Source organism: Camelus dromedarius, chromosome 27, assembly GCF_036321535.1.
Source record: "Camelus dromedarius isolate mCamDro1 chromosome 27, mCamDro1.pat, whole genome shotgun sequence".
Taxonomy (NCBI): Eukaryota; Metazoa; Chordata; class Mammalia; order Artiodactyla; family Camelidae; genus Camelus; species Camelus dromedarius.
Genome location: NC_087462.1, coordinates 7,086,386 through 7,354,329, shown reverse-complemented (window position 1 = coordinate 7,354,329; position 267,944 = coordinate 7,086,386). Strand labels below are relative to the sequence as shown.

The 267,944-nt window shown below is 53.4% G+C and overlaps 28 protein-coding genes, 1 long non-coding RNA gene and 2 other non-coding genes across 49 annotated transcripts in view; 16 read left to right on the top strand and 15 right to left on the bottom strand.

Moving 5' to 3' along the window:
* The window catches only part of NFIX (nuclear factor I X), a gene marked incomplete at its 3' end in the record, with an annotated part of 79,907 nt that extends 63,451 nt beyond the window's left edge, over positions 1–16,456 (bottom strand). Inside the window, 1 exon segment of the mRNA XM_064479891.1 lies at positions 16,344–16,456. Within this exon segment, the coding sequence (XP_064335961.1) occupies positions 16,344–16,370 (27 nt within the window).
* Positions 16,457–27,848: 11,392 nt separating this feature from the next.
* On the bottom strand, positions 27,849–34,327 carry DAND5 (DAN domain BMP antagonist family member 5). Its single transcript, XM_064480283.1, has 6 exons — positions 34,222–34,327; positions 31,965–32,054; positions 31,172–31,263; positions 30,487–30,817; positions 28,919–28,952; positions 27,849–28,047 (listed from the first exon to the last, which is right to left on the bottom strand). Exons 1-6 carry the CDS (start codon positions 34,325–34,327, stop codon positions 27,849–27,851), a joined length of 852 nt encoding a protein of 283 aa, XP_064336353.1.
* A 5,977-nt stretch (positions 34,328–40,304) lies between these two features.
* GADD45GIP1 (GADD45G interacting protein 1) lies at positions 40,305–42,368 on the top strand. Its single transcript, XM_010993820.3, has 2 exons — positions 40,305–40,671; positions 42,008–42,368. The coding sequence occupies exons 1-2, from the start codon at positions 40,322–40,324 to the stop codon at positions 42,324–42,326; spliced, it is 669 nt and encodes a 222-aa protein (XP_010992122.1). The 5' UTR covers positions 40,305–40,321; the 3' UTR covers positions 42,327–42,368.
* A 520-nt stretch (positions 42,369–42,888) lies between these two features.
* RAD23A (RAD23 homolog A, nucleotide excision repair protein) lies at positions 42,889–47,796 on the bottom strand. Of its 2 annotated transcripts, none has more exons than XM_010993819.3 (9): positions 47,481–47,796; positions 45,937–46,098; positions 45,583–45,764; positions 45,389–45,444; positions 45,129–45,256; positions 44,786–44,864; positions 44,536–44,666; positions 43,730–43,894; positions 42,889–43,649 (listed from the first exon to the last, which is right to left on the bottom strand). In XM_010993819.3, the coding sequence occupies exons 1-9, from the start codon at positions 47,550–47,552 to the stop codon at positions 43,536–43,538; spliced, it is 1,089 nt and encodes a 362-aa protein (XP_010992121.1). In that variant the 5' UTR covers positions 47,553–47,796; the 3' UTR covers positions 42,889–43,535. The 2 variants fall into 2 exon arrangements, with proteins under 2 accessions (XP_010992121.1, XP_010992120.1); XM_010993818.3 differs by having other exon boundaries at positions 44,536–44,669; positions 47,481–47,664.
* Positions 47,797–49,337: 1,541 nt separating this feature from the next.
* On the bottom strand, positions 49,338–53,270 carry CALR (calreticulin). The gene is made up of 9 exons (XM_010993817.3): positions 53,104–53,270; positions 52,645–52,746; positions 52,256–52,459; positions 51,718–51,812; positions 51,419–51,628; positions 51,224–51,337; positions 51,000–51,143; positions 50,208–50,300; positions 49,338–50,122 (listed from the first exon to the last, which is right to left on the bottom strand). The coding sequence occupies exons 1-9, from the start codon at positions 53,192–53,194 to the stop codon at positions 49,922–49,924; spliced, it is 1,254 nt and encodes a 417-aa protein (XP_010992119.1). The 5' UTR covers positions 53,195–53,270; the 3' UTR covers positions 49,338–49,921.
* Positions 53,271–53,930: 660 nt separating this feature from the next.
* Positions 53,931–63,745, top strand: FARSA (phenylalanyl-tRNA synthetase subunit alpha). The gene is given in 15 exon segments (XM_010993815.3): positions 53,931–54,083; positions 56,256–56,592; positions 58,517–58,654; positions 58,745–58,843; positions 58,933–59,051; positions 59,987–60,079; positions 60,163–60,291; positions 60,368–60,483; positions 61,669–61,753; positions 61,845–61,944; positions 62,036–62,204; positions 62,309–62,386; positions 62,546–62,660; positions 63,353–63,458; positions 63,460–63,745. Coding segments are annotated over 14 exon segments (1,527 nt in total). The 5' UTR covers positions 53,931–54,083; positions 56,256–56,445; the 3' UTR covers positions 63,493–63,745.
* A 2,784-nt stretch (positions 63,746–66,529) lies between these two features.
* On the top strand, positions 66,530–78,471 carry SYCE2 (synaptonemal complex central element protein 2). The gene is made up of 5 exons (XM_010993810.3): positions 66,530–66,569; positions 67,204–67,319; positions 75,678–75,885; positions 76,931–77,119; positions 78,212–78,471. Exons 1-5 carry the CDS (start codon positions 66,555–66,557, stop codon positions 78,257–78,259), a joined length of 576 nt encoding a protein of 191 aa, XP_010992112.1. The 5' UTR covers positions 66,530–66,554; the 3' UTR covers positions 78,260–78,471.
* GCDH (glutaryl-CoA dehydrogenase) lies at positions 77,578–83,915 on the bottom strand. 3 transcript variants are annotated; one of them, XM_010993814.3, is made up of 12 exons: positions 83,772–83,914; positions 83,549–83,678; positions 83,424–83,459; positions 82,971–83,114; positions 82,733–82,795; positions 82,318–82,488; positions 81,403–81,532; positions 81,105–81,321; positions 80,475–80,578; positions 80,073–80,198; positions 79,570–79,730; positions 77,578–78,125 (listed from the first exon to the last, which is right to left on the bottom strand). In XM_010993814.3, exons 2-12 carry the CDS (start codon positions 83,637–83,639, stop codon positions 78,052–78,054), a joined length of 1,317 nt encoding a protein of 438 aa, XP_010992116.2. In that variant the 5' UTR covers positions 83,640–83,678; positions 83,772–83,914; the 3' UTR covers positions 77,578–78,051. The 3 variants fall into 3 exon arrangements, with proteins under 3 accessions (XP_010992116.2, XP_064335960.1, XP_064335959.1); XM_064479890.1 differs by lacking the exon at positions 80,475–80,578 and having other exon boundaries at positions 81,079–81,321; positions 83,772–83,915; XM_064479889.1 differs by lacking the exon at positions 83,772–83,914 and having other exon boundaries at positions 83,549–83,733.
* A 4,086-nt stretch (positions 83,916–88,001) lies between these two features.
* KLF1 (KLF transcription factor 1) lies at positions 88,002–91,620 on the top strand. The gene is made up of 3 exons (XM_031437390.2): positions 88,002–88,201; positions 88,859–89,699; positions 90,954–91,620. The coding sequence occupies exons 1-3, from the start codon at positions 88,115–88,117 to the stop codon at positions 91,127–91,129; spliced, it is 1,104 nt and encodes a 367-aa protein (XP_031293250.1). The 5' UTR covers positions 88,002–88,114; the 3' UTR covers positions 91,130–91,620.
* Positions 91,621–92,281: 661 nt separating this feature from the next.
* DNASE2 (deoxyribonuclease 2, lysosomal) lies at positions 92,282–94,755 on the top strand. Its single transcript, XM_010993809.3, has 6 exons — positions 92,282–92,579; positions 92,691–92,871; positions 92,963–93,041; positions 93,339–93,503; positions 93,599–93,796; positions 94,204–94,755. Exons 1-6 carry the CDS (start codon positions 92,485–92,487, stop codon positions 94,587–94,589), a joined length of 1,104 nt encoding a protein of 367 aa, XP_010992111.1. The 5' UTR covers positions 92,282–92,484; the 3' UTR covers positions 94,590–94,755.
* Positions 94,756–94,997: 242 nt separating this feature from the next.
* On the bottom strand, positions 94,998–119,988 carry MAST1 (microtubule associated serine/threonine kinase 1). 3 transcript variants are annotated; one of them, XM_031437386.2, is made up of 27 exons: positions 119,916–119,988; positions 116,920–116,951; positions 114,887–114,975; positions 114,341–114,416; positions 112,286–112,364; positions 110,166–110,326; positions 109,945–110,020; positions 109,562–109,771; positions 107,820–107,921; positions 107,558–107,690; positions 107,411–107,478; positions 104,789–104,868; positions 104,491–104,699; positions 102,170–102,308; positions 101,923–102,055; positions 101,621–101,786; positions 101,418–101,519; positions 101,117–101,239; positions 100,490–100,599; positions 99,623–99,801; positions 99,298–99,545; positions 98,758–98,964; positions 98,356–98,585; positions 97,922–98,044; positions 97,667–97,803; positions 96,437–96,624; positions 94,998–96,339 (listed from the first exon to the last, which is right to left on the bottom strand). In XM_031437386.2, exons 1-27 carry the CDS (start codon positions 119,952–119,954, stop codon positions 95,081–95,083), a joined length of 4,698 nt encoding a protein of 1,565 aa, XP_031293246.1. In that variant the 5' UTR covers positions 119,955–119,988; the 3' UTR covers positions 94,998–95,080. The 3 variants fall into 3 exon arrangements, with proteins under 3 accessions (XP_031293246.1, XP_031293245.1, XP_031293244.2); XM_031437385.2 differs by lacking the exons at positions 116,920–116,951; positions 119,916–119,988 and adding an exon at positions 116,588–116,777; XM_031437384.2 differs by lacking the exons at positions 116,920–116,951; positions 119,916–119,988 and having other exon boundaries at positions 114,887–115,516.
* Positions 119,989–123,634: 3,646 nt separating this feature from the next.
* Positions 123,635–126,229, top strand: RTBDN (retbindin). Its single transcript, XM_031437383.2, has 5 exons — positions 123,635–123,830; positions 124,346–124,421; positions 124,535–124,645; positions 125,163–125,259; positions 125,787–126,229. The coding sequence occupies exons 1-5, from the start codon at positions 123,653–123,655 to the stop codon at positions 126,012–126,014; spliced, it is 690 nt and encodes a 229-aa protein (XP_031293243.1). The 5' UTR covers positions 123,635–123,652; the 3' UTR covers positions 126,015–126,229.
* A 3,702-nt stretch (positions 126,230–129,931) lies between these two features.
* On the bottom strand, positions 129,932–135,391 carry RNASEH2A (ribonuclease H2 subunit A). The gene is made up of 8 exons (XM_010993805.3): positions 135,258–135,391; positions 134,972–135,043; positions 134,719–134,845; positions 134,537–134,624; positions 133,045–133,182; positions 132,851–132,938; positions 131,753–131,876; positions 129,932–131,642 (listed from the first exon to the last, which is right to left on the bottom strand). Exons 1-8 carry the CDS (start codon positions 135,382–135,384, stop codon positions 131,507–131,509), a joined length of 900 nt encoding a protein of 299 aa, XP_010992107.3. The 5' UTR covers positions 135,385–135,391; the 3' UTR covers positions 129,932–131,506.
* A 151-nt stretch (positions 135,392–135,542) lies between these two features.
* THSD8 (thrombospondin type 1 domain containing 8) lies at positions 135,543–138,115 on the bottom strand. The gene is made up of 3 exons (XM_064479887.1): positions 137,804–138,115; positions 136,505–136,710; positions 135,543–135,682 (listed from the first exon to the last, which is right to left on the bottom strand). The coding sequence occupies exons 1-2, from the start codon at positions 137,952–137,954 to the stop codon at positions 136,511–136,513; spliced, it is 351 nt and encodes a 116-aa protein (XP_064335957.1). The 5' UTR covers positions 137,955–138,115; the 3' UTR covers positions 135,543–135,682; positions 136,505–136,510.
* Positions 138,116–138,172: 57 nt separating this feature from the next.
* Positions 138,173–141,035, top strand: PRDX2 (peroxiredoxin 2). Its single transcript, XM_010993804.3, has 6 exons — positions 138,173–138,287; positions 138,756–138,867; positions 138,964–139,117; positions 139,723–139,845; positions 140,018–140,148; positions 140,722–141,035. The coding sequence occupies exons 2-6, from the start codon at positions 138,765–138,767 to the stop codon at positions 140,805–140,807; spliced, it is 597 nt and encodes a 198-aa protein (XP_010992106.1). The 5' UTR covers positions 138,173–138,287; positions 138,756–138,764; the 3' UTR covers positions 140,808–141,035.
* Positions 141,036–143,196: 2,161 nt separating this feature from the next.
* JUNB (JunB proto-oncogene, AP-1 transcription factor subunit) lies at positions 143,197–145,054 on the bottom strand. Its single transcript, XM_010993803.3, has one exon. The coding sequence runs from the start codon at positions 144,747–144,749 to the stop codon at positions 143,706–143,708; it is 1,044 nt and encodes a 347-aa protein (XP_010992105.1). The 5' UTR covers positions 144,750–145,054; the 3' UTR covers positions 143,197–143,705.
* Positions 145,055–155,998: 10,944 nt separating this feature from the next.
* On the top strand, positions 155,999–165,698 carry HOOK2 (hook microtubule tethering protein 2). Of its 5 annotated transcripts, none has more exons than XM_031437382.2 (22): positions 155,999–156,149; positions 156,659–156,744; positions 156,814–156,886; positions 157,843–157,893; positions 157,982–158,114; positions 158,209–158,276; positions 158,633–158,695; positions 159,013–159,093; positions 159,189–159,349; positions 159,434–159,574; positions 160,570–160,771; positions 161,065–161,175; positions 161,285–161,372; positions 161,719–161,788; positions 162,457–162,594; positions 162,681–162,768; positions 162,967–163,001; positions 164,467–164,549; positions 164,630–164,733; positions 164,921–165,031; positions 165,100–165,171; positions 165,250–165,698. In XM_031437382.2, the coding sequence occupies exons 1-22, from the start codon at positions 156,105–156,107 to the stop codon at positions 165,397–165,399; spliced, it is 2,154 nt and encodes a 717-aa protein (XP_031293242.1). In that variant the 5' UTR covers positions 155,999–156,104; the 3' UTR covers positions 165,400–165,698. The 5 variants fall into 5 exon arrangements, with proteins under 5 accessions (XP_031293242.1, XP_031293241.1, XP_031293240.1 ...); XM_031437381.2 differs by having other exon boundaries at positions 165,097–165,171; XM_031437380.2 differs by lacking the exons at positions 155,999–156,149; positions 156,659–156,744; positions 156,814–156,886 and having other exon boundaries at positions 156,939–157,893; positions 164,633–164,733; positions 165,097–165,171.
* Positions 165,699–167,302: 1,604 nt separating this feature from the next.
* On the bottom strand, positions 167,303–171,246 carry BEST2 (bestrophin 2). Its single transcript, XM_031438230.2, has 9 exons — positions 171,081–171,246; positions 170,829–170,923; positions 169,782–170,015; positions 169,541–169,695; positions 169,117–169,194; positions 168,785–168,937; positions 168,618–168,698; positions 168,287–168,441; positions 167,303–167,809 (listed from the first exon to the last, which is right to left on the bottom strand). The coding sequence occupies exons 1-9, from the start codon at positions 171,230–171,232 to the stop codon at positions 167,356–167,358; spliced, it is 1,557 nt and encodes a 518-aa protein (XP_031294090.1). The 5' UTR covers positions 171,233–171,246; the 3' UTR covers positions 167,303–167,355.
* A 3,873-nt stretch (positions 171,247–175,119) lies between these two features.
* On the bottom strand, positions 175,120–182,377 carry GET3 (guided entry of tail-anchored proteins factor 3, ATPase). Its single transcript, XM_031437375.2, has 8 exons — positions 182,254–182,377; positions 180,901–181,108; positions 179,917–180,064; positions 177,172–177,320; positions 176,930–177,080; positions 176,113–176,220; positions 175,824–176,021; positions 175,120–175,457 (listed from the first exon to the last, which is right to left on the bottom strand). The coding sequence occupies exons 2-8, from the start codon at positions 181,059–181,061 to the stop codon at positions 175,326–175,328; spliced, it is 1,047 nt and encodes a 348-aa protein (XP_031293235.1). The 5' UTR covers positions 181,062–181,108; positions 182,254–182,377; the 3' UTR covers positions 175,120–175,325.
* Positions 182,378–182,541: 164 nt separating this feature from the next.
* TRIR (telomerase RNA component interacting RNase) lies at positions 182,542–185,649 on the top strand. Its single transcript, XM_031437376.2, has 3 exons — positions 182,542–182,969; positions 184,843–184,920; positions 185,216–185,649. The coding sequence occupies exons 1-3, from the start codon at positions 182,619–182,621 to the stop codon at positions 185,321–185,323; spliced, it is 537 nt and encodes a 178-aa protein (XP_031293236.2). The 5' UTR covers positions 182,542–182,618; the 3' UTR covers positions 185,324–185,649.
* Positions 185,650–190,115: 4,466 nt separating this feature from the next.
* TNPO2 (transportin 2) lies at positions 190,116–204,701 on the top strand. 4 transcript variants are annotated; one of them, XM_031437369.2, is made up of 25 exons: positions 190,116–190,238; positions 191,523–191,634; positions 192,286–192,361; positions 192,448–192,597; positions 194,513–194,619; positions 194,704–194,837; positions 194,927–195,008; positions 195,082–195,204; positions 195,300–195,418; positions 196,262–196,322; positions 196,417–196,582; positions 196,787–196,939; positions 198,220–198,445; positions 198,642–198,813; positions 199,283–199,369; positions 199,448–199,555; positions 199,656–199,814; positions 200,339–200,426; positions 200,611–200,709; positions 201,283–201,378; positions 201,732–201,807; positions 202,082–202,181; positions 202,261–202,335; positions 202,446–202,547; positions 202,655–204,701. In XM_031437369.2, exons 2-25 carry the CDS (start codon positions 191,536–191,538, stop codon positions 202,736–202,738), a joined length of 2,742 nt encoding a protein of 913 aa, XP_031293229.1. In that variant the 5' UTR covers positions 190,116–190,238; positions 191,523–191,535; the 3' UTR covers positions 202,739–204,701. The 4 variants fall into 4 exon arrangements, with proteins under 4 accessions (XP_031293229.1, XP_010996039.1, XP_010996041.1 ...); XM_010997737.3 differs by having other exon boundaries at positions 201,702–201,807; positions 202,446–202,573; XM_010997739.3 differs by lacking the exon at positions 190,116–190,238 and having other exon boundaries at positions 191,504–191,634; positions 202,446–202,573.
* LOC116148561 (small nucleolar RNA SNORD41) lies at positions 198,500–198,568 on the top strand. Its single transcript, XR_004132089.1, has one exon. It is a non-coding gene; the product is annotated as a small nucleolar RNA SNORD41 (small nucleolar RNA).
* On the top strand, positions 200,468–200,542 carry LOC135319494 (small nucleolar RNA ZL2). The gene has a single exon (XR_010378154.1). It is a non-coding gene; the product is annotated as a small nucleolar RNA ZL2 (small nucleolar RNA).
* Positions 204,702–205,906: 1,205 nt separating the features above from the next.
* FBXW9 (F-box and WD repeat domain containing 9) lies at positions 205,907–211,145 on the top strand. Its single transcript, XM_010997740.3, has 10 exons — positions 205,907–206,380; positions 207,534–207,673; positions 207,750–207,878; positions 208,829–208,941; positions 209,027–209,118; positions 209,992–210,140; positions 210,229–210,342; positions 210,473–210,562; positions 210,649–210,714; positions 210,788–211,145. The coding sequence occupies exons 1-10, from the start codon at positions 205,972–205,974 to the stop codon at positions 210,860–210,862; spliced, it is 1,377 nt and encodes a 458-aa protein (XP_010996042.3). The 5' UTR covers positions 205,907–205,971; the 3' UTR covers positions 210,863–211,145.
* A 584-nt stretch (positions 211,146–211,729) lies between these two features.
* Positions 211,730–215,389, bottom strand: GNG14 (G protein subunit gamma 14). 3 transcript variants are annotated; one of them, XM_031437372.2, is made up of 3 exons: positions 215,259–215,389; positions 214,986–215,035; positions 211,730–212,084 (listed from the first exon to the last, which is right to left on the bottom strand). In XM_031437372.2, the coding sequence occupies exon 3, from the start codon at positions 212,082–212,084 to the stop codon at positions 211,779–211,781; it is 306 nt and encodes a 101-aa protein (XP_031293232.1). In that variant the 5' UTR covers positions 214,986–215,035; positions 215,259–215,389; the 3' UTR covers positions 211,730–211,778. The 3 variants fall into 3 exon arrangements, with proteins under 3 accessions (XP_031293232.1, XP_010996044.1, XP_031293231.1); XM_010997742.3 differs by lacking the exon at positions 215,259–215,389 and having other exon boundaries at positions 211,730–211,904; positions 211,992–212,084; positions 214,986–215,169; XM_031437371.2 differs by lacking the exon at positions 215,259–215,389 and having other exon boundaries at positions 214,986–215,169.
* Positions 215,390–215,578: 189 nt separating this feature from the next.
* On the top strand, positions 215,579–219,336 carry DHPS (deoxyhypusine synthase). Of its 2 annotated transcripts, none has more exons than XM_010997741.3 (9): positions 215,579–215,785; positions 216,409–216,573; positions 216,785–216,906; positions 216,989–217,085; positions 217,167–217,253; positions 217,784–217,889; positions 217,967–218,070; positions 218,915–219,040; positions 219,125–219,336. In XM_010997741.3, the coding sequence occupies exons 1-9, from the start codon at positions 215,579–215,581 to the stop codon at positions 219,218–219,220; spliced, it is 1,110 nt and encodes a 369-aa protein (XP_010996043.1). In that variant the 3' UTR covers positions 219,221–219,336. The 2 variants fall into 2 exon arrangements, with proteins under 2 accessions (XP_010996043.1, XP_064335954.1); XM_064479884.1 differs by having other exon boundaries at positions 217,967–218,085; positions 218,991–219,040.
* On the bottom strand, positions 219,233–223,332 carry WDR83 (WD repeat domain 83). Of its 2 annotated transcripts, none has more exons than XM_010997743.3 (9): positions 222,982–223,332; positions 222,785–222,905; positions 222,597–222,702; positions 222,274–222,322; positions 222,065–222,191; positions 220,984–221,051; positions 220,767–220,875; positions 220,572–220,686; positions 219,233–219,525 (listed from the first exon to the last, which is right to left on the bottom strand). In XM_010997743.3, the coding sequence occupies exons 1-9, from the start codon at positions 223,082–223,084 to the stop codon at positions 219,376–219,378; spliced, it is 948 nt and encodes a 315-aa protein (XP_010996045.1). In that variant the 5' UTR covers positions 223,085–223,332; the 3' UTR covers positions 219,233–219,375. The 2 variants fall into 2 exon arrangements, with proteins under 2 accessions (XP_010996045.1, XP_010996046.1); XM_010997744.3 differs by having other exon boundaries at positions 222,785–222,929; positions 223,121–223,332.
* Positions 223,333–223,379: 47 nt separating this feature from the next.
* Positions 223,380–231,534, top strand: WDR83OS (WD repeat domain 83 opposite strand). Its single transcript, XM_010997745.3, has 4 exons — positions 223,380–223,537; positions 230,331–230,436; positions 230,937–231,034; positions 231,127–231,534. The coding sequence occupies exons 1-4, from the start codon at positions 223,488–223,490 to the stop codon at positions 231,191–231,193; spliced, it is 321 nt and encodes a 106-aa protein (XP_010996047.1). The 5' UTR covers positions 223,380–223,487; the 3' UTR covers positions 231,194–231,534.
* An 834-nt stretch (positions 231,535–232,368) lies between these two features.
* On the top strand, positions 232,369–246,462 carry MAN2B1 (mannosidase alpha class 2B member 1). 2 transcript variants are annotated; one of them, XM_031437363.2, is made up of 24 exons: positions 232,369–232,575; positions 233,281–233,383; positions 233,557–233,730; positions 234,083–234,276; positions 234,904–235,036; positions 235,262–235,407; positions 235,935–236,051; positions 238,552–238,637; positions 238,721–238,841; positions 238,921–238,999; positions 239,191–239,300; positions 239,543–239,650; positions 239,954–240,070; positions 240,709–240,882; positions 241,979–242,076; positions 242,159–242,276; positions 243,451–243,569; positions 243,660–243,761; positions 243,927–244,014; positions 244,194–244,274; positions 244,694–244,921; positions 245,383–245,538; positions 245,632–245,734; positions 246,222–246,462. In XM_031437363.2, exons 1-24 carry the CDS (start codon positions 232,414–232,416, stop codon positions 246,329–246,331), a joined length of 3,027 nt encoding a protein of 1,008 aa, XP_031293223.2. In that variant the 5' UTR covers positions 232,369–232,413; the 3' UTR covers positions 246,332–246,462. The 2 variants fall into 2 exon arrangements, with proteins under 2 accessions (XP_031293223.2, XP_010996048.3); XM_010997746.3 differs by having other exon boundaries at positions 232,382–232,575; positions 238,555–238,637.
* LOC135319461 (uncharacterized) lies at positions 241,980–245,194 on the bottom strand. Its single transcript, XR_010378072.1, has 2 exons — positions 245,032–245,194; positions 241,980–243,835 (listed from the first exon to the last, which is right to left on the bottom strand). It is a non-coding gene; the product is annotated as an uncharacterized LOC135319461 (long non-coding RNA).
* Positions 246,463–255,958: 9,496 nt separating the features above from the next.
* Positions 255,959–267,944, bottom strand: part of LOC116148418 (zinc finger protein 791) — a 25,477-nt gene continuing 13,491 nt past the window's right edge. Inside the window, exons 2-5 of one of the 2 annotated variants that reach the window (XR_004131909.2) lie at positions 259,933–260,059; positions 259,679–259,739; positions 257,537–259,278; positions 255,959–256,095 (exon numbers count right to left, since the gene is read on the bottom strand). Coding sequence is in view for 1 of the 2 variants with exons in the window: in XM_031437361.2 (XP_031293221.1) it covers positions 257,625–259,278; positions 259,679–259,739; positions 259,933–260,059 (1,842 nt within the window). In the remaining variant the exon portion in view is untranslated. Of the gene's footprint in view, positions 259,279–259,678; positions 259,740–259,932; positions 260,060–267,944 lie in introns of both variants that reach the window. The other variant, XM_031437361.2, reaches the window with a different exon arrangement.

Genomic DNA, 267,944 nt, shown 5'->3' with positions numbered 1-267,944 from the left:
GCTCAGTCGCCAAGCAAGGGAGGATCGAGCTCCACGGAATGCCCGCATGTAATTTTCTTTCTTTTTTAAAATGCCTGTTTCCATCATTCAGCCTCTGTCTCACGCTTTGAAAAAAAAAAAAAGGCTAAAACTCCTTTACAATTTTAAAAATAATTTTTTAAATAAGAGGGAAAAGATGACCCGAAAAACAAGAGGGGGAAAGGCAACTGTGGTCTGGGAGCTTGAGGGGACTGGATACTGTTGGGATGGGGTGCCTCCGGGTCGAGGGTACACAGAGCAGTGTCAGCTGCTGCCCTGGGTCACCGCAGCTGGAGCAGGCTGAGTCATCTGCACGTGGAAAAGTAAAAGGACCTAACACCATCAAAGTGCATTTAAGTAATTCGGGTGATGAGAAGTCGGGTTTATGACTGGCTTCCGAAGGACCGGTCCGGAGGCCCCTGAGTGCTTTCTCGGAATGCCCGGGGGCTGCTCGAACTCTGAGTGTTGGCTGGGGAGGAAGCCTTCCAGACACTAGCCTCCCCCTCCAACAGGTTAAAGTCGGGCCCACTCGGCGCACACGTTTTTTTCCAGTTTTCCATTCTCTCCCCTGGCCTGTCCAGAAGTGCTGCAAAATGGCTGGCAGCAGAGGGAAGAGAGGCCTTAGCACCCCAAATTCAAATTCAAGAAGTCAGCACCAAGGGAGGGCGGTGTTGATCAGAGGGGATCTGGGGAAAATTTTTTTGTAAAGGTTCTTAGAAGCTGCGCAACTCCCGCGGCCTGAGGGCAGAAAAAGAGGGAAAGGGAAAGCACATTTTCCGCCACTTAGTCACATTTCTTCCCCGTGCTCGCTGGAGGCCAAACACCCCCAAATCTAGCCAACCCTCGAAACAAACAAAATTCTCCCCTGGTAAATCTCCCCGCCCTTATATACAAAAAAAGAGGCGGCTTGGGGATAAATGGGGAGACTCCTCCGAGGCCTGGGGTCTGAAGGCTATGACGCGCACGAGGGACTCTCTCCGAATTAACGCCCAGAAGTTGCCCTCGGATTCTGGGGCAGTACAGCTCAAAAGTCCCTCAAGCAGCCAAAGAACACCAGCAATCATTACCATCGTATTATTTCCAAAGCCCTCGCGCACATTATCCCCTGTCCGGTATCAGGATGGGCACGGGAGGAGGAACACTGAGGCAAGGGCAGCCCGGAGCTCCACCCCGCGCTCCTGGGGAAGGGACCGAACCAGCTTCAAGGCCAAAACGCGGCCATTTGAGCCCCTTCTGGCCGAGGCATCTGGTGCTGCAAATGGCAAATGCCCCAGAACTCGAACCAGGCCGGCCCTCGACGCCCACGCCGGGTCACTTTTTGCCGGGTCGCTATGAAGGGCTGGGCCGCGCCCGGCCGGAGGGAGCCGCACCTGCGCCGTGCAGGGTTCGAAGGACGCCACAGCCCCCCTCAGGGTTTAGGGGGCATGACTTTGGAACTTCTGGCTGCTGGCAAATGGCCCAAGGCCTCGCTTATCTCCGCTGCTTCTTCACACCCATTCCGGTTTCCCCTCACCTGCCCGCGGGGGCAGTGGCCCTTACTCCTCACTCAATGCCCAGAGCAGTTGCGCCACCAGAGCGACCCAACCTTGTGCCACAGGCGCTTTCCACATCCGGGGCTTCAAGGCATCGCTTCCCGCTTTTTTGCTTCCCGCGCACGCGCGACTTTGCGCATCGCCTTCAAATGCCCCGGGGTCTGGGTCGTCCGCACCGTCGAGGGCTGCGTTGTCCCCTTCTATACCCTGTGGTGCGCGGTGCAAGTGACGACAGTCAAGAGTCCACGTTCCGCGCGTGTAAAGCACCCATCCCTCCCCTTGCCTGAGCCCAAGGGAGGCCTCTCCACGACCCCCACCTACCTATGTTCTCCCCCAAGTGTGAGCCAATTACAGCGGGCCGGGGAAATGCCACGCGCGAAAAGAATACCCGGGAGGTGACAATGAAAGGAGCCCGTAGGCGGCGGGAGCCTGGAGAGGGGCATACGCTGGGGCTAGCACATGGACACCACGGGCACGTCTCTGCCGGAGTTTCCACAGAAGCACGCAGACTCGGGGGCTGCAGGGCGATGTGGGGGATGGCCTGGATCCTCCTCTCCCGGCGGCGCTCTGGGGAAGGCAAAGAAGATGATCTTTCTTCAGCCAGGCTAAGGCATCCGAAGCCTTACGGCTGAGTAGTGGGGCCATCTAGGGGGTCCTGGGACACCCTCCCCCACCTCTGTTCAGCGATGCGCTTCTATTTTAAGATTTCTCCCATCCGTCCAAAACCCACCCACGCTCGCTCCTGAGGTCCATCCACGGTGCGCACAGGGAACCCGCCTCCACGTCCCGGGCGCACCTGAGGGGAAGTCCAAGAGGGCTGGTAGCAGGGCCTGAGCTGCCAAGCTGGACTCAGGGGGGCAAATGGAAGTTTCGCCCGAGAAGGGAGGGTGCGTTAAATGGCCTCTTTGTGGAGAGGAATTGCAGGCCGTCACTCAGGATTAATTTAAGAAGCAACAGCAAACACACCAAAAAGCAATGTCTCGCCGCCAGCACCCACCCCCGCGATTGTGTTTCGGGGAGGGCTGCGGGATTTGGTGATGTGGTCCGGCCTTTCGCGGGAAATGGAGGGGAGGACCCTAGCCTTTAAGAACGAGGGGCGTCCACAGTGGGAAGGGAGGAGGCTGTTCCCGCCTTGCCCCACATCCCTGCTTGGCGAAATGGGTTTTTTGCAGGTTTGGGAGGAAGCCGAACCAGGATGGTAAAAACTCAAGTACAAACGTGGAGCGGGAATAGGGGGAGGTTCTTACATGTAAAATATATATATAAAGGTACAAATTTCCAACATAAATATAGCACATGCAGAGGCGCCACTGGGCAGCAGTTCTGGGGCGGCTCACCTGCGCCCCAGGGACATTTAGGGAGGCGTGTGTTCTAAGAGAAATGGGGGCGGTGGGAATTAGGCCTCTTAGTCCCAGTCCCTTCCCCCAACAACCTGAATGCGGCTTTGCAGCCAGGTGCCCTGGGCGGCCTGGCAGGTGTGCGGCTCACGTGAAATACACGCGTGTGCAGGCTGGGGAGGTGCGTGCCTGCGTGGGCCTGGAGCCACGTGCGTGGGCCCTGGCAGCTCTTGCAGGCTCACCTACCCACCTGAGCCCGGGACCCCCATGGGGGCACAGGGCAGGACCGCTGCTCAGAACCCATCAGGGTGCAAACAGGAGAGTGCATGTGGGTGTGGGTGTGTGTGTGTGTGTGTGTGTGTGTGTGTGCCGGCCCTCCATCAGACGCTAGGCAAGGGTGTATTTACTGGGTGTGTGTGCTCTCAGCAGTCCCTATAGGGGTGTCAGGCCTGGGTGTACATAAAAGCTGGCAGTGCCTGGGATCCCTGTCCAGGACACCAGGCTAGCGCATGCTGGAGACCTGGTCTGAGCCCCTGTGCAGGAACATGCTTTTGTGTGTGTGCTCGGGTGCCTGCTGGAGCGTTGGACCTAAGCAGGCATGTGCCTGGGTGCCTTTTCGGGGCCGCCGCCTGGGTGTGAGCGCATGTGTTTGCCCTAAAAGTGGCCACGTGCACCCGGGCCACCGTCGCCAACACCCAGCCAGAATTTGGCCCCTGAGCAGGCCAGGGGGCAGGGCTCAAGGGCCGGCGGGTCTCAGCGGGATGTCGTTGGAGCCTTGTGTTGGTTTTGGCCGTGGCAGCTCTAATGGGGGAAGCCCCAGGGAGTGGGCGGGGGTGGAACAAAGAAGGGAAAAGCGAGGGAAGACGGTCTGCAGGAAAGGAGAAGGAGGAGGAAGCGTCCTGGAATGCGGAGGGCCCTGGGGAGTAGGGGTGCAGGGTAGCCCCAGTCTCCTGGACATGGCTAGGGCTGGGGCACTTGCCTGGGAACCTACTGGCTGCCACTACCCCTCCCACCCACCCACTGTGGATGGAGACAGAGGCTTTGAAGACCCAGGACTTCTCTGCCTTCCAGAACCCTGGCCCCAGCCAGAGGCTCCTAAACATGGAAACCAGCAGGACCACAGGCTGCAGCCACTGTGGTCCACAAGGAGCCAAGTAACATTTGGGCTGGCGGGCATGGCTCACATTTCTTCAGGTGAGGGCAGACAGTTTGAACCCTCTTAAGCAAGGGGCCAGCAGGCTCCCTCCCCTGTTTCTTGGCTGAGCTGCTTAGAACCTCAGTTTTCCCCTTCTGGGGAATGGGAAGGAAACTTTCATGAGGAGAGCCTGAAGGGAGAGTCTGAATAGGAGTAGGTTAAAAGCAGGGTGACCTGTTTAAGTCTTGTCTGTCCCTTGGGGGCCTGGCTGAGTCATTCATGCCACCCCACTTCTAGCCTCATGACCTTGGCACTTGACCTTCTGGCCTCTGTTTCCTCATCTGTAAGGCAGGTTACTCATACCTGCTTCATGTTGGGAGGGTTACAGGAGGTCACGTGCACCCGCCCACCCGCTGCCCAGGCATAATTGCTCTGGAGTTGGTAGCTGTTATTTTTATTGTGAGGAGTCTATGGCTGTGACAAGCTGTGACGCTTGGTGTGATCGCGTGAGGCTGGCTGTGTGTGTGACTGTGCCGCTGTGTGTGTGTGCGTGTGTGTGACAGGTTGTGTGTGAGACTGTGCGTGGACGACAGATTGTGCCGGTGTGCGGCGGTGCCTGTGACAGGCTGTCACTGCGCGACAGACTGCGGGTGGCGGGGTGTTGCGGGTACCGACTGTGAGTGGAGAATGAAGCGGTCTGTGGGGCTGGGACCAGGGGACCCCCACAAACCTACCTCAATGAGAGTCTGGCTGACAGTAAGATGGGGGGACTCTTGCTAGGGAGGGCAGTCCAGTCCCTCAGGCCTTGGTCTTTCCATTGTCCAATGAGATCCCACGTGCTTACAGAGCTTAGGGAGTGACAGTTCAGAGGGACCCTATGAACCACCCTACCCTCCCATGCTGTGTCAGCTCAGATGTCCACCCCCCAGCTTCTTGCCTGAGTCTGTGGAATCCCCAGGAGGGTCATCAGGAATCTCAGGGCATGGAGGACCCCGGGCCTGGCTGGCTTCAGTGAGGGACACACACTCCAAGCCAGTTTCCCACAATTTCCCGGAGCTCCAGGCCTGGGCAGGGCTGGTGGAGACCAAGAGAAGGAGGGATTTAGGGAAAGATCAAGAAAAGCCAGGAGAAAAATGGCGAGAGAAGGTGAGAAAACAGTCTTCCCTAGGACCTGAAGAACCTAGAGTTGCTTGAGGTTGGGGCCTTCTGTCAGGGTGGACACCCATCAGGTTTGCAGAAATGCCAGCTGACACTTATGAATGAGCACTGCTTGTACCCCGGACGCTGTGCTCAGACCCTGCTTTTAGCGACTCACTCCTCACTTCAACGATTCCAATGATTCCCAATGCAGGCCTTCTTCTAATCAGTGCAGGATTCTGCATCTTACGCCCCCGGGGCCCAGCGCGTCCCTCTATGTTTGGGGAAAACTGAGGCTGAGAGAGGGGAGGGGACCCATTTGATCACCCACTCAGGCCCAGGAGACCTGAGAACACAGGACTCCAGGCTTCCTGGCCGTGCACTTCCCTAGTGCGGAAAAACCTCAGCAGCTGGAAAAACCCCGGGGCCTGTGGGCTGGGGGCAGCACCCTTGAAACCCCACCCTCCCTGCTTGCTGTGTCAGTATGTGTGTTGTGTTATGGTGAGTGCTATGGCCCACGGCTGTCATGCGTCTAGTGTTGCAAGCCCCAGCAGGATGCATGTGTCCCTCCACCAGTGTGGGCCTCTGTGTGTCTGTGTGTCCGTTCAGGGCCAGCCCCTGCCACAGAGAGGGGAGAAGCATCGAAACACCCCCCACCACCCCCCCCCCCCCGAAAGTGTGTCTTTGATACTTGCAGCCTCGGCAGCGAAAAACAAGTTTCCACAGGGCCGCCTTGGGCTGAGGCCAGGCCGTCCTCAAATAACATTTGAAGTTACTTAGCAAACTTTGTTTAGTGCCGAGAGAGGCGGGCAGCGGGCTGGGGGGGCAGTAAACCGGTTCCTCCGAAGTCCCTTGCCCCTCTGGGGGCACAAGTGCCCAATGTGGGGCTTGGTCCATCCCCACCGCCCCCAGCTCCTGGGAAGAGGAACAGGATTCTTGAGGTCCTGGGTTGGGGGAGGAATTGGGGGAGGAGGGATTGAAGAATCCTACAAATGAAGTCTTGCTTTTCCCAGTCCAGACCCTAGGCTTGGACAGAAATGCCTGCTTGGTCTCCCAATGGCCAGAGGTTGACTCCAGGCCTGGAGGCCGGTCAGAAATGGGAGGGTCTACACTTCTTTGCCACCCCCTTTCTGCAGCCCAGCTCTGCCAACCTCAAGGCTGGTTGCATGAGCTGGCTTGGAGCATGTCTCCTCCTCCAGACACACACATACAGGCACCCAGAAAGCCCCCCTCATGCCCATATGCTCGGCCCCCCAAACTCTCTCTTCCAGGGTCCCAGCCCCAGGCAGCCGAGGCCAGAGAGCCAGCAATGGAAGGTTTGGAAGTGAGGTTGGCGCCTATGGGAGGGGGAGGGGGAGGAGATGCCAAAAATGGTGAGCCATTACAGGCAAGCAGGCGAGAGAGGGAGGAAGTGAGCAGGGAAGATGGAAGCCAGGCGGGCATCCTCGCTGAGCTCCGGGATGCAAAGGGGCAACGGGAAAAGCAGCCTGGGCCCTTCCAAGGAGTCGGCATGGGGGACAAGCCCCAGGTGGCATGGGATGGGCAGGGGAACAGGAGGCGCCCAGTGTTCCCCCACCCCCACCCCAAGCTCCGAAATGGAGACTGGCAGCAGCAGCCGCTCGGCTCTGCCCGGGCATGGGGTGGGGGTGGCGGGCAGGCAGGGCGCCAAACCAAATGCCACCAGGCTGGGCACGGTGGTTGCCAGCCGGCAGTGCCGACCCCACCAGCCCAGGCCCAGAGCCCTCACACCTGGAGCTTTAGGGGTGGAGGGAGATGGGGGTCTAGGGAGAGTTGGGGGTCCAGCAGACAAAGCCAGGCCCCCTCAAGCCGTGGGCAGGTCCCCAAGACCCTACAAAGATGGCGCAGCCTGGCACTGCCAGGGTGACGGGCTAGGGTAAAAATAAACTGGACCCGCCCCAAGGGAGCTAAATCGAGGGACCCAGGTGGAAGTGCCACTCCGGGCCACCAGCTGCCCCCGCCCCACCCCCCCAGCTCACAGCAGCAAGGTTGAGAACACCCGGTGCCCATCGAGGCCCAGTTTCTGTACAGGAGAGGCCCCGGCCATCTTGTCCCCATGTCTCATGCGGGCAGCATGCAGTGTATCCACAAGTACAGATTACGGGTGACCTCGGACCACAGCAACAACAGGCTGTTCATTCGGGGCAGATGGTGGGGGCAACCGTGCTAAGTCACATACTCCTGACCTCCGCACTGCCCCTCTGAGAGGGAAAAGGGCCCAGGAGGCTGCACTTGAGTGTGGCAGAGCAATGCTGAAGTTGAAAGTCAACTTTGAGCCACGGGGCCTCCCAGACCACCTCTGCTAAAACCACAGCTGCTCGGCACTTCCGAGGGCCTGACCTGTTCTCTTTCCCCATAGCACCTATCACCGTCTCAAGTACTGGACACTCCCTTGTTTATCGGGTTCACTGTCTACCCTCCCACCGAGGCTGGCACCTCCACTGATTTTGTTCCTTGCCGAGGCCCCAGGGCCTAGAACAGGGCCTGGCACCCAGGAGGTGCTTAGTAAATATTTGTGGAAGGAATGCACAGGCCCCTGGCTGCACCCCCAGCATGTGGGCTCCAGCTAGGTGCCCAGAAAGGTATGGGAGAGGGCGCTGGGCCCTGCCAGGAAGGTGAGGGTAAGCTTGGCTGGTGGGTGTGCAGAGGAGGTGAGATGACCGTCCACTCTCATTCTGAGCACTAGACAGAAGAGGATCCGAAGGTCAGAGGAGTAAGGAGGGTTCAAGGGCCAACAGCTGGGACATGCTTCAAATAGGGGCATGGGCCCACTCTGAAATTTGGTAAAGGCCAGAGAATAAGCTGCAATTTCATCCCATCAGTAGGATTTAGGATGGTGGCAATCAGAGAAGAGGTTCAGGCTCTACTACGTTCTAGCCTTTGGCCCTGACCAGGTACCTCTTCTCTGAGTCTCAGTTTTTCGTCTATAAAATTAAGCACTTACTTCACATCCAGCACTGTTCTAAAGTATTATTGGTAAACCGACTCCTCTGATCCTTACCACAACCTGCTGGGAGGAAACTGAGGCCCAGAGAAGTTGAGCAACTTGCCCAAGGTCACACAGCTAGTGAGTAGCAGAGCCAGGATTCAAACCCAAGAAGTTGGCTCAGAGGCCCCACTCTCCTAATAATGTCCACATGTCCCAAATACCAACAGCACCAAAGTGGAGAAACCCTGCCCTAACATACTGTCGGACACACACAGTAACACACACGAGGGCACAGCTAACCCTTGCCACACCCGCCTACATGGAAGGATTCAGGGAGACAAACTGGGAAGGCACTTAGCACAGGTTGAGACACAGCAAATGCACAGCACTCTTTAGCCATTACTATGATTTTTAGGACAAACGCTCATTCGGTAGTTATCCTACGAAAGGCTTTCTCCCTGTACGATTCCACCAGCCATCTTTCTTCTCTCTTTCTCCAGAGTCAGAAATGAGGAGTCTATGGCCAGAGGATTAATGAGACAGCCCCACGGAGGACAAGAGTCTCAGAAGTCAGCCTCACCTCCACGCTGGACCAGCCTTCACGGCTGCCAGAAGCCAGACTCTGAGAGCGGGACCCTCAGCTGCTGGGCCCAGAAGGCTGGGGTGTCCTGGGCAGCGGTGGACATGGGGCTTCCCAGGAGTATCCCTCAGGCTTCTACAAACCAGCACAGCAATTCAGAGCTCCAAACTCCATCAGGAGAGGTTGGGGTGGTTGGATCTGCTGTTCAAAGACAGCCAGCATGGCTGGCATGTAGAGGGGAGATGCCTGAAGGCAGGTCTTGCTTTTCAGGTGCCATTTTCAAGCAGGTGTGGCCCAGGTGCGAATGCCTACGTGGGTGTGACCCTCGGCCTCGTGTGCTGGAGCAACACCGGACTGTGTACCTGACACACCATTTGTACCTGGGCTTGTGTGTGTATATGTGGGAGACTGCATTTAGGACAACATCTGGGTCCTGGTGAGCAAGACAGTGTGAGACATTGTGTCAGGCAGACTCTTGTCCGGCTGTGTAAGTGTGTGTGTGTGCACGCGCACATAGTGGATGTCAGGGGTTAGCCGGGCCCCTGTGTGTGTTACTGTTTGTGCCTGACAATATACTAGGGCTGAGTTTCTCCACTTCAGCACGTTGATACCAGGGGCTGGATCATCATTTGTGGAGGGGGTGGTCCTGTGGACTGTAGGGTTTTGGGCAGCACCCGTGGCTTCCACCCCCCAGGTGCTAGTGGCAAACCCCCTCCAAGTGCGACAACCAAGTCTTTCCAGACATTGCCCAGTGTGTGTGTATCACCATGTGTCTGACAGTGTCACTGCATGTGTGTGCCATGTGCTCCTTGCTGAGTGTCCGTGGGGCCGGTCACTCCTATGTGTTTGGTGGTGGCAGTGCATGTATCTGTGCTGTGTGTCTCATGGTGTGTGATTGTGTGATGATGTGCGCCCAAGGGTCTGCACCCACGTGAGTGTCCCTGTGTGTGCAGCCCAAATCGTGGTGTTCAGCATGGTGGGCATCTCTGGGTGTCTCTGTGTGAAGGCGAGCCTCTTTGTGTGGGGACGCCTGTGTCTGTGTGCTCCTGATTTAGGGAGGTGTGCTGTGCCAGGGTGTGCCGCGCCTGTGTGACAGTGTGATTCTTTGTGCCTGTGTGTGCCAGTGAGAGTGTGTGACTTCGTGTGAGATGGACCTGGAATAAACCCCTGAGATGATTCGACCGAAGCTGGTATTTGGACAGACCCTCCTGGCTGATTCGGCCCCCACCTCCAAACTCTGGCTGCCCAGAATGAAAGCCGCTTCCTGAGGCCAAGGGGGTGGGGTTCGCCTCTGAGCTGCCCCTTCCTCCAGCCTGGCTCCTGCAGATTCAGGTGGGGACAGACCCCCGCCCTTGCCCGATCTATGCCAGGAAGACTGGCACTGAGCTTTCAACCAAGGGGGCAGGGTCCTCAGCAGTGGTGGTGGCACTGCCCCCTGCCTGCTGCTGGCCACCACCTCCGGCTCCCCTCAGGGTGGGCCCCAGTGGGGGGAGAGCTCCCCAGTGCAACCCAGGCTTCTGATTGGCTACGGAGCGCCGCAGTGCCCGCCACCCGCCTCCCCCTCCCCGGCTGGCGCAGCCACATCGGTAGTGATGGCAAACGCAGCTCGGAGTTCTGGGCACAGCTGCGCCTCACAGAGGCCTGCCAGCCCCACCAGAAGCCAGACACCCCAGCTCCGTGCCCCCGACCCCTCCCCACCCGCCCGCCCGCCCAGCCAGGCAGCAATCACCCCGGCCACTGCCCCCTCAGGCTGCCAGGCCCAGTCCACCCAGCCCCCTTGCCCACCAGGCCTGTGCCCCCTTGGCCAAGCCTACTCAGGGGCCCAGGTCTCTGCACGAGGCCACTCCCGCCCTCAGAGGGGCTCCTCTGGAGGGGGGAGGCAGCAAGGAAGGGGGGTGGGGAAGGGGGGAGCTAGCCCTTCTTTTAGTGAACGCGCCCAGAGCTGGAGCCAAAAATCGAGGAGGAGAGATATTCAGACGGAGCCAAGATGCGTTTGGCAGGAGGAGAGAGAGAGGGAGAGAGGGAGCGGGAGGAGGGGAAGAGAGAGGGAGGAAAGAGAGGGGGGCGGGGGAAAGCAGGGAGGGGGCCTCAGTTTCCAAATCCGTGCTCTCAGAGCCTCAGAGGGACAGCGGGCCGCTCAGGGGTGTGGGACCCAGGACAGGCCTGGCTGTGGGGGCGGTGGGGGCGGTGGGCTCAGGCCCATAGAGACAGCCGGACACCCCAGCTGGCCAGGCCGGGACGGACACAGGCAGAAGCCAAGATCAATGTGCGCTGGGCAGACAGAGGGAGGCCTGTGGGCCGCCTAAACACACACCCGCACCTCGCCACACAACGGGCTTCTGTCCATGCCGGGCCAGGGGCACGGGTGGGGCCCACAGCAGGGCCACCACGGCCGCCCGACCTCAGGGGGAAGCCACGGAGAGGCCGGCCTGCTCCTAGTCACTAGCCTGGCTGCCATAGTGGGCACTTCACAAGGTGCCGAGAGGCCAAGGGAGGCCAGGAAGAGGGGCCCATGTGACAAGACATACACTGATGGCCACAGAGACAAGCCTAGGACACAATCCATGGGGGCAATACTGTAGGCACACACATTGACACATATGCCAACACAGGTCAACACGGACAGGCCGACACGCACATAAGGCACACCGATACACCCCTTGCCGTGATGGTCAGACACCCAGAGGATATGAGGACTTGCAGTGACACACCACAGCAGCACCATGACACAAAGACCACACCAGGCACCCCGACACATATGGTGACACACACCCTAATCCCACTGTCACCTCAATACACGGAGATGGAGCTTGAGATGACCCTCAGGGACACCAGGCAGCATCCAGTGACATACAATCAGAGACACAGGGATACTGGGAAAAGGACCCACAGAGAAACGCACAGCCACACAGCCATCCTCGGGAAAATGGTGGCTCTAAGGCTCGCCATGCCGATGAACAGGCGGATCCAGGAGAACCTGGGTTGCTGCTCACAGACGCCCCCCTGGCACCTTCACCTCCACATCCAGGGTTTCGGGGGCAGGAAAGTGAAGACATCTCCTCCTTTCCCCTACGCCAGCTAGTGGGGACAGGAGCCCCATCTGCAGCTCTGTGTTGGAGAGAAGTATGGGTGTCCGGGCCTCCGCTGCCTTGTCCGTCCAGCTGGAGGGAAGTGTAGGACCCCCAAACTTGTGCTTCAAGAGCAGAGGACAGGGACCAAGCAAACAAAAAAGGCCGGCTTCCAGTGGGTTGGCAATGGAAGCCACTGGTCAGACACGGACCACCGGGAGGATTTTGCCGGCAGCTACAGCAGCATGCCCACCCCTGCACATACCCACAGCACCCACTTGACCCTGCCAAGTGCCCACGTAGGTCCCACACATGCATCCTGTCCCCATGGTGGGCCCAGGTGACAACGCCCTGATATAGGTGCAGAAATGATTCTGGAGCCAGCCATGCAGATGTCCCTAAAGTCACCATCAGGACCCACTGAGATCTCCAGGCTCTTTGCCCCACTTGAATTTGGGCACTTATGTGCACACACGCTTCTGCACGTTCAGGACAAGGCCTCAGAGCCTGGCCTCAAAGTGGGCCTGGTTAAGGTCAGGGAAAGGACCAGGGCAGTCAGAGGGCATCTGGTCCCCATGGGGCAGCCCAGGCCTTGGCTCTACTCCTAGCCCCCTGCCCTACTACCTTCATCTCTCCCTGCCTTGAACCCCTGCCACCCCCTGCTTGGCCTACAGGACCCCACCTAAGGGAAAAGAGCTGGGTCATAAGCTGGCCTCCCTCCTTTCAAACTCTTCTCTTGCTTCCTCCTCCAGGCAGTCCATCTGGATTTCTGTGGTTGGGAGGTGCTTGACCCTGCCTTCCAAAATGGCACGTCATTCCTTTTTCTTGAGTACACACTACATACCAGGCATGGCACTAAGCCTAATCACAGCATGAGATGTGGCTGCTATCATTGCCCATTTTACAGACCAGGAAAATCCTGTGCTTCGGGCCACAGGACGAGAAGATGCAGGGCTGGAGCTCAAACTCTGTGCTGTCTTACTTGCAAAGTCTTAACACTCAACCCCTGCTCCCACAGCTTCATCTGGGAGCCCTTGAGGGCACACAAGAGAGTCTTGGCTGGGCCAGGACCAAGGCTCCAGCCCCCAGAGAAAGGGGAGACCCCTGCCCGCCTGCATTAATCCAGCAGAACCTTTGGCTCTGAGATCGGCCTGGCCAAGCTCAACCTAGCCCCAAGCATGACCTACTCTGTCCTAGTTCATGCCCACACACACCTCACACCCCAGCAGTGGGCATGAAGCAGGCAGGGCCCAAGCTAGAGGAAAAATTTGCCGTAAAAACGGGGGCCCATGCTGGTGCCAGAAACAGGGAGCAGCAGCTTCACAAGGACAGAGGGGTGGCCACAGAGACCCAGGAGGAGAGCTGGGGGGTCTTGAGGCCCCCCAGCACCTCCTCCTCCCCCTGGAAGGAGTATGTGCATGGCTGCATGGAAACAAGGGTGCATGAACATTCCGCTGCTTCTGTGGCCGTGTGGCAGGGAGTGTCGGCGAGTGTGCAAGTCTTAGGGTGCATGCATGTCTGTGTACACACCCAGGTGAGCCAACAGCATTGTGTCTTGTGTAAATGTGTATGTCCCTGAGTCTGTGTGAGCAAGTGTGGGGATGAACACACACTCGAGTCAGCCTGTACCCAAGTGTATCCAGGAGGTAACGCTCCCTCTCCGTGAGATTACATTGATACACAAGTCCCATCTCAAGGGGTAAGGATGTGTTTGTGTGTGTGTTGGTGGGGAGAGAACACAGATCCATCGTTTCCTGTGTCCAAAGGTTCATCCGTCAATGGCCGTGTGTCTGGACACCAGCATGGGCACATCATTCAGATCCTCATCTTGGCGGCAGTGGTGGTGTATATGCGTGTCCCTATCCTGATGTGCATCTGTTTGTTGGGAGTGGGGGCCCATCCATCCCCTCTCTCCCCTCCGCCGACGACTCAGGCCCGTGGCTGCAGTGGGCTCAAGCAGCTCCAGCAAGCACTCCGCCCAGCCGCCCTGGATTTCGATGCTTTTTCCAGAAGGAGATTTTCCCCCCCGCCCTTCCCCCTCGCCCACAGTGCCTTTCCCCGCCAGGGCCCCGCTGCTCCAAGCTCGTTCCTGCTCAATCATTTATTGACTTTAAAATCGAAGCCAATTCTGGTTTGAAAAAAAAAAAAGAAAAGAAAGAGGGAGAGGGAGAGAGAGACACGAAGGCCAGAGAGAGACAGAGTCCGAGACTCAGGGGGAGGTGGGAGCAGAGATGGGGCCAGAATCAGAATCAGAGACAGAGGCAGGGAAAGCTAGGGACAGTCTAAGATATAGGACAGAGAGAGAAATGGAAAAAGGGCAGAGAGAGACAGAGACAGAGACAGAGGAAAAGACAGAGACTGGTAGAGCAAACTATGGAAGCAGAAAGATTTATAAAAACAGACTAGATCCCAGAAATGTGGTCGTCAGGATGAGGGCAGGCCAGACCCTGCTGACCTGCCAACAGCAGCGGCCTGCCCAGAGCTGAGGGGTGCAATCCAGTGAGTCCATGCCCACTCCTCTCCCCAAACCCCCTGGCACACTCAGGGCTGCAACACAGAACTGGGCCCTTGCTCCCTTTTGAGGTGTCAGAGTCAAGTCCTCACCAACGTCCTGAGTCTCGAGGCTGCCCCAGCCCCTTCCTAGTCGTATCACCAATGGCTTTTTCTTTCCCAGGGTGCTGTGACATGTGGGGGGAGGCCAAGTTCTCACCCAGGCCAAGGAGGGGGACAGGCCAGGGAGCCAAACTGGCAGCTGATGGGCAACATGTGGCTCAAATATGGGGTCTTGATCCCACTAGGCCCCAAACACCAGCCACATAGGCCAGCCAGGTATGGCCCCAAAGGCAGCCACAGCTCAGACCCAGTTAGGTGGGTAGGGTGATTATGCAGAGTCCCAGGATAGGGTGGCCAGCCACTCAGAGGCACAGATGTGGGGGTCCCCCACACTGCTCACACCTGCACACACACTGATACATACACATGCATGTGCACCTTACCAGCACATGCTCACACCCGCTTTTGTACAGGAAAACCCTCGCCTTGGGCCACACACATGTCCATATCAGGCCAGGCTGCTCACAGCTGATCCACAAGGCCACAAGCAGACCCCGAGATTGACACACACACACACTCGCATCTGTGGATCCAAGAGCATGGTGTGGCATTCTGTTTGTTGGTGGGGGCACTGACACACCCCAGACATACCTTCTTTCTTGCCCCTTGTCCCATACCACGCCCGCATAGCAGCCATATTCATGTGGACTCGCACTCCCAGCCTGGGCACACTTGGCACACAGCTTGTCACAAGGCTCAGATTGTCAGAGGGGACAATTAGGACCCCCGGCCTGGCCTAGAGACGCCTCACACACAAACACAGGCCCTGCTAGCAGGCAGGGCCAGGCAGTCCCCAAGTGTTCCCTCTGTGGAGTCTGGGTTGCCAGCCATGGGCTGGCCCAGCAGGAAGCTACCAGGGCCTCTGTGGGACTCCAGGCAGCTTCTGTGCCCTCTCAAAGCATGGGGCCACCGCCAGGGAGGGTGGGGTGGCAGGGCAGGCATCCCCCAGGCCTTTGCCGCCCAGCGAGCGCTGCGCAGGAAACTTCGCTGGAGGCGGGACGCGCTCTCACAGCGCGCCAAGGTCGGCACAGCGCCCGTGGCTGACCCGACGGCGTGGCCGCAGCACGGTAGGCAGTGTCCACCGCAGCCTCCCGCCCCTCCCGCCTCCAGGCGGCGGGACGGGATTCCCCAGACCCGCTGGGTCCACGGCGCGGCAGCCGGGGTCGCTGGGGCCGGAAAGTTTGCGCCGAGAAAGTTTCTTTGTGGGTTTGGGGGGTTTTTTTTGGCTGTGATGGGGGGGCTCGGCTGCGGCGTCCAGGGTCGGCGAAGAGGCGCGGCCGGAGCTGGCAGCCCGCCCGTCCCTCCCTCCCCTCCCCTGCCCCACCGAAATTTGGGAGCCCCGCCATTTTCTTAGCCCCGCTCCCATGTGAGGCCTGAACAAAGACTTTGGGGAGACGCCCGGGCCGCTCGGCCCGCCCGGGGCACCCGGGCGGCACGCAGGGGCCACCGCCACGCATGCCGGCCGCTGCCACCCTCGGGAACCGCTGCGCCCGCCCCAAAGAGCGCCGCCGGGCCCAGTCCCCGCACTGCACCCTCGGGACCACCCCCTGCCACTCTGTCACCCCGCAAACACTGCCAGCGGCCACGCTGCCCGGGCGCACGCCACAGTCGCCCACAGGTCGGCGGGAGTCCCGCTGCCCGCTGCACCCCAATCGAGCGCGCGCCCGCGCGCGCGCGCACACACACACACACACACCACACGCACTCCCGCTCTGTGCTCCAGGGGCAGCGCCACGCACGCAGCCGGCCACCCCCGGAGACCCCGACAGGAGTCTCCCCGTTGGCCAGGGTCGCACGCGCACAGTGGCGCCCGCACGCGTGCCCGGACTCCCCACTGCACGGCTTGCACCCCTCGGCCGCCCGCGGGCTCACTCCCCCCAAGCCGCCGCGCGCCCCCTCCGCCCGCCCGCCCGTGCCGCCGGCCGGCCTCCTGCGCCCGCTCCCCTCCCGGGTCGCGCGGGGGCGGCGGCCGGTACCTGGGTGAGGCAGTACGGGGAGTACATAGCTGGGCGCCCGGGCGGGAGCGCGGCGGCCGGCCGCGGCGAGGGGAGGCCCGGCAGGCGGCGGCCGCGCTCGGGCTCCGGCTCCGGCTCGGCTCCTCCGGCCTCCGCCGCGCAGCGCCCGCCCGGCCCGCGGCCCCGCGCTCGGCCCGGCGCCGCTCCGCGCTCGCCGCTCGCAGGCTCGGCCCCGCCGGCTCCGGGGCCGCCGCCGCCGCCGCCGCCGCCGCGCTCGCCGCTGCCTCTCGCGTCCGCCGCCGCCGCCGCCGCCGCGCGTCTACTCCATGCCGCCGCCGCTCGGCCGGTCAACCTCGCCCAACGCCGCCGCCGCCGCCGCCGCCGCCGCCGCCGCGCTGTGAAAGTGAAAGTTTAGACAAAGTTTGGAAGCGGCGCACTCCGGGGAGAGGGAGCGGGCGGGCGGCGCGGGCGGGAGGAGGGGCGCGGGGAGGGGCGGGCAGGGCGGGGGAGCGACGGCCGGCGCGCACTCACTCACACACACAGCACACACGCACACACGCAGACACGCGCGCGGGGGCGCACACCGACACGGCCACCCCGACACGTGCTGGCCTGCGTTCCAATGCAGACACACGCTGACACGCAGTGGGGCTCGGACCCCGCCACACATGTCACGTACAGAACACATTGCCACACGCTCCACGTTCCAACAAAGCACACGCAGACACCTACGCACACACAGTATAGACACGCAACCCCCACACATGCACTCACACACGCACACACACACACCAAGACTAGGAAAGCAACTGACAACCCACACATACTGATATGCAAATGGGCCCACCATCACATGCTGATACCGCACACGTGCATTTCAACAACAAACCATGTTTAGACTCCCAAATACAGGACACACACTGATACACACCAAGATGCTCACATCAGTGCATGCTGGCATGTACAGATTCATGCTGACACACTGACACTGGCATGATCACACAACCACATCATGACTTACCTCAGATACACAACTCCTTTACAAAGACACCCAAATGCACACACAACACACACACACACAAAACTGCACCAAAACATCTTGGCAGTTGTGGAAATGCATTAACACATTGTCACACAAACACACCATCAGACACCTGGACATACATGCCAAACACAGCGAAAGCACTGGTCTGGGTACAAAGTGACACTGGCAGTCACATCAACAAACAGGCACACACACCACACACTTGATGCCCAGATGTACAGAGGTGTCACACAGATACACCCAGGCCCTTCCCATGCACCCCTCACACCACATACACAAGTATTTGGCCCTGATCATGGACTTACATAAATCTAGCAGAGGCCACAGTCCAACCATCAGGGACAAAAATGGGCATTGAGGCCTCAGGTACACATCCGCACATCCCCGGGTGAGGCTCCATCCCCTCTTGAAGGCCCCTGATCCCCCATTTCCAGAGCAGAGAAGAATGGGAGGAAAGGTTGGTGTTGGGGACCCTGGCATGAGGGCAGGGGGAGCCTTTGAGTGAACCTTGGGGTGGACAGGGAAGTGCTTGCAGCCCCCAGGCAGCTCCTGCTGAGACAAAGCTCCCTCCTGCTGCCAGGTGCAGCCAGCACCTTCTCACCCTCCCAGGCCAATAAGCTGTGGCAATTCTCAGCTATGCATTGTCTGTTAGAAGGATGTCGATGCCCAGGTGTCTGTGTGTGTGTGTGTGTGTGTGTGTGTGTGAGTGTGAGAGAGAGAGAGGGAGAGAGAGAGAAAATGTGCCTGAGGGTGTGTTCTTCTGGTCACATTGCATCATTGAGGCAGGGTGGCCAGAGTTGTGTTCTTGGGTGCCTGGGTGGGTCTGGGTGGGTCTGGGTGTCCTCTGGGGGAAGGAGATGCAGGTCAGTGTATGTCCGGGAGTCTCCTTGAATGGACCAGTGTTGTGTAGCAGTGATGCGGGTCTGGCTGTGTGCCTGGGAGTGTCTGTGAGTCAGAGGGTGAGCAACTGCCAGGTCCTGTGCCTAGTGTTGGGGACAGAGTAGGGAACAAGACAAAAGACCCTGTCCCCCTTGGGGTGGGGGTCTGACATTCTAGTGGGAGTCAGGTGCAGAGGTCACTTGGCAGAGTCTGGTTTTTGATGGGAAGTCCTGGAGGTGAGGGTGCCTGGGTGAATGTGTGGGTTTCAAGCTGACCACAATGTGTGCATCATTTCTGAGGCTCCTTCTGTCAGAAAGCATCAGGGTATGTGACCAGCTTGTGTACGTTTGGCAGAGATGTGGGTCGCTGTCTGTGTCCCAGAGTGTGTGTGACCAAGTGGGTGAGTATGCCAAGGGCTCTGTCTGTAATCAGGGTCTCTGTGGCAGAAAGTGTTAATAGGTGTCACTAGGAATGTGTTTTTTTCTGTGGGGTCCCCGTGGGTCTGCAGCAGCGAGGAGGACCTGGATGTACCCAAGTGTGTGTACACAGGTGCCTGTATGTGTCAGGGACGGGGGAGGGGGCTCTGTGTCTTTTCAGAGATGTGGGTCTGCGTGCATCAGGCTGTGTTGGTGTGTGTGACCAGGTGTGTGTGCGTGTGTCAGGGAGGGAGGGTCTCTGTGCGCCTGAGGATGTATCTGTCATTGCTTAAGTACTTGGGGGCGCTCTGTCCTTGGGATCCCAAAGATCTGACCCGACCTCCCCCCTTGCACCACAGCCGCTGCCGATGCAAGGCCGTGGCAGAGGGAATCGATACGTCCTTAAAAATTCAAGGGCTTCTCGTAAACAGAAACTTTTAACACCGTTTAAAGTTTCAGGGCCGCCGCTGCTGCCTCCACGCTGCCGCCACCGCTGCAGGAGGAGGGCGTGAGGGAGGGAGGGGCGCGGGAGAGGGATTGAGGGGGTGCCGAGGGGAAGGGGCGGGGCTATGTGGGGGACCGAGGAGGGGATGCAGGAGGGGACTGGGGGCTGTGAAGGGCTGAAGGGAGGGGCAGGAAAGGGATTTGGGGGCTATGTTACCGGGTGGGAAGACGGAGGGGAGGGGAGCAGGAAGTTGGGGGGAAGGGATGGGTCTGGGGGCCTTTAAGGAGGCTCAAGAGAGGCTGGAATGTCTGGGAGTAGGAGCTGGGGATATGTGGGCCCAGGAGGGGGCCAAGGTGGGGCTTGGATGCCAAGGGAAGGAGCAGAGGATAGATCTGGGAGTTATGGGGCCTGGGTGAAGGGGACACTGGAGCAGTGTGGGCCCGTGGAGGACTGGAGGGGCAGCAGTGGGAAAGGTTTGGGGAGGGGGAAGAAATGGTGGAAAGCTTTGGTGTGTCTGGGATCTTCAGTGTAGCTGGGGGCTTGGGGAGATCTCAAGAGCTAGGGCCCTCCTTGCCCCTCTGCAAATGGCCATGAAGGGGCACACCCCTCAGAAGCAGGGCCAGCTTTGGCCAGTCCTCTCCCCACCTGCCCGCCTGGCCTCCCAGCCCTGTCCACCAGCCACCAGATATACCTGGTCTGCCCACTCCCTCACCCTCCTCCTAGTCTTGCATCTGGCCCCACACCTGGCCTCTGCTAGAACCAGCATCCTGTACCCATTTCACACACACATCCCATTCATACACACACACACACACACACACACATCCATACATACACACAACACCCAGCCTTGCATTCACACAACACCCTCCCTGTGTGCACAGGCACACACTCTGCTCTCTTCCTTATACACTCACACAAGACCTCCATCCATATTCCCACAAACAAAACACTTGTCCCTATGTTCATGTACATATCCGCACTCAGAATTCTCTCCACAAGCTCAGACCACCCTCATACCCACAACAGCCCCCATGTGCACATGCATGCGCACATACACACACATCCACACATCCACTCTGCTCCCCCCTCCACAGCTGCCAGCTGGGAGGAGTTTTACAGAGAGGCTGAGGGGCTGCTCAGGAGGACACCCATGCCCCTCCATCCCCCATCCTCCCCTCCAGAGCCCAGGTCTTAGGACACACCTGCTCTTAGAGAAATCACAGGGGAGGAGGGTGCTGCCAGGGGGCTGGGCACAGCTGGGATGCCACAGCTGGAATCCCCCACATTCCTCCCTGCTGGGGCTGCCCACCTGGCTGCGGCTGGCAGCAGGTGTGTTCTTACAATGCAGGTGTGTGGGGGGAGGAGGAGGAGGGAGGAGTGGGCACCAGGCCCATGGTACCACCTGGCCAGGAAGCTGGGGGCGGGGGGTGGTGGTGCTGAAACATCTGGGCTCTGGCAGCCCTGTCCTGGGCCACTGAAGGTATTGCCACCAGGCATTGCTGGGCTTCAGGGCAGCTGGGCAGTCTTCTTGGGTGGGAGAGGAGGATGAACTTCTGGCACACAGGGTAAGGAAAGAGGCAAGCTGTGGGTGCTGCCCAGGCTGGGGAAGGTTGCTTTAGGCCCTCTTGGCAGGACTGGGGATCCCCACTCCCCAAGAGGGCCTTATGCCTCTCCTGCCCAGCCTGGAGGACACGACTTGTGCCCAGGCCTGGGATCCCAGCCTTGTGCTCCCTGCACCCCCGCCCTGGATGAGGAACCCCTAGTGATGACTGAGGAGTTACAGATTCCCAAGGCACACCTGGCTGGGCACCTGTGTCCACATCGCACACAAATCAGACCTCTATAGGCACAGGCACAGAGTCACAAAGACACACACAGGCTTACTCAGACACACAAAGATACAGACCCTCCTCCTCCTCTGGGGGCTCATATACAATGCCATTATCACACACAGACCGGGATCACCCAGGGATGCTGTCATACACCCTTAGTACACAGCCACACAAACACACACACACAGCCACACAGAGAATCCCACACAGACCTCACCAGAGCCACCCAGAGTGACACCAATAACAGTCACACATGAAGACCCTCACCATCACATAGACCCGCATAGAGACTCAGATATACACTGACTCACAAAGACACACCCAGACACATTTACACGGACTCCCAAAATTACACACTGAGCCCAGTTACATAGATACACACAAGACCACACAAAGTCACATAAGTACACAAAACCTCACAGACCCTCTGGGTCATGTACGCAGATGCTCTCAAATTATCCAGATGTGGCACACACAAAGATATATACATCTCCCTCACACACAGACACACAAGGACACACAGACACAAGATCGATCATCTATGGTCACAAATGATCACACACATTTTGTCACACTGACACCCAGAGATAGACACAAGCATCCCCAAATCATAAGTGGAGACGCTCAGGCCAGCCTGTAGCTGCACACAAGGTCCCACAGACACACTCACACGTGCCCCAGCAGCACAGCTGGGCTGGGGCCGAGGACAGGCAGGCGGCAGGGCTTCCTGTGGCCAGCGCTCATCTGAAGCAAGGGAAGGAGCCGGGGGAAACGTTTCATTTGCAGCCGGCTGGAGACCCGCCCCACCCGCCCTGGAAACCTGGCCCTGGCTCTTGAATGAGGCCTCTGTATGCCGCTGCCGCCCAGCCGACCAGGGTGTGGGTATCAGGGGGGTGAGGCTGGCCACACCGAGTCCCTGGCTGAGCTTCAGGGGCCACCCAGCCAATGCCAGGGCCCAGGCTGGAGTCCCCCAGCCTCCTCACAGCATCTGGAGGCCACTCCCCAAACCCAGCCTGCCCGCATGGGAAGACAGAGGGGCTAGGCAGTGTCCCGGCTGGCCCTAGATCTCCAAGTGCCCCCTCTCTCAGGCCCACGTGTGTCCCAGGCTGGGCAGCTGCCAGTCCCATGCCACTAGGCCTCTCGCTCTGGCACAAAGGTATGATACCACCGCTGCATGTGATGGCATAGCTGAAGATGTGACAATGCGGCTGTGTGTGACACTGTAGCTGGGCTCCCTGTGCAGCCTAGGGGTGGGGGGGTGGGGCAGTCACAGCCCCTTGGCTCATGTCATCACATACTGTCACACACATAGTATCACTGTCACACCTTCAATAAGTCACACAGCCACACACAGCCACACTCTCATCTTCAGTCCCACTGTCACACACAACCACACTGTCACACATGCTGTCACACACAGCCACACTGTCACACCTTCAACCAGTAACGTTGTCTGTCACACCCTCAGCCACACTGTCGCACACAGAAATACCATCACACCCTCAACGATTCTGGTCACACTGTCTCACACATCCTCACACTCCCCCAACACACTGACCCTCACACTGTGTCAGCATCACACTGACCAGCAGAGGCACACTCACATAATCCATCCGGGTGTCCCCCACAGCTGTGCTAGCCATGTGGCCACATGGAGTCACCACCCCACTGGGTCACAAGGAGGTAAAACAGATCTGATCACTTCATCCCCAGGGTGTGGCACATAGATGCCCCTTGATCACTGTTTGAACCAAACCCTTTGCTCCAGCAACACAATAACACACCCTGATTGTCACGGTGTCACAGAGCAGGTAGCCAGCAGATACGGGCCACTGCAGAACTGCTCAGAGACATTCTGATGACATGTGCCCAGGGCCTCATTGTTGCCAGTGACAGGCACACATCTCACACCGCCATACAGTGCCCAGAGTCCCCGGACAGCGCTACAAAGAAACGGTGGGCAACAGCCACACCGCAGTTACAAGGACATCCTCCTTGTATGAGTCACACAACAGTCACTCTCCCCAGTGCCTGTCACAACATTGAGACAGCCCCTTAGCCATCCCAACAAGCAGCCAGGCACGCAGACATGACCCCCACAATAGTCACCAGGAATCCCTCCAGCCCCCCAAGCATGGAGACAGGGAGAGCCCACACAGCTACCCCCTTCCCCACTGCAGTCGTGCCTGGAGAGCAGGGGGCTAATGGACATGCAGCTATAGGCAGTGGGTGCCAGCCCCTCCGCCTCATGAATATTCATCAGCTGGGGCTCTTCTGAACCTGTAGGGAGTCAGAGGTCCCAGGCAGCTGCGCACCCCCTTCTGTGCCAGGAGGCCCTCAGGTGAGGGGGGACTCAGCCGAGCCCTGGCAGTCCTTGGAACCCACATCCAGTTACACACATCAGCACACGTGAGTTTGTGAACATGGACCACCAGACACACAAACAACCATCACACAAACTCACAACCACACCCAACAACAGGGCCATCCTCCATCACACACGCACGTGCACACACACCAGGCATGCAAACACAAGCACACACACTATCACATGAACTCACAACCAAACACACAATCACACTCAAACCACAGACACCCAACACACACACACACACACACACACACCAGGCATGCAAACACAAGGGCACACAGTCACAAGACTGCGTATCACACAGATACACCATCACACCCAAACTACACAGATTCAGTATCACTCACAGGCATGAAAATATACGCACGCGCACACACACATGATCTCACTCTGCCCACCCCTGACGTTTTATAGAAGGGGAAACTGAGGCACTGAGCGGCTGAAGGCCCCTTGAAGGAGGATGGCCTCTCCTGACTCCAGGGAGAGGCTGCCGCCGGGCGCCCCCTGCTGGCCGACCCTTTCAAGAGCGCGCGGGGCGGGCACGCGCCTGACGTAACCATGGCATCCTCTTGGCACTAGCGGCCTGCGCGCGGGGAGGGCGGGGCGGGCGCGTTGCCATGGCGCCGGCGGGCCGCGTGAATGGGGCATTGTTCGTAGCGGCGCCCGGGCCGGGCTGTCCCGGACCCACCCGGACCCACTCGAGCCGGCAGAGACTGGGAGACAGGATGGGGAGATACAGACACAGGGAGAGACAAGAGATGGAGAGAGACAGCGCTGTAGATGGGGAAAGGCACTGAGAAGCTAAGAGAGAGACAGAGATGGGGAAAGACAGAGATGGACCCGCGAGATGGAGACAAGTGCACAAATGAGGAAGGACAGGCTGAGGGAAAGGACCAAAGAGAGGCAGAGCCGGGGATCGAGATGGAAGATGAAGAGCTGGGTGGGAGGCAAGGGCAGGAGCAGTCAGCCAACACCGACGGAGTCCACTGTGCCTGGCGCTGTGCCTGGCAACAGGAAGAGGCAGAAGACCAGGACCTCCAGACAAAGTCAGAAATGCTGAGAAGTGGAAAAAGACACTGCCATAGAGAGACCCAGCGAGAAGGAGGGTCAGAGATACCTAGGAAAGGAATGAAGAAAATGCTCTGAGAACCTCTGGTGCCAGACACCTCGGTCCTTTCTCCTCTCCCCTTTGGACAACATACCTTCCCTGGTTATACCCTCCCAGAAGGTACACCTCTGTCCTACACATCTTCACACACCAACTGACAAGGCATCATTGACACAGGGACCCAGTCTTAGGGGACACCACTCCAGACACTCCGACACTCTCATGGACACAGTAACACCCACAGATATATCCACTGATGCCCAGTGACATAGCCATATGACAGGGACTCCTACCCCACACCAGACTGACTCTTACAGTTATGGATAAGACCATATAGAAGCACCGTGACACAGGGACCCTGCCAGACATGTATTCCCAGTAACATGCGGCCATACACCACCACACAGGCTCACACTCCATGGGAACACTATCATATGTGGCCACCCCAGACACACGGTGCACCCTCACACATGCACAGATGTTTCCCTACATTCACTGACACCTTCACAGACACGTAAGTGCCTTCTGCCCAATCTGACCCTCTGACTGAGCATCTTGTCCCCTGGTCCAGATTGGTGTCTTTGGGGATGCTGGATCCAGTTCTCCATCACTAGCTAAGATTGGGAGGGGTGGGGAAGGAGGTGAAGCCCTGTTCCTCTCCCGCTCAAAGGGCTGGGTCAATCCAGGCCAGGGTGGTCCCCTAACTTCTCCGTGTCTAGGTCAGCTTGGCCCAAATCTGGACCAAGGGTGTCCCCTGGTGGCCATGTGTGGTCTCTGCACCCATCAGGTTGGAGTGTGGAGGGAGATGGTGGGCAGCCCAGGGGCCTGGCCTGAATAGAAAGGCAGAGAAAACAAGCCAAACTCAACACACAGAGCCCAGAGACCAGAAGCCAGGGTCCAGAAGCAAGAACCAAGACCCAGAATTCAGAGCCTGGAATCCGAATCCCAGAATCCAAAACCAGATCTCTGAATCCAGGATCCAAATCTAGATTCCCGGTTTCCAAGATCCAAGAACTCAGGACCCAGAATTTAAAATCCAGGTCCAAATGCCCACCGTCCAGAATCCAAAGAGCTTGATCCTATCCTCCAGAATCTAGAATCAAGGATCCAGAATCCAAACCCAAGAACCCAGAGCCCTGCCTTCCCCTATCCCCCACATTACAGCCTGGGCAGCAGGGGTTGGCTAGGGCAGGGAGGTGAAGGGGCAGGAGAGGAGCCCTGCAGTGACCACACAGAGCCTCTCCCAACTGCAGCACCATACGTCTGCCGATACATACACACTCACTCACACACTTCAATGAGATGTTCCACACAGACCCATACGCCCAAATATACAGCCTGTGACCATCAGATGTACAGCACTACATATCCTCAGATACATATGCACGATCACACACACAGACCATCACCCAAAGACACTCGAAACTACCATAGGCTCCTCTCCCAGCATAGGGACACGTGCTCCTCTGGGTACCCACATGATCTCGAGCTGCCCCCCACCTCTGGCCTTCCCACCAAGCTCAGATACACAACCACGACACCCAGAGACACACAAACACACAAAAACCCAGGACTCCCAGCCCTGCACGCAGATAAGCTCACAGAACTGTGGAGGCTGGCATGCACGCGCGCGCACACGGACTCCCCCAAGCACAGAGAAGCCCCGTGCCTTGGCAGCCATGCAGCCCCTGGGAACCGGACCCCCGGGACGGGGCTCACCGCGCACCCCCGTGCCCACCCAGCCCTCCCCCGCCTGGCCGGCTGGCGGGCTTTAATACAGATGCCAAACTCATAATTGTAACTGAGGGTGACAGGGTCACCTTGAGCCCCAGATGCTCGCGCGGTGACAGATGGCGTTGGCAAACCTGATTATCGGCCCCTGTGCCAGCGCCTGTGGCACCTGCATCCCCGCCCCTCCCCCGCTCCCCCAGCACTCATTACCCACCCATTACTGGGCCTGGGGGGTGGGGGTGGGGGCCGGCTGGCATTGCCCGGGAGGGGGCAGAGACTCCTGGGGCCCCCCTGGCACCAAGGTTCCCAGCTGGCTCCCCGGCTGGCAGGAGGTGGGCACAGCTGAAGGGGGGGGAAGCAGGCGCCTCATGCCTGCCAGAGAGAGGGGTGGCCGCGGTGCCAGGGCTGAGATGCCCACTCGGACACTGCTTGAGGTTGGCACAGAACCCTGGAGGCAGGAGGGAGAGTACCCCTCAACCCGCCTCCATGGGTCCCTTGTGGCCCTCCCCTACCTAGGGCCCTTGAAGCAGGGCCTTGGGAGCTGCCTGCCTGGCCTGTTCCCATCCCTCTGTGCAGGCCTGTGGGGTCAGAGGTCATGGGCTCCCACGCCCCGCTAGCCCATCTGTTTCCTCGGGTCCCCTCCTCCTGTTCCCCTCACCTGGGGCCTTCCTTCCTGAGGCAGGAAGAGGACTAAGGGGGGCCTGGCCAGCCCCCGCCCCGCGCTCCGGGGGGCATTTGGAGGCAACCCTGACAGCGCCACATGTCCCTGCGTCTGTGCCAGACGGGCCCATCTGCTCGGGCCCTGGTTCCAGCCGCCCAAAGCCTGGCTGCCCTCATCCACTGCAGACCTGCACCCAGCTGAGGAAGGAGTACCCCAGTGTCCATGCTCCAGCACAGGGCCACCCACTCCCAGGAAACCCCAACTGGAGAAACACACACACGCACACACACACACACACACACACAAAACTAGACTCAGCCAAACTTTATGGTTCCTGTAGATGCCACACTGGGCTTGGGGCTGTGTGGAGACTCAGGGGGTAGGTAGAACCGGAGGGGATGCTGGGAGCATGTGGGTCCTGCCTCTGACTTGGGGAGCCTAGGTTTCCCCCAGCACCTCTTGGTTTCTTTCCCCCGCCTTGGTTTCTTGGGATCCCTAGGACAGGGTCATCCCTGCATCTCCTAGTCTGGGTGGGGCCATCTCCCCTCCCTGCAGCTGGGAGTGTGTCTTTGATTTATTCTGTGTGAGGAGGTCCAGATTGGTGGTTCAAAGCAGGAACCACCAGGCCTTGGGTTCGAATGCCAGCTCTGCCATGCACCTCTGTGTGACTCTGAGTGAGTGGCTTTGCCTCTTGGGGGCCTGTTTCCTTTTCTGCAAAATGGGATGACACTAACCCCTGTCATAGGGCTGCTCTGAGGATGACTCGAGTTAGTACAGGCAAACACTTAGAGCAGGGCCTGGCCTGGCAAACAGTGAGTGTTCAATAAACATGTGCTATGACTATGTGTGGTCCACCCCCACAGCTGGGGCTGTGCCTGGGGCTCCCAGGAGCAGAGTGAGGACTCTGGAGCCCTGTCTGGCTATCCCTGCATCCCTGGTCTCTTGACCCAGTGTGCAGGTGGGTTTCTCAGCCTGTCATAGCAGTTTACAATCTCCAAGGTGCATGCATCTGTGTGTCCATCTGTGATGCTCAGCTCATGCCTTAGGGCTGCACTGACATCCGTTGACAAGGACAGTGAACGTCTTCACCCGCTGACAGGAAGCTGGGCTACCTCTCCAACACCAAAGGACCACGGGTACCCAGTACTTGCAGGCTGGCACACAGCTGTTGCAGAGGATGAGCAGGAAAGGGTCCAAGCCCGGGATATAGAAGGAACCCCAGCCGGGAGAGCATCTGGGGCCAAAGCAGGGAGACGGGTCATGGGCGGTGAAGCCTGGGGCCAGAGACTCTATCCTACCTTGAGAGGCATGGATGGCTGAGTTCAAACCCTGACTCTGTCATCTGTTGTCTGTGTGTCTTGGGGCAACTTACTTAACTTCTCTGGGCCTCAGCTGCCTCACCTGTAAAATCACCAAAGTTCCACCAGGAAAAAAAAGAAAACCACTCTAGGCCTTTCAACACAGAGAGAATTAACACACAGCAAAGCTGCTTTTCACAAGTAGGAGACAAGGATGAGGTGGCCTGAGGATTGGCATTTGCAGGAAGCTGCTGCCACCTCTAGGGATAAGGGACAGCAGGAAGGGTGGACCTTCCTGGGGGGATTAAACAGAAATTCAGGACCCCTGGGGGGATTAAACAGAAAACCCTCAGCCCATTGAGTGGCACACAGTTGGCACTCAATAAATGCTAGTTCTTCGTATGATCCCCTCCAGCTAAGTGGATCTATCAACTTGCTCCCAGATCGTGGTGCTTCTCTGTTTAAACCCTATACCCCCACCCCATCCGCTATGCCCATCTCCCCACTCTTCCTTCTCTCACTGCCCCAGCCCCCCTGGCCTCCTCCCTGCTTCTTCAGTGCATCAAACTTGTGCCTGCCTCTGGGCCATGGCCCCTGCTGTGCCCTCCACCTGGACCACTCTTCCATCCACCCTTCCCAAAGCTCATTCCAACTCAACCTTCCTTCCTCAGAGGCCCCCAGAGACAAACTTCACCCTCCTGGTGGTCTCTCACCTAGCACCCTCATCTCTTTCTCCAGAGGCTCATAGCAATTTACATGTCTCTTTGAGGGACTGGTAACATGCCTCTTTCCCAGCATATACGCTACCTGAAGACGGGGACTTTCTCTATCTTGTTCTCAGCTACAGCCCCAGGAGACCCAAAACATAACAAAAACTAATACTTGCCAAACCCTAATACCCGGTGGGGCCCATGCTACTCACCTTAGATGAACTCACTCCTCCCCACGATGCTGCAAGGCTGGAACCATTATTATCCCCTTTAACAGATGAGCAAACTGAGGCTCAGAGAAGTCCCTTGCTTGCCTAAGGCCACACAGATGCTACAGGGACTGCTAGCCCTCAGAGCATCTTTGTGCCCCTTCCTGGTGACAGTGGCAGCTCTGGGAGATGGTACACAGCTGGACCCTAGGCCAGGGTCCCCTCTAATGGGTGCAGTGTGCACAGCCATATGGGGCAACGGAGGTGACTGTGCCATCACCACTGAGTTGCCTGGATTCAGCAAAGCTTTGCTAAATGAATAACAATCCAAGGGGTCTTGGGAACTGACACCTTGCTCGGTAGGATCCCAAACACTTTGCACAAGTTCTCGACTATTATTCACTGCCTTCTGCAAAGGTGGGAATTGAGGCATAGATCAGGAAAGCCACTTGCCCTGGGTCACATAGAAATCAACAGCTAAGGCAGAATTTGAACTGAGGTTCACCAAGCTCCAAAGGCTGGGCCATAAACACATGGTCTAAATTAACAAAACCTTTTATAGAGCACCTATGAGAGTGAACCCCTCACCTTTCTCTTCCAGTTTGCCCAACAGCCCTCAGGAATCAAGGACTACTATTCATTCATTCATTCATTCATTCATTCAACAAACACTTACCAAGTGCCCGCTGTGTGCCTGGCTCTGCTCTAGAGGGAGGATGTGGATACAGAAATGAATAAAGGGTAAAAATCCTTGCCCTGGTAGAGCAAATATTCCAATAAGGGAGACAGATGATAAATGTCATCACAAATTCAATTGCATTTGTTAGGTGAGGATGTGAAGGACAGGGAGAAATAAAGCAGAAAAGGGGGAACATTTTGGAACAACTTCTGAATCAAAACCTGGAGGTGAGAGAAAGAGCCATAGAACGTTGGTGGTGGGGTGTGCTAGAGGCAAAGAGAACAGCCAGTGCAAAGGCCCTGAGGTAGATATAACATTGGTATGTCAGGGGAAAAGCAAGGCAGTTGGTGTGGCAGGAGCAAAGCAGATAAGGAGGAGAGTGAGGGGAGGTAAGGGCAGGAGGTGACAGGCAGTTGTGCAGGGCCTTGTGGGCCATGGGAAGGACATGGACATTTGCACTAAATGAACTGGGAGCAAGGGAGGGTCAAAGGGGGCATGTGATCAGACTCAGGTGTTCACAGATGCCCTCTGGCCACTAGATGGAAAAACAGACTTGGCGGAAAGGGTGGCAACAGCAGAAGCTGGGAGACCAGGATAGAGACAGTTGCATAGGCCCAGGTAGGAGAGGCTTATGCCCTATTTTACAAGGCAGGAAACTGAAGATCAGAAACATTTAGGTGAAGGAAGCAGGGCTGACCCCAAATCTGTCTGCTGCCACAGCCGGTGCTCTGTCAGCGCTGAGACCCAGCCCTCTCCTTACCCCATCCATACACTTACTTGAGTGAAGGGCACAGCCTGGCACAATTCCTGGGCCACTTCCCGTGGGCCCGGCAGCAGAGACACAGTGTCGGCCACACTGCAGCCTGCCTGTCCCCTGCTGACCAGTCTTCTGCAGGCCCAAGAAGGCCTTACAGCTGCCAAGGGCAGAGGATGGCACCAGGAAGGTTGGGGCCCCTTGATCCAGAGCTTGGGTCTGATTGGCAGCAGCCCAGGGCTGAGGTGGGGGACCCTGGGGTCCAGGCCTCGCTGAGCCTATGGGCAGCCAGGTCCCATTGAGTGGGCTCAGGAGGGTGGTCAGCACAGATGCTGCTGGCTGAGTAGCATCTGTCTGTCTGTTGGGCAGCGTAGGACTGGGCTAGGGTCCTGGGCAGCCGACCCTGCTGTCTGGCAAGTGGAGTCTGGGCCCTTCAGATGCACTTTTTCCCTAAGTTTTAAAAAAAAAATAATTTCTTTCTTTTGGGGTGTGGGGGGTGTGAGGAGGTTAGGCATTTATTTATTTGTTTGTTTATTATTTATTTATTTAAATGGAGGTACTGGGGATTGAACCCAGGACATGCTAAGCTTGCACTCTACCACTGAGCTATAGTCCTCCCAAATCCACTCTTAATGGCTTGTCCCCCACCTGAGCATCCTGGGAGGCACCTCTGCAAACCCACAATGGGGATGAGAGTAAACCCCCTACCTGCTGGGTTCTCAGCCCTCCTGCTACCCTGGCAGGGGGCCTGGGGGCCAGGCCTTCGAGTGTGCGGGCTGTAGAGACCCGGAAGGGCCGCTCTAGAGGCAAGGGCTCAGGCACACAGTGAGGAAGGCCCTGAGGGCTCCTTTCGCCCCCATTTATTCATTTAGCAAAAGCAGACTTTGCAGTTAGGCTTCTTCAGCTTCCATATAAGCACTGAAACTTCTTGGTTGTGCAGTGCCAAGTCTCTAAACTTCTCTGGGCCTCAGCTTCCTCGTCTGTAATATGGGGATAAGAACTTGGTAGGTTTGTTCTGAAAACCAGAGATGATTTATGTAAGGAGCTTCAAATAGAGGTTGGTACACAGTGGCATCATGAGTAAGCTATGATTAACACTATTGCTGTTTTTTTTTTCTTTAGTACCCATTAGAGGCCAGGCATAATTATGAGCCCTGCGGATACAGGGGGACAACACAGAAAATGGGGCCTCGCTGCCACAGATTTTACATTGCAGTGCAGAAAATAAACAACACAAGATAAATAAGGTGATTTCAAAGTCTTAAGTGTTACAAAGATACCAAAATGGGATGTGCCTTAGAGGGGTCAGAGCGGGGGCTTCTGCCCCCAGGGTGGTCAGAGAAGGCCTCCCTATGGAGGTAACATTTTTGCAGAGATCCTAGGTGCAGTGGGAACAGCCTGGTGGGGAATGGTGGTTGGAGAGCTGGAAGCACAGAAAGGGCCGCGTCCCAAGCTTTGGGGCCCCAGAGGCGCCTGAGGGGTCCAGGCCTGGCCCTGATACCTCCTCGGCCCCCATCTCGCACCCAGGTGAGGAGCTGCGGGCCGACGTGCCTTGAGAAGCCACAGGGCTGGTCGTCCTCGCGGCCCAGAGCTGTGAATGCGATGGGGTGCGCTTGCCCTCTGGCGGCGACTCTCGGGACTCCACGGCGGCCGCGCCCAGGACACCTGTCTCCTGGACGCCCCACCTGGAGGTGCGCAGGTGCCTCCCACTCACCCCACTATAACCGAGCGGCCCCCAATCTACCCTTCCGCTGTTTTCTAGATCCAACTAATGGCAGCTTCGTCCTGCCAAGTGTTAAGGCTCCAAACTTCGGAGCATCTTTAACTCCCCTCTTTCTCTGACCCCACCCCCTCCCCAATTTGATATGACAGCAAATCCCATCCACTTCAGAATCTGCCCAGAATCTGCCCACTTCTCAGTCCTTCCTCGGTCCCCTACCTGAACATGGTCCCCATTATCTCCCACCTGAACCAATACAGCCCCTCTACCCTGGCACCCCTGCTCCCGCCTCCTCCCCCACCGAAGTCTGTTCCCCGCAACAGCGGCCAGATGGCTCCTGTGAGCACCTAAATCACACGCCATTCCTCTGCTCAGAACCTTCCAGTGCTCCCACCTCACCCGGGTTAGTAGCCCAAGTCCTCACTGCAGTCCACCAGGCCTCAACCTGTCTGCTTCCATCAGCTCACCACCCTCGTCTCCCCGTTTTCTCACTTCCTCCAGCCACACGGACCTCTTCGCTATGTCCTAGACTCCCCAGTCATATTCCCATAATCCCACACAGTTGCACCGGGCTGCGACGCTCTTTTAAGTTTCAACGTGGAAAGATATCTAAGAAAAATGAAGTTTAAAAAAAAATGTCACAACAGGGTGCTGACCTTTTTGGGGAAGGGGGATAAGAATTTACAGGTACAATCTACCTGTATTTGCATACTGAAAAAAGAGGCACTGTTTTCCTGCTGGGGAGGGGCATGTAAATAGGCAGATGAGATGCGGGGGGTTCACTCTAGAGTTTAAAAATTCAATGCAAGTGAAAAAAAGAAAAAAGAAAAAAGGCACACACAAAAGCAATCGCTACCTTTGTTTTGCCCTTTGCTTTTTAAGTGAAGTATTTCGGGCAGTCAAATAAGCATAGATAAAAATAGATAAAACATATAGTAGATATAGATAATAGACATAGTAACATAGATAATATAAATATATATAATAGATAAAAATATAACAAACACCCCTGTACTCATTACCCCAATTAAGAAATGAAAGATTACAAAAAAAAGATATAAAAGATTACAGATATGAGAGAAATTGGCTCCATACATGTCCCTAGTCCCTGAATTTGCCAGTTATAATCCTATGCCTGTACTCACAGTTTTACTATATATGTGTGTCCATTTGGAAAGGATATATAAAATTGTTTTAAACAATGTACATGATTTCAGAACGTATATATCCTTTTAACTTTCATCTGTCCTCCCCTTCGTGTTCCTCCATTTTTACTACTGAAGAGTATTCCATGGCACATACGTACCCCAACATGTATTTCTCCATTGTCCAATTTTTTAACTGTCACCAACAATGCTGCAAGGGATGTGCTGGAATATGACTCTGGCACCTGGCTTTTTGCACTTACTCTATCTGGGAGTTTGCTCCTAATCAGTGGTTCACATTCCTGGTTGCCCATTAGAGTCACTTCTAAGTGAGGAATTGATGCCCAGACTCTGCTCCTAATCAGTTACTACACTGCAATCTCTGGGGATGGAGCCCAGGCACGAGTGTTTCAAGAAAGCATCTTAGTGCTGTTGTGAGCCCACAGCCCACAGACTGTATCGTTATACACAGCAGTAGGTCTCAAACTTGAGCCCACATAGGCATCACCTGGCAGGCTCTCGCACTGATCACTGTAGAGTATGTGATTCTGGGATGGAGCCTGAGAACCTGCATTTCTAACATGTTCCCAGGTGATGCTGCCGCTGGCCTGGGGACCAGACTTTGAGAACCATGACACAGTGCGCTCCCTTGTTCTTTTTTAACATCTGCATAGTTTTCCATCCTATGGGTATTCGGTAACTTCTTTAACAAGTCCTCTATTCTTGGACATTTAGGCTATTTTTCATCTTTTGTTATTACAAAAAAAAAATTGCCCACAAGGGAATATCATTCACCTATAAAAAAGAATGAAGTATTGTATTAATTTGCAAGGGCCACCGTAACAAAGCACCATAAACTCAGGGGCTTAAACAACAGAAATGTACTGTCTCACAGTCTGGAGGCTGGAAGTCCGAGATCAAGGTGTCACCAGGGTTGGTTTCTTCCGAGTCCTCGCTCTTTGGCTTGTAGACAGCCGTCTTCTCCCTGTGTCTCCACATGGTCTTCCCTGTGCGTGTGTCTGTGTCCTGATTTCCTCTTTTATAAACCAGTCATATTGGATCAGGACCCACCCTGGTAACTTCACTTAATTACTTTTTGGGGGCGGGGATTAGGTTTACTTATTTATTCTTAGAAGAGGTACTGGGGATTGAACCCAGGACCTAGTGCATGCTAGGCATATGCTCTACCACTGAGCTACACCCTCCCTGCCTTAATTACTTATTTAAAGACCCTTTTTCTACATATGTCATGTACTGAGTGTTGGCACTTTAACATATGAATTTTGGGGGGACACAACTCAGTCCATAACAAGTACTGAGACATGTTACAGCATGGGGGAACCTCGAAAACATGCTAAGAAAAAGAATCTGTACACAAATGGTCATGTGGTGTGTGGTTCCATTTACATGAAATGTCCAGAATAGGCAAATCCATAGAGACAGAAAGTAAATTAGTGGTTGCCAGGGGCTGAAGGGAGCACAGAATAGAGTGTGACTGCTTACTGGGTACGGAGTATCCTTTTGGGGTGATGGAAATGTTCAAGAACTAAATACAAGTGGAGGTTACACAACACTGTGAGTGGACTAAATGCCACTGAATTTACAATGATTAATTTTATCTTGCGTGACTATTACTTCGATTTCAGGGCTGCCCTCAGAAGCCCCTCCACCCATGACCATTTGGCACCTGCTGTGTGCAGAGAACCCTGACCAGCAGCTGAAATCCAACCCAGGCTGGTTTGACAACAGTGTGATTCCCAAATGTCCTAGTCTGGGAGGAAACTGCAGCTCCGAAGTCCCACACCCAGCTGCCTATCAGCCCCATTCTAGGTGCTTTCTTCCTCCTTCACCTCCATTATGATTTTTTTGAGTGACTCACTCACAAGACTGTGAACTGTTTGAGGTCAGGAACCATCTCTACTTCATTTATTAGCTCTTGAAAGGTCCAAGGAGTAGGGGAGATGTCTGTTGAGTTAAACCTAAATGACAAGAAAAAGCCCACCATGTATAGATCTGGAGGACAGTTCTAGGCATGGAAACACCAAAAGTAATGCAAAGGTCCTAAGGCCGGTATAGATCAGGGACCACGTGGCCCCTTCTACCTCCTAAAGGGTCTTTCTGCTTCTACATGTCTTCCTACTCAGTCACTTTTCTGCTCAGCAGCCAGAGGAACATCGTAAGTCATATCCTGCTCATAGACCTGCCATGGCTCCCCATTGCCCTTGGAATAAAACCAGAACCCCTCACCATGTCTTATAATCCTGCCTGGCCTCTGCCTAACACTCTTCACTCCACCTCTTTCTTCAATCCTCTTCATTCACTGGACTTCAACCACACTGGTCACCTGTCCCTCAGCAAACCCTAGGGAACGACTCCTTCAGAACCTCAGGGAAACTTCACCGTGGGCACATGGGGACACAGACAGGGAAGCTCACTGCAGCATCACTTCTGCAATCAAGAAAAATTGGAAACAAATGTCCATCAAAACAGCCAGACAGAATAATTATAGTTTATTCCTACCATGGACAATATTGAGAAGAAATTTTTTTCTGTCTTTTTTTTTAACGACTAAACACAGTACGAAATACATTTTACACTGTGAAACAGAAGTGGCAGATTGTACTTTTCAAAGAGGCCTGAATAATATCTCCTTTCATATGTTCCCTGTATACAATCCTTTGTGACAATGTGACCTTGACAATCTTTTGAGTGACAAAGCCTCTGACCCCTTCCCTTGAACCCAGACAATCTTTGTGACTGGCTTGACCAATAGAATACAGCAGAAATGATGTCACGTGACTTCTGCGACTCAGTCATAAAAATGCCATGCACTTCAGCCTGGTTCACTTGGGCCCCTGCTGCCACATTGTAAGGAAGCTCAAATTGGCCCATGAAGAGAGACCACTGTATAGATGTTCCACCTAATAATTCAGCTGAGTCTCTAGCCAGAATCAATCATGAGACACGAAGGAATAAAGATGCCTTCTGATGATGCTAGCCACCAGGTGTTAAGTCACTCAGCTCTCCATTCTTCCCATGGGGGCTGCAGACAGCACGGAGCAGAGACAAGCCATCCCCACTGTGCCCTGCCCAAATTCCTCATCTACACACTTAATGAGCATAATAAAATGGTTGCTTGGGGAAGGTTTGTGAGCATCAATTGCAACTCTATCACCAGCATATCCCTACATGTATATGTGACAGAAATGAAAGTTTTACCAAACGATACTTACCCTTACTATATGTGATATACTCTGATACTTAAATTTTATTCTATCTTTTTCATTGATAGTAACTGCTCTACACCTACATTCACAGGAACATTATTCACAATAGCCAAAAGGTGGAAGCAACCCAAACATCCATCAGGGGATGAATGGATAAACTAAATATGGTAAATACTTAGGATGGAATATTATTCAGCCTTTAAAAAGGAAGTAAATTCTGACCTGTGCTACAACGTGGATGAACCTTGAGGACATTATGCTGAGTGAAATCAGCCAGTCCACAAAGGGACAAATACTGTTTGATTTCACTTATATGAGGTCCCAAAAGTAGACAATTTCACTGGGACAGAAAGTAGAACAGTCATTACCAGGGAGAAGAGGGAGTTAAGTGTTTAATGGGGACAGAGATTCCATTCTGTAAGATGACAAAGTCCTGGAGACAGATGATGGTGATGTGAATGTGCTCAATGCCGCTGAGCAGCAGACTTAAAAATGGTTACTGTGGTAAGTTTTATGCGTATTATGTCACAATTTTTAAAAAATAAATAAATTTTAAAGATTTTAAATTCCTAAGGTTTATGAATCATTCTTCCCTTTATTGTAAACCCGAAAGTAAATAAATAAATAAATGCTGGTTAAAAAGTACCTCACTGACTTCCTGAATCAATAATGGGCCCCATGAATACTCTACCCTGCAAGGCTCTCATTCAGGTTTGATGGAGAAATCAAAATCTTCACAGATAAACAAAAGCTAGAAGAATTCAGCATCACCAGACCAGCTTTACAACAAATGTTAAGGGAACTTCTCTAATCAAACCACAAGAAAAGAGATACATGCACCCCATTGTTCATAGCAGCACTACTGACAAAAGCCAAGACATGGAAGCAACCTAAATGTCCATTTACAGATGACCAGATAAAGAAATTGTGGTATACTTATACAATGGAATATTACTCAGTCATAAAAAAGAATACGATAATGCCCTTTGCAGCAACATAGATAGACCTGGAGACTGTCATTCTAAGTGAAGTAAGCCAGAAAGAGAAAGAAAAATACCACATGATATTACTGACATGTGGAATCTTAAAAAAAAAAGACACAAATGAATTTATTTACAAAACAGAGATAGACTCAGACAGAAAACAAACTTATGGGTGGTGGGGGGAGAGGGTGCGGAGGGATAAATTGGGAGTTTGGGATTTGCAGATACTAACAACTATATATAAAATAGATAAACAATAAGGACCTACTGTATAGCACAGGGAACTATATTCAATATCTTGCAGTAACCTCTAATGAGAAAGAAAATTGAAAGAAATATTTGTATGTAAAAATGAATCACTTTGCTGTACACCAAAAACTAACAGTGTATACCGACCATACTTCAATTTAATTAATTAATTAATTTAAAAAAATAATGCATCCTGTGACTTGGAATGTGAAAAACCTGGCAACACTGTATGTTCAATAAATCTACAGGGATCCACCTTCCCAGGAATATCTGGAAACCAAGAGGTTGAGAGAGAAAAGTTGCAAATTCATACACTCAGGATACCATTTACATAAACTGTTTAAAAATAGATATATTGATACTGCTTCCAGACTCCAGATAAGAAGGGAATGCAGAAAGACTGGTCTTGGAAGAACAAGCTAATTTCAAAATAACTGTTACTCCTGAGAAGGATGGAGGGCAAGGGGGAGGGAAAGGGGTGGTACCTGCTGGTGGAGGCCTTACTGTCACTGGAGGCTTTCATAATAGAGCTCAATTTTTATTAGAAGGAATTAAATATATATATGTATATATTTATCTGAGGCAGTTCAGCCAAAGTGTGACTATTTGTTAAATCCGGATGATGACACAATGACTGTACCCTTCTGTCCTTCTGAAATAATTCACTAACACTGTAAATGAGAGTATACAAAGCAGTTCTCCAGGTTATATACAAAACTACCACCAATGGGGGTTGAGGGGCACAGACAGGGAAGCGGAGGATGGGAGGGAGGGAGGAGTAAGACTCCTCACTATAATCCTTTCTGTTGCTTGTATTTTCATCTTTTAAGTTGTGAAATACAATAAATCTACAGGAAAGTGTGCAACCCACACATAGACAGTTACAGACAACTGAACGAATCATTATAACTCAGCCATTGCTGAAGCCCAGATCAAGAAATAACATTGAATGGAGTCCACTTAGAGAAAAGCTAACGGAATGGGAATGCCCAGCTCAATGACCTGTCACAAAGCAAACCCCTCCCACCCTCTGCCATGTGACCACCATCCAGATGCCCCCTCATCCCCACCAGAGGCATCTTATCCTGACTCCTAGAATGATCACTGCCTGGTTTTTCTTTATCGTTTACCCCTTAAGGCATGCATCCAGAATGACACCAGGATTTTTCGACTTTGTATGAAAAGGACAATTTGTGTAAACCTTACACAAGGAAAAATGTTCCTTTATGAAAAGGAATCATTTGAGTCCTGCTTCCTTTGCTGCATAAGAAGTCTGTGAGGATCATCCACATTGTTGTGAGCCGCAGTGAATGCTCTTGCAATCCCGTGTAGTATTCTGTTGGCTGAAACATCAAAATTTAGGTATCCAGTCTACTGCAGATGGACTCGGGTGGGTTGTTTCCAGCCTGAGACTAATTTATATCAGATATATGGTATTGCTGTGAACTGTGAACATTCTCATCCAGGTTTCCTGGTTCACTGAGCAAATTGCAAGGGTTTTTTTTAGGGAGGTGGGGTGATAAAATATACATGACATAAAATTTACCATTTTAATCATTTTTAACTGTACTGTTCAGTGGCATTAAGCACATTCACAATGTTGTGCAATCATCACCATCCATCTTCAGAATGTTTTCATCATCCCAAACAGAAACTGTACCTATTAAGCAAAAACTCTTATTCCCCATGTCCCTGCCCCTCCAACCACTCTATGAATTTGACTACTCTAGGGGCCTCATATAAGTGGAATCATATAATCTATGTCCTTTTCTGACTGCCTTATTTCACTCAGCATAATATCTTTCAAGTTCATCCATGCTGTAGCATGAGTCAGAATTTCCTTCTTTTTTAAAGTGGAAATCCTTTTTAAAAAATAATGTTTAATTTCTGCATAACGATCAAACATTTTAAGATACAAAAAATTAAATTAAAAGGCATAAAGTAAATATTTACAGTAGAATTTAAAATAAAATTTCCACATAAATATCTCCAATAATAGTTACAAATTTAAATGTTTTAAACAGAAATATAAACATTTAAACGTTAAAGTTTTAAATAATTATTCAAAATTAAAATGTTAATAAAGATATTAAAATCAAACCTAAAAGCATAAAATGTTATGAACAATACTTAAACAAATGTTTAAATATTTAAATACTTTACCGTTTTAAACACATTTAGAATATTTAAATTAAAATATAAATAAGTACGACAAAAAAATTGAAATGCTACGTGAAGGTTTTAAATAAATTTTTAAAATTATTGTTTAAATTTCAAACACTTAAATTTTAAACTAAAAACTAAATGCTATTTTTAAAATACAAATTAAAGAGACGATTTTAATAAATTAACTGGTACAATAAATTTAAAATTATACGTGAAGACGTGTAAAAACTACACTACGCCGCGCCTTCTCCCTGCCTGGCACTGAGGCAGCCGGGAAGCCCCTCGCGGCCCCAGGCCCCCAGCAGCCCTCACGCGCAGGCAGCGCCTTGGCCAGCCCGGCCAGCCCGCGAGGACCCCGCACGGCCAAGATGGCTGCGCCCGTGCGGCAAGCGCGCGGCCTGCTCGGGCTGGCGTCGACCCTGGGCCCCGGCTCCCGCAACTACCGGGCGCCGCCGCCTCCGCGCCGCTCGCCGGGACCCTGCTGGCCGGACCCGGATGACCCGCTGACCCCGCGCTGGCAGCTGGGGCCACGCCATGCGGCTAAGCAGTTCGCGCGGCATGGCGCCGCCTCCGGGGTGGCCGCCGGTTCTCTGTGGCCGTCGCGGGAGCAGCTGCGTGAGCTGGAGGCTGAGGAGCGCGAATGGTACCCGAGCCTGGCGGCCATGCAGGAGTCGCTGCGGGTGCAGCAGCTGGCCGAGGAGGAGAAGCGTCAAGCCAGGTGCGTGCGTGCGGTCGAGCAGGCGCGGGGCTGCAGGCCTTGGGTGGATTGTGCCCCAACAGTGCTTACTTGATCCGCCGCTTATCGCGGGGTTTCCGTGCAGTATTTATGTTCCTGCTCACCGACATGCAAAACAAGACTTATGAATAACGGTTCATTTAGTCATTAATCAACAAATCTTTACTGAACGCCTGCTGTGTGCAAGACCTTGTCTTGGGTGCTGAGGACACAGCAGGGAACAAAGATTATTTCATATGGCAACTGAGAGCCATTAGGTAAATAAATTGGGTGGTGAGTGCACGCCCAAAGGCACCTTTGGTTTGGTAGGCCTCAGGCCGCTCTGCGAACTTGATGTTTAAATGTTTAAGCAGACCCCTGAATGGCCAGACATAACCATGGGAAGATCTTAGGGAGAGTATTTCTGGTTGAGGGAGCAGCTGGTGCAAAGGCCCTGAGGTATAGGAACGTGCTTTAAGGAACAGCCTGGACATCAGTGTGGCTGGGGAAGAGTTGGGGGTAATGGGGCATGGAGTCAAGGGCAAAGGTAGGACTTGGAGGCAGGTCTGAAGGATTTAGACTTGAGGGAAGAATGACGGCAAGACCAGGGACATGGACATGCCACCACTTACTGGAGGGAGGGGCAGCCAAAGTTAGGCAGGTGTGTTCCTGGTGTTTGTTCCTGTCCTCACAACAGCTCTAAGAGGAACACTCTTTATAGATGAGGAGACTCATCCTGGGAGGAAGTCACTTGTCCAGTCACCCAGGCAGTGAACAGTGGAGCTAGGATGTGACCCCTGTCTCTCATAAAGCCAGTTTTCCCAGCTGGATAACCATGACATGGGGCTTTAGTTCTTTCAGCTTCATGTTTCTAATCCTTAAAATGGGACCGTGCCTGGCACCTAAAAACTCGTAAGATTGAAGGGAAAGGTCCAACCCATTTCTTGCCTTGACTCTTGCACCTAGAACTGGGCCTGGCATACAGTGGGTGCTCAGTGACATCTGTAGGATGGAGTGAGCTGTGGGAATGGCCCCACATAATATGCAGCACTTGAATGGCTCAGCAGACAGCTTAGGGAGATGTTGGGTTGACTTGGGGTCTACTCCTTGGGGTTACTGGGGTTTGGCTTTCTTGTGCTCAAGGTCACACACAAGTTAGTTTCTCTCTCCTACCTCTTTCTTCACTTGTCAAGGACTTTTCTTGACAGTTTTAATGGCCACCGTTAAGTTTTTCAACTTGGAGAGGCAGGATGTGGGCAAAGGCTTGGGATGGGATGTGGATGAGGGCTGCTCTGGCTGGGAGTGGCTGCCCTCACTGACTACCCTTCTACCCCTGCAGGGAGCAGCTCATTGAAGAGCGCATGGCCAAGATGCCACAGATGATTGAGAACTGGCGGCGGCAGCAGCAGGAGCGTAGGGAGAAGGAGCAAGCAGACAAGGAGCGGCGGGCCCGGCTGCAGGCTGAGGCCCAGGAGCGCCTGGGATACCACGTGGACCCACGGAGTGCCCGCTTCCAGGAGCTGCTGCAGGACTTGGAGAAGCAGCACCGCAAGCGCCTCAAGGAGGAGAAACAAAGGAAGAAGAAGGAGGCACGAGCTGCTGCAATGGCTGCTGCTGTAGCCGAGGACCCAGCAGCCTCTGCAACACCCAGCTCTTGAGCTGTGTTCTTTCCCAGTAAAACCTGCTGCTTGATAGCCCCACCCTCAGAGAGCTGTGTCCTCTCATTATGTCCCTCCCTGGGCACCCTGGTTCTTTGCCCAACACCTGGAGCCAGGGAATCCCCCACCCTTCCCTGGCTCTGCTCACTCAGGGACACTAGGCCAGGCCGACTAACTCCGGGGCTTGGGGGGAGAGAAAGGGGGATGCAATGGGGAAATAATGGAGGAGCAGATGGCAGTGTAGAAGAAGGCTTCTGTTTACCAACATTAATCTCCAGTAATTAGCCAATTACCAGGGGGGAAGTGTAGCCAAAACAGACTGTGGTGATGATGGTGGGGGGCAGGGAGAAGCAGCCCTTCCAAGGCTGAGCCAGGGCTGGGGCCCACTGCCTGGGAATGAGACAGCTTGGGGGGAGGGGGTGGAAACACTGGACGCCACAATTTGCAGAAGCTGACAGAGCCCTCTGTCCCTTTGTGGCATGCCTGCATCTCCTGGGCCCAACCAGCCCCCAGACCCAGACAAGCTGAAGTGGGAAGCCCCAGCAGGCACAAACCACAGGACTGGCTTTTGAAACTTTATTCACTTCAAAACCTTTATCAGAGACACGGTTCTGTTCTGGGGTGGGGGGTGGCCTTGACCTCCAGAGCAACTCTGATGTTTCCCCCTCCCCAGGCGGGACAAACCAGGCTTCCTCCTCCCCAGCAAAGGGATGCAGGATGGAGGCCAAAGCCAGACCAGGGAGGGGAATCTTGGGCCTCTGAGTGCTCACCCCAGATGGAAAGATTTGGGCCACTCCAATGGAGGATCAAAGTTTACAGCTCCAGCTTCCCCTCGCCCTGGAAGAGGGTGGGGGGAGGTCTCAGGGGCTCTTTGGGGGATGGGGAAGCAAGCAGCCGCCTCTCCATCTGGCTGCAGGGAGCTGGGACAGAGGCCAAGAGGGGCCCATCTGTCACCTCCAGTCCTGCCAGCTCCTTGGAGCAGGCTGGGCTGGGGCGGGGGAAAGGGGGGACAGCTGTCTGGCCCAGGTCTTCTCAGGCCAAGACAGGAATAGGGGCCACTTTAGGAGGGGGAAATTGGGGTGGGTTTTTTTTTTTAGGTTTTTGATTTTTTTTTCCACTTCTTAAATAAACGTGAATATATATATATACTTTTTCTTTTATAAAACTTTTGTAGAAGGAGGGGTCGATGGGCGGCCTGGCCTCCTGGCATCACTCGTCATCAAAGTTCTGACTCAGGAGGAAGTTGGCAGCCAAGTTCTCATTTTTTTCACAAGCGAAGTAGGCCTGGATCACCAGGCTCTCTGGGAAGCCCAGGGCCTTCAACTGTGGGAAGATGGGCAGGTATGAGCAGGAGGTGGGGACCCTGCCCACCCATGAGGTCACCCCGCAGCCAGGCCTCTTACCCTCTCTATAGCTTCTTTTTCCTGCGGTGTCACCTGGATGTAGTTCATCTGCGGAGCCTCTTCGCCTATTGCACCCACCTCACCCTCCACATCTGAGATGTCTGCCAGCTCCCCAGGGGGCTCATTCAACATCTGGATGAACTGCTCCTGATGCCGGCTGATTTGCTGTGAAGACGGGTGAAGGGATGCTGACCCACAGCCCTTGTCCTCCCTTCCCTAGGTCCCAATCACAGCCCTTGCTTTCTCATTCACCCAGCAGATATTTAGAGAGTGTCTATTCTGGCCAAACAGCAACAAAAATTGGGGGGTAGAAGCCTGAACCAGGAGAGACAGGCCTTCACAGAGGACCTAGAGGACCCTGTCACACCCTAGGGCCACTGCCCCTCTGCTCAGGAACCTGCAAGGGCAGGATGGAGCCCTACTGAGCACAGTGGTCCTGGGTGCTGCCATGCAACCCTAAAGACAAAGATGAAGCCGACAGCTAAAATGCAGAGCTGAGTCAGAGCAAAGGACCCAGAGGCTGGATGCAGACACACACTCCACCAGTTGCCAGGCTGCTCCAAGCCTCTGGCATTTTCCTCCAGAGATGGTGATGATGGTACCACCCACACCTTGCAACGTGGTTGGGAGCGTTACACAAAACCACGTAGGTCATTAGGTCGCAGGGAGGCTGTCTTCCAGTCTTGCTTTCCAAGCGTAGAGACTCCTACCTACCATGCTGGGCCAGGCTCACTCTCTAGGGCTATGGTACCCACTGGGGAGGGCAGGGGGTACCGTAATGACTCACTCTGTGCCCAGGGCAGTACCTGTAAAAGCTGGGGGTTCTCCTGGCCCAGCTGCTGGAGCAGAGCAGGCAGCAGCGCCGGGTTCTGCTGAATCACCTGCCGCATGTTCTGGAACTGGGGCTGATCCCGCAGGAATTCCAGGGGGTTCTCTCCTGCTGGCAGAAGGAAGGTGTGTGGTCAGACACCAACCTGGGCTTCCTGAAGTATGGGGGAGATGAGTCAGATGCCTTTACAGCAGACACGCCACCTGCACACCTCCCAATCCACTCACCTGCTTCTGTGGCCGGCTGCTCAGACACTTGGCTTTCCTGGACAGAACCGTGTTCTGGCTCGGGGCTCCCAGGAATTCCCTGTCAGGAGTCCTATTTAGCTCAAAGCACAGACTGCCCATGGCCTCCCTCCTGCATACTCAGCCCTGGTAGGAGACAAGTGAGACCTCCGTTCTGCCCTCCACAGGCCCACCCCACTGCTCAAGTCCAGGCTCCCACAGGAAGTCCTTCCTGGCCAGAACCATAACCCAAAGTCTCTGAGAGGGAGGTTTTGACCACCCAGCAGGGCACTGAAGCCCACATGCTCCCTTGAGGACTCCCCAGGAGGCAGCGGCCCCACCTCACCGTGAGCAGATACTCCACGGCTCGGTGGGGGTTGTTGTAGCTGGCTCTCAGGGCGGCCACGACCCGCTCCCGCTCATAGCCCATAGACATGATCTCCGTCAGCATCGTCTCATACTCAGAGCCAGTCACTGTGGAGGGAGCAGCAAGAGCTGGGTACCAAGGAGAGGGAAGGGCAGCTCCCAAGCCCTCCCACACCCACATGAGGCCCAGCTGATGGCTGGGGCACCCAGTCATTTCTGCTCTGGGGACCACCCACCCACCTAGCGTGGAGGCCGCGTCTTCCTCTCGCCCGCTGCTACCTGAAGAGGGAACAGAGCTGCAAATTCAAGAGAGAGAAATCGGACCCTGGCTTCTGGTGGCTGGCCCTCCCCCAGGTGTGTGGAACCACAAATGTGGGTGCTGAAATGTGCTGGGAAGACAGGGCCCAAGCTGGGGCTGCTGTTCCCCACCTTACCCTGACACAGACTCTGGGGACGTCGTGGGGACTGATTCCTCCGATGGGCTCTTGTCCTCTCTGGTGGTAGGTGGGGAATGAGACATGCCTGAGGCAGGGGCTGATGGGAAGGATGTGGAAGACTCCGGGGCAGCAGTAGGTGAGGCCTCTGGGGGTACTGAGGTGCCTGGGCTAGTTTTGGCCTGTGAAAGCCAGAAAAATGGAGCAAGCATCAGTATTTCTATCTAGCCCCAACATCCCACTGCAGCTCAGCCCCACCCCGTTCATGGCTAATCTCTCTTGGGCAAACAGGCTCTTTGCCAGCTCCCCAGCTAATCCACCCACCCAGTGTCCCAACCAGCACTCTTCACCCACCTTGGTCACCATGACAACCACAAAGTTCTTCTCATCGATGCGATATTCCCTGATGGGAACATCATCACTCAGGATCTTGCCAGCATAGATGAGTTTCTGTCCAGCCACGGGGAAGGCATCTCGACCCTTCTCAGCTTCTATTTTCTCCTTTAGCACTTTCACCTGAAGGGAGGGGTACACAGTCATTGCAAACCCCAAGATTCTCTCTTCCCTTCTAGTTTTGTTGGGGGGGTGACAGCAAGACCTGAAGGCTGAGGGGCTAAGCTTCAAAATCAAGCATAGGCCGTTCCACCATTCAACAAATATTCACTGAATACTTGTATGGGCCAGGGATAGTTTTAAGCATTGAAGACTTAGCAGAAAATAAAACAATACTAAGTCCCTGTTTTCATGGACATGACACTAATTCGGAAGAAGAAAAAGCAAATATGTATTTCAGATGGTGTAAACATGATGTTAAAAAAGAAAGAAAAAAATAGAATTACAGAACAAAAAGGAGATACAAGGGTTCCTCACTTCAAGCTGCCAACAGTGGCTTTTACTGAGAGAATCCTAAGTTGACAGTCCTATTGTAAATGTACATGTGTCACAAGCTTAAAGCCTTATAACTGGGTGAAATAGTTATCATTAGCATCAATTCATATTTGAGAAGAGAGGAACAGAGAGGTCAACTAACTTGCCCAAAGTCAAACAACTGGGCTGGTCAAAAAATCTGAGCATGTTTCTTTTTCTACAAAAGTGAACCTCAATGTCTCCCTCATGGGGGAAGTTGTGCAGAAAGTACCAAAAACATATGTTTGATAGGTCCTAAGTAGTCTCTTTTCAGCTAAAAACACAGCATCATGTTTAGACTGTGAACTCTCACTTGAGATAAATCCAAATTGAATTCCAGCTCTGCTATTCTTTCCTGTTTGGGACTGTAGCAAACTTTTTTTTTTTCGTAGCAAACTTCTTTAACCCCTAAGTTTCCACATCTGTAAAATGGGGAGACTCGGAGTCTCCGAATGACAAGCCTACTTTGCAGATTTAGTTAAGATAGCACTAACGCTCAGCGACTGGTGAAGAACAAACACAGACCACTGAAACTCAAGCCGTTTTATTATCATTATCATCGTCGTTGCTGTCATCACTCAGCATATCCTGGTCACTATTCCCAGATTCAGCCACCAACGTCCTGAGGAGACGCCTACAAAGCTGGCAACTCAGAGGACCCGTCCCAGAGAAAGCGGCCCGGCAAGGAATCTGAGCCTGTGGCTCCCGCGCCCCGCGAGGACGCTGACATTGGAGCCGGGGCCTGGCGGGCGCCCCGGGGGTGGGGCCTCGCCCGGAGACTGACCCAAGAGCACTGCCTGAGCCACCAGGGGCTGGGCCGGGAACCATCGGGGTTGGGGGTGGTCCGGGGAAGTCGGGCAGATTGAGGGAATGGGCAAGGCCCGGCCCCCCGCTGTCTTCCCCGTCTCTCCCATTGGGATGTCGGCCTCCCCGCCCCCACCCCAACCCCAGCACCCGTCGCTCCCGCTCCCGGGCTCCGGCCTGGCTCGCACCGTCTCATCAGGCTCCATGCGGATCTTGAAGGTCTGCTGCTGCAACGTTTTGAGTGTGATGGTGACGGCCATGGTGGGGCCCGAGCGACACGGCGGCCCCGGGATCCTCACACAACATGCAACTCACGCCGCCGCCATCTTAGCGCCCAGCCGCGCCGCACGCAGACCGCTTCCGGGGCAGGCGGTGCGCGCGCCGACCACCGGAGCACGTGACCTGTGCGCGCCCCTCTTGTCCTTCGTGAGCGTGCGCAATTGTGGCCTCGAGCGAGGCATGCGCAGACTTAACTTTGCCCCTTGGCCGGGAGGTGGCTTCTCACTCCGCAAGCACAACCATCACGTGGCTTCCTGCGAGTGACGCCTTCCCCGTCAGCGGTGACGTAATGCGGCCACAAAATGGCTCCGATGTCCCCAGTTTCGCCCCCGTAAGTTTCATTTATTTGCTGACGTTGAGCAAAATTTTCATGTACATGTATCGACACTTGTATTTCTTCCATAAAAATCTTGTGTTCATTTTTTTTGCTCGTTCCAATTGGGGCTTATTCTGGTCTGCCCACCCTGACAGGAAGCCTGTCAAGCCCTGAAAAACCTATAAAGGATACTTGAAAGTTACCAACAATTAAAAATACAAATCCCACACACTAAACATGTTTGGCTGTGGAAGCAGGGACACAAGGCCATCTTGTGGCCCCATTCATTCGTGAGGCAAGAGCTGGATTTTTTGAGTGAATCTGCAGGTCTAATTCCTAGGTCTCCCATCTCTCTGCAGCTCCTTTCCTGACCATTTGAAGTATTTAAGGAAGATGTAACTTTCTAGTCTTTCCTACATTGAATACAAAATTCCCTCCTTAAACTTTCGCTAGATACATCAATCCTGGAGGCTTCCCAGAAGGCTGGGGCTGGGCCACAGGCCACAGGAAGGAAGCGTGAAGTCCTATCCAAAGAACAAGAATTGAAAGGTTGGTTGGCCAAAGCAGAAGAGGGTGCTGTGGCTGACTGGATGGCGATGGGCTTACCTTCCAGTTAGTGGGTGGACTTCCCCATCCTCCAAAGTCCTCAACTGACCATGAACTTGCCTCCAAACCTGTTCTCACCATTCCCATCCAAGTAGGACTCCAGGCAGTTACCTGTCACCTCTCGTGCATTACCCAATTCTAACTTGGTCCTGCTGCTTCTCCCTTCACTGCACACCATAAGCTTCCAGAATAGGCCAGGCTTCATTGATTCTTACCTCTCCTGCAGCAAGGCACATCAGTTTCCAACTACCTACTGGACTTAAGTGGCAGCCTCATGAAACCCAATAGAGGTGGAGCCAGACCCTCTGCATTTCTGCACCTTCCCTTGAGGCCACCTTTTTCCCTTCCAAAGGTTCAAATCCCAACTTGGCCAACGAAGAACACAGGCATGCTAAATAAAATCTCTAAACCTACTTCCTTGACTATTAAAAAAAAATCTTTTGGCTAGTACTAAGATGTTTAAAACTCTCCAATAGCTCTATGTAATCTTGTTCCTTAGTAGGTAAAAGAGGTACATATATACTAAAGCAGTTCAGTATAAAACAGTCAGTATGAGATAGTGGCTAAGGTGTGGGCTCATATCCCTGTCCCACCTCTTAAAGTCTGGACCTCAGTCTCCTCATCAAACTGGTACTAAAACCAACTCACCAGTTTTATGCAAGGACTCAAAAGAGTTAATACATGGAGTCTCTGTAACAGTACTTTTAAGTTACTCTTTCCCACTCATTTGGGATTCTAGGGGTAAACAAGGGCCCCTGTAACCTTATGGGACATTCAGCCAACACTTTAGTGGATGAAAAATGAGCCTCACTTAAGTCACCTCCCACAAAAGGAGACACAGGAGGAAGACACAAAACTTAATTTAATAGAAATTTTGTTTGTAGTTCTTACATTCTCAGTATGAGCCGAGCTAGAACCCGCTGCCCCACTCAGAAGTGGCCCATTTCTGGGGGCGGGGAAGAAAGCGGGGGTGGGTCAGAGCCCAGGTCCTAAGAGCCCCATTCTTCCTCAGTGCTGAAAGGCTGGGGATACCACCCTCTTCCCCTACACCCCTCTGGGATCCAGGGAAGGTGAAAAGATGGAATCTTGGGCCTGGGGCTTCTCCTCTACACCATATCCCAATCTACCCTGAGTCCCCAAGTTGGAGGGGAACTAAGGGATCTGAGGAGAGCAAGGGACAGGTGAAAATGTCAAATTAAGAAAGATGAAGGCCAGGGATGAGGGCTGAAGGAGAATCAGAGACAAAACACCAGTTAAAAAAAAAGGGGGGGATGGTGGGGGGACAAAACCAATATCCACCCCTAATCAGAACCCGCCTGGAAAAAAAAAAAAAGTTCTCCAGTCTCATAGAGACATTATTTGGCGCGGCCTGCTCTGCAGCAGGAGCGCTCAGGCCTCAGTCCAACCCTGGAGGTGGTGGTGTGGCCCCTACAGCTCATCCTTGGCCTGGCCAGCGGCAGCATCTTCTTCCTCGTCCTCCTCCTTGTCATCCTCGTCCTCCTCGTCCTCCTCCTTGTCATCCTCATCCTCCTTGTCTGCCTCCTCCTCCTCCTTGCGCTTCTTGTCCTCCTCCTCCTCCTTTAGCCTCTGCTCTTCATCCTGCTTGTCCTTCATTTGCTTTTCTGCTGCCTGTGTGCAAACCACACACCTCAGGGCCTGGACTCCCCTGCCAGCCCTGCCCACTCCCCAGCCCAGGACTGGACCCTGGTCCCACCTTTGTCATGCCCCATGTCTCGTTGCCGAACTCCTCAGCATAGGCCTCATCGTTGGTGATGAGGAAGTTGTCAAAGATGGTGCCAGACTTGACCTGGATAGGGCCAGGGTGGGGGAGGGTGGAAGAGTGGTCAGAGGGGGATACCTGTTGGCCTTGGCAAGGGCTCCTGCCCATGTTCCCATAACCACTACACAATGCTGCATCTAATGCTGAGGTAAAAAACAGACTGCCTGGGTTCAAACCCCAACTCTGCCATTTCCTGCCTATGCAATCTTAGGCTGGTGACTTCACTTCTCTGCACCTCAGTTTCTTCATCTGTAAAATGGGGTCTGACTCCCTTCTTCAGATATTTTCCCAGTACCTACTATGTGCCAGGCACCATTCGAGGTGCAGAAAGTACAGCACTGAACAGAACAAAAATTCAGTCCCTAGATGGGTAGGGAGTTATAGCTCATTGGTACAGCATTCAATCCCCAGTGCCTCTGTTAAGGGGGAGACAAAAAAATTTGGTGCCTGTGAACCTAATTTTCTAATGGGGTTATCTAATTACTGTCTAGGTTGTTGGGAGCAGTTAAATGAAGTTGGTTCCCATACAGACACTTAAAAAAGTACCAGGCACACAGTAAGTACAATTTCAATGTGGGTGCCGTAAGAACTCCATACAGATCAGGAATTTCTTCAAAAAAAAAAAAAGGCACCATTTTGGAGTCAGATCTCTCTTGTCCCTTTCCTCTTGGGTTGACCCCGAGCACTTGAGGTCCCTTAGGGCACCTCCTCTTCCCTGTGTCTCACCTGCCAGAGATCCAGGCCCAGCACAGCAAAGTTTTCATAGGCGTAGATGTTGCTATCAGGGGAGTACTCAGGGTTGTCGATCTCTGGGTGGATCCAAGTGCCCTTGTAATCCGGGTTGTCAATCTGCCGGGGCTTCCACTCACCCTGCAAAAGGGAACTGGTGGGTGAGCGGAGGGGAGTGCATTCTCCACTGTACACCATCCTGCTCAGAGCCCCAGGCTCACCTTGTACTCTGGGTTCTGAATCACTGGTGGTTCCCACTCTCCGTCCATCTCTTCATCCCAGTCCTCAGGCTTCTTAGCATCAGGGTCAGGAATGTGCTCAGGCTTGTCCCAATCCTGAAGATACACAAGGAGGTCAGAGTTGGCCCAGTCTCCTCCGCACGCTTCATAGGGGGTAGCCCCTGCCCACAAACCAACCTCAGGTTTGGAGTCTGTAGGGTCATCGATCTTGGCTCGCTCGTCCCAGTCTTCAGGCTTTGCAGCATCGGGATCCTTTATCTTCTTGGGTGGCAAGAAGTCCCAATCATCCTCCAAGGAGCCTGACTCCACCTGGCTATTATCAATCTTCACCTCATAGGTATTATCGGGCCGCACAATCAGCGTGTACAGGTGTGTGAATTCATCATCCTGAAGAGAGTGGAAGTTGAGCGGCCCCGCCCACCAGACCGGTCTCTGAACCTCCCCAGACAGCCATTTGTCACCACCCCCAGGCACACCTTGCAACGGATATCCTTGTTGATTAGCACGTTCTTGCCCTTGTAGTTGAAAATGACATGAACCTTCTTGGTGCCAGGGCCACAGATGTCCGGGCCTAGGTGAGGAGCAGGTCCAATCAGAGCTGGAGGCTACCTACCATTATAGGCCCCCCAGTCCCTCTAAAAAAAGAAAACTTAGTTCTTAAAATTCAGGTCTGTAAAGCTCAAAAAAGAGATGATCTTGGCTCTAAGGTACTGTAGGTAGACATTTAAAAAAAGAAAAAAAATCGGTGCTCTGGAATTCACATTATCTTCACTTGTAGAATTGGGCAACGCCTACATAAAATCGTAGAAATTACCAATCTTCAACCAATGATAAAATGCAGTAAGTTGCTGCCAACTTCAACTATTCCCTCAGCTTCCCCTCCAAATAAAAGTCAACCCTATTTAAGTGTTTTCTGTGCCCTGAAGACCCCCTTTCAAAGGCTGTGAAGAAATTAAGGGGTTTCAGATTCCCTCTAACTAATCAGAAGTCAGCACCAGGGTGGGGCCCCCTCACCAAACATTATGTTGTATTCGGAGTCTCCGTGCATGTCTGTCTGGTCCAAACCATCTGGAAATAGCTTCACATAGCCGCCCCCACAGTCGATGTTCTGCTCGTGTTTCACGGTGAACTGCACCACCAGCGTCTGACCCTTATTGCTGAAGGGCTCGAATCTGGCCGACAGTGCGTAAAACCGGGCATCCTGGCTTGTCTGCAGCCCTAGCAAGGGATGGTAGTAAGGTCAGGGCTCGGCCACAATCCCCGGGGCACCCTAAGGATGAGAGATATAAACGACTCCCGCTTCCTCCACCTGCCATGCTCCTAGAGATACCCAAACTGTGTGGTGGCTAGGGCTTCCTCCAGGAAGTCCTCCTGGATCTGAGCACCCAACCCTGAGCTCTTACCTTTATCTTTCTCCTGGTCACCGTAGAACTTGCCGGAACTGAGAACGAATTTTCCAAAATCCGGTTTGTGTTTGGATTCAATCCAGCGATCGGTCCACCCGTCTAAAGGATGAAAGGGGCAGGTCAGCGTCGCCGTGTTGATTATCCCCTATCAAACGTCTACCAGGAGCCACAAACAGGTAGGAGCAAGAAAGGAGATTCGCCCCCCACCTTGACTGCCCCCGCCCCAACCTCTAATTTGACACCTCCGTAGGCTTAAACATCCTCGGGTGAACCCTAATTCCCGCCACTGCGCTCTACACGCTCCCCAGGGACGCAGAGGGAAGGATCGCCTGCAGCTCTAGTCCCTGAAGGGCCACCGTGTTGGCCCGCTGAGCAGTAATTACAGGCGACACGCAGATATGGAATGGGGGGCCAGCCGCGTCGTTAGAACGGCCTCGAGGCGGGACTAGGCGTTACCTCCGTCCAGAAACTGCTCCTTGAAGTAAACCGTGGGTTCAACGGCGGCCAGGCTGATAAGGCCGAGCAGCAGCGGCACCGGTAGCAGCATGGCGGGCCGAGGGGGCGGCGGCTGGCAAGCCCTTTAAGTCACTCCTTCAGCAGCTGCTCTGCAATAGGGACGGACGCTGCTGCCGGCCGCGCGCTTTTATACCCGACCGCCTCTCAAACCAACCTGGTCCGGCCTCTTGGCCCGCCTCCCCCACCTTAACATTGGTCTGTGCACATAGCCGTGCCTTTCCATTGGACCTTTGTCGGCTCAGCATGTTAGACTGTGCCTCGGAACGCTGGGTTCCCAGATGGCCGATTTCTATTGGCCGCAACACTGGCCAATGAAGGTCGACCACGCGTTGTGGGGGACGCCCACCGGTGGAGTGGGGGCCTGGAGCGCCTCAGGCTAGGTCATGTGACCAGACCTCGGCCCAACCCCGCCCTTGCCCGCGCGCCTCGCTAGCGATCTGGCGGTTTAAAGAACCCGCGCGAGAGCAGGTGCTACAGTGCAGAACTGGGGATCTGCTCCAGCCTCTACTCCGCTTATCCCCTCTACCAGGACGGGTAGGCAAGGTTTTCGTAGCCTTTTTCTACCCTGAATTTGGGGAACTCCTCCCACTCCGACTCTCCCTACCCACCTCCCCGCCTAGAATGGAGCAGATAGCATCCAGCCCTGGAGATTAATTTCAGCCCAGCACCAGAGCCATGCAAGCCTGCTGGGAGAGTGCCGCCTCTCCTCCGTGCGGCCCCTACTGCCTTGGCAGCCTGTCAGACTGCTGCTGTGTGACCTGGGGCAAGTCACTTAGCCACTCTGATGTCAGGGAAGTTACTGAAAAGCCAGAAGGAGCGACCCTGGCCAGCTGCTGCCCGTCAGAGATGCTGTTAAAGCTTTGAGAAATGTCCTGGGACAAGGAAAAGGAAGCCCAGACGGCTCGAAGTTGTGGCTATAGGTTGGTTGTTCCCCTTGTTAAAGCCGCTCTTTCACCCCCCCCACCGCCTCCTCGGCCTGTAAATGAAAGTGGTCGCTGTCTTGTGGTCTCCCACAAACGGCCTGCTTTTGCAATTAAACGGCTGAGGATGAGAGGGCAGGGGGTTCCGTTGGGGAGGAAAAAAAAAGGGACAGATGGTCGGGAAGATAAGGTTCAAGGGAGATGGGCAGGACCCTTAAACCTAGAGCCTTCTTCTGAAGCCAAAGGCACATGACTGACAGTGACTGACACCAGCTCTCTTCCCCTAGGCTGCAAGAAGGAGGAAGGAAAGCTGGGGGTTTCCCAAACTGAGCACATAGGCCCTGGACCTGGGAAGTGGGAGTAAACTGCGGAAGCAGTGAAGGAGGGGGGTCCTAGACAAAGGGTGGGAAGGAAGTGCTTCCCCTCTAGGGGTGGGGACTTAGAAAAGGGAGGAATGAGGAATCCTGGAGATGCTGAGGTTCTGCCCCTTCATGAGGCAGTATCCGGTATTGCCCAACCTGGTCCACAAGGACCCCCAAGCCTAGGATGACCACTCTAGGCCTTCCCCTGACCTTCTCGCCTTCCCTTCTTTCCACCATGTGTCATGGACACACAGGCTTGGTGCTTCCTGCCCACAGGTACATACTATACCTGTCTTGTTCACCCCACCATGCCCCAGTGTCTCCTGCAGCACCTGGCACAGAACAAGCTTAAAACCTACTTGATGTGTGACAGAAGGAAGGAAAAAAAGACTCCTGTGGGAAATACATAACAAACAAAAATGAGGAAAGTGCTTTGAAGCTAAGAGGAGACTCTGAGGGATGTATTCTGAATTTTTATCAGAACTGCACTGTAGACCTAGGATCAAGGATATTAGTAACCCCATTTTCCAGGCTTAAACAACAATTGTGATGGCTAATGAGTAAATGTTTACTGCTTGGAATAGCACCCATCACACAGTCCACATTCCATTCAGTATCAGCAAATATGATGTACATGTGTGGGCACTATTTCTCTTAATTCCCACAATAACCTGGGCTTGCAGACATTTCCATCCAAGTGAGAAAGCTGAGGCACAGAAAGAATTTGAAAACTTAGTATGAAAAAGGATGTATACTATTTCACTAGTACTTTTATATTGAGTGTTGAAACAATAATTTGGACATTTTAGGTTCTGTAAATTCTCAAATTAATTTCACCCACTTTGTTTTTAACATTGCTACTAGAAAGTGTAAAATTACATTTTTATCTCAAATAATATTTCTATAGGACAGCACTGATCTATACTATGAGTTATATACCTGACATTGAGATTCCCAAAGCATGAGGATGAGGGGAGAAGTCAGGCTCTGGGGTATTTATAATTTCTGACACCATCTCCACCAACTCCTTACAGTAGCTTGGGCAAGGCATATCATGCTCTAGGCCTCTATTTTCACATCCGTGAAATGGAAATTATATCACTATCTACGTCATATACTTCTGAGGAAAATAAAATAACACACCTGAAGAACTTAGCACTGGGCTGGCTGGGCACACTGGAGAATGTCCATAGAGGTTGGCTGCTACTTCGACTGTAACTATTATTAAGTGAGTACTTTTCCCGTATGTAAATAGAGTTGGGTCCCTACCCAGCCTCCCTTTGAAAATTTTAAAGTAGTTGACATTAGCAGAATGACTATCTCTGGAGCCCACCACCCACAGCCTTCCTGTGGGGTAAAAAAGAATCCTCGAGTGGGGTGGGAAGGGACAGACTGGGATTTCAAAGTTTGTAGATACCGACAGGCATATGCAAAATAGAAAAACAAGATTATACTGTATAGCACAGGGATATATATATATATATATATATATATATATATATATATATATATATATATATATGATCTTGTGGTAGTTCACAGCAAAAAAAAAGTGACAATGAATATATGTATGTCCATGTATAACTGAAAAATTGTGCTCTACACTGGAATTTGACACAACATTGTAAAAGGACTACAACTCAAGAAAAAAAATGTAAAAAGAAAAAAAATCCTCGAAGGGTGACTACTCTGGTCCAAAGAGGGGGAAGTCTAAGGTCACACAGTCCGCTGCAGGCGGGGTAGGTGAAGTTTAAAACAATGCTGTGAGTCTGTCCTTGATGGCATTAATTTGACCTCTCTGGTCAACCAGACACCACCAGTCCAGCTAGGACTGGGTCCTTACCTCGCCTGAAGTTCAAGTGACACACTCAAGATGGCGGCACTCGAGCCCTCAACGTGATACACCACAATCAAGATGGCGGCGCACGCTCCCGGCGCCGGTTCCGGTTCCGGTTGTTCTGGTCGCCGGCAGGGACACGCCGAGCGCACTGGGAGCAGCCATGGCAGACGGCCCCGTGGCGGAGGTGCTGCTGCGGCGGCTGGAGGCGGCTGATGGCGGTCTGGACAGCGCAGAACTGGCGGCCGAGCTGGGCGTGGAGCACCAGGCCGTGGTGGGCGCCGTGAAGAGCCTGCAGGCGCTGGGCGAGGTGAGCGGGGCCCGTGATGCCGGGCCTCCTAGCTTTTTCTTCTGTGGTTCCCTTGCCAGGAGGGCTCGGTCTACAGGCCAAACTCTCTGAGGCCTGGATAAGGGTAATGGTATATGCGTCCAGCCGAGGGTGCGCAGGCGGAGAGTCAGGAACTTGTGAGGGCCCGGGCTCACGGACTTTCCTCATATAGGAAATGTCTATTGAGGCATGATCACTGTCAGGGAGTGGGGAGTATGCTGGTGGACAAGAAAGACGCAGTCGCTGCCTTCACGGAGATTGTAGTCTAATGGGGGATATACCCAAGTGACCAGAGTGGTGAAAGCACAGGAAACTCAGAGGTGACAGTTGACCCCGACTTGGGGATCATCCCAAAGGAGATAACAGCTGAGTCGGGTTTCTGCATTGAGGAGGAAAGTCATGGCATTTTGGGGATCGGTGGGGTGGGGAGGCAAGTGGTGAGAGAGACCAACAGAGCCAGAATTTGCAAGGTATTGTAGGTCTTTATCTCACCGAGGTACTGGGGGGCCGTGGCAGTTGCTGGAGCCACTCAGATGTGCAAACTGCCTCCATCACTCTTGGGAAGGATTGGCAGGGGCAGGACTGGAGGTGAGGGGACAAGGGCAGAGGTTGGCACATTCTCAGACTAGAGGGTGTGGTCTCTGGCTATAGGGAGGCAGCTGGAATGGAGAAACGATTCAGGAGAAGGAATGAAATGAAATTCATGGCAAGGTAGGAGGAGCACCCACTGATGAAGTTCAGCCTTCTAACTTGAACAAGTGAAGGGTGATGGAGCCAGAGGGAGAGGATGCTGAGGGACCTGTGGCTCACCCAGGAGGCTGGATCCACGACTCAAAAGAACAGATCTGGGCTGTCTATTCATCAAGCTCATGTTCTGTGTCCCACTCTAGTCTCAGCTTTATTTATTATCCACTCTTTGATGTAACTTTAGGATGATGATGCTGTTATTATCCCCATTTTGCAGATGTGACAACTTCTGAGCACTGGTCAGACACTTGATCAGTGTCAACAGAAGGAAAAGGCTATCCTGGATTTGAAATTAGGTGCTCAGGCTGCAAAGCCTAAGGTCATCAGTGCACAAAGGAATTGAAGCTATGTTGTATGGGATGACAGTACCTTGATTGAAATTGACATTTGTGTAGGTTACAGATGGTTAAGTAGTGGTAATTTAATGTAGTTCAGTCTAAGAACAGTGATGGTAAAATAATAGTAGTAGTATCAGTAGTTAGAACTTATGCAGCATTTCTTGCATGCTAAGCACTCTACATCCTTTCTGTGTATTGATTTAGTGACTCCTGAAAACAACTTTCTGAGGTAGAGTCCACCACACCTTTCTCTCATGAATAAGAAATTTTGCTCAGGGAGGTTAAGCAACTTTCCCAAGATTACACAGCAAGTGTAATAGGAATTAGAATGAAAAGAGAGCTAGGACCTGTGGGTCCCACCCAGCCTTGTCTTTTTCTGTGTAACCCAAGCCCATCCTCTTCGTGGAGCTTAGGGTTCCCGCGTGTAATGTGGACATACACACCCCCACTCCCATCCTTCTTTGACACTCCAGGTACTGGGATGCAAACTTGTAAGTGTGCAGATAAATCCTTTCACCTGAGATCATAAAACTCTTTCCCAGGTTCAGAAGTGATAGGAAGAATTTGTTCTTTGTCAGGCAGGCAACACTGTTAGTACTTTACCTCACCCTGGGAGGTGTGAATACTTTTTATCATCATCCCTAGGTCACAGAAGATCAGTCCAGGCTCAGGAGGGGGAGATCAGTCGGCTGGGAAATGGTGCAGCTGGGGTGTGAAGCTGGCTTCAGAGGCTGTGCTTTCAACCATGTACCTGGTGCTATGGCAGAAGGGTGCCTGGATCTGAGCCTTGTCCCTGCCTGTGTCCCCCTATTTTCCTGCAGATCATCCAGGCCGAGCTGCGCTCCACCAAGCGCTGGGAGCTTACCGCGGAGGGCGAGGAGATTGCTCGGGAGGGCAGCCATGAGGCCCGAGTGTTTCGCAGCATCCCCTCGGAGGGCCTGCCCCAGAGCGAGCTCATGGTAGGAGCCGGTGGGGGCGGGCAGGGTCTAGAGAGGTGATGGGGTGATGGCAGCCCTTGAGCCCCACTCACTGCAGCCTTGATCCCCTAGCGACTGCCCAGTGGCAAGGTGGGCTTCAGCAAGGCCATGTCCAACAAGTGGATCCGGGTGGATAAGAGTGCTGCTGATGGGCCCCGGGTGTTCCAAGTGGTGAGTCCCTGCCAGGGGATGGTCGAGCAGGGTGGGCAGACTGGTGGGCCCCTGGCCCTTGCGGCCCCTCATTCCCATCATCGAGGCAGGTGGACAGCGTGGAGGATGAGGTGCAGCGGCGGCTCCAGACGGTCCGGGGTGGACAGGCTGAGAAGCTGGGAGAGAAGGAGAGGAGTGAGCTCCGGAAGAGGAAGCTGCTGACTGAAGTGTGAGTGGGTGCCACCCCCAGGTTCGCACCCGTGTCACCTGCATGGCCCTGGAGCAGGGGGAGGGGAAGGCGAGCTGTCCCACCTGCCCTGGGCCATGGTGCTGTCAATCTCCTCCCAGCTCTCCTTCACACTGTGCGTGTCAGGCACACGTGCCAGGCTCATGCCAGTTCAGGGCCTTTGCCTGTGCTGTGCCTTATGCCGAGAAGGGTCTTCCTGCTATTTTCCAATGCAAGTTCCGACATCCAGCCTCTGCTCATGTGTCTCCTTAGAGAGGCCACCCTGATACCCTTCCTCCCTTTGAATTCCACAAAAGCTCCTCACTTCTAGTCTCCATCCCTTGTGCCCTTGTTTATTTCCTTTGCAAACTAAGCACTGTCTGAAGTTTAGTGAATGCTGGGACTCGGACAGGCTGGGGCTCTGCACTCACTGGGCTGACATCTCCTTTGAGCAGACGTAGCAGGAGCATGGCAGTAAAAAGAACGCAGACTGGAGTGGGGCTGCCCGATTGCCAGCTCTGCCATGTACTAGCTGTAACCTTTACCAAGTCCCCTGATCTTTCCAGGCTTCTGTTTACTCCTCTGTAAAATGGTCCCTTTTCACAAGATTATGGGGTGATTTCAGTGGAACAGAGCCTAGCATAGATTAAATCCTTAAAACTTGACCTGTTGTTATCACTCCCAGCTATATGCTTAGTGCCTTGAACAGGCCCCGGCACACAGTAGGTTCTCAGTAAATGTTTGTTCACTGAATAATCGCCGAAACATAGGGATGTAGGTGGGGGTCAAATAAGAGGATTTCAGGTGATGATAAGTGTTGGGATAAAAATACAACAGAGTGACTTAGTGGGTGATGTTGGTGTCAACATCAGATGGGAGGTCAGGGGAGACTGCTTGGAAGAGGTGACAGCATTGCCTCTCCCCTCCTCTGGCCTCAGGACTCTGAAGACCTACTGGGTGAGCAAGGGCAGTGCCTTCAGCACCAGCATCTCCAAGCAGGAGACAGAGCTGAGCCCAGAAATGATCTCCAGGTAGGGGGCAGCCCCAGGGTTGGGGGTCGATGTGGGTGGTAGGCAGCCCCGACCAGGCCCATGTATCCTGCATCTCTCCATAGTGGCTCCTGGCGGGACCGGCCCTTCAAGCCCTACAATTTCTCAGCCCACGGCGTCCTCCCTGACAGTGGCCACCTGCACCCCCTGCTCAAGGTCCGCACCCAGTTCCGGCAGATCTTCCTGGAGATGGGGTGAGCACAGGGCCTGGGGCAGGGCCAGCCCAGCTGCTGGACACAGGCAGGGCAGTCAGGCTGCGTCTCCCACCAGGTTCACCGAGATGCCGACTGACAATTTCATTGAGAGCTCCTTCTGGAACTTTGATGCACTCTTCCAGCCCCAGCAGCACCCAGCACGTGACCAGCATGACACCTTCTTCCTGCAAGGTGGGTGAGCCCCGCCACACCATCAGAGGTGCTCAGCCTAGGCAGAGCCTTTCGGGGTGGCATACCATTTTACAGGGTAAACTCTATCCTCAGTGCGGCTAGCAAAGCCTATGTGAGCCACCATCGTCAACTTCTGTGACCTCCTTCCACCTCCCTTCCTGGCTACCTCAGGGCTTTTGCTGGTCTGTGCCTTCTGCCGAAAACTGTCTTCTCCCAGATCTGCATGGTGGGCTCCAGCATCAAACCTCTGCACAGGTGTCACCTCAGAGAGACCACCCTGACATGCCGTTGCCTCCCCAAGTTCTAAAATCTCCCACCACTTGTCTTCCATCTTGGTCTCTGTTTTTTCTTCCACAGCCCTTAGTACTTTCTGAAATTGAATGACTGTCCAACAAAGGTCATTGTCTTCCCCACCAGGAGGGAACAGGAGGCTGTTGGGTGCTCATTACCTGGCCAGGGACAACAGCGTCCTGGTCATCACCATGGCATCCAAAACTTATTGAGCAGTCACTATCCTAATTTTCCAACCAACTATAGGAAGTAGACTGTTAACCCCCTTTTGCAAATGAGGAAACTGGGGCTCAGAGAGGGGACATCACTTACCCAGGGTCACAGCCTCTAAGTAGTAGAGTTGGGATTCAGTATCAGGCTTTTCAGGCGTAGTAAAATTGTGTCTGGAAGGAACCATAAGAACTTGCACATTCAAGCAGCATATGTCACTGAGCTGCTACTGTATGCCAAAGTCTCTGTTAAACACTTGGGTCACAGCCATGAATGGCACAGAAGTCCTTGCCCTGGTGAGACCTGCATGTTCTGGTGGGAGAGACCTGGCCCCTGAGGCTGGCACATGCCTGGTGTGCTGACCACTGAGCAGGGAGGCCCTGTGACTTGAGGAAACGATCAATTAGGAGTGGGAGGAAACAGGAGCAGTGAGGTAACAGGACAGTGTGCAGGGCATTCTGGGCCACAGAGAGAAATTTGGCTTTGGCTTTTTCTCCAAGTGAGATGAGAGCCATGGAAGATTTTGGGCAGAAGAGACATGTGACTGACTCAGGTGTCCTCAGGTGCCTTCTGGCTGCTGTAGGGGGTAAGGGAGGGAGCTGCACATGTCACTGTCTGTTTTCGGTGTAGTGGCTATTTGAGAAATGCTCCTTGACTGACCAGATGTTGCTCTGTCCTGCCCAGATCCAGCCCAGGCCCTGCAGCTGCCAATGGACTACGTCCATCGGGTCAAGCGGACTCACTCTCAGGGTGGCTACGGCTCACTGGGGTGAGGAGGCATCAGGACTTTGGGGTGTCACAGGGAAGGAGGTTGGGGGCCCAAGAGCTAGTTCATGGGCTTCCTGCGTGTCTCCCTGAAGGTACAAGTACAACTGGAAGCTGGACGAGGCTCGGAAAAACCTGCTGCGCACGCACACAACATCAGCCAGCGCCCGCGCCCTCTACCACCTGGCCCAGAAGGTGTGGCTGGGCTTGAGCAGTGCAGGGGGCAGGGGGCTGTCATACTGACCTTCTCACCCACACTGGGGCCTGGCCTGCTTGTAACCCCTAGAAGCCCTTCACACCGGCCAAGTACTTCTCCATCGATCGTGTGTTCCGGAATGAGACCCTGGATGCCACACACCTGGCTGAGTTCCACCAGATTGAGGGCGTCGTGGCTGACCACGGCCTCACCCTGGGCCACCTCATGGGTGTCCTGCGGGAGTTCTTCACCAAGCTGGGTAAGCAGGCAGGCTGGGGCAGGCAGTGTTGGTGGGCAGTGGGAAGATGCCTTGATCATCAGCCTTATCCTCACTGTTCTGCTTGCCTGCCTCCCCCGACCCAGGTATCACCCAGCTGCGTTTCAAGCCGACCTACAACCCCTACACTGAGCCCAGCATGGAGGTGTTCAGCTACCACCAAGGTCAGGCTAGAACCCACTACTAGGGCGGGGAAGGAGGTCTCAGGCTGCCCACCACTCAGCCTCAGTCCCTGTCACTGCCAAGCCCACACCCCACCTCCCAGGCTAACTGCCAGGCCCAGTATCACCCACACGAGCCACCCTACTCTTCTGCCTCCACAGGTCTGAAGAAGTGGGTTGAGGTGGGAAACTCTGGGCTCTTCCGCCCCGAGATGCTGCTGCCCATGGGGCTCCCCGAGAATGTGTCAGTCATTGCCTGGGGCCTTTCCCTGGAGCGGTGAGTACCCAAACCCCTTTGGATGTCTGGCTGCCTCAGTTGGGTGACTTGCCAGGCATGGGGCCTGCACACTTGCAGCCCCATCCATTCGTTCATTTATCTGACAGACCATTAGTGAGCACCTTCCATGTGCTTGGTCCTGTGCCGTGATTACGACACACACATCTGTGTCAGGGGTGTCTGGTGGAATGAGAAGGATGATAATTAGCAAGATAAATAAGTAAGTTCAACAAATAAAGCCTAGAGTGTAGCCCAAAACAGTAACTGTTACAGAGAAAACACAGCAGAGAGAGTTAAGGAAACATAGTCAGGGAATGTCTCGTGGAGGAAATGGCATCTGAACAAAGACTGGAGGTGAATGAATTGATAAGCTATGAGGTTATCTGGGGAAGGATGCTCCAGGCAGAGGGAATAGCCAGTGCTAAGGCCCTGAGGCTTAAACTTGACTGCTGTGTTTGGAGAACACCGAGGTGGCCCTTGTGGCTAGGAGTGAATGAGTGAAGGCTGAGAGTGGGAGGAGACGAGGGTGGGGAGGTGACAGAGAATATTGTGCAGGGCCTTGCAGGCCCCGGGAAGGACTTGGGCTTTTACTTCAAGGAAGGTGGGAGCCCTCAGAGAGGGTCTGATCAGAATAGAACATGACCTGACCTTGTGTTAAACCATGTCCATCCCATCCTCTCCCCCCACCCAAGGCCAACAATGATCAAATATGGCATCAACAATATCCGGGAGCTGGTGGGCCACAAGGTGAACCTGCAGATGGTGTACGACAGTCCCCTGTGCCGCCTGGACAACGAACGGGGACCCCCCTCCAACACAGGAGGCCGCATGACATGAGCCACCTTGCATAGGCCGCCTTCCCCAAGACCCTGCTGCCCGTTGCATCCCTGCCAGTGACCCCTTGTATTTACAAGGCCTCTGTGAGGCCATCCCCCTGCCCCTGGTATCTCCTCTTCCCCACCGGCCCCAGGGTCCCAGGGACAGGGGAGTGGGTAGCAGGTTCATTCTGTTGTCCACCTGTGAGGGTGGGCCTTGAGGGGCCCTACGGGCCAGCTGCTGGCTAATAAAGTGGGCAGTTGCACTCATCTGGTGCCTTTCCTTAGGGGTGACAGGGTGCTGAGCCCCAGATGTGGGGTGTGGTGGGTTGGAGGTCTTAGATCCTCGGGAGCTCCTGGCCCACCTAAGCCAGATCCCCCCAGGGAAGACTCGCTCCATCAAACATTTACTGATCACCTACTGATGCCAGGCCTCTTCTAGGTGAAAGGAACAGAACTCCCTAGGCCTGTGGAAGGGTCATGTGGGAAGGGGAGGCCGAGGCGGGTGTTGGGGGCCCCCAGGAGCCAGGATCCCCACTAACTGGGAGCCTTGGGGCATTGGTGGGCTGGGGCACATAGCAAGGTAAGCCTGTAAAGCTGCCCTTTTTTTTTTTTAAAGAACAGTTTTAGGTTTATAGCAAAATTGAGCTGAAGGTACAGAAATTTCCTGTATACCCCCAGCCTTGACACATAATCACCCAGGTCCCTATTTGACATGACAGTTGACGCCCCGTGTTGTACGCAGATTTAGACAAATGTATGGTGATGTGGATTCATCATTACGGTGTCATAATGTTTTCACTGCCCTAAAAGTCCTCTGTGCTCCACCCATTCATCCCTTTCTCCCCTTAAAAAGCCACTCTAAAAAAAAATTCTCATAAGGATTTCAGATGAGCCCAGAATGGAGAGATGAATGGGTAGGTTAAAGCTCCACGAACCCACCACTCACGGTGAACAGTAAGTGAGATCTCACACCCGTATCTGTGAGTTGCTCCCAGCCACCATGTCACTCCACGTCTTCAAGGGCAGTGGACTTGGGGAAACATGGACGGTTTCTTAAGTAACCACAAGGCCACTCATACCCAGTGCAGTTGGTAGGCAGCTAAGGACATGGGTTTTGCTGGTCCCAGAGCCTGTAGGCACCAATCTTCCAAGGGCTCCTCACTCAAATCTTTTGCTTATTTATTTCAAATTAAATAATCCAGCCATATAGAAAAATATTCATGCAATAAGTATGCACTTCTTAAGTACCAGCGGTGTTTATGAACTGAAGGCTCGGCAGTGGGCAAAGCTGGCTCTGGCCCTTGGCTTCAGGAGCTGACACTGGTGGGTGGGGAGGCATGGAGACCTGATGAACAGACAAATACAGAAATGGAGGGAGGGGTAGAGGCCATGTTAAAAGTGAAGGCTGGAAGGGTGAAGCATGTATAATACAAAGTATAATACAGCGATCACCCAGGAATGCACCCCTACTTCATTCAAATCTGAGCATAGATTATACTTGCTTTGGATCTTTCACTTCAGATCTATGTGACTAACAGTTTGAAGACCCTATGGGCTTGTCCTAGTTTCTTTTGCCTCCACCCCACTAAGGTTGACCTCCAGAATTTGGTATTTTATCATTCTCAGGTGTTTTTAAACTTTAGCTACTTACATGTGTTACTTTAACAAGACATAGTTTCATTTTGCATGTTTTCAAAAGTTACACAAACCCTTGCACCTAAAAGTTCTGCATTTTTGTTGCTTTTTTTTTTTTTTTTTTTTTTTTGGTGTGTGTTGGTATGCATGCTTAAAGGTAAGTCTGAGATTTTTCTCAGTAGATAATCCTCCAGTCTTCAAATCTGATGCTGGAGGAGGATGTATCTTGTTTAATTTGGAACTTTGCCACAAATTACTAATGTTAGCTACTGTTTATTAAACTCTTAATGTATTCCAGATGTCTATCCCTGAAGCCCTTACAGTAGTCTCATGTTTTAGATTTTATTGCCTCAGTAATAGACAAAGATGAATTTTGAGAGTGAGTGGCAGTTTTCTGATTACCCCCACTGGTAAGAGGCAGCCTAGATTCAAACCCATGTTCTCCAGAACGTTGGTGTAAAGGTGTGTGCCCTACCTAGTGTGTGTGCCCAGGGACAGGACTCTGCACAGAAGGGGTTGAGCAATGTGAGCAGATTCCTGCTGGCTCTATATAGAAAATATAGGTGTCCCGGAGAAGAGCCCCACCTCCTTCCCAGTCAGTTGGAATAAAGTCCAAACCTCTGGCCTTGGACCCCAGCCCAGCCCCTGTCCAGTTCTTCATCTGTCACCCACTGCCTCCCCCAATCTGCTCCCCACCAGGCCAGGCTTCTCCTCAAACACACTGAGCTTATTCGGATCTCAGGGCCGAATCACCATTTCAAGTTGTTTGCCCATTTTAAAATTGAGTTTTCTATCTTATTGAGCTGCAAGAGGTCTTTGTAGATGCTGAGCACAAGTTCTTAAATATTTTCTCCCAGTCTGTGGCTTCTCGTGTGCCAATTATTATTACCGTTTTCACTATTAATTCATTATTGTTACTATTACTATTTTTATTAAGCGGTATGGGCCCAACTTTTAGGGCCAGCCCCGCCATGCTTTCAAGGAACTTCTGGTTTTGAAGTGCAGGTAACTGATTCAAGGTGGTAATTGCATAAATGTTTTCACTGAAGGCAACAGGTTGTAATCAAGGAATAGCAACGGTCAGAACTTTTTATTGGAAAGATTCCTTTGGGAGGAGCAGAGGAACTGAAACGTAAACAATGAAAGCAAGGTCAGCAGGATTCCCCTCTTATATTGGGCCCTCCTGGACCCTCACACATGTGCACACGCACACGCACACGCAGAGGCCACCGGCTCCTCCCAGCTGTGAGGGCTGCGCGCGCAGCCCCTGGAGAGCCTAACCGCCGCTCAACGGCCAACCCCGCCCCGCTGCGCGCGCAAGTTCCCCTAAAGGGGCGGGGCCAGGAGTGTGCGCCTCAGCACGTGCGCGGGGGCGAGGAGTTCCAGGGGCGGGACCGGCGCGTGCGCAGTGGGGGCAAACAAGAAGGCGGGAAAAGACAGGATGGAGCGACACGGGGTACGCGGCGCTTGTTTCCTTCGCGTGGGCGGCGGTCAGACGGACAGGGAATGGCAGCGATCTCAGGCTTCCCTGGCGGACCGGAGCCCGGTCGCCTGTCTCCTGCCATCGGTGGCTCCTCGTCCGGCTGGGCCCCGATTTCCTGACTGACAGACCTGGCCCTGACTAACAGACCAACTGTATGACTGACGCGTTCAGCCCAGACGAGGACTGACTTCCACGCTTGGCGAGTGGCAGGAGTAGGGTAGAGAGAGACTCAGACACTCAACGCGCCTCACCCGTTTCTTTTCTTCTTTTTCTCTTACCTCTTCTCCCTCCTCAAAGGACTCAAGCCGACCAACACCCCAGTTAGGAGCCCAGCCCCTCCAGCGCCCCATCCGGAGCCCCTGCATTCACCCCAGCCCCTCCGGGTCTCCCCATCTCAATCCTGTACCCCTGGCACAGGGTCCCCCTACCCCACGCCCCCAGTCCTCATGGTGCCTGCCCCAACTCCCCCCGTCTCTTCTGGGGGTCCCCACCATGCCGCAGAGGCACACAGGGTTGTCAAGGGTTGAAGAGGCGGGAGGTGAGGAATCTGACTACTTCTAGCCCTCCCTTCCTCCTTCAACCTCTCAATTGCTGGCTATGCTCACAGGTGGACATGCCCCACGTAGAGGGCAAGGACCAGGAGCCACAGCTGTTCAGGGAGAGCAAGGAGCAGCAACAGGGCGAGGAGAACCGCGAAGAGGAGGCTGGTCGGGGACCAGCTAGGTGAGGAAGAACCAGCCCAATGGGTCCAAACAGACCCCTGAGTCCTCATTCACCCTTTTCTTTCACAAGACCCTACCAGTGTCTTCTCTTGGTGTATTTGTTGCTCATACTTGTCCAGCATCTCCCATGTGCCTGGGATATAAGTGCTGGGGACACAGCAGTGAGCTGACATTCTGGAGGAGGAGAAGGTCTATAAACTCAGAAATATACAGTAGTCAGGGGAAGGGGAGGGAAATAGGGGTAGAACGCATGCTTAACATGCATGAGGTCCTGGTTTCAATCCACAGTACCTCCATTTAAAAAAAGAAAAAGAAAAAAGTAGTCAGGGGATGCTAAGTGCTATGGGGGAAAAATAGGGAGAGAGTGACAGGTGGCCAGTTTAGATCAGAGGGTCGAAGAAGGCTTCATGGAAGAGGTGACAAGTGAACCATGAGGGTAGAGACAACTATGCTACAGGCAGAGAAACAGCAGCTTCAAAGGCCCTGAGGAAGAACTATGCTAGAGCAGCCTGAGTAAGAAGGAGGTAGGCAGACAGGTAATGGGACTTTGGATGATAATTACCCATGAAGAAGTCTGGAATAGAGAAGTGACAGGAAGTGACTACAGCAGGGTGAGGTCTGTTGTTAATAACGTTTTATTGGAACAGGGCTGCTTCTGCAGAGGTGAATTGTTGTAACTGAGACCATATGGCCTGAAACACTGAAAAGATTTCCTATCTCACCCTTTGTAGAAGTTTGTAGGCCTCTGGACTAAAGTATTAAAAGGCTCCCTCTGGCTGCCATGTAGAGAATAGATTATCGAAGGTAGGCTTGGAAGCAGGGAGGCCAGTGATAAGGCAATTGAAATAATTTAGGTGCAAGATGACTCTGACGTGGATCCCAGGTGGATCCCTGGAATTGATGAGAAGTGGTCAGATTCTGGATAGATTTAAGAAAATAGAACTAACAGAAATTGCTAATGGAGTCAATGTTGGAGTAAGAGAAAGAGCAGGGTCACGGATGACTTTCAAAAGATGTTTTTGTCCTGCACATTAATTTACCAGATATTTATTGATAGTCTATTTTGCCCAGGCACTGTTTTAGATGCTGGGGGTACAATAGTGAACAAATCAGAATTCCTGCTCTCTTGGAGCTGACTTTCTTTCACGTAGCAGTGTGCACTTAAGGTTCCTCCATGTCTTTTCATGGCTTAATAGCTCATTTCTTTTTAATGCTGAATAATATTCTCTATACCACGTGGTACATTTTCACAATGTGCCACAGTCTATCTACTTGCCTATTAAAGGACATCTTGGTTGCTTCCAAGTTTTAGCAATTATAAATAAAGTTGCTATAAACACTCACATGCAGGTTTTGTATGGATGTAAATTTTCAGCTCCTTTGGGTAAATATCAAGGACCACAATTGCTAGATCATATGGTAAGAGTGTTTTTAGTTTCATAAGAAACTGCCAAAATATATTCCAGAGTGGTTCAACCCTTTTACATTCCTGTCCTCAGTGAATGAGAGTTCCTGTTGCTCTACATCCTCACCAACATTTGGTGTTGTCAGTGTTTTGGATTTTTCCCCATTCTAACAGGCGTGTATCAGTATCAGTGTTGTGTTGACTTACAACTTCCTGATGAGGTATGAAGTTGAACATCTTTTCATATGCTTATTTGCCATCTGTGTATCTTTTTTGCTGAGATGTCTGTTCAGATCTTTTGTCCGTTTTTAAGTTGGGTTGTTTGCTTTCTTATTGCTGAGTTTAAAGTGTCCTAGTATATTTTGTATATCATTCCTTCATCAGGTATGTGTTTTGCAAAGATTTGTTCCCAATGTGGCTCTTGTCTTTTCATTCTCTTAACAGTGTCTTTTGCAGAGCAGAAGTTTTAAATTTTAATGAAGTCCAATTAACCAATTTTTTTCTTTTGATATTGTGTCTAAGAAGTCACTACCAAACCCAGGGCCATCTATATTTTCTCCTATGATATCTTCCAGGAGGATTATAGTTTTTTGTTTTACATTTAGGGCTATGATATCGATTTTGAGAGAATTTTTGTGAAAGGTGCAAGGTCTGCGTCTAACCAGTTTTTCTGCATGTGGGTGTCCAGTTGTTCCAGCACCATTTGTTACAAAGACTCTCCCTTCTCCACTGAATTTTCTTTGTTCCTTTGTCAAGGATAAGTTTACTATATGTGTGTGGGTCTATTTCTGGGCTGTCTCTTCTGGTCCATTGATATGTTGTCTATCCTTTCACCAGTACCACACTATCTGGATCACTGTAGCTTTGTAGTAAATCTTGAAATCAAATGGCATCAGTCTTCCAACTTAATTGTTCTCCTTCAGTATTGTGTTGGCTATCCTGGGTCTCTTGCCAAGCTGACTTTCTAAAAGATAGACAGTACTTTTAATGTGATTTTAACTGGTGGCAAAGTGATGTGAAGAAACAAAACAGAGAAGGAGCAACTAGAGTGACAGGGAGTTTAGTTGGAGATCTCTAAGGAGGTGACATGAGAAGGAGACAGCCAGGAGGTACCCATGGGCCCAAACATTCCAGGCAGAAGGAGCCTCCATTACAAGTCCCTGAGGCAGGAGTAAGCTTGGTGTGCTCACAAAACAGTGGGAAGGCCAGTGTGTCAGGCATTGTGATTGGTACTAGGGGTAACCCGGGCACATCGGACAGAAACCCTCATACCCTTCTAGTGCTCCCATCTGACTGGAAGGCATATATTGAACAAGTACTGACACAGAAGAGGTCGGGGTCCTGGGAAAACATTTCCCCTGTGGTCAGCCAGCACTAAATGAGTGCCCTCGAATAGGTGATGCTAAGTCATAAGGTGACGGAGAGTCGGTGCTGAGTAAGCTTGGGGTTGGAAAGAGGAGCTGAGAGAATAGCTCATGCAAAGCCCCTGCCCATGGCTTCAGGGAGCTGAAGGCAGGCCCGTGTGGCATGGGCAGGGGCATGAGTGCAGGAGGAGGGCTCAGCAGGGACCAGGTAACGGCATTTTGTTGGCTATGAACTTGATCCTGAGGATTTTTTTCTGTAACAGCTTTATTGAGCTATAATTCACATACCATACAATTCACCTACCTGAAGTGTACAATTCAGTTGTTTTTAGTGTATTGACAGAGCTGTGCAACCATCACAGTCAAATTTATAACATTTTCATTGCCCTAAAAAGAATCCTTGCACCCCTTAACCATCACTGCGTCTTTCCCAGTCCCTGGCAATCACAACTCTACTTTCTGTCTCTACAGATTTGCCTCTGCTGGATATTTCATATAATACTGGAGTCATACCCTTATGTGGTCCTTTGTGACTGGCTTCTTTTACTGAGCATGATGTCTTCAGGGTTCACCCATGTTGTAACATGTATTAGAACTTCAGTCCTCTATGTGGCCGAATTATATTCCATATTATGGATCTATCACATTTTATTTATCCATTCATCAGCTGATGGAAATTTGGGTTGTTTCTGCTCTTTGGCTCTTGTGAGCAATGCTGCTATGAACAGCCATCTATCAGTTTTCATTTCTCTTAGGTAGATACCTAGGAGGGTCAGAAAAGTGACATGCATTCCTGTTATAAAAAGACACTGGCTGCTTTGTGGAGAATGCGTGAGAGAGGGCATGAGTGGACCTGGGAGAGAGGTGGGAGGCTCCTGAGAGGGTGGCATCTAGCAGGGTAGATGGAGAGAAGATGCGGGGGGCAGTCATTTAGTGAGGCATGAGGAAGAGGATGAGCCGAGGTTGTCTCCCAGCTTCAGTGTGCTGGAGCCAGCTCCTCCTAGCAAGAGCCAGTTCTACTTATCTCTTCTCAACCTGGCATTTAGTGATTTCATGTTGGTAGCTTGAAATTGGCTATAGTAGGAGTCTTTGCACCATGGAAATTGGCAAACACTACAAATCAAGGCTTCCCCCCTCTCCCCACCCAGAGAGCCAGTTGCTAAATGCTTACCAGCACACTACTGCTCCTCAATTTCTGGCTTGAGGTGGCTTGCAGCAGGTGGTGGTCTCCCTGGCAGAGGTGAGAACACGAGTTCCATTTCGCCCTTGTTGAGTATGAGGTGGCCGGAGACATGCACATGAATGCGTCCAGGACAGGGTTGGACTTTCTGACTCGGAACTCATGGTGGGGCCAGGGCTGGAGATGGGAGTCACTGTTCCAGTGAAGCACCTCACCTGGGGATAGAATGAGGCTTGGGACAGGGCCCTGGGGACTCCAGGCAAAAAGCCAGCTTTCTCTGGCCTCCCAGCTTCCTCAGTTGTAAATCAGGCCACAGGGTGGAATGGTTTCCAGGTGTGTGCTGTCAATTGGTGACCAAAAAAAAAGAAGGAAATGGCTGAAGTAGTTTGTTTGATAATGTCTTCCTGCAAGTAGCACAATTAGACTGGGATCTAAGTGGTGAGGAGACAGAAAATTGCAAATCATTGAGAGACTTCAAGGATTTCCAAAAGAGCTCTGGGCCTAGAAACAGATGGGTTAGAACCAGTGCAGGGACCAGTTAATAGATCCAGCAGCAGACTCTCAGTGACATGATTAAAATGTGAACACATTTCGGGAGAGGAAAGCAGAGGGTGAAAGGAACAGGCTCGGCAGCTTCGATTCAAACCTTCCCCCTTCCTGGCTGTACTTCAGCAAAACATCATTTTGCTCAAGCGCCAGAGATTCTGTTGTGTTTCTCCTTGAATGTTTGATTAGCTTGCCTCTCCTCCTGGGACTGCTGCCTGTGGTGGTCATAAGTGGCTGGCGGATTGTTTACTTGTATATCTGTTCGAGGCCACGGAGGGAGGGCTCCACCGGCGGGCGGCTCTGGCTCACACGCCTGCCAATCACAGCTTTACCTGGAGCGAACAGATGGTCTCTTCACTTAGACCCATTTCCTCTGCCGTTCCCGGGCCCCCTGCCAGGCTGGGCCTGGCTTGGATCTATGTCCTAATCCTCGAAGCCGAATTAGGGACTCCGTAGAAGGACAGACCATCATAGATGAGCACAGGGATGTGTTCACAGCCCCCACCCCGACCCCCCCACTGCCCAACCCAGAGCACAAGGGGCCTACTGTGTTGGGCCAACTTCCACTCCCTGGCCTCCATCCAGGCTTGGGCAACAGAAGCAGGCCCGGGAATGGGGGAAGCCAGTGGAGAGGACATGGTGCATTTTGTTTATTAAAGTTAATTGGTGAATGCAGGCCCAGGGAAGCCTATGATTCATTAGCATCCTGATTAATATGCAGCTGCTGAATATTAAGAAAAATGAAATGGAAAGGAATCAATCCCCCAAGGAGAGGTTGGGGGAAATCAAGCAGCTCTCTGCAGACATCTGATGCAGGCCTTTGTCCCACAACGAAATTTGAATGAGCCGAATTCAAGTGATTTTTCACCATTTGTGTAGCTGCCACAAAGACCAGTTCCAGCCTCATCCCTTGAGCCAGAGAGAGGAGTGACTTTGAACAGTTAGCAACTCAAGCAGTTTGTGAGCAATTACACAAAAAGAAGCACCGGGTTCTATCATTGATTTTAATTTCAGTATCCTTACACTGTTGGGATAACAAAGCAACTGCAGGTACAAAGTGGCTCAAGAGCAAGAATGTTACACCAGGCTCTGAGGCAGAAGTTCATTCATTTAGGTATTCTGGGAACATGAACATTTGCGATGCCTTTGGAATGAGTGCAATGCAGTCCCTACCCTGAGCATACATGGTGACCTGGGGGGAACTGACATGTACAAACTGGCAGTGCTGTGATTAGTTAGCAAAAGTATGGTGGAGATGCTCAGAATGTTGCCTTCTGAAGTTGACAGAAAGGGAAAATCATTTCAGGTGAAGTCTGATGGGTTTGGTGTAATTGTGGAAGGTTCCAAATCACTAGGAGTGGAGGGTGAAAAGAAGTGGGGGCCAGGGCCCTGGAAAACCTGCTGTGCTGTGCTAGGGAATTTACTTGATCCTGTGGTTGGTGGGGGCTCTTGGAGGCTGGGGAGCAGGAACAGGAGTGCAGTATCAGATTTCAGGTCTAAGGTCACTAGGGCCCAGATGAGAGTGATAGGCATGGGGTTGTAAATGGTTGTAAATGGAGGAGATGATAGGTTTGGGAGAAATAAAGGAGATAGAAATGAGACTTTGTGACAGGATACAGAGGAACAGAGAGAAGCCAGGCTCCAGGCTGACTGCTAAGTTTCTAGTTGATAACCAGGTGGCTTTTGGTGTCATTCAAGGAAATGAGCAGGGAAGACAATATTGGGTTTGGGGGGAAATAATGTTGATGTGCAAATTTAGAGGCATTTGAGATGCCTCTGGGACAGCCAAGTGGAGAAGACCCAGAGGCAGTCAGGTGTGTTGTTGGGAGCTTGGGAGTTAGGCGTGGGCTGGTGATGATGTTTGGGAGACGTGGAAGTGTGGATGATAATGAAAGTCCTTGCTCGTCATTCATTCATTTACTCAATGCTTTCATTATTCTTCACGTGAGGGATAGGTACTGGGGACAGCAAAATGTTTTTTAACAAGAATGCTCAGGGAGCCTTTAGTTGGTCCATTGTTTTCTACCTGATATGTCTTTGCTATAAAATGCCTGCCTCAGTCAGAGGCACACTTTCTCGTCTTGACAAATGCACTGAACACAAGTGTCTGGGCTTGGAGGCAGATGAACATGCATGCTTTGTGTGAAGCCGGAGGAAGGAGGCATAAATCAGAGGGAAGTTATCTTTCATTCATTCAAGAAACAGTGGAGGACTAACTATGTGCTGGATGCTGGGAATGCAGAGGTAAACGGGACACAGCCCTCTGGGGAGAGAAGGGTCTTAACAGTGACAAGCACACAGTGGTAGAGATGGGCTCAGGGTCATAGCTAGCTTCTCAAAGGAGGCAGTGGTCTGGGCTAGGTCTCACAGGTCAGAGAGCAAATACATGCAAAAGCCCAGGGGCAAGAAGCAATCAGGTAAGGAAAACATAAGGACCACGACACAGCCAGTGTCTCAGGCCTGAGGACCTTTGTGCAAATGAGAGCCGTGGCTATCGTGGCTCTTGTGCATCCAAGTTTCAAAGTGCTTGTATCCTGAGCCAAAAGGAAGAGCTCAGGCAGTTGGGGAAAAGCCAAGAAACATAGTTGTCTGGAGAAAGCATCTGAAAATCAGGATGTGTTTTTCTAAGTATCAGTGTCTGGCTTGCAGTCATGGCTGACTCTATGATTGTGTGTGAACCGGTGTATTGAGGAACTGCTGTATTGTCACCTCCGAGTCTCAGCCATTCAGAGCTGGAAGCACCTCAGGGGGTAAGGAGGAAACTAAGGGCCCAGGGGAAAGCAGGATTCAGGGAGTCAGGCCACCTGGGTGCCACACCCAGCTCTGCCAGTGACTGGCTGGTGATCCTGAGAAAGTGACACAACTGCTCTGAGCCTGTGTCCTCAGCTATGGGGTAAAGATGATAGGGACAGACCCCAAAGCGTGGTAATGAGGATGTAGCAAGAAGAGGCATGTAACTTAGCATGGTATGTGGCAGATAAAGCAGGGAAATAGGGGGGGAGCTTACCATAATTTTTTTTCTTAATTTAAATCACCATTGGGTCTGCTGAGCAGATTGCAACTTTTTTTTACATGAACCTCATTCATAATGCGTTACCCACAATTTCCACTTTCATGTTTCTAAAGCAGAGTGAAAACTCACAGGCCTTGACAAAGCGATCTGTATACAGAATCCTTCTAGATTTTTATGTTCTTTGCCCCATATATAGTTGTCTCCCCCATACTTGATTTAATAGTTGTTTTATTAAGCTCTTTATTCATTCCATTAAGCTTTAGACAGCTGTCACTTTTTCACCATTTCACTAGCTAACAAGCTAACTGAATTGCATCATTATAGTCATGTGTACAGTGTGGGACAGACCTAACTGTCTAGGGGGGCATTTTTAAATTTTTATTTTTTAACATAACTACCTCTTGACAGGCCACCTCACCGGGTAGGAGCAGAGACATGCAGGTACACTGGCCCCAGATGGTCTGCATACTGTGAGCATCACCCAGATTTAGAAAGGGATGGAAAAAGATGCAGCAGGTTGGTGACGGGAAGATCATCTAAGAAAGCATCTAAACTATTTTTAATTGATGCTTATTTCAAAGCAGCAGGTTGGTGTAATAAAACAACTGTGGGCATTGGAGTCAGGCAGATCTCCTTGTACTGGAAACTTGGGCAGATTTTGTTTGTGCTTCTGGGTCTGATTTCAGTTATAAGATGGGGATGCCGTCCCTGCCTCTCAGGGGTGTATATGAATGAAATAAACAAGTGTCACCCATGAGAGACACACAACACGGCTTCTCCTCCCACCATAGAGCTAATTGAGACCACTCTCAGGAGAGTTTGGCGCTGATCTCAGTTTCCTATACTTTCAGAAGTCAGGTTTCTAGCCCCTCTGTCGCCACCTCCAGTGCCAACCGCCAGCTGATGATGCTGGAAGGAAAGTCGGGACCCTTTTCCTCTCTGGACTCGAGCATTGACATCCTGAAGAAGAGGGCCCAGGAGCTGATCGAGAACATCAACGAGAGCAGGCAGAAGGACCACGCACTCATGACCAACTTCAGAGACAGCCTCAAGATCAAGGTGCGAGATTCCTCACACTCACTGTGAAGCCCCAGTGAAGGTGGGGTGTTCCTCATGCAAAAGGTGAAAGGCGGGGGCGGGGGGAAATGAAGGCAATAGCTGTCATGTTCCCTGCATGGTGCTAGGCAATTTGCCCATTGTACTTCATTTTATCCTGACAGCAATCCTGCAAAGAGATAGAACCCATTTTGTAGATGTGAAAAATGAGGTTTGGAAATAACTTGCCCAAGTCCAAAAACTAGGATGAAGAGCCAAGATCCGTCTGTACCCACAGCCCAGCCCCTTACTTCATGCCAGGGCTAACGGCTGTGGGAGTAGGGGGCTGAGGCATAACCTGAGTTATTACTCCTATCTGTCCTCCAGAAGTCCAATGATTTGTGACAGGAGAGTAGAGGTCCCGGGACATGCCTGGGGCTTGTGTCTAACAAAGCCTGATGTTATGTTCAGATCTGATATTAATGGCTGTCCCTGATGCTTCTTCAGAATGCATAATGGGGGGGTGGGGTGTGAATATAGCTCAGTGGTAGAACGCATGCTTAGCATGCACAAGGTCCTGGGTTCAATCCCCAGTACCTCCATTAAAAAAAAAAAAATACATAATGGATCCTGTGAGTGGGACAGCTTGTTGATTCTACATGTCATCTCTCAATGACAGACTTGACTTTTTTCCCTTTTTACGCCCCCCATCCCTACCTACCTGGTACATAGAAAATTTAGACAGTAGAGAAAAATATAAAAAGGCAGAAAAAATATAAAAACATTCATATGATACCACCACCCAGAGCCACTTGGCTGCATGTTTTCTTCTAGTCTCTGCTCTGTGTACTTTCCTCCTAACCTGCTTGAGCTTATACTATTTACATAATTTTGCACCTTGCTTTTTAAAAAGAAAAGTTTAACCTGTAGGCAGTTTCACCCCTAGTCACTGGAGTTGTTTTTACCACTTTTATAAGAGAAACTGCAGAAATCTTAAAGAGCCATCTAGAACAATGTCTTGTGATGCCTCTTGTTTGCTTTTCCAAAAACACACCTTATTCTTTAAAAGGTTTCGGACCTGACAGAGAAGCTAGAGGAGAGGATGTATCAGATCTATAATCACCACAACAAGATCATTCAGGAAAAGCTCCAAGAGTTCACCCAGAAAATGGCAAAGATCAGTCATCTGGAAACAGAGCTCAAACAAGTGTGCCACACTGTGGAGACCGTGTACAAAGACCTGTGCGTCCAGCCTGAGGTATGACAAAACTCAAGCATGCGGGCGCAGCCTGAGGAAGGAGAGTTATAGCAGCAAAGATGAAAATCAATGTCAATAGAAAGCAGGGGCATTAGCCCCGGCCGCCCTAAACCCCACAGGGGCCACCACCACCACGAAACCCGTGATGATCCCCATCTCACTTGTGACATTGTGCTCCCCTGTCATGTGAGAGCTGGACCATCATTTCCCATGCTTTGTGTCAGCTCTGTGGTGATAGAAAGGACAAAGTCCCCTCTGCCCTCAGCCCGGAGCCCTGGGCAGTGCCTAACCAGGTTTATTTATTACAGCTGAGCCCAGGACTCAGCCACAGACCAGATCACTCGGGAGCAGGGGAAGTCCCCGCCAGGTCCCAGCCCACTTCACTGCCCCGTGTTCCTTTTTCCTGTGACTGAAATAACTTTCAGTGGTTACAAGTAAATGTGTCCAACACTGTGGGGTCAAGCATGCAGACTTTATTATCTCTCCTTCCCCTTTGCTCTGCTCCAACGTCCAGCATAAGGCACTTACCCCACATGAGAGGGTCAGAGGGCGCACAGTGAACTCTTGGGGTGTGTATTGGGGGGGTAGTTTGCTTAGGCAGACACCAGGTGGGTCTCACAAGTTGCCTCCGTGTCACTCTCGTTCCCTCTCCCTGATACCCTGTCAAGAGAAGCTTCTGTTCCAAGGTTAGTGAGTCTGTTCCCATCCATAGTGAAAAGTGGCTTGAGAAACTCAGTACAGAGAGTCCCCTCTTCTTTTTAAGGAACACATTTGAATGACTTCAAAAGGGAAATTTTGATATTTAAAAATCAGTGTCTCTCACTTCCCACCATAAGAATTGGCTCCATCTGCCACCTCTCTGGCTCAGCTCAGAGCACAGCATCTCCCTGGGAAGGAGCTTGGTACCACCCAGGCTCCCGGGTGAAGTGTGTTCACTTGCTGGCCATGAACGCCTGGATCCCTGTGATCGCCCTTCCGAGTATCAGAGCATGAATATCATGAGTGCCTGGGAAAGATAAATGCAGAGTTGGTTTGGAGTCTTAACGGCTCACAACCTCCCTTTAAATTCAATCTTCATGTCCCCCCCCACAGGCTACTATTTCGGAAGAAGAACAGACCCACAAAGATGGAGAATGCTGACAGCTGCCAGGAGAGCCCCTCTTAGTGACAGCCACCAAGGGAAGGCTTAGAGGCCACCGTTTAGGCTATGATGAGAAAATTGTTTTTCAGAGTTCTGTAATGCATCTTGGCAAAAAACAAACAAACAAAAACCCAAAGCTCCTTGTGCCAGGCCCAAAACTGCAGGAAGTCCAGCCCCCGCCTTTGGCCCAGCTTTGATGCTCCCACAGATTCACTCCACCCCCAACCCCACACAGTTGATTAAATGTTTCATTTTCAACCCAGCCATGCTTCCTTCCAGCAGAAGTGGAGAGAGCTGATGGGCTTTGTGGAAACGTATCAGGCCCCTCCTCACCCACAGGAGGGATGGGAGAGCAAATATGAGACAACTGCTTGTCCCATCTGACCCCCAACATCCTGGAGCCACTGCCCCACATCCCATCCCATGCCCTCACGTCTAGGTAACACTTTACAGCCCTCAGTGTTTGCATTTGCTTTTCCTCAGCTCCCAGGGGTGGAAGGCAGAGATCATGGCCTCCCTTTTAGGGAGCAAAATAACTGTTTTCTTGCTAAAGGTGCAAATCTGACCCTGCCCCTCCCCTGCATAAAGTCATCTGAAGATCCACCCTGCTTGTCCTCAGGGTACCTGTCCTCAGGGTCGTTCTCGCACCTGTAGGATCACCCCCCTGCTGTTTCTGGAACATTCCATCCAGAATAGCACATGGATGCTATTTAACCATCTCTGCCCAGGGAGCTCCTACACCTCCCTCAGAGCTTAACATGGTCCCACTTCCTAAGAGATTTGAGCACCTGTTACATCTCCCTCTATTTCTGTATGGCTCACACTGGAATTGTACATCTTTTTTCTTTTTAATCATCATTTTCTTTATCTGTCCTCCCATGAGGCAAGGGGTTCTGGGCCCCATGTGAGTCACCACCAGTTGCCAGGTACAAACACCTCAGCCTGAAAATGATTTACCTCTTCTCTTTCTCACATAAAATAGGGTGCAGCTGCACTCTCACTGCCTTGCATTCACCAGCTCACTGGGCACTGGGCCCCACTGTGGGGATGCCGGAGGAAGCTGTAAGCAGGCTTCGGAACATCCCTCCTCCAGAGCATAATGGGAGAAAGGACTGGGAGTGTTTCACTTCCACAGTCCCAGTGAGCCACTCCAGATGAGGGACACAGAGTGAGATTTGCCCCATTGACACCGCCAGTTGGTGATGGCTGGGAGTAGGACTTGGGCCTGCTTCCCCTCCCCTTCTTGCTGCCCCTCTTCCCCAGTGAGGCCACTGTGACACTCCACCCCCTCCAGGGATCCGGCCCTCACCTTCGTAAGTGTTCACAGACTCCAGGTTCATGACATGCCGGATCACGTGATACTCGTCAGAAATCCCATTCCCCCCGAGCATGTCTCGGGCCTGGCGGGCAATGTCCAGGGCCTTCCCACAGTTATTTCTCTTTAGCAAGGAGACCATTTCTGGGGTGGCCCTGGGAACAGCACAGACAGGCAATAAGCACTGGATTACAAAGAACTGACCCTGCGCTGGGTGTCCAGGCATCCCTACGCCCTGGGCCAACCCAACTGGGGGCCAGGGGTGGGGTGGGGAGTGGTTACGGTCGCAGCAGCAGACACCAAGCTTCCAATGAGGGAGAGGCAGGGTGGCCCTGGGCCATCAAGGCCAAAAGGGAGAGAGAAAGGGATGAGTCCCCAGGGGCCACCAGGAGAGAAGGACTTCTCTCTCCAGGACCAACTGCCACCATGCCCAGAAGCGGCACGGGGTCCTCCTGCCACACCTCCTCCCCGTTTCTCCCCAAACACACAGCCCCTACTTGTCTTGATCCTTCAAGCGGCCAAGTCGCAGACAGGCTTGAAGGCCCAGTGTGATCTCAGTGAGCATGTCTGCCAGCTTCTTCTGAATCAGTTGGTTCTTGGCCAGTGGGACACCAAACTGGATCCTAGGTGGACAAGGTCAGGGTAAGTATGGGGGGGGGCCCACTCCCCAGTCCCATCCCAGGGTCCCACAGGCCCAGGAAGCCTTCCCAGGCTGCCTCAGCCCCCACTCAGCTCGCTCTGGCCCTGTCGCTGACTTAGCCACTCACTGCTCAGGACTTCCTAGGCCATTTCACAGAGCGGGGAACTTAGGTCTAGTGGACAGGGGCTGGGGGGGTGGCTTGAGATGGAACCTGAGCCCAGCCACACCCTCAGGAGTTCTCATGGCAGCCCCCACACACCTGTCCAGGGTGTACTGCCGGGCCGTGTGCAAGCAGAACTCGGCGGCTCCAAGCACGCCCCAGGTGATGCCGTAGCGGGCATTGTTTAGGCAGCCAAAGGGACCCTGTAGGGTTAAGAGGGGGCCTCAGCCCCACCAAGAGAAGCTGAGAGACCCTGTACAGAACTCTTATGTAGGGGGAAGCCCTCTCCCCAGACACCCCAGACATGCAGTCAGTGTAAACGGGGGACTGACTCAGGGCGGCTGTTTAAGTCACACATGACCCTGGCACCAAAACTCATGCTCATGAAGTCTTGCTCACTGCCTGCAGACTCTGGGTTTGCACACAGTTCTACAGTTCTACCCAGCCCAGGATCTGAGTTAGATGCTCAGATCTAGGGGCTGATGTAAGGAGACAGGAAGATGCACATGCATCAAAGGATTAAGCTGGTTCAGGCCCATGTGTCCCAGGCAGAGCCAGCATGAGTGAGATGGTGGGGCAGCTTCTACACATCAATGAGCCTCTCAAAATCACTACGGTGTGGGCTCTTTGTGTGTCTGTTCCCCAGCTGGGTCCCCAGCATGGAGCCTGCCCAAGAAAAGTGAACCAGTAGGTAGCCTCATACCAGTTCCCAAGGTGGCTGCTGCTCACCGACAGACCAGATGCCTTGGGCAGCACATTCTCCTCTGGCACCTCCACATCATCCATGATAACCATACCCGTGGCTGAGGCCCGCAGAGAGAACTTGCCCTCGATCTTGGGGGCCGAGAGGCCCCGCATCCCCTTCTCTAGCAGGAAGCCCCGAATGCAACCATCTTCACACCGAGCCCACACTACAAACAAGTCAGCCACAGGCGAGTTGGTGATCCTGGAGGCGGGACAGACAGTGAGGGGTCTGGCCACCACCTACTGCCCTTGCCCACCTGCCCGAGGCACCCAGACCCCTCACCAGGTCTTGGTCCCATTGAGGGTGTAGCTCCTGCTGGATGGGTTGTGGCGGGCTCTGGTCTCCATGCTGCCAGGGTCACTCCCATGGTTGGGTTCTGTGAGCCCGAAGCAGCCCAGGAGCTCCCCCTTGGCTGCAGGCGTGAGACAGGGTCATGAAGCTGCCTGATCTCCATTCATTCCCTCTCCTGAAAATTGTCGTCCTCTCCACCAAGCCAGGACAAGGCAGGTCTGGCCCTGCCCTCATAGCACTCCCAGGCGGTGGGGAGACAGGTCTTACCCAGGCCATAATTACAATACCATGATGAGGAGAGGCCCCCACAGGAGTCAAGAAGGGGTTATCTAAACTGTCTTGAAGGGCAGTGAAAAGGAGTTAAGCAGGAAGAGGTGTGGAGAAGAACAGAGGGACAAGGTGTGCAAAAGCCCAGTGGTACAACTGAGAATTCCAAGTAGCTGGGAAGGAGCAGTCAGAAAAATGGCCAGAGATGAGGTGGAAAGGTCAGCAGAGGCCTGTTCACGTGCGATCTCATGGACCCAGTCAGGGACTTCAGACTTTAAACTTTGGGCTGGAATGGGGAGCACAGAAAGTGAATCATGAGGGATATGATAGTGGTGAGAAAGAGGTAGAGTTAAGAGAGATCTAGGAGGAGGATGTGGGGTATGGCTCAGTAGCAGAGGGCATGCATGAGGTCCTGGGTTCAATCCCCAATACCTCCATTAACCAAAAAAAAAAAATAGAGAGAGAGCTAGCAGGATCAAACGTGGGGGTGAGGCCCAGGGTCTAGCAGGGACCCTAAGTGGCCACTGGTGATATCCTTGAGGTGTGAATAGAAAGCAGGGTTGGGGGACAGCCACACTCCTGAGTTTCAGACCACTGGGACTTTCTTCCTTCCATCAGGCTCCACAGGCAGCTGCTCACCCAGCCGGGGCAGGTACTTCTGCTGCTGCTCCTCACTGCCGTATGCGTAGATAGGGTACATGACAAGGGAGGACTGGACACTCATCGCTGATCTGTAGCCACTGTCCACCCTCTCCAGCTCTCGGGCCAGAAGCCCAAAGGCCACAGATGAGACTCCAGCACAGCCATACCCTGGTTGGGGGCAGGGCAGAAACAGGGCAATGGAGGACAAAGCCCTGCCCAGCTGAGACTAGTGACTCCTGGGGCCCAAGAGACAGAGCTATATATGGGCACCTAAGGAGAATGCACAAGGGTTTATTAGTTTCATCCCCACGGCCACTTTCAGACAGGATAGCAGCCTCTCTACAGGCTGGGAAACTAGGCTCAAGGAAAGGAGGGGACTTGCCAGGACACAGTGGAGAGAAATTGACCCTACCTTTGATAGTGGAGCCCAGCACACCAAGCTCCCCCATCTCTGAGATGACCTCCCGGTGAAAAACTGCAAAGGGACAGATGCACAACTTCAGGCGCAGTCCTGGTCCACTGGAATCCCCACCCCAGGGCCAGAGGTGCCCAAAGGCCCAGCTAGAGCAGCCAGAGCTGATGTGCATGGTAGAGGGTGCAGTTCCAGTAGCAGGAAGAGCTCCAGGGGGCCCACCCGCCTGCCTGGGCACCTTCGTTGCGATTGGCCAGCAGGATGCGGGGCATGAGGCGCTCCTGGCAGTAGGTGCGGAAGCTGTCCCTGATGAGGATCTCATCTGCTGTCAGCTGCTCCTCCAACAATAGTGGGTCTCTCCAGTCAAACTCTGGCCGCAAGGCTGAGGCGAAGTTGGAGGGGGTAGGACTCTACTCAGGCCCACCCAACCACCACACCCCACTGAATCCTCAATCCTCAGTCCCACCCCTCCACCCCTCGTCTCGCTCCCAACAAATGTGGGCTGCAAACAGGACTGACAAAGTAGCCTTTTTCCGGGAAACTCACTGCCTCAGCGCCTCTGGCCCTGGCCACGGCCCTGCCTCCCCGCCCGGGCTACCCTCGGATTCCGGGACAGAGCCCATCCGGACGGACAGACAGACAGTTGGGCAAGGGGTCGAAGAAGACGCGCGGCGCGACGAGGGGTCCTTACACTTGGCTGTTTGGCTCTGCGTCTTCCCGCCCTTCTCTGAAAACACAGAACGGGAAAATTACCCCGGGAAAGTTCCTGAGCCTCAAGTTTCTCCCTCCCCGTCCCACCCCTGGCCCAGCACTGACCCGTCTGCGCCGCCGCTGAGCTCCATGAGCGAAGGACGCGCAGGTCGGGTCCGCGGCTCAGTAGCCGCGCGTAGACGCCTCTCAGGGCCATGTGGGCAGCGAGTGGGCGAGCGCAACAACCACGGCCCACCTGGAGGAGTGGAGGCGTCTGAGCGGAGCAGCTCCCACCAGCTGCCCTAGCCCTTTGCACCCCTCGCCTCTCGCCCCTCTCGCCAGTCCTCACCTGAAGCCTTTCGGCTCACGGCACAGGATACAAAGCAACTGACCACGGCTTTTGACCTCCGGCGAGGGTGGGCGGGGTAGAGGATGAATAGGGCTTGTCATTGGTTCGTCCTAGTACCCAGCTCCTTCACGGCTCTGTTTTTAAAAGGGTTATGGCAGCCTTGCGGGTGGAAGCGGACGCGCCCAAGCCGCGGCATGTTAGCCTCTTTTAAGGAGCAGAACAGTGACGGGGCGGAAGGCGAGTGCGCCGACCCAATTGGCCAACTGTATTCCTGCTCTGATTGGCCTTAGGATGGGGCTCGGCCCACTCCTGGTTGGTCAGTAGTAGGGGGCGTGTGCAGTGGGAGTCAGAAGTTAAACCAGGATACTGAGGCACGAGAAAAATGAGTCCTGGAACCCAGGAGCGCAGAACTCGACATCTCCTTTAATGGGGCGCTGTGTGTGGAAGGGGGAGGTGGGTTCCAGTGAGCGATCTCAGCCCAAGCTGTCTGCCAGTCTGTCGCAGGAAGCATGTGTAGCCACATGTGACTGCGAGTGACTTGGTGTGATTCCTTGTGCTTTGTGATTCTGTGCGGTTGATTGAACCTGAGTGACTGTGTATCTGTATGTGAGTGGGGCTGACTGTGACGTTGTGGGGCTGTTGACTATGGGTGGTTGTGTGCCTATGTAACTGAATGTCTTTTTGGTTTCTTGTCTAATTGTAAGCTTGTGTAATGATATTCTGTGTGGTCATGTGTCTGTGTGATACTATGTGCATGACTGTGTTTTGATGATTTTTCTCTCTGGGTTTGGCTGTTATCTTTGTGAGAATATGACTAGATATTTGTGTGTATATCTGTGCAATTGTGTATACCTGTATGTGTCAGTCTATGTGCAGTTATGTGTGATTGTGAGCTTGAGTGTGACATGAGTATATACCTGAATGAGTGGCTGTGCTCACCTAGATCACTTTTATGAGCATCTGTTTGGTGTGCTTTCGAATCTGAATGCATCATGCTTGACTATATCTGAAAGTCCAAGACCCATTCATTTCCCAGTTGGGGAAAATAAGGCCCAGAAAGCAGAATGGTCTTGCTCAGAGTCACAATGGGCCAGGTGCAGAGCAGGGACCAGTACTGGGATCCAAGCCTGCTGCTTCCCAGGACAGCCTCCCCGCCACCCCACCCACCCAGGAAAACCTCTTCCCACATAGACACTCTGGGTAGTTGTGTGTTAGAGTGTTCTGTCTCACACATCGTCTCTGGCTGAGTATGATAGAAATAACTGTGAGATTGTGCCCTAATGTGATCACTAGCCTGCTTATCCCCAAGTGCCTGGGGACTGGGTGTGTTCAGACTCTTCCACTTTCTGGGCCCTTTTTGCCCTTAATATCCAAATAAAATGTTTTGAACCCTCCTTCTCATTCAGCAGGGAGTAAGCCCCTCACCACCCTGAAATGTCTAGGATTCTGCATAGCTCTTATTCTGGGCACCTCCCTCTGCCTGGAGCCAATGGCCTCCCTCTTTCCATCCCTTCCTTTAGCCAAAGCTCCCTGCTCTGGAGCTGTTGTGGGTGTTGGAGTTCTCTGATGCACAGTGGGTGTAGAGGGTGATGACAGCATACACACTAGGAAACCCAAAGAGTCTCAGGCTATTTTGGAAGACCATCATCTGTACTGGCTACATGCTCCCAAAGGCCTTATCTCCCAACCAGATGCCCCACTGCCCCTCTCTGAACCCTCATCCTCTTGCCTCACCTTTCAGAACCAAACATGCCTGTTAGTGTCTTATCCTAAATCAAGGAGACCTCTTCCCAAGAGAGACTCTGCTTTCCTATCCAGGAGACCACTCTTAATTTCAACCACATAGTTTTGTTGAAGTGAAATTCACATAAAATAAAATAAATCATTTAGAGTGTATAGTTCAGTGGCTTGTAGTATATTCACGACGTTGTGCAATCACCATCTCTGTCTAGTCCCAGAACACTTCCATCACCCCAAAAGGAGACTTGTACCCATTAAGCAGTCACTCCCCATTTCCTTCTCCTTCCCAGCCCCTGGCAACCACTAATCTTTCTGTTTCTGTGGATTTTCCTATTCTGGACATTTCATATAAATGGGAATCACATAGCATGTGACATGTTGTGACTGGCTTCTTTTACATAGCATGTTTCAGCCATGTTGTAACATGTATTAGAACTTAATTCATTTTTATGGCAGAATAATATCCCATTGTATAGATGGACCACATTTTGTTTATCCATCCGTTGATGGACATTTGGGTTGTTTCCACCTTTTGGTGATCGTAACTAGTGCTACTGTGAACATTGGTGTACAAGTATTTGTTCATGTACCTGTTTCCAATTCTTTTAAGTATATACCTAGGAGTGAAATTGCTGGATCATACAGTGACTCTATGTTAAACTTTTTGAAGAATCATCAAACTGTTTTCCATAGTAGCTGCACCACCAGCAGTGTGTGATGGTTCTCATTTCTCTGCATCTCACCAACAATTGTTATTTCCTTTTTTTTTTTTTTTTTTTTTACTAGTCATCCTAGTGGGTTTGCCAAGCTGGATTTTACATTACATTTTTGCCCCACCTCCCCTTTTGCAGCACATCATTTTTTTGTCTTTTTGTGTGATACATTTATGGTGCCCCAACTCTGGATGTGTCTGTGGTGTGACGTGCCTACATCTCGGTAAGGTTGTATGCCTTTCACTATCAGGGTGTTTAATTCCATGTTAGTGTGGGTGTCTGTGTTTGGGTGCGCCCCCTATTGTTTGGCATTACTAGTTGTGCAGTTGTGTGGCTAATTACATACTGTATCAGAGACAGGTGGCTGTGATTCTGTAAGGTTGTTGGTTTTATATGGTACTGTGTGTTACTGTGTCTGTGCCTGATGTAAAACTGTGTGCATGACTACATTATTGTATGCTTGTGAATGTGGGTTGCATTGATGTGTTTTACACTTTTGTGTCTGAGGCTTCATCTGTGTTTGATGGGGTTGTGTGACTGCATCTATTATAGTTCTGTGACAATATACCCAGGAATCTCCGTGTATCTGTTCAGTTGTGGCCTTATTGTGTCTGTGTGATTGTGTGTGATTTGGGTAACTGTGTGATTGTCAGAGCCTGATTATGACTTCTACATCTGAAGGATTGTGTGACTATAATATTGTACAACTGATGTAGTATATGGTTGTTTTCAGGCCTGGGTATAGTATGTCTGTGCATGGTCTCTATGACACACAGATATACAGTTATATGTGCAGGGACCATATGGGGTGTGTGATTTAGGGACTGGGAATTTGTGTCAGTACGTAATCACACAGTGTGTGTGTGTGTGACTATGAATTATGTGTCTGTGATGTGTGTCTCTGTCACCCACCTGGACTCCCTCAGCACCACAGTGGAGGTCTCTGGTGCAGAACCTCATATTCCTCCCCCATATTAGGTAGAATTCAAGCAGCAGCCAGGTCTCCTGCAGGTCAGGTACTTCCTGTGACCCAGTCCAGTGGTCCCATCCCACCCAGGAGTGGGGCTCACCTGCTCCCCAGCCCTCATCACACTGGAGCAGCTGTAACTGCACCAGTCTCAGCCTCCACACAGCCATACTCATGCAGCATACTCATACTTTCCCAGCCCCCACACAGCCATACTCAGGGGGGTGTCTATGGCAGACAGTGATGGCTGATTGGGGGGGTCTTTCCTGCCACTAGTCTCAGACCAGAGAGATCACAGCCCAAGAAAGCTAAAACCAAGCTAATTCCCATCCCCCAGCCCTTTCACTCACTGGGGAAAGAGCCTTGGCTGTTCTGGGCCCCCACCTGATAGCAGCCTCCAACATCTGGGGAGTCTGATAATGCCTGGCTTGGCAGGGAGTTCATGCCAAGTCCCGCCATCAGCACAGTTGCTGCTGTTTACTGGGGAAGGGGAAAGCTGCAAGGCCCTGGTCAGGGGCAAGGGTCTCGAAGCTCCTTCCCAGAATCTCCATTCTGCTCGTCACTCCTTCTCCAGGACAGTAACTGAGAGCAGACCCCAAGTCTCTCCTTTGGGAACCCAGTGCCTCACTCTGCCTAACCCTAGAACCCCCAACCTCAGAACCTCCAGCCCCTGAACCCCCAGCCCCTGAATATCTGATTGGCTTTGGATACAGGATCAATCTTTAAGGCTCAGCCCCAAACAGACCTCAGTGAGGTCTGTTCCCCAGAAACGGTGACCCCCGCCTTTGCCTGCCCCTTATCAGGGGCTGCAGCCAATGAGCTGAGGGCAGAGAGGAGCCCTCCAAGAGGCCATCAGAACCTCAGAGCCCACGAGGTCGCCAAGGGAGAGGAGGCCTGAGTCCCAGGGTGGGCACCAGCCAGCCATGGCTGCAGCGGAGACCGCCTTGCCCTCCATCAGCACGCTGACGGCCCTAGGCCCCTTCTCGGACACACAGGAAGACTTCCTCAAGGTGGGGTCAGGTGGGGTCTAGATGGGCTGGCTGGGGTTCCAGGCTGAGGCCACAGAGCTGGGGGATCAGGTCTGCATCTTGTCCTGGAACTCAGAGATCTGGACAGGACTGGGTGTCCTCAGTGCAAGCCAGGGGTCTGAACATAGTCTAAAAGCTTAGACTTAGTCTTCTGTCATAAAATACTGAGTCTGGGAACCAAACAACATGGGGATCTAGGCTTAGTGGGACAACCACAATTACCAGAGGGAAATTGCGGACGTGTCTAGGGGACATCCAGGAATTAATCTCGGAATTAATCTTGTTGAGGGACAGGGAAGGAGAGAGAGATTCTGGGGGGGAAACTGAGGCAAGGCTGAGCCTCCCCTAGCCTTCCATTCTTGGCTCTGCCACCCCTTCCCCCATGCCTGGAATGTGGCTCCAGATAATGTAAGTCTTATCTCCTGTCTTCAGCCTGACCCGATAGACCTCTGTCCTTGGAGCTGGAGAGGGGCGGGCAGTGTGAGACAGTGGGACAGAATGACATGACAGACAAGCAAACAACACCCCTTTACTGAGTCTCCGGCCAGTCTGCCCCATCAGGGCATCCGGCCCCCAACGCCTCTGGGCAGGGTACCTTGGTATTCACTGAAGCCTCCAGCTACGGGCTCCCTCCCACAGTGGTGGCGCACTGAAGAGGTGCAAGACTTGGGCCCGGGACCACCCGACTCCACCAGGCCACCCTTCCACGTGAGGCCTGAGTTGGAGGACACGCCCAGGGAAGACGAAGACGACGAAAGGGACTCGGCTACCCCCTGGGACCTGGATCTCCTCTTCAACAACTTCCCGTGTCCAGAGCCGGGCGGCGCGCCCCAGATCTGCGCGCCCCAGAACTGCGCTCTGGTGCCTGGCGAGGGCCCCGGGGCGCAATTCCCACCGCCTCTCGAGACTCAGGGCGCGTATGCGGGAGGCCCAGGGCTGGTGGCTGGGCTCTTGGGTCCCGAGGAGCACCCGGGCTGGGTGCGCCCGGCCCCACGAACCCCAGCCCCCGACGCCTTTGTGGGCCCCGCCATGATCCCGGCCCCGGAGCCCAAGGCGCTGCCGCTGCAGCCAATGTACCCGGGGCCGGGTGCGGGGTCCTCTAGCAACTATTACCCGAGGACGGGGCTTTCAGTGCCTGCAGCGCCGGCCGCCCCCTATGGGCTACTATCCGGGTACCCCGCGCTGTACCCGATGTCCCAGTATCAAGGGCACTTTCAGCTCTTCCGCGGGCTCCCGGCGCCAGCGCTCGGCCCCGCCACGCCCCACTCCTTCTTGAGTTGTCTAGGACCCGGGACAGCGGGTGCAGGACTCGGGGGGACCACAGGAGACCCAGGAGGGACTGCGGAAGCCGCACCGTCCAAGCGCAGTCGGCGATCGTGGGCACGCAAGAGACAGGCGGCGCACACGTGCACGCACCCGGGCTGCGGCAAGAGCTACACGAAGAGCTCGCATCTGAAGGCGCATCTACGCACGCACACGGGTGAGGGGGCGGGGCCTGGCGCAGGGGCGGGGCCTTGGGAGCAGAGAGCGGTCGAAAAGCTGTAAACCAGGAGCAAGGGGCGTGGCTAGAGGCGAAGACCCGCCTCAGGGTGCGGACCCGTAATGCCAAAGGCGGGGCTAAAGCAAAGTCTCGGCGCAAAGGGCCGGGCAGAGGAAGCTGGGGACCCGCCTGGAATGTCAGGAGCTGGACGGGAAGCAGTGCAGAAGGCGGGAAGGGACTGAAGGAGGACCCGGAAAACCCAGGAAGCATTTCAGGGAACTGACGGTTAAAACCTGAGCCAGGGACGGGCGGAGGAGCAGAAAGCCCTGCAAACTGTGTAGGGGCGGGGCTAGAGGAGGGACTGCAGGGAACGGACAAGCTTGGCATACCTGGTGCGGGGCCAAAGACATAGGGTTCAGATGTGGGGTCAGCGGGAGCAGAGTTGGGGGTCAAGCGCTGTAGCCAGTAGTATAAAGGAGGCGGAGCCAGACTGGCATACTGGAGCTCAGGAGATCGGACACAAGGGCAGAGTTAGTTTCAGGGGTCCAGACGCAGAAGTAGGTCCAGGAGAGTAATGGTAAATAGCTGGGAAACTGAGGAGGGTGGGCATAGGAGGAGAAGCTGGGTCTTTAGGAGCCGAAAACAGGGGCGAGAACATGGAATAGAGGCGGGGAGAAGGGATGAGGCCTATGCTAGCGGTACGCACAGAGGATGGGGCCACATGTACAGACCTGTCCAGGGACACAAGGAGAAGGACCCAAGCCTAGCAGGGGCACAGTGTACTCACCAGAGACAGGGCCTGGAAGACCAGGTGGATTTCGGGGTTCTAGGGCCAAGGCCAGGGGTAGGATTGCGCAGCACCTGGAGGGTCCCCTAGTGTAAGGGAGGGGTTAGAACACAGGGGACACTGCCAAAGGACGAAGATTGGGGCAGCATCTGGACACAAGGCAGGGTACCAGGGCACAGGAAGTAGGGATAGTGGTGTAGAGGATGCGACTTATGTCCATGAAATGAAAATGGACCTGGTGCCAGCAGGTACAGAAGAAAAAGGGTCGGGGTCGCAGAGGCCAGAGCTGAGTGCAGGTTCAGGCCCTCCCCGAGAGTGAATGTGCCTCCTTAAATTTCGCGATCTAGGCACCTCACTTGCCTCATCCTAGTTCTGGCCAAAGCTGGGCAAAAAAGTGCAGCCAGATGCAGGGGAAGACCCTGGGACCAGGGTGGGCAGTGGCACTCAAGGCTCCCTCGTCCCCCCAGGGGAGAAGCCATATGCCTGCACCTGGGATGGCTGTGGCTGGAGGTTCGCGCGCTCGGACGAGCTGACCCGTCACTACCGAAAGCACACCGGACAGCGCCCCTTCCGCTGCCAGCTCTGCCCGCGCGCTTTTTCGCGCTCAGATCACCTGGCCTTGCACATGAAGCGTCATCTTTGAGTCCTGCCCTGGCACTTGGACCTTCCTAGGTAATGGAGTTGGGACAAGAGCGGATCTACATAAGATGGTTTTCCCTTGAATGAATCCTCGTCTGGACTCTTGGCCCCACACATCCACCAGAAGATCAAGGACTGGCCCATAGACTAGGGTGAACCTCCAACGGAAGCTCCCACATGTCCTTGGCCACAGGGAGCCACACAGTCACGTATGGTCTCATAGACCCAGTGAAATAGATCTCCAAATAAACGGACTCTGATGGATACTTATATACTTCTGACAAAGAGACAGACCCTCAGAGAGCTGGACCATCAGACCAGCTCACAGGTTGCCTAGACAGCGGGAGGGGTTGTCGGGTGAGGCTTCCCACGGACCCTGATTCTAGAAATCTTCACACTGTGACTCCTGAAGCTCCACAGTGACTGGCATCTGCTGTGAATGGTTATGGGTCCTGTAAAAACGCCCTCCCAGATAAAGCTTCAGTATTGGCCTGACTTTGTGGGTTTTGGGTGCTGGAAGATGGGAAGATACTGGGGGGCCATACACACTCACATCCTCATCTCCTAAGCCTGCGCAACCCTCCTCGGTCATTGCAGTCCTTGTCGCCCCTCCTTTCCCCACCCCAAGGTCAGATTACATCGTCCTTGTCTCCTGCCTTGAAACCCAGGGACATTCACAGGGACCGTCTTCCTCCATTTAACAGCCCTCAGCCCAGTCCCAGAGCCCCAGGATCCTTCACCCTTCCATGATCCAAAGTGACCCTTTGGCTAGCTCCGGCCGGGGCGAAGGCGAGGCGGGGGGGGCGGGTGCCGGGGAAAACATGCAGAATGAAAGGGGGAGGATCAAGAGCACAAGCGAAAGTCATGAGTTGGACCTCAGGCTGTAAGGTAGGAAAGGAAAAAATAATTCGCATCTGATCCAGAAGCAGAGAGAGGAGCGCGGTTCGGTGGAAGAATGTTGATTAGCATTAACCCGAATTGAAAGAGACGGAGGCAGGGCCTAGCGGAGTGACGTGAGCTGCGATGGGCCGTAAGAGGGCGTGGCCGGGGCCGAGTCAGAGGGTGGAGTCTATCAGGGACCAATCCTCCAGAAGCAGGAGGCGGCCCCAGGCTGGCCGGGTCGGGGGCGGGGCCTGCAGGGAGCGACTGCCCGAAAGAAAGCCCAGCCCCCGGAAGGATCCTTGACAGCATTTTCAAATCTCTGCTTCTCACCTCGCGGGCGGAGTCTCCATCCTCGTGAAGTCCGGGCCTGGGTTCCCAGGCGGGTTTGGGGAAGTGAAAGCCGCCAGGGACCGGGCCTGGCCCAGCTCGTGACCCTGCGCCTCGCGGTCCGGACACTTATTTCTAGACTCCAGCCGAATGGCCGCGCTGAGCCACCTGCTATTGGCCGCGCTGCTCTGGGTTCCTGTAGGGACCCTGACCTGCTACGGGGACTCGGGGAGGCCTGTAGACTGGTGAGTGCGCGGGCACCGACCATCCACCCAGGACCGGACTGGGGATTGCTACGCTGAAGACTGGGGTTCCTTCTCTTCTTCCTCCATTTCTGTCCATTCCCCAACCTCCAGGTTCGTTGTCTACAAGCTACCGGCCCACAGCGGGCCGGGAGATGCGGCCCAGAGGGGTCTGCTGTACAAGTACTTGGACCAAGACTCAGGGGGCTGGCGCGACGGCACAGGGTCCATCAACAGCTCTATGGGGGCCGTAGGCCGCAGCCTACTGCCGCTGTACCAAAACACCACCAGCCAGGTGAAGGGGCCCCCGGCGGAACCGGGGGTTGGACTCTAGGGTGGGCCCAACCTGGGGAAGCCTTCACGTTGCCCCTGTCCATCTTCCTCAGCTCTCCTTCCTGCTCTACAATGACCAACCGCCTAAATCCAGCGGGTCTTGGGACTCTTCCAGCCGTGGGCACACGAAGGGTAAGGGCAGATTGAGGGCTGGGGAAAGGTTCTGGTTTCCCTATGCATTTCCCCAGGTAACCCCCGACCTGTAGGGGGTGACGGTGAGCTGCTCTGTTAAACCCTGGGCATCTGTTTCCTTATATCAACGTTGTCCTTCCTCTGGACTATGAGAATTGATGGCTGCAGAAACTGAACTCAACAGTGGTCCTGACACTGCCCACATCAGCTCCGGGCCCCCTGCAGAGTTTTCCTGCTTGCACATGTTCTTCTTGGGATGACTCAAGCAGTCTCTCTTAGCCACAATTTCTGGTTCAGGTGTGCTGCTCCTGGACCAAGAAGGGGGCTTCTGGCTGATCCACAGTGTTCCGAACTTCCCTCCACCTGCCTCCTCTGCTGTGTACAGCTGGCCTCCTAGTGCCGAAACCTACGGGCAGACCCTGCTCTGCGTATCTTTTCCTCTCACCCAATTCCTGGATATCAGTGAGTGGAGACAGGGAGGTAGGGTGAGTGCCTGATTACCAGCCCAGACAGAACCTTGGAACAGTCCCTTATTTTCTTCTCCTCTTGCCCTCTAGGCAGACAGCTGACCTACACCTATCCCCTGGTGTATGACCACAGGCTGAAAGAGGACTTCGCCCAGAAATTTCCCCACTTGGAAGAGGTAGTCAAGGGCCATCATGTTCCCCAGGGGCCGTGGAACAACAGTGTAACACTCACATCAAGAGCAGGAGCCACATTCCAGAGCTTTGCCAAATTTGGAAACTTTGGAGATGGTGAGGCTGAGGGTTGGAGGGCTTTTGCTCTGCAGAATGGGTGTCTGGTGTGTCCATGGCTAAGGGCAGGTCAGGGATAAGGGACTAGGATATTTTGGGGGTCAAAATCACATGAGAGGTAAACAACCCACAGACCTATGTTCAAATATTGGTTTCTGGCCATGCGATGCATGATTTAACCAAGGCCTCAGCTGACCTATCTGAAAAATGGGAATACTGATACCTACTTTAAAGGGCTGTTAGGGGTGAAGTGATGCATATAAAGTGGTTAGTAAGGGCTATTAGTCTTAATGTTATAATTCTCCAGGTTGCCGGGAACTGACAACTGAGCTCGGAGAGGGGAAGTGGTCTAGGGAATCCCTAATAGTGACACTGACCTGCCCATTCCCTCTTTCCATCCTCCACAGACCTGTACTCTGGCTGGTTGGCAGAAGCCCTTGGCAGCAACCTGCAGGTCCAGTTCTGGCAGAAGTCTCCTGGCATCCTTCCCTCCAACTGCTCCAGGGTCCAGCACGTGCTGGATGTGACCCAGATAGCCTTCTCTGGGCCAGCTGGGCCAACCTTCAGCACCACAGAAGACCACTCCAAGTGGTGTGTAGCCCCAGAAGGGCCCTGGACTTGTGTGGGTGACATGAATCGCAACCAAAGAGAGGAGCACCGGGGTGGGGGCACACTATGTGCCCAGCTGCCTGCCCTCTGGAAGGCCTTCCAGCCTCTGGTGAAGGCCTGGAAGCCTTGTGGGGAGAAAAGCAGGGCCTTCTCTTCAGGAAGCCCAGCAGAGCACATGAGCTAAGGCTCAGGGGCCAGTTTGGACTTCAGTATGAATCTGTTTAGTCCCTTCCTAGTTGTTTGGCCTTAATCATGTGCCTTAACCTGTCTGTGACTCAATCTACCCACCTGCAAAATGGGAATTATTAACACCTGACTGATTAAGGAATACAAGTAAATTGGTGAACGAGGCTGTTAAACTTTTCTTCAGGTGGGTACTGGGACTCAGAACAACACTGCAGTTTGCTGAGGGTGTGGGGGTAGCTGGAGCACAGGTGAGACAGGTGGGACCAAGGAAGGGTCCACCCAAGACTCATCTCCCATTTTTATGATAACCAGGACTGGAGTTCTGCCTCTCAACAAGCGTAGAGGCAAGGGGGTGGAAATATGATGTTGTGCATTACCAGGGGAGGAGAGGCAAGCTCCAGAATGCTAACACAGCACGGACATACTTTATTTATATGTGTACATATGTATACAGGCAGCTGTACAGCGGAGAGCCAGTGGCTCCCTCTGCTATGGGCCTGGGGGCATGGGGCAGGGTGCCCCTTTTTTGGTTAGGCCTGCTGGGGGCGCAGCTTCAGCAGGGCACAGGGAGGTCAGCCCCACCTCAGGCTTGGTGGTCGGGACCAGGAGGGAAGTGGGTGGGGCTGGGGGCCCTGAACTGCTGGGCACATTCTTTGTTGGGGCTTGGGAGGGGGTCTGGGGCTCTGGGGAGAGCTTGGGAGAGGCAGATTTGGAACGAGGCCCGCTCAGCGTGGTCCGCTCTTCCACTACCTCCAGCACCCAGCGCTCTCGGCCCCGGAGGGCCTCAGGTGCGGGAGGCGCCAGGGGTGTAGATTCCTGTAACCCTTTGGAGTCCAAGCCCAGGGGCTGGGACGCCTCAGCCTTGGCCCCAGGCCTCACGGGCTCTACGACAATGGGCACCGGGGGCGTGCCTGCTTCGCCGGAGCTGCTGCGCCGGCCGGTCTCGTGTTCCTGCACTGGGCTCAGCGCGGCCTTGGCCACGGCCCTGGCTGCCCCACCTGCACCATCCTCTGTCTGCACGCTCTGATGTCGTGTGCCACTGGCATCCCGCTCCAGGGTCCTGCCCCCGGAGGTCGTCGGGCGGGGCGGGGTGCAGGCCTCGGTGCCACCCGGGGACTCCTTCTCCTTACTCGACGCCAGTGGCCTGGGGGCGCCCTCGGGCAGCATTGGGTCCGCGCCCAGGCTCAGGGGCGACTCCTGGCGGCCCAAGCGGCGGACAGCGACCTGCCGGGACGCGCCAGGACCCTCGGTAGGGGGCGTCTCGCCGTCCGACTCGGCGAGGCTATGCAGCGCCAGCTCGCCGTGGAAGTCCTTGCGGAAATCCGGGTGGCCCACCTCCAGGCTGTGTTTGCGCAGCGCGCCCTTCTTGTCAGCGCCCAGCGAGGCTCCCAGCTTCTCTGCCGACTGCACGCGTTTGAGGAGCGGTGAGCGCGGGGGCTCGGCACTCTTGGGGCGCGGGCGCACCACCGGTGGCGACGAATGCAGCTTGGCCGGGAAGCTCTGCGTCGTGTGCGAGCTGCCCACCGTGTGGCCTGGCAGCGGCGGCGGCGACCCCTGCGTTGGGGACGGCGTGTGCGCCAGCGGCGACAGCGGGATGTTGCCAGCCGATTTGCAGCGCGCCGATCGGTACTGGCGGTGCAGCTTCGGCGACAGGCCGTGCAGCGTGCTGGGCCGGATGTGGTGCGACGCCGAAGACGCCGGAGAGTTGGGTGTGCTCGAGGCTGGAGAGCTACTCTGGGATGAGGCACCTGCGGGCAGGCAAGAGCGTGTCGAGCGCAGCGGGCACCACCAGGGCACCGCCCCGCCACTGCAAGCCGCTAGGCCCCGCGCAGGCGCAGGGCGTACCTAGGTAGGCGGAGTCAGGCGTGGAGCGGTAGCTGTGGGTGGGTGAGCGCGCCGGCAGCCCGTGGGTGGGCGAACCCGGGAGGCTGTCGCTGGACGACAGCGAGCGGTTCAATGACGACAGCGAGCGGCTAGTGTGCAGCAGGTTCGACTGCTTCGTGATCTTGCGAAAGAGGGAGCTGCGCTTCTTGCTGGGAGACAAGCAGCAGACCCTGGACCCTTGACCAGACTCCAGAACTTCCTGCTCCTCCCACTTCAGGGCCTCGAGGCACCTTGCCCTCCCGGGACCGCCCACCCTTTAGGCCCTTCCCTCTACAGCTACAATCCACCTATCAAGACTGAAGGAACTAACCTTGACTACATCCCTCATGGCTCCTCCCACCTCAGGCTTCACCCATTCCTTTCTGACCCCTCCAAGTCCAAGCTAGAAACACCATTCAAAACAGAGCCAACCTTTTCTGGCCCCGCCCACATGTCTAGCCCCTTCCCCTCCAGCTAAACCCACCAGTCAGGGCAGAAAGAAATTCACTGGACTCAGCCTGGCTGGTCTCACTCAAACCCCCACGCTCTCCTTGTCCAGGCCAAACCCACTAATCAAAACAGAAAACTGTCCTGGCCCACCCACCTCTCCTAGCTCCTCCTACCTAGAAGGGAAGAAATTGTTTCTACTGGCCCAGTCTTGCCTGGCATGCTCTTCCCAGATACCAAATCTCTTCTCTCAGCCCCACTCAGTCCTCTAAATACATCCAGCAAGGCAGAATCATCTCCAGGACAGAACCCTGTTAGTCTGCTTAATCTGCTGGCTCTGCTCAACACACACCCACAAATGCTTTTCCCCCAAGCCAAGAAGCTAGGCACATTTTCCTTTCCTGGCTCCTCCCACTTTCCCAGCCCCTCCTCTGTCCTCTTGGGTTTTTCTTTTCTTTTCTTTTTTTTTTTGGAGGGGAGAGAAAATAGGTTTGTTTGCTTGTTTGTTTGTTTAATAGAGGTACTGGAGACCGAACTCAGGATCTCTTACATGCTAAGCATGCACTCTACCACTGAGCTATACTCTGCCCCATCTTCTTGTTGTTCTTCAGTTGGTGACCCCGGCCATCTTTCCTGTGCACAACCACCTCTCCTGTGCTTGTCCCTTCTTCTGTCCTCACCTGTTCCTCTCCCACATAAGCTCTGACCAATGCTAAAAAACTGGAGTGTTCCAGCGGCCTGCCCACTGCATTTGTCTCCACTCACCTCTCCTGGCCCTCCTTGGTAGAGGGCCGCTTGTTCCTCCGAGCCATTTTGGCCTTGTAGCTGCTGCGCCGGGCAGGGCCAATGCGGATGGAGGTATTTTCGAACGGCGTTGTGGTCACGGCCACTTTGTTGCCACTCTGGGGGATGAAAGGGGCAAAGTTCTCCACTGGAAGCTGCTCTAGCTCCCTGGGCTCTCCCCTACCCTTTGCCCCCACCCCCCACCCCTGCCCAGTTCACTCTCTCCCATGGAGTCACCTTAAGGATCAACTCGACGACCTCAGGATGCACCATGCCATGCACAGCCTCCCCGTTCACATGGGTGATGAGGTCTCCGGCACAGAGCCCTGCCTCCTGGGCTGGGCCCCCCTCCTCCACGTGCTGGGAACAGGACACCCCACAGGGGTAGGATTAACAGGATGGGTAACAAGGAAAGTTCCCTAAGTTTATGTGCTGGACACCCAGCTGTGCATGCATGGTAATCTTCGTAACACCTTATGAAATAACAATTATTCTCCCCAGTTTACAAATGAAGAAATTGAGGCTCAGAGAGGAAAGTGACAGAGGCGGGGTCACAGAGGAGTCTCGTCCAGGCTGCCTGGTTCCAGAGTCTGAGATGTCCCTAATCCCTGGGGAGCATTCTCTCTCCATACCCCCACCGTGGAACACAGACTCCACCCGTAAGTGCTCACCCAGACAATGTGGTGTACACTGTAGACATCCGAGTCACCCATGTAGACACGGATGGCACGCAGTGTGAAGCCATACTTCTTGCCCGAGCGTTGGATGGTGATGGGGGAGCGGAGCCCACTGACAGCCGGTGAGTAGTCCCGGCTGGGTGAAGAGTCCCGTGAGGACGGGTTGGAGGACAGAGATCGTGGGGACATGGGGCTGGCCAGGGGTGAGCTTCCATGAGGGTCCACTGCAGACACAGGCCCATGGTCAAAGCTCAGGGCCAACAGACACAGCTTTCCCTGTGTCTTCTCCTCCTTCCTCCCAACTCAGAATCCCAGAGCCAATCACAGTGGACCAGAAAAATGCACTTGGCACAAATGGGGGCAGCCCCTCCCCTGCCAGGTGGGGCCCAGCTTCACCTGCAGGGATCATGACAGACAAGGCAGTGGCCGAGGCTGACTTGATAACTTTGCCCCCTGTTCTAGAAGGCCGCTTCTCTACCGTGGGGTCCCCAGACAGCTGCTGGTGCCGCGCCCGGCGCAGAACCAGGTCATTGGTGGCTCTTGGGCCTGCTGGGTCCCCATCCTTCGAGGTTGGGCAGAGGTCGCCTGGGCGTGGGAGGTCAGCTGCAACAGAGCAGGTGAGTTAGGGGTCATTCCAAGGTCACAAGTTTCTTGCATGCTGTTCCTTCTGCCTGGAATGCTCTTCCTACTTCTCTCCCTGGCTGAATTGTGAGTTTCATGAGAGCAGATAACATTTGCATCTGAAACAGCTCCTGACACAGAGAAGTGCTCAAATACATTTGTTGACTGAGCATGGAATATGGCGTTCTTCATGCTGAGACTCCCAGGTTGGAGGGTTAAGAGTACATGAGAACTTGCAGAAGCAGTACCAGGCTCATTGAACGCTCACTTACGGACACTGAGGAATTGGGAAAGATGGCAGGAGGGGGCACTCACTGGCCTCAGGGTCCCCGGTGCTGGGGGTGCCATCCCCTTGAGCTGCCTCTTTAGGGGCCCGTGCATCCAGCGAGCCTGGGGGATCGGAGCTGGGCCGGGGAGGCCTGCGCAGCCGGGCCTCATCCTCGTCCTCTTGAGGGGCACTGAAGCGGCTGGGCTCCAGCAAGGCCGAGAAACGGCGGCGCGCTCCCAGCGGGGGACTGGCCTCCCCCTCCAGGAAGCTGGCCTCGGACGCCGAGAAGCGCTTGCTGAGCAAAGGGGGCGTGGTCAGAGGAGTTACTCCCCGTCGGGTCCCGCCCCCAAACCCAGCCCGGCTCCTGCTCACATCTCCGGGGAGCCCCCTCTCCAGGTCTTCTCTCGCAGGGTCAGGCCGCCTAGGCCCTCCCGCTTGCCCGACACCTTCTCCTCTGGCCCCTTGGCGCTTGGCTCCCGTTTGCTGACCCCCGCTGCCGCCACGGGGGTCTTGGGCTCATGCTGCGACAGCTGCTCCATACTACTATACACCTGCAAGGATGGGTGCGTGGTGGTGGGAGGCAAGCCGGGCCCCCAGATCCCTCCTTCGGTCCTGAACCAATCAACTTCCCCGCTGCTGGACCGGCCAAAGTACGCTCGGCCCCAGTGAAGCCCTGCCCAATTCTGGGCTGACCCCGACCATCTGCAATTCCTCAGGTTAGGCCCTATCCCATAAAATTAGGCTCCAATCTATTCTAGATCCTGCCTTAACTATGCCCTAAAGAATGTACTCTCCTTCCTTCCCAGCCTCCCCAGGCCCACCCAATTACGTGTACCCTCGCCCAAGTTAGGTCCTGCATACCCCTACATGCTGCTCCTCAAGGAGATCTTGCCCAGCCTTGCCACACCCATGCCCCGCCCCCGCTGCTCATTCTCTCCATCCCCATCCATGACTTAGCCCCGCCCCACTGTGGGTCCTTTCCACAACTGTCCAGGTTCCTATTAGATTCCACCAATGCCAAAGGCCAGTACCAAGACCCCCATGCTGCCTCCCCACCAGTCTTCATCACTTCCAGATCCCCATCCCCTCAGTAACTTCCCCAGTCTGAGACCTTAGGCTTACGACCCTGCTCCCCACAGCCTCAGCTCCTGCCCTCTCCAGGCACACCTCTATTGGCTACCTCAACACAGGCTCCGCCCTCCCAGGGTCTCACCCCACCCCAGCCCCACCTTGGCCCACCTTGCTGAAGCGCGGGGAGCAGGAGGAAAACTGGCGGATCTCCACAGGTTCCTCCTCCGTCGTGTCTTCCTCATCATAAGAGTTCACGTGGTGATACCTGTCTGAGCGGGCTGGGGTGGAGGTGTGGGCCGTGACCGCGGGCACGGGTCCACTCCTGAAATCACACTCCGCGGGAGCCAGATCCTGCAGGCCCTGCCACGCCCTTGCCCCATTCTCCAATCTGATTCACGCCCCGCCCCCACGCCGGGTCCCTGCCCCCTTCTCTGAGGCTCTGTCTAGCCCCGCCCCCACAGAGGCCACACCCACAGATCCCACCCAAGGAGCTCTTCACCTCGGCTCCGCCTCCGCCAGCCTAAGCTCTTGCTTCATTCTGGGTCCTAGCACCGCCTTCTAACCCAGGCCCACGCCCAGTTTTAGAACTCACCCCAGGCCAGGCCCCACGCCTACCGCAAACTCGTTCCTTAGCTTTATCTCAGACTCAGCCCCGCCTCTATGCCGAACCAAGACCCTCCCGACCTCAGCCCTCTCCTCTCGTCTAGGAGGCTGGTCTCCTACCCACCTGGGTCCCAGCCCAGGCCATATCCAAGGGCACCGCACCACAGGATCCCACCCTCTGTCCTCACTCACTGTCGAAATAGCTGGTGTCATCCTCGGACTCCAGGTGGGGGATGAACTCGGCCTTTTGCCTCAGCAGCCCTGTCCAATCTAGGTCTCGAAAGAAACTGTGCTGCTTCACCTCAAAGGCACCGCCTGGGGAGGAAGGGATGGAGAGGTTCAAGGAGGGAATTCTAGCGACAGCTATGGCCAGCCCAGCAGCACAGCCCCCGACTCGTTTTCTGCCCCAGGGCCACAGCGCTGGGAGCCTTGCTCTTCAACAATGACAACGGCCCCCCCAGCTCTCAGCTTCTCTGCACAGCTGACCCCTTACCTGCCCCTAGCCGGACCAGGGGGTTGGTCTGCAGGAGGCTAGATATCAGGTTCTGGGCATCCGCGGGCAGGGCTTCATCCCCCTCGGGCCACAGGATGTCGTCTGCAGAGCAAGGTGGGGCTCGGGTTCGCTTTTGGAGTCCACGAGGCCATGGGACAGCCCACGTCCCGTGCCCCCAGACTGCCCACCGCGGAGGCACGCACCACTGATGACCTGTCCAAAGAGCTCTTCAGGTGTGTCACCGAAGAAGGGCACGCAGCCAACCAGGAACTCATAGAGAATGATGCCCATGGCCCACCAGTCCACTGGCTTGCCGTAGCCCTGGCGTAGGATGACCTCGGGTGCGATGTACTCTGGGGTCCCACACACCTGGGGGCAGGCCGTCAGCCCACGCCCTGGCCGCAGAAGGGGCCTCCCAGGGAAGCAGCGCCCCCCACCAGGACCTGGGCCCCACAGTCCTGCCGGGTCACTCCACCCGCGGTGACCCCCACTCCCACACACACACCTGTTTATCCAGGAACTCCCGGGCATCCTTCTCTATGTGGCCTTCATATAGGTTGGTGGTCAGACTCATAAGCCCCATCTTGGAGAGGCCGAAATCCGTGAGCTTGATGTGCCCCATGGAGGTGATAAGGAGGCTGCAGGCATGACCCAAGGTCTTAGAAGCCAAACCATCCACTTCACTCCTGGCCCTTCCATGCCAGGGCCTCCCAAGGGGCAAGGAAGGAGAGATGGAAAAGGTCAAGGCTCACTTGTCAGGCTTGAGGTCGCGGTGCACGATGCCATAGTTGTGCAAGTACTCAAGGGCCAGCACTGTCTCAGCAAAGTACATACGGGCCATCTCCACAGGCAGCGCCCCAATGTTCTTCAGCAGGGTAGCACAGTCCCCCCCTGGGGGTGAAGGAATAGGCCCACGTGAAGAGGGAGGAACCCCTGGCCCAAAGCTGAGCACTCCACAGGCACCAGAACACCAAGTCCTCCTCTCACATTGCCCCCATTGTACAGCTAAGGAAGACTGAGGCTCAGAGAGGGGCCTCCCTCTCCCCAGGTTGCATGGGGAATTTGCATAGGGAGTGCCTTCTACCAGGATTTTCTTGCCCTCTTACCATCCTCCAAAGTCAGCCTAATCAGCCGATTTTACACAGGAGGCAATTGGAACTCAGAGAAACGTTGGGTCATGCAGGGAATTGATGGTAGAGATAAAGTTTGGTCAGGACTGAAAATGCCTGCTTATCTACTGAGTTTGGGAGCATGGCCCTCAATCTGGAATCTGACCCTTGAGGGCCTGGGGCCTTAAAATATAGATTCCTTGCCCCCACCAGATTTACTATAAGCATCATTCATATTTTAGTCTGCCCCAGTGTGCATTTCTCCTTTTTCTTACAAGAGTCAGATTTCCTTCCAGATTTAGCAGCTGGGTCAGCATGTAACCCATGTTGCTCCAATGACTGTTCCCTCCTGTAGAATGTAAACTGAGATCTGTTGGATGGGAACCTCACTATATCAGGGCTTGTTTAGAGGGAAGTCCACAGATGGGAGAGCAGAGCCAAGAGATGAAGAGATTCCTATTGACATAATTTGAGCACCTAGATGCAGCCATTCCTGAAGGTGACATTTTTTGGTCACAAGTCAATAAATTTCCTTTCCTTTTTTCTTTTTTTTTTTTCCTTGAGCCAGATTTAGCTAACTGTCAGAAACTGATGAATCTTACTCTCTGAGTATGGTCCCAAGAATCTGAATATGGTCTCAGGTAATCCTGATTTACACTTACACTAAGAATAAAATGCCCTTGTGCCCATGGCCTCCTTGAGCCTTATGGTCCTTGTTGCCATCCTCACTATATGAAACAACCCTATCTCTTTTGGCTTGTTTTTCTTGTTTATTGTCTGTCCACACAAACTAGAATGTTACCTCCATGAGGGAAAGGTGTGTCTGTCTGGATCTCCATTGTGCCACTAGTGCCTAGCACAGTATCAAGGTATCAAGGAGGTGATGAAGGGACATTTGTTGAGTGACTGGATGGTCAACAAAGGCTTGGAGGTGGCACAGCTGTAGCCCTGTGAGATCATGTGTGTGTCCTAATAACCATAGTACATGTGTATTTGGACAATGGATGGATTGATATTTGGGTAAATATAACCGTGGTGGATAGATAAACAGATGAAAAACATATACGTTGGTGGTTAGATGAATGGATGGATGGCAAATAGATGGATAAACTCATGGATGAACTGTGGATAAATAGATGGAGTTAGGCAGCTAGCTAGCTAAAGTGAGATAGGTGCTAGAAGAGAGGTTTGAATGAATGAATAAACAAGGGTGATAAGTGGATGGATGGAAAGATGGAAGGATAGATGATGGATTAATAAATAAGTAGGTATTGGTGAATAGATGGATGGCAAGTAGGTAGGTGTATAAATAGATGGATGAATGAAGGATAGATATAGAAAAAGATGGATGGATGGAACATAGATGTACAACACAAAGATAGAACCCTAACATTAACTATGGACTTTAGTTAATAATAATGTGTCAATATTGGTTCCTCAATTGTAACAAATGTACCACAATAATACAAGATGTAAATAAAAGGGGAAACTAGGGGGTAAGCGGGAACTCTCTGTACTTTCCAGTCAATTTTCCTATAAACCTAAAACTGCTATAGACCAAAAATGAAGTCTATTAATTTTTAAAAATATATGTATAATGGGTAAACAGATCTATGGATGGACAAACAGATGGGTAATCAAATGGATAGATGGATGGAAGAATGGAAAAATGGCACATAGAAAAACAGATGGATCAGAAAATGAATAGGTGAATGGAAGGATGGATGGTTGGATGGATAGATAATTGGATGGATGTACCTATACTGAGAGAAATGAAAACAGATAAATAGATGGCTGCATAGAAATAAACAGATGGAATGAATAATCAATGACTGGATGGATAAATGGGTGGATAAACATACAGGTGGATAGTCAATATGGTCACTGGGGCCCAGGAGGCCACCCAGCAGCCCTGACCAGTGTGCATTCCCTCATCTTCCTTGCAGCCCTGCAGGCAGCCACACCTTCCACATATTCCATGACCATGCAGAGGTGGCGACGGGTCTCAAAGGAGCAGAACATTCCGACCACAAATGGGTTCTCAGCAAAGGTGAGGATGTCGCGCTCCACAAAGGCCTGCTGGATCTGGTTACGCAAGATCAGGTTCTGCTTGTTGATCTTCTTCATCGCGAAACGCTGCCTCGTGTCCCGGTGCCGCACCAGGTAGACCGCGCTGCAGGGGGAGAGAGCGAGGACCGGCCATCACCTCCGAGACACCCGGCCTCCGCCACCCTCCCCCCGCCAGAGCCCCGGGTGGCTCACCCGTAGGCACCATTGCTTATGAGCTTGATGGTCTCAAAGTCATTCTCCCCAGGTGGTTTCTTAGCCTTGGCACTGCGGCCCTGCAGGGAAAAGATGGAGATCACCCCATCATCATCGTGAGATTGGGACTCTTGTTATTCCATTTAACACATAGGGAAACTGAGGCATAGAAGGGGTGGGTAGGTCCTTCATCCCAGTGCCACAGTGAGGGAGTAACAAAGTCAGGACTTGAACCCAAGACTGTCTGACTCTGAAGCCATATAACTAACTTCTGTCCATTAGTAAACAAACCTACAAAATGGCTAATCACCCTCATATATAAAGAGCTCCCAGAAATCAACAACAAAAAAACCTAACAATTAAAGAGAAAGAATACGCAAGATATGTGAACTAGAGTTAGACCTCTTAATTATGTGAAAAGATGCTGAACCTCACATATAATGACAGAAAGGCACACTAAAACTACCGAAGATACCATTTTTCACCTAGCAGATTGACCAAAAAAAAAATTTTTTTTTTTCAAAAAGCTGACACATTCTGTGGGCAAGGCTTTGGGGAAACAGATACTTTTATACCTTGCTGGTACAGCCCCTATGAAAGGTACTTTGGTGTATATCAGAGTTACAAATGCATGTTTCCTTTGATCCAGTTATTTCACTTTTGAATTCATGCTATAGATATGTTTGCACATGTGAAAAATTATATATGTACTGTCTTGCTGACTGCAAGATTGGAAATAATCTATATATAGGAAATTGGTTAAATAAACACATGAGGGATATCTGTATAAAGGAATATTGTACCACTTTTTTTTTTTTAATGAGGACTATCTCTGTATACTTATTCAGACAAGTTCTTCAAAGTATTTTATTAACTGGGAAAAAAAAAAACAAAGGACAATATATACTGTATGCTTTTGCGTAAAAAGGGGGGATATAATCATATTTGGAGGTTATATGCCTATGGGGGACAAGAGTGGACATAAGATTTTTTGCTGTATACCTTTTTAAAAAATGATCATTTTTCTTAGGGACAAGAGATTTGTTACATAAATATTACACAAAGAGATCTATGAGATATAAAAATGCTGAACTTCTATGCTCCTAAGAATGTAGCCCCCAAAAGTCTGACACAAACATTGACAAAATTACAAAGAGAAATTACTCAAACAAGGATTTAACACATCTCTCTCAGAAACTATTAGATTGATCTGGCAAAAAAAAAAAAATGAATAGGAAGATGGAAGATTTGAATCACTCAATAAACAAGTTTGATTGAATGGAATTACATAGGATCCTACAAACAACAATTAAAGATTAAATACCTTTTTACAGTTTTAAACTTTTGAGTGATGTCATTCCATTACCTATTCAAAAAATTAAACAAATGGCATGTATAATGAGATTAAAAAATATATATATGTATATACATATAAAGGACAGATGTGTGTGTATATGAGTGTGAATTCACAGACAAAGTTTGAAACAAAGGTTGCAAACTCAAATGCCTTCAGGGGCCAGGCATACCAGGTGAGGGCCATGGATGACTGGGGTATAGGTACCCCGAATCATAGGTCAGCCTCCACTCAATGCCAGCTGGTTCCACCCCCATGTTGTCAGAACTTCTGATTTTTCAAAAGAGGCACAAACCCAGATTTTAAGACAAAATCTTCTGATTTCTATATTTTGCCACAAGTTTTTGAAAAATACTAGGCAATTCAGAGAAAACACATGTACAACCATCATGGACAGGCAATCTCCACTAGATACGTGAAACATCTACCAAAGTGTGGTTGGCCTCAGAGTGGGATTATAGTCATTTTCACTACACTGAGCAGTTAACCCAGAGACATTCAACCCAGTCAAAACTCCCTGCAGAGTTCCTCAAGAAATTAAACATAGAATTACTATGTGACCCAGCAATTCCTAGGTAGGTACCTAAAAGAACAGAAACAGTTGTTCAAACAAGTACTCATACACAAATGTTCATAGCAGCACTATTCACACAATAACTAAAAGATGGAAACAACCAAAATGTCCATCGATGAACAATGGATAAACAAAATGACATGTATTATTCAGTCGTGAAAAGGAATGAAGTACCAATTCATGCTACAACAGGGATAAACTTTACAAACATTATGTCAGACACCAAAGGCCACAGAGTGAATGATTCCATTGATATGAAATATCCAGAATCAGCAAATCCATAGAGAGAGAAAACAGATCAGTGGTTGCCAGGGGCTGAGGGGGATGGGGGAATGGGGAATAACTGCTTAATGGGTCCAAGTTTTCCTTTTGGGATGATGAAAATGTTCAGGAACTCAACAGAGGTAATGGCTGCACAACATTGTGAATGTACTAAATGCCAATGAATTGTTCATTTAAAATTTGTTTAAATGGTATGTTTACTGTGTAGGTATTATGGTTGCATGTATTTTACCAGGAAAAGAAAAAAGCCTATGGAGAAAGAGCCATTATTAACCCATTTTACAGATGGGGAAACTGAGGCTCAAAATGGGGACCAAGCGAGCCACCCAGACTGAGGGCAAACAGCCAGGAGGTGAGCACCTATCAGTCGGGCCACAATCAGCCTGTTGTCTGCTGAGCCACCTGGCCTTACCTCAGAGAGCTCGTCCTGCTCAGGTGTGTTAGAGCCGCCACTGTCCTGTTCCTCCAGGTGCACCACATCTAGGAAGGGAATGAGAGTGAGCAGAGGCTGGCGTCCCAGCCAGTTCACCTACAGTCCCCTGCACCCACCAGCCAGCACCTGGAAAGGGGTCACGGGTGAGGCCCAGCTGGCGGATGATGTAGCGGGGGATGTCCGTCTTGACAAGGTGGCCCTCCTTAGCATGGCCCTCGGCTGCCTCCAGCAAGTGGTAGAACTCCTCAGGGTTGAATTCCTGAGGCAGGGAGGAGGGGTGGGGGGTGGGCTCAAGGCGAATTCTGAGGGGCCACATTCAGCCGCCGCCCCCATCCTTACCCTCTCACACCTTCCATCCCCACCCCATGCCCATGCCCAGCCCCCTCACCAAGCACTCCAGCAGCCTTGCTGGGCGGGAGATGATAATGAGCAGCTTCTTCACCAGCTGAGTGACGAAGGCCACCTCCTGGCTTTCGGAGCGTTCATAGGCCTGGGGCAGGGGTCACAGTGTGGGTGGGGTTCACAGGCACCTTTCCCGATGCCACCGGAATTGACATCTTTGCTGCTTTTTTTCCATTTTACAGGTGAGAAAACTGAGGCCCAGGCCACATGGTAAAAATAATCATTATTGTTATTACAGCAAACACTGTCCTAAAATCTTCACTCATTCAATTCATCTTCAAAACCACCCTATAATCCAGGACTAGTTAAAAATCCCCCTACCTGGAAGTCTCTCTCCTCAGGTCCCTGGTTGGCTTCCTACTCCTCCTCCTTCAGGTCTCAGCTCAGCTGTCACCTCCTCATGGAGGCCTACCCTGATTTCCCCAATTCAAAATCAGACCCCATCTCCTGGCAGCACCATCAATCACCATTACTCTCATGCTCCTGTTTTCTTCTTTCTTTCTTTCTTTTTAATTAAAGTATAGTTTATTTACAATGTTGTGTTAGTTTCAGGTATACAGCAAAGTGGTTCAGTTATACATACATATTCTTTTTCAGATTCTTTTTCATTATGGATTATTACAAGATATTGAATATAGTTCCCTGTTCCATACAGTAGGTCCTTGTTATTTATCTATTTTATATGTATAGGAATGTGTATCTGTTAATCCCATACTCCTTATTTATCCCTAACCCCCTTCTCCTTTGGTAACCGTAAGTTTGTTTTCTAGGTCTGTGAATCTGAGTCTGTTTCTGTTTTGTAAATAAGTTTGTTTGTATTATTTTTTTTCAGATTCCACATATAAGTGATATCATATGATATTTATCTTTCTTTGTCTGACTTACTTCTCTTAGTATGATAATCTCTAGGTCCATCCATGTTACCCCAAATGTTATTATTTCATTCTTTTTTATGGCTGAGTAATATTCCATTGTATAATTATGGTGCTCCTGTTTTCTACCAAACAGTCCACATATTAATTTATCTATCATGCCCATCAGGGTTGAGACAACAGGGAGGCAAATGAGGCAGTCACCTTGGGCACCAAAAGCCTCAGTCTTCAAAATAACTAATATTTTAATGCAGTACTTGGAAAAAATCAAAATCAATGCCAAAAAAATCCATGATAAGCAAAATAGCAAAATTTAAATAAAAGCAGAATCCAAAAGGGCTGTGCCAAGCCATATTGGAGCTTGAATCAAAAGGAAAAGTGTGGAACAATCTCTATGTGTTTTTATGTTTTTAAAATGATTAATAGTTTCAATGAAGATATTATTATGGATGAGTTTGTTTCCATTAAAACCAGTAGATTATAACAAATTTTGGTTTAATTATAAATAAAATATTTAAGCTTAAAATAATGTTAAATTTTAACATACCTACTTTTTCAACTTTTTCAATAATTACTGTTCTGAAGGAAAAAAAAAAAAATCACATGCCACATCCTCGTCCCAGCCCTGACACCACCTGAGAAGTAAAGACCTGAAGGAGGTGAGGGAGGTTAAATTCCTGCTTCCTCCATCAGACCTAGAGTCTTTCCCCTCCACCCTTCAATCTTCAGCGCCACACTAGCCGCTTGTCACATGGTAGGCAACCCCCCGAATGAATGTGGGGTGAAGGAAGGGATGGAGGCACAGGGCCTGATTTGGGGGTGTAGAGACTGAGATGGAGCCTGTCTGTGCACTTACGTCCTGCAGCAACTTCTCCAGATTTTCCTGCAATTCGTAGAAGTAGACAGTGGTGATGAGGCCGTCGCGGGACTTGGTCAGGCAGTCCCGGGCCAGCTCGATGATCTGATGGTGGATGAAGCTGAGTACTCCGTCGGCCAGCGGCAGCACGCTGTCAGGTTCGTAGGCGCGGGCGAAGTCTCGCAGCTTCTCTTCCATCTGCGCCGTGGCCTGCAAGAGGGACGGAGGCAGGGCGGGGATGCCGGCGCGGGGCTGAGCGGGGAGGCTGCGGTCTCCAAGAGCCTGTGCTGCCCGGCGCCGGCCACCAGGGGGCGCGCGGAGCTAAGGCGAGTGAGGGCTCCGGCCGCCCGACTTCCCTGCGGCCGCCCCCGGCCCCTCCTCACCTTGGGGAACCTCTCCTTGTAGACATGGTTCATCATCACTATCTCGTTGTCGTAGGAGGAGGGGGAGCGCCCGGGGCTGCGGAGAGAGAAACCCATCCTGTCCAACCCCCAACCTCCGAACTGGCAGCAGACGTCCTCACCCATCATGTTGCAAGTTGTTTATTCACGGGGACGGGGGTCTCGCAGTGCCAGCTTGGAGTGGGAGGGGGGTGCAGACCCACCTGAGGCTCCGCGAGCGAGGCCGCACGGCAGGGGAGCGGCGGCCACCATCCTCGTCCGTGATGCTCTCCGTGCTGCCGAAGTGTTTGGAGAGGAAGTGGAGCTCGTCCACGGTGGGTTGATAGGGCAGCTGGTGCAGGCGCTCCTGGGAGGAGCAGGAAGACTGGGGGGAGGGGCGGGGCCGGGGTCAGAGCCACCGCGGTCCCCCCACTGCTTGGGACCATGGGCTGGGACCCCCGCGTCTGACAGGCCACTGAGCAAGGCCAGAATCAGGACTTGACTTATGATTTGGATCCCAAGGCCCAGCTTGGGATTCCTGGCGACAAATGAGGGGGGGTGCTCAGGGATAGACAAGGATGAGAACAGTGACACAGACAGATGTGGCTCAAGAGAGCCGCTTAAAACCTGAGTCAAGTCACAGGCCCCCTCTGGTCAGAACCCTCCATGGCTCCCACCTTACTCATGGTGAATGCCTAAGTCTTCCTCACAGCCCACAAGGTCTTGCAAGACCTGATCCTGTCTCCTTGCCAACACTCCTCCCACTGGCCCCCTCACTTGCTCTGTTCCACCTGCACAGGCCTCCTTGAATGTCCTTGAATAAGCCACACTCCTGCCTCAGGGCCTTTGCACTGACTGTTCCCTGTGCCTGGAGAACATCTACTATGGATCACTCCTCATTCAAGTCTTTGCTTAAATGTCACCCCTCAGGAGGTTTCCTCTGAATACAGACACCCATCATTCCTTCTCCCTGCCACATCTTGTTACTTCTTGCTGTACTTAGCTCCTGACTTACTACCTCTGTTTTACTTATTTGTTATTGGTATCTGCTCCTCCAGGGCAGAGACTTGGTTCTGCTTGGTCCCTGGTCATGGCCTGGTATGCAGTTGGGGCAAACACAGACCCACAGACATCAGTGGAGAAACACAAGGACATCTGCCAGATTCTTCAGGCAGAATAATCTTTTTAAACATGACATCACTCACTCCTCTGCTTAAAACTCTCTGTCTCATCATTATCTATTAAAATAATATTTTTTAAAAGATGGAATAAATGCAAAAAAAAGTGGAGTGGAGGGATAGCTCAGTGGTAGAGCCTGTGCTTAGCATGCATGAGGTCCTAAGTTCAATCCCCAATACCTCCACTTTTAAAAAATGTAAAATAACCTTTTCAGTGCACATAATCTATGACCTACAGAATCATAATTTCAAGTAGTTCATACTGAGATTTTAATAAAAGGCAAAAAAAAAAAAATCTCTCTGTGCTTCCCACTGCATTTCAAATAAAATCTACCTCACTGCCCTGGCCAAGAAGCCCTCACATGATCAGGGCTGCTGCCTGCCTACCTCCTTTCCTCTACTTCCAACCCAAAGCTCCAGCCACACAGACTATTTTCAACTTTCCAAATACGGAAAGTTCTCTGCTGCCTCTGGGAGTTTGCACATGCTGTTCCCCTTCCTAAAACACCCTTCCCTCCCTTCTTCCACCTACCAAGCTCCTGCTGATCTTTTGTGTTGGCTTCTATGATGCCTCTTCCAGGAAATCTTCCTTGACCTCCCTCCAGCTGAGTCAGGTGCCTCCCCTCTGCTATTACCTTGCCTTATGCTGCCCCCATCACAGCTCCAACCACTCCAGCACCCTGTGTTGTAAATGTCTTCTTACAGATCTGTCTCCTCTCATGAAGGCTTTGTGACTCCTTGGACTCTGGCCCAGTTTGTAGAGCCCACCCACCACATAACAGTCACATGATAAATGTCTGCTGAACATCATACTGATGTATGGATGAGCTAACCAGGGAGACAGGTAGAAGGGGGGTGGCAGATGGAGATAGAGACTTTGGATATTGCAGTGGATGAGGAAATGGGCTCTGAGTGAAGGATGTGGCCTAGGCCTGGCCGGCTGCAGACACTTGGGCAAATGGCTTAGCCTTAATGTCATTATCTGTAAAATAAGTCCAAGGTGAGTAGGACTCCCCCCTCCCCCAGGAAGATATGTCATAGGTGGAGAGCCAGACCTTGGAGGGGATTGTAACTCACTAACAGGTGGACAGGTGACACCCTTGGAAAATAAGAGAAATCCAAAGGTCTCATTTAGGCCACCCACCAGCCCCGCCTGCCACACTCACCGAGACGGTGGAGCTGGGTGTGTTGGTGCCATAGCCAGACGAAGGGAGTGAAGCCAGAGACCAACGACGTCCATCCGCCCTGGAACCCAGCCGATGTGCTCAAAGGCCGCCAGGCCCCACCAGTCCCCCCAATCCTCAGGGTGTGAGAGAAGCCACTGGCCATGGCCAGGGCCGGGGAGTATATCTGTGCTCTGAGATTCCTGAAGGCCCTCAGAGTCAAGGAGGTAAAGAGGAAGTCTTCCAGCTGGGCACCCAGGACCTGGAGCAAAGATCAGTCTCCTCTGCCCCTTCCTGTGATCCTCCTTTCCCGTCATCCTCATGCCAAGCAAGCCCCCAAAGTGAAAAGCCCACCCCAGGAAGTCATCCCAGAGGGATCCCAAAAGACATCTCCTAGAGAACCTCTCATGAGAAAATTCTCAGAGGAAGACCATTTGGGTCTTTTCAGAGAAGAAAAGTCTCTTTCTCAGACACACACACACACACACACTGGCACACACCCCCCCAGACACAATCACTCTCATGGCCACATCCACTAGTATGACTGTTACTAGTGCGGTTGAGTTCACACACTAACAGTCACACACATTCACACCACATGTCTCAACACAGACATACGCATTCACTGTCCTATACAAGGACTCAAATATCACACGTTTCTAGGCTAACACACAATCATACACGCAAAAACAGACGTACACTCACATATAGACAGATGTACTTACAGAGACCTGGTACTATCACTCTGACCCCCCCACACACACTCCCTCACACAATCTAGACTGTCACATTCACGTGACACACATTGATGACACCCTCACGCACACAGTCACACATTCAAAATCTCTCACAGCCGCACCCTCATTCATGCTCCCACACAAATTACACACTCACATGGCCACACACGTGGAGGGACATGCTTCCTCACATATTCACACACATTTACAACCCTACAGGTACACAGCCACACACGTTCACTCTCACAGGCTGATGGTTCACACCCCGTAAACACGTGCAGGCCCAGGCTGCCTCACATACTGACCTCACAAACTCACAAACATCCACATCAGCACACAGATTGCACACTCACATGGACACACATTCCCCCGCGCTTGACTTCTCTCTCCAGGCAATGCCCTCGTTCAGCCTACCCGATTCCCAACTCACCCTCCATGTAGGTGACCACATTCAGCCCAGTCTTGGAGCCCTTTTCTGGCTCCCTACTGCCCTCAACTGAATTCCATAGTCGAAGGGGCCTACCCCTACTCTCCCAAGGGAGACGTCCTCTGCCCCACAGTCTCCTGTGACTCCCACACCACAGCTTTCACTAGACTTTGCAGTTGTCTAGCCTGCGTCCCCAACTCAACTCCAAGAATAAAGACGGGGTGTAGTTCACCCCATAGCCCAGCTCCCAAAATATAGCAGTTTTCAGACAACGTTTTTAGAATGAATGAAGTTCAAAGAGAAAGAGACCTGCCCAAACACCCTGGCAACTCTCAGAATTTTTCCAAAAAACATTCAAGGAATCTCTCTGCCTCCTCAAAGTTTGCCAAAGGCCCTCAGAAAGATTCATCTTAGGGACACTCCAGAAATGCAGAGAGACCCCCAGTGGGAAACGAGATTCTTCCTCTTGGGCCCTCAAGAAATAGCCGTAGGCGCCCTCCCTCACGTCGAAGAAACCAAGCCCTTCGATGGGCATCAAGCAGTCGGCGCTTGCTCACCTCATCCCCGCTTCCGTCCTGTTGCTATGGAAACGCCTGGCCTGGAGAGGTAGGCTTGAGAGACTAAGATAGCCTGGGCGCAGAGCGCAAGCGCTTTCGCTCAGCAGCAAAAGAAGCCCCGCCCAGTCCCTGATTCTGAATAGGCGATTGGCCCCGCCTTCTTATAGTTCCCGCCCCCAAGGCTGGGAGCCTGTTCCCGCCAGGACGTTGGGGCATTCTGCGTGCGGGTCCCTCAAGCCCTGACTCAGGTGCAATTAGGAGGGGAACAGATGGCGGCTCAGACGGTGGGTGGGGAGGTTATGGCCAGATTTCTGGGGCCCTGGGGAGAGGGACTCACCTTCGGGAGGATGCAAAGGAGAAGTGGGCTGGGGCGTTGGGGGAGAAGTTGCGGGGGCTGTCCAGGGGACTGCTACCTGTGGTGGAAAGAGGGAGATCTTTAGGCCTGGGGTAGGAAGCAATCCCATCAGGCCTCCTGATTCTCAAAGCGAGTTCCAAACAGCAGTTTGTCCCCTCTTTATTCTAGCCCCATCCATGTATGAGTGGGCCACGCCCCCTTGGCTGTGGCCCCGCCTCTCAAAGTGTTTGGTTACCGAATCAGCCCAACCTCTCTCCAGGCCGATTCCGCCTTCTTCTGGGATGGCCCCGCCCCTCAGATATGGCTCCTCCTTTCCGCCCCATCCCCTTTCCAATCAAGCTCCTCCTGGACCTCCGCCCACATATGCCCGTCCCTCTGCGGACTGGCCAGGCCAACACAAAGATGGCCCCGCCTCTTGTCCAGTCTGGGTTCTGTCCATCCAGACAAACCTTCCGGTGGCATGGACACACCCCTCGCCTGTGGCCACGCCTCCTCTGGCTTGGCCCACAAACCCACCACCTGTCTCACCCAGGTGTCCTGGCAGTGGGGAGTGAGGTCGCGGCAGCGTGGGCGAAGTGCTGGTCAGAATGAGGCTTTTCCGGTTACTGGTGCGGCAGCTGCGGGAAGGCGAGGCAGGGGTCTGGATCCGGCCATAGCCCAGTGAGTTTGTGGGCCCAACCTGCTGACCTCCCATCTCAGATCCCCACCATTCTCCCATTTGTGTGTGCTTGGATGTGCCCCCAAAGGACTCCTCAGAGAACTGTGTATGAGAGGAGATGCGTATGTGGACATGTATGTCTGAGGGTCCTGCTGTGGATCACGTGTGATCGCCTACGACACAGTGTATCGGTCATGAAGTGATAGGTCCGTGTGATACCACTGGAGATACCGAATGTCTGTGTTTTTGGGTGTGTGTGTAACATTCGCTGTGTGTATTCAGGTGTGGCACCTAGAGTGTGAGTTCAGCACTGGGAGCATCCTACTGTGACATCATGTGTGACAGTTCTTGGGTTTATCTTGTGTGACATGGCCTGTGGCTTTGTGTGTCTATATGACACAATGTAACAGAACTTGTCCATGACTAGATGTGCCACTGTGCACTGTAAAGTACGCAGATGCATGATTTCTGCTACATGTGTCTATGTCTTTGCACAGCATCCTGAATCTGTAAGAGAAACTGTCCTTGTGTCTGAGTGTGACATTCACCATATGTACCTACAAGTGGCATCTACTGGGTGTGAATTTAACACCCTGTGACATGGTGGCCTGAGCATGCCACCATGTGTGACATCGATAAAAATGTGTAAAAACGTGTGATATTGTCTCTCCAACTCTGCAAGGTTCTTTTTGTCTGTTATTCTGTCCTCCGTGTGACATAGCATGTGACATACTTAGGCGATATCATGTTGTGACATTGCATGGATGTCATTGCCACACATGTGTCTCCGTGCATCTCAAATGGCATAATTATGTGTGTGGATCACCATGCAAGTGACATCTTACTGGGTGTACACTACACTGTGCCTGTGGGTTTACTTGTCTGTGTGATGCTGAGAGTGCCCCTGTGTGTGCGTGCCTCTGATCTGTGGTCACCATATGGCTAGGTATGCATGGTGACTCTCTGGTGTATCTGGGCCACTAGGGCTGTTGTGTGTATATGTGTGTGACATCATGTCCTGCGTGACGCTGTGTGTCACTATTTTTCGTTTGAGGCTGTGTTCTTGGGGGGGGTTGCTATGATAAAAGCCCCCCTTTCATTCTGCCCCTCAGGAGCCCAGCTTCCAAAGAGAGATCCTCCAGCCCCTCCGTTCCCTTCACCCCTCGTCGCAGTGACTGAGCATATTCGCGCGGCCAGAGCACGAGGCATGGGGGTGGGGGGAGGCCAGGCTGCGGCTATTGTTCTTAGGGTGCTAAGCCCCCCACCCTCCCCGTCTTCCCTTACCCTCACCGGGCTACCGGAGTCCACAGCGCCAGCAGACAAAGGCGCTGCAATCCCCCACAGGGCGCAGCCCCCTCCCCCCGGCGGAGGTCCTTTCTAACGTGCGTTCCCCCCCCAGCTTCAGCCCACATTGCCCCCCATTCAGCCCCATCCCTGGCAGGAAGGCGCAGCACGAGCACCTCTGGCGCAGCTGGACAGGGTGCAGCATCCCGGGCCCCGCCCTGCGGCAGCGGCCGGAGGGTGGCTTTAGGGGGAGGGCCAGGTCAGGGTCTGAGGGATCGGGGTTCTACCTCTTGGTGCGACGGAACATACTGCCGCCAGGGAAGGAGGGCATCGAGAAATTGGAAAGCGCGGTCCAGAGAGAGTCAGACATGACCCGGCGGCGGCGACATGATGGCAGGTGCGGCAGCGGCGGCGGCGCGGGGAGCAAGCGCGCGGGGCGGAGGCTGGAGCCGCAGCGGGCAGGGGAGGGCGGGGGAGGGGAGGGCCTGCGACTGCCGGCCACCAGGAGGGGGCGCTGCTGCTCACCAACGCGCGAGGCCCCGCCCGCGCGCGCGCCTGGCGCCCCCACCCGGGCTGGAGAAGGGGTGGCGAGTCCGGCCCATCTCTCCCCAGGGCTCACCTGCTGCTTTTCCGGGGCAGGGGCAAATCCTTCTGGAAGGCAAAGGAGCAAAAGGATAGAGGTCAGCAGGGACCAGCAGCCACTGCCCAGAGTCCTGTCAGCCCCCTGGAGGGGCAGATATGGTGTGGGACATGCCCCTCATCCTCATCCTCATCGTCATCTGCACCCTTGGCCATGAGCTGAGGGCTGGGCTCCTAGGGGAAGAGGGTACCAGAGTGAGTGATTCCTCTCCCAGCCCCCAGAGACCAGCACAGGGCCCCATATAGGACTCCTGAGTTGGCCTCTCAGTGTGTTTTTGCAAATGAAACAGGAGTCTTTATTTGAAAAATATTTCTTGAGCACTTACTGTACGACAAGTCCTGTGCAAGGCATGGGGGACACAGCTGTGAATGAGACAAAAATTCCTGCCCCTTTGGGACTAGTATTTCAAGAAGGGAAGCAGAAGTCTGGACCCTTTTCTGAGAGCACTAGGGAGAGGGGGCATCACCTTCCAGCCAGTTCTGTGTCCACAGGCTAAGGTGAATAAAAGAGATTGGGTAGGGCTGCTGGTGGAAAGATTCAGGTGAGGGTTTCAAAAGCCCTTTGGTGGGGACTCCAACAAAGGAGAAATGAGGAATGTTCTAGGTTCTTTCTAGGATCTCTTATAGCAGAAAGCCCCAGGTTCGAATCTCAGCTTTGCCATTTATAACCTTGACAAATGACCTTCCAATAGTCCACGCTTTCTAGAGGATTCTGTGAGGCGATGAATGGTGACTAACGAGGTCCTAGGAACAGGAGTTATTGTGGATGGGCATCCTGCATGACAGAAGATAGGCTAAAGGGACTCCACACTCCCATGAACAGAGGACATGGTCGGGGTCAAAGGGCACGCTGTCCAGATGGCAACCCTGCCCTCCTGAGCCTGGGTGACCAGAAATCCATGCCAGGTTTTCCCTCTGTCTTTGCAGGATCCGCTAGAATGAGCCGCCCCCTCGGACCAGCCGGCTAGGCTAGGCGACCGCAATAGCCCAATCAAAAGTAAAACTGGATTTTCTGGCCACGGAGCCCGGTACTCCAGACTTGGGTACACTAGGCCTCCAAAGGTGAGCCCCAGGGGGACCCTTAAGCGCCATCTAGAAAAGTCCTTGAATCTAGCCCCATCCGCTAAAGTCCCTAAACATTCTAGGGTCGAAGAAAAGGTCGATGTGGAGCAGTAGAGGATTTAGATCCTTGGCGTCAGTGTAAACAGACACCTCCTCCATCCCAGGTGCAGAGCCGCTTTGCCCAACGGATTCTGCCTCTCCTCAGGATTAATGGACGGCCCTCTAGACAGGGCATTCGAACTTAGGTTGTTCTAAGATCCCAACTGCACACAGGGTACCCTTGGGCGCTCCATGGTTTTGGGACAGCTCCTAAGGAGTTGCACCAGTGTGTGACACTCTAAGCAGGCAGCGAAGTGGTTAACCCTGCCAAAAGGGAAGAGGTTTGGGCAGGACTTTGGAGGGGTAGCTCGGCCTAGAAGAAACCTGGGGAAGGATGGGTGGTGAGTGGGAGGATCTGAGGCTAGGGGCGGGGTCTTGAGCTGGAGGCCGAAGTCCCGCGTGGCGCTGAGCCAATGGGAGTCGGCGTCGGCCAGGGGGGCGGGGACACACCCCATGCAGGCTCCGCCCCTTTCCGCCCTCTTCTGTGGACCCGACGGCGCGGACCCAATCTGGCTTCAGCACTTGCTCTGGCCTTGTCGCAGCTCTCTCCCTTTTATCAGAACCCATTCTCCTAACCCAGCCCTGGGAAGGGGGAGAAACCAAGGAAGACCTGAAGAGCTCATCAGGGCTCTGGTTAAAAGCAAATTAGCTTTCCACCTCAGGTCTGGCTCCAGCATCATCCATATGCCTGGGAAGTCCTTTCTGCTGTCTGAAATTTCTGGACGAGGCCCTGGGTGAGGGTTTGAATCCTTTCCTTCTCTTCCCAAGCTCCAGACTAGGGATGTAGCCTGAGACCGGGCCCACTCTAGGCTTTATATAAACGCCTCCAGATTACCTAGTTCGGCACTGAGCTTCAAGGAAGCATAGAAGAACCAGTTGCCAGGCAGGACCCAGAGTGAAGCTTTGATCAATTTCCTCTCAGGGGTCAGTTTGGTGGCAACAGCCAACCCTCGTATTAACCCTTAAAAGTGCATGCTGCAGGCAGAAGACAACTCTTCTCGGCTTCAGAATTCCCACCCATCTAGGAGGTGGGAGTTCCTGACGCCTGGATTTGTCCCCGCCTTTCCCACGCTCCACAACAAACCTCAGTATCCCACTCTGTGCAGTGGACCCATGCCTCTCACGCCTGCGCAGCATGGAGACCAACATCTTCTAAGGCTGCAAGGAGCTAAAAATCGCTTCCGCCCACCTACAAGCTGGGCTGGACTTGAGGATCTCGGAGTGGGGCCGGGGGGGGGGAGTGTTGTAGTGGAGGGGGGTGGAATGAAGAGTGAGGAGGGAGGCTGTCTAGGTGACTGTCCAATTAGGGCAGTAGGAAGAATCCTGGTGGCCGAGCAGGTGCGTGGAGGTCGCAGGGGGTCTTCATGCTTCAGAACGGGACTCCTGGGGTTGTGAGGGGCGAGGCTGCGGCAGAAACATGTTTACCGCTGCTGCGGCGCCGACAGCCCCGAGGGGCGCGAGCCCTGGGGCAATAACTTTGCTCTGCGCCCCTTCAGCCTGGCCGGGAGCCAGGGCAAAGACCTCATACCAGCCCCCTTCCTCTCTGGCAGGCCAGGAGCCCCTCGGGCTATCCTCGAGGGGGAGCGCTAGGCTACATCCCCTCTGTCAGATCCCTGGATCTCCGGGCGGCGCCTGAGGGGCGGGGTCCCCAGCGCGGCGGGACGCGTGGCCACTGTCTTCCCCGCCGGTAGCGTCCCGAAGCCTTGCGAGGGGGTGACTGGGCCGACCCTGGCGTAAGTTCTCCCGCCTCCTGCCCGGCCCCGCCCCAGGGTGACAACCTCTTACCCTCCACCCGAGGCCGGGGCCGCCGCGTACCTGCATCCTCCGGCGACGAATCAGGCCCGAATCGTCCATGGCGGCGGCGGCAGCGCCTTCGGCCCGGGGGAGGGAGGTGGGAGGCGGCGGCAGCGGCGGCGGCGGGAGGAGGGAGGAGGGAGGGAGGGAGAAGCTGCGGGGACCGCGGCGGCGGCGGCGGCGGCGGCGGCGGCTGAGGGGGGGTGGCGGGGGCGGAGCGAAGTGGGGCGGACCCGGCGCCGTCACTGCGTCTGGGCACCCGAGCTTGGCCTCGGCCAAGGCTGCCCGCGATGGGGGGAGGGGACAGGCGGGGGAAGGAGCCTCCAGGTACCCCCAGGGAAGCCAAACTACAGTGAGACCCCTTTAAGAAGAGACACGCCAGGGGAGAGACATGATCCTGGGTAGACTCCTAACCCAAGAAACACGCCAGGGGAGATATTCTCTCTAAGATATATTCCCTGTGCAGACACACACCCCCTCCAGTGACCCCCTCAGAGACACATTCCCACAGGGAGGTAGTCTCGACGGGGAGGCCCTCTCCAATCAGGAACTCTCCTCTCACCCTGAAAATCATTCCTAAAACAGTCTCTGAGACGTGATGCTTCCAGTCAAAAGCCTACCCTCCAAAGAAGACATAACTCCGCAGAGAAAGATCCCCATGTGTGACATTCCACGTGGGGAGCCTATTGAGTGTACCCCCAATGAAAGACCCCATAAAAGCCATATTCTTTATGGGAAATTGTCCCCACCCACAAGACCCCACATCCCAAGAGATACGTTCTTACAGAGTGACATTTGCACTGAGGAGACTCAACCTCACGGGAGATGCCTCTTCAGAAAAACATTTACATGTATATATCGCTCCCCCTTCCGAAGCAGAGCCTCCCCAGGGAACCCTGCTAGCTTCCTAGCGGTCCTCTCCCTCATCGTCAGGATTAATAAGCCAGACCAGGCTGGGCTGTATTTATAGGAACGATTAGCTGGTAGTTGGAGAGGGGGGCAGCCAAAGCGATTTTCACCACTCCCCCTCCAGTGTTCCTACTCTGAGGCCAAGCCAACTATGCTTCCCAGAGTTGGAGTGGAAAGCTTCGGAGACCTCCCCACTCCAATCCAGGCATTGGAGGGCATGGTGTGGTGGGCCTTCCCAAGGGCCTCAGCCCATAACTGTCCCAAGGCCATAGAGGGTGAGGTCACTGGGCGGTAGCGAGCCCTGCCGGCCAACGGGACCGACCGTGAAGTCTAAGCCCGGGTGTTCCCCAGGGGCCTCTCGACTCATCTCTGCGCCTTTGCCTGAGTTATCTCTGTCTGTTTCTGTCTTCCTCGGCATGTTCGTGTTGCCCCTTGCCGAGTCTGTTCCTCTTACTTCTCTGTCCCAGGCCAGGGCGCCGCTCTTGCCTCCCCTTCTCACGCTCACGGCCACCCCTTCTCAAGCCGGCCGCCGTGGGAGCTCTCCGTGGTGCTGATCTCGAGCCCTCCTGACCGTAGTGCTAAAATACGAGCTCAGGGTCAGGTGAGAGTAGATCAGGGGAAGAAAAGCGTTGTCATGAGGCACAGCCCAGAGGCTGGACAGATCTGACCCATGAGCACCCTGGACTAGCCCAAGATGAACCGGGGGAAGGCTAGAACCACTTGGTCTTGGTTGTTGAAGCCTCCAGGACGTCAATGGGTGCCTGCAGAGGGGTCAGGAGACAATGCCTCCTGATTCGTTTACTCAACAAGTATTGAGCACCTACTGTGTGCAAACCAGTGTTCTGGCATCTGGGAGTATACGTTGGTAAAAAAGATAGACAAAAACTCTGCACTAGTCCCAGAGGAGAGGGAGAGAGATTTGTGGTAGCGGTCACTGCTCACTAAAACACGTATGGACAGTCTACAAGCACAGGCACACATACACACTCTGCAAACATACACACAAACAGAATCATACCAACACGTGCTCAACAAACAGACTCACATACACCTATTCACACACTCGGCAAACACATACTCCACAAAACACACATTCTACAAATACACACACATACAAATACATACTCAGCAAATGCAAATTCACATACAAACACATGCAAACATTTGCAAATATGCACTTAGCACACGCAGAGAGCCCTCTGCAAACACATAAAGAATACAAACACAGATTCAGCAAACACACAAACACATATACTAGTAAACTCACATTCTGCAAATACACATGTAAACACATACTTAGAAAACACAGATATAAACACACTTAGAAAATACAGGCACACACAAATAATACTACAAACACTCAACAAACACAAGCACACACACACCATCCCCAAACCAAGGGAAGCTCAGCTACACACAAACTCTCATCCAAAATACAAACATGGACACACATACACACCGGAGGGCTGTTTTTCTTATTGGACTTTCCCACTAGACTGTCAATTCTTTGAGGGTTGAGATTTCCATGTCTTAACCACTATACTGCATCCCCAGAACCTGCACACAATAGGTGCTCAATAATTGTTTCTCAAATGAATTGAGGGAATGTTTGCATAAGACACACATTCACAGAAGCTGCAAAGGAACAGACACACACATTCATATACGTTTCAGAAGGAGACACACACCCTCTCCAAACATGACAACACCTCTCTGTCCACTCATTGTGAACATTGATGGTCAACAACACTTATCCACTGACCTATCCACAATTCTTTTGCAGGACACCCATCCTCATCATACATCCTCCTCCCCTGTGTTATCTGACTCTTACTCAAATGGACACACTTGGCTGAGAACACGTGCAGACCTCTTTACCCAGATTTTGAACACACACACCCCTCAAAAGACCCCCATAAGCATACCCTCACAGAACAAACACACATACACACTCAGTACGTACACAGACACACAAGCACAGCCTCATCCAATTACACACATCCACTCCCCACACATATACAGATTTCAAGTCATAAATTCAACATAATGGCAAACACAAGGATACATAAACACACCAGCCAGATCCTCTGGCCTTAGGTCAGCTGGAGCAGAGGGCAGGGCGATGGGAAACCCCTCCCCTGCATCAAACCACGCCCCTTTCAGCTGTCACTATTTCCTGGATTTGACCCTGAGGTGTTTCAGCAGCGCCCTAGACTCCAGTCCCGCTAACAGGTGAGGGGTGGCCAGAGCGGGCAGAGGTGGGGAGGGAACTGCTTTTGTTTCCACAGACCTCCATTTTCCCCTGCCCTGGGGCCTTTGGACCCCAGCGGCAGAACCCGAATCCTGCCACAGCTAAGCTTGGCTCCAAAGGTCCAGCCCTAGGTGGCAGTCCCTAAGCCGATTGTGGGCCAAGAGAAGGTGACCATGAGAGGGGCCAGCGAGGATCAAGAGGGAGGGAGGAGACTAGACAGAAGAGAGAGAAGAATTACTGGACAGGGGGGGATTGGAATATCTGGGAAGGTCCCCTTAGTTCGGAGAATGGAGCAGGGTGGGAGATCCTTCTTTGTGTTTTGGGGGAACCATGGTCAAACGGGGGTGAGGAAACTTATGCCTGAAGGGATGCAGGGGATATGGTTTGATGGTGGGGGGTGTTCCTGGGTCAGAGACAGGCCTTGGTGGCCCCCTGGGATTTGAGAATCCTTGGCTATTGCCTCCTTATCAGCTTCCCATTCTCTGTTCTGCCTGGCACTGTCTCTTGGGTGTGCATCAGAAAGTTGCCACACTGAGCTACCAGAAAGGGACAGCTGAAGCTCACCCCGTATCCTAGCTGATTCTTATCTCAGGTGGACATGGCCTGCAGGGGTCGCACTCCACCCAGGGGCCTGGCCTGGGCCCTGCAACTGACCCTGGCATGGATCCTGTTGGGGGCTTATGGAGGGAGCCACCCACTCCCAGCTAGGTCCCAGAGACACCATAGGCTGGTAGCCAATCTGGGCAAAGGCCAGCTGCACCTGGCAGGTAAGCATTCCAGACTCTGACCAACCTCTAACATCCAGAAACCCCAACTCAACCATAATGCCATAATTTCCTTATAAGAGAGGCTTAGGGTGACCAGAGGGGGCACCTGGGTCTAGTGCTGAAGAATGATGGTTAAAGAGTATAAATTGCCTAGGTTCAAATCCCAGCTCTGCCATTTCATAGCTGTGTAGCCTGGGAAAATCACTTAACCTCTCTGGGCTTCATGTGGGCCACTAAGAAAGGGGGAGAAATAATACATCCAGTTCCTAGGGATGTTGTAAACAGGTGTATGTAAGCATATGAGAACTTATATCACTACCAGAGATGTAATAAATAAGCTGCTTATGATAAGTATTATTACTTGAAACTTCATTTGCATCCCAAGCAAAGTGTCTTTAAGTTTTATGTTTGGGAGGACATATAATGGGAGTATCCCCTATTCAGGGGAACCCCAGGCCTTGATTCCCCAACCCTACCTGAGGATCCAAGACCACCACAGGAGTCCCCTTCTCCATGGCCCTCTCGTCCCTCAGAGATGGACACACCATTGGCTTTGGGCCCTGGGATCATCCCGGAGCGCTGTGTGGAGCTGAGCCCAGGGTGAGTACAGCAACCCCCAACATTTTCTTGTGTTCTTTGCTTCAGTTGCCCCCAGCAGGGGTAGAACCCTGGCTCATCCTGACCCATCCGGGCCTGTCTCTCCCGATGTCCAGGTGCGAATCCTTCCTGGGACACCTCCAAGTTGCCCTCCGCAGTCGCTTCCACCTGCTGCTATTGGGGGTACGCCAGACGCAGCCGCTCTGCTCAGAGCTCTGCGATGCCTGGTAGGAGAGGCGGGGCGTGAGGGGTGTGGCCTATGCTTTGGGCGGAGCCAAATGAGGGAACTGAATCTTGATCCTCTGGGTGCCTGAAGGGGCGTGGCCTGTGTCCAACGTCGCCAAGGTCCTAAAGATGAGCCCTAGGATTTAGAAGCTAGGTAGAAAGGGGCGGAGCCTATGGACCTCTGCTTTAAAGACTGGCAGTACGGAGGAGTGGCCAATCTTCCAGGGAGCTCTTTTACTTTTTTAAGGGGAGGGCGTCTTGATTAAAAGAGAAGCTAAAAGGGTAGGGCTGGCCGGGTTAGAATAGATGGTCTGAGACTTTCAGGAAGTGACAATATCTGGGTAAGTACAATGTGGGGCGGGCTGAAATCTGGAGGACGGCTTCCACAGGGGAATGGTTCTAAGAGGCGGGGCCTGGATCTGGGAAAGAGACTCACCCAGTGCGAAGCCCTGGAGAGCAGGAATCCTACTAGGACGTGACTACAGAGCATTTACCCTCCTTTCCACACACCATTCCCAGGTTTTCCACCTGCGAAAGTGATATCACCTGCAGTCCGACTTGGCTGCCACTCCTAGAAAAGAGGGGTTGCGACCCTGGCTGCACTACCTATGGGCAGGTGAGCATGGGACAGAAGAAGCAGGGAAGAGATTGAGACTTCCCCTTGCTATGTCCTGGATTAACCCGTCTAGGTCCCAGAGTCTGGACTGGCACTTCCAAGGCCCCCTGCTCCCATTCTTCCCCCTTCCACAGCCCAGTCTCCAAAGTAGGATACTCCTGTAGCCCCCTAAGGCCCACTAGGTCCAGATATGCCCTCCCAAAGGACCGTCTCCGCTCTAGGCCCGTCCACAGCTCCCCCTGGAAGGCCCAGAGGCCCGAGTCACTTTCCCCAAGGCCCCAATTTTTTTTTTCTTTTTTCTACGTATAGTCACCCAAGGCCCCAGTCTTAATCTGGCTCGTCCCTACCCGAGTCCCCTGGGACCCAGTACGAACTCGCCCTCTCCAAGGCCCCACCCCCACTATGGCCCTGCCCCCAGATTCCCGGGAGGACCTAGAGGCAGGACTTGCCTGCCCTAAAATCGCGCACCCGCCCCCAGGGCATCTGGACTGCGCCCACTCAGGACTTAACTCCACCCCTTTCCCCAGACTTTCGCTGATGGAACGGAGCTTTGCCTCTCGGTTCTTGGCTACGCGCTACCAGTGGCGGATCCTGGCTCCAGTAACTGCCTCAACATTTCCATCTCGGTGCTACCGGGTCCCAGACTCGGACGATGGCCCAGGGAAATCACTTTCCGGCGGTCCCGCCGCCCTCGAACCTCGATCCTGGACGCTGCGGGCAGCGGGAGTGGCAGTGGAAGCGGCAGCGGCCCCTAGGGGGCGCGTGGCCTTGGATGGAAGATGCGCCCCTCCTCTTCACCCCACTCCCACCCTCGCCTCGCCCAGCTCATGGCACCCAGAGTTCCACTCCTCTCTCCCTGCCTTCTAGTTTCCAGAGTCCTATCCTTCCTCCTTGGGGCCCCAGAGACTCACCCCTCCCCAGGTTATTTGAAAAATAACCCAATTGTAATTCGTTTTTTTCCCTCTCGCCCTTAATAAAGTCGTCAGAGCACGCAATGTAGCTACTTCTTGGGGAAAATAGGTGGGAAGGATAGTTGCCAGAAAGTGATAGTTGTCTTACATCTAATCTTCAGCTCCTAAAGTTAGCAACTGATTCACACGAGCATGTGAGTGATGGATAGCCTATATTCTGGAGTATTTGTCACAACTTGGAATATCCAGGTGACAAAAATGAGAAGCGGTCCAGAAAGGACTAACAAGGGGAGCAGGTGTGCTCTCCCACTGTGTGCCACCAGTCCCACCAAGAAGCTTCCTAACTTGTACAGACCTCCAGACACCCCTTACAGACTTCCCCTCTGATTAAGCAGCCCCAACGGTGTCTGGCATAATGCCTTCTTCTTTCATTCCTCCCCTTATCCCAAATTCCATTCCTGGACCTAAAGCAAAGTACTGAACTTTTGGGTTGTAAGCACTATACTTAATCCCCCTCCTTGTCCAAAGGCCCTAGGAGAGCCTGTTTCCTCACGTAGAAAACAGGGGCAATAACCCTTTTAGTTCTGTTCAATAGAGCAAGATTGATGGATGCCTCCTTTGTCCAGGCACTGTACTAAAACAGATCCCTGCCCTCAGGGAAGATGAAACAGCATAAGAAGTATCCCATTGGGAGAGTAGCAGACAGGCATTTTCAGGTGCGAGAGACAAACTCAACTCAAAGTGCCTTTAGCCAAGACAGTAATAAGCTTCAGGAATGGCTGTATCTAGGTTCTTAAATGATATCAGGAATCTACCTGTATTTTTTCCTTGGCTCTAGTCTGGGAGAGGATCTCCTCACAGTAGCAAAGATAGACCAGCAACTCCATGATTCTAGTGATTAAAATGGGCTAATTTCTCCATAAAACCAGCCAAGTTCCTAGGGCTGGCTCTCACCGACCCAGCCTCCTCTAAGCCCAGCACCAGTAACTGAGTCAAGGGGGATGCTGTGCTCTCACTGGCCCAATCTGGGTTACGCTTGCACCTGAAGGCCCCTGGTGGGGTGAGTTCCAACTGAACCATGTGGACCGATGATGGGGGTGTCCCCCCAAAAGAAAGTCAGGTGCTGGAACCAGAAGGGGAAGGAGTGCTGACCAGGGAATCTAGAGACACTGACCACAGAAATCGGTGGTCATGACTGACTCTGTAGTACATCTACCTGGATTCACATGCCAGTTCTATTTACTCATTCTGTAACTTTGGGCATGTTGCCCAGCACTTACGAGCATCAGCTTCATCTGTAAAATGGGGATAATCGTTCCTCTCATGGGGTTGTTGGGAGAATTAAACGAGTTAACGCAAGTTGTTCTGATTATGCATCACTGTGTAACAACTCCCAGCTTAGTGGGGCTTTTTTGTAAAACAACAATCATTATCTTTCACGGTTCTGGAGTTTGTCTGGGCTTAGCTGGGTGGTTCTCCCTCAAGGTCTCTCATGCAACTGCAGGTAGTGGCTGGGGCTGGAGTCACCTTGAAGGCTTCCTCATTCACATATCTGGTGGTTGGTACTGGCTCTTGCCATCAACCTCAGCTGTGGCTGTCAGCCAGAATAGCTACCCGTGGCCTATCCCAGTGGCTTGGGCTTCCTCATAACGTGGTGTCTGGGTTCCCAAGGCAAGTGTGCCAAGAAAGAGAGCCACGTGGAAGTTGTCTCACCTTTGACCACTTAGCCTTAGAAGTCACACAATGTCACCTCTGCTTTCTGTTCACTAATATGCGTCACTAAAGGCAGCTCCTACTCAAAAGGGAGGTGTCCTAGACTCCACCTCCTAATGGGAGGGATGTCAAATAAAATGCTCAGAAAATGCCTGGCATGTAATTAACACTCAATAAATGTAGGCATCATCCATGATCACTGTTGTTGTTGATGATGTCACATATGCACTGTTATTGTGACAAGGAGGATAAGCAGGCATTCAAGGAAGAGGAGTGAGATAAGCCTTTAAAGGGTCTCCAGGCAGAGGACCAAGCCACAGCAAAGGGCACTTCAAGCAGGCCTGAAAATTTCAGGTTCTGGGAACTCCCAGCTGCTTGGTGAGCCTGGAACAAAGCATGGGAGCTGGAGTCAAATCACAGAAGGCCTTGAATGCCAGGAGTAGGTGCTGTGAGCTGATGATAAGGGGTGTGAGAGCCCCAGGTTTAAGCAGGGGAAGACCCATCAGACTGACACCCTTGCCTGCCACTTGCCGGCAGGGCAGGGCGGGGCTGAGACTGGAGGTGAGGGGCACCAGTGAGGACCTTGGGACAGGAACTGAAAGATGGGCAGAGGGGGTGAATGAGAGGGAATCAGAGGAATAACCCAGAAGGCTGTCCACTTGAAACTTTCAGGTTGCTATCAACCTCATTTTAAACAAGACCCTGAGGATCTTTGGCAGGTTTGGTGTGGGACTCGAGCTCCTCTTTTCTAACTCCCTGGTGAACTTGATGCTGCTGGCCTGGGAATACCACTCAGAATAGCCAGGGATCCCTAGACATGTGTTAGAAGTATTCGCCAGTTACACCAGCTGCAAGAAAAGAGGGGAACATTACCAATTCTTTCTTATCTTACCAAGTCAAATTCTATCAGCAGTCAGAAGGGCCTATAATTTCAAGATGAACTGTAATTCTAATAATTCTGAGAGGGAAAGAGGCAAGGCTGAGGTACTCCACATTTATAGCATAGAAAAGGGCAGAATCACAAATGGAATCAGGTTCTGCAACGTTTTGCAACTACAATGATAACCACAGGCTGAGGCGTGAATAGATATCTTCAGGTGGAAAAATGGGGTAGTCAGAGATCCTCTCCAAGGCCCGCCCTCATCACCTCCGCTCCAGGTCCTTCATGCAGCTGGGTCTTCTCATCCCGGGGTCTCTGAACTTGCTCTTCCCACTGTCTAGAGCCCCCTTCACCCTCCTGTTTTCTGTTCTGCGCCCTCAACCATCAGATCTTGGCCACTCAGGTCCTCAGACCCTACAAGCCCCAGGCCAGAGCTGGCCGCCGCATGTGCACTCCAAGGGCCCTCTGGTCCTCAATGGGAGGTTTAGGACCCTTTCTGGCTGGTCAGCACTGGCTTCCCCGTGTCCAGCACAGGACATGTACACAGTGCAGAGGTGCTCTGTTATGGGCTGAATCGTACCCCCTACCCCTGCCGCCAAAAAAAAAAAAAGAAATTTCATGTTGAAGCTCTAACCCCCAGTACCTCAGAATGTAACTATATTTAAAGATAAACCTTTAGAGTAAGTAAAATGAGGTCCTATGGGCAGGTCCTAATCCAACATGACTGGAGTCCTCACAGAGATTAGGACACAGACACACAAACAGAAGACCATGTGAAGACAGGAAGATGGCTATTTACAACCCAAGGAGAGAAGCCTCAGAAGAGACCAATGGGGTCAGCGGGGGGGGGGGGGGGGGGGCGACACACAGATGGGACACACAGCTCAGTGGTAGAGCGCATGCTTAGCACGTCCTGGGTTCAATCCCCAGTACTCCATTAAAATAAATAAATTAAAAAAAATCTAGTTACCCACCCCCCATAAAAATATAAAGAAAAAAAAAAAGAAAGCAATCCTGTTCTGACGCCTTCATCTTGGACTTTTAGCTTCCAGAACTGTGAGGAAATTAAGTTGTATTGTTTCAGTCCCCTAGTCTATGACACTTTCCTATGACAGCTTTGGCAGACTAATACACGCTCCATGAATAATACTCCCACAATGCCCTTGGCTTCTGCCATCAGAGCATTTATTTAAAAAACCAAAAGACATTCCCTCTTCCTTTCCAGTAAAATCCCTCCGTTCAAGTCAAGGTAGTTGGGGGTGGAGTCAAGGGATGGGGATGGGAGTCTCTCCCTCCCTCCCAGGTACCTATTTTTGGCTCTTTACGCAAGGTATTCCATTCCCCTTGCCAGGGATTCCTTCAGATGTAGATGTGTCCTACTTTCAGCCAGGAAGAGACAGAGTGGCTGCCTGGAGATGAGGCCTTTGGAGGTTGGGATGTGATGTCTGGGGCTGTGGCAGCCATCTTGGGACTATGAGAGGCAAAAAACAAAAACAAAAACAAAAAAACTTTAACTGGCAAAATAGAAGATGGATTTAAAAAATGATGTCTTTGATGTTGTTGAGCCACTTGACTTCCATACCTCTCATGGAGTGAGATAAACCTGTCCCGGTGCCGGCAAGACTGTGAAGGAAACAAGTGCTCACTTACATTGCTGGTGGGAGTGCCACTGAGTGTAAGTCTCCACAGAGGGGAATTTGGAAATCTATCCCCAAATAACAAACCACATAGACCTTCTAATCCAGCAATCCTACCTCTGGGAATTTATCCTACAGATTAAAGTGTGAAAAATGATGGCAAACCTGTCACTCCCTGCTGTACACGTTTAACAGCAAGCTGGGGGACAACTCAATATCTATTAAGAGGTATTAAATAAACTATAGGACAGTCATGCCATGGAGGAATCTGTAGCTGTCATGGGAACGAGGAAGGTTTTTAGACACCTATTTGGAATTATCTCCAAAATACACCCAGTGAAAAGAGTGATGTGCACAATCTAACAGATACTATTTCCATTTGTGTAAAAAAAGAACCCTTCAGTTAAGATGTATCCATACATATATTTGTAACATGCCAGAATAACTCCAGAAAGACCTAGAAGGTACCTGCTATGGTCTGAGTATTTGTGTCCCCATCCAAATTCTTATGTTGAAATCCTACCCCCATAGAAGATGGTGTTTCGAGTGGGGCCTGAAGGAGGTGATTAGGTCATGAGTGTGGGGCTCTCACGAGTGGGATTAGGGACCCCACAGAGATTCCCCACCCCTTCCACCATGTGAGGACACAGCAAGTCGGCAGTCTGAGACCTGGAGGAGAACCCTCACCAAACCCCAATCATGTTCATAACCTGATCTTGGACTTCCAGCCTCCAAACTGAGCAGTAACTAGCTGTTGTTTACAAACTGCCAGGCTGTGGTATTTTGGTACAGCAGCCCCAAAAGGACAGACATCCCAGGAAGCCTACCACTGTGCTGAGAGTAGGATGGGAGGGAAGCTTCTCAACGTACTCCTTTCTAATTCTGCATCATACAAATATGTTGCACACTTTAAAAAGCAAGTCACATCAATCAACCAGTGCCCATCCTTTATGTTCCAGAAGTCAGCAACTGGGTCCAGATGCAGACGGAGCATATTCCCACCCCTACATCTGGTCCCCAAGGAGAACTCCCACACTTAGGTTTCCTTCAACAATTTTAATCAAACGGTGGGGGGGGGGGGGGTAAATGGGGTACAGACTGGCAACCTAGAGAGTGGTGGCTGACTCCAGGCCGCGTTCCTGGAAGTAGCGATGGGGGAGGTGGGGGCGGGTTCGGGGGCTTTCACTGAAGTAGGACTTGATCCTCCCGAGTCCCTCCTGATCCCCTGTCTGCGAGTCCTCCCTGTAGGAGAGAGATGGCAACACTGACCATTTCTGGGGATCAGCCCTCCCAGCCAGGGCTGACCCCTGGCCTCTCACCCTCCTTCCTCACACCACCTCCAGGACACCTACCATGTAACATCTTCTGCCTCTGTCTCCAGGATGCTCTGGGCTGTGCGCCAACTGAACCGGACAAACTGGGGGAAGCCGAACACAGGGTCCACGTGCTTCCTCAACCATGCTTTTGTCTTGGGATCTGAGGGAAGGGTAGGGTGAACAATGTGATAGCCCTGAGCCCTGCCATAATGATGCAGCTTCTCAGCCTGGCACCTGTGGCCTGCCACCTCATCTCAGGCCTCCTCTGGAGTCCCTGAGGCACTACCCACTGTCTGAAACATCTTCCTACCTCAGGACCTTTGCACAGGCAATTCCCCCTGACTCTCTAACCAACAGTTGCTCAAGGTGCAGTTTAGGAAGACTGCCTCTGAGACACCTCCTTTACTTCTCCAAGGACAACAGGCCTTAAGCCAGCATTTGTGGATCATGAGGGACTAGGGTAATGCCCATTTCTCCCTGGTAACCACGAACTCAGTGGGCACAGGAAGGTCCTTGTTTGTCTTGCTTATGGACAAATTCCCAGGGCTCAGCTCTGTAGGGCACATACCAGGTGCTGTTAGCACTGAACACTGCCCAATCTCTTTGGCCTGGACCAGGTTTCCTCACTTTGGCCTCACATACATTCCAACTACAGACTGGCTGGGCTGTGCCACCCAAGTGCCAGAGGGATCCTTAAACCCAGCCACTGAATCTCTGCATCTGCCCTTGTGTATCCTTGTAGGGGCTGAGATGCCACGATCACTTCCACTGCACAGACAAGGAGATTGAGCCCCATAATGAAGAGAAACAATGGACTTAAGCTGGGGCCACTGGATGTGAATCAGTATCCCCTCCCTGCTCCTCTCCCCTTAACAAATGGCCAGATACCTATGATGGGGCTCGGTCCTTCACTGGGGCTCCAGAGACAGCAGAGGGAGGGAGGGAGAAGGGAAGACGGAGCCTGCCAGCTGGAATCCAGCTCTGCCACATGTTGGCTAAAAGTAGCCTCCAGCCACCACCACCCCGCCCCCTCTGGACCTCAGCCTCTCCTGCTACAGAACAGGGTGAGCAGAATAACTTAGAAAAGCTCAGAAGCACACCGTCACTATGTTATTGTCACTGCTGTCTGCTCACCATTGGGGTAGCCTGAGCCATAATCAGCATCCAGGTCCCGCAGTTTTTCCACAAACTGCCAGTTCTTCACAGCCTGGTCACGGGCCACCTGCAGGCAAGACAGGCACTTGGGATCTCCCTCCCCATGAAACCTCCACGCCTGCCTCCTGCCCAGGGGGATACTGGGAGCTGACCATGACCAGAGGGGGCCTAACCTTGGCACAGATACTGGCAGCGCTGACCACAGGGAAGAGGGCGTCTGCTTTGGCCTTGACTGTCACCTCAATGCCAGGAAAGCGCTGCTGAAGCCACTTCTGATACGTCTCTGGAGGCCCGACAGTGTCCACAAACACCTGCCACAGTGACAGAAATGTATTCATTGAACAACATCTGGAAAAACAACTGTGCAGGTGATCCAGTTTCAAGGCCTTTGCACTTGCTGTTCCCACTGCCTGGAATACTCTTCTCTCAGCTGGTGCCCAGGCTGTATCTTTCTCCTGGGGTCTCAGCTCAAACATCACATCCCAAAGAGGCTTTTCCTGATCACACTATATCCATTCGACATTTATTGAAAACCTACTGCATGCCATAGTCTGCTCTAGGTGCTGGGGACACAGCAGTGAACATGCCAGACAAAAACCCCTAGCCTCATGGAATGGACACTCTGGTGAGGGCCACAAACAAGAAACAGAATAAATAATAAAGCATAAGGGAGATCTTGAAGGGGTTACCATTTTTTAAATTTTGGGCCTGTTCAGGGAAGGTCACTGTGAACTGGTGCCATGCGAATAAAGATCTGAAAGAGATAAAGGAATGAGCTATGGAAAGATCTGGGAAAAAGTATTCTAGGCAGCGGGAACAGCTAGTGCAAAGGACTTGAGGTGGGACCATATCAAATATGCTGAACAGTGGTACAGAGACCACATGGCTGGAGCAGAGATGAGGTCAGAAAGGTAACAGGAAAAGTGATCTCTATAGCTGTTGTTATTCTCAAAAATCACCTTTGTTATTTGTTTCCCAGCTGCTCATCGTCTCCCCAACTTGGTCATGAACCCCTGAGGGCAGGGTCCTTGTCTGCTTCAGTTACTACATCAGCTTCACATTCCAGTCCTGGACCTCAGCCACCTCCTCAGCAAGGCCTCCCTTTACACATTCTCTATCTCAAGTGCATGCGTCCTTGGTATTCTTTCAAGACATTCTGTTCTTTGCCTCAGAGCACTTGATGCAATGCCAACTTACATTTCTCTCTGGTGATTTAACCTCATTCCCCACTTGCCTGTGAATTTTCCTGATTTAACTTCCACTTTGATCAGAAAATTAAATGCCGAGATTTACATTTTAAAAAGACAACTGTCTGCTTCGTGGGGAGCACACTGTAGGGGAGAGGGCTGGAGGAGGATGGGGCAGGCATCCAGGAGGGGAGGGTGCCCTGGGTTAGGACAGAGACTGTGGGCAGGTGAACAGATGGGGGATTTGTTCTGGACAGTGAGCTTTTAAGACATGGAGACAGATGAGATGGGGGTGAGGCTGGGGACTCCACTATGGTTCTCAGTGCGGCACACATTTAGGATAAGAGAAACAGTAGGACATCGACAGCAGTAACAAATGTTCTTGAGGGACTCCAGGTATGTCTGATGCTGAATCATCCACTGCCCTTTTATACCCTAGTGAGGTGATTAAATGAGGGTAATCCAACAGTTAGCTTACCTGGGCCACTTTCACACCCTGGTCTAACGCATACCGCACCAGCCCAGTGGCTGTATCATGGGACAGGGAGTTCAGGTTGTATTTGACCCTGCGATGGGGAACAGAGCTCAGTCAACCTCGTTCCAGCCACCCATCCCTTCCAGCCCATGCTGTCTGCCCCTCCACCCCGGGGCCCCCCTCACCGCCCAAGCATGCTGGTAGAGATGAGGTTTGGAGACAGCACATCCAGTGCCCAGCCCACAAAGTCCCCGTCCTCCTCCATTTTCGCAAAGAGCCTGAACCGCTCGCTCTCCGACAGGGTCTTTGAGTCTGGGAGGAGGGTTGGGAGAGAAGGAAAGCGGCTAGTTCACCTAGTTTCTGCTCTCCCGCTCCAGCCTGCACCCGCCCCTGCATATGCCCAGGAGCCCCCCTCCCTAGATGTACCCCAGGGCTCACCTGCCACTTTCAGGGCTTCCAGATCTGCCAGGCGGGTCAGGGGGCAATAGCAGATGGCATAGACCATGGGCCCTGGGGAAGCGGAGGTCCAACAAGTGAGCCCATGAAAGTCGCCGTCCCTATTATTTCATTATCACCGCTATTTTTTGGAGCCATCACCAATGTCGTGCCCATCACCACTATTACCCCTCCCCTTCCCTGAGTCCGGTGCAATTCCGGCTCCTGTTCCAGGGAAACTTGCATCCCCCTCATCACGCCCCTCCCCGACCCGGCCCTGGGGGCGCACCCAGCACAGGGCCCCGGCCCGCTTCATCGATGCCCAGTACGCAGGGCTCCTTGCGGCACACAGCGGGCACAGGTGAGTTCAGGCGACAGCGGCCCGTATTGTCTCTCTCCAGCTCGCTGAGATCCATGCTGCCTCTGCCGCCACCACCAGCCGCAAGAACGACGTCTGCAAACAAAGGTCTTGCCGCGCGTTTTCCGCGGGCTCCGTAGCAGCGCTAGCTCTCGACCAATCGGCGCGCGGGACACGCCCCCAACGTTCCCGCCGCCGTTGACGTTTACGCAGCCGGCGCCGGCGCCTCTGCCGTGCGGCTTCCTGGGAATTGTAGTTCCGGGGACAGACAGCCGAGCTCTCGGTTTGGGGAACGGAGTGGGTGGGGTCGCTTTCCAAGCTTCGCCCCGGTGTCTCTGGAGCTTCGCCCGCCGGGGCTAGTGGGATGGGAGGGAAATAAAAGGGAAATTGAGGCGGGCCTTGGAGGACCCGATTCGGTCAGGGCCTAGAAGTTCAAATACCACTATACTCCCAGAATACGGTGTCTGTATCGCTGAATTCCTGTCCCCCATCTGGTTTCAGGCACTTTGTACTCGCGGTCCCTGCCACTCCACACAGTCTAAGACCCGTGGACTAGGAATCCGCGCTCCCATGGAGCTCAAACCTTCATTCTTGGAGTTCCCCAACTCCCCCTCTCTGTCGCTCATCCGGAGCGCCCCCCTCCCCTTGCCTGGTACTACCCTCTCTCTCATTCGGGCTAAGACTCCCCGAACCAAGACCGCAGACTTCTAAAGACTCGGCTCAGAGTCTCCACCCACCACGCAGGCTCCTTCCCCCCAACTCGGGGTGCACCCCCATACCACCCTTCTCCCTCTCCCCCATCTTAGCGAGAAGCACGCCTCCTAGATTTGTCCACCGCGCGGCACGTCTCTTTCGATTCCCTGCTTTCAGCGGGGCTCACGCCCTCGGCCTGTGGATTTCTGTTCCTCACCAGGGTCCCAGTTCCTCCAGCTCCGTTTTCCCCTCTCCGGCCCCACAACCTTTCTTCCTTTCTCCTCGGATATCAGGGGGGCTCACATCTCCTGACTCAGCTCTCCCATCCCACACCGCGATCAAGCCCCAGACTTCGTTTTCCTTTCCGGTGCCCGCTCTTACCCGCCCCCAACAGCCCTTTCCCCTCTCCCTGCCCACCCTGGGAACCCGCGGCCCCTGACTCGCCAGCCCTTCCCGGCCCCACCTCCTCTGCGCCCGATTCTCACCCGGGCTCAGGGCCTCCAGCTGCAGTCGATCGGCTTGCAGGATGTACAATCTTGTTGCCGGCAGGGCCGCACCTGCACCAGATTCTCGCTGTCCATGAACACCGGGCCCGGCGCTGTGCCCAGCACCTCGCGGCTGCGCTCCTGCTTGCCCAGGTCGCAGAAACAGCGCCACTTTCCCCACGGGCCAAGGACAGAGTCTCCCAATTCTAAGGATGGAGGGCCAGGTAGAGGGGAACCTATCCCCTCCCCCTCTAGGGAGGGAGGAGGATAAAGACACTAACACATAACAGCTGTTCATGTTTGCCGGGCTGTGCCTCTGCCAGTACCCCACCATAGATTATCTCATTTAATCTTCCCATTAGTCCCAGGTGAGGAAACTCATAGCTAGAGAGCAAGCCGCCCTTCCAAGCTCACATATCTGGTGAGTGGCCCAGACGGACTGCAAAATAACACTTCCCACCTGTGCCTGCCTGTCCAGTTGGTGTCCACAATCTGAAGGTGACTCCTATCTCTTCAGGGGCGTGATCATGAGTCTGTCCAATGGACAAAGTGTCACCTGACCAGCAGCGTTGTCAGGTGGTAAATTAAATGACATAACTGGCATAATGAAGGTACTTAAAGCCCCTGGCGATGTGCTCACATGTAATACAAAAACAATTATTGTGATCACTTTCAAAGCAGCTGCAACATTTATGAGAGGCCCTTTACAACTGTTCTTTTACTGATTCCTCCCTCCATAAGGCCTGAGTTGACAGGTCTTAGCCTAACTCTGTGGTTCACAAAGTCCTGACACCTCATGTACTCACCAAGCCTCAGCCAGACAATACTGGCCTCTTTCCATTCCCCTGTCAGGACTTTGACCTTGGCACTTGCTGTTCTGACTCCCTGGCGCACTCTTCCCCCTAAATCTTCGCATTTTCGTCTTTTGCTTGGCATCTGGCTGCATTGGGTATCTTTCTTCAGCCGGGCCTTCTCTGAGTTCAGAAGTTTACCTGCACCCTTCCTTCTCTATCTCCGCCCTTCCCAGTACTACCCATGACTTTAAGGGTATGTCTGCTTCGGTATTTATTGCCTGCCCGTGTCCCGTCTCCCCGTGTAAGCTGCTTAAAGACAGTCTCTGTCTCAATTTACAGGTGAGAAAACTAAGCCTCAGAGAAAACTAACCAGCCCGAATGGCGCCGCCACGGCGCAGTTGGGCAGAGATTTGCAGTCCCTGGAGGAGGGTCTATTTGCAGCCACCTGGTGAAGTAGGAAAATGGGGCACCATTCCTCACAGTCATACCCGCGGCCTGCGGTTACCTTTCTCCCGATGCTGCAGCCGCAGCTGCTCCCAGATGTCCCCTTCGCCCTGCTCGCCGAAGTAATGGTAGTCGGGGGAGACCTGGACAGGGGTCGCCAGCAGCAGGAGCATCAGAGGCGGCAGCAGTAGCGCCGCCCGGCTCCAGGCCATGCCCGACTCCAACCGACCCCGGCGCGCTCCAAAGAGGAGCCCCGCGCGCAGTCTGCGGCGCCCCACACCACCCCCGCGGAAGGGTGCAGTGGTCGGGGCCCACGGCTGCTCGTCTCCCCCCGCGGCCCGCTGGCACGTGGATGCGACCAGCCCCGCTTCCCCTCCCCTGCGGTTGCAGTGGACCCGACCGCCCGGCTCGTCCGCCCACCCCCCCGCCCTGCGCGTCATGGTTCGGGCCGGGCATAAAAGGCTCCGCGGCCCAGGGTGCACTTGGCGCTGAGAGAGCGAGTCCGCGCATCTGCTGCTCCGCGCGCCACGCCCTTGCCCACGCAGGTATGAACACCTCGAGTGCACCGGGCTGCCTCGATCCCCCTTGGTGCAGCCCAGGCTCCATCCAGGCCTCAGCGCTGGCTGCCTTTATTTTCCGCCCACCCTAGCGACTGCCTTTGTGCTTGCGGGGAAAACCGAGGCCAGAGCCTTGGAGTACAGGCCGCATCCCCAGGCTCCCCGCCCCCTGCTCGCGGCGTCTCCTGCTGGGCCGGTGGGCTTGCGCGGCCGCGCTCAGGCCGACGCGCAAACGAGGGGCCGGGCGGCAGCTGTCCCGCCGCTCTCGCTGTCCAGGGGGGTGGGTCTCCCAAAGTCTCAAGGCCGTGTGGACCTGGTCCTGGAGAGGGTGCAGGGCAGTGCTGCTGTTGCCTCCGCCGCTCTGACTCAGTAACTGGGCCCAGCCGCCTCGTGACCTTGGGGAGCGAGGACAAAGGGTCCTCCCGGGCGTACTGACCGGGAGGGGGTGGGTCTCAGCTTTCAGTCATGGCTTCAGGCAACGCGCACATCGGAAAGCACGCCCCCGAGTTCCAGGCCACCGCCGTGGTAGATGGCGCCTTCAAGGAGGTGAAGCTTTCAGACTACAGAGGTGAGGGCGGCCTGGAGGGGAGCCTGGTGGGGGCGGAGCACAGGCATTAGAGGCACTGAGCCCTCACTCCTTGTCTATTCGCACCCCGTTCCCCAGGGAAATACTTGGTTCTCTTTTTCTACCCGCTGGACTTCACCTTTGTGTGCCCCACGGAGATCATCGCTTTCAGTGAGCATGCTGAGGAGTTCCACAAGCTGGGCTGCGAGGTGCTGGGGGTCTCCGTCGACTCTCAGTTCACCCACCTGGCTTGGTATGAGTGGGGACCAGCAAGGAGGGAGGGTGCAGCTAAACCTGCCCGTCCATAGGGTCGGAGCTGTGTGTTCTCGTGGCCAGTGTTCAATCTCTGCGCCTCCCTTTCGCATCTTGAAAATAATGGAAATAGTGATGTCCAAAGTCTTTAACGATGATGACAATTAGCATTTGGAAACTAGTCGGGAGGCCTAGAGAGTTGCAGATGTTTTATCTCACTTAGGGCAACACCAGTCTCCCTCCCAAGAACTATTTCAATAAGGTGAAAACTCCAGTTCAAGAGAGTGAAGGGATGGGTGCCAGAACACAGAGATAAAGATAGAAGGATAGAGACAAAGGCAGGTTCTCTGCCCCAAGATGCAGGCAGCCACAAGCACATGTGAAGCCATTTGCTAGAGTATTAGCTTAGTCTTCCCAGCTGGAGGAAACAGCCCCTGCACCCACTTCAGGGTGGGATGGGTGGGGCTCCCCAGGCCTTACTCCAAAGCCCCTTATCGCTCACCTCCAGCACTCCCTCTCCAGCCCTTATCACACCCAGGCCCGCATGGTGAGGACCTTGCTGTGCCAGGCATCCTGAGGTCCCAGCCCTGTCTTCCCCACCCCTAGGATCAACACCCCTCGGAAGGAGGGAGGCTTGGGCCCCCTGAACATCCCCCTGCTGGCTGATGTAACCAGAAGCTTGTCCCGTGATTATGGTGTGCTAAAGGAAGACGAGGGCATCGCCTACAGGTACTGTGGCAGCCTCAGGAAGCCCCTGTCCTCAGGGTGTCAGGGTGAGGGGACCACTCTTGGGTGATGCCCTCCTTGCCCCTAACCCTGTGGCTAGCAGGAAGTCGATACTCCCTCCCCTAGCCCTAATAGTGGGAGCCCCAGCTCCTCACTATGAACCCTGATATCTTAGGGGCCTCTTTATCATCGATGGCAAGGGTATCCTTCGCCAGATCACTATCAATGATTTGCCCGTGGGACGCTCCGTGGACGAGGCTCTGCGGCTGGTCCAGGCCTTCCAGTACACAGATGAGCACGGGGAAGGTGAGCAGACACACACACTGACATGTTCACATGTGGGTACCTATGCAGCCCCTCTGTCATGCGTGCGTACATTCATTGCCTGCTTATCACCCGTGTGGGATGGATGTGAGGGCCCCAAAGAAGATTCAGCTCAAGGCCGGAAGCCAGGAAGTTTCTAGTCTGGTGGGGGAAATACCCCAATATGAGACTGGGGAGCTGGGAGGTAATAGAAATCTATAGAAGGTATTTGAGAATGAGTGTCCCAGGCAGGCTTTAATGTTAGTTGGATCAGAGTATCTTCTCATGTGAAGGACACAACCTGATCACAGCCAGGCCCTCGAAGTCCAGTGGGGCTGGGGCTGAGAGAGAAAGATGGGATGAAAGGAGCCAAAAAGGAAGTTAAAATGTCAGCCAGAAAATCCTGCAGCTGGGTTTGGAGGGCTTCTCCATGCAGCATGGTCTTGGGCCTGGAACACTCGGCTCCAGGCTTTTTCTTCTGCAACTCATGCTCTTGCTTTGCCTATCTGTCCCCTCACTATGGCCCTACCTTGAATATGGCCCTTTAACCTCACATGTGCATCTCTGTCTTTCCAGTCTGTCCTGCTGGCTGGAAGCCAGGCAGTGACACAATCAAGCCCAATGTGGACGACAGCAAGGAATATTTCTCCAAACACAACTAGGCTGGCAGACAGGTGGCAAGCTTGGGTCTTGGCCCCCATCTGTGCCCCTGTCTGGGTGCCTTGAGCTGACCCAGGAAAGGCCAGACCTGCCCCTTCAGACTCTACAGTCCATGGCCCTAAAGGGCTAGGCCAAGGCCTTCTCAAGCTCCCAGCTGGGAGCTGGTGAATGGTGACCCCCTCCCAGGGCACAGGCCTAGACGTGACCAATAAAGTGTTCGGGACAGTTAAGTCTGTGTTCGTGTGGTTTGTCCTGGTGTGGTACCACACCACTCCCCGCCCCCTTTCTCCAGGCTCTGGTCTGGGAAACTGACTGTAGTTACTGATCTCCACCACAAGGTGGCAGTCGCACCTCACGCTCAGCGCTTACTCTTCCTCTTTTTCCTTGGCCTGAAGGCGGTTGGGGAGTGAGGAAGGTGGCGCTGTTTGCCCCTTGCAGGGAGCAAGTCCCAGGCTGCCTTACAACCTGAAACCTGGCTACTCAGGGCAGCACTCGCACCTTGTCAACAACCAGCTTGGGTTCAAATGCCTCTTAAGAGCTGTGATCTTCCCTGGGTCTCTTCAACAGCAAATTGGGAATAAAGACAACCAACCCACATCACTATACACGTTAAAAGGGATCTAAAAGTATGTGAAGCTCAGGGCCCTGTTAATGGTTATTAGGACCAGGTCCCTGGGGCTGAAAGAAGGTGGGGACTCAATCCTGAGAGCAGAACCAAGAGTGGGAACTTGATGTACACACATAGTCCCTCCTGCAAGTTCTGCCCCACCCCAGATTGGAAGGGCTTTCCATCTGCCCCGGGAGTGGAAGGATGAGAGTGAAGCTGGAAGGCAGGTGTTAGGAGCAAGACAGTGTTAGAAGGAGTGCAGTTTGATGCTGTGCATGTTCAGGGGAGTGGCTTTACCACTCTAAGCCCCCATTTCCTTCCACAGAACAAGATTGATATGTGTATTTAATCCATAGGCCCATTATTAATATTGCTACCCACCCTAATATGCTCCAAGGTCACTCTTCTCAGCCTTGGAGTTTTATCTACACTCCCCAAGGCCCTGCGTGATCTTCCCTGACCTCATCTCTCCCTTCCTGGTTCACTCCATTGCAGCACACTGGCTTCTTGCTGTTCTTTAACAGGCTGATTTGTTCAGGCCACAGGAACTTTGCATGTGCCGTTCCCTCTGCCCAGAGAGCTGTTACTCAGGATTCTCGGGGCTTGACTTCAAATCTGAAAAATCACTTCATTAAAGGTTCATATTCCCCATCCATTCTCAGCTCAAAGCAGCTCACCTCTCCTGCCCCATCACTACTACTTTGACCAGTTTTTTCTCTTCCTAGCACTTACCACCATCTCCGAATCATGTTTGCTTGTTTATTGTCTGTCTGCCCTGGTCCAAGATTGACACCAAGGCCAGGTTGTTCAGTATTTTATAAATGAATTAATAAAGCGTCTGTTTTAACCCACCTCGCCCCTGTGGCCTGGTTTCTTGGCCTGTGTTTCCCTCTGCTGCTCTGGGGGCCTCCAGCTCCAAAGCCAACCAGACCCCCTCGGGGCTCACCAGCCTCCCTCCACCCGTCCCAGCTACGGGGGAAGCAGCCCCATGCGAGGGCGGCGGCGGCGGCGGCGGCGGCGCCCGGCGGCCCAAGCAGCCGCCCCGGCAGGACCAGACCTGGCAGTCGCCCCGCTCCAGGCCTGGCACCCGGGAGGGGAAACTGGCAGACGGGCACCGCCCTTCCTGGCGGGGGTGGGGGGACCGCGGCAGTCACGACGCGCAGGCAACTGCAACCCCCCGCCCGGGTCAGGTCAGACGGAGCAGGCGTGGGCGCGACAGGGCCCAGGCGCCAGCCCGATGTGGGGAGAATCTGGGGTGGCTCCCAGAGCTCAGGAGCGCGGCCCGCCCACCGCGGACTCTCTGGACCCAGGCCTGGGGCTTTCCGGGCCTCGGCAGCCTTCTGCCTGGGAAAATCCCGGCCCCCTTCCCGGCGCCGCGGCCCTGCCCGGCAGAGCGGGGGAGGGGATTCCCGGAATCTGCCCGGAGACCGCCGTCGCGTCACTGGGCAGAATCGGCCCATGTTTGGACAGCGCTTCCGCTGCGTCAGCGGGGAAAGCCCCGGCGCGCGCGGCTGGGCGGGGCCGCGCCCGCGCACTGCGCGTTTCGCCCCAGGCATCCCGGCCTCTGGTGCTGGCTGGCTGGACCGCGTAACCGCGCTGGACCTCCCAACCTGGAAAATGAGGGGACGCAAGAAGGGTTGGACACCTGAAGTGGGGCCGCAAGATGCCTGAACAGAGCTGGCGAGGATGACACGTACTAGAACGAGGCACAAACAGCAGTGGGATGGGGGCCGCCCAGTACTCTTCCCTCCGCCCGCCCGGGTTGGAAAAAAAGACAACAGAAATTAATAAAGAACCTTTTTTTTCTTTACTTAAATAGATTCAATAAAAAGTCCGAACAACAAACGCACACACACACACAAACACATCAAAATAAACTCTTTAGATAACAAGTGCGTGTTTCTTTTCCACAGTACGTTGCAGAGGGGGAGGGCAGGGGGCGGAGGTCCCCTCCCCAGTATCCCCGCGGGCTTGAGTACCAGGCGGCGGGGCCAGCTCCGCCGCCATCGCCCCCTCCTCCCCTCCCTGTTAAATACACAAATATATTATATCCAATATGAATTGAGTCTTTCCAGCAAGAAAAAAAAACATACAAAAAACGTGGAAGGGGGGCTTGTAAACGTCGAGGTGGAAGGACTGGGCGCAGAGCGGGCGAGCAGGAGTCCAGTGTGGTTTGCGGCGCCCCCAGGTCCCAAGGCCGGTGCCCACCGCCTGCCCCCTTGCCCCATGGGAGGCGGGCGCCCAGCCGTCCAGGCTGGGGAAATGTCCGTAAGGAGGGGGTATGGGGGGGCGCTCAGAAGGCGTGTCCCTTGACCCCAAGCAGCAGCTGGCAGCCGTTGCTGACGTGGGTCATGACCTTCTGTTTGAGCTGGGCCACCTGCTCCCGGAGGAGGCCGGCAGTGCTGGACAGCCCCGCGTTCTCGGCCTTGAGTGTCTTCACCTTGTCCTCCAGGCGCGCGATACGCTCCAGCTTCCGCTTCCGGCACTTAGTGGCCGCCAGCCGGTTCCGCAGCCGCTTGCGCTCTACTTTGATGCGCTCCTGGTCTTCCATGTTGATGGGGGACACTGGCGGCGTGGCGTCGCGACTGCGCGCCTCAGGCACGGTCTGCGGTTCCTCCTTGAAGGTGGAGGCGCCGCGACCCAGGCCCAGCTGCGCAGGGTGGCCACCGGCGAAGGGCGGCGCGTGTGGGAGGTAGCTGATGGTGGCCGTCGGGTATGAGCTCCCAGTGCCGACGGCGGTCCCGGCGCCTCCGGAGGGCGCAGAGGCTGGAGAATAGCTGCTGAGGTTGGTGTAGACGGGAGGCGGCTCCGGGCCGGCGTAGACACCCGCGGGCCCGGCCGGGGGACCCCCGCTGGCGCCCAGGGACACGTTGGGGGGTGTCACGTGGTTCATCTTGTGCAGGTCGTCCAGGGCTTTTACAAAGCCGTCGGCGAAGCCTTCCTGCTCCTCGGTGACGCCGCCCCCTGCGCCCCCCGCACCTCCACCGCTGCCACCCCCGCGGGGGTAAAAGTACTGTCCCGGAGGCGTGGGCGTTGTCGTGATCACGCCGTTGCTGTTGGGGACGATCAGGCGCTCCAGCTCCGATGAGGCGAGCTTGAGCGACGCGCCTGTGTCTGAGCCCTGGCCGGAAAAGTAGCTGCCGCCACCGCTGCCCTCTGGGCCGGGACCCCGCGCCCCGGGTGCTTTGAGATTTCGGTAGGGGTCGGCCAGGTTGAGCGCCAGGCTGGGTTTCAGGAGTTTGTAGTCGTGTAGAGAGAGGCCGCCAGGAGTCCGGCCGTATCCCGCCGCTGCGTATGAGTCGTCGTGGTAGAAGGGCTGTTCCATTTTAGTGCACATCCGGCCGGCCCGGGCGGTCTGAGGGGGTCCCTGCGGGGCCGCCCCGGGCCTCGCTGCAGCGAGCGGCGCGCTGTCCGCGGCGGTAGCTGGACTGGGTGGCTGGACGCGGGTTCCTGGGGGCTGGCACAGGCTGGGAGAGGCCAGCGGCGGCAGTGCGCGGAAGCTCTGTGCGGCTTCTCGAGCCCCCCTACCCCTCTCTAGTGCGCTCGCTTTCTTGGTGTCGCTTCCCCCTTGCTCCCTGCTCCCAGCTGGCTCCGATGGTGGCCTGGCCGCGCTCAAGGTCCCAGCCGCTCAGCCGGAGCCACAAGCCTTTATACGGCGATTGTCAGCTGCGGAAGTGCACTCCGATTGGCCGTCGCCGGAGCCAGGCCCCCGCGCCCCCCTCCTGGAGCGTGGGGAAGGGGAGGAGGCGGCTCGCGTCACTGTCAGGAAGCGCGTGTCCTTGTAAACAGCGGCCACGGGCTGGGTGGCTCGGCAAGGCTGCAGGGGGAGGGGCTCAGGGGACCCTGGGGTGCACAACGAAGGGGGTGCTGGAGAGGTCTGAGACACACGGGGAGAGGCTCCAGGGAGGCCGATAATTTCCCTGGAATACGCAATGAGGGTTAGGAGGAACTGGTACAGAGCAAGTGTGTGTGTGTTGAGGGGGTGGTCCTGGAGGGCGCGCTGAAGGCCTGAGGGATCCGGAGTATCCCAGAGGGGCTGGAGGGCTGAGAATGCACTGAGAGATCCCGCAAAGGAGAGACAGGAGAGCTAAGCAGGGTAGCCCCAGGAAGGGTAGGGAGACGCCTGACTCAGGAATTGAGTAGTTGTCCTGAGTCCAGAAGGGTTAAAGGACTGGAATTTTCACGGGAGGAACTGACCCCAGGAAAAGTGAGGAGGAGAGACCAAAGGGGTACACGGGAGTGGCTGGAGAACCCCACTATGCAAAAAAATGAGTAGGGGTCCTGGAGTCCCTGGGAGAGACTGAGTCCCCCACAAGTGGGAATGGGAAAGAATTAGGGGAATCTAGATATGCAGAGAGTGGGTGAGGGTCCTGGGGTATACTGAGTCAAGGAAAATACGTGGAGTAGAAGATTGGGACACTGTCAGAGGTTGGGGGGTCACTGGGCTCACCTTTGAAGCCCCGATGAAGGATAATTAGAAAGGTCAGGGCACTCCTTCAGAGCTGAGATGACACTGACAGAGGGTGCCCGGTTGAGACATAAAAGAAGGAGGGGTCTTTGTGGATCCTGGGGACAAGGACTGCTGGATCTTCCATGATCGGCACCCCTTCTCGTGGGTGAACTCTAGGTGCCTGTATACTCTGTTCCCACCTCAAAGCCCTCCCCCAGTGACCCAGGGCTTGACTGATACCGTGTCGGCTCCTGGTGCCTAGACCCAGCCCGACGGCCGGGGCGCGGTCGCCCAACCCCACTCCTTCCTTAGAAACAGGCTGGGGAAAGAGCGCTGCGGCAGGAAGTGTGGCAACAGCCCCGGGGGAAGGAGCCCGGCCCTGCCTCCGTCACTCGAATCCTACGGGACCATGCGCCCCACCCTGGGTCCAGCTGCGTTCAGAGCCTCGGAAGAGGAACCTAGGCTTGAGACCCCCAGGAGACGAGGGTGCGCCGAACACGCCCAGCTGCTGAGGCCTCCAGTCACCGACCCCCACCCAACAATGGTTCAGCCCTCGGCGCCGGCAGGCGATTGTGGAGGCTGGCGGTCCGGGGACGATTCCATTGGCCCGACAGAGGGGGACTCACGGGGAGCGGGGCCTGGTCGCCTTGGCAACAGGCTGGAGTCCGCGGGCAGGACTGGGGGCGGGGCGGCCCCCGGAGTCTCTCCTCGACGCCCATATTAGGGCACAGGAAGGGGTGTGGTCAGCCCTGTCCTGGGGCCCCCGGCCTGCAGCCGGGAGCCCGGGTATCTGCCAGGTCCCAGGGCGCGCCAGGGCCCCCGAACGGCTAGTCCCGACCAGCCCCGGTCGCCGCCCCCGGGGCCCCCACGGCCGCCTGGCCCGGCCCCACCCAGCCGCTCTGGAGCTACGTCCTGCCAGGCCCTGCCCGGCCCGACCCAGCCTGGCAGGTCCCCGCCTGCCCGCGGGCCTGGGTCGGACTTCGCCCCCGGCCCGACCCGACAGGGCGTGGAAGGGGCGGGCCAATGCCTCGAGGCGACCCCGGCGCCTTGGTGGGCTGGCACGGCTGCCTTGTACCTCGAGCAGGGTGCCCTTGCTTTCTGTCAGGAGGTCTGGGGTCCTTCCCCACATTCGTCTCTAGGGGCTGGGGTGCCCCCTCTTTCACTCATGTGCGTGAGAGGCCCTACTCCTGTTTTCGTGTGTGTGGGGGTGGGGTCTCCTCACCATTCAGAATACCTAAAGGGGGGATCCACCCCCTCATCTGAGGGCATTCCTCCTCTCCAGACAGAAGGGACCTGAAAATCCAAGGGGAGAATCTGAAAGAACCCCTCCAGAGCCCCTTCCCCAGGAATGAGTGAAGGTTTCGATGATGAGGCTTCTAGTTAGACCTAAGGTGAGACTTCCAAGCAGATAGGATATGAGCCACTAGAACCAGAGGTGAGAAGCTCAGTCTCTTCCTCTCCACTCCCGCCACATCTCAACCTCTCTGTCTTTCTCCGAGGGAGAGAGAGAGAGAGAGACCTCTGTCTTTGGAGAGCATGAAGTTTCTTTAGGGTAGAAAGAGGCTGAGAGAGAAGGGCTAGCTAGCCTTCATAGGGCAGACACAGAGCTCACCAAGTGTGGAGGGAAGGAAAATGAAAGAGGCAAAAGAGAAACTGAGCTCTGTGGGGGCAGGGGGAAGTCCAGCAGAGCAGTGGCCTTGGGGAGGAAGGTCCCATGAAGAGCTGGGGGTGTCCCCATCTTTGGAGGGTCCTTGTGACCCCTGGGTACCCCCCTCCCCTCCTCCTCTTATTTGAACGCTCACTCCCCTCCCCCGCCCCAGGCTCAAGGGAGATTCCAGTGGCCACGGAGTCTGGCAGGCACTCTGCCAGGCCTGTGTCTCCCGCCCATGCTAATAACTGCAGCTGACATCTGGCTGGGCCCTGCGGGGGCGCAGCGGGCAGCGTTGGGGGGCTGGGCAGATCTGGCCAGAGGGCAGCATCTCAGGAAGCCAACCTGCAGGTCCCACAGGCCAGGAGGCCACAGTGAGTCAGCCCTGACCAGTGCTGAGGCTGGCCATGCCAGGGAGAGAGGTGAGGCAGGCCCAGTGAGGGCAGAGTTGGAGGGCAACAACCGAGCAGGGATGTATGGGGGTGGGGGTCAGGGCTGGGAGAGATGCAGGGTAAGAGTCATGCAGACACATGGCACTACTCAGAGACACTGAAGATAGGCAGACAGATTGAGAAACAATAATTATTATTTTAATAGCTAACACTTATATGGCTCTTACCATAGGTCAGGCACTCTTCTAAGTGGTTTACATAGAATAACTCCCTGCCTGCTTCCAACAACCCAGCAAAATGCATGCCATTTGTGTTCCCCATTTAACAAACTAGAAAACTTAGTCCCAGGAAGGTAAGGAACTTGCCTGATGTTCCAACATCTGTAACTGCTGGACTTGAGATAGAACGTCAGCCACTTCTGGGTGGATAATCACAACCAGAGATGCATTTATGGAGTACCAGCCATATGCCAAGCTCTGCAGACCTTTGCACAGAGGGTCTCCTTTATCCAGAGATAAATGGGGTTGGGCACAGGGCGGAGGGGTGCTGGTGTTTGGGGGCAGGCCAGCATGCCAGAGTGGGGTCCTGTCACTCCATGCACTCTGCATGGGTGTTTGAGCAGGGGGTGGGGATTGGACAAGTGAGGGAGGGCGGGGGCCCAGCTGAGCTGGTACAGCCGGTTCCAGGCCCCTGCCAGTCTCACCCTTGTGGCCTGGGCGCCACCCCCTCACGCCGCCCCACTGGCGCCAAGGCCAGCCTGTGAGGAGGGTGTGAGGAGAGCCCCCTCCTCCGTCTGCCCTGGGTGCCCAGACTAGCAGCTGGGTACTGCCCAGGCCTTGGGCTCCAGACCAGCCTCTGGCTGAGGAGTCTGAGCCCAGGCTTTGCTCGTGCCCAGGGGCCCTGGGGCCCGGGGGACTGGATAAGGAGGAAGTTCACCCACCCCCACCCACGGGTCTCTCTGGGGCTTTTGGCCCTGGCAGGAGGGACTTCTCCTTCTTATAAATAGCCTGGTGACCCCCTCCTCCCTGGCCCTACTGGCCGGCAGGGCCCTCACCAGGAAGCTGGGCTGGGGGCTGCCTGTGAGTCAGCCAGTGGGCAGGCCAGGGCGAGAACCCACAAGTTAGAGCACCCAGGCTCCCTCATCCCTGCCCCTGGGTGTGGACAGGCAGCTGGCAGGAAGAAGCTAAGAATCCTAGAGGCCCTCCCCCAGGAACCCCTGGCTTGCCAGCTGCTTCCCTCCCCCACCTCTGTGGTATAGGGGGTCCCTCACCCCTCTCCTGGAGAGGAAGCTGCCTGGTTTTCTTGGAAGCAGGAAGGAGTCTGTCTCCTCAGGCTGACTCAGCTGGGCATGAGGGGAGTTTCCCACAAAGTTGTTTCTGTCCACCCCCCCAGCTGCTGGTGAGGTCTTGGGGGGCCTGAGCATGGCAGAGATCCTGGGTGCCCCATTGACAGGGCATGTGCTAAGGAAACAGGCCCACACCCCACTGAGACTGGGGCTGCTGAGCCAGGCCTCCTAGGGGAAGTGACAAACAACAGGGAGGGAGGGGGGCGATGTTTGGAGAGAGGAAGCACCAGGATCTCCGGGTGGGGGTAGAGATGGGTTGGGAAGCCCAGAGCCCCAAGGCACCTCAGCATGGTCCAGAAGCACGCATGTGTGTCTGGCTAGCTGTGGGTTTGTGTGTGGCTGGCCTGTTGGGGCGTGTGAGAGTGTGTGTGAGGCCTGTCTTCTCAGGGCATGTATCTTTGTGTTGGCCCAACCCTAGAGGGGTGTGTAGGGCCTGTCTACTTTGGGGGGGGGGGCGAGGAATGTGTGTGTGTGTGTGTGTGTGTGGTCTATGGAATAAGTTGCATGTGGCTGGCCTATATGCATACATGTAGGTTGTTTTGGAGTTCACGTGGCTAACCTATTTGTGTCTGGTGTGTCTGTGTGTGTGTGAGGTACATGGCTTGCCTGTGTGAGGTCTGTGTGTGTGTGAGGTCTGTAGCTGGTGTGTGTCTGTGTCTGTGTCTTTGGCTGGTCTATGTGTGTGTGTCTATGTGGGCTCTGTGGCTGGTTGTGTGTGTGTGTGTTAGCCAACAGGTTCTGTCAGGGTGTCTCTTTGCCAGCGTGTTTATGAATGTCCAACTGTGGCCTGTCCCTGCTTCTTTATGCTGGGTGTGACTGTCTGGCCAGACCATGCCTGTGAATATGTCAGTCTGTCTGCTTACATCTGCCCAAACTGTCTGAGGGTCTGACGTGCGTGTTATCGGTGAGGGACAGTGAATCTGTAAGGCTGAGTCTTGGCATCTCTGAGTGTGGGTGGGGGCGGGGGGCTATCTGTCCCGCTGTGTACATGTCCTTCCCATCCCTCTCTCCATAGGTTGATGTTTGTCTCTCTTGCCTCTGAGTATCTTTTTGAGTCGGTGATCTTGCTAGCGTGTGTGCATGTGTGTTGCTTTCTCTCGTTGCAGGATCTGATAGTGTCTGAACATCTCTCGTGCAGCTTTTGAGGCGCTTGTGCTAAAAGTGACTGTCCTTTCTCCCTGAGTCTATCAACATACATTTGTCTCCCATTTGCATCTGACACATGGTTCTCGGTGTGTCCGTCCTGCCTGTGTGCTTCTGGCCTGTCACATTTGTCTCCAAGCGCCTATGAGCGTGCCGCTGTCTGCCCGGCTATGTGCTTCTCGTCTGAATGTCAATGTCCTTCTGTGTTTGTCAGTGGGTCCATTGTGCCTGTATGCCGAGTTGATTTATCTGTGCCACACACCCCCTGCCTTTATGCTTCTGGCTTGCTGGTGTCTTTGTGTATTTGGCAGCATTTCAGTCTTGCTCTTGAGACTGCCCTGTCACTGTGTCTGTTTGACAGCTGTCTTGTCCAGATGTATGTCTGGTCCTGTCAGTGTGTCCCTGGTTGGCAGTCTCTTGGTGGCCAGGGTGACAGGGGTTGTGTGTGTGTGGACTGGCTCTCTCGGGGTGACTGTGTATTTGTACACTCCTTGCCACCCCCCCCAAGTCTGGCCACTCTGGGCCATGTTTACTCTGCCCCCAGCTGATTTCTGCCTGCCCTGCCCGGGGAGGGGCTGACCCTCCCGTCTGTCCAGCCAGCAGTCCACAGGATGTTCCCGAGACGCTGTCTCCGCCGACATCCCCTCCCTTCAGCCACCCTCGGGTCAGGACCCAGGCGTCCAGGGTGGCGGGGGTAGGGCTGCAGCATGGGGGGGGCCTGCGGCGTGGGGGGCTTGTCAGGTCCCCAGAATAGGGTGGGGGAGGGGGAGGGCGACGGGTTCAACAGGTTCCGCCTCATTCCTACCCCGCCTCTCACTTCCTGGGTGCCTGCCCCGGGCAGGGGGTGGACGGGATGAACCCCATGGCCTCATAGCGCCTGGGTGGGGCATGGCCTGCCCCACAAGGACTCGCTTCTGCTGGGCACTCTAACACCCAGGCCTGAAAGACAGGAAGAGCCTGGGTCCTTCTGCCGGCCAAGCCCCTCCCTGCTTCTGTGCCCAGCTCTGGAAACAAAGCGTCCAATCTATTATTCACTTAATCCCACGAGGCCACAATAAGCCGGTCATAATTATCCCCCATTTTCAGATGGGGAAACTGAGGCCTAGAGAGCAATGAGGGCAGAGGCAGGATTTGAACCCAACTCCGCATGCTACGCAAGACCCCCCCCCCCAACCAAGGCAGCTCACCAACAGCCTTCCCTCCCCTCTCTAAAAATGGTACATATAGGGTGGAGTACGAACCCAGGCCCCACGAGGCCCGGCTCAAGGGGGCGCCTGGCTTGCTCTGAGTCAAAAGGGGCCCCTGGATGAATAAGAAAACGGCTTTAACCGTTTCATTGCCACGACAGGCTCTGCCAAAACTTCCTGTGGGCTGGCGGGGAGGGGCTGGGGGCTGGGTTCCCGGAGGTCTGGGGGGGTAGGCCCTGCCAATTCAGGGTGGGGGAACGCCGCTAGTGACCTTGGCAGCGGTTGGCTAAGGGAAGACACCAGACACGACCCTCGCTGGAGGGAGGGCCCCTCCCCGCGAAGCTTGAAGTCCCTAGTACTTGGTTCTCAGTTCCCACTGCCTGGAAGAGGGGTCTCAGAGTCCGCAGCCCCCTCCCCAGGGTCTTGAGTCACACGCGGGGAAAGCCTCGAGGGGTGAGTCACGGGGTGGGGAAGGGGGAGAAAGGTCGGCTGCGGCCAGGGGACCCTCGGGCTACCCTGAGTCACGCAGCCCCTTCTCCAGAGACCAGGAGCGGGAAGCGCATTGTCGGGTGGACTATGGAGCTGGAGGAAGAGCGGTAAGGGGGAGGAAGCACGCGCCCGAGCCGCGCGGGAAGCTCCGGTTCCCATAGTAACTGGAGGGGTCTCTCAGCTCTCTGGCTGGGGTTCCTCCCTCGGCAGGGACGGTCCCTGCGCACTGGGGAAGCCCCCGCGCGCTCTGTCGAGGGGCCACAAGTTTCAGGTCGGGCAGGAAGGGGTTAACGGCAGCCTCCACCACCCTCCTCCAGGGTTTCACCCGCGCCCAAAGTCCCCGTGCGGGGTGGGGCCGTGTCCCGCGCGCGCCCAACCCCCGCGGCCGCCCACGCACGGACGCACGCACGCACGCACGCAATTAGCCCATCCCCCCGCGCTCGCAGGCATGACCGCGTCGGGCTCCACGCACGCAGCGACCCCCGTCGTGCTTCACGTCACGCACGACGCACGCGCCCCCGCAGCGCGGGGCGGAGTCCTCTGCTCTGAGAGCGGTAGGACGTGGGGCAATTTACAACGCCCCCTGAGCACATCACCGCCTCCGTTGAGCACGCTGTCTCGTGTGACTTTGACACCTCCCCAAGGTCACAAACTCTCTGATCCACAGTGTCACGCGGACACAGGATACACCTCCCACACGTTGGCGCAAACCTTCACTAGTCCAACCAACCCCCCAGCGAACGCGGGCAGGGTCATGCTGTCACACACGACACACAGGTACATCTATCACATACCATTTCTGGTGGGGACACAGGGCCATCTTCATACACAGATAGGTGGCATATACAGACACTCCGATAAAGCCACAACATCAAGGTGCACACAGATAAAAGTAAGACACGAAGTAAGACACAAACAGATAAAAGTCTTGGACATCAGGACTCCTGCTATCACACAGCCACTCCTCTCCATGGAGATTGTAGAGGCACAGAGACATAGGAGGGAGACAGACACAGTGGTCATGCTGTCACAGGGACAAATAGGGCACGTGAAGTAAAGTAGGGCCACAGACACCACAAGTCCACACCCAGGGACACCAGATTGTCTTGGGAACATGGACAAACGAAGGGCACACATGACAGGGTCACGCTTTCACAGAAAGATACATGATGGAGAGAAAGTAGGACACGGTCACATTGAAAAACTACCTAAAGCCAGGTTGAGGTACTGACTGTCATACATTCACTTCTCACACAAACAATGACACAGGGAGACAGACACAAAGCAAGGTCCCATAAAGAGAAGCATGTGCCCTAGGCCCTGACAGCACCCAAATCACCAAATCACAGACAGCCTGTTGCATAAATTCCCAGGGCCCCAAGACACACAAAGACACAGGTAGATGCAGACACACAGGCCTGTGCACACACAATCACAGACCCACCGTCTCACACCTACATAAATGTGAACACACTTCACATGGACTCAGAGACATATACACAGACATGGGGAGGGGGTCAGGATGAGAGTCCTGGAAGAATGTCAGTGTCTGGAGGGCACAGCCTGCCAGAGTTCCTCATGGTATAGGGCCTGGTGTCCTCCGTGAGGCTGTGGTCAGCTCTGGGGGGAGGGGCACTATCTCCCAATATGTGAACCCAGGGTCCCTATCCCAGCTCTCATGACTGGGTGTCTGTCCAGATGTGAAGGCCAGAGGGGCGGGCGGGGGTCCAGCTGTAGCCACAGGGAGGGGCTGAGTCACTCGCTTCCCAGCAGTACAGCCCAGGCTGGGCCCAGCTGTTCCTGGAAACCAACAGGAGGGGGTGGGGTCCCCAAACCAGCTGGGGGCTGCTGGCCCAGACCCGCACTCTCTGTCAATGGAGGCCCCCAGATCATACCCTAAGCTTTGGGGTTCCCTCCACCAAAAAATGGGGTTTGAATCCTCCCCCTAAATAAAGGATCCCTGATTCAAAATGAGGGTTTGTGATAACCTCTCATTGTTGAAGGCACAAGTATCCCCCAACAGTGGGGTTTCCGGAGTCCCATAATAGGGATTGCTGCTCTTCCCTGGCAACGTAGGGAGCCCCCTTCCCTGCAAAATCAGATTCCCTGCCACCCCAAATGGAGGTTTCTGGCTCCTCCCCCAAAGTGAGGGCACCCAGACCTTCCCTTAAATCTGGGGACTTTTGGGTCCTTGAACATTAATAACACCTATAATATCAGGGTAACGTTAAAACAATTCAACTCCATGCTCCAGATATTTTAGTTCCTCCTAAACATCAAGATCTCTGTGGGTTTTGCAAATATTGGGAACCCCACTCCAAATATTTGGCGGTCCCAGCATGTCCCCCAACATTGGGCAACTAGACCGTCTCAGAAATATTCCCAACCTCCCATCCTTGTAACAGCCTTAGTTCTGGCTCACCTTCCACTTCTACCTGGTGGCAGGGTGGCCCCAGTTCCCCCTATTGTCAGCACCCTCTCCTTGGTGGGTGAGGGAATAGGGGACCAGCGGCGGTTGTTCCCACGCCCGCTGGAAAGCAGTCCAGTCCGGAAGCCGGCACTACCGGCCCTTGTCCCCTTCCTCCCTACTCCCCCCTATTCTGCTCCCAGGGGATGGAGGCTGAAAACAACTCGGGAAGGGGATGTGGGTGTGTAGACGAGCCTCCAAGGCCCCTGCGTGCGTGCGGTTTGCGCGTCTGAGTGGGCTGTAACCTGGTGTCTGGTGCTAGTGATTGTATTCCTACGATGCAGCGGGATGTGCGGGGGTGGGGAGTGGTGGGAGCTGTTGTCACCCAGCCCAACCCTCTCGGGGCAGGGTCGCCGGAGCCAGACTCGGGGTTGGAGTGAGCAGCTCCTCTCCCCTCAGACCTAGACCCACCTCCAAAACAGAGCCCGCCCCTCCCCCTGGGTACAGCTAATAACCTCTAATTACTGCTCATTACCTCGCCCGTCCCGCGAGGGAGGGGCTGCCAGGGAACTCAGGCGTCAGAAGGCGCAGGCTGAGGCTTTACCCCCTCCCCTGAAGTGGGATCCACCCAGAACCTGTGTTTCCTCGCCCGCGAACCGGCAATAAAAAGAGCACTTCCCACCTAGAGTCGGGTAGATTTCAACCATCTATATATTTAAATTGCTTAGCGCAGAGACTGCATACTAGGCACTCTATAAATGGTGAGTGCGATTTTATTAACTAGTATTGTTAACACTTTCTTTTAAGCCCCCTCTACTGCCCAGACGGGGTCTCAGAGTGGGCCCATCCTTTTCCCGGTAGGCTGCGTTCCTTCGGTCTGGGCGCCCCCTGGTGGGCCGTGGCGACCAGGGCGGCCTGGTTCTGGATTCTGAGGCAGAAGGAAACGGACGCAGGGCTCGGGGAGGGGAAAGTGCAGGGAAGGCTCAGTGGGAGACACATCCAGGCTAGCCAAATTGTCTAATTACTCAGGACATATGTCTGGCTGACCCATCGTGCCCTCGTCTTAGAACCACACCCGTAATCTCCTTGTCCACTCCCGGGACAAGACTATCAAATCATCCACCAGGAAGACCCCTTTAGTATCCTCCGCCTCCAAGTCCATAGTATATGTTATGGCCTGCTCCTCCCCCGTGCAGATAAAGGCTTCGATCATAATGTGGCTAGACAGCGGACTTTCTGCTGAAGGGAAGGGAAGAGAATGCGCCTGTATAATAGGGTGGAGCATCTCCGCCTCAGATGGTGAGGAATGATGGTGAGGTCTCCGCTACCCTCAAAAGAGCCGGACAAGGAGGGGCGGCAGGGTCACCCTTGGAATGCGCAAGGCTGGCCCAGACTGACCCCTAGCGGCAGGGCCGGCGCCCAACTGCTTCCCGGATCCAAGATGGCGGGACTGAAGGCCTGAGCCGGCGCCAAGAGTAGATCACGTGCCCAGGGCGGGGCCTGCGCCTAGGGGGCGGGGCGGCGCTCTAGGCCGAGCGGGAGGTCGGGGCTGCGGGCGCTCGCTGGTGGCGGATCTGGACGCGGCTGCGGTGGCGGGGCTCCGCGGCCGTGGTCGAATCCGATCGGGAGCCATGAGCGTGGACAAGGCCGAGCTATGCGGGTCTCTGCTCACCTGGGTAGGTCGGGGGTGGGACTAGGGACAGGTGTACGCCCTCTCTTCTCTCCCGGGAGCCCCGACCTTGGCTCTGTCCACCCCTCTGACCTGGGGCTGGGAGGAGGAAGGGGTCGTCGGCCTGCCAGGCCGTTGGACTCTGGCCTGAGCACCCGTCCTGTCGCGTGGAAAGAACAGGTGAGGCCCCGCCCCTTCTAGGCTGGGTCAGGTGGGGAGAGTGCACAGGTGAGCTGGCCTGGTCATGTGGTGCCTGTGGGGACCAGGTGACTCCTGGGTCTGCCCTGGCCTGGTCGCGCGGCGTTTGTTGGGCAGAGGTACGGTGGGGCCACGCCCCCCTCGGTAGGTCCAGGTGAGCAGAGGCCACTCCCTCGCGGAATTGGCTTGTTGGAGCAACAGACCAGCCTTCACCTAACCGCGTGAGGTTCCTGCTGACCGGAAAAGTCTGCAAAAAGGGGAGTGGTTCGGTGGTCCCAGGCTCTGATTCCACCTGTTGCACTTTCCTTTCCCCCCTAGTTGCAGACGTTCCATGTCCCGTCCCCCTGTACCAGCCCCCAGGACCTGAGCAGTGGCCTCGCAGTAGCCTATGTGCTGAACCAGATGTGAGTGGGGTTGAGGGGGAGGGCCCAAAAAGGGTTCCCCAGCAGCTCATCCCACCTTCTCGCCCCCAGAGACCCTTCCTGGTTCAACGAGGCGTGGCTCCAGGGCATCTCAGACGACCCAGGTTCCAACTGGAGGCTGAAGGTGACAGGTGGACTCATGAATGGGGAGAAAGTGGTGATGAGATGATCAGGGAAGGGTCAGTTAGACCTGTTCTGGGTAACGGACAGACAGACCTGTGTCAGGAAAAGAGGCAGATGTCTGATGACCAGCCAACTATGTATTTGTTCCTTCATGCTTCTCTTAAGCAGGCCTGAGTTTGCAGCAAGGAATAACACAGACAAAAACCTGCATACAAAACATAAACATCGACTTCCAATGGCAATAAGTTCTATGAAGACAATAAAAGCTGGGCCATGAGAGAAAGCAACTGGGACTGGATGGGTGGTGACTCCAGATGGGCTGATCTCCATGTGAGATCTGGAGGAATGGTGTTCCAGACACTGGGAACAGCAAATGCAAAGGCCCTGAGTTGGGAATAAGCTTCGTGTGATCAAGGAATGGAAGGGAGGTCTGAACAGAAAGCAAGGGGGCAGGAATAGTAGATGAGATCATCAGGGGCCTGGCAGGTTGTGGAGCAGGGAGGTAGATTCTATTTTAAGGGCTGTGTAAAGTCAAGGAAGGATTTTAGTAGAGGAAAGACGCAAACCTGGCTTGGGCTTTAAAAAGCTCCCCCTAGCTGCTTGGAGAGGAATGGAAGGTAGGCAACAAGAGTGGAAACTGAGACAGGGCTGGTGCAATAATCCGGGTGAGAGATGATGATGGCTAGGGTCAAAGGGTAGTGGGGCAGGTAGTGAGACATGATTGGATTCTGGGGACACGTGATTGAGATAGGTGGACAACAAGGGCAGGCAGCCAGACAGGTCACCCCTAGGAAAGGGGACATTCAGACAGAGAATGGGGCCAAACAGGATGAGATGACCAGAGATTGGGAGGTGAGGCAGAGGAAAGAGGATGGGGTAGACACATTCAAGGTAGGGGCTGCCTGGCCTCTTCTGGGAGCCTTTGGGACCTGGACACAACTCCTTGCCCCTTCCCAGGTCAGCAATCTGAAGACAATCTTACAGAGCCTGGTAGAGTACTCCCAGGATGTGAGTAAATGTAAAGGGATTTAGGGGGTTGGGTTGGAAGGTAGGGGGTCCCTGAGCCCCTGATACCCCTTCCTTCCTCCATCCTCAGGTCCTGGGGCATCCCATTTTGGAGCAGCACCTTCCAGACGTGAGCCTCATTGGCGAGTTCTCAGACCCAGAAGAACTTGGCAAGCTGCTTCAACTGGTGTTGGGCTGTGCCATCAGTTGCGAGAAAAAGCAGGGTATGGAAGGTTAGGGGGTCCCCAGGGGAAGACCTGAGGAAATCATCTTGGTGCCCCCCGCCCCTGTCTCAGTCTCCCCCACCTTGATCCCCAGAGCACATCCAGAGAATCATGACACTAGAAGAATCAGTTCAGCATGTGGTGATGGAAGCCATCCAGGAGGTAGGTGGGAGGGCCCAACGTGGCAAGGAGCTTCAGGGGAGGGGACATCTCTAGGGCAGAGGCAGCCAAGCACAGGCTCTGCCCTGGTAAGGTCTAGGCTCTGGAACTCAGCTGGCCAGATTTCCCTGTCTCATGTGTCTGCCAGCTCCTCCCAGCTCTAAGTCACAACCTAGCATGCCTAAAGGACCAGGCCTCCCTGGGTGCTAGACACGTGGGGCAGCCTCTGGGCTGAGGTTATTGGGGAGAACTGGCTTTGGGAATAGAAGGATGGAGAGGTTCTTAGGCTGGACCATAGAAGCCTTGAAGGCTGCCTTCAGGGGGCCTGCTCATCTTAATGTCTTCCCACCCGCCTCTAGCTCATGACCAAAGACACCTCTGACTCCCTGTCATTGGAGACATATGGGAACTTTGATAGTCAGGTAAGGGGTGGGATCTTGTTAAAAATCCAACTCATTACTAATTTTCAGAGTTGCCTGAGGAGAAGCTTGATTTTAAGCCTGTAAACCACTCCCATCCCCCAGGGTCCTAGCCTCTTCCCTTGCTGGGTTCCCAGGGTTCCGAATTGCCTTTCCTCCAGTCCCCTTGGGTCCCAGCCCTCTCTTCTTAGATCATGAGGGTATCTTGGCTCCCTTCTCTCTGCCCCTAGAGAACCCAGCCTCCCTTCCCCCAGGCTCCTCCCCCAGATCCCCGAGTTTCTTGCCTCTCCCCACCCTCACCCCTCCACTCCTCTTATCAGTCCCGCAGGTACTACTTCCTGAGTGAGGAGGCTGACGAGGGGGATGAGCTGCGGCAGCGCTGTCTGGACCTGGAGCGGCAGGTGGGGCCAAGGTGGGGGTCCATCGGTGCTCCTGGACAGGCTCACCTGCATAACCCACCTCCCAGCTCCAGCTCATATGTATGCCCTGCCCACAGCTGGTACTCCTGTCAGACGAGAAGCAGAGCCTGGCTCAGGAAAACGCGCTGCTGAGGGAGCGGGTGGGCCGGTCGGAGAGTGAGGGTGCCACTGGCCTCACCACCAAGAAGCTGCTGTTGCTGCAGTCCCAGCTGGAGCAGCTGCAGGAGGAGAACTTCAGGTGTGGTCAGGGGGGACAGGGCCAGCAGGCCAGGGGACTGGGGCAGACACAGCACCCTCATGTGACACTCCCCCCATCCCCCAGGCTGGAGAGCGGCAGGGAGGATGAGCGTCTGCACTGTGCCGAGCTGGAACGGGAGGTCACTGAGCTGCAGCAGCGGAACCAGGCGCTGACCAGCCTGGCCCAGGAGGCGCAGGCCCTGAAGGATGAAATGGATGAGCTTCGGTGAGTGGCAGGTCCTCACCGCACACTTCCATTGCCAGAGTGCTCCTCTGCTGCCACAGTACCTCTGTAACCCCAAATTCCTCATGGGCCCCCACAATGCCCCCTAGTCTCCATAGTACCCTCCTGAACCGCCCTTCACTATCCTGGAATTCACCATGTCCTGTGGACAAACACCAAACTCCCTGGATCCATGGTGGTGCCCCTGGGGAACCCACGGTGTCCCCCTGTTATCCCACATAGCATATAGCATTCCTGTGATGCCAGCATGCCCAGCCCCCTTTCCATAATGCTCCCCAGACCTCACTGCAACATTCTGGGTCCCATCATGCCCCAGGATCCCATGGTGCTTTCCAGAATCCCACAATGCAATAACCTTGACCCCTTGACCCCTCTGTCCCCCCATCACACGACTATCTTACAACTCCACAGCATCCCTGCAACCCCAAAGTGCTTGGTGGGCTCCCGTAGCACCAACTCTCAACCTCACTGTGCCTTCTATAGCCTCAAAGCTCCCCTGTGACCCCACAGCACCCCTGTAATGTTAAAGTGCCTAGTGAGCCCCTGCTATACCTTCAAAGACCCCATAGTGCTCTGCCCCAAAGCCCCCCATTACCCCCCCCATGATCCCTGCACCCACAATGCCCTTGTTGGTCCCACAGCCACCTCATGACCTGGAAGTGTCCATGGGGGCTCCTCAGACCCTCTGGGCCCCATCATTTCCCCCTGTAATCCCACAATCATTTTGTGTCCCCACAATCCCTGAGGATCGCTGATTTTGACCCTGGACTAACCATTGATGCTTAGGGCTCCCTTTATGCTCACTAATGATCCCCCAACACCACCAGGCCCCGCTGATCCCTGACCCTTATCACCTTGAACCCAAACGCCCCAAGGCTGATATGACACCTTCCCCTTCCCTGAGGACCTCACAACCAAGCTGAACCCTTGAGCAGACCCCCGCCTCCTCTTCCCACTCGCCCCGCCCCCATCCCCAGGCAGTCCTCGGAGCGTGCTGGGCAGCTGGAGGCCACGCTGAGCAGCTGCCGGCGCCGCCTGGGCGAGCTGCGGGAGTTGCGGCGGCAGGTGCGGCAGCTGGAGGAGCGCAATGCTGGCCACGCCGAGCGCACGCGGCAGCTGGAGGATGAGCTGCGCCGGGCCGGCTCCCTGCGCACCCAGCTAGAGGCTCAGCGGCGGCAGGTGCGAGAAGGGGCCTGGACCTGGACTCGGGTGGGGGCTCCTCCTGGCTCGTCCCGCTGACTTTGGCCCACCCTGGGCTGGGTGCTGAGCCCTTCCACCCAGAGCCCGCTCTTTTATATACAGGCCACGCCCTCGAGGCCGGCCCGCTCCTCTCTAGGCCTTTAAGCCCCGCCCCCTCTCTTAAGCCCCTTCCTCCAAGTTCCTTGCAGCTGGTCCCTCTAGTCCCATCCTTTCACCTTGTACACCTGCCCCTCCTTCCCACCTTGCTGTCCTCTCCCCTCCCCTCTGTTCAGGTTCAGGAACTGCAGGGCCAGCGGCAGGAGGAAGCCATGAAAGCCGAGAAATGGCTATTCGAGTGCCGCAATCTGGAGGAAAAGTATGAGTCGGTGACGAAGGAGAAGGAGGTGAGGCTAAGGTCCCATCGTCCAGGTTCCACCCTGACCATCATGGCATAGCCCATACTCCAGGAGGCCGATCCTGCCTCAAGTGGCCTGTTGCACCCTGTCTCTCCAGCGGCTGTTGGCAGAGCGGGACTCCCTGCGGGAGGCCAATGAGGAGCTGCGCTGCGCCCAGATGCAGCCTCGGGGGCTGACCCAGGCCGGTGAGTTGGAGACCCATCCCAGGGGCCTGAGAGCGGGGTGGCCTGGGGACTTACCTGGCCTCGTGTGCTGTTGAGACACACAGAAAAGGCAGTGTCCCAGGGCTTGTCTAGGCTGGGGGCAGAACTTGGCCACACTGGTGGGAGGTTAGCGTGGAGAGGTGACATGGGCTGACAGAAAGCAAGGGCTGTCCTTCAGGGTTCTGGGTGGGGCAGAGGCAAATTCAAGTCAAGCATCATGGCTCCCTGATGGCTGAAGTTGAACCCCCAAAGATGCTTCTTGGAAAGGGGACCCTAGGGATGGGGACAGAAACTGCAGCCCCTTGAAGACTTTTCTTAAATTCTCCAGACCCCTCACTGGACGCCACCTCACCGGCTGTGGAAAACTTAGCAGCTGAGATCCTACCTGCGGAGCTCAGGTATCCTGGGGTCACTCAGAGCTCTGGCCTCCCCTTGGCCTGCCAGTGCCCACCCTCAGCCCCGCCCCCAGTGCAGGTACTTACCACTAGCCAGGCCTGCTCGCCCTGGTTCCCAAGTCCTAAACAGGCTTCTAGGCTCACCCACTCCTCATTCTGCTGTTACATGGCCTGGGCTGTAGCCCTATTGGTGGCTCACCTCTCCAGGATCCATCCTTAGTACACAAATTAGGTCCAACCCATCTGTCTCCACTCCCCAGGCAAAAATCTTTTGCCCCAGCCTCACCTACATCTGTTCTGCCTCCAGGACACAGTCCTGTCCTCAATGTATTCCGTGCTAGGTTCAGTGCCCTGTGCCTTGCCCACAAGAACTCCCACTCCAGCTTTTCTTATTGAAATGTCTTGCTTTCCCTCAGTCCCACCTCAGTGTTTTAACCCGCTCCTGCAGCCCCGCCCTTGCCTGGCCCTACTCCTAGACCCAGTTCATGGCTCCGCCCACTTTGCCCCTAGGCACAATCCCCAGTACTGTAATCCTACCCCAGGGTCTGTCTGGGCTCTTCCCCAGGGCTCTGTCCCTCTCCTAGCCCCCTCTGCCAGTCACCCTGCCGGAGCCTGGGAAGGCCTGAGGGGTGACCCATCCCCAGCCCTGCTCCATCCTTCTCTTTCGGCAGGGAGACACTCCTGCGGCTTCAGCTGGAGAACAAGCGCCTGTGCCAGCAGGAGGCGGCCGATCGGGAGCGGCAGGAGGAGCTGCAGCGCCACCTGGAGGAGGCCAACCGTGCGCGCCACGGGCTGGAGACGCAGCACCGGTGAGGACCTACCTGGCGGTGCCCCAAGCGAGCCGATGTGGGCTGAGGGCGGGCGCAAGCACTGAGCGGGCCCCCCACCCCCGCAGGCTGAACCAGCAGCAGCTGTCGGAGCTGCGGGCCCAGGTGGAGGACCTGCAGAAGGCCCTGCAGGAGCAGGGGGGCAAGACTGAGGACGTGAGTGCCCACCTCCTCCCTGCCTGGCCCTCCCTTGCGTCCCCCAGTAACCCTCCTCTCTCTCCCCTCTGCTGCCCGATGCCCCGTGAAGTCCATTGTAAGTACCTTGGGCCCAGGGTGACACCCCCTACCCTCACCCCTGGAAGAGTTTTGGACCTCTGGACCACCTACTCACCCAGTGCCTCTTTTCTCCTCCAGTCAACACTGCTGAAGAGGAAGCTGGAGGAACATCTGTAAGTCCCAGGGGGAGGGCACTCCTGGTGGGGAAAAAGGCTGAGGCAAAGGTTTGGGGATGGATTTGGCGTCGATGGGGAATATGTTTATGAGGGAGTCAGCCGAAACACAGACAGATGGGTCAGATCAAGTGGGGTCTTATAGACCAAGGAAAGGAGTATGGACTGCTTGAGAGAAACTCTGGGGATAGCCACAGAGGGAATTCAACAGGGTTGTGTGACAAACTGATAGTCATTTACTTTTTGCATTGTTAAAAAAGAAACTTTTAAATAGCTATCACATTTATAGTTTAAATACCAAAATTTATACCAAGCTATACAGGAAGAAAGGGTATACTTCTCAGTGCCCCCCTTATTGACTCAGTTTCCACTCCATTCCTATGTATTATGGAAATCTTTCCAGACTTTTCAAAGCAAATGCAAATGAATATGAATATAGGTTTTTATTCTTATTCCTGTTTATACAAAAGGTAGCATAATATGTGCTACTTTGCACTTTGCTTTCCCTACTTAATAAGATAACTGGGGAAATTTCTCCATATGAATAAATATAGGGAATCCTTATTATTTTTTTTAAAATATAGCAGCCTTTGTCAACAGAGATTCCACAGGGAAACTAGGCTTTACAGAAAATTATTTTCATGACTTTTCTCAGTTCTGCCAAGGATGGAATGTAGCTAGTGCCGACCCAGGGCACAGAAAGTTATTTCCTTACAGAGGATGGATGCCTGGAGGCATTTGGCTTTAATTCTCCTGTAGAATTCTGGTCCAGAAGGGCTGGCCTATAGCATTTTTTGTAATATCATAATGTGTTCAAGTCATTCATTCTAGGTATTTGCAATTTCAAACAATGCAACAGAGTAAAACCTTGTATATGAATCATTTCACTTGCATGCAAATATATCACAAAAATGGACTGGGTGACTCAGAGGGTAGATGTTTTTGTAGTTTTAGTAGTCATAGCCAAAGGTTTGCTATTAGATGTTACAACACATTCCACGTCCAACACATGATAATAGTCTCGTCTAGAAGGAGTGTTATATCTTTGGGGGTTTTGCCACCAGCAGCAGAACTGTAAAGTACTAGCTTGCATTTTCTTTTGTTATAAGAGACTTGCACTCTAGAAAGATCCTTGGCTGCAGGGTCGAGAATGGAACTGAGGAGTTGAGAGTAAGAAGAGGCTGGCGAAGGATGATGGTGCCTGGACCACTGTGTGGGCTGTGGAATGGGGAGAAGTGGACAGATTGAGGGGCTGGTCCAGGGACCACCTGATGAGGGGAGTGGAGGGTTGTGGCTCTGATGACTGAGGGGATGGCGAGGCCAGGGCACACAGCCCCCCAGCTTGAAGTCAGGCAGAGAGGTCTGCAGGGACACTTCTGGCCATCTGGCAAGGCTGTGGCCACCACTGAGATGAAGATAAGTGGGCACAGAGGTCTGGCTGCAGCTATTTGTACCCTGCCCACAGGCAGAAGCTGCACGAGGCAGATTTGGAGCTGCAGCGGAAGCGCGAATACATCGAGGAGCTGGAGCCTCCTGCAGACAGCAGCAGTGAGTGGACTCAGAGGCTGGATGGGTTGGGGGGAGCCCTGAGCTTGGTGTGGAGCTGAGGGGCCACCTTGTTCCCCTAGCAGCCCGGCGTATTGAGGAGCTGCAGCACAGCCTGCAGAAGAAGGACGCAGACTTGCGGGCCATGGAGGAGCGGTACCGCCGCTACGTGGACAAGGCACGCACGGTGAGGATGCTAGGTGCTCCACTGGCCTCCTGCTGAAGTTACTGCCTCCCATCGGTTCCTACCTCCTACCAGGTGGCAGTTCTCTGCCCCCTACCCCCACACCTGTCATACCTTATCACATCACAGACTTCTACAACCTGGCCTGTGAGGCCAAGCTCTCCGTGACTGTGTCTTCTCCAAACCCTAGGTCATACAGACCCTGGAACCCAAGCAGCGGCTGCCTGGGGGGGGTCCCCCAGAACTCCATGCCCTGAGGACACAACTCCAGGAGCGGGATGTCCACATCCGGCACTTAGAGGTGAGTGTCCTTATACCTTCTCACTGCTCCCAGCACATCCAGACCCTTGACTATTGCCTCTTTAGCAGATGGACTTTGAGAAGAGTCGAAGTCAGCGGGAGCAGGAAGAAAAGCTGCTCATCAGTGCCTGGTATAATATGGTGAGTGCACCATCACCATGTTGAAGAACTGGGGGGTCCTGTGGGCTCACCTGACCCTAACTATGCCCTTCCCTCCAGGGCATGGCTCTGCAGCAGCGAGCTGGGGAAGAGCGGGCACCCGCCCATGCCCAGTCGTTCCTGGCACAGCAGCGGCTGGCCACCAATGCTCGCCGAGGACCTCTGGGACGCCTAGCATCCCTGAACATGCGCCCCACTGACAAGCACTGATGGATCTCAGGATCCTGCCACCTGCCCAGCCAGTCAGGGCATAATCCACCCTGGATTCCCCTACTCACATAGGCCCCAGCATTATGCCTCAGCCAGCTGCTTAAGAGCCTTGAGGTCATAACCTCTGCCCTTTGACCTCCCAGGTGGGACAAGAGTGCAGGATGGGGCGGGAGCCAGGATTGGGCCTATTCTTTTTAGCAGTGTGATTCTTATTCTTGATTTTCTCCCTGCGATTTGTGAGCTGCCAGGGGAGAAAGTGATTTTATATTTGAGAAAAATAATAAAGACTTTGGATCTGCCCCGGCTGGACTCTGGGCAGGAAGGGGAGGGAGAGAAGATGGGTGAGGTACTCAGACCACTGCTTTCAAGAGAGGCCTGGCTTTTGTTCTTACTAAAGTGTGAGTGACTGATAGCACCCAGTAGGAGGTTTGAATCATGTTTGTATCTGTGTAACCGTATATGTGCGTGGTGGGTTTTCAAGAAGTTTCAGACAAAGCTTCCCTACCTTAGGAAGCTGTCAATTCCATTGGAGGGAGACAGATAATAAGCAAAACAGATAAAATAAAAGTTTGATATGAGAAGTGCTAAAGAGCAAGAAAAACCAGACAAAGTGACGGGGAGGCAGAAAGTGGGTTTAGGAGGTGGTGATTTTTAGTAAATGGCCGGGAAAGGAGGCCTCACCAAGGAAGTGACGTAATTTAAGCAGAGACTTGACGTAGGTGAGGGGGGTGGCATATATTTGGGGAAGTGTGGTCCAGGTAGCGGGAATGGCATGTGCAAAGGCCCTGAGGTGAGACCTTGCTCCGTGGGTTAGAGAGACAGTGAGAAGGCTAGTGTAGCCAGAGTGTAGTGAGTGAGAGGAAGAGTGGGAGCAATTTAGAGCAGGGAGATTGTTCAGGGCCTTATGGGAGTGTGTGGAATACTTTAGCTTTTATTCGAAGTGAAGTGGGAGCTACAGAGGATTCTAAGCAAAGCAGCAACTGATGCGACCTGATTTAAGTGTTCATAGGCTCCCTTTGGCTTCCATGGGAGGAAGAGACTGTGGGGATGGTAGGGCCAGAGCTAAGAGACCAGAGTGTAGTTAATTAGTCGAGGTGGGTGGTTGGGTGATAGTGACAGTTTTGGCCTGGGTGGAGGCCCTGGAGTAATGGGAAATGGCTGGATTCTGGATACAATTTGAAGACCAAGCTGATGGGATTTGGTACTGAGTTGATGTGGAAGGGGGATGAAAGAAAGAGAGGAGTTGAAGATGACTCCCAGGGTTTGGCCTCATCTGGAAGGACAAAGCTGACAGACAGGTTGGGACAGGTGGGGATCCAACAGGGAGCTGTTTTGGGGGCATGTTATGTTGGAGATGCCCGTGAGATCCTCACGTGGAGATGTTGAGCAGGCAGTTGGCTCTCTGGGTCTAGAGTCAGGGGAGGGGTCCTGGCTGGACTTCTAAATTCAGGAGTCATCAACATATGATTAATATAAGACCTAGAGCACTGAAGGGGTATCAGAGTGCAGGGATTTGGGGCAGAGGGGTCACTTGCAGAAGCATAAATCAAGGCTGACAGGAAGAAGCTGTGGTCCTGGGACTGTAATTTGTACATTAATGAATGAGTAAAGCCAAGGGCCACCCCTACTTCAGGTGGGGCCATTTCAGAGAGCAGAATTTGCAAAGAAGTGGGCAGGGCATTGTCAAATAATCTGTAGGAATTCTCAAAGCTTACTTAGCGTAATGCCTGGTAAGAGTTGAATAAAAACCACTAACATTTTGCCCTTAGTGCAGTGCCTGGCTCAGAGGAGGCGCTCCAAGCCTCTGTGCCAAACCTAAAGGCGGGAGCGCAGGTAGCTGGCAGGTAAGAAGCAGGAAGGCAGAGTCCACAAGCAGCTTATGCAGACCCAAGCAGTTGCTTGCGGTCAGTGTCGGGGCTTGATTCCCTGTCCTTGGGGATCCAGGGTCCAAGGGTCTCAGGACAGACTCTCCTCTTCCTCACCAATGGGGCTGGGCAGCCAAGGTGGAGCCGGCCCCCGGGACCCGGGCATTGGCACAACGGTGAAGGGCTCGGCAGGTGGCCCGGGGGCGGGGGCGGGGGCGGGGGCAGGTGCGAGAGTGAGCGGCTCGGGGCCGGTGGAAGGCTCAGGCTCCGTCTCCCGCAGGCCTAAGTCGAGCAGCGGGTCCCCACAACCGCACTCCGGGGCCAAGCCGTCGGGGGCACCCGCGCACGCGCAGCTGGCGGTCGTAGACGTCTCCGACACGCAGCTGTTCTTGCGGCGCAGCAAGGACAGGCGCCGGCCCAGCAGGCCTCCTGGGGCCATGCCTGCGCCCACTGGCAGGAGGCGCTGCAGGAAGTCGCCGTGTGCTTCCACCAGCGGCGCGTCCACGCCGTCCGGCCGCTGGAACTGCATATCCTCCTTGGCCAGCCTACGGGAGGGACAGTGGGTCAACTCTGCGGCCTCACCCCTCTTCATCAACAGAGCTGGGACCGAGGCACGCTGCTTTTCCTGGCTCTACCCACCCCTTTGTCCCACTTATCCCAAAAGACCTTGGCTCCTCACCCGAGAGCCTAGCCTTATCCTCTGTCTCTGGCTATGCTCAAACGCAAGCCTAAAAAGGCTCAGCTGTGGCTCTGCCGCGTGTCCTTTAGTATCACTTGTGGTCCAACCAATCTTCATACACCGCAGCCCTTACCTCTGCTCTCAGTTAGTGGCCGGGTCCCAGACCTTAACCCGGGTCCCTGACCCCTGCCCTGTCTCAGTCCTCACAGACTTTAGCTCTTTGTCCCGAATCTCCAGGGTGTAGCTTTTAGCCTCGTCCTGGTCACCCACAGCCCTTTCAGTCAGGTACTCCCCACAGTCATAAGCCCCGCCCCCAAGAAGCCCCGCCCACCCACTGTCTCACGTGATGTCGAAGGTGGAGCCCTGGAAGGAGGGCTGCTGCATCAGGAAGGCGGTCGCGGCCGTGTAGGGGGCGCGAGCCTCAGCCGCGTCCCAGTACAGGTCCTTCTCCAGCATGACCAGGTCGTCGTACATCTCGTCCACAGCTAGCATTGACACCTGCGGGCGCGGACACGCCGGGAAGTCTGGAGCATGGAAAAACGCTGGCACCGCAGGATGGACCTCTCAGGATGGGTAGGAGTGTGGTGACCAAAGAAGGATGGTTCAGGAGCAAGGCCTGGGCTTGTCTTGGCAGCGGTGGAGCCAGGGCCGTTTTGGGACCCCAGAAGTCTCACCTGGAAGTTGCGATCGATCAGAAAGTTGGTCTCAAAGTCATCGTCATCCTCTCCGAAGGGGTTGATGAGCTGCTCAGCTACCTGAGTGGAGAGGGGGGAGGTAGGCGGGGCCCTGAGAATCCCTCTCCGCCCCACCCCTGGAGTCCTGGCCTCGGAGCCCCACCCACCTTGAGCCAGCCGGCATAGAAAAAGAACTGCAGCAGGGTGAAGATGGGCACGAACAGGTCCAAGTCGTGGTCTTTGTAGCCCTGTGCTGGATCCAGGAACTGGCGACCAATGAGGCAGGCCAGGAAGTAGCTGTACACAGCGATGGTCACCACCTGGGGGTAGGGCAGGGCAGAGTGCCCAGTCAGGGTTCTCTGGGTCTTAGGGGTCATGGAGCGACCAGGGCTAGGATTGGGAGTCACTGTGATGGGGTCTTAGATGGCCCTCAGTTTCCTCTAGAGACAAACGCGCCAGGGCCTCTCACATGCGATATTAAAAGGCATGGCTGGGTTACCTGGGTGTAGACGAGAGGTACGCTAATCCAGTCGTAGTGAAAGAGCATCCCACACTTGCCGCGAAACACAGTCAGCTCCTGGTAGCATATACAGGTCATGAGGGGGCCTGAATTGTGAGCTCACACATGGGGATTATGTAGGGGTACCTGGGATGGAGGTGAGTGGTCACCTGGTGGGAAGTGGGCGTGTGCTTCTAGGAACTCCAGGGAGAGTGTTTAGTGGTGAGTGTACACCTGGGGTAGGGGACACTATGCACCCAGGAGCCACCCCATAGAGATAAGTGTGCACCCGAGGGCAGCTAGATAAATGCTTGGAATCCGCCTTGTGGGAGGTTCACGGCAGTCCGCGATGTGACATAACTCCAAGATGGGAGGGGTATATTTACCCTGGTATTTTATATGAATGACCACCTGGCGAGCCCACCTCCAGCAGCAGTTTAAGGGCGCCGTTGTCGCGGATGCGGCCCTCGCGCCGAGCCTGAGCTGCCAGATTGGAGAACCAGATGCAGGGCACCCAATACTTGTTGTAGGATGAGTTCAGGTTCTCGAACTTCTTGCGCTCTTCGCGGGTCATAAATCCTGGAGCAGCGAGGTCGGGGGTTACTTGGCCTGCCCCCACCCCGTCCTTGCGCTCCTCCCCCTTCCCCTTTTGGCCAGAGCCTGACCTGCCTCCACTACGTGGTCTATGGTGGGGAAGCGCTTGAAGACCGCGGTGCTGACCGAGCGCAGGATAAGCACAGCAGAGAGCCCTGCGTAGCGCATGAGCGTGCGTCTGTAGAGGCGGCCACGCTCGTCCCGCCCGTGCACTGTGCCGACCACCACGCACATGAGCGGGTCGGGCATGGGCATGCATAGGTACTGGTTCCACCAGCGGTGCACCACCAGCGTCACGTAGAAGCCTGTGGGAGAACCAGAAAGCCGGGAATGGGGTGGGGGCTCATTTGGGACACTAGGGCCAGAGGTGTAGGGGCCCAGGTCAAGAGAAGAGGAATGACATAGGGTCAGAATCAGGGACACGGAGTATGCTGGACACCCTGGGGGTCCAGCCCTGAGGTCAGAGGTTGATGCAAGCCGAGTCACCCTGGCTACTTGGGTGTCACTTGGGATGGGAGACTGGGATCCTGGTATAGAGGTGGAGACCCAGGGTCCACAGGCAGGTTGTCACCAAGGCCACAGGGAGCCCTTGAGCCAGGGATGTGTGACGAGGTTGGGCACAGGGTATAAGTCAGAGAGCCTGGGGCAGGATGGTCACCCTATCCTTGTGGGCCCAGAATGGTGGGAGGAAGGCTGAGGTCACATGAAGTCACTGAGGACAGAGGACCAGGACTTGTCAGAGAAATGCCCCTCAGGCTGAACTTGAGAGGATGGAGTCATATGGGGTCTTGGAGGGGTCCCTGGGGCTCAGGACATGTGAAGGGAAGCACTAGTAACCCCATGCAGACACAGATGGGAGTCCCTGAGGTGGCTAGGGATAAGCCTGTAGATAACATGGAGCTCTCATTGGGGCATCTCAGGGGACACACTGACCAAGTGACATCCAAGGTCTTGGGAATCAGGGCCATACCTGGCATAAAGGATGCAGAATGGGGATTTGTGGGGACTGAATTTAAGAGGGGTCTCAGAAAGGAAGGAATGGGAACTCTCCAAAAGGCATGAATGACGGTGGGTTTCTCAGGATCTGGGTAATGGGGAATTCAGGAGCGCGAACGCACCGAGCACAAAAGAGACAGGGATGAGACTGGCGTACTGATCGCAGTAAATGACGAGCTTCTCGAAGTAGCGCTTCTGCTCTTGGGTCAGCACGAAGCTGTGAGGGAGGGGTCGCGGGGTCACGGGCAAGCCCCGGTCCCCAGCTGCAGGTCTCTCTTCCCGCGCCTTCTCCCGGGGAGGCCTAGGGACCCTCCCCAGTACCGCCCCCCACCCCCATCCCTGGTGGGCACCTCTCCACCCGGGGGCTGCCTCACCGATAGGCGGCACTCAGCGCCATGTAGAGCCCGAGGAAACAGAGCAGCTCGCGCCACAGAAGTTTGTAGATGCTCCCGCGCCACAGCAGCAGCAGCTGCGAGAAGCCCCCGAAGCGCGCGTTCGCCACGCGGGCTGTGTACGTGACTGTCATCGCGGCCCCGGGCCAGTCGAGCCAAAAGAGGGGGGACTGGACCGGACCTGGGCCTGTGCGCCGAGGGATGGGGGACCGGGAGGGGGCCGAGCTGGAGGCTGCGGGCGGGGGTGGAGAGCGCGGGGCCGACTCAAATCCGCGTCCCCTCCGGCGCCCGGCTACCTCCTCATGCGCGCCCTTGCTCAGGTTCCCGTCTCCTCCCACCTGCTCAGTACTGCCTTAGCCCCCATTCTCCTCCCCAGGGCCCTTCTCGCAAGCCACTCCCTTCCTTGGACTTTTGGTCCCAGGGTCTTGAGCAGACCTCCCCAGGCCCTCGCCGTCCATCCTCCACACCCAAGACCTTTAGGACCACCACGTTTACCTGAGTTGCCCTCTGTATGATCCCATACCCCTTACCACCTACAGCCTCCCCAGCTCCCTGAATTCCCAGCGCCTCAGTTTCTAGGTTCCTGGGGCTCCAACTGACTTCCCACCCTAATTCCCCTCCCTTCAGTCCCGCTTCTGCCTTCCCTCCGCCCACTCCCCTTACCCAGTCCCTGCCCATTCCCCACCATGCACTTCCTTTTGAAGCCCTCCAAACCCCAGTCCCTGTCTCCAGGTCTCCTACAGCCTCAGGCTGGCTCCCTCTCCTGCACAGCTGCCCCAGCCTATCTCCCTCCCACTTAACTGCCCAGGCTCTGCCCCGGCTCTGCCCCTTCCTTTTTGTCCTGGATCCACCTTGACCTTTCCCCTGTCCATTCCCCTCTAGCCTTCTAAGCCCTGCACACCCAACCCTGTGGACTCAGAGAGATTCTTGCCAGCAGGTCCACTTGTCCTCAGGGGTCCCTATTCCCCCAGGCCTGGGCTCTTCTCACCTGGTGGCTGGTGCAGGGACACTCAGGGACAGACAGGACGGGCAGGTGGCTTCAGTGTTGGGTGGGGCTGAAGCCAGATTCTGTGAGGGAGGGGGCCGGGGAGTGGGCGTGGGTGGCCCCTCCCTGGCCCTCCCCCCTCAGCTGCAGCCTCAGAATTTTGTTTGAGGAAGTCTCATCAGTTTGTTACCTGGGGGGATGGGGGTGGGGAATTCACCCTGTTCTCCCTTGCTCCTCCCTGTCCTTCTCAGTCAGTCACTGGCCGATCTAAGAAATCCTGGACAGGAGCTGGGGGAGGGGGCAGGAACCCTCTTCTTACTAGCCAGACATACACACACACTGCTCAGTGGGTCACTCGTACTCACAGAGGTGCACACAGAAACACACACCATAGTCACCCGTACTCACAGAGATGCACACAGAAACACATACCATAGACCCAGACACAAATTCAGCTTTCCTCAACAGCCTCCTACAACCATGGGACCCAGCAAGCAGTGCACACTGTCACGAAGACTTCCGGAGTGACACAAGAAGCTCTTAGCCCTACTGCACCCCCCAACCAATATGCAGATATAAGGCAGATGGACCCTAACCCACCAGGCTTTCAGCTCTCAGGCACCCACACAGTGCTCCAGCCATCCAGGAGGAATACAGTGGCAGGGACCCAGGAGCCCTGAATTCCTTCATGATCATACTATGTAACAAAGACACACTCAAGGCTACACAACCAGCCAAGTACAGACCCCACCCCAACCCCAGAACGCCTTCACACAGGCAGCCACACACAGTCACGCAGAGAGGGGTAGCACACATTTATTTCCAATCTTCCCTGCACAAAAATGCACCTGTAGTCATACACCAGATGCAGGAGTACCTGCCCTCAACACAGCAGCATACAATCCTGGTGTCAGAGCCGGGTCCTGGTGGTCCCTTAGATTTGCCAATGTTGCAAAGACACATTCATACAACATCCACCCCTCCCCAAAGTCCCACAGACCCAGAGGGTCACATTCAGATGGAGTCATGCCATCACCCCTCAGGAAACTCACCTGCATTTATTTGCACATCAGTACGTAAGACACACCCTTCCCAAAGCCCCCTAACTGCAGCTCGCAGGCAACCCCCACCCCAGGTCTCAGACTCTTTCATCACTGTCATGAACAGGCAGGCTTAGGGACACAAACCTTGTCCCCACATTTGGCATGGATACAGGACAGATGTTCTCCCTTCACAGACACACCTACAAAGGTGGCACTCTAGCCTGGCACAAGCTGTCCTCCGTCCTCAACTTTGAATGCATAGCCCCGTGTGGCAAGGGGTGGAGGCTCAGGGTTCCAGCCCCAAGAGGGATGTCCTGGGGTGCCCCTGAACCTCTCAAGTCCACCCCAGCACCAGGAGTGCACATGGCTCTGCTCGACCCCACCCCAAGGTCCGGCCAGCCAGGACGCTGTGTTCCTAACGTGGCAGGTGTCTGCCCTGCCTGGGGTAATTAGGAACCAGCCCAGGCTGGCCGTCCTGAGACCCATGTCTCCGCTGTCCAGCTGCCGGACAGCCTATAAAAGGTGAAGGGTGTTGCTCCTAGCTACGGGAACTGGGGAGAGGACAGGCTTCAAGTTGATGGGCTCCATACCTGACCAGAGGCCCCTATTCCCTTGGATGTAGCCTCATGCACTGCAGCCAGCCCTCCCCTCCACCCCATGCCCATCTCCCCTCCCCCAGCTCACAGTGTCCCCACACACTTCTGACGGCTGGACCCCTGCTGGGGCGGGGGCCGGTTGCCCGGGCTAGTTCACATGCTTAATAATTGTACCAGTGAATAATAACAAACACTCCTTGGCAGGTACGTGCCTGGGGCTGTTGTAAAGGCGTTACCTACTTCATCTCATCCAGTCCTTTACAAGCAGGACTGTGAGGTCCCTGCTCGTGTTATTCCACCATAGAGGTAGGGAAACTGAGGCTCAGATGACACACAGCCCATTCATGGCATAGCTGGGATTTGAACCCAGGAAGTTTGCCTTGGAGCCTGCGGTCCTAACATGGGCCACACTGCCATGTGTTTACAAGCACCACCCCGACGTGGACATGCCCACACTGGCTTATGTACACCCGGTGGAGTGGGGGACACGTCTAGGCTTGTGACTGGGTTCCCCTCATACGCACACCCTGGCACGCCCAGACCCTGGGTGTGCACTGTCTGAACACCACTTCCTGACTCATGCGTGTCCTCAGGTCTCCCCTTTCAACCCCCACCCCCATCCAGCTCTGGCTTGGAACTTGCAAATCCCCAAGGTCATGCCAGTCCTGGGTCTCTCAAGTCGGGATGACAATGACTGTCCAGGAACTGGCAGAGCGAGGAGTGCAGGGGAGGTGGGTGGGAATGCTAGGTGTCTTTCAGGCTGGGTTGCTAACCCTTCCAGGGTCAGGTGAATTTGTGCTGTGGCTCTCTGAATGGACACACTTAGCTCTCCATTTCAGGAATAAAGAGACTGAAGCTCAGACATGCTGCAGGCCACTCAGAGATGGCTCTGGGGTCAGGACAGGACTTCAGGGCCCCTCCAGCCTGAGTCTTTTGTCATCCTGCCCTCTAATCAGCTCTCCTGTTGCAGCCCTGTGCTGGGAGGGGCTGATGCCATTCCATGGAACAGGAATGGAGGCGTGGAAACTGTTAATCCCCAGTCTGGCAGGCCCAGGCTCTGCCCAGGGTGCCCACTAATTCCCAAATCAAACAGCAGGCAGTGCTGGGCCCACTGCCGGCCTAATCCGCTCCCCACCAGCCTGGGGCTGGCCAAGGGGCCTCCCAGTTCCCACGCTCTGAGCTTTGAAAGAAGTGGGCTGATGCCCCTCTCTTCTACTCTGGGCTTTACAGCCCCAAAGGACACCCCTACCCATACAGAGCTAGGAAAAGGCACCCCTCAACCGAAGAACCCTCCTTCCAAAATGCCTCTCTGGGTGTGACATCTTTGTGCAGTGTACAACCTGTGCGTCTGTACTTGGAGGTGCTAAGCCCCAGCCCCCTCTGTATCAACATCCACAGTAGTTTAAGATCATTTTATTGAGAAGGGAGAGGCGGGGAGAGGTGGGGGGGAGCTCCCCCAGCCCCACCAGGGGGAAAAGACCCCCTCCCCGCCTCCCACCCCCCAAGTGGCTCCCCCTGTACTACGGGGGAACTCTGTGCAAACTCTGCCCCGGGAGGGTAAAGGGTGGGTGTGAATTGGCAGCGGCTGGGGCTGGTGTTGGTGCTACTGGGCACTGGGGGGCTTGTAGGGCTCCAGGAGGAGAGCAGAGAAGGTGTTGACCTTGTCTGCCCCCCGAACCTCATGGGGCAGCAATGGCAGCTTCACAATGTGGAAGTCTTCATACAGGTCCTCCATCTGCAGCCAGGGCAGAGGGCAGAAGGCAGCAGTCAGGGGGCCACAGGGAGGGCTGGGGGTCTTCCAGAGTCAGGGGGAGAGTTTTAGCAAGGGCTTCACAGGGTCATAGGTAGGAGTGGTGCCAGAGAGGTCAGAGACTATCGGGCTGGACTTCCCACTTCCCAGGGTCAGAGGTGCCCAGGCCAGGCCAGCCAGTCTTTGAAGGCCAGAATCAGGTCTGAAGTGGGAGTGAACGGCAGGGAGTTGGGGCAGAGAAATCAGAAGGTGGGGTGGAGCCAAAGGTCAGAGAATATAGTAAAATGCCAGCAGTGCCTTGGCTTCCAGGGTCAGAGGTTTGAGGGCGAGCAGGAGGGTGGGTGAACGCACCTGGTCCAGGTACTTGGCCTGGATCTTGTGGCGAGCCTCACACATCTTGCAGGGTTTCTCAGGATCAGGGAAGACGAGCTGGTTGACGATGATGTTGTGTGTGTCAATCTTGCACTTGGCCAGCTCCTGGATCAGCCGCTCCGTCTCATACAGGGAGAGGAACTCGGCGATACACACACAGATGAAGGTTGTCTGCTCCTGCAGGGTACCGGAGAGGACAGTGAGGGGCAGGTCTCAGCCCTGTCCCCATCCCTGGAGCCTTTCACTGCCCTCTAGGACTGCAACTCACAGGGTCCTTGAACTGCTCGCTGACGGAACGGATGACAGGCAGCGTCTCCTCCAGCTTGGAGGCCAGCTGGTCTGCGTTCATGTCTCCCAGGCCCAGCATGTTGCACATCTGTGGGGAGGACGTGTGAGGGCTCACGGTTTACCTGTGGCCTACGACACTCCCTGCATTGGGCTCCCTGAACACCTGGGGGACGACCCCCGACACTGCTCTGTGGTTAAAGGTGTGTGCCCTTGAGCAGATCACAGGGGTCAAACCCTAGCTAGGCCATTTCTGTGAAACTGTGGCCAGGTAGCTTGACCTCCTAGAGCCTGTTTCCCCACATGTAGAGCTGGCACATGCTGAGTGCTCCAGAAATGTTACTACCTGAGGCCTAGGTGGGGACCACACGTGACCAGGGTGGTGGCAGTGGTGTGCAGGAGTATAGGGGCATCAGGGTTGTCATGTCATGCCATTAATAATCCACGGGGGCACTTGCATGCTCTCTACTTGACAGACAAGACCCAGAGAGGTGGAGAGACTTGCTTGAAGTCACACAGCCATGTCACACCAGGTGCAGAGCATATGAACCCAGGGCACCTCGCTCTGAGATACGGCCTTTCAAGCTGTCTGGGGCACTCAGAGGGCAGAGACAGGGACACTGAGTGCTGTGGAGAAGGGGAGAACAGTCCCTCCCCCTCCCCTAGTGAAGATCCACCCCACCCACTGGGGAGCACTAACTGAGAAGGGTGCATGGGGCAGGCCTTTGCTGCTGCACATCTAGGGAGCCGAGGGTCCATCTGACTCAAGGGATTCCTGGATGCCCTGGGGCCCTGCCTGCCTGTGAGATGAATGGGCTGATCTGGTTCTTGATCTGCATGAGGCGGCCGAGTCCCCGCTCAACAATGGTGGGGAAGTTGAGCAGCCTTAGCGTGTGGCCTGTGGGCGCAGTGTCAAACACCACCACTGAGAAGTTCATGCCCTTCACCAGCCTGCAGGGAGATGAGGGGAAATGATCAGGCCCGCTCTGCCCCCATCTCCCACCCCGGCCCCAGGCGGCCCACGCCCTGCACCGGGCCTGACCTCATGACCTCTGCATAGCTCATGGCCTCGTCGATGCCTGGGAAGGCGCTCATCGCTTCCTGCATCATCTTCTTGCCCATGCTCAGCATGTTGTCCTCCTCAAAGAACTCGTCTGGCAGCTCTGCCACACCCAGGCTGGGGTCAATCTCCTGGGGGCCAAGGGGTCAAGACTCAGGCTGCTGTGGCTGGATTCTTCCTGCCCAGGCATGGGGCCCGAGGGAGCCTGTGGAGCACCCTGAGCACAGCCCCTCGTCAGGTCATGGCAGGGAGACTCCAAGGTGCCAAGACCCTCCCTTGGGCACTTAAGGTCTCATGTGGTGGCACCGAATGTCAAACCCTTTCACCAGCAGGTGGAAAATCGCAAACTGTATTCAGCGCCCCAGAGGGAAGCCAAAGCCCACTGTGGGGCCTTTTCACTGGCTGCTCCCTGACCTGGGTCTGTGACCTCTTCTGGATCATTCCTCTAATGTGAGTCTTCCCTGACCACCCAGTCTAAGAGTGCAGCCCTGGTCTCCACTGCCCTGCCTTCCTTTCTTTTTAACATCTGGCCTCTCCTCATGTGGTTTACTTATCACGTTTCTCACCTGTCTCCCTAACCAGGATGCCAGCCCCAGAAGGGCAGGGATTTTTCCATTCTTGTTCACTGCCATGTCTCCAATGCCTGCAAGTGTCTGGCACATAGTAGGTCCTCCACATGGATGTAGAATCCATAAAGGGATGACCAAGCCTGGGGTCTCTGACCCATCCTGCACTCACTACATCTCTATCTTCCACCTGAGTCACCTCTTCCTGGTGACATCACTGGTCCTGTGGGGAAGCCCTCAATTCCCTGGTCTCAGAGGTCATTTCCCTGCAGAAGAATGTCTACTCATCACCACCCCTCCCAGTCACCCCCTTAATGGGCTATTCCTGGTCACTGGGCCACCTCTGAGCTCCCACACTCCACTTCCCAACCCCAGCCTCCTCATCTCCTGTTATTCTAAACCTCTTTGGGCCACCTCATCCCCACACCCCTGTCCCCCAGTTCACTGTCAGTGTCCCTTTCGGCTGGCACCCTTATCCAGTTCAGGCTCCACAGGCTTCCTCTGTAAACACTCCCTTTTCCCTCTGTGGTTGGCAAAATCCTCAAGCTGGTCATTCCCAGCTCGCTGGCACGGCTGCCCCAAGATGAACATCAGGGGAACACAGTTGACATACATCCCAAATTTGACCACCTTGCTCTCCCTTCCTGAACACTTATTTCCAACGGGCAGTTGACGAGCCGGACAATCCCCCCCGGGAGTGTTTATGCCACATCTTCTTCCTCCTCAAACCCCTTCTGTCCCATCCACCCCTCACTCTTTGCTGAGGCCTCAATGAGAAAGCAAAGCCACTGGCTGCCAATACCCTTGTTTCCCTCCCAGTCTCCCCACCTTTCTTCCAAGTCTCTGGCCCTGGTAGAGCTCAAGTCCTGGGTCTGTGTGCTGGAGAGAGCTCCCCCCCGGCCTGAGGCCCATCCTCTGCCTGCATCCTTACTCCCTCCTACAGCAGCACTTGTCCCTCCCAGTTGGAGCATCTGCATCGGCAAACAAACATGCTGCAGCCTTTCCTTTCCCAGAAAAGCCCTCCTTAACCCTCATTCCCTTCTCCCTCCAGCGATGGCCTCGCTCATTTCTCAGCTCCCATTATAGTGATCGCTGTCTCCACGTCAGCTTGTCCACTCCACGCAGGGTTTTGTCCTTGTTCCTTGGGTGATCTGCTTAAAACTGAAGTACATGCTGAAGCTGACAACTTTTCTGCTCTTGTCCTCCTGGAGCTTAGGAGCCCATACTCTCTGGCTTTCTTCCCACCTCACCAGGCTCCTTCACTTCACTTCCTCTTCCTCTGGTGGACCCTAAATACTGATGTGCCCCTGGGCTATTTCTTGGCCTCTCTGTTCTCTAACTCTCTCTTCCACTCACACAACTTTTAATAACACCCTTGGGTCAACGACTCCCAAATCAATGCCAACCTTCCCTGAGCTCTAGGCTCCCATAACTAAGCCACTGTCCTGATATCTCCACTTGGATAACCAGTGGGCACCTTGGATTCACCATGGCCAAATGAAATTCCTGATCTTTGCCTACAGAACCTCTTTTTCTCCCAGTCTTCCCCAACTCAGGTACCCAGGGAGCCAACTAAGAGATGTACTTACTCCATTGCTTTCCCTCACCTATCACAACCAAGCAGTCAAATTGCTTTAATTCCAAAATACATCCCAAATTTGACCACTTCTTCCCCCACTCCACCCCAAAGTTTGGGCTGCCATTATCTCTAGCCTGGTCATTGTCCCAGTCTCCTTGCTTCTTCCATCCTTGACTTACAATTCAGTCTTGCATGGTAGCTACAGGGAACTATTTGAAAAATGAATTTGGTCATGACATTACTCTGCTTCAAACAGACAGCTTCCCATTAAACTTGGAAACAAAGCTAAACTGCTCCCAGTGCCTGCAAGGTCCTACACTATGTGGCCCTGACTTATGTTTCCCTCCCCTCCCCTTGCTCACTAAGCTCCAGTTGCTCTGGCCTCTTTTCTGCTCCACAAACATTCCTCACTCATTCCCCTGTGGGTATGTTGAAAAAGGGTTGAAAGTGGAGAGACAGAGAATGTAGCATGGGCAGGACATGGTCGCTGATGCTGGGTGTTCACAGGAAAGGGCTGAAGGTGCCTTTGCCAGAGTTGGTGTTGGGGTGAGGGGGTGGGAGGCTGAGCCCTGCTGCACTCACCATGGCAAAGAGGTTGTCATAGCCTTTGACCTTGGTAGGCACCTTGGAGAACTTCTGGTCAAATGCATCGGAGATGTTGTGGGCTGGGTCGGTGGAGATGATCAGAACACTCTCCCGCCCCTTGGACAGCTGGACTGCTAGGCTGCAGCTGGGCGAGGGAAAGGTCAAAAGGTGGAGAGTGAAGGGTCAGGCTCTGGTCCCTAGGTCTGCAAGGGGAGATGAAGTGTCCCTGAAGCAGGGGACCTGGATCAGCAAGGGTCTTGAGAGAATGGATAACTGTGGGATCAAGCCTCAATCCCTACAGAGGGACCCTCTCAGACCTCACGTACTGACCGGTTCAACTGGCTAGAGTGATAAGGTTCAGCTGAATGTGTTGGTCTGGCCTGATTCCTGTTTCCTTGCTGGCACAAAGTGGCATGGTCCAGCTGTCCAGTCAGCATAGCTTGACCCTGTGCCCCCTCACTCTACGCTAAGCTAAGGGATCCTCTGCATCTCCTACTAAACTCGATGGTTCAGTCCACTTATCTAGGGTAATTTGCCCCAGGGACCCCTCCCCCTCCTCCTAGATGACTGGGATAGTCTGATCAAGTGCCCTCTTCCTCACCTTCCACCTCTTTCGCCACGTGGGCATAGAATGGCAAGGTTCATTAGACTAGGATAGTTTGCCCCGGTGCCCCTCCCTCTACTCTGAGCTCACTCTGCTACAGTCCACCTGACTGGGACATCTAAGTGCTCTATCGGCTGCTGTGCGCTGGCTCCAGTGTGGTTCAGCCCTTGAGTCCCAACAGGGATGGTCCACCTGAGGGTGCCGGGCCTGCATTCAGGAGGTATCTTCCATTTCCAGGTAATTTCCAGAGAGTATAACCCGGAAGATCCCGGCCCAGCCTTCTTGCCCGGCTGGTGGGGGAAGACCCGGTCCTTGGCCTCCCCTTCGCCCGGTGGTACATCCCACCTGTTTCCTAGCTCCCGCCGCAATCTCCTTACCTACAGGTGGTCTTGCCAACGCCACCCTTGCCCCCGACGAATATCCACTTAAGGCTGCGCTGCTCGATGATGTTGCTAAGCGTGGGCTCCAGCGGCTCCACATCAGGTGCATCCTCGAACTCCTCTGCCTCAACCCCCCACCCAGCCACCCCAGCCGCCATCTTGGAACCGGCTCACGTGATCAAGCGGAGCGCACCATGCAGAGCACCTACAGGGGAAATTTCCTATCACAAACCCATCAAGACTAGAAGCTTGAATTAATTTTCTCAAGGTCTAATTTTTAGGACCTATTAGATGCTATATTTCCAATGTCCTCCCATTCCAAGGTTCACCTTATCAGCCTCTTGTCTTTATTTTTTCAAAGACTCCCCCTGCCTAATTAACATATTGGTACGCCCCAGGTTACTCCCCTTCACGGATTGGGCCCTAACTCTCGCAGCACTCCTTTCATTGGCTACATCTTTTCTTACTTTCACCAATCACTCTCACGTCCTGGTAGCAGCCAATCTTCCCTTAGCAACCGGCGAAACACCCGTTCCATGCCCTTTCCAAGAAGTTAGATCCGAGGTCCACCCTGACCTGACTACATAGGCTCAACTTCATGTCCATCATTTTCCCCCCTATTCTCCAAATTGGGTCCCTACACCGCCTCCAGGCCCGTCTCTTCTGTTATCCAATTGGCTGGGAGCCACTAGGCCTCTGACGCAAACCAATCATAAGCGAACCAATCAGTTGGCTAGAGACAGGCAGGTCCTGGGTCTGTAAGTGGGTTAGAGGAAGACCGACTCCAGTGTGGGCCAGGTCTGCAGATCCTTATCCAGTGAGCCCTGAGCCCCCATGCAGGGCAGGTCAGGGCAGGTCATGGCAGGGACAAACGTAACTGCGCTCCTTGTCGTAGAAAAGGCTCTATTCCCGAAAACCTCCTTCCACTTTCCTCCCTGTTAGAGGGGAGACTCGAGTTCAGCCAGCTCCCTGTTTGAACCTCTGCCCTGCGCAGGAATACATGCTGGGTCCCAGGCCCTTGGCGGACTTTAGATGGGGACTCCAGCCTAGAAATATCTCTGGCTTCTAGTACATAAAGTAATACCCTGATTTTCAGATGGGGACCCCAGCTCCATAGATCCAGATGTGTCTTCATTCCCAAGTGAAAGCTCCATCCCAGAGACAGGTACCCAACCGAGACACCCTCATTTTTATTCTAAGGGCCCAGGGGAGATATGCCCTTGAGCTTTAGTTAAGGACCTAGGTTCCGAGGTGTCAGGTGAACCCACAGCCTCAGACAGAGTCGTTCCCCTTACTGAGATTATCCCTGGGGCCAGAAGGGGATTCTATCCCTTAAAAGCTAATACCCACCCAGTCCCAAGCGGGAACCTCACTTCGAGAGGCAGCTACCGCCTCAGGGCCAGACGACAGTCTCGTTCCGGTGGAGACCATGTCTGCGTAACGCTTGCAGGTGTCTGGCTGGGTTATAAAAATCCGCGGGGCGGGGCGGAGCCGGGCGCGGCGGGACTGGGCGGGGCGGGGCGTCTGCCAGCTTGCGCGCAACGTCAGGCTTTACTCCTCATTCGCTCGGCCCCTCGAGCCCCGCCCCCACTGCGGACGCTTGAGGGCCAGACGGGTCTTCCCAGCATGCATTGCTCGGGACGAGGCAAGTCGGGAGCCAAGCGCGGGGCTGGAGCGGCCTTCCCGGAGTCCTTTGCGCGGCACCTGGCGACAAAATGGCTGCCCGAGGGAGACGGGCGGAGCCTCCGAGCCGGGAGGCGCCAGGCCCCGCGGGCGGCGGCGGCGGCGGGAGCCGATGGGCTGAATCGGGGCCTGGGACGTCGCCTGAGAGTGGGGATGATGAAGTGTCCGGCGCAGGTTCGAGCCCGGTGTCGGGCGGCGTAAACTTGTTTGCCAACGACGGCAGCTTCCTGGAGCTGTTCAAGCGGAAGATGGAGGAGGAGCAGCGGCAGCGGCAGGAGGAGCCGCCCCCGGGCCCGCAGCGACCCGACCAGCCGGCCACCGCCGCCGCCGCGGGTCCCGGGGATCCGAAGAGGAAGGGCGGCCCGGGCCCCACGCTCAGCTTCGTAAGGAGCCGCGGGGGTGGGGGCGGGCGCCAAGGCATTCCTTGGCAGGGGGAATCGGGCTCGAGAAAGGGGATCGGGATCCAGGTCCACCCTCTGGCCCCGATGAGGGGGCCGTACGGGTCACCCGCTGAGGATGTGGAACCTGGATTCCCGACAAGAGAGGTCTTGGGGCAGAGGTGGGAACCCCCGGAGCCTGTCTGGGAGAACTAGGAGCTGGGGGGAATCCCACTGAAACAGCGCTCCAGGGGTGGGGAAACCAGGATGCAAGGATTCCTGTTTGAACTTTGGTTGCTGGGATCATTTCCCACTATGAGGACGGGGGACAAATTAAAGTCTGGAGTGTGTCTGAGCTGTGTGGATGAGAGACTTGGGGTGCTTACTCTGTGACCCTAGATTTACTTGACTTCCCTGAGTCTCATTCGTCTAGTGTCCATTTATTGAGCACTTTACCTTGTGCTGGGCACTGTGCTAGGTAATGGATATGCCTTGTTGAACACGACAGACATCGCTGCTTTCCTGGAGCGTCTGAGATGGCCTAACCTCATTTTCCCTACTTGCAAAAATAGACATCATCGCATCTTCTGATGTGATTAGCACCAGGCCTGTCTTATAGGAAGGGCTAAACTAGTTGTTCTCAATAGGAGACGATTCCCCCCACCCTATCCCCACATTTGGCAAAATCTGGAGACATTTTTGGTTGTCAGAACTGGGGGAGGGGGTGCTACTGACATTTATAAGTAGAGGACAGGGATGCTGCTCATCGTCCTACAATGCCCAGAACAACCCTCCCCTGCCTCCCCCCAACGAAAAGGACCCAGTTGAGAATGTCATTACTATGAAACTGAGAAATTCTAGGCTAAAGAAGTGGCACATATATTGATTGTCACCTCTGAGCTTGCTTTGTCTCTGGTGTTGGGAGCAAGTTCCTGTGGTGTGGAGAAAAAAAGTGTTGACCTGAGAATAACGGACTGGGGGTGGAGTTTCTTCATGTGTCAAAAATGAATGTGCAAATAGTCCTAGCAGGTCACTTAATGCCTGGTTGGGGTGGAGACGGGACGTCTGTAAAGCCTGTTGCAGTCCCTGGGGCACAAGAAACCTTTCGTCTATAGGAGAAAATAGAGGACCAGGATGAAAGTTCAGGGTTTGACTTCTGTTTGAGGAAGGGGAAGTGGCAGGACCTGGGCTAGTATGAGAACTGCATGGAGGCCGAGTGCCCCTCTGTGAGTGGGAACAGCAGTCGTTGTCACTGCCTTTTTTGTTTGTTCATTGAGGGCCCATAGCGAGAGCACCCTCAAAGAGGCCAGGTTAGGTGTAGGGGAACAGTGTTGCTTGGTGGTTAAGAATTCTGCTCTGTGGCTTAGACACACCTGACCCTGAATTCAGCTCCATTGTTTGCTGTCAGCGTGATCCAGGGTGCAGGCTTCTTCTCAAAGATGTTACCTCGCCTGTACAACGGGGAGGGTTGTAACCTTCCTTCATCATAAGGTAACTGAAAGTGAAAGGAGAAAGCAAAGCACTTGGCACAGGGCTTAGCATACAGTAAGTGCTCAATAAAGGAAGCTCTTGCTGCCTGTGTGGTCCATACTAGGGGGGAGTGAGGACAGAGCTCGTCCCCACCGAAGTGGGGATTCTTCTCGCTCCCTGGGAGGGCAGCGCCGGGGCTCAGGACTGCCTGGGCATCATGGGCCCAGGGCAGGTGCTAAGAGTCGCGTGTGCTCCTCTCTGATTGCTGCGCAGGTCGGCCGGCTGGCGGAGCTGGGCGCGGCGTCGGGACGGGCCACCAGGCCGGGCTAGGAAGGTGTAGTGGGCCTCAGCGCCGCCAAGGGCGGGCCCGGCTCCTGTAACCGTTGCAGTCTTCTGTCCCTTCACCCAGGTGGGCAAGCGCAGAGGCGGGAACAAACTAGCCCTCAAGACGGGAATAGTAGCCAAGAAGCAGAAGACGGAGGATGAGGTGAGCCGGCCGGGTGTGGGGGGCTGCCCACATTGCCTTTTCCCTCCAGCCTCAGCGCCTGGCCGAGGTTCCCTGTCCCTCACTCTTCAGTATCTGGGCCTTGTATGGGTGTACTTGGTGGGTGAGGAGGGCGTTCAACAAAGTCCCCAGATAACTTGACTCTGCATATCTTTACTCAGACCTTTGGGGTGATACTGTGGGTGGGTCAGCTGTCTCAGGACATTCCTGACCCTGGTTCCTGGCCTCCCTGGCATCCCCTTCCCAACCCACTGTGTGTCTCCCCTCCCCACTACAGGTATTAACAAGTAAAGGTGATGCATGGGCCAAGTACATGGCAGAGGTGAAAAAGTACAAAGCCCACCAGTGCGGCGATGATGATAAAACTCGGCCCCTGGTGAAATGACCCCCTCCCCTGCCTGCCCACGGCCTGGGACTCTCTGCGATGTACATAATAACTATTTAATGCAGCGGCAGCGCGGCAGCCTTTCTCCCCCAAGGACTTACACACAAGAAGGAAACCGAGATGCTTCCCGCAGCTGCGGATGATTCTCCAGGACTCTTTTTTACCTTGAGCACTTGCCTCCTGAGACTTCATAGAACAGTGGTTTACTGTCCCTGCTCTGCCCATCTCCTCCCTTTCTCTGGCTCTTTGTGTCTTCCTCTTCTGGCCCCCCCTCCCTCCCTTTAGCCATCACTTCTGGGAAGTAAAGAACTTGACTTAGTGCCGGAGCTGTGTGCTTGGTTTGCCTTCTTTGCGCTATCTAACATAAGCCCTCCGTCTTGGCTGGTGCTGCATCTACCAAACCCTGGGTCTGGCCCAGTGAGGGAGGGATGCGGGGGTGTGGGGAAGAACAGGGGCACATCCCCTCCTGAAGGCCTGAACTCTCCTCAAGACCCACCCCTGAGTGCACCCCCACTGTTGGGTGTTTTTGTTCAGTGTCTCCGCAATCCCATTGGGGCTGGGCCAAAGCTGTCAGTGTGTTTCTTCAGAAGACACTTACTGAGCACGTACTGCGTGTCTAGGCTTTTCTGGGCCCTGTAGCCACTGCAGTGAACAGAACAGACCATGCATGCTCCCTGGCCTTGTAGAAGGAAACAGACACAGACAAAAAGGGGAAGCCATTTTGTGAGGTGATTGTGAAGAAGCACAGGATAAAGGCTGCAGGGAGGGGTCTAGTTTAGTTGATATCTAATCAGGGTCCTGAGGGAGGTGAGGAAGCCAGCCTGTGTAGTGAATAGCCAGGTGAAGACAGGGACAGTGCCTGACCCTCATGGGGAGCTGTGAGGAGGCCCCTGTGACTGGAGCTGGCTGAGTGAGGAGTGTAGGTGGATTATAGGCAGAACCTTGTGTGTTCAGGTGAGAACTTGGGAATTTATTTGTAAGGGAGAAGAACCCTTTGGGAAGTTTGGAGCTAAGGAGCCACATAATATGTTTTATATCTTAGCTGGATCCCTCTGGCTGAAGGGGTCTGGGCAGAACCTGGGTGATGGAGGAGATTGGGCCATGATCGGGCAAGGGGAGGTGATGGGGTGTTGGCAGTGGAGGAAGTGAGGCAGGCTAAGATCTGGATTCCAGTAGGGCTTTTCTGTCCTTCCTGCCACCTACTTGTAGTCCTTCCAGGAAAGCTAGGGTTGGCCCCGCCCAGTTGTATATATGAGCAGGAGAAAGACTGCCAAGGGGCTAGTTTGTCCCACCTTGCAGAACGTGACAGTTGACATATCAGGGGACAGGGTGTCCTGAAGAAAGCCTGATGGCCCTAGTACCCCTCTAGTGCTCCTTGTACTTCTGTGCGTTTCTGGCCTCATTGCTCATCCTGGTGGAGCTGAAGGTTGCCTGGCTGCCTGCTCTCCATGGAGCCCACAAATGTTTTAAGATGCCCTTGCCTCCTGACCCCTTCTCAAACATATTAGACCTGGAGCAACATCTAGGCACTCCCCCCACCCCACCTTCCTAAGCACCAATGCTGAGCAGCTTGGCACCCCTGCCCACCCCAGGGCCAGGCTCCCATCCCCCTTCCATCAGGGGAGCATCATGACTCAGGACCATGGTGGTCACCACCTGCCTGGGACTTGTGGAGGCAAGAGGGAAGAGGCTGAGGCAGCACCTGCCTAGCCTCACACTGCCAGATTCAGCCTGTGGGGGGTGGGGCATTCCAAATACAGAGCATCAGAACAGACAAAACTCCCTGTCCTAGTAGTGGAGCTAACATTCTGGTTGGGAGGAAATACAAGAAACAAACCACAACAACACATGGCTATACATTCTATGGGGAAAAAAGTATGAAAGGGGGACTGGGATGAGAGTGGGAGAGACTGCAATTTTAAGTTGGTCAGGGATGGCCTCCCTGATAAGGTGACACTTTTTCCAAGTCCTAAAGGAGGTGGGGCAGGCAGTGAAGATGGTCCTTGGAAGAGTATTCCAGGCTGAAAGAGCAGCAGGTGCAAAGAGCTAGAGCTGAAACCATGCCTGGCTTGAAGAGTGGGCAAACAGGCTTTGGAACAGGAGACTGCACCCCTCACTTCCTGCTAACACACAGGATATCTGGTTTGTTTTCCACATCAGCTTGAAGGTCTACTTTCAGGATGCTGAGCTGGCCCAGGTGTGACTTTAGCTTTGAGGATGTAGTGTGGGGGAGGGGGACATAGGAAGCCAATGGAGCCACATCTACCTCCTCCTCCCTCAAAGCCACTGACAGCCGCTGGATCTTTAAAAAGAAATGTAAGTGGGAGAAGGAAGTAGGTCACCCCTGCAGCAGCTCAGCCTCTATCCTGGAGTGTCAGGAGGCAGGAGGAGCTGATGGAATCCCAGCACCTCCCTTCACCGAACTCACCTGCCCTGACCTGGGGAAAGTCTGAAGGGGGAGAAGAATCAAGTTCAGGTTTTGGTGAGTCACACAGCCCTGGCTTCAAACTATTCTGGTACGTTAGCAGTGTGATCTTGGCTAAGTCATTCAACCGTTCTGTGGTTCAGATTCTTCATCTATAAAATAGAGACAAAATACTGAAACATCTCTAGAGTAAGTTCTGAAGTAAGGGCAATGTTCACATGGTCAGTGTTAATCCTGACATTTTAAACAGCTGTTATTGCTTCTCTGGGTGAAGCAACTGGCTTCTGTTTGGGGGTGGTGTTTGAGAAATACCTTGAAACGTGGATGCAATATGATGAGATGCTTAGGCAGGGAGGCTGTTGTAAACTGAGATGTTTGTCTCCCATCTCAGATTCACGGTTGGGCATGAGCTCCTTGAGTTTCTTTTTTTTTGCACTGGGCGCTTCTAGTTGAGTTGAAGTAAGTTTGCCGTGCACAGGGCTGTTGTGAGAATACTGTTTGTAAAGTGACAGGCAGTAGGTGTTTAAGACATAAGGGGAAATTTTTTTTCTTTCGATTTTCGATTCAGTACTGAAATTCATCATCTGGGGAGAAGAAAGACCACGAGGACCAATATTGTGGACCATACAGGCAGCAGAGGTCACATTATTCTGTCCCGACTCCTCTGTCTCAAGGCTTTCGCAGGGCCTCTGGAAACTTGACACATTAAAAGGAGGGAGTGAACAGAAACAAATTCTCTCCTGCATCTCTAATTCGCTCCCTACCTGACCCTTTATCTGAGGCAATCCCGCAACCCTGAGCAGAAAACTCCTACTCTTCGCACCCTCTCTCAAAAGGTCCAAATCCAGTCCCAGCTCCCAACCTCATTCTTCCTTCTGCTCAACACCCGACTCCAGAGGTCTCCAGACCCCCCAGATTTGAGACTCAGCCAGAGTCAGTAAGCGAGCCGATGCGGGCGCGCGGCAGGATGGGAGGTGTAGTTCTAGGCCCCCAGGGCGCGCGAGGAAAGCCCATTGCGCATGCGTAGGCGGTGGCCTTCAGCACATGTCTGTTTCAAAGCGGGTTTCTGTCCAGCGGAGCCGGCTGGGGTGGGATCCCGAGTCTTGGAGTGGAGTTTCGCTCCAGTTGACCCTTCCCAATCCCTGGCGGCCCCAGTGTTCGGCAGGAGAGGCCTTAGGTACCTGTGAACGGAGCTGGGACTGACTTTGCCAAGAGCAAGTGTATTGAAAAAGCTGTCACCCTCCTCCAGGCAGGCGCAAGAATTGACCTGTGCCTCTCCCGAGGCCAAAATGCCCCCCAGGGCAGGGCTGGGTTGTCTTTTGGGATTAGAGCCCTAATTTATTCAGTAAATATTGGTTTAGGGAGGGGCCGAATATAGTAAAAGGACGGCCTTAAGCCTCGCGGAGTAAAAGCTAGGTTTTTGAAGAACAGTTTACTGCAGGTCTGGTAATACTTAACTTGGATTATCTGTAATCCAGTGAACTATTATACCCATTCGACGACTGGGGAAATTTAAGCTCCGAGTGGCAGGAGTTCGCCCACATTTTCGTCTGTAGAGCCAAGACGTAGGGGGCGGGGGAACCGGGATGCTCCAGCTCCTCCCTGTTCTACTCTGCTCTTAAGAAAAGAGGTGCCCTACTTTGTCCTCAGAAGGCGCAAGAATCACGAAGATGTCTTTCTTCATTTTCTTGCCCTTACCTAAATTTCCTGAGCTGTTAAACCTTATTCAGCTTCAAGTAGAAAAAGAAGTTGGGCTTTTTGCTCTGGCGTTTATTTTACTAGTTCCTTTCGTTTAAAAATTTATATCCTCGTGGCTTTTTAAAATATCGTTTTAAAAATTGCCAAACAGTACTGGAAAATAAATAATGCAAAATGTGGCAGAGGCTTCTTTAGGAACCCAGCCCGTCTCAGGCACTCCCTTTGTCTGGCTTTCCTTTCTTTGTCTTTTGAGGTATAAAATCCACCCCAAGCTCAGTCCCCTCCGCTCTTGCGCGCCCATACTGCACTCCCAAGTACCCTCTGAATGGGAAGGTGATGGAGGGGGGGCACAGTTCAATTCTTAGAAAAGGGGGGTGACAAAAGCGCAGGTGGCTCTGGCCGAGCAGTTCCTTGGTCTACCATACACCAAAAAGTCCCCACGCGCTGCTGAACTCCTGGTTCCAAGCAAAGAGCTGTCAGGCCGGCGTGAGACAGGCAGAGAAAACGAGACGGTAGGAGGACCAGCTGGCTAGAGAGGCCAAGAGAGCCGCCAACTCTTCGTCACGTGACCCAGCCACGGCTGGGCCTGGGTCTCCCTGGTGCCAGACCACGTGCGACGGCTGCTTCTCCCCATTGGCTCTTCTAGGCCAGTTTGAACGGCGTACGGAAGCCGCCGCGGTTCATATACGGCCGCGTTTTTTTTTTTCAATTCCCTCTCTTTGGCTCCCTCCTTTCGCGCGAGTCTCAGGAGAAGCCGCAGCTAAAGGCCCCTCTGCTGCCGCCCGAGGCCTGGTAAGTGGGCCTCACCCGGACCCCGACCGGCTCGGCCCCGGCTTGCGTCGACCTCCGCAGGGCTCCGGACCTGCGCCGTGCGCGGCCCGAGCGTCGGGGCCGCGCCTGACCGAGAAAGGCCGAGAACCCGGTTGGGCCCGATTGGCGAGGCGGCGAGAATGGGCCGGGGCGGGGGAGGGGGGAACCGAGCCGGGCTTAGGGGGTGGGGCCTCGGAGCTGGGCCTGGTCCCCGTGCCTTGAAAATCCGGCCAGTGGAGCGGCTGGGGTCGGGCTGGAGGGGCTCTGATTGGGGGAAGCGTCTGGGGACTGCTTAGGGCCTGATTGGGGGACGTCGTTGTGGATCGGGTGTGTGTGGGGGGCTGTTTCGATGGGGTTAGGTTGGGTCTGATTGGGGGAGGCCGCACTGAAAAGTTGGGAGAGGGGCTTGTTGGGCCTTGATAGGGAGGGGCGTCAGACTTAGGCCTAGAAGGCTTGCTCGGTGTGGCTGCGAGGAGTCGCTGGGATTTGTTGGAGGAAATGCCCCGGGAGGGTGTTAGGCCAGGTCTGATAGGGGGAGCTGTAGGGATCGGACGAAGGGGATTTCCAGCTCCAGGTGGTGGGGGTCTTGTACCGACTTGATTCGGGGAAGCAGCGGTGATCGGTCAGCAGGACTTACGGTAGGGGGTTGGAGCGGTATAGCGGAAGGCTTAGTCAGATCTGATTGGGGAAGCAACAGAGACCCGTCCAGAGGGCTTCTGTAGTCGGGTAGGCGACTTGGCTGGCTCTCATTCAGAGAAGCATCCGGGACCTGTCTGAAAACTGTTTTGGGTCTGATTAAGGGGAATCGCTGAACAGTGTGCCGGCACGGGAGAGACAACGGGGGCTGGGGCGCTATCGCGTTGTGGGGCAGGGCCCCTGGATGAGGAGGTGGCTGGGTCCTCCCCTAGCGGCTTCGAGGGAAGTGGAAGCCTTAGGGCTTACAGCCAGGGGCGGCCCGATGGGCCGCGATGGGACGAAAGCCCAGCCCCATCGTTGGGTGTGATGAGGATCCGCTGGGCCCCACCGCCGCCTTGCATGGCCCGCTTCCACATACCCCCGCCCGCGCTCCCGAGCCCTCGACTGCGCGGCCGTGGATGGCGCAGCTGGCGGGGACCCCGCACTTGGGCGGGCGTGGATCGGCGGCCTCCACCTGTCCGCCGAGGACGCTCCCGTCCTGTCGCGGCCACCACCACCTCCGCGGAGACAGCCCGGGACTCACACAGAGCCCTCGGGATCCAGCGCTGATCCTGGTCCCTACCCCCGCAGTTCGCCTTGCGCCATGGACTGGCAGCCAGACGAACAGGGCCTGCAGCAGGTCCTGCAGCTGCTCAAAGACTCGCAGTCGCCCAACACAGCCACGCAGCGCATCGTGCAGGATGTATCCTTCCTTCCGGGTATGGGGATACCAGGCAGACATCTGCAGCTCCTGAAGGCCAGAGAGTAAGGGCTCAACTCCATAATTCCCAGACTCCTTCAGCTGTGGCAGGAGCAGGCGCTGGTAGAGAATTAAGGATTAGAATTCTTGGGTCTCATTCCCGGAGGAAATGTGGTCCTGCAGGAGAGAGGACACTTTTACCTGGTGCTGGGCTTTAGTTTAGGTTCATGGGTAAAATTTCCTTTTTTCAATCGGTTGTTTCAAATACTATAAGTTTTGAATTATTTAAACTATTAGCAAGTTTCACTTGAAAATGTGAGTTCCCCTTTTTTTAAAAAAAAGCATGCAAGATTGGATTGCTAGTGAGCAGAACTGAGTAACAGCTGCCATCTTCAGACAGAGCCAGGTTTGCCAGCCCTCTCTTGCTCTGGCCAGATTTTCAGGAGTGGTGGGAAAGTCGGGGATGCTCCCCCACCTTCTGTATGAATCTCATGTGCCTGAAATGCTGTTATTCTGGGCATGGGGATTGACAGGTGGGGTCTCAGGAGCTGGCTGCCTGGTCCCAGTAGTCAGAGGTAGTATCTGCTATATGACAGTAACATGACCCTGCCTGGCGAAGGCCCCTGTCTCCCAAGTCTCTTAACAACCTAGCAGAAACTCAAACAACTGAACCAGTTTCCCGACTTCAACAACTACCTGATATTCGTCCTGACCAGACTCAAGTCGGAAGGTACGCCCTCGGTGCCCCTCCACACAAGCTGGATGGACCCCACTTTCTCCCTGATGGTCCCCTGAGCTTCAATCTTCTTCCCCTAGATGAACCAACTCGCTCTCTCAGTGGCCTCATCCTCAAGAACAATGTGAAGGCACATTACCAGAGCTTTCCACCGCCTGTGGCCGACTTCATCAAACAGGAGTGTCTCAACAACATCGGTGATGCCTCCTCGCTCATCCGAGCCACCATAGGTGAGAGAGTGCAGCGGGAGTCAGCCTGTGATGATGCCCTGTTGCTGTCCCTCTTGGCCAAGAAACTTCTCAATATGTTAAGGATACTGATTAACTGAATGCTCCAGCACTGTGGGTGGTACTGTTGCTATTGTCATTTTACAGCTGAGGATACTGAGGCACATAGATGTTAAGGGGTTTGCCTGGTAAATAGCAGAGCTCAGAAGTCCATGCTCTGAACCACCCCCTCCTGAAACAGCTGTACTTAATTCTGTGGCAGTCACTATGTGTCCAGAATTTGGTGTTAGATCCTGAGGGTATAGCAGATTAAAATACAAGGGCTCCCTGCTGTCTGTCACCAGTAATGATTTAGGTGAAACATGAGTTAGGTTAGCGCTGGAGCCTTCCTGTCTCCCAGAAGGCTGCCTGAGGAAGTTACAGAAGGATTTTCAAGCCATTTTACCTTAAGCCTTTACACTGCTGATCAACACCAACGCTACTGTTTGTTCCCAACTTACTCCCCCACCCACCCGTTTTATTGCGATATAATTGACATATAACTGATTTGCATTTTTAAAATTTAAATCTTTGTCAACTTTTAAAAATTGTCTTAGAATGGAAATTGTATATTCCTGTTTTAAATGACAAGACAGATTTACGTGCTCTAAAATGAAGGTAGCCTTAAAAATAAATGCAATAAATTCAGAAGAATAGTATTAAATTTGAGCTAGTCACTGGGCCTATTGGAAGCACTGCTCTTGGGGCCTGCTTCCTTGTTAAAAGTGACTCTTAGCCCCCTCTGAGGCCAGCAGAAGGATCTGGACTCAGTGAGCTCCTTCTAGTTGCCAGGTTCTGTTCTAAGTACTTGAGTTAAATCACTGAAGCATCCCAGTTGCCCCAGGAGACTGGGGTTTTTTATCTCCATTGAGGCATAGAGAGGTTAGGTGGTCACACAGACAGGGACGGGACTGAGGACTCTACTCAAGTCTACCCACTGCAGGGAATACCTTTACCAGCAGACATGTGAACCAGGGTCATCTGGAGTGTTGGCAGTGAAGCTTGCCCCCTGGGAAACACTGCCACCTACTGGCTTTAAGTACCGTCTCTGCACTGACATCACCCATACTCAGCTTAGCAGCCAGACTGCTTCAGGGTCCTTGCCTACTGCAAGTCATACTTGAGTTTCTTTCCCTTTTTTTTTTTTTCCAAGTATGTATTATTTTAAATAATGGCGGTACTGAGGATTGAACCCAGGACCTAATGCATGCTAAGCAGGCATTCTACCACTGAGCTGTACACCCACCTCTTGGGTTTCTAATAAGCAGTTCAAGTGTCCCTGAGGCCACGTGGCCCTGCCCCCTCCTTCTCGTCCTCCCACTCTCCCCCTCACTCTCTCTGCTCAGCCCCACTGGCTCCTTACCCATCTTTGAGCATACCAGACCTGCTTCTGCCCCTGGGCCTCTGTACCTGCTGTTCCCTCTGCCTGGGATGTTCCTTCCCCGGGGACCTGGATGGCTTCTCCCTCACCTCCTCAGGTCTTTGCTTATCAAGATGGCACCTGGTAAGGCCTTCTTTAGCTACCCAATTAAAAACTGCTACTCTCACCCTCAGCCCTTGCTAACCATCTTCCCTGCTTTATTTCCTCCCTTAGCTCTTGGCATCTAGCCTCCCAGGTCTTTTTGCTGATTTATCTTTACCTCAGCCTCCCTCACTAGATGGTCAGCTCCCAAGGACAGGGATTTGGGGTTTAGTACTGTGCTGTATCCCAGGTCCTGAAATACAAGGCTCAGAGGATCTCAGAAAGGGTGTGTAGGGCTTGTGAGGGTAACGTACAGAAAGTGTGCGTGCTGGTGGGGTGAGTGTGCAGCAGGGAGGGCCAGGGTGCCAGACAGGCCCGCACCCAGCCTGAGGCAGCGTCCTTTCCTGGCCGCCCCAGGCATTCTCATCACCACCATCGCTTCCAAGGGTGAGCTGCAGATGTGGCCGGAGCTGCTGCCTCAGCTGTGCAACCTGCTCAACTCGGAGGATTACAACACCTGTGAGGTATGCGATGAGCCATGGCCTGCCCAAGCAGGAGCCAGGCCTGGACCAGGACCCACGCCCACCTGCCTGCCCCTCTCCACTCAGGGAGCCTTTGGAGCCCTGCAGAAGATTTGTGAAGACTCATCCGAACTCCTGGACAGTGATGCCCTCAACAGGCCCCTCAACATCATGATCCCCAAGTTCCTACAGTTCTTCAAGCACTGCAGCCCCAAGATCCGGTGGGTGCGGCTCCCCAGGGGTTTGCAGGGGGCCTGAAGCGGGCAGGACAGGTGGGGTCGGGGGTGACCCATGTGCCGCTCCCTGCCAGGTCCCATGCCATCGCCTGTGTCAATCAGTTCATCATGGACCGGGCCCAGGCGCTGATGGACAACATCGACACCTTCATCGAGGTGGGCTACTGGGCTGAGGGGAGCAGGGTGAGGGCCAAGGGCCCAGCTGCAGCTGACCCCAGCTTCCCTGCAGCATTTGTTTGCCCTGGCCGTGGACGATGACCCTGAGGTGCGGAAGAACGTGTGCCGTGCGCTGGTGATGCTGCTGGAAGTGCGGATCGACAGGCTCATCCCCCACATGCACAGCATCATCCAGGTACGCATGGCCCAGGCCAGCCTGGGTGGGTGCTGCAGGGTGGGAGGCCATCCGTAGCTGGGCCGGGTCTTAGCCTTTCTCCTACCCCACCCTAGTACATGCTGCAGAGGACCCAGGACCACGATGAGAACGTGGCCCTTGAGGCCTGTGAGTTCTGGCTGACGCTGGCCGAGCAGCCCATCTGCAAGGAAGTCCTGGCCTCTCACCTGCTCCAGTGAGTGCTACTCCCGCCGTCTGCCCACCCCAGCCTCCACCCCACGCTGTGCCTCTGCCTTCCCTTCTGGTCAGCTCCTGTGCTTGCCTCAGTCCACATCTTCTACCTCAGTTTACTTACTGTGTGTGTTTATTTTGTAAATGATGTATATAATTTAAAAATTAGGTTAAGTTATAGGTGGAAAAAATGAAAAGTCAACAGAGGCTTTAGACATAGCTGGATCTAGGTGCTCAAAGGATGTGAAAGGCATCTGGTCTCAGATCTACTTCCTCTGTGTTGGCTTTATTCTCAGGCACAGCCTTCCTTCATGGTAGCATTCTGGCCTTCTGCAACCTTCCAGCTTAGGAACCTCAGAGTACAGAAATTCTTTCTTGGCTAGTATCTCCAGCAAAAGTCCTAGGGCTGATCCTTCTTGACCAACATGGATAATTTGCCTGTCCCCAAGTCAGTGAAGACTCTAATCAAAATCTCCCATCCCAAGCTTGTGGGCTCCAGCTGGAGGGGCTGGTTGCCCCGCCTGTTTGCGCCTTTAACCTGGCCCCATCCCAGGGAATGTTCCTGCTTTATGGTGTGCTAGGGATCAGGCGCTATTCCAAATTTCTCCCAGGGGTCTGGGTCAGGAGTTTTCCTGTGGAGCTAGGAGTGGTGTCAGCTCTGCCCCAGTCACAGTGGCTGAGGTTGGGATAGTAGCCACTAAGGGAAGTGAATGGACGCAGGACAAGCAGGGACAGTCTGCCCCTTGGCTCCTTGATGCTCCTGCCTGCACCTCTGCTCCCCTCTTCCCAGGCTGTAAGCGCCCCCCAGGGGCCCCTGCCTTCCAACTAACAGCCTCTCTCCCAACAGGTTGATCCCCATCCTGGTAAATGGGATGAAGTACTCAGAAATCGACATCATCCTGCTGAAGGTTAGTCAGGGCTGACCGCCAGGCATGGGCAGGCGGGTGAGGGTGCAGGGGCTGGGGACCCCTGTGGTGCTTAGCTATCTGCCTGGCTCCACAGGGGGACGTGGAGGAGGATGAGGCCGTCCCCGACAGCGAGCAGGACATCAAGCCACGTTTCCACAAGTCACGCACAGTGACACTGCCCCATGAGGCCGAGCGGCCTGATGGCTCTGAGGACGCAGAAGATGACGATGATGACGATGCTTTGTCCGACTGGAATCTGAGTGAGTGGCCTGGCTGGTGGGGGGAGAAGGGCGAACTAGGGGGCAGCAAGCCCTGGGCTCCCTCTCAGGAGGTGATTAGAAGCCTACATGGAGCAAATCATGAGGATTCTAATCATGATCTCTGATCCTTGGGGGTACAGAGAGGAGGTCTGGTGGCCTGCCTGAGCCTGCCCCTCCAATTCTCCCCCTCCACCCCCACCCTAGGGAAGTGCTCAGCAGCTGCGCTGGACGTCTTGGCCAACGTCTTCCGGGAGGAACTGCTGCCCCACCTACTCCCTCTGCTCAAGGGCCTCCTCTTCCACCCTGAGTGGGTGGTCAAGGAGTCGGGCATCCTGGTGCTGGGCGCCATTGCTGAGGGTAAGTGCCCCACCAGCCTGGCTGCGCCTGACCTCTGCTCCTCCTGCTGGTGTGAGACCAGGGCTGGCCCAGATGGGGCTTGTAGGGGGTGACGCCATCCCCAGGTTCTCTCCAGAGGCTTGCTCACCCCAATCCAGACAGGTCTGGGATTTGAATCTTCTTCTCAGCCCATGGGCCTGAAAGGAACCCCCAGATGCAGCTTTCTCTTTAATTCTCAAGGACAGGCAGTTCTGTGAGGTCGTCAGCAATAACAAGAATGGGCACTTCCCCAGCACTTGCCCCACAGCACACAGCCCTGTCCTACGGGCTCACCACCACCTGCAGAGGTGGGTTTCTTAGATGGGGAGACGAAGGTGCAGAGAAATGTATGCCACTTCCCTTGTCACCCAAGGTGAAGCTGGGCCTCAAACCTGCTCCGGCTGCAAGGCCAGCCTGCCAGAATCAGAAGCGTGCAGTGGTGGTGTTTCCTTAAACTTCACGTGGTGTGCATGTGCTATATGGGCATGGCTTTTGGGCTCCCTTTGTCCCAGTGGGATGTATATATATAGTGTGAATTACTAGAGGGCTTTGCAGACCTGTTACAGGTGGCACACATGACCACGTCAGCATCCAGGCCTGCCAAAACAAGCAGACAGGGCAGCAGGAGCTTTTCAAATTATCTAAGAAAAGATTTTCTCATGATAAGTAACATATCTTATTTTAACAGAGCACACGATGTGCTACACAATGCACATGTGTATGTTAATAGACTATGTTAGGTAACTTCAACATATTAATGGGAAAGGATCTAAAGAAATTGACCATAAACTGGTAAAAATAGATCTCAGGGCTTGGATTATCAGGAGGTGTGCTGTGATCTGTTTTCTGTAATGAAAAGAGAGACATGTTCATAGTTTTTTAGAAAGAGAAAATGAAAAGTAGAAAAAAAAATCACAAACAGCCAAGAAAGTTTTCCCAAAAAAGGTACTTTCTGTCCATCTGGGTCGCTGCTGCCCATAAAGCCTGAGTCACTGTGCAGCCCGGCCACCTGTGAACGAACTAGTGATCGGATAAAGACAGCACAGCCCTGGGGTGGGTGGAGCTGATGGAGGGGAGAGTCTTGCTCTGACGCTGTGTCCCACCCCAACCCTGCCTCTCACTGACTCTGTGACTGAGCCAGTTATGTAAACTCCAAGCCTTAGTTTCCCCATCTGTTAGGTATGGCTGAGCTTCTCCCCAGTAGGGCAGTTGTGGCCTGGCCCAGTTGGGCTCAGCCTTGCCTCTGTGCCCGGTCCTTGCAGGCTGCATGCAGGGCATGGTGCCCTACCTGCCGGAGCTGATCCCCCACCTCATCCAGTGCCTGTCGGACAAGAAGGCCCTGGTCCGCTCCATTGCCTGCTGGACGCTGAGCCGCTATGCTCACTGGGTGGTCAGCCAGCCACCTGACATGCACCTCAAGCCTCTGATGACAGAGCTGCTCAAGCGCATCCTGGACGGCAACAAGAGGGTGCAGGAGGCGGCCTGCAGGTGACCCTCGACCCCTGGCCCCACAGCCCTTACCTCTACCCCATGGCTGTCCTCTGGGAAGTGATGACACTCACGAGCCTGACCTCACGCTGATTTCTCACGTATTCGTACTGGCTGATCCCGAGTGCACCCTCCCCGACCCTGCACAGGGCCCAGCCCCACCTGCGGCTGCCCACTAAAGCCCTCCCCTCTCCAGTGCCTTCGCCACCCTGGAGGAGGAGGCCTGCACGGAGCTGGTGCCTTACCTCAGCTACATCCTGGACACCCTTGTTTTTGCCTTTGGCAAGTACCAGCACAAGAACCTACTCATCCTCTATGATGCCATCGGCACCCTGGCCGACTCTGTGGGCCACCACCTCAACCAGCCGGTGAGACCCCACAGCGGCTCCCTCCTCCATTCCCCTTGGCATCCAGTGACCTGGCGGCGACCCATGTCACATGCCAGGGACATGGCCATGACCTCGACAGGCAGACCGACAGACCCGGCCCCTGCCCTCGCCCTGATCCCAGTCTAAGTAGGGGAGACAGATAGTTATGAGACAGCATGGTAAGTGCTGTCCCGGGGGAGCTCAGGGGCCTGCAGGAACCAGGAGGTGCTGACTCAGGCTCTGATAGGGCAGGGGTAGCGCGGGTGGGTCTTGGGAGGGGTGACAAAGTGAACTAGACGGGCCTGGAGGTCTGGCTGGATGGCGAGGCCTTGCAGGGCCCCATGAGCCAAAGCAAGGAGCCCAGACCTCATCAGCTAGATGACAAGCACCACTGAGTCATAGGGAACCCTACTGGTTCCCAGGTGGCCACCCCCACCCAGGGAGCCCAAACTTCCTGCTCCCTCTCTAGGAGTACATCCAGAAGCTGATGCCTCCACTGATCCAGAAGTGGAACGAGCTTAAGGATGAAGACAAGGACCTCTTTCCTCTGCTGGAGGTGGGTGAGCTCCAGGTGCTCTCCCGAGGCCCCACCCCAGCCACCTGAGTTCACCTCTCCTGTCTTCCTCCCCACCAGTGCCTGTCATCGGTGGCCACTGCCCTGCAGAGTGGCTTCCTGCCCTACTGTGAGCCTGTCTACCAGCGCTGTGTCACCCTGGTGCAGAAGACGCTGGCCCAGGCCATGGTGAGCATGCCATCACCACCACTGCCCCATAACCTGCTCCTCTGCTGCTGCCCCAGCCTGGGCCCACTCCCTTCACCCACCTGCCCCCTTCTGTGCCCAGATGTACACCCAGCACCCTGAGCAGTATGAGGCCCCTGACAAGGACTTCATGATCGTGGCACTGGATCTGCTCAGTGGCCTGGCTGAGGGCCTAGGTGGCCACGTGGAGCAGCTGGTGGCCCGCAGCAACATCATGACACTACTCTTTCAGTGCATGCAGGTGGGTAGACCCCCTCACAGGCCTCTAACTGGACAGTGATGACAGCCACCAGCCTTTGTGGGCTGCCTTGGGTGGACTCTGGGCCTTGGTTGTGCCCAAAAGATATCAGGGAGAAGGGACCCAGTAAAGAAAAAAGCTTCTAATTATTTTAAAAAGTAATTTAAATAAGACATAACTAAAATCTCATTGAAAAAGCAAACAATGTAGAAAATTACAAAATATAAAATAGGAAATGTGAAGGCACAAGCCCCTCCAACATCATTCTCCCACCTCCTAGTGTATCAGGATGAGCAGCAGTTCCAAGTGCTCCCCTCTGTAGTGGTACCCTGAGCAAGGTGCACACACGTGCCCCCTGAGTCCTGGATGTACAAATGGGGCCTGCAGCCTGGGTGCTGGGAAGTGGCAGAGTCAGATTACACTCCAGGGACTGCTCCCCTAGCTGCCCTGCACTGAGGGATTAGTCGGGACCCTGGGTGGTTAAGGGGAAGGAAGCCCTGCCACGCTGACCCTGCTCTGACCCCCAGGACTCGATGCCTGAAGTCCGGCAGAGCTCCTTCGCCCTCCTAGGAGACCTCACCAAAGCCTGCTTCATCCATGTCAAGCCCTGTATTGGTAAGACATCCATTTCGACCTTACTCTGTGACCCCAGCCCTGGCCTCAAGTGATGGAGAAATGACCTGGGAGAACTGTGACCGAACTGGGATGTATTCGTACTGTCTGATGGGGCTGCCCCGCCGCGTCTAGGAGCTCACCCTAGCTGGCCCTCCTGCTCAGCACCCCTCTTTCTCCCTACCAGCCGAGTTCATGCCCATTCTGGGCACCAACCTAAACCCTGAGTTCATCTCTGTCTGCAACAATGCTACCTGGGCCATTGGCGAGATCTGCATGCAGATGGGTAAGTGCCCTAGAGGTAGGCAGGTCCTGCCCCTCCCCATTCCCAGTGGGGAGGAGGGGCAGCAGCCTGACTCTGACTGACAGATCCCCTCTAGAGGACTCAGTGCTCCTTAAGGAAGGCTCTAGTTGGCCAATGATGAGAGAACACCTCAGCATTTTCATCAGAGAAGGGGACAAATGGCTGAAAGGCCATCTATAATTGGCTTCTTCAAAGAGAAAGGACGGGAGGCCTATTCCTATTGGACTATTTGCCACCTTCCTGCCCTCAATGAAAGGTCCACTGGGATCTTTTGGGAGACTTTCTTTGACTGCTTCCCTCCTTGAGTAGCAGATCCCAGCCACGGGGAGGCTGGGGCATGTGGTCTCACCTTGGTGTCCAGCAGTGACTCCAGGGAAGCTTCTGGTGTTGGGAGGGTGTGGGGCTGTCTCTGGTTGGCCATGGATCCTGGGCTGCGGATCAGCTGGAGAAGGTTTTTTGCTCCCTCACCAATTGTGGTTGGCCAATGTCTGGATGCAGCTGGGGTCAGCATGGGTGGTGCGGGCTGTGAGGGGCTCTGATCAGCCCTTTCCCCAGGGGCAGAGATGCAGCCCTATGTGCAAATGGTCCTCAACAACCTGGTGGAGATCATTAACCGGCCCAACACGCCCAAGACGCTGCTGGAAAACACAGGTGGGCGCCAGGCCTGGGTCACTGTCACCCCCTTGCCCACCTCCTGGAGGTGGGGTTTCCATCTGGGAGGGTAGTTGACAGGAGGTCTTGGGAAAGAACCAAGGAGGGTGACTGGAAGGCCCTGGAATGAGGTTTTGGGAGGAGTCCCAAGGAAGATGATAGCCTTGGGGGAGACCTGGGAGATACTCACATGGGGCAGGGAGGAGACCCTGGCTGGGCCAGGCTTGGGGGTTCAAGCAGCTGGCAGGAGCTATTCCCTTGGGGTGGGGCTGGTGCCTCCTGCCAGAGGCCCCGCCACGTACCGGGGCCGCTCGGGGTTACAGGTCGCCTGACGAGTCCCTCTGCCATTCCAGCCATCACCATCGGCCGCCTGGGCTACGTGTGCCCGCAGGAGGTGGCACCTATGCTGCAGCAGTTCATCCGGCCTTGGTGTGTGCCCACCTGTGTGGTGCCGGGCGGTGGAGAGGGTGGGACAGGCCTGACCCAGTCCCTTGCCTGTGCCCACCCAGCCCTACCCTGCCCACCCACAGATGCACGTCCCAGCCCCACCATGCCCTCATCTCCTGCTTCCCCCACTCTTCACAGATATGTGTCCTATCCCAGCCCCGCCCCCCACTAACCCGCTGCTCCCCACTGCCCCCCATGGATGTCCACCCTGCCCCAGCCCTGCTGGCTGATTTCCAACTGCTCATCTTCCCCACAGGTGCACGTCCCTCAGGAACATCAGAGACAACGAGGAGAAGGACTCGGCTTTCCGAGGCATCTGCATGATGATAGGCGTCAACCCCGGGGGCGTCGTGCAGGTTGGGGCAGCTGGGCTCTGAGGGAAGGCACTGGGGCTGGGCTCGGGCGGCCCCTCACACGGGATCCGTCACGTTTCAGGACTTTATTTTCTTCTGCGACGCTGTAGCCTCCTGGGTGAGCCCGAAGGATGACCTTCGGGACATGTTTTATAAGGTGAGGCTCCAGCTTGGTCCTGATCTAGTCTCGGGAGGTGGTGGGGTGGGGAGAGGTGGAGTTCATCGTGCTCTGCTCCGAGGCACCCCTCACCCCCTCCCTCGCTGCAGATTCTCCACGGCTTCAAAGACCAAGTTGGGGAGGAAAACTGGCAACAGTTCTCAGAGCAGTTCCCGCCGCTGCTCAAGGAGAGGCTGGCTGCCTTCTACGGGGTCTAGATGAGCATCACGACTGCCAGGTGAGGAGGCCATGTGCCGAGGGCTGGCGCTGTTGTGGGAGCCAAAGGGGCACAGGCCCTGAACCCCTTTTTTCCCCACAGGTTTCTGTCTGCGTCGTCGTCAGAGGGGTTGCTGGGGAGCACGCTGCGTCCAGAAGTCGCCGTGTCCTGGTCGAGGGGGGTTAGGGAGGAGTGAGTGGGACCCAAATCCAGACGCCTTCCCCTTCCATCTACCTGCCACGCCTGGCCTATGTGGCCGGTCAGTGGGTGGGCAGCGGGGTGGGGCCTCCACACTCATCCTACAAACGGGAGGGGGGTGGGACTTCTTGGCAGCAAGAGCCCCTTGCTCTATTGGGGTCTCCTCAGGCAGCCCAGTTGGGCCAGCCATATGGGAGGGAAGAATCAACACGGCCGACCAAATCCGGCTTGGGATGAGGCAAGGGAAAGCAGGCGGGGAGGGGGTTCCTTGTAGAGACGCGAACACTCACAGTACACACGTGGCCACACGCATGTGCGGGCACTGCAGCCAGACAGGCTGGGCCAGCCACCCCACCATTTCCCCGACTGCATGGAGACAGTAGAATTAGTGAACCCTTGAGTTAACTTGTAAGGCCTTCCATGTAACCTGCATCTAGAGTTTAAGAAGCTTCTGCTGTTTTGCCGGAATTGGCGGTGATTGGGGAGGGCTGGGTGGGTTGGGGACCTCCGCTGGGACCCTGGGGCGGGGGGAAGAGGATGGCCACCTTGAGGCCACCTGGTCAGCACGTGCACGCTTTGGACCTGCTCTGCACACTTCTTGCCAGCTCTGTGGCAGCCTCAGCCAGTGCGTCCCCCTCCTTGTACCGTCCCAGCCAGAAGAGTGGGGACCACCGAAGTGGCCGGGGCTGACCAGAGGTTGCCCTTTTCCCTTACCCTGTGCTCCAGTGACTTTGAAAGATGCTGGGCTGGGACCTTTTTCCCCTGAAGAGAGCTGAGGGCAGCCAGAGCTGCTGATAACTACTGCCTGTGTCTCTCCATAAGCAAATCCGTTTCAAAGGCAGTCTTTGCTTCTGAGAGTCCTCATCTCAAGTTCCAGGCCTGAGTTTTAATACAAGGGCCAGGGCTGGGGTATTTAATTGATGGTGACAGAGAAGGAAGGCTTTGCCAGAAAGAAGGAAACTGAGAGCTTGGAGGAGTGGAAGGGTGGTACACCCCCTAACCCTACTCTGGCCTTGGGACTTCCTGATCATTACAGCTCCCAGTAGGGCCCAAGACCCCACCAGATTGGGGCATCGATTCTAAGGAAACTTCTGGGATTGGTTGGGGATTTGGTCCCAGCGGGAAAGGCTCCCCTGGAGGAGGGGGTGTGGTTATTTCCCAGTTGGCCTCAAAACTGAAACCAGGGCCTGCAGCCCCCTTAATATTTCCCTTTTTCTCTTCCCTCCTTTTTACTTCTTTGGGGGCCCCTCCTGTGGTTTTGGGGGGTTTGACTGGATTCGTGCATAATGGGGCCTGCTCCATCCATCCATCTGGGGCCCTGGACCATACCCCCATCATAGCCCTGTGTCTTCTGTCAGACAGGGTCAGGCCCTGCCCCTATTCCTAGGGGCACTTGGTGCACATTCCATAAACTCAGCTGGTTCCCCGCTGTTAAAACTCCAGCAGGTTTCTGGAAGCCATTTGTAAAAAAAGGAAAAAAAAGAAAAAAAAATTAAATACCATTTAATTTTTTGGTAATTCCAGTTCTTTGGAGCATCCTCTGCTGGGTCTTGGGGTGTGTGGATTGGCTGATGGATTGGTAACCCCTTCTCCACCCAGGATGGGGGGCTCCAACCACCTTCAGGAGAGGGGAGCCTGGTTCTACTTATTTTTCTTTTTTTTTTTTTAATTAAGAAAACTATTTAATTTTTTAATTTATTTTTTGGTTGTTTTTTGCACAACGAAGTTTCAACCTCTCAACCTTTTCCCCTGCCCAGGGCTGTGGACCCTGACTGGCCTCCATCTACAGTCCCTCTCTTTCCCACATCCCTCCTTCCCCCTTATCCTCTTCTTCCTGTGGGCTCCAGGGTCTGTCCATTTGTTACCGTGCTGTGCTGGGGACTGGCGCCAAGGTGGCGTGAGATTCCACTTGTGTAGAACTTTGTTGAGTAAAGATCAGTTTCTTGTGAAATCCTTGGTTTCCATCTGGTGTCTTGTGTCTTGGGCTTTGCCAGAAGAGAAGAGACGTGGAGAGGGGCATGAGAAGCTTTAATAATAGGGATACACAGGAACTGGGTCAGGAAATAATTGGGGGAGTGGGGAAGTATGTAAGATTAAATGTGGTAACATACATGTGCAGTCTCTGAGACATAATTACAGCTCTAGATCCTGAGCTCCCTAAAGGGGAGTCACTAGTGTTACAGTCCACGTTCAAGATCCCCATCTGCCAAAGACTAAAAACAACGGTCAGGGGCAAGGCCTTGCAACACTCTTAAGTTTGGCTAAGTTCACAACTCTGGATTGCTGGGTAGGTTAGACATTTTTGTAGGAGGCTCAGCCCAGCACCAAGACTGAAGGACATATGTAAATATGCACAACAGTTAAAGCCACATGAGAAATTGCTCAGTTCTGGGGACACACAGGCCTCGGTAAAATCTTGTTGCAACATGAGCACAGCTCAAGGATCAACTGCATCAACCTGGGAGAAATTTAAATGCTAACACCAACATTCAACAAGTGTGTACCTTTTAGTGAGAAGAAATAAAGCGAAACAGTGATGTGTTCCATAAAGAAAAGTACAGCAGGGATGGGAGAAAACCTTACGGAACATGGTCGCAGTCTTACAGTAGGGGGATCTAGGAAGGTAATTTGAGCAAAAAGTCATGTGGCTATTAGAAGTCAGGCGGAGGGAACAACGAGTGCTGCTTAGAGATAATTTGTGTTTAATACTAGCTGGCTCAAAAGAGGCTGTTCGTAAATGAGAGGCTGTTTTTTATCAGTAGGATTTTAGGTAATTCAGAGTTAAACTTTCACCGAAGTCTCTGTGGTGTTAAGTGTATGTTTCTGGCTCCAGAAGGAAAGACGAGTTCGAGCCGCTAGGAGGCTCAGACCAGGAAAAGGGACTTTTGTATTTCTAAAGTCACTGTCACCTGTGAGAAGTGCCTTCGACAAGCCCGTGATTTTCAAATCAGAGCCCGCTGGCCTCTGCATCGGTAAGGTCAGAAATGCTTGTTTAAGAAACGCAGGAACCGGGAATCTGCATTTTCCAGCCCAAGGCCGACGCAACAAGGCCTCCAGAAAGCGGGTTTTCGGTACCCAGCCAGTTTACAGTCGAGCCGCTCGCTTCCGAGTGGCGCTGAAGCGTCATTAGGCAGCGCCGGAAGTGCCCTGGCGCTGCCTAGGAGACAGGACGCGGGCTCCGCGGCTGACAGGGGCGGCCCGGCCGCGCCCACTCCGTCGCCATGGAGCTGCCCCCAGGGCCGCGCGACGATCCCCGCGCCTGGGACGATGACTCGGACCCGGAGCCGGAGCCTGACCCCGACGCGCAGGCTGAGGCTTACGTGGCCCGCGTGCTCAGTCCGCCGAAACTCGGGCTGGCGCCCCCGCGCGCCCCTCCGCTGCCCGCGCCTGCCGTGTCCCTCGGCGCTCTGGAGACGCGAGTCGTATCCAAGGGCCCGGCCGTGGCGGTTCCGGGCCTGCTGAGCCTTCCTCCGGAGCTGCTGCTCGAGATCTGCGCCTACCTGGAAGCGCGCCTGGTGCTCCACGTCCTGCCGCGCGTGTGCCACGCGCTGCGCGACCTCGTGCGTGACCATGTTACCTGGCGGCTACGCGCGCAGCGCCGCGTACGCGCGCCCTACCCGGTGGTGGAAGGTGCGCCTGCCCGGGGGCCAGGGTCGCCCGCCTAGGTCAGGCTCTAGGCGAGGCAGAAGGTACCAGGGGTGCTGTGAGCACAGCCCCTGGAGCTGACCACTTGGGTGTCCTGGCTCTGGGGAGGCTGAGGTAGTTACTGGTGGTACCAAAGTCCCTGACTTCTGGGTGGACCATGAGACAGATACTTGGGGTCCTGAGGCTGCAGAAATCTACTTGGGGAGATGTGGGTCTCTGAACTAAGGATCCAATGATATTTAGTCTTGGGGTCGACACAGGGACTTGAAGTCTCTGGCTCTCAGAATCGGTTGGGGCTGAGGGTAAGCCCAAGAATCCCCAGGTTCTAGGTCTAGATGTAAGGCAGTAAATGGTGATGCCAAATCCACTCACCCCTAGAGTCTTGACATATGTCAGGGATGAGGCAGGGACTCAGGTCCAGAGCCTGTAACCCTTGAACCCAGGCTAGGTTTAGAGGTTGGATCTCTGATACCAGAAATCACAGACCCTTGAGCCCAAGGTCTAACCTGAGATTTTAAGCAGGGTTTGGTGGTCATTCATCCTGTCCCCAAGGTCTTTGGTCCTTGGGAGATAAGACAGCTTTGTGACCTTGAATTGTTGGGACTTTCAGGACTTTCCCAAACAGCTTGATAAACAGAAATGCTTGGGTCAAGGGCTTAGGTTCTACATTTTGACAAGGCTCCCAGGTTTGGGATACTGGTTTGGGAAACATTTCCCTGGGTCCAGTTCAGATGGCAGAGGCAGGAAGGGTCAATTTTGAAGTCCTAGCTCTTGTGACCAGCCTGAGGGTTGGGGCTGAGGTTGGCCTCAGGCAGAGGTAAGACAGAACCTTAATGTCTTGAGGCTGCTATCCCCCATACTTGAGTTGGGGGATGAGGCCTGGGAAGGTGGTCCTGGGGCCCCAGTTACCCAATTTCTGGAAGCTTGGTGAGGAGTAGTCCTAGAGCTGCTCAGCAGGTGGGTGGTCCAATGGTCCCAAAGCTAGAGCCTGGGCCTCCTTGGGTTGGGAGAGATCCTTGTGGGGTTCTCTCCAAGTCTGGTTCAGGTTGTGCTCCTCGGAGGCCGGGGATGATCTTGGACAGCTGATGTGGGTAACAGGGTTCCTTCCCACTGAGGACCCTGCTATTGCATCCCACAGAGGAGGACTTTGACTGGCCGGCGGCCTGTATTGAGCTGGAGCAGCACCTGTCCCGCTGGGCAGAGGATGGACGCCGGACTGAGTACTTCTGCCTGGCCGATGGGCATTTTGCTTCCATTGACTCAGTGCTGCTGCTCCAGGTGAGGTTGGGGTGTCGGGGGCCAGGGAGGGGTGGGCCAGGGTGACTCCAGCAACATCACCTCCCTCCCCTCCCAGGGTGGGACACACTGCCTGTCTGGCTCCCGAGATCGCAATGTCAACTTGTGGGACCTGCGGCAGCTGGGGGTGGAGCCCAGCCGGGTTCTGGTCAAGGCCTTGGGCACCCAGAAGAACAGCACTCACAAGGTGAGGGAGTAGGAGGCCAGGCAGAGGATAGGAAGAGTGAGGCCTGAGTAGGGCAGCATGGCTAAGGCACGGGTTTTGGCACCAGACCTCATAGATTTAAATCTTACTCTGCTATTGTTAGTGCGACTTTGGGTGAGATGTATGACTTCTCTGGGCCTCAGTTTCTGCTTCTGTTCAGGGGTCAGTTGGGATGAGGACGAATGAGATGAATATGCATTAAGAACTTTGCTCAGGCTCAGGCACAGTAGGTGCTCAGTGGATGTCAGGTATACCTTGAGTGGCTCAGGGCAGGGCAGCTATGAGGCTGCTCTTAGGGATCAGATAGTTCTGAGCATGACTGTCATCTTGTGAGAGGTAGCCATGGAGGGGCATCTCCACCAGCCATTGAGGTGGGCTAGGCCGGTGGCCAAGAGCTCCGTCTTGGTGCCTAATGCTGGGTTAAATCCCCACTCTGCTACTTTCCGGCTGTGTGACCTTGGGTGAGAGACTCAACCTCTCTGTGCCCCAGTTTCGTCACTTGTAGAATGGGACACATTACAGTACTCTCCTCAGAAAGTTTGGTGAGGAAGAAGTCAGTGGGGAGCTGACTGTGCCCTGTGCATTTTAGCTCCTGAGACAGTGACTTTTTAATGCCCATTTCACAGTGAGGAAACTGAGGGGAGGGTACTTGATTTGCCAGGGTCACGGAGAGGAGGCCCCATTTTTAATCACATTGTGATGTGGCCTCAAACCACTGCTGGTGCTGAGCCTCCGCAGGGATAATTCTGGAATATTATCAGGCAGGGGTGTGCTTGTTCTGGGCTCTGAAGTCAGACAGACCCACCGACCTAAGCTCTACTCTCTACTCAGTGCTGACTTGCTCTGGGTTCTGGGGTCGGTTGTCTGCTTCCTCCTACCCTCAATGTTGTTATCTGTGAAATGGGGATGATCATGTGGGTCTGGTCCCATAGGGCTGGGTGTGGTCGCTGGCGGCGCTGGACCACCGAGTGTGCTCTGGCTCCTGGGACAGCACGGTGAAGCTCTGGGACATGGCAGCTGACGGGCAGCAGTTTGGCGAGATAAAGTGTGAGGGGTTCTGGGCAGGGAGGTCTGGGTGGGCAGGGCTCTATCTGGCCCCAGCCCCAGCCCGTGGTCTGTGTGTCCCCCAGGGGCAAGGCAGCCGTGCTGTGCCTGTCCTACCGGCCTGATATCCTGGTGACTGGCACCTACGACAAGAAGGTGACCGTCTACGACCCCAGAGGTGGGCCGGGGGCCCTGAGGCCTAGGTGGGGAGAGCAGGGCTGCCTGGGGTCTCCAGGGTCATCCTGGGGAAGGAGACAATTGGGCCTCACAGCCTGACTGGGGTGACAGTCACATAGCCAGAGTGGCCTGTGTTGTGCTGGGGGCCACACAGGTGTGTGTGGGCGGGTTGGGGGGCAGAGGAAGCCCTGCCTGCATGTAGGGTTGGGTGAAGGACTGGAGGGCTCCCAGAGGAGGGGCCTCTGAGCCTGAGTACCGTGTGAGGCGGGACAGCCCTTGAGAATCCTGGCTCCCCCACTTTCTAGCTGTGCGGCCCCAGTCAAATATGAACCTCAGTTTCCCCATTTGTCAAATCGGGATAGTAACTCCAGCTGTGTAGGGCTAACGAGAGGAGATGACAACAAAAACTTTGGTGGATTAAATGTTTACATGAGATGCCTAGAGTGAATGCTGCCCAGAACATAAACCTTTTCTGTTGTTTATTTATTTATTCATTCTTGCTTTAATTGAAGGGCTAGTATAACTTCTTCAGGCAAAGCCAGAGCTGGAGTGGGGGTGGGAGCAAGTCTCAGGCTGATCTGCAGGAGGAGGCATTTATGCTGGGACTTGCCGAGGTCTGATCTGTACTGAGAGTAGATGGGACTGGAGGAGGGAGATGGGACAGGAGGTGGAGGGGCAGGGGCCTGGGGGTCCTATGAGGCCCAGATCCAGCTGGGATGGGAGAGGAGCACCAGGGTCACCTGTGGGATGGGGGTGGGGGATGCAGACCAAGGGTTTTGCCAAGGAGGATGGAGGCCTGGGATGCTGGGGTGGACTGGGGGGGTCCTTCAGGGGATCTGATATCCCCCTCCTCCCTGGCCCATTGCCCACGAAGCCGGCCCAGCCCTGCTGAAGAGCCGGCGGCTGCACTCGAGCGCGGTGCTGGCGCTGCTGGCGGACGACCGGCACATCATCTCAGGCAGTGAGGACCACACGCTGGTGGTGTTCGACCGCCGAGCCAACAGTGTCCTGCAGCGGCTGCAGGTGGGCATTCCCCAGGGACCCAGAGGGACCAGGATGGCGGTGTGGCTGGGACTGGCCTGAGTTGCTCCATCCCATGTCCCTCCCACAGCTGGACTCCTACCTGCTCTGCATGTCCTACCAGGAGCCTCAGCTCTGGGCCGGTGATAACCAGGGCCTGCTGCACGTCTTCGCCAACCGCAACGGCTGCTTCCAGCTTGTCCGGGTCTGCCAAGGCCCCTGCTCCTTCCCAACCCTCCCTGGGCTGCCTCCCTACCTCTTAACCCCTGGGTGGCGGTGGGGGACTGGCCTTGGGAGAGCCACGCCTGAGTGTCATCTGTCCTTCCCTCCTGCAGTCCTTTGATGTGGGCCACAGGTCTCAGATCACAGGGATCAAACACTCCCTGGGGGCCCTATACACCACATCCACCGACAAGACTATTCGGGTAAGGCCCCAGGACAGTGCCCCCTCACTACCCCCCTCACCTGCCGGGAGCACACCTCTTGACATTTGCCTGTCGCCCCTCACCAGGTGCATGTGCCCACAGACCCACCAAGGACCATCTGCACTCGAAGCCACCACAATGTGCTGAATGGGGTAAGGCCCTGTCCCATACACCCTGCCTGGCTTCCCAGAGCACCCCTGACTCCTCATGTCCCCACCCTCCCAGATCTGTGCTGAGGGCAACCTGGTGGTGGCTGCCTCTGGGGGCCTGTCACTGGAGGTCTGGAGGCTGCAGGCCTGAGCTAGAGGACACGGCTGTGGATGTGGATCTGCCGGCCCGCAGGCCGTGGCCTCTGTTCTCGGGGGACCTTCCCCCATGCTGGTGCTGCCTCTGCCCCACCCCACAGGCCTAGGGCACAAGGGTCCTGGCCACGGTCGGGTGGGATCCCCAGGCTGGCTGGGGAGGTGAGGTTTGTGTTCCGGCCCACCCAGGGGGCTGCTCCCCACCCTCAGCTGTTTTTGTTATGATTTGGATGCTTGCTCTCCCTTGAAAGCAAAGGAGAAATAAACCTGATGTACTGGTGCTCCGGCCTGGAGTGTGAGCTTGGTGTCACCCCAGGGCTCTGCCCGAGCCTGCCTGGGGCTGCGATGCTGAGGACATGCATGTGTCTGTGAGACGGTGCATGAAAACCTAGGTGACAGCCACTGCTGTGCGAGTCTGGGTGCATTTTGGGGATCACGTGTGCCTGCGTGTCCCCGGGGAGGTCGGTCTGGCTGTGAGTCATTACTGTATCCCTGTTTGTGTGCCCGTGAGTGTGCACATCCGTGAGGAATCGGGAGACACCTGAGGACGAGGCACCTGCCTGTATGACAGCACCTGTGTGCGAACCACGTGGGCGTGGATGCGTGTGACTCATGCTGGCGTGTAGGTTAGGACTCTGACCCGAGGTGTGTGCTTGTGCAGTGGGAAGGGGGATTGGCTAATGCCAGGGCGGGGACGGGGTTGCAGGGAGGGATGTGCGTGCTCTTCTGTCCAGCATCCAGGGAGTGGTGTGTGCCGCTGTGGCCATGGCAGGGAGGGGAGGCTGGGCCAGGTACACACCTGGCCCCCACAAGCCCAAAGTCCCCCTTTGCCCCTCACTACAGCCTGGCCAAGCCACGCCCTGAGGAGCATTCACTTCATGTTTATTGAGGCCCCCTGGGTGGTCAGGATGGGGTCATAGGATGGCGCAGGGCTTCTTCTCCTTGAAGGGGTTGGTGGCAGCCGGGATGCCCACGAGGAAGGGGTCGCTCTTGGCCTGCTCCGTGCAGAACTGCAGCAGGTCAGTGGCGGCCTTGGACACCTGCAGGCCAGCCCAGTTAGCCAGACCTGGGCTGGGCTGTCCACCCGCCACCTCCCTCGGACGTGCCCACCTCACCCTGACCCTCACCTTCACGCGATCGATGCCTGCTTCCATCCGCAGCTGCTCCATGGCCCGGCGGGCCTGCCCGATGTCGCTGCCAGTGGTCACTTTGCCAGACATCTGGGGGAGGGTGAGCAGAGCCACAGGCAGCAGGCTGAACCCCAAACCCTTGGCTCCCACACCTCCTCCTGTGTGCCCTGGGGGCCGAGGGATGGGGGTGGCTGTTCCCCACTCCTGGCAGGACCACACACCTCAGCTGAGGACTCCGGCTGACTCCTGCCGCTCAGTCCTCCTCCTGCAGCCCCACTCTGGCTCCCTCCTCCACTGGCCTGCCCCTCCAACCCCCTCCTCTCCCTCCCTCACCCCTGCAGAGACTTTGAAGCCAGGGTGCTCGTGGAGTGAAATGTCACGAGCAGCAGCAGCAGCTGTGGAGGCTGAGGGGGTCCCTGCCCCAGGAGGCCCAGTGGCTGCCCTGGTGTCATGTGTCACCTTGGCTGGGGGAGTGTGGGGGCCCTGGCCTCTCATTGACCTGCTTGATTTCCTGCTAACTGGCCTCCACACTCTTCCTTTGCCAGCCTCTGCCCCTGCTCCAATATGCAGAGGTGCAGCGCGGACCCCGGTTTGGGTGCAGCCCTGCCTCTCCTCTCTCTACCTACCCTCACTGCTGAGGAATCTTATCCACAGGCGACTCAATCCCTCATGTATGTGGATGGCTTCCCCTGCCTCATCTCAGCCCCTTCCCTGATCTCAGACCCACCTGGGGACCCTCCTCCCTCCTCAGTTCATCACACCCATCTCTGGTTTGTGTCTTAGCTCACTTGGCTGTACTCTGGGTCATCTTTCCCAAAATCTTCCCTCAGATTCACCACTATCCACCCAACTGCCCTGGCTCAAATCTTTAACTCCTTCATTCCTTTCTTTCCATATTCCTACATCTAATCCTTCCACAAGAGCCATCAGATCAACCTTCAAATTAGGTTGTTAATCTGGTCACTTCTTTTCACCCTGTTGGTAGCATCTGGGTCCATCCCTTGGCCCCTCGCAATCTCAGCTTGGCCTGGACCCAGGCAGTCGCCTGGTCTCCCCTGCCCTGCACATCCCCTACCCCTGTTCTCCTCAAGTCAGCCAGTGAGATCTGTTAAATAAATCACATTACAATGTGGATGAATCTTGAGGACATTATGCTAAGTGAAGTAAGCCAGTCACAAAACGACAGAAAGGGTATGATTCGAGGTACCTAGAGTAGTCAAATCCATAGTGACAGAAAGTAGAATGGGGTTTGTTGGGGGCTGAGGGGAGTGGGGACGGAGTTAGTGTTTGATGCGCACAAAGTTTCAGTCTGGGAAGGTGAAAACATCCTGGAGGTGGATGGTGGAGATGGTTGTATAACAGTGTGAATGTACTTAATGCTTCTGAACTGTACACTTAAAAATGGTTGTTGTGCAAGTTTTATGTTCTGTGTATCTTACCACAATAACAAAATTAGAGGAGGGAGGTATAGCTCAGTGGTAGAGCACGTGTGTAGCATGCACAAGGTCCTGGGTTCAATCCCCAGTACCTCTATTAAAATAAGTAAGTAAATAAAAACTTAATTACTTCCCTGCCAAAATATAAACAAAATTGGAAACAATAAATCAGAATCTTTCAGTCCATTTTTAAAACTCTCCTATGGTTCCTATGTTTTCCCAGCCTCTTAGAATAAAATTCACCCTCCTTAGACAGCCCACAGGACCTGTCTGGTCTGGCACCTTCTGTCCTCTGTGAATTCATTTCTTCTCAACCCCTCCCTCCTTTGTTCTTCATGGATCATGCTGACATCTTTGGGTGTGTTCATCCATTTTTGCCAAAATCCCTATTTGTGCCTGGCACTGTGCAGAGTAAAAGGAATAGCAGTGGAACCAGACAAAAACCCTGCCCTCACAGAGCTGCTGTGCTAGTCAGGGAGGAGCAAACAATAGCAAACAAAATGTATTAAGTGCTGTGAAAGAAAAGCAAGGTCAGAGTGAGAGCAGGTGGTCAAGGCAGGCCTCCTAGAGGCCGTGACATTTGGACTGAGGCCCAGAGGAGCAGGAGCTGGGGAAGTGGGTGCCCCAGGCTAAGAGAGCATGGCAGCGGCATTGCCCCTTGGCCAGGAAAGAGCTTGGTGAATTCTAGAACACCTGGATATAAACAGCAAATCTTGTTGTACACCCGAAACTAATATAATGTTATTATAATATAATGTCAACTATATTTCAATTTTTAAAAAAAGAAAAAAGCACTTGAATTTGGAGACCTATTCTGCAAGTAGAATGAGGCAGGCTGAGAGATGGATGTGGGGTCTGAGAGGAGGGGGAGACATCAGGCTCAACTCCCCTGCTAGATGAGTGGAGGGTAGGGCTGTTTGCTGAGATGTGGAAGACGCAGGAAGATCAGGGTGAGCTGGAGAGGGAACTGAGGTGGTGAGTCTGAGATCCAAGTGGGGACTGTCAGGGAGGATGTTCTGTTCCTCTAATTAAGCAGGCTCAGTTCCAGCCTCAGGGCCTTGGCATTGGCTGTTTTCTCTCCCAGTGGGGGACCGCAGGGGAATGGCCTCCCAGAGATCATCACATAGGGGGCCTTTCTTGGTATTCTGGCCTTGGCTCAAATATCACCTCCTTGGGGGTCTTTCCCAAACCACCTCTCCCTCCAAATAAAACCACCAACTCCTCCACCCACCCCATCCCAAAGACTCTCACATCAGCCTGTTTAAATCCTAAATAGCACTTACCACTCTTACCCTTCCAGCTCCCTAAACTGTGGGCTCCAGAAGGGCAGGGTCTGCATCTTGTTCGCTGATAAATTTGCAGCACCCAGCACAGAGTCCGAAGTATAGTCTAGACTCTATAAACTGCAGAGTGAGTGATTAAAGCAGCCCTCTCGGGACCAGACCCTATGCGTGGTGAGGAGGACCAATGAGATACAGACTCCACCCTCTAGGATCTCACAATCTTGCTGGAGTTGAAGAAATGTCAGCCCTGAATCCCATAGGAGGTCCCTTACCCAGAGAATGGTCAGGGAAGACTTCCCAGAGGAGGTGACGGCAGCAATTCCTGGAGGAAGGAAGACCAAAGGATTATGCATCATGTGGAGGCTCTGGAGACTTGCAAGACACGAATAAGGATCACTATCCCATTTGACGAGAGAAGCTCAGAAGCAGAAACTATCTGATACTTCCTGAGGATTCGAATTCTGTCCAAGAAGCCATCCTCTCTCTAGAATAGCTTTGTAAGCCGTCTAAGAAGCCATCCACTTTCTAAGAGCACAGAAACGAACCGGCAAGAGCCACGCAATGAGATGGATCTCCAGCAGGCGGCAGTGAAAGTAAGAATCTTCATTCATCTGAGACTGAAAACACGCGTAACAGGAAATACCGGTTCCTCGCGGCTTCCGTATTACGGAATACAAAGCAAAGATGGCCGCGCCCTGGACTCAGGGCGTCAGCGGGTCATGTGACTATACGACTTCCGGTCCTCCTCAGGTTTTTCCCAGCCCGACGCTCTCCTGCAGAAGTGCGTGCTGGGGCTTCACGGGTTTCGAGGCCGCAGGAGGCCTGGCCTGGGGCGGCTCTGATTTGAGACTGCGGCCGCAGGAGCATGGAGGGTCCCCTAGAAAGGGAGGCGCCCGCGGCGGCGTTGGCCGCCGTGTTGAAGCACAGCTCGGCTCTGCCGTCCGAGAGCGCCCAGGTCCGGGGCTACGACTTCAACCGCGGCGTGGACTACCGCGCACTGCTGGAGGCCTTTGGCACCACTGGTTTCCAGGCTACCAACTTCGGGCGCGCGGTGCAGCAAGTCAACGCTATGGTGAGGCTTGGGAGGGTTTCCGGAGTTGAGGGGGTGTGGCCTCCAGTAGCACCTTGCGGCACTTGGGGGCGGGACTTCCCTGGGAGAAGAGGGCGTGTTCTTCATCTCATACTTGGAGAGTGGCGGGGTCCCTCCTGGGCGGGATTTTCAGTGCTGGGAAACGGACGTTGCCCCCCCCCCCCCCGCCCCATGGTGACATCCAGTATCAGGAGTCGGTTGGGACTGATCTAGGTATGGGGCGCGTTTTAGGCAGCGTGTGAGAGTTCTGGAATGGGCGGAGCCTGGGGCAAGACCTTGCGGTTGTGGGAGAACTTGGAGGACCCTATGTCAGGGCGGGACCTGAGCTTGGATTTGTCCTTCCCAGTGGGTGGAGGGGTCGGGTCTTCAAAAGTGTTGCTCTCCAACTCCTGAAAGGGAGGAGAGCCTGAGCGTGTGACCTAAGAGTTGGGCTGTGAACAGGGCGGAGCCTGCATAGGGGTGTGCGTTCTCTGGTTCCAGGTAGAAGTAGTCTCATATTCCTGAGTGGGCAGGGTCTGGAGGCGGAGTCTCACTGTGAAACCACCTGGGGTCCTTGGGCTGGAGTTTGGGGCCTGACCTTAACTCGACCCTGTCTTTGCACCTAGATAGAGAAGAAACTGGAGCCGCTGTCGCAGGATGAAGACCAGCATGCAGACCTGACCCAGAGCTGCCGCCCACTCAGCGGCTGCACCATTTTTCTGGGCTACACATCGAACCTCATCAGTTCAGGCATCCGGGAGACCATCCGTTACCTCGTGCAGCACAACATGGTGGGGGCCTGGTAGGGTTGTGGCCTTGGCCTCTCTGGGTCTTAACTGGCAATAAGATAATTGGTCATTTAAGTGACATGGGGAGAAATGGGTCAGTTTTATTTTGCAGCAGAGCTCCGCACAAGGGTCACTGGATGAGAGTTGAGAGTCTTGGCTGGGATGAGGGCAGGGTTCCCCTTCTTGGGCCAACCTCACTGCCTTGTGGCTGCAGGTGGACGTCTTGGTGACCACGGCTGGGGGTGTGGAGGAGGATCTCATCAAGTGCCTGGCACCTACATACCTGGGCGAGTTCAGCCTCAAGGGGAAGGAGCTACGTGAGAATGGGATCAACAGGTGAGGGGCCTTAAGTGGCTCTGGGTAGGGGAGCCAGGCTGAGGGGCCTGGGCCCTGATGCCCACATGCCTTCTGTCCCCAGGATTGGAAACCTGCTGGTGCCCAATGACAATTACTGCAAGTTTGAGGACTGGCTGATGCCCATTCTGGACCAGATGGTGCTGGAGCAGAACACGGAGGTGAGGCTGGAGTAGCCTGGGGGGCTGGCATGGTGGGAGTCAGGGGAGGTGCTGCTGGCTGAAGCTGATGTCTCCTCCTAGGGCGTGAAGTGGACACCTTCCAAGATGATCGCTCGGCTTGGCAAGGAGATAAACAACCCAGAGTCAGTGTATTACTGGGCCCAGAAGGTGAGGGGCTGGATGGGGGCAAAGATGCCAGACTTTGGCACGTGTTAACTTGTTTAATCTACATAGCCACCTGGGGAGTTGGTACTGTTCTCATCAGCCCCACTCCTGGATGAGAAACCTCAGAAACAAAATGGTTGGACAGTTTGTCTGAGATCCCACAGCTACTAAGTGTGGTCCTGGTATCCTGGCTCTGCTCCTAGACTACCTAGAAACAGCTGGGGCCGTGCTTAGCATCCCCATGGGGCCTGGTATAGGGTCAGAGGCTGTGGGATCCAGCAATCAGAAAAACAACAGGAGTTGCCATTCTTTCTGTGCCAGGTACATTCGTTATGTGTACGTGTGTGTTTTCTCACACGTGCCTCCTCATCTGTGAGGGAGGTGCTACTGCTGTCCCCATTTTACAGTGAGCAAACTGAGGTCCAGAGAAGTTAAGCACCCCGCCCAGAATCAGGCAGCGGGAATGCCCCCAGGCTGCCCCCCCTCCACCGGGCTCTGAGCTAGAGCCGCTCTCTTGTCTTGCTCTCTTTCAGAACCACATCCCTGTGTTAAGCCCAGCACTCACAGATGGCTCGCTGGGTGACATGATCTTCTTCCATTCCTATAAGAACCCAGGCTTGGTCCTGGATATTGTTGAAGGTGAGGTGCTGGGGCTGCAGAGGAGCAGGGGAGGAGGGCTGCCAGGGCCTGAGGCCTGACACAGCCCACTTTCCCAGACCTGAGGCTCATCAACACACAGGCCATCTTCGCCAAGCGCTCTGGGATGATCATTCTGGGCGGTGGCATGGTCAAGCACCACATCGCCAATGCCAACCTCATGGTGAGCAGGGACAGAGTGTGTGTAGTTCCTTTTGGGGGTGGCACTGGGCCTGCCATACAGACAGGCCTGTGTACTAGGCCTGTGCCATGTGCGGGGGAAGCAGCCATGGACTAGACAGGCCAGGATCCCTGCCCTCCTGGAAGTGATGTTCCAGTGAGGAGACTGACAGCAAACAGGTGACCTGCACATTAGGTGGCAGCTATTGCTGTGGAGGAAAACAAGGAAGGATGACAAGACGGTAAGAGAAAGGGGCGCTGTTCAAAAAAGGGAAACCTTCCTGGGACATGTGACCTGTAAGCAGAGATCTTCATGGAGGTGCTCCCATGAGCCATGTGGTTATCTTGGGGGGAGATAAGAGTTCCTGGCAGAGGGACCAGCCAGTGCAAAGGTTCTGAGGTGCCTGAAATAAGTCAAGGACAGCCAGAAGGCTAGTGAAGGAGAGAATGGGAGGAGGTGAGATGGGAGGTGACCAGCACAAAGCACAGGGCCTCGAGGGCCACTCAGGTGCTCATGGCTGCCCTCTGGCTGCTGTAGGGGGAACAAATGGTGGGACCAGGGTAGGGGCCGTAGAGAGGGGAGAGGTAGTTGGGTTTGGAGGTTTTTCTGTAGAGTTGGAGGGTTGTTGCTACCCAGCAGATAGGCCTGGAGCAACGTTACCCATTGTCTGTCCCGCAACCCCCAACCCCTCACTCTGCCCAGGTGTTGACACTGGGCCCTTCCCTTGGAGTAGGGGGGCCACCAAGGGCTTCTTTTATCTGGGACACACCCTTTAGCTTGTAGCTACAGTGCCCTGCCTCGGAGTCTGTCTGACTGGCTGACCAGCCCACCCTGCCCCAACCCACAGCGGAACGGGGCTGACTATGCCGTCTACATCAACACGGCCCAGGAGTTTGATGGCTCTGACTCCGGCGCCCGGCCAGACGAAGCTGTCTCTTGGGGCAAGATCCGGGTGGACGCACAGCCTGTCAAGGTGAGTGCCGGCCAGCCAGCGGGGGTGCAGGGTCTCCCAGGCTGTGGCCATGGGTCGCACGGCTCACCTGGGTCCCCTCCACAGGTCTATGCAGATGCCTCCCTGGTCTTCCCGCTGCTTGTGGCTGAAACCTTTGCCCAGAAGGTGGATGCCTTCACGCCTGAGAAGAACGAGGACTGAACACTGGATGGCTTCAGCCTCGCTCCCTCCTCTATTTATAAGTGTGCAGACCCAGCCTCTCCCCACTCCTTGGTCAGCAGGAAGTCTAGAATAAAGGGTTTCAGTGGTCCTTCTCAGTCTCTGTCTTTCTGTCCTTGATTGTGGGTCCCCTGGCTTCAGCCTGTACCACCTTCAGCCTCGTAGGCCTCTTCCCGCCAGCACTGGACGCTGCCCCCCATGGCGGTCAGCAGGCAGGGCTCGGTGGGGTGGTAGGCCAGCGACTGCACCACACCTGGCCCAACAGGCAGGGCCAGTGCCAGGGCACCCTGTGGAGTAAGGGGGTAGAGGGTAGTCATCAGTGTGTCTCCATTTGTCCCCTTAGTTGCCTCTTTCCCGCTTTCAGCCACATGCCTCTAATTGTTTCTGAGACACTGCAAACTGAATCCACCCCAAACCGAGCCCCTCAGTCACTTGGTCCTACTGGGTGCTAGGCCAGACATCTCGAATGTTTCTCTTCCACCTCACACCCCTTTGTCAGTAAGTCCTCTTGGTTCTGCCCTTAGACCATGCCAGAGACTTCTCTCCACCTTCACAGCCACCACCCTGCTCTGGGCCAGTCACATTGGCTCCAGGCTTCCCTGCCCCTGCTGCCATCCACTTGACAGCCTCGCTGCTCACTTCCTCCATCACCCTGCAGGCACAGCTCAACATACACAGTTCCTCTTTCCACCTGGAAAATGTCCCTTCATGTGCCCTCCCCTTCAGGGTGACTCTTAGCCTACTGGACCCTTGAGAAGTAGGCAGAACATTAGTGCTTTCTTAGCTCCCAGAATGAGAGCTGGCCCCTCAACTCCTCAGGGCCCCCCAGTTCCTCCTCCCCCCTCCTTGGCCAAGCCCCAGCCCTGACACCACTAATCCCCGACGACAGTCAGTTCCCAGCCCGACGGCCCCACCAGGTTGGGACACGTCAGGGAACACGGCTTGAGGCTGGAAGCCACAGGGATGCTTAGAGGTAACTCAGGTTTCCTGAACTACAGCCCCGGCTCACCTGGGGTCAGATGCCACCATCAGCTCCCCCTCCCCCAGGGTCAGTCCTAGTGGCTCAGCATGGCATCCATGGCCCTGCCTGACCTGGATCCTGCTGCTGTTGCTGCCATCCAAAGTGCTTCTCCTCCCTGACCAATGCGTTTGGACCCCACCTCCAAGCCTTAGCACACATGGTGCCCTTTGTGAGGAACGCCCTTCTTGCCTCGTCCTCTCACTCCTCCTTCAAGCCCCCAGTTCTAACCGCACTCCCTTTTTCAGGCCCAGGAGTGACTCAGGTAGGGACAGGGCAGGCACCCCATTGCGGAGCCGGGGTGGGGAGGCTCACCTCCACCAGGTCCCAGAAGAACACCTTCCCATCCTCGGAGCAGCTGACCACGTGCGTGTCGCGCTCACTCAGGCAGCAGTCCAGCTTGTACTCCCGGTTCTTGTGGCCCGTGTACCTGGGGGTGGGTGGGATCAGGGGGTGGTTTGGGGCCTTATGGAGGGGTGGAGCAGGGGCCCCATGACCCCGAGGACTCACTCGCCTAGCAGCTCCCCTGTGTCCTTGTCTAGAAGCCTCAACGTGGAGTCCAGGCTGGACACCAGGGTGCACTGCCCGTCCCGGCTGAAGCAGGTGCAGGTGATGGGGCCTGGGGAGGTGGGTAGGGGAGGGATGGGCAGACAGGTCAGGCTGGGGTCTCCTGTGCTGCCTCCACCTTCCCTGCCTGCCCCACAGCTGCAGCCCCAGCCCCACTCACTGCCCACATAGTCTGAGAAGAGCTGCCCCATCCTCAGGTCATAGCGCCTCACCCGGCCATCCACGGAGCTGCAAGAGAAGATGGATCCAGATGAAGCGTCGACAGGGGCCAGGAGGTCCATGGCTCCAGCTTTGGTGTCCCTGTACCCTCACCTGGCCAGGGCCCTAAGGGCAAGGCTGGGTGCCTACTCTTCCTGGGCACCCTTCACTGTCATGACATGCTCAGGACTGGCCGTGGAAAACACACATTGAAGAGAATTCACAAGTGGAATTCTGAGGTACCAGCTTTGAGACTCAGACCCAGGGGCCAATCAGGTGCCATTCCATCTGTTTCTTTCTTGGGGGAGGGGGGGAGGGAGGAATGCATGTATGTACTTATCTATCTATTTATTTATTTTAATGGAGGTACTGGCGATTGAACCCAGGACCTCGTGTATGCTAAGCATGTGCTCTACCACTGAGCTATACCCTCGCCCTGGTTCCCTCTGTTTCTGATTTGTACTGAGCACCCTCTCTGGGCCAGTCCCCATGTGGGGCTTGGGACACAGCTGCTACCAAGCCCAGAGCACTTGCTGCCAACATGGAGCCTTGTGGACTGAGGGTAATCATTTCCCAGAGGAGGTGATGTCTGAATTGGGACTTGAGGATGAGAAGGAGCCAACCATGTGCAGTCCAAGGGGGAGTGGGTGGGAACTGGACCCGCCAACAGGCTGCGCAGCCCAAACACCACACCCCCATGGTGGGAATGGCACTCCCCCAGGTTGTGGCAACACTTGGTCAGCCGTGCATGGGAATTTTTTTTTTAATTGTTTGTCTCCTGCAGCTAGAATATCAATTCTATGGGAGCAGGGACATTTCTTTATTTCCCTGTCTCATTCACTGCTGTATGTATGCTCATCGACTAAAAACGTTACCTGCAGGAGGCGCTCAGATACATTCTGAGTAAGCAGTTAAAGAGCGGTCCAGGCAGAGGAAGAGCAATTGCTAAAGTAGGTGCTGGGGTGGGAGCATGGATGGCAGATTTAACAGAAATGAGGCTGGGAGTGACACATGGGGAGGGACAAGGTCCTGGCCACACTCACCCTGCCAGGACCTCATGGTCTGACACCTTCACACTGGATATGCCATCCCTGGCTTCGTCCAGGGTCTGTACTGGTTCAGGCCTCCGAGAGCGGCAGTCCCAGCAGCGGATGCTGGAATCGATAGAGCCTGTGGGGCCAGCATGAAGGTGGATCAAGTTTGGGAGGCAGAGGCAGCACCCTGGGCCCACCTGCCTAGGCTGCAGACTCACCAGACAGAATAACTGTAGCCTCTTCATTAAACTGCACTGTGTTCACCTTCTGTGAAACAGAAACTGCTGCTTAGAGAAGGCTGGATTTTGGAGGATGGGGATAAAGGCAGGATTCCCAGTGCAAGTTAAAATGAGAGAAAAGGCTAGGGGTAGTGGAGATGAAATATTTGGGGGGGAACTGCAAGCTAGGGCTTGGTGAATGCGGGGCCATGTTGGGAAGGCAGAAGATCCTTGCGCTGTAATGGGAAAGGGCGTAGTCCCTGTCACAACCTACACGCAAATGCGGGTCCGTTCTAATGAGGCGCCTTCTTGCTTGTACTCACCCCTGCGTGGCCCCGGAATTTGCGCACCACCTGCCCCGATGCTACATCCCACAGCACTACCGCTTTGTCCCCGCCGCCGGAGCAGAGACTGCTGTTGTCAAAGGAGCTAAAGGGCAGAGGAAGAAAAGTCAGCGTCGACCTCCGATCCCGGCCTCAGCGCCCTGATCCCCGCCTGACCCCCGGCTCACCCGGCCGCGTCCAGCACCTCGTAGCCGTGGCCGCTGTACGTCCGCAGCAGCGTCCCCCGCAGCGGGTTCCACAGCTTCAGGGTCTTGTCGCTGCCGCAAGTCAGACAGTAATTGCCATCCACTGGGGAACACCGGGCGGGGGTTACTGGATCGCCGACCGCGGGAGGAGGACCCGGAATGAAAACAAGGGCGCTCACCATTAAATCGCACGGCTCGCACCGCCCCCTGCCCGCAGTCCAACGTCTTCAACCGTTTCTGCGGCAGCTCCGGGGCCCGCGGCTTTGGCTCAGGGAAAGCCATTGCTCCGCGCACCCTGCCTCGCTGCCTGATTTCTACCTGCACCGAGGATTTCCATGCGCTGGGAACTCCTGCTTGGGTGTAACCTTATTATTGTCCTCCATAGCCTACTTCCTATTTCTCACTTCCGGGTTCGAAATTTCGTGGGGTTTTTTGGAGATAATGTTGGGAATACTGAAGCTTGCTTCCAGCTTGCTGGTTTCTTTCCCCACTTCTCATTTCTAGGAACATTTTTGGCTTCTAGTTCTCTGTCCCCTGGCTCGGGGGAGTTCCAGCCTCCGCCCGCAGGAACGGAAACACGAGGGCTGAGGGTGTTACTCTAAATGCCACCCTCCTCCGTTTCCACGCCGGAAGCTGTCGGAAGCTGTGACTCTCTCAGCGGAAGAGCCGCGACTTCTGACTCGCTATGTCCGCGAACAGTATGTCGGACCCACGGAGGCCCAACAAAGTGCTGAGGTGAGGATCCTAGTTGTCATAGTGTTAAAAAAACAAAATGCCACTGTAAATTTTAAAGATATAATCGGCTTTATCAAATGATTCATGAATTGGGCAGCATCAATCTAGAAAGTAGAGGGGAGCTCTAAAGGGCTTCAGAAAGGGAAAGATTTTTAAAGGCAGGACAAGGAAGACATACACAGAAAAAGGGATTGTTTCAGATTAGGTCGTTACCCGTTTGGGGAAAAAAGGTCTTATTAGGTGGGATTACCTCATCTTTCCTTTAGGGGATAGCGAGGGGAGAGGGTCCATGTGACAGCCTACCTCTTTGTTGCTGATCAGAAAATTCCCGACTGACCAGTTAAGACTACATTTCTGGAGGAGGCTGACGCTTCAATTAGGTTAGGTTTAATTAAGCCCCACTTTGATGGCATAGCCTAGCATAAGTGACTCCATTTTGGGCCTGTAGTTTTCCTTTTAATAATGGCCTCTTTTCATCAGACTCTCAGCTTAACTGATAGATGTGATCAAAACTTAAGGCATTAGCACCAGTCTAAGCTACTGCCCTGAGTTTCTCGTGGTTTTTGTTGTTCTTTTGCATGGTATCTGTAGGTTATGATGTTTTTGCTTAACCCTTGTGATATTCAGAGGTCCTGGCTGGCTTCAGGTTCACAGTCTTTAAGTCGGTCATTCTCTTGTTCCTTTTCTGATGTTCTAGTGTTAGGGAAAGCTTTTATTTGGTGGTTAGCGGCTGTGAACATGTATTTAAAGCTCTTGAGAGAGTACAGCACACCAGGGAGATTATTATGATGATAATCAACAGGATAATTCACAATGTTTGGAGGGCGCTTTGGAGCCATGGTCCTCAGGACCCAAACCAGTCACAATTGAATACGTCAAAGAAAGATCCCATTGAAGGAGTCAACCTTCTTAAACCAACTGGCTTGCTCAGAGCTCTTATATAATTGAGTTTCAACTTCTCTTGAAGGGTTAATCCAGGTGTAGCAGGTGGTGTTGGCCACAGCACAGACTCCTTGCTCAGCTAAAAGATAATCAAAGACTATCCTATTACAAAGCACAACTTTGGCCAGAGAAGCTAAGGATCTTTCTTAGGCTGATGGCCCTAAGTGAATTCTGAGTCATGAAATTCTCCTCATAGGTCCTTTCTAACTCAGTGATGTAAATCCAGGGAAGTTGACCAATGAAATGTCTTAGTTTACTTGTGGAAAGTTAGGGGCACAGTTAGATAAACTAAGAGGCATTCAGAGGCCCAAGGAAAATGATAATCGTCATGGACAAAGACAAACCCCTTATGGGCACAGACTATTCCCGTTAAGGAGGTACCGTTAATGGATTCATTCATAGGGATTACTGCGTGTGTCCATTCAAGCCAGGTGTCAGTCAGGTTTTTACAACATATGGAAGAGACTCTTCTAGCCTGAAAGTGTTGTTCTAAATGACTCGCAAAGATGGGTGCTGCTGGTGAGATCTGTTAGTGAGTGGGAGCAAATCTGATCTAGATTATCATTGGAATGTGCAGGTGGGTGCAAATGCACTAAGATTTTTTAAAGTTTTTTTTCGGGGGGGGGGGAGGTAATTAGGTTTGTTTGTTTGTTTGTTTAAATGGAAGTATTGGGGACTGAACTCAGTACCTTGTGCATGCTAAGCACGCACTCTACCACAGAGCTATACCCTCCCCCTTGCAAATGTTCTAAGATTTACTAGGTAATTGTGTATAATTGAGTATGTACAGTTATGATTGAAGAAAGGAAAAAACAAGGCATAGGTTGTTTTGGCCATAAGAATTGAACTCTGTAATGTGGAGTTGTACTGAAGTGCCATTCCCTAAGGTTAGATCTGCCGAGGCTTTTACTAACCTTGTGGCTGCAGCTATAACATTAAGACAGTTGGGCTAAGCACTAGCACTGAATCCCATTGTATGCTGTGATAGGCAGCAGGCTGTGTTTATTGCTATATTCTTGTGTGAGCATTCCCTGGAAAGGGTTGATTATCTCTTTTGTGCACAAGTAAGCTGAAAAGTCTTGCACAATTAGTTAGCCCTAGGGCCTGCGGTTTTCCAGTGCTTATTTTAGTCTTACAAAAGTCTGCTCATGTTTATCTGCCAAGGAAGGGGTTCAGGGACTGAAGTTTTAGTAAGTTCATAGCATGGGGAAGCCAACAGAGAAAAATTAGGAACCCATAGTCTATGATAGCCAGTCAGGTCTAGAAATCCATGAAGCTGTCCCTTAGTTGTAAGTGTAGGAAGTTCTTGGATTATCCTGATCCTTTTTGGAGATACCTGGATTCCTTCAGCACTTCATTTATGACCTAGGTCATGAACAGTATCTAGAGATAATTGTAATTTTTCCTTGGAGACTCTATGTCCTTTTGTCAGTGGAAATAATCAACCAACCTATAATAAGAATAGAAATTTATTCAGGCCAAACTGAGGACTATAGCCTGGGAGATACAGATTCAAGAAACACCTGAATTGTGTTTTGCCAGACTACAAAATGGGGGAGGCTTATATAGGCAAACACTGCAGTTACATAGGTTGTTTGTCGAGAATTATAATTGGGGCTAGCAAGAAGTAAAAGTGATTGTTAAGCAGGGATTGGTTGGGGTCCAAAATGGTTGCACAGTCACAAGGTGAGACTTTGAGACCATAAGATTGCAGTTGGCAGCTGCTGACAGATACTATTTTGAGAATACCTGGTGGTATAAATTGAGTTTGATATGGTTCAGAATATTCACGTTCTCCGTGATGCAGGAACATGTCTGAAATTACATCCGCAATGGCCACCCAGCTCCGTTTGGATACCTGAACCACAGTCTATCTTGTCAGAACAAAGAACAAACATCAAATATGACAGGGACATGTTCTTTCAGGTTTTAAAGAGACAGATTAGCACATACACAGTGAGTCAGCATGACCTTAGTGTCTGGGAAGGGAACCTCATTTGTAAAGGAGTTGATGTATTGGCATCATAGGAATGGGGTGATGAGGGAACATTTATCCCTATCTTCAAAATGGGCATTCTAAATAATCTGATAACTGCGTTCCTTTTTTTTTTTTTTTTTAGTGGTTAAAGCAAATATACAATGTCTGTTTGACAGGCCACAAGACAGGCCTAAGTTCTGGTTAGCATAAAGTTCAAGCCCAGTCAGATATAAGCTAGGATGACTTCCCCATACCTCAATATGGGAATATTTCTTCCATCACTTTTCTGCTCATTCTTGCCACAGATAAATGGAATCTTTTATGGATGCCTCTTTGATAACTGAGCACAGCAAGAAGTCTTCCACATATTGTAGAATAGTTGATTTCCCAGGAACTAGATCGTGCTTACATCTTGTTGGAGCACTTGGGAGAAATAAGAAGGGGCCTCAGTGAATCCTTGAGGCGTGACTGTTCAGACGTACTGTTGATTGTTTCACGTAAAGGCGAACATGTCAGCTGTTGGGGTCTGCAGCGGTGCTGAAAAAGGCTGAACAAAAGTCTACAACAGTGAGCCATTTTAAGTCTGGTGAAACTTGTGACAAAAGGAGATTCCAGGTTTGGGACAGCTGGGAAACGGGGAGTAACTATCTCAACAGCTCTTAAGTGCTCGACAAATCGCTGCCCTCGCCCATTAGGTTTCCAGACTGGCAGGATCTGTGTGTTGGGCCTGATTGCCCTCTGGGAGATTAGGTCTTCTGCTGTGGTTATGAGGCCTTGTGGGCTTTAGGTTTTAGTGGGTATTGAAGTAATTGAGGGAGAGGTGTCATCATGTCTCTCTGAATCTTTATAGGCTCTGTACTTTTTATTCTCCCAATGTCAGTATTAGAAGTAACCCCCAGATTCTGGAGCACCTCAACTAAATTAGGGTACTTTTGTCGGATGTCTTCCTCTTCTATGTCAGGGACAGATCGTAAGAACATAAAATTTCTTGACCAACCTGAACCTGATCTTTTAAGGTGAGGTCTCCATTGGAACAAAATTTATTAGCCATTTTAACTTAGAGAGGAGAGCTCTGCTTCACAGGTTACCAGGGCTATGTCACACAGCAAGAAAGACTGCCTTTCAGAAAAGGTCCCAGAGTAGTCCTTTGTACTGGTTGAGACAGAAATTCTCTCTGAACTTTAATAGATACTCCCACTAAGGAAACCCCTTTTTCATGCTGAAGGAATTGTTGTCCTATGAGAAAGGGTTTAAAGTAGACAGTGTAGCTCCAGTATCAACTAGAATTTGGCAAGGTTTCCCATTACTTTTAATTTTAGTTTCCCCTTGGCTGTTTAAGAAAATTACTGATAACAGGTTATTGGAGAACCCCTTAGAATACTGGGTGGGGGATAAATATGGGCACACTCAAGTTGAAAAATTTGCATAAGACCTTTGAGGACAGTCTTTTCTCCAGTGGCCCAGTTGATTACATGTGGGACATTGGTCCCTGGGCCAGTGTTTTGATGGTGGACCCCGAGGAGGGCATTATTTTAGGTCTGTGGTCTTGGAGCTGTTGTAGCTGTAAGGCCAACAGCTTGGTGGGTTTCTGCCTGTGGTCTTGCTCTAAGGTCATTTCAGAGTGCTCAGCTATATGGTTTCTAGCTGAGTCATACTGGTGGTCTCCCATCCTGTTGTCTGCCTTTTTATCAGTCCACTAATCTCAGGAGATAATCTATTTGCAAATAGGGCAGCTAGAGCAGGTTGGACGACTCCATTTATTATATGGAACTACAACGACATAGGAGGAGGACTTCCAAGCATGCCTTAAATTTGGCCAGATTCATCTTTGGTTTGCATGTTTGAATATAGACCAATCAGTGGGGGTAGGGAAGACTCCAGGAATGGCTTCTAAAAGGCCAGTTACTGTTTTGCAAGCTTTTCTGGTTGAGGATCTTGAATATCACCCTCTAGGTTTTGTCATTTTGCTTTCTGCATCCGTCTTTGGGCTTCACTGGGTCCTACCAGCATGTGCACAAGCTGATAAAGACATCGCAGCCTGGATCAGAGGCCCTGATAGTGACTCTCAATTCTTCAAAAGAACTTTTGAGATTCCTCCCTAGGCTCAGTTAATTAACTTTTTTTCTTTGTTTTGGCTGGGGGCAGTAATTAGATTTATTTATTTTTAGAGGAGGTACTGGGAATTGAACCCAGGGCCTTGTGCATGCTAAGCATGCACTCTGCCACTTGAGCTACACCCTCCCGACCTCCCTAGGTTTAGGAAATGCCTTAACTTAGTTGGTCTTTGACTCTTCGTTTGGTCTTTAACCAAAGAGTGAAAGATACCCAAGGAGGTTCATCTGCAACCTCAGGTAGTCTCTTCAGAGTGGAAAGGCAGTTCAGAAAGAGAATCATTAAAATGTGAAAAAAAGGAGGAGAGAGGGGAGCAACAGGAGTCACGTCAGTCCTGTCCTCTTTTGTTTGAGGTCCTTCGTGTTTTTTATTTTTCATTAGCCATTTGTAATCAGTCTTTTAATGAAACTGTTTTGGAATCTTGAAGCCTTGGGGAAACTTCTGCATACCAATTAAAATAGGTATCCCTTTCTGTTTGTTTAATTTGGAAACCCTCACTTTCAAGGGCACTTCTTAAATAAACAATCTGATCTCACTGGAACATTCTCCATAATGGCCATTTTTTTAGGTATTTACAGCTTCTGGGATTATAGTCATTAGATATAAAATAAGCAGGTGTGCTGACAGGTGGTACGCTTGACTCATTAAAGGTGAAAGCTCTTAACTCTCTCAGCCTTTATCTGCACAAAGCAAGACAGACAAACGTGTGTACCTGAACACTCCAGCGTAGCCAATTACTGTGGCCTGGCCAGGAAAAAGGCCCCAAGCACACCACCACCAGTTGCCAACGTGGAACCTGGGACCCCAAACGGGGACTGTGAACTGATTCCTGACAAATGGGGAACCACAGCTGCTGCCAGTGGTGCCCAGCTCGGAAGCTGGGGAAGGATCCCAAACAAATGGGGAACTGCTGACCAAACCGCCAGCAGTTCCCAACCAAGGGCTGGGGGTTTCCAACCAAATGCGGAACTGTGGTCTGAACCACCAGCAGCTCCCAGCGTGGAACTAGTGATTCCAGACAAATGGGAAGCTGGCTGGAAAGCCAGTCAGATCGGGAGCTAGACACAAAGAGAACAGAGCTCAGAACTGACAGGAACTTACCCACAGCCCGCAGCAACAGTAAGAAAGACAGTCAACTCAAAAAGGGGTTCATGGGTACCATGCCTGTGTTCCTTGTTGTCTCCAAATGCCATCAGAGGTTCACTTTGGATCCTGCCACTGCCACCAAATCTGTTGAAGAAACAAAATTCAACTGAGTATGTTTTAAAGGTCTAATTGGCTCTATTGAAGGATTGATGGCTCAGGCAATGTCCTATCTAGCAAGTAGAGGGGGCTCTGAAGGGCTACAGAAAGGGAAAGGTTTTTAAAGGCAGGAGAAGGATGTCATAAGCAGAAAAAAGGATTGTCTCAGATTAAGTCATCTCCCTTTTGGGGAGAAAAAGGTCTTACTAGGTGGGTAGCACTTCATTTGGGGCCTTGGAGAGGGCCCATGTGACAGACCACCTCATTGGTGCTGACTAGAAAATTCCTGACTGACCGGTTAAGAATACATTTCTGAGGGAGGCTGAAGCTCCAAGTAGGTTAGGTATTAAGCAAGCCCTGGTTTGGTGGCATGGCCTAGCATAAGTGACTCCATTTTGGGCCTGTGGTTTTCTTTTTAACAATGGGAACGGGCCTCAGGTTGTGGGTTGGGGGCCCGGTGAAGTGCTTGCCCATTCTGACGGTGGGGCTTGAGTATCCCTGACCCTGAGCTGGCCACAGGTACAAGCCCCCACCGAGTGAGTGTAACCCAGCCTTGGATGACCCGACGCCAGACTACATGAACCTGCTCGGCATGATCTTCAGCATGTGCGGCCTCATGCTCAAGGTGGGCAGGGTTGAGTTTCCTTCCATATTGCTCTGCCTGACAATGGGGCAAGGGGCGGGTTCAGAATGAAGCAGGACAAGAAATGAGAGGGCAGAGCCGGGGTGATGCCAGGTGGAGAAAGCCAGAGCTGTGGGCAAAGCCAGGGGTCTGGGTCAGGATGGCTACATAGGAGGTGAGTCTGAGGTGGGGCCAGGCTTCAGAGCATTTGGAGGGGACTGGTGGAGAAAAGGTGGGGTCCTTAGGGTGATTGGGGGATGTCAAGGGCCAGTCTTCTTAGGCCTGAGGGGTCATGGTGGGGTCAGAGATGCAGGACAGGAAGTAGGACCGGAAATCATGAACTTGGAGTCAGCTATGGGGGGCTGGGACTGAGGGACTCTTGGGGGTCAAGGTTTGAGCTGCACCAAGTGGAACTGGGGTTGGAACCAGTGCCTGGGAATGGCCTTTGTGGGGGCTCACTGGGGTGCCCCTCACTGACCTAACCCACTCATCCACCTACGCAGCTGAAGTGGTGTGCTTGGGTCGCTGTCTACTGCTCCTTTATCAGCTTTGCCAACTCCCGGAGCTCTGAGGACACTAAGCAGATGATGAGTAGCTTCATGTGAGGCTGGGCCTGGATTGGGGGCCTCCTGGGTGAGGGGAGGGGGACCCCAAGCCTATCCATCCTGGACTGACATCTCTCTCCCATCTCAGGCTGTCCATCTCTGCCGTGGTGATGTCGTATCTGCAGAACCCTCAGCCCATGACACCCCCCTGGTGATGGCAGCCTAGAAGGGTTACATCCCAGACCCCTCTATCCACCTTGCCCTCAGCCTGGCCCTTGGCTGCTCAGCTTCCTGCCCTCAGCTGAAGTCCTGGGCTCCCCTGGGTGAGGTAGTCTCATGGCCTGCAGCTGGATGGAGGGAACCTGGCCCTGGCCCTGGGATCCCACTTTTGCCGGGGCAGGGTGGGTGGGCAGAGAGGGGAATCCCCTAGGCCTACCCCTCCCGCCTTCCCTCCCCACCCTGCCTGCTGCTGGGGGAGACGCTGTCCATGTTTCTAGGTGTATCCACTCATTTTCCTTTTGAAACCAGTTAATAAAGTTTTGCATTCTGGCTGTTCTCTGTGACTTCTCTCTCCTTATGTGTATGGTGGGTGTTCCTAGTAGGGAGAAGGGCTCCAGTTCCTCCACTCAGGCCTGGGCTGGGGGCCCCAGTCTGGAACCTTTTTGGTAGTTCATTTATTTCACAAGCCTGGAGCCTAAAGTCAGCTGCCAGAGACAGAACAGTGATCCCTGCCCTCTGGCTGCTCAGCAGATAGCCCTGCTGATCTAAGGAATCTGGGCTTTGGTTTTCTTGTCAGAGGAATGAGGTAATGTCAGCAAATAGGATGGACCTGTAGGGACTAGGAAAGATAGGAGACTGAGTTCTCTCCCACATGTCAGGCTCTCACTCCTCACCGGAAGACACCGGTATCTCTCCCAACAAGACTGGATGCCTCCCCTCCCCAGCACTGTAAGGGCAATTCCTTTACTCAACGTCTCAAACCATAGGACGGAACAGGGCCCCCATTAATCTCTGCTCCTGGCCAATCTAGGTCCCTCACGGACCTCAGCCCTGAAGGTCAACGGAATACTCTAAGATCCTAGACATACTCCACCTCGAAGGCAAACCCAGCACCCGTAGGAAATCTGAGACCTTTACGCCCACGGGGACAGTAGGGCATCCAGAGGCCACATGGAGACGACTAGACGCTAAATGTTCCTCTGGCCAAATCGGACGCACGCCGAGGGTGGGGCGCACCTTATCGCCTGTCTGCCCTCCTAGATTCCCCAGCGGTACCCCTAGGCACGGCCGCCGGGGTCTCGTGATGCTCCAGGCCGCGCCCTAGCCCCGCCCCTGCCAGCGCCCATTGGCCAAACAGAGTTCTGGGGGGCGGGGCGTTGGCCCCGCCTAGCCGGGCCCGGGAACCCCCTGGAGGCAGTGTGGAGGCGGCAGAGCCATGGGCGCCAACGCGCGGCCTTTGGGGGCCCGTGCTGGCGGCGGCCGGGGCGCGGCGGCGTCCCGGACGAGCTCTTGCGCGCCGTGGCTACCGCTGCCGCCTCTCTCCTGGCTCTTTTTGTTGTTACTGGCAGCGCCCGGCGCTTGGGCCGCGGGATACCAGGTGAGTGCGGCCCGCGAGCGGAAATGTACACTAGCGGGAGTGAAGCCCCGAGTAGGATCCGGAGGTGTGGGTGGGTCTGTTTCGTGGATGCCTAGTGAATGGTGCCAACATGACAATGTGGCCTGAGTGCATACTTTGTGTCATTGAGAGGTCTGGCTGTGCGTGTCTGAGAATGGGGCTGTCTGTATCTGCCTCTCTGCTTCTGTGGGTCGGCTTCCTTGGACTCTGCATGCATTTACCTGTGAGGTTGGGTGTGAGCAGGTTAGCAGCTGCATGTGTGGTGGGAAATTGTTAGAGCTGGGAGTCAACTGCTGAAAGTTCCTTCCTGGCTCCCACTTCCTGGCTACGTGACCTTGGCCAAGTCACTTCATCTCTTTGAACCTCACTGTTGTCATCTGAAAACTGGAGATAATATTGCTCCCACCCTGCAGGGTGTCTGCCTGGTATTTGTAAATGCTTCATAAACATTAGCCACTACTATTATTGCCCCAAGGTGTGAATGAGAGGTGAGAAGTTGTGCCAGGTGGGAGTTGTCTGTGACACAGCTATGTGTGTCCTCCCTGAGAGGGCCTGGCTCCACCTGAGTCACCTGCTTCTAGATCAAGACTTACCTTATGTCCTCCCCAACCCCCCTACGGCAGCCTGCCTCTTAACTTTGGGGTTACTGACAGGGTATGTGGGTTTGTGTTTGGGGTCCCTGTGCAGACATGCCCCAGAGTGGAGCCAGACATGCTGAATGTGCACTTGGTGGCCCACACACATGATGACGTGGGCTGGCTAAAGACGGTGGACCAGTACTTTTATGGCAGTGAGTAGAGGATGGGGACTGACTCCTGGGACACCCAGAGCCCCTCTGAGCCCCTCGGATCCTTTCAGGGTCCTGGACGATAGGGTGGGGGCAATGCCCAGCTTGGACTCCTGTGTCTAGGAATGTTCCCCTTGATTTGCTGGTCCCTGACTGCCTGACCTCTGTGCCCACAGTCCAGAATGACGTCCAGCACGCTGGGGTGCAGTACATCCTAGACTCGGTCATCTCTTCCCTGCTGGTGGAGCCCACCCGCCGCTTCATCTATGTGGAAATTGCCTTCTTCTCCCGTTGGTGGCACCAGCAGACAAATGCAACACAGGAAATCGTGCGGAACCTGGTGCGCCAGGGTGAGTCTGCCCTAAGGAAGTGAAAAGAGGAAGCCCAGCCCAGCTTCTTTTTCTGCTACCTTGGCTTCCGAGATTTTATCATGCCATGTGCAGCCTGTATGTGGCTGCACCTGCCTGAAATTTCCCCTTATTTGGAAAACTCCTATGCGTCCTGTAAGGCCCCACCTCCAGTAGGTCCTCTGGGAAGTCTGCCATGCTGAGAGGCCTTCTGTTCCATATCTCTCTACACTGGCCTGGGAGTGACCCCTCTTCTCCCAGGCCTGGGCATGCATCTTCTCATTCCCTGCGTCACCAGCCCCAGCCTCATTCCTGGCCCTGACAAATGGCTTGGACTTTACCCCTCCTGGCACAGGACGCTTGGAGTTTGCCAATGGTGGCTGGGTGATGAATGATGAGGCAGCCACCCACTATGGAGCCATCATCGACCAGATGACACTCGGGCTGCGCTTCCTGGAGGACACATTTGGCAGTGACGGTCGCCCCCATGTGGCCTGGCACATCGACCCCTTCGGCCACTCTCGGGAACAGGCCTCCCTGTTCGCACAGGTACCTCCCGGACCTCTCTTGGGCCTGCCCCTTAATTCCCTCTGACTCCTCCCCCGGCCACTCAATCTCCACCCTTCTCTGCAAGCTCATATGGACCAAACCCTGTCCCTTGGCCCTCTGGTCCCTTGAGATCCTGCCTCTTGGGTGAGCTGTGAATTCCATTTCTTTTCGGCTCTGGCCTTGGCCCTGCTGTGCCCCAGCCTAGGATGACCCTACCTCTCCTCCAGTTGGCTCCTCCCTCTCCCTTGACCCCACCCCGTTTGTTATGATCCCTGCTCCTCCCCAAGCTGGGTGGCAGGTAAAGGTCTGCTGTTTCTCAGCCGGCTGCGTTACCTGTGCAGTGACCCCAACCCTTTCCCATGCTTAGGCTGTGGAAGGGGCAAGGGGAAAGTGGAGGTGGGTTCTAATGTGGGACCTGCCCCCTCCTGGCTCACCTACAGTGCTTCTAACCCTTCCACGAACTTCGGAATGAACCGGAGGGCCTCCCTAGTTTCAGATCCGGTTTTTCTACCTGTGCTCTGAGGGGGCTGGCGGTTGGTGATGAGGTTGGTGATGAGGGGCTGGGTACTTACTCATCCTGCCCTCTCCTGCTCTCCAACCCCACTCCTCATCCCGCCCCGCCTCTAGATGGGCTTTGACGGCTTCTTCTTCGGGCGCCTGGATTATCAAGACAAGAAGGTGCGGAAGAAGAACCTAGAGATGGAGCAGGTGTGGCGGGCTAGTGCCAGCCTGAAGCCCCCTGCCGCCGACCTCTTCACCAGTAAGGGGGTGGTGTAGGGCGGGACAGGGCCAGCCCCAGGCTCAGAAGGGCTCTGGGCTTGTTTTTATAGTCTGCTGCCATTGTCTTGAAATTCTTAATCATTTATGAACAAGGGCTTTGTATTTGCACTTTGCGCTGGGCCCCACAAATTCTGAAGTCCATCCCTGCTAGGGCCTGGCAGGTTTGGGGTGTGGGGTCACCCCTGAGCCTGATGCGGGCTTGCAGGTGTGCTCCCCAACATTTACAACCCGCCGGAGAAACTGTGCTGGGACGTGCTGTGTGCCGACACCCCCTTTGTGGAGGACCCAAGCAGCCCTGAGTACAATGCCAAGGAGCTGGTCCAGTACTTCCTGCAGTTGGCCACTACCCAGGTAACCCCAATGTCCAGAACCTGGTATACATGCACCAGGCCCTTCCCTCAGCCCAGCATTCCCCTCTGAGGAAGGGAGTATTCCATTCACCACCACCAGGCCCTCCTCCTGGATTTGTGTGCATTTCGATTAGAAATGCTGCCCCCTTGATCACAACCACCATGATCAGGAGACAGCATGGCATGGTAGGCCCAAGAGAATTAATTACTCAACAGCTTGTGGTTATTTTCCTGTATGTCCCTCTGCTTCTATGTGACACACTTCCACTCCTGCCCCTCAGACCTCTGTGCACCCACACTTTTTTTTTTTTTGGTGGTAGGGGAGTTAATTAGGTTTATTTATTTATTTAATGGAGGTACTGGGGATTGAACCCAGGACCTCGTGCATGCTAAGCACGCCCTCTACCACTGAGCTAGACCCTCCCCTCTGTGTACTCACACTCTTGACCACATATCGACCAAGACACAGCTGTCCACAGGGGTGGCCCAGGACACCCTGGCTTGAGAACACCCCCATCCCACCTGCAGAGCCAGTCCTACCGCACCAACCACATTGTGATGACCATGGGCTCAGACTTCCAATATGAGAATGCCAACATGTGGTTCAAGAACCTTGACAAGCTCATCCAGCTGGTCAACGCCCAGGTGAGTGTCCCCACCCCATGCGCACGTGTGCTTGGGCCACATACACCATCTATGGATGCTATCTTAGTTTTCTATTGTTACTTCAACAAATTACCATAAATGTAGTGGCTTAAAACAACAGAAATCAGATTATCTTACAGTTCTCTAGGTCAGAAGTCTGACATAGGTCTCACTGGGCTAAAATCAAGATGTCAGCAGGGCTGCGTTCCTTCTGGAAGCTCTAGGGGAAAGTCTCCTTGCCTGGTCTAGCTTCTAGAGGCTGCCCACATTCCTTGGCTCATGGCCCCGTCCTCTGTCTTCAAAGACAACAACGTAGCAGCTTTCTGAGCCTGCCTCTGTTGTCACATCTCTTTCTCTCACTCGCATATCTTCTACCTCCCTCTTCAACTTTTAGAGACCCTTGTGATTACACTGGACCCACCAAATAATCCAGGATAATCTAGTTTAAGGTCAGTTGATTAGCAGCCTTCATTCTGCAGTCTTAATTCCCTTGTTCTGTGTAACCTAACATAGGCACAGGTTCTGGGGATTAGGATATGGGTATCTTTGGGTGACTGTTATTCTGCCTACTGCAGGCTTGTTGATATGGCCCCTGTAAGTGGCCTGTGGCCATGTGGGCCGGCAGTCACTCTCCCATCAGCACGGAACCTTGTCTCCCCTCTCCCATCAGTTCCATCCCCAGAGCTGCCTCCCGGCACCATCTCTATGTCCTCACCTTCCACTTGCTCCCTGACCTACTGTTTCACCAAAACCAGCTCTCAGTGACATCACCAAGGGCCTTCCAGAAGACATTTCCCAGTCCTCCCCAAGTCCCTGGTCCCTGAGGAAGCTTCAACACCTTGGCCACTTCCTCCTGCAAATACCACATTCCTGGGCTGCCAGGAGGTCAGCCTCTCTAGGTTTTCTCCTGCCTGCTCCTTCCCCCACTTTATTTTACTGGAAGTGGAGTTCCTTGGTTCAAATCCTGGCTTTGCCACTTACCGGCTCCATCACTTTGAGGAATGTTCTTAAGCACTCAGTACCTTAATTTTCTTACCTAGGAAATGGGCAGAATGGTGGTTCCCACCTGACAGGGCTATTGATGAAAGTTTAATGAGTTCGTTTGCACAGATCAGTAGAACAGTGCCAGGTAGATAGTAAGTGTTATGGTGGTTTATTATTATTACTTGGGGGCTGGAAACCTTCTGCTTCTCCTTTAAGACCCCAGCTGCAATGTCTTCTTCTCCAGGAAGCCTTCACCAGGCCCCAGCCGGAGCTCTTGCTTTTTTCTCCTGCTCACAACAGTCCCCATAAATAGCTATGATGATACTTCTAGGGTGACTGTAACCAACTGAGTACCTGCTCGGTCTTTCTCCTCTGCACTTGGCTGTGAATTCCATGAGAGCAGGGCTAGCCTCTGCTTGTGGATTGTGTCCACAATCCTGAGCATAAGCATACTGAAGAATCAAGTGATTGTTTGCTGAGTGAATACAGTGTGTGTGTTTGTGTGTATATGTGTGTAAATGTGTATACGAGTGTGTTTAGGGGTGTAGATGTGTGTTTGCACAGAAAGGCATGTAGTCCTATGCACTTCCTTTCATTCCTCAAGTGATTGTTTTATTTATTTTTTAACTGAAGTATAGGTGATTTAGAATATTGTGTTAGTTTCAGGTGTACAGCAACATGATTCAGTTATATATATATATATGTATATATATATATATATTTGATTCTTTTCCATTGTAGGTTATTATAAGATATTCAGTATAGCTCCCTGTGCTATACAGTAAATCCTTGTTACTTACCTATTTTATGTATAGTAGTTTCTATCTGTTAATCTGATACTCCTAATTTATCCCTCGCCTGACCCTTTCCCCTTTGGTAACCATGTTTGTTCTCTATGTCTGTTCTCTCTGAGTCTGTTTTGTATGTAGATTCATTTGTATTTTTTTTAATTCCACATATAAGTGATATATGGCAACTATCTTTCTGTGTCTGATTTACTTCACTAAGTATAATATTCTCTGGGTCATTCAAGTGTTTGTTGAACACCTCTTAAATGAGGCACAGGGGACGCAACTCGAGCAGAACAAACATCCTTTGACTCAGACGTCACCTTGTTCCTCAACCTCCTCAGTTGAAAATGAGCCTCCATTCATTATGACAGTTGTGTCATTTGGCAATAACCTTACAGTGCTGAGAAATTATTCCTCCTTTATAACATCATGTTCAGTTTTTCCATGAAAATTTTTAATAAAATTGGAATTAATAAAAATTTTAGTAAAATCTCAGATTTATTCTTGCATCCCTGAAACTCTTTCCAGGCTGGTCATATTTAGCTTTTGCCAACATTCATTTTCACACTTGGCTGTTGGTTTGCACTCAAATTGTGTCTTAAGGCAATCTGAACCCCACAGATGCATGAAAGTGTGCACATGTGTATGACTATGTATGTGTACACCTGTGGGCCCCCAGGAAGGTATGGACTCCCGAGGGCTCACACACACACCCCTCCCCACAGCAGCAGGCCAACGGGAGCCGCGTCAATGTTCTCTACTCCACTCCCGCCTGTTACCTCTGGGAGCTGAACAAGGCCAACCTCACCTGGTATTTGGGGGAAACTGGGGAGCTTGGGGGGGTGGCAAGCCCTGTGGGTCGTGACCCTGCCCTCAATGCCTCTGCTGCTGCAGGTCGGTGAAAGAGGATGACTTCTTCCCCTATGCTGATGGGCCCCACATGTTCTGGACTGGCTTCTTTTCCAGTCGGCCCGCCCTCAAACGTTATGAGCGCCTCAGCTACAACTTCCTGCAGGTAGGTGGGTGCCAGGTTCGAGGGGGTAGCCCACGGGCCTCGCCAGGCCCGGTGCCCCAACAAACTCCCTGCCCTACAGGTGTGCAACCAGCTGGAGGTGCTGGCGGGTCCGGCAGCCAATGTGGGACCCTACGGCTATGGAGACAGTGCACCCCTCAGTAGGTGTCCGGCCCGTGAGGGGATAGGGGTGGGTGGGCTGAAGTTGGACTCCTGGCCTCGGCCGCCCCCTTGAGTCCCTTCTTAAAGCCCCTAAGAACCTAGCCTGTCCGCACGTGACTTTTCGCGTCTCCTTGGGGTCCGGGCCGAGAGTGCTATGGAGACTCCCACTGGGCTCACCATCTGCCTACAGATGAGGCGATGGCCGTGCTCCAGCACCACGACGCGGTCAGCGGCACCTCCCGGCAGCATGTGGCCAACGACTACGCGCGCCAACTTGCTGCAGGCTGGGGGCCCTGCGAGGTGTGGGGCGGAGCCTGGGAGAGGGGGAGACAGGAAGGGGCGGGTCCTGGAAAATAGGGGGCGGGGACAAGAAGGGGCGTGGTTGAAGGCTGTTTAGAAGGGCTCGTAGGGCGGGGATTGTGGGAGGGGAGGAGAAGGAACGGGGCGGGGCCTGTGGTGGGAGGGGCGGGGACAGGCAGGGGAGAGGTTGGGGACCCTCTTGGGCTTCCTGAGCAGACCTTTCCCTTTATGCGCCTCCCCAGGTTCTTCTGAGCAATGCGCTGGCGCAGCTCAGCGGCTTCAAGGAGGACTTCACGTTCTGTCGCGAGCTCAACATCAGCTTGTGTCCTCTGAGCCAGACAGCGAAGAGCGTGAGCCAGCCCGGAGCGGGAGGGGTGGGGCCGGGGGCAGATTCCATGGTCGGTGGGTGGGACGAGAGCCGGAGAAACCTCTAGCTAGGGCTAAAAGGAGGCGGGGCTGATGGGCTCCTGGGGGGCTCAGCCGGTTGCTGATCCCTCTGGGGCGAGATCACTAGGGGTGCAGTGAAGTTGGGGCAGGACGGAGACCAGTGCACCACTCGAGGGGCTTGAATACCCAGGGACGTTGCCGCACACGGTGGGTGGGTTTGCAGAAGGTCTGCTGTGACCCGTGCCTGCTTTGACCTTCCCACCCAGTTCCAGGTGACCATTTATAACCCACTGGGACGGAAAGTGGATTGGATGGTGCGGCTGCCTGTCAGCAAACACGTTTTCCTCGTGAGGGACCCCAATGGCACAACTGTGCCCAGCGATGTAAGCCCATTCGACAAATTCGAGGAATACCCTTCCCCCCACCCCCGAAACCTCCTGCTATGGGCATTTCTCCCTTCTCCCCATGGACACTTCCTCCATGGATACCTCCTTCCTCCTCTGTCTCTTGGGTACCCCGCCTTCATGGATACCTCTCCCCTCCATGAATACCTTCTGCCCATTACTATCTCTTCCTCTTGATGTCTTCCCCCACTGCCCCTTAATATCACACCCCCTTGGGAACATCCCCCCTCCCATGAGTACTTCCCCCTTTTTAATATCGACCCATGATAAAATTTCCCCTTATCCTGGAAGGCGTCTTCCCACCAACCTTTTCCTCCCCCAAGAATCTGTCTTTCCCGCCCTCCCCTGTCTCAAGGATCCCTTCCCACACTTACTCCCTCACTTCTTCCCCCTCCCACAGTAGCCCCACCCTCCTAGTGGGTTTTTTCCACCTTATGAATCTTTGCAGTCTTTAACTTAGAATTTATGACACCCCCATCCTCCCTACCCAACACCTAATTTTTTTCTCCCCATCCCGGGACTCTTTCCCTTCCTCAAGTTTGACCTGTCCCTGTATGTGTGGCTTTATATGTGTACTCACAGCTGCTTGACTTGGTTTCCTTCCTCCCTCATCCGAGGTGGTGACGCTTCCCAGCTCAGACAGTCAGGAGCTGCTTTTCTCAGCCTCAGTGCCTGCCCTGGGCTTCAGCATCTACTCAGTAACCCAGGTGCCTGGTCAAAGGCCCCAGGCCCACAACCTCCATTCCATATTCCAGAAGCCCTCGTCCCGCGTCTTGGTCATCCAGAATGAGGTGAGACCCCATTCAGATCCCCTTCCATGCCTGGGTGGCAAATTTGAGGTGTGGCAGTGAGCTGCACGGACTCTGGGTCAGTGGGTCTTAAGTTCATGGCCTAAGGTCATCAGTCCCCCACTGGGTGTCCTCAAGTCAGTGACTGCCTTCCTTTGAGCCTCAGTGTCCTCTTGCAGGGCTATTGTGAAGACCCAGTGTCATCATGGGTGACACCCACCAGATACATCAAAGCTGATGGAGGGAGGGGTGTGCAAATTAAGGGAGGCATGTCAGAGACTTGAAGTAGGGAGCCATGTGGCCATTTAGAAGAGGGATCCAAGCAGACAAGGAGCAGCAGATACAAAAGCCCTCAAGTGGGAGGGTGTTGGGTGTTTGGAGAACCCAGTGTGGCTGAAGCAGGGTGTTGAGGGGAGGTGGCATGTCAGACTATGGGGGCCTTTAGGGCCTAGGGGAGGACTCTGGTTTATTGTGAAGGAACCACGGGGGAAAGAGGGTTGCATTAAGACTGTTGTGGACCCTAGCACTTTGGCCTTTTTGGGTCCCTCCTTCCATAAAAAAATGTTTAAAAATATGTTTCATGATGGTATGGGTATAAACACTATGAACCACGCAGGCTTCATGATAATATATTCATTATTATTTCTTTCAAGTTTTCTTCTGATCCTAAAAGAAACTGAGATTTATACATTTCCATGGGCCCTGAACGTCTTGTGAGTTCTGGCACTGTGGTTCCTCTGTCCATCACAAAAGAAGCCCCGATTCCGAGCAGATGGACTACGATCTCACTTCTGGTGTTGCAGGCGCCCTCTGGCGTTGTGGGGGGAAAGGACTGGGGAGCGAGCATGGAAGGCGGGAGACCCGGAAGGGGCTGGCTGCACTGGTCCGAGAAGGCCATGGAGGTAGTGAGAAGTGATCAGATTGAGGATAAGGTAGAAAGTGGAGCTGTCAGGATTTGCTAATAGAATCAGGTGTGAGGAGTGAGAGAGAGGAGGGAAGGGTAGGTGACTCCAGGGTTTTCTCCTGAGCCCCAGGAAGGATGAGGCTGCTGTTTGCTGAAGTGATGGCCATTAATGTCTGTCCACATTTTTCTGCTCAGCACATCAGGGCTAAGTTTGACCCTGACACGGGGCTCTTGGTGGAGATGGAGAACTTGGACCAGAACCTCGTGCTGCCCATTCACCAAGCCTTCTACTGGTGAGGGAGGACCACCAGGCCAAGGAGGGGGCATGAGTGGAGCTGGGGGCCCTTACCTGACTCTCACCTGCCCTGGCCCCAGGTACAACGCCAGTATGGGTGACAACCAAAGCTCCCAGGCCTCAGGGGCCTACATCTTCAGACCCAGCCGACAGAAACCACTGCTTGTGAGCGGCTGGGCTCAAACCCACCTTGTGAAGGTCAGGGGCCAAGACTAATGAGTGGACATTTGGGGATGGCACATGTTGGGGTGTGTGTGGGGAGGGTGGTGTGCCATATATGGGGTGGGGAGGAGGATTTACATCTACAACAGATAAGAAGGCTAAGGGGGGAAGGTATAGCTTCGTGGTAGGGTGCATGTCCAGCATGCACGAGGTCCTGTGTCCAATCCCTAGTACCTCCATTAAAAAAAAAAAGGAATAAAAATAAAAGCCCAAGTCCCCCCCCAGAAGAAAGAAACAAACAAACAAAGGAAAAGGGGCAGGGGAGGGAAATAGCTCAGTGGTAAAGTGCATGCTTAGCATGCACAAGGTCCTGGGTTCAGTTCCCAGTACTTCCATTTAAAAAACAAAACAAAACAAAAAACCAGCAAAAGAAAGCAAACACTTCAGGGGAATTTTCTGAGGATCTTTCCACAGGGCTGATATTCATAGCTGGTTGTGTGACAGTCACACTGTGGAAGCACACAGAAAGGTGTTCACATCTGTAGTGAGTGTTAAGAGTATACATGGCTTTTGAAATTGGGGGTGGGGTGTTCCCATTTGGCCCATGAATGGGGAGAACCATGTGTAACTGCTTGAAGATTTCACCAAGGATCTGTGGTAGGAGGGGATTTTATCTGGGTGGATATTTGAGAGTTCACGCTTGCTTAGGGCTTGGGTGATTCTCACTTAGGGTGGGTATCTGAGGGTGCTTCAGGGTTGGGAATAGGGGCTCACACTTGTGGGGTTTCCTGGGGCTTCTTGTTGATGTTTCCTCTTAGGGAGGAAATGGAGAAGGTAATGGCAGGCCTCACATGATTCTCTTGAGGTGAACTCCTGCATACCTGGGTCACTGTATTTGGACATAGTTTTACCTATTGTAACAGTTGCCCAAATTAACTGTGCCTAAAACAAGATGGAAGTTTCTTTCTATCTAAAAGAAAGTCTGGGCAGGTGGGGTGATTCATTATTCATCTAGGCCCCTTCTAGCTTATTGCTCTGTCTTCCTCAGTATTCAGCTTCCACCTCATGACCCAAAATGGCTGCTCAAGCTCCAGACATCACATGTGCATTTGAGCCAGTGGGAGAGCCAGTGGCAGGGGTGGATGTTTTCAGGGCTCACCTCTGCTCAGGTGTGTGCTTACACCTGCCCTCCACCCCCATGTGCCCACAGACAGCCTTGGTGCAGGAAGTGCACCAGAACTTCTCAGCGTGGTGTTCCCAGGTGGTCCGCCTGTACCCAGGACAGCGGCACCTGGAGCTGGAGTGGACAGTGGGGCCAATACCTGTAGGGTGAGTGGTGCAGGCTGGGACTGGGGGCCAGGGGAAGGGCAGAGTGGAGTTCAGATGAGGCTTACAACCTTACCATCCTGTTGGGTACAGTGATGACTGGGGGAAGGAGGTCATTAGTCGCTTTGACACTGCGCTGGAGACAAAAGGACTCTTCTACACAGACAGCAATGGCCGGGAGATCCTGGAGAGGAGGTGGGGTGACTGGGGGCACCGAGGGGTGGTCTGAGGTGTGCTGGGGCCCAGGGCTGGTGGGTCATCTGCTGATCCTAAGGAGTGTGGGAGGATGAAGAGGGAGTGAAGAGCAAGTGACCTGACCCTGGGCCTGATCAAACCCCACCCCACCCCACCCCACCCTAGGCGGGATTATCGACCCACCTGGAACCTGAATCAGACTGAGCCGGTGGCGGGAAACTACTATCCAGTCAACAGCCGCATTTACATCACGGTACCCATCCCTCGTTGTGCTCCCCACTTCTTCCTGACACCCCTTTATGGAGTGGGGGGTCATCTCTAATTCTTAATATCACCCAACTGTCCTCAGCAGTCTCCACCATCCTTGTGGGGCCTACCTGGGGACTCAGGCTAGTCGGCAGTGCAGCCTCTCACTCACCCCTCCCCCACCAGGATGGGCACAAGCAGCTGACTGTGCTGACTGACCGCTCCCAGGGGGGCAGTAGCCTGAGTGACGGCTCCATAGAGCTCATGGTGAGTAGCCCGGGCCCCATCTAAGTCAGGGTCCCCCTACCAGTTCCCCCTGCAGGACCGTGAAGCCAGTTTCTGTTGCTAGGTGCACCCCTCTGTGGTTCCCCACTAAGCTGAGATCTCCATTCCTATGTGAGAGGTTTACTCCGTGCTTTAATCCAATCCTTACCCAAGCCTCCCCTCCAGGCCCTGACTTGCTCTATCCACGTCCCCGTTAGACACTTACCTCCCTCTGTCCTAGTCCCTTGTTAGGTCGGACCCCCACTTCTACTGAGGACCCCCTACCAGATCTTCGTCCTCATCTGTTCCTCCCAATCTTGAGTTTTTCTTGAAATTCTCACATATATGTATGATTTCCCAATTTCTGGCCTAGAAATTGGCTAGAGGGAACCCTCACCCTCTCCTGGCCACTCTCCCCGCAGGTGCACCGAAGGCTGCTGAAAGACGATGCACGCGGAGTAGGGGAGCCGCTGCTGGAGGCGGGGTCTGGGCTGTGGGTGCGAGGGCGCCACCTGGTGCTGCTGGACAAGGCCCAGTCCGCGGCCGCCGGGCACCGGTTGCAGGCGGAGAAGGAAGTCCTGGCCCCGCAAGTGGTGCTGGCCTGGGGTGGCGGCGCCCCCTACCACCCCGAAGTTGCCCCACGCACGCAGGTGAGGGGCGGTGGGGCCCGCAGAAAGGGGACCTGAACGAAGCCTGGCGGAGAGGGTTGGGAGGAAGGCAGGGTTATGGGCAGGTTTTTCTAGGCTTAACCGGTACTCACCTCGCCCGCCCCTGACCCGTCCTGGGGAGGACGTAAGCTAGTCCTGTACGCTTAGCTCAGCCAGTCATCCAGGCAGCCTCCGCCGCGCTCTCTCGCCTACTCACCTCCTCCAGCCTCGGTCCTGCCCCGCCCATCACCCTGCCTGCTTCTTCCCGGCCTTAACTCTAGTCTCCGGCCAGATCAGTCCCGCCCCAAACCTGGCCCTGCCCCGCCCCCTCATTGGCTCAGTCCTCCCCTTCCTGCCATGCCCCCTAACCGCGTCCAAGGCACGCCCCTCCGCGCCGGATCTCCGCCTCCTGACCGCTGCTCAGCCCCGCCCCTCCCGACTCAGTCCCCCCTCCTCTTCCGCAGTTCTCGGGGCTACGCCGAGAGCTGCCACCCTCCGTGCATCTACTTACATTGGCCCGCTGGGGTCCGAATACGGTGCTGCTGCGCTTAGAGCACCAGTTCGCCGTAGGAGAGGACTCTGGTCGCTGCCTGAGCTCCCCGGTGACCTTGGACTTGACGGTGAGGAGGGCAGAGGTGGGAAGAAGAAAGGAGAGAGGCGAGACGGGAAACCCGCTTTGTCCTAACTCAGCGCCGCCCATCCACTGCCCGCAGGACCTGTTCTCCACTTTCACCATCACCAACCTGCAGGAAACCACGCTGGCGGCCAACCAGTTACGGGCCCACGCCACCAGGCTCCGGTGGACACCGAACACGGGTGGGGACCTGCCCGGAGATGGGGGCCGTGTGGGAGGCGTGGGAATGTTGACCAGGACTAGGTATAGAGCTCAAGCGCCTGAGTCGGTGTTCAGATCCAAATTAGGGGTTTAAGGATCAGAAGGGGGTCCAGCAAACTGGTGGTAGGACTTGAGGGTTTGAAGATGGAGTTCAGTCCCAAGAACAAGATTTGAGAGTCTCCGTGGGTGTCTAGCTCTGGGGGCAGGGGTTGGCTTGATGGTCTTTGGGGCGAGATTTGTGGATGTGAGGATGGTGGTCAAGCGTGGGAGAGGGATTTGGGATCTGGGGGTGGTGTCTAGGCCCTGGGAGGCAGTTGAAGGGTCTGGGAGTGAGGCCCTGGGGACAGATTAAAGGTGGTGTGTCTGTGTTCAGGCCCAGGGGAGGGAGAATGGCAGTGCTGTGGGGTGGCATGGGATATTAAGGCAGAGAAAGTCTGCACCCCTCACTCCTCCCCTCTACCTCCCCAGGCCCCACACCCCATCGTTCTCCCCACTGGCTGGTCTCTGCCAACATCACACTGCAGCCTATGGAAATTCGTACCTTCTTGGCCTCAGTCCAATGGAAAGAGGACCGCTAGACCTGCCGGGGACAAGGTGCCCCCTTCTGAGCCTGAGCCTACTCCTCCAGGGGAGTCACAAACTCTCCCCCTTCTCTTGCTGCTGTTGCTACCACCAACAAAAGCCATTAAAATGCCCCTACCAAGACTCAGGTTAAGGTGTGACTGAGTGTGGGTTTTCATTTTTCAATGGAATTTATGACCCAGAAAGGTCAGCAAACCTTAGCTGACCCTTGACCTGAGGCTTTGCAGGCCTGAATCCTCACCCCAGGGTCTACGCTGTTCATACCCCACCTCACTCACCAGTTTGTTCTCCACTCCTGCTTCACTCCTTCGTCCACTCAGGCTGTGACACAGCTGTTTGAGAAGCCATCGAGGGCAGGCTTTTGCTGGACCTGGGCTGGGAAAGCCAGACATACCTTGGGGCCTTCCAGACTCTGTCTTGGGGCCCTGAGGGCAAGGAATCTGGGAGGTCCTGGGGGTGGGTGGAATTACCCAAAGCCGGATCTTGGACAGAAAGGCTGGAGCTGTGGGCCTCCCAGGAGACAGACAGAGGGGCTGCCATGTCCTAGTATGTTCTTGAGTCTTACAGAGGCAGGAGATCTTGGGATGAAACCTGAGATTTAGGGTTGAAAGGAGGTGACCTATCCTCCAGTTTGTAGAGTCTGGTATGGGTCCTTTGAAGTCGTATGGGGGCTAGGAGGGCATGCCAAGCCCACCTGCAGCCCCTGTGGGGACCAGTGTTTGGATGCTTGGGCCCCTGATTGTTAGAGGTGCCTCCAGAAAATATTTGTAAGTCTCCCTTGATGGGGAACATGCATGAGCCTGGGCCAGCTTAGAACCCCTAGGCAGATCACAGATGGTCTAGTTGTTGGATGTGCCTCTTGAAAAGTTTTCTAAGTCTCCCCCTAAAATGATAGACCAGAGAGGCCCAAGGAGGGCACCCCAGTCTAGCTGCCATCCTGCATGGGGTCCAATCACTGGATGTATCTGCCTCAAACTTTTAAGTTTCCTTCCAAAAGGGGAAGGCAGCAGAGCCAGGCAGGGTAGTCTGGGGCATGTGCCCCAGGGCCATCTCCTGTCCTTCGGGCCCCAACATAGGTGCCCACCAAAATTGCTTCTGAGTTTTCCTCTGGTGGCAGGGATCGGGCTGGGCCAAGCAGTGTGCCCCAGGGATGGCATCTCATGTCCGGTCATCCATGTGCTTTCTGAAAATATATCCAAATCCCGGGCATTGTCCAAGGAGACCCCTGGAGGTGGTCCTGGGTCCTTCCTCCATCCTGCATGGAGCACAATACCGGTGCATTCCTGTAAACCTCTCTAAGGTGTCCTTGGTAGTGGGGACAGGCTAGCCAGAGAGACTCAGGGTGGGCACCCAGGCCAGGCTGTGGTTCTGCACAGGTCCCGGTATTGGATTCATGACACTTGCTTGTGCCTCCTGAAAACATCCATGTCCTCATCCAAAGGGGAGGCACTGGCCTGGGCTGGACAACTTGGCCCACCCACAGGCTCAGGTGCTGTCAGTCTTGGATCTCAGTTATTGGGACACCTGAAAAGTTTATGTGACTTTCTGTGGAGGCCAGGACCGGCCTGGGCCAGACATGGAGGCCCAAGGGCGTGGCAACCTGGTTGCTGTCTAGAGTGGGTCCCTGTTGGCAGAAGCATCCCCCTCAAACATTTCTAAATCCTGGTCCAGTGTGGACAGGCTCCGGGCCCGCTAGGAAGTTCTGGGTCGGGACCTCGGCATGCCAATGGTTTTGTGTGAGGCTCTGTCTTAGGAAGTGCCTGGCAAAAATGTTTCTAGTTCTCTCTGGTGGTGTGGACAGGACTGGATGGGCCAGCGTGTCCTGGGAAGTGTGACTGTGGCCTGGCTGCCATCCTTTTGTGCCCTGGTCAATGCATTCTTCTACCCTGAGCAGGGGCACTGGCCTAGACTGGCAGAGAGGCTGGGTGAAGTCACCCAGGCCCATGGTGGCCCTCCTTCAGTGCCAGCCTTTAAGATTGCCTCCTATAAAGATTTCTAAGTCCTCCTCACTAGGACAGTGCCGACCCAGGCTGGGTAGGAATGCCCACAGCTTATGTGGGGCCTGGACTGAAGATGTGCCTGGGCCAAGCAGGGAGGGTGCCCCAGGTCCACCCAGTGACCCACTTAGGGCCTAGTCACTGGAGGCACTCCCAAAAATGTTTCTAAGTCCCCTTGAGAAGGCTGGACCAGCTGGGACAGCTGTGGAGGCTGAGGGGGGCACCAGAGGCCCACTATCGTTGTGCTTATGGGCCTCATTTTCAGAGGTGCCCCCTTTGTTGGTGGGGCCAGGAAGTCATCCAGAGGCAGGCACCCAGACAGGACTGTTGGCACTGTGCCTCTCGAGTTTCCCAGTCCCCCTCTGGGTGAGGGCCACTGGCCTGGGCTTAGAGGGCTCCCCAGTGCTACCTGTAGACACCTGGGTGGCCCAGTTGCTAGATCTGCTTCTCCCCTCTATTTTTCTAAATCTCCCCCGGGAGGAGGATTCTGGTCCTAGCCACCGAGGGAAGCCTCAGGGAGGGTGTTCTGGCCCCACCCATGCTCACAGGTGGGCCCTATTCATCACATATGCTTCTGGAAAATGTTTCCAACTCCTCTCTAGCGAGGCAGTGACCAGGCTAGGGACCACCTTCGAGGGTAGCCAGGGCTTGGGGGGGAAGTCCTGTGTGGGGATGGGTCACCAGATGTGCTTCCTGAAAATTTAAGCCCTCTTGGGAGGAGGAGACTAAACTGAGATGGCCTGGGAGGCCCGTGGAGAAGGCTGAGACAGCCTTCTGTGCAGCCTCAGCAGCCACTTGTCCATGTGAGTCTGGGTCATTGGGGGTGCCTCCTGAAAAATGTCTAAGTCCTCCTTGGGGGCTGAGAACAGCACTGGCCACCCAAGGAGTTCTGTGGACTGTGCTCCGGGCCCACCAGGCCACCCTGGGTTGCTGCTGGCCGAGGGTAGGTACATTGTTCGAGTGAGACCCAGAAGAGGTGGCGTGAGGAGGGGTGGGGGCAGTGTCCAGGCCAGTTGTCGGGCGCAGTCTGGTGGCCGCTTTTTATATCACCCTCGGAGCTCCGCTGCAGCGGGCGTGGGATGGACTCCCAACAGCCAAGCCCAAGGACAAGTTCCATCAACCTGGCAGCGCTGCCACACACTCCACCTCCGAACAGGCTCCTCTGATATTGTCACTGCAGTGTAGAGGAGAGTGGCATCTGGGAACTGCCCAGGTGAGCTGACTGCACACGGAGATCCCCTCCACCAGGTGATCAGGGTATGGCGCCCTGTGCTCGGCTGCATTCCCACCTGGTGTCCGGTTGTTGGGAGTGCTTCCTGAGAATCTTTCTAGGTCCCCGTCTTGAGGCCAAGATTGTGCCGGGCACTGCTGCCAGATGTGCGTCCAGAAAATTTTCTCTTCCGAAGAAGGGATAGGGAGGCCCAGAGAAAGCCTCCAATGTCCAACTGCAGTTACACTGGGGCTTGTTTTTGGACACTCCTCCCAAAACTTTATAAGCCTTCCTCCAGTGGCAGGGACCAACCCAGGCCAAACAGAGGGGTGCAGAGGTGGGCACCTTGGACCTGGTCAGGGTCCTCAGCAGATGCTTGATCTTCTAAAGTAGCTGCTGGAATTTTTTTTTTAAAAAAACCCATTGAATTGTAAGCTTTAAAGCAGTCCACTGTATAATATGTGTATTATGTCTCAATAAATCTGTTCAAATAAATAAGTATATTAAGAGTTTCCAGATACATCCTAAATTTGCATAACATTTTATTTCTTTATTTTATAGCAGTAAAAATAAGAATTCGATTGCCTTAGGGATATTCTAGCTGTTTGCATTTCAAAGTTCTCTAGGGAAACACTAAAAAACGGATGTAAATTTCCTTGCAGTGTTAAATGTACACTTAAGAGTTTTATTGAACACACTTCATAGCTTGTGGTTGGTCTGAGAAGAGCCTGCATGCTCAGGATAGGGCTGTGTGTTCAAACTTCCAGCAGAGCCAAGTTCTCTCGAGGCCATGGGATCTTTATCTAAAGTAACAAATCTGTGGGAGTAGGGAAGGAATGGGTGGAAGCCTCAACGCTGTAAACGGTGAAGGATGAAAATGGTCAGGTAATTTTTAAGTTTGTAAACAAGGGTCACAGTTTCATGAGTAGGTAGCCTCGAAACATTATCCCAAGACCCTGACTGTTCTAGTTCTAGTCTGGCCCGGCCTGGGTGCTCCTCTTGCTCTGGACTAGGGCGTCCCTTCATTTGGAAACTGGCACTTGAATTCCATGTGCACACTTGTTTCCCGCTTTCAGAAGGTGCTGCAGCTTGCTACCAAGGGTGGAGAACGAATTCTAATTAAATACAAACATCTCCAGCTGGGACAGACTCCGGCCCGCGATACCGGGCCGGGGGTGGGGGGTGTGGGGGGTGTGGGGTGGTGGGGTGGGGGGTGGGGGGGGTGGGGTGGGGTGGGGCCCGGGGCGGGGGCGGAGCCTTGAGAGCTGCCCAATCAGGGATGCTGCTGCGGTAGGTGGGTGGGGCGACGCTCCGTAAACGGCGTTGGCTCTGCTACTTCGCGTCTCAGCTGACTGACGGCGTCTGGTGGCGCTGCCGCTCGCTCTGTCGCGCTGTGACAGGCACCAGCCGCGGGAGCCGCCGTGGGAGCCGTTGGGACGACTCCGGGGGACGCGGGAGCCGGGAAATGGTGAGTGTGCGAGACTGGGTGTCCAGAGACAAGAGCTGGACGGAGCAGGCCCTGGCGGGACCCGGGCCTCCGCGCCGTCAAGTCCCGAGTTTGCAAAGCCTTGTCCGTGGGGGACGCCGCTCGGACCTCAGTCCCCTCCGGCTCGCAGCGTGGGGAGCAGGGCCGGCAGCCGGGGCCCCGGGCGTCCAGTCTGGTCACTGCGTGGGGCATCTTCGGCAACGGGGCTGGAGCCTCTCTGGGCAGCTCTGCGCCTGCGGCCCGTCGTCTGCCCCAGATTGTGTGGTGACCACAGGGATGGTCAACAAGGGACAGTCCCGACTCAGTCTCTGTGGTTCATGCGTGGGAGAAGCTGTGGTCTTTGGGATCCCCAGTCCCGTTTCCCTCTGAGTTTTCCAAACTCGAAGCCACAACCCTGTCCCTCTAGTCTGGCTCTTCCTAGGGCTGGCAGTAAGTGCCTGAATGTCCATTCCACGTTCTTAAACGCAGCCATTCACCCTCTGGTCACAGCATCATTATCGACTGTCCATGAGGCATTTCAAACCGGCACAGTATTTTGTTTATCATTTTCCCACAGGGCCAAGGATGGCTTTTTTAAAGATTTGTTTCTTGTCTGTGGATATTTTACAGAAGAGAAATCCAAGAATAACCACCTACATTACATGAAATCCCTGTGTCTTTCCCATCAGGATCTTTCCTATGGGAAGTCCTTTAGCTGGAAGTTCCTCTTGGGAAACTTTCATGGCTGATCTGTCCTGTCAGCATTGCCCCTCTCTGGGTTTGTCACCCTGAAAAGACATTCATTTATTTGAGCTTGTCTTTTTAAATAAATGTAAATTTTGTTTAATCAGTGGAGCTTGAAAGACAGTAGAAAATGTTTTCAGAGACACAGAAAGAAGTGAATTTCAGAGAAGATAAAATATTCCAGTATTACTATGCATTTGTTAAAAAATCCTTATTTCTCTTTTTTCTATCCCTGAGCATGTGTTGTAAGTTTCTGAGGTCTGTTCCTTTCCTTTGGGTGATTTCAAATTGAATCCCAGGGCTTAGTCTTGTAACACCTGGGAGTGTTCAAATATAAAAATTGTTTATAATTTATTGCCATGGAAATAATGATTAATTGACATCTTCATTTTTGGAAAGAGTAGATATTTATGAGATTTCTAGTTGAACTAGACAAAATGGCTTACAGTTTTCTTCTGTCCTTTCCACATAAATACTGAGTTTGAGTGAATTTGATGGTTCTTCAGATGCTGGGTTTGAGTCATTTAAAATGTCTGTGGTGGTCCAGAGCACCTCCAGTGCGGAGCAAAGGCCTGTGGCCATTGACCAAAGCTAAGGGCCCCTTGAGCCTGCAAAGGGAAGTACTTGGAAGCCCAGTTGGTTCTTCCTGGGAAGCCTCCCCTGCAAGTGTCCTGTCTGCTCCACTTATGCTGAGAAAAGCTACAGCCCTGTAAAGTGGGGATGTGGACGGGGTGAGGGTGGTACCCTTTCTGGAGCTGTAACTATGGTTTTCTTGGGCCTGTTTCAGACGTTGGATTTGAGTTTGGCATCCACAGTGTAGCTGCACTCAAGAGTATAATCTGTGCACATCGAGAAAGTCTGTGAAAGGAATTCTGGGTCGTGGGGAAGGGTTTGACATGCAAGAGTTTAAGGATTTAACAGTTTTGGTCAGAACCTTAAACTGAATCCTGCTAAGAATTTCTTCATCTGTGAAAATTGAAGTCTGAGAGAGGGAAGAAAACCCATTATTCTTTAGTGAGAAGAAGGTATGTGGAGCTCCCAGAATTCATTTCTGCGGCTTCTCAGGTGTCCTCACTCTCCTTCACCAGGAAGAGTCTGGAACTTAAGCTTGGGAAGGTGTTTAACCTTCTGCATGTGGGTTTTCCTTTTTCCTCATTGGGAAACAGGATGCTTGTCTGATCTGATTTGAATGTTTGTGTTTTTTTCCTTTGGATTCCTTTATCTATTGAACATTGGGGCTTTTTAACTCTAGTTTCCCTTAGCACTTTGTATTTATTTCTTCCGTGTGGGCATGTAACATTTTTAGTTTCTTGGGCTTTGAAAATGTAAGCTGATTGAGAAATACGTGATTAAGGCAAGAAAATGTGGAACCAAGTAGGATTTTTGTTCCTTTTAGGTAAGAGAACCGCAAGCTGTGAGAAGTGTATTTAAATTCTCATGTGCATTTTTCACTTTTAGATCATTTTTGTGCATGCTTGTCCCTGGAGAGCTTTGACATTTAAAAGGCTGTACTGTTCCTAAGGCAGATAAATTCCTGTTTTAATGAATGTGAGGAAAAAGCAATTGAATTTTTAACATTGATATAAGGAGAATTACTTAAAGCTTATGCAAATCCTTGAAAATCCTACTACATTTAAGGGACTAAACCCAAATCTCTAATGAGTCAAATTTGAAATTTCCAGGCATTTTAATGGTGGCCAATTATTTAGGTAATTGTATAGAGTCTAATAATTCTGACACTAGCTTCCTGTTCTTTATGGGTTGGCCTAAGTTAGTAAGAAATCATGAGCTACATGATTTCTTCTAGAAGATTTTAGAAGGGAGTCCTACAACTAAAGCAGAGTAGTTATCAGTGTAAATGTCTGCTACTTGCTCTTTAGCTAGCTGACAAACTCATTAGAGCAGTTAATTCAGCTTGCTGTGCCAACTTTGCATCTGGTAAATAAGAGCTTTCAATCATGTCCACGGTGGACGTTATTGCATATCCAGCTAGGTAATGTCCCTCTTCATCCTTTAAGTAAGCTCCATCCATAAACCAAGTTAAGTTAGCATTATTGATAGGAGTTTTTGTAAGTCATTCCTAGGTGTATGAAGATAATCAGCGTATGCAGTAATGGTCATTGTCAGCCTGGGCTGCTGGAAGTAAAGTTGCCGCGTTAAGATTATTACATCAAGCCAAAGTAGTAACAGGTGAAGAAAGCAACAATACTCGCAAGAGGCAAGTTGACTCACAGAATAGTGCTGAGAAGGATCAGAACTCGAGATTAACCTGAGTATGGAACACAGTCAAAGGAGACCCCGTTGTTAAGTTCTTCCCTAGCTTTGCATGAGAGCGCTGTGCTGTCGTTGACAGAGCCCTCGTACGGTGGGAGTCCTTTCGCCACTGAACCTGGCTGCTGATTATAACATCCTGTGGCTTGGTACTGGTCACCGTGCCTCTGAGGTAGCACCTCGACTGCGTTTCCTTTATCTTCATGCAGAAAGAGAAAACAATGGTAGTTTATAGTTAGGGTGGCCTAATTCCAGAGCCTGAGTCAGTGCAGATCTTAAGGAGTCCAGAGCCTTTTCTCCTTCTTTTGTCCATGCAGTTGGGTCTGGTCAGCCAGACTTAAGGAATGCACAAATGCAAACTGGCTAAACACTGAATTAAAATAGTCTTAGGAAAGTGTACATCAGCCAAATCAGCTTTAATTATTCGAGAAAAGTAAGTAGGGCTTTCAGTATAGCCTTGTGGCCTAACTGTCCAGGTCTGTATGTGGGAAACCATTACTGTTAATCAAAGTAATGCAGGACTGTCAGCCTCACTCCCCACTTTTTTACACCTGCACCTAAGCAGTTCCTCAGATAGTGTTTTAAGATGCAAGATGGTGGAAATAAAAAATGATCAGTGATGACATCTTCCCTCACGCGGCCCAGACTCTCCACACACACTCCCAGTCTCCGTATTACCTCCTATCATGTTTACTTCCCCCCACAGCCCTTATTTCTATCTTAAAAACCCAAACTGTGCCCTTTATTAATCTATTTTCCCACAAAAAGATAAGCACTAGGGCTGCAAGAACTCGTTTCATGTCTACATATCCAGAGTGTATAGTGCCGTTTGTGCTAAGCTGTGTATGTTTTGAGTCTACAGGGCTTAGCAGAGGAGGAATGCTGACAAATTAGTATCAAGAGCACAGTTTCTGAGCAAGAAAGGCCTCACTGGAATAGGAACTCTGCCTTGGTCCCTTGCTAGGTTTGTGTTCTTGACAGTTTACCTAAAAGCCTCACTTAACTTGAAAAGGAGGCGATATCTGACGCAAGTCCAAATCCTGTAAGACAGTGACCTTCTGGACTCCCTCTTACTGACACAGGCCACGATCATTTATGATTTGCAGTCATCTTTATTATGATGATTCACTATACCCATCTGTGGGTTTTTTAATTGAAGTAGATATCTGTACAATGTTGTGTTAGTTTCTGGTGTACAGCATAGTGATTCAGTTGTGTGTGTGTGTGTGTGTGTGTGTGTATATCTTTTTCTTTTTATACACCCCTCTATTTGAATACAGGTGTGCTCCTGGTAGTTTTTGGTAAGAAGGCACTAACAAAACCATAATTGAAGTTTTTAATTAAGAACAAATGTGAAATCCGTTACATGACAAAAATTTTAACTATGAAAAAATAAAATTTGCCTGAGGAAAAATATACATGGTAAATATTGATTTAAAATGTATGATTAACTTAAAAAAATACAAAGTTGATCTAAAAATCCACAATTGCAATGGGATGTTTCGGTATTTCCCATCAGGAAATGGAAAAGGTAATATTTGTTAGTATACAAGTTTTTTGAAAGAGCTAGTAAGAAATTTCTAAGAAAAATCTACACAAGCACTTGACAAAAATATGAATAGTTTTAAATCACATACAATTAAACATAACAGAAAATGTACTGAGGAATTATGTTCAGCTGTGAGTAACGGGACACATCCACAGTCTGATGAGAGGAAGGTGCTGACTGTCACAGGGGAGGGCTGGGTCACAGGAGTCCCTGCCCAGCGCAGGGGAGGCGCACACGACGGGCTCACGTGCTTCCTTTTGACGGCACCACTGTAGCTGGCGTAGTGGGATCCGGAGCACACAGTCACCAGCGATATTAACAGAACAAAGTGTATACTACACAAATTAGACCTTATACAAATGCAATATAGAGAAGAGGGGAGTCAGTGCTTCACAAAACATTCTCAGCCACAACAGTCTAATAAATTTGTTGCCTGGTGGACACATGAGGACTTGCAGGAAAATCCCTACTGTGACAGATCTTTGCTGTGGAACTTGTGGAGCCATCTGTGGAAACCTACAGGTCTGAGAAAAGGGAAGGTACGCAGTTAGTGGTAATGAGGCTGCTCCTGACTGGCAGGGCAGAGGATCAGGAAAATGGGCTGGAAGCAGGTAGATGTGAAGCTTCTATGCATCTGTCTTTCTCTATTCCATGGTTCTGAAGACTAATAAGGCCGTCTTTGCTGTGCCTTCCAAATCTCACGCAAGTGAGGTTGGAGGTGAATTCTAACATGGAACCATGAGAATAAGGTTCTAGAAAATGTAGGTCTCAGCATTATCCATGTTGACAGAACACATTCCAGGAGACCATCTCCAGTTCTACATTCTGCTGTCCTATCATAGGTCTCCTTTCTTTTCCTTTGCAGGTATGAAGACTTACTGGTCTACTGCATACAATGTTATGAACATTAAACTGATTCATTTTTGTAATAACTTTAAAAAGTAGCTAGAAATGTGATGCTTATATTTAATCTCATGGACATGAAGCACTGTGAGAGCAGTAACCACATCAGTTATGTTCACTTATATTTCTAGCACAGGCACATAGCAGGTGCTCAGTATGAATGGATGGTAATACCACTAGTTTACTTTAGTGATAGCATATAATCATGCTAATTGTATTATGGGTAAAAGATATCCTAAATAATGACATTATTAACGTGTTGTTGGGGAAAAAATGTTGCTTCAGTGCAAAGATGCTGTAGCTACAAATTTAAATCTAAAATAATTAAGCTTGTAAACAATGTAAGGTTGCTTCGTGTAACTATGCCACTCATGTCAACACAGGTCTCTTTTCTGAATGTAAAGTCTATTACCAAAATCACAGTCAGATGGAATGACAAAGAGTAAAGAGAAAAGGCATAAATACTAAGTCAAATGAGATTATACTCTATGATAGACTTTGCATACTTACAAATTTATGCCAACTATTTATTAGCAAGGAAAATGGAATTCAGCTCTTCTGACAAAAGAAACTTGCTTTTCTAATAAGAAAAGGAGTATTTACAATGGGTGAAAAATATCCAATACCCACTGCATGAAACCAATAGGAAAATCCCAACAAATACCTAAGTGTCATTATCCCACGGCCTCCTTACTTACAGAGCAATTAAAAAATTACATATTTTGGCACATTATATGATATTGGCACATTACAGTTATATTCCAGTTCACCCACAGATCCAGCAGATTTCAAAATAGATAAAAACTGTAAGCTGCTGGAAGGAAAAACATTACATACTAAGTTAATGTATTACTGCTTAACAAGTACTTACAGAACTGTTTCAACTCAATGTTCATTTGCAGAATTAACAAGTGGAATCCATAGTGAGAGAACTGAGTTTCAGAATGAGCCACTGATAAAAACAATATATTTTTTAACTTTTAAAACATTTCTTTCATGTTGTAAAATTTCTGGGGTATTATATGTGACTTAATCTGCATCAGGCTTTCCCATATTACTTACATTTATAGCATTTCTCTCCAGTGGAGTTTTCACATGACTTTGAATGTATTTGTGAAGAGAAAACTGTCCTGTATTTTTCAGTTACAGTTTATCCAGTGTGCATTCTTGTGACATGTTTATGCAAGGATGTGGGCCAATTGAAGGCTTTCCCACAATGTTTACATTCAAGAAGTTTCTCTCCAGTGTGAATTCTTTCATGGCTTCTGAATGAACTGGGTCGACTAAAGGCCTTCCCACAGTCTTTACATTTATACGGTTTCTCACCAGTGTGTACTCTCATGTGTCCTCGAAAGGTTGTGCGATAAATGAAGGCTTTCCCGCACTCCTTACATTCATAGGGCTTCTCTCCAGTGTGCGTTCTTTCGTGTACTTGAACATAACCAGAACAACTGAAGGCTTTACCGCATATTTTACATTCATAGGGCTTCTCTCCTGTGTGAGTTCTTTCATGTATGCGAAACGAACTGGGACAATTAAATGCTTTCCCACATTCCTTACATTTATAAGGTCCATCTCCAGTGTGCGTCATCATGTGTCTCCGAAAGCTTGTGAGAGAAACAAAGGCTTTCCCACATTCCTCACATTTATAGGGTTTCTCTCCAGTGTGAGTTCGTTCATGTATTTGCAAACCCAGAGGAGAACTGAAGGTTTTCCCACACTGCTTACATTCATAGGGTTTCTCTGCAGTGTGAGTCCTTTCATGTCTTCGAAAGGAAGTGGGACAACTGAGGGCTTTACCGCACTGCTTACATATGTAGGGTTTCTCTCCAGTGTGAGTTCTCACATGGACTTGGAAAGTGGTGAGCCAGTGGAAGGCTTTTCCACATTCTTTACATTGATAAGGTTTCTCTCCAGTGTGAGTTCTTTCATGTGTTCGAAATGAACTGGAACAACTGAAGGCTCTACCACATATTTTACATTCATACGGCTTTTCTCCAGTGTGAGATCTCTCATGTATTCGATATGAACTGGGACAGTTGAATGCTTTCCCACAATCCTTACATTTATAAGGTCCAACTCCAGTATGTGTTATCATGTGTCTCTGAAAGCTTCCGAGAGAAATGAAGGCTTTCCCACACTCCTTACAGTCATAGGGTTTCTCTCCAGTATGAGTTCTCTCATGTTTTCGAAGAGAACTGGGACAGCTGAAGGCTTTACTACACTTTTTACATTCATAGGGCTTTTCTCCAGTATGGGTCCTTTCATGACTTCGAAAGGAACTGGGGCAACTGAGGGCTTTACCACACTGCTTACATTGATAGGGCTTCTCTCCTGTGTGAGTCCGTTCATGTGTTTGAAAGGTTTGATGATATCGAAAGGCTTTTCCACATTGTTTACATTGATAGGGTTTCTCTCCAGTGTGAGTCCGTTCATGTTTTCGAACAGACTGGCGGTATCTAAAGGATTTCCCACATTCCTTACATTTATAGGATTTCTCTATTCCATGATTACTTTCATGTTTTTGAAAAGGTTGGAGATAACTGAAGGCCTTCCCACATACCTTACATTTATAAGGCTTCTTCCCATATTCCTGGTACATGGATGGTTTGGGTGCAGTGTGAGATTTCATGTGCCTATTAAGGGATGAACGGCTCATGAAGACTTTTCCACACACACTGCACTCCCATGGCTTTACTGCAGTGGTACTGTTCTTGTTCAGATTAAGATTTGGAGAAAGGCTGATGTTTTTTCCATCTTGACTACCTTCATTACTTTCACAGTCTCTCTCAAATGTATGACTTCTGTTAAAAAAAATCAGAAGCACACTGTTGTTGACGATTTTTTTGCTAATGATTTTATAATCATTAGTAAATATTAGTATTACATTTTTACCATTTACAGGGGAAGTGTAGGTTTTCCTGCACTGTGTCAATTGTTTGAAAGAAAACATACCGAATGCTCTGCAGGAAAGCACAGCCAGGGCTGTCATCACAGTGATACTCACACATGCAGTCTCTGAGTACATTTCAAAGTACTCGGGAAACAATGAACATCTACGTCACATTTAAGAAAGCATTTGGGGGAAGAATTTTCTGAGAATAAATAAATTTGAAGCTGGACTCTTGTTTCTACTTGTTTTTAAATTTTCTTGACATAAGATTCCCTTCTTGGACACTGCTTTCTATTGTGAGTGCAACTCACCTCAGATTTCTTCCCTGGTTTTTGTACTTATCTTCAGTGTTATGGTCTTCCCATTTTCCCCCTAAAATACAGACCCAAAAAAAATCAGTAAATTATAGAAAAATTATTACTTCATAGGTACATGATGACCTCAGTCTACAACTGATTTATTTACTGAAGTATTCCCTTTCCCCATTCGAAATCTTAGAACAACACTGATGGGCAAGGAACACTTGATCTCTAACCGACTATGTGAAGAATGTCATCATCATTACCTACTAAGGCCAGGTTCCTCAAGGTTTCCCGCATCACATCTCTGTAGAGTTTCTTCTGTGAAGGATCCAGTAAAGCCCACTCCTCCAGGGTGAAGTTCACAGCCACATCCTCAAAGGCCACTGGGTCCTAAAACATCCCAAATATGTGCACAGGAAGATGGGTGAGATGGACAGTACTGGAATCTATAGTCCATTCATAAGTTCACATATGACACTGTCATCAAAATATTTATTCTATGACTTGGTCATCAGAATTCTTACTCTATACATAAGCACTTCCTCACAAATTTAACAGCATCATGAGTATGTGGAAATTATTTCTACATTTTTACTATGATCACTTAAAGTCTTATTGTTCTCTAATGGTGGGGTCCAGAGCATGTTGGAGAAATGAGAGAAATGCAGTACAAATGAAAGATTTCCATTTTAAGACCATCAAATCTTTGTGAGAAAAACTCTTTCATCCCCTTTAATACCCACCGTTATCACGCAGCAGTCCATGAAGCACAGGGTCATGTTTGCATGAGGGTTTTTTTTTAAATAAAAAATAAAAAAAATGGAGGTACCAAAGATTGAGCCCAGGACCTCGTGTGTGATAATTAAGCACATGCTCTACCACTGAGCTATTACCTTCCCTGCTGCATGAGGTTTTAATGGGAAAACAAAACCACAATGAAGAACTGGAAGTTTTTTCTTCTATTCCCATCACCAAACAGAGAAGCCAGGAGACCTGTGGAAATCTAACTATAACTAGGCCCAGCTGGCCATATCGTCCTGAAGTGCTCCAGGCTATTGGAAGAGTCAGATGCAAGTGCCTGAATCAAAATAATCTTGTGGAAAAGTATTAATTTTAACTTACCTGTAAAAATATGACAGACTCACTTATTCTTTTGTATCTCTGCCCTGTTTCACGAGGCTGGGAAGTTATCTGGAAGTCAGTGCTCAGGCATGAGAAAGCAGGCACGACAACTTTGACCTCCACAAGGTCCCTGTCTGCATGGCCTCAGAGCAGCTTCGCACCACTCTTGCCATGCACACGTGCATATACTGAGCATAAAATGCCATAAGAGCTCTTTCTGGCAAAACCGTAACAGTGCACACTGGACCCTGGGGAACCAAATAAGGATTGCAGTTTGTGAGGGAATTCACTGAAGACCACAGTGGTCTGGTGGTGAACGTGCCCATCACTATAAAACATGAAGGGTTCAACAGTGAGATACCACGTCACACGTGTAAGAATGGCCATCATCAAAAAGACCACAAACAACAAATGTTGGCGAAGATGTGGAGAAAAGGACCCCTCCTACACTGTTGGTAGGAATGTAAATTAGTGCACTCACTATGGAAAATAGTATTGAGGGTTCTCATAAAACTAAAACGAACTACCCTATGACCCAGCAATTCTACTCCTGTGTATCTATCCGAAGAAAATGAAAATACTAGTTCAAAAAGATACATGCACCTCAATGTTCATAGCAGCATTATTTACAATAGCCCAAATATGGAAACAATCGTTAAGTGTCCATCAACAGATGAACTGATAAAGATGTGGTATATATGTATAATGGAATACTTAGCCATAAAAAAAGAATGAAATTTCGCCATTTGCAACAACATGGATGGACCTGGAAAGTATTATGCTTAGTGAAGTAAGTCAGAGAAAGACATACTGTGTGATTTCACTTATATGTGGAATCTAAAAACAAAAACAAATGAATTTAACAAAATGGAAACACATTTGCAGAACAAAACTAGTGGGTACCATTGGGAAGAGCGGAGTAAAGATAGGGGTAGGAGATTAAGAGGTACAAATGGCTATGTGTAAAATAAAGCTACAAGGGTATATTGTACAGCAGAGGGAATATAGCCAAAATTTATAACTTTATATGGAGTATAAGTCTCTAAAAATTTTGAATTACTATCTTGTACACCTGAAACTAATATAGTATTGTAAATCAACTACACCTAAAAAAACCTCAATGGTCTATAATAACTGAAGTCAGATACTGTCATAGTGAATTAAAAAGCAACACCCAATTGTATGTTGTCTGTAAGAAAGCTGCATTCACAATAAAGACAGATGGATCAAGACTAAGGGATGGAAAAAGATACATCATGTTAACATTAAAAGACAAGTGGAATATCTACATTAATGTCAGATAAAGTACAGGGATAAAGAGTGACCATACATAATGAATAGGGGGTCAAGTCTCCAAGGAGACACAGCAATCCTTAGTGCTTCGCTGCTCAGCTATGTGGTGGCAAAATGGCTAGACCTGCAAGGAGAAACAGATGACTTCACTATTATAGTTGGATGGCAACACTCCTCTGCTAACAACTACAGGAACCAGCAGGAAGAAATTCAGGAAAGCCATAGCTGAACTGAACAGTGCCCTCAAACAACTGGACTTAAGGGAAACTGTGGAATGTTTCATCAAACAACAGCAGAATACACACTCTTCTCAAGCTTATATGGAAAATTCACAAAGATAGAACACGTTCTGGCACATGAAACGCACCTTAACCAATCTGAAGCAAGGGAAATCATACAAACTATACCCTCAGAACACAAGAGCATTAATCTGGAGATCAGTAATAGAAAGATACTGAAAACCCCTCAAATACTTGAAGATTAAACAACACATTTCTAAATAACCCATAGATCAAAGATGTCTCAATAATAGTTAAAAATTATTTTGAATTAAATGAAAGTGAAAGTACAATTTACCAAAATATGTGGAATGCAGCAGAAACAGGGCTTAGAGGGACATTTATGGCACCGAAAGCCGTACACTTGAAGAAAGAGACCTGTAATCAATGATCGAAGCCTTTACCCTTGGAAACTAGAAAAAGAAGAGCAAAGTAAGCACGAGAGATTTAACAATCTCTGAGAAGAAATCAATGAAATTACAAGAAATCATTGGGAAAAATCAACAAAAACTAAAAAGCTTGTTTTTGAAAAGATAAAATTCAGAAATGTCTATACATGCTGAGAAAAAAAAAGACCGAAATGATTAACATGAGGAACGAAACAGAAAATGAAAATGTAAACACATTTGACAAAATCCAGAATCCACTTACAACAGCACCCTTGGAACAAAGAGGGGCTTCCTCTTCTTGAGAAAGACCATCTACGAAAAACCTGCAATTAACATCACACTTAAAGGTGAGAAACTAGATGCTTTCCTGGTAAGATCAGGAGGCAATGATGTCTCCTCTCTCACCAGTCCTAGTCAACACAGGACAGGAAGTCTAAGCTAAAACAATAAAAGAAAATACAAGAAAAGGAAATAAAAGGTATACAGAATAGAAAGTAGGAAATAAAACTGTCTTTTGTCACATGTAACATGATTATGGAGAAAAACTCCAAGAATCAACAACAACAAAGAAAACCCCTTGAACTAATGAGAGTAGAGTAAGGTTGAGGGAGAAATGGGTAATACACAAAGTCAATTATTTCCTATAGATCCAAACAAATATAGCCAATTCATCTTGGACAAAGGATCAAAGGCAATTCAGTGAAGAAACAAACAATGCCAGGAAAACTAGACAGCCATGTTAAAAAAAAAAAAAGAATCTGGACACAGATCCAATGCCTTTTGTAGAAATTCAAAATGCATCACAGATCTTACGTAAAATGCAAAGCTACAGAATTCCTAGAAGATAACCTGGAGAAAATCCAGGTGACCTTGGGTTTGGTGATGAGTTTTTAGATACAGCACACCAAAAGCAGGATTGATGAAAGAAAATAAAATGGTAAATTGACTTTACTTAAATGACAACTTGCTCTATGAAAGACAGGGTTAAGAGATTGAGAACACAAGCCACAGACTGGGAGAAAATCTCTGCAAACCACTTACCTGATAAAGGGCTGGTATCCAAATACCCAAGGAAGTCTTAAAAACTCAACAATAAGACAAGCAACAAAATTAAAAATGGAAAAAACATATACCTAGCCAATTAAGACAAAGGGATGGTAAAAGAGTGTAAGAATGAGATTGTTACTAGCTACTTTACAGTCCTAAGATTCAAAAAAACTGAGAACAAATACTTAAGGATGGAGAAGATGTGGAACAGGAACCCTCATTTATGGCTGGTGGGAGTGGACAACCAGTATGCTTACTTTGGAAAATGGGCAGTTTCTTAAAGTTCTAAACCTGCTCTTAACCATACAATCCAGCAATCAAGCACCTCTATATTTTGTCACATTAGCTGAAAACTTACGTTCATTTAAAAAAAAACAACCTGTGTATGAATTTTTATAAAAGCTTTAGTCATGACTGTCAAGACTTACAGGTAAACAACAGGTAAATGGAAAAATAATCACTGGAACAGGAATACAATGAAATACATTCAGTGTTAAAAGGAAATGAGGACTCAAAAAGACGTGGAGAAAACTTAAAATCATATTGCTGAGTGAAAGCAGCCAGTATGACAAGGCTACACACAGCTTCGGCCGCCAGGGATCTGGGGGTAGGAGGGAGGAATGACTGAGGAGGTGGAGCACACGGGGCTTTCAGTAGCATACATGATGAAGAAATGATGGACACAACTCATTTTACCATTGCCGAAGCCCACAGATTGTGTAACATAAGAGTCAGTACTACTGTAAATTGTAGACTTTAATGCATCAGTACTGGTTCATCAAATGTAATAAATGTACCACAGTAATACAAGATACAAAAAATAGGGCGAACTATGTGAAGGCAGAGGGTTTAAGTGGGAACTCTGTACTTTGTAATCAAGTTTTCTCTAGACCTGAAACTGCTGTAGAGAAAGGTAAAGTCTATTAGAAAAAAAAAGATGAAGTAAGATGCATTAATATTTCTCCCAGATGACTGATGACTGAAAGAGGTCATCTTTCAACCAACTGATTTGAAGTTATTTCAGTGAGCCATTATGGTTCTCTTACGAGGCCTGCACCCTGAGATTTGGAAGAGAGGGTAAAACTACACTGAATGCCTTGTTCCACAGCCCAGCACTGTGTATTCTGAGAAATGAAATGAGTGCCTTGGACTCTGACATGGATAAGCGTTTCCTGGGGAGGCCTGCACTGTGGCTTCAGTTTACGTAGACAAGTGTTACCTTGAGTTATGTCTTGGGTATCTGCTGGCAAGAGATTCGCAGAATTCTTTTACCACGAAGGGGTAACTTTTAACCATCCTGGGTCCAGAAACCCATGCTGATGAAGCCAGCTGCCGGTCAGTGCGAAGACGACAGCCTGACGTCTGGTCAGCTGTGGACCTGCGAGTCCCATCCTTCATCAGGATGCCCGGATTAAGGGATGAAAAGCAGCAACTCTGCCTGAGATGGATCATGTATGAATGTGGCCATGTTGTCCCTAAAGTCTATGAACTCTCACTGCTTTTCACTCAGGGAGTCCTAAGGAGCTCCCCAGGGAGACCAGGGGGCTGGGAAGGGGGTGACCTTCAGCGCCGTGGCACCTGGCAAGGGACTGAGGAGAGGGGAGGCTGTTCCTCCTGTAGGAAGCTTACTGCAGAGGCGCAGGTTTGGCTGTATCTTGTCTCAGGGGGGTCTCCAGAGGGGAGCTGGCCTCTTGGGGTGCTGTTACCAGGTCCCAAGACACAATGGGAAGCTGGATGAGGGGTCGCCTGCTCAGGGCTATCTATTTTTAGCACAGCTCTGTAGGAGGTGAGAACCGCAGCTCTAACGCACACAGACCGGGGCCCCGGGCAGGTCCTCATGTCAGAAGCCTGTGGACAACATTAAAGCCATCGTGGGTAACTCCAGAGGCATGAGAGGTCACGGAAGCCTCTACTGCGAATCCGTGTCTGAGGCACTGACAGGAGAGCCTGTCCTCTGGTATTCTGACCAGAGTCCAGGGCTTTTTTGGTTCTTTGTAGGGAACTATTCAAAGTGGGTCAGTTCACAAGTAACAGCATAAATAGGCTCAAGTAAAAATTTGTCAATTTGTCAAAAATTTGTCAACAAGGAGTAAGATGCCTCCACAACACCAGAAACATCTAGACAAAGTTGTAGGGACAACAGTGATTTCTTCACTGCGTCAAGGAGGAAGTGGGCCCCAGATAACCAAATAATTTTTAGGAATTTAAACAAGATGCCAGGGCCTCATGTCATATATCAGCAATGCCTGTCTGCTTTTTAGGGGCTCTTTTTGTCCATATTTTTATGTTCTGATGTCCTCAGAAAAGGATGTCACTGGTGTAATGTCATACCTGTGCTTCTGGAGGAAGGTGGATTCAGTTCACCTCCTGCTGCAGACTGTGTGTGTTGACAGTGGTGTTGAGTTTTGCTGAGGGGAACCAGGTAAAGGTGTATCACATTCCTTCAGAGGTGAAGGCATCTACAGCTGAGAGGCTGTTGAAACAGGCACTGAATGGGACAGACTTAGACAAATCTTTGAGAGCAGAATGTTTACCAGTTGCTAAGTGGATGGAATCAGTAATTTCCATAATGTTGGGGACTAAGAATTGGGGCTTATTTAGTGCAACCACAGCTCAAGGTGGCTGTGATCCACTATGAGGTATCATTCATCCTTTCCAGGTTTGAGAACAGATCAAATAAGGCTGTTAAAAGGAGAAACACAGGGGATTAATCATCTCACTAAATAGATTTTATTCAGTGGTTTCAATCCTTCAAAACCCCGTTTAAGACATTTTTCCAGTAAAGATATACAAATGGCCAATAAGCACATGAAAAGATGCTCAATATTGCTAATTATCAGAGGAATGCAAATCAAAACTACGAGGTGTCACCTCACACCAGTCACAATTGCCACCATTAAAAAGTCCACAAATGATAAATGCTATAGAGGATGTGAGGAGAAAAGGGAACTCTCCTACACTGTTGGTAGGAATGTAAATTGGTGCAGCCACTATGGAAAACTGTAGAGAGTCCTTAAAAAACTAAAAAACTAAAAATAGTTACCATATGATCCAGCAATCCCACTCCTGGGAGAAAACTCTTAATTTGAAAAGATACATGCACCCCAGTGTTCATAGCAGCACTATTTACGATAGCCAAGACATGGAAGCAACCTAAATGTCCATTGACAGATGACCGGATAAAGAAGTATACACACACACAAAGGAATACTACTCAAGCCATAAAAAGAATAAAATAATGCCATTTGCAGCAATATGGTTGGACCTGGAGATTATCATACTAAGAGAAGTAAGTCAGACAGAGAAAGACAAGTATCATATGGTATCAATTCTATGTGTAATTTAAAAAAAAGACACACATGAACTTGTTTACAAAAGAGAAACAGACTAAAAGACATAGAAAGCAAACTTATGGTTATCAAAGGAGGGGAGGGATAAATTAGGAGTTTGGGATTAACAGATACAAACAGATTTTATTTTATATATAAAATAGATAAACAAGGTCCTACTGTAGAGCACAGGGAACTATATTTGATAGCTTGTAATAACCTATAATGAAAAATATGATAAAGGAAATATATATATAAAACTGAATCACTATGCTCTACACCAGAAACTAACAAAACATTGTAAAATCAATGATACTTAAAAAAAAAAACCCTGTTTAATTTACATTGGGCCATATTAAGTAATTTAACTTGGGGGGAAGGTCACTGGGGGCCCATTTAGCAATATAATTTGAAAGCAGCAAAGACTAAAATTTCATTTATAATTCACTGGATCAGACCTTCTCTGCTCAGTGTGGGATATTTTAGGACAGTGGGTGATATGACCATAGAGAATCTAGGAAAGACCACAGTTCTCAGGGTTAAGGCAAAACACACCTATTTGTCTTCTATATGGTATTTAGCAATTCCCCTAAGATTATCTTGGGTTCCTTGCTTCAGTTTAGTGGGATCCCAATACGATGTAATTTGAGACCTAGTATTGATTATCTGCATGAAGGTTTGTGGGTCAGTGCATTATAGTAGATGACAAAATTAATCCAGAAACTATGTTGCAGAGGCTAAAACAGCACCCCTGTATCTTTTCATTGTGTAAATTCTTCTGGTATATTCTGGATTTCCAATTGGGTCAAATTGTGGG

What these genes read in the sequence shown, in the direction of transcription:
- RNASEH2A (XM_010993805.3), bottom strand. Translation starts at nt 135,384, where the DNA reads ATGGATCTCAGCGAGCTGGAGAGAGACAATACGGGCCGCTGTCGCCTG. An exon ending in TCTACCAGCATGCTTGGGCG is followed by an intron (nt 134,625 to 134,718) that starts GTGAGGGGGGCC and finishes TCCCCATCGCAG; the next exon opens with GGTCAAATACAACCTGAACT. An exon ending in TGGCTCAGGCTACCCCAATG is followed by an intron (nt 131,877 to 132,850) that starts GTGAGCAGACAG and finishes CCCTTCCCTCAG; the next exon opens with ATCCCAAGACAAAAGCATGG.
- DNASE2 (XM_010993809.3), top strand. Translation starts at nt 92,485, where the DNA reads ATGGCCGCGCTGAGCCACCTGCTATTGGCCGCGCTGCTCTGGGTTCCT. An exon ending in CAGCCGTGGGCACACGAAGG is followed by an intron (nt 93,042 to 93,338) that starts GTAAGGGCAGAT and finishes TTTCTGGTTCAG; the next exon opens with GTGTGCTGCTCCTGGACCAA. An exon ending in ATTTGGAAACTTTGGAGATG is followed by an intron (nt 93,797 to 94,203) that starts GTGAGGCTGAGG and finishes CATCCTCCACAG; the next exon opens with ACCTGTACTCTGGCTGGTTG.
- GCDH (XM_010993814.3), bottom strand. Translation starts at nt 83,639, where the DNA reads ATGGCCCTGAGAGGCGTCTACGCGCGGCTACTGAGCCGCGGACCCGAC. An exon ending in GCTGGCCAATCGCAACGAAG is followed by an intron (nt 82,796 to 82,970) that starts GTGCCCAGGCAG and finishes GTCCCTTTGCAG; the next exon opens with TTTTTCACCGGGAGGTCATC. An exon ending in GCTGGGCTCCACTATCAAAG is followed by an intron (nt 82,489 to 82,732) that starts GTAGGGTCAATT and finishes GCCCCCAACCAG; the next exon opens with GGTATGGCTGTGCTGGAGTC.
- WDR83OS (XM_010997745.3), top strand. Translation starts at nt 223,488, where the DNA reads ATGTCCGCGAACAGTATGTCGGACCCACGGAGGCCCAACAAAGTGCTG. An exon ending in AGGCCCAACAAAGTGCTGAG is followed by an intron (nt 223,538 to 230,330) that starts GTGAGGATCCTA and finishes AGCTGGCCACAG; the next exon opens with GTACAAGCCCCCACCGAGTG. An exon ending in CAGATGATGAGTAGCTTCAT is followed by an intron (nt 231,035 to 231,126) that starts GTGAGGCTGGGC and finishes CTCCCATCTCAG; the next exon opens with GCTGTCCATCTCTGCCGTGG.
- DAND5 (XM_064480283.1), bottom strand. Translation starts at nt 34,327, where the DNA reads ATGTGGAGACACAGGGAGAAGACGGCTGTCTACAAGCCAAAGAGCGAG. An exon ending in GGACTTCCAGCCTCCAGACT is followed by an intron (nt 32,055 to 34,221) that starts GTGAGACAGTAC and finishes TCGCATTCACAG; the next exon opens with CTCTGGGCCGCGAGGACGAC. An exon ending in GAGGGCTGAGAACCCAGCAG is followed by an intron (nt 30,818 to 31,171) that starts GTAGGGGGTTTA and finishes CCCAACAGACAG; the next exon opens with ACAGATGCTACTCAGCCAGC.
- FBXW9 (XM_010997740.3), top strand. Translation starts at nt 205,972, where the DNA reads ATGGAGCTGCCCCCAGGGCCGCGCGACGATCCCCGCGCCTGGGACGAT. An exon ending in AGAAGAACAGCACTCACAAG is followed by an intron (nt 207,879 to 208,828) that starts GTGAGGGAGTAG and finishes CTGGTCCCATAG; the next exon opens with GGCTGGGTGTGGTCGCTGGC. An exon ending in GACCGTCTACGACCCCAGAG is followed by an intron (nt 209,119 to 209,991) that starts GTGGGCCGGGGG and finishes TTGCCCACGAAG; the next exon opens with CCGGCCCAGCCCTGCTGAAG.
- MAST1 (XM_031437384.2), bottom strand. Translation starts at nt 115,076, where the DNA reads ATGGGAGAATGGTGGGGATCTGAGATGGGAGGTCAGCAGGTTGGGCCC. An exon ending in CCCACTGCCAGGACACCTGG is followed by an intron (nt 114,417 to 114,886) that starts GTGAGACAGGTG and finishes TTTCCACCACAG; the next exon opens with GTAGCAGTCCCCTGGACAGC. An exon ending in TGACACCAGCTATTTCGACA is followed by an intron (nt 100,600 to 101,116) that starts GTGAGTGAGGAC and finishes CCTCCACCCCAG; the next exon opens with CCCGCTCAGACAGGTATCAC.
- RTBDN (XM_031437383.2), top strand. Translation starts at nt 123,653, where the DNA reads ATGGCCTGCAGGGGTCGCACTCCACCCAGGGGCCTGGCCTGGGCCCTG. An exon ending in GCACCTGGCAGGTAAGCATT is followed by an intron (nt 123,831 to 124,345) that starts CCAGACTCTGAC and finishes CATGGCCCTCTC; the next exon opens with GTCCCTCAGAGATGGACACA. An exon ending in TCAGAGCTCTGCGATGCCTG is followed by an intron (nt 124,646 to 125,162) that starts GTAGGAGAGGCG and finishes CACCATTCCCAG; the next exon opens with GTTTTCCACCTGCGAAAGTG.
- CALR (XM_010993817.3), bottom strand. Translation starts at nt 53,194, where the DNA reads ATGCTGCTACCGGTGCCGCTGCTGCTCGGCCTTATCAGCCTGGCCGCC. An exon ending in GGAGCAGTTTCTGGACGGAG is followed by an intron (nt 52,747 to 53,103) that starts GTAACGCCTAGT and finishes TTCATCCTTTAG; the next exon opens with ACGGGTGGACCGATCGCTGG. An exon ending in ACAAGGATATCCGTTGCAAG is followed by an intron (nt 51,629 to 51,717) that starts GTGTGCCTGGGG and finishes CACTCTCTTCAG; the next exon opens with GATGATGAATTCACACACCT.
- GADD45GIP1 (XM_010993820.3), top strand. Translation starts at nt 40,322, where the DNA reads ATGGCTGCGCCCGTGCGGCAAGCGCGCGGCCTGCTCGGGCTGGCGTCG. An exon ending in GAGGAGAAGCGTCAAGCCAG is followed by an intron (nt 40,672 to 42,007) that starts GTGCGTGCGTGC and finishes CTACCCCTGCAG; the next exon opens with GGAGCAGCTCATTGAAGAGC.
- DHPS (XM_064479884.1), top strand. Translation starts at nt 215,579, where the DNA reads ATGGAGGGTCCCCTAGAAAGGGAGGCGCCCGCGGCGGCGTTGGCCGCC. An exon ending in TGCTGGAGCAGAACACGGAG is followed by an intron (nt 217,086 to 217,166) that starts GTGAGGCTGGAG and finishes GTCTCCTCCTAG; the next exon opens with GGCGTGAAGTGGACACCTTC. An exon ending in TGGACGCACAGCCTGTCAAG is followed by an intron (nt 219,041 to 219,124) that starts GTGAGTGCCGGC and finishes TCCCCTCCACAG; the next exon opens with GTCTATGCAGATGCCTCCCT.
- THSD8 (XM_064479887.1), bottom strand. Translation starts at nt 137,954, where the DNA reads ATGGCCTGGAGCCGGGCGGCGCTACTGCTGCCGCCTCTGATGCTCCTG. An exon ending in GCTGCAGCATCGGGAGAAAG is followed by an intron (nt 136,711 to 137,803) that starts GTAACCGCAGGC and finishes CTCCATCCTTAG; the next exon opens with AATTGGGAGACTCTGTCCTT.
- HOOK2 (XM_064479885.1), top strand. Translation starts at nt 157,603, where the DNA reads ATGATTGGATTCTGGGGACACGTGATTGAGATAGGTGGACAACAAGGG. An exon ending in CAGTTGCGAGAAAAAGCAGG is followed by an intron (nt 158,115 to 158,208) that starts GTATGGAAGGTT and finishes CTTGATCCCCAG; the next exon opens with AGCACATCCAGAGAATCATG. An exon ending in TAGAGGCTCAGCGGCGGCAG is followed by an intron (nt 160,772 to 161,064) that starts GTGCGAGAAGGG and finishes CCCTCTGTTCAG; the next exon opens with GTTCAGGAACTGCAGGGCCA.
- KLF1 (XM_031437390.2), top strand. Translation starts at nt 88,115, where the DNA reads ATGGCTGCAGCGGAGACCGCCTTGCCCTCCATCAGCACGCTGACGGCC. An exon ending in CACAGGAAGACTTCCTCAAG is followed by an intron (nt 88,202 to 88,858) that starts GTGGGGTCAGGT and finishes TCCCTCCCACAG; the next exon opens with TGGTGGCGCACTGAAGAGGT. An exon ending in GCATCTACGCACGCACACGG is followed by an intron (nt 89,700 to 90,953) that starts GTGAGGGGGCGG and finishes TCGTCCCCCCAG; the next exon opens with GGGAGAAGCCATATGCCTGC.
- TNPO2 (XM_031437369.2), top strand. Translation starts at nt 191,536, where the DNA reads ATGGACTGGCAGCCAGACGAACAGGGCCTGCAGCAGGTCCTGCAGCTG. An exon ending in TACTCTTTCAGTGCATGCAG is followed by an intron (nt 199,815 to 200,338) that starts GTGGGTAGACCC and finishes TCTGACCCCCAG; the next exon opens with GACTCGATGCCTGAAGTCCG. An exon ending in ACCCCGGGGGCGTCGTGCAG is followed by an intron (nt 202,182 to 202,260) that starts GTTGGGGCAGCT and finishes GTCACGTTTCAG; the next exon opens with GACTTTATTTTCTTCTGCGA.
- GNG14 (XM_031437371.2), bottom strand. Translation starts at nt 215,069, where the DNA reads ATGATGCATAATCCTTTGGTCTTCCTTCCTCCAGGAATTGCTGCCGTC. An exon ending in CTTCCCTGACCATTCTCTGG is followed by an intron (nt 212,085 to 214,985) that starts GTAAGGGACCTC and finishes ACCCTCCCCCAG; the next exon opens with ATGTCTGGCAAAGTGACCAC.
- TRIR (XM_031437376.2), top strand. Translation starts at nt 182,619, where the DNA reads ATGGCTGCCCGAGGGAGACGGGCGGAGCCTCCGAGCCGGGAGGCGCCA. An exon ending in CGGGCCCCACGCTCAGCTTC is followed by an intron (nt 182,970 to 184,842) that starts GTAAGGAGCCGC and finishes CCCTTCACCCAG; the next exon opens with GTGGGCAAGCGCAGAGGCGG. An exon ending in AGCAGAAGACGGAGGATGAG is followed by an intron (nt 184,921 to 185,215) that starts GTGAGCCGGCCG and finishes TCCCCACTACAG; the next exon opens with GTATTAACAAGTAAAGGTGA.
- GET3 (XM_031437375.2), bottom strand. Translation starts at nt 181,061, where the DNA reads ATGGCGGCTGGGGTGGCTGGGTGGGGGGTTGAGGCAGAGGAGTTCGAG. An exon ending in ATGACAACCTCTTTGCCATG is followed by an intron (nt 177,321 to 179,916) that starts GTGAGTGCAGCA and finishes CTTGGCCCCCAG; the next exon opens with GAGATTGACCCCAGCCTGGG. An exon ending in AGCTATGCAGAGGTCATGAG is followed by an intron (nt 177,081 to 177,171) that starts GTCAGGCCCGGT and finishes ATCTCCCTGCAG; the next exon opens with GCTGGTGAAGGGCATGAACT.
- RAD23A (XM_010993818.3), bottom strand. Translation starts at nt 47,552, where the DNA reads ATGGCCGTCACCATCACACTCAAAACGTTGCAGCAGCAGACCTTCAAG. An exon ending in TGGTTGTCATGGTGACCAAG is followed by an intron (nt 45,765 to 45,936) that starts GTGGGTGAAGAG and finishes TGGCTTTCACAG; the next exon opens with GCCAAAACTAGCCCAGGCAC. An exon ending in TCCCCAGAGTCTGTGTCAGG is followed by an intron (nt 45,445 to 45,582) that starts GTAAGGTGGGGA and finishes TTGAATTTGCAG; the next exon opens with CTCTGTTCCCTCTTCAGGTA.
- JUNB (XM_010993803.3), bottom strand. Translation starts at nt 144,749, where the DNA reads ATGTGCACTAAAATGGAACAGCCCTTCTACCACGACGACTCATACGCA.
- PRDX2 (XM_010993804.3), top strand. Translation starts at nt 138,765, where the DNA reads ATGGCTTCAGGCAACGCGCACATCGGAAAGCACGCCCCCGAGTTCCAG. An exon ending in GAAGCTTTCAGACTACAGAG is followed by an intron (nt 138,868 to 138,963) that starts GTGAGGGCGGCC and finishes CCCGTTCCCCAG; the next exon opens with GGAAATACTTGGTTCTCTTT. An exon ending in CACAGATGAGCACGGGGAAG is followed by an intron (nt 140,149 to 140,721) that starts GTGAGCAGACAC and finishes CTGTCTTTCCAG; the next exon opens with TCTGTCCTGCTGGCTGGAAG.
- MAN2B1 (XM_031437363.2), top strand. Translation starts at nt 232,414, where the DNA reads ATGGGCGCCAACGCGCGGCCTTTGGGGGCCCGTGCTGGCGGCGGCCGG. An exon ending in ACGGCTCCATAGAGCTCATG is followed by an intron (nt 244,275 to 244,693) that starts GTGAGTAGCCCG and finishes CTCTCCCCGCAG; the next exon opens with GTGCACCGAAGGCTGCTGAA. An exon ending in AAGTTGCCCCACGCACGCAG is followed by an intron (nt 244,922 to 245,382) that starts GTGAGGGGCGGT and finishes CCTCTTCCGCAG; the next exon opens with TTCTCGGGGCTACGCCGAGA.
- SYCE2 (XM_010993810.3), top strand. An exon ending in GCTGGTCGGGGACCAGCTAG is followed by an intron (nt 67,320 to 75,677) that starts GTGAGGAAGAAC and finishes CTATACTTTCAG; the next exon opens with AAGTCAGGTTTCTAGCCCCT. An exon ending in GAGACAGCCTCAAGATCAAG is followed by an intron (nt 75,886 to 76,930) that starts GTGCGAGATTCC and finishes ATTCTTTAAAAG; the next exon opens with GTTTCGGACCTGACAGAGAA.
- WDR83 (XM_010997743.3), bottom strand. Translation starts at nt 223,084, where the DNA reads ATGGCTTTCCCTGAGCCAAAGCCGCGGGCCCCGGAGCTGCCGCAGAAA. An exon ending in ACAGGGGAGCTGCTAGGCGA is followed by an intron (nt 220,687 to 220,766) that starts GTGAGTCCTCGG and finishes ACCCACCCCCAG; the next exon opens with GTACACGGGCCACAAGAACC. An exon ending in TCTTCTGGGACCTGGTGGAG is followed by an intron (nt 219,526 to 220,571) that starts GTGAGCCTCCCC and finishes CTTACTCCACAG; the next exon opens with GGTGCCCTGGCACTGGCCCT.
- BEST2 (XM_031438230.2), bottom strand. Translation starts at nt 171,232, where the DNA reads ATGACAGTCACGTACACAGCCCGCGTGGCGAACGCGCGCTTCGGGGGC. An exon ending in CCCTGTCTCTTTTGTGCTCG is followed by an intron (nt 170,016 to 170,828) that starts GTGCGTTCGCGC and finishes GTTCTCCCACAG; the next exon opens with GCTTCTACGTGACGCTGGTG. An exon ending in TCTATGCCGGCTGGCTCAAG is followed by an intron (nt 168,699 to 168,784) that starts GTGGGTGGGGCT and finishes CTCTCCACTCAG; the next exon opens with GTAGCTGAGCAGCTCATCAA.